Consider the following 266470-nt stretch of genomic DNA (forward strand, 5'->3'; position numbering starts at 1 on the left):
ACGTACAAACATTCACACATACATTCATACATACATTCATACATACAAACATTCACACATACAAACATTCACACGTACAAACATTAACACATACAAGCATTCATACATACAAACATACAATCATTCATACATGCAAACATTCATACATACAAACACTGAGACATACATACAATCATTCATACATACATTCATACATACAAACATTCACACATACAAACATTCACACGTACAAACATTAACACATACAAACATTCATACATACAAACATACAATCATTCATACATGCAAACATTCATACATACATACAATCATTCATGCATACATTCATACATACAAACATTCACACATACAAACATTCACACATACATACATACATTCATACATACATACATACAAACATTCACACATACATTCACACGTACAAACATTGACACAAACATTCATACATACAATCATTCATACATGCAAACGTTCATACTACATGCAAACATTCATACATGCAAACATTCATACATGCAAACATTCATACTACATGCAAACATTCATACTACATGCAAACGTTCATACTACATGCAAACATTCATACATGCAAACATTCATACTACATGCAAACGTTCATACTACATGCAAACGTTCATACTACATGCAAACGTCCGTACATGCAAACATTGATACATACATGCAAACCGTTCATACCGACCGACCTACCTACCTACATATTCATCCACCTCCACTTTGCTGCCCTCAGCAGAAACTTCACTTACCTTAAACATAGTTTAACACAGTTGCCTTTAGAGAACTTTATTTACATCCATTTAGAAGCCAGCTAACACAATAAGTAACCTTGAACATGAAGCAGCAAAAGTTACTCTGGAAAAACCGCTGAGTCATGTTTTCTTAAGAACAAAAAAAAAACCAAAAAAAAAAAAAAAACACACCAAACCAGGACAAACAGCAACTGTTGATGACACAGGTTGTGTCTTTTGGAGATCATACAATCAGGTTTACTGCCCAAGCAAAAAAAAAAAAAAAAGAAGTGCAGCCATAACCGCACCCAAGTGGACCAGGCTGGTCCGAAGCAGGCTGAACTCCAAAGCCCCTTCACATGATGCCTTTTGTCCTGTTTCCCTGTGGTCCACAAGGTTTAAAAAAACAAAGACGCTAAAAAAATATGTTATGTTGCTAATGTCTTGTCCACTACAGAGGTTTGATTTTGTTAAGAAGAAGAAGGACAAAAAAAAAAAAAAACATCTTTGGAAGAATCCCACACGCTCATCTAAAAAACAGTTTGGAGTCTTTACTGGTCCAAAAAAAGTAGTTGAGTGTTTTCCAAAGGCGCAGTGTTGACCTAATTCAGTAGATGACTTCGTACACGGTGGCCTTCTTGTCCCCCGAGCCCGTCACGATGAACTGATCGTCGGGAGAGATGTCACAGCTCAGCACGGACGATGACTCCTTGGACTGAAAACAATCACACAATCACACAAACACACACATACACACACTTGATTGTTTCAAGTCGAGTTTGCCCAAGGATTACCTGGAATATGCTGGACCCGTAAGGTGTCCGCCACGCGTTCAGCAGGTTGTCTTTGCCTGTGCTCACAAACCATTTACCTGCAGAAGATATGCACATTAGGAGCAGGTCCAAACTAACACAACGCTTTGAGATTTTGATCCACCAAAACAGGACTTTTGAGGGCTAACCGCAGTAGGCGAACTTAAGGGAGAGCACGCAGCTCTCGTGAAGGTGCAGCTGGTACTTGTCGGGCTTGGACACGTGCAGGACTTCCACGTTGCTGCTCTCCATCCCCACCGCCAGCCACTCGCCCGTCGGACAGTAACCCAGCGAGAAGATCTGCCAATGGCAACGTGGACATTTTGACACTGTCTAGTCTGCCTAGCGACAAGCGATGTAGTGCTCAGCAACCTGTGAGGTGAAGTCGTGCTGCTGCAGCTGGCGTCCCTCCCTCAGGTCCCAGCAGCGCACCGTGTTGTCCAGTCCTCCCGTCCACAGCTTGGTGCCGTCGTTGGAGATGTCGATGCAGCTCGCTCCGTCTGTGTGGCCCTGGAACTGTCTGTGGCAGCAGACAACTTCATCAGCAAGATATTGAAAAGACATTAAAGATAATATTCTCAAACTATTGTTCACGCTACCTGACGAGCGTCTGGTTGTGCAGGTCCCAAACGACGATGTTCCCGTCACTGCAGCAGGAGAAGCACACCTTGTTGTCGGGCGAGATGGCCAGCGCGTAGCAGGCGGGCGCCGACGACGTCAGCTCGGCTTTGATACGAGGGGTGGGCGTGGCCAAGTCCCAGATGGACAGCGTGCTGGCCTCGCCGCCCACGATCAGCGTGCGCCCGTCCGACAGCAGCTTGCAAGAGCGGATGTAGTTGTCACGGTTCTGATTGGATGAGAGATGGAGAGGTTTTAATTGAAAAATGAAAAACAATTTCAAAAATGGCTGGATGCTAAAGAGACGGAAGAGGACGGACCAGGCAGTCGAGCTGCGCCATGGGACTCTTGCTGCCCGGCTGGCTGATGTCCCAGACCTTGACGCAGCCTTTGCCCCCCGTGTAGACGTGGCGCGTGGAGGTGCTGATGGTGACGGCGCACACCACCTCGCCGTGGCTCAGGCTGTGGATCTGCCGCGCGTGGCGAGGGATGCCCGGGCCCAGCAGCGCGTCGGGAGGAAAGGGCACCGGCTGCATCTGACCGTCTGCGCTCACGTGGAACGAATAAGCCCTGTGCCAAGAGGACAAAAGGGGGGCATAGTGATATTTTTGAATACAAGCAGTGAAGATATGAAACCATGTGCAGTGTGATGAAACTTACGGTTTGCCAGACGCAGCTGACTGCAGGCTGGCGGGCAAGCCGGGCACTCTCATGTGTGGGTGTGGAGACTCATAACCCACCTGGGTAGCAAAACAAGTGACAAAGCTGAAAGATGTGCCAAGAGGACTATTTACATTGATGAGTTGAGGAGCTTCATTTGACAAGAGTGGTGCTTTGCTGCCATCTTTTGGTACCTATGAGCAATCAAACAGTTTTTGAGGAGGCTCACCACTGGGGAGCGCCCGTAGCCCGCCGCCGCCGCTGCAGCAGCTGCCGCCGCGCCGTTCATCTGCGGTGAAACCAGGTGGAGGCCGGCGCCATAGGCCGCCGCCACGGGCAGGTCCCCGTTGACGCCGGGAGGGGGCAGGCCGAAAGCCCCCGGGGGGTACGCTCCCTGCACGACCAAGGGGTTCCTCAGACCCAGAGCTGTTGGGGGGAAAGATCTGAGGTTATCTCACATGCTCCAGCTTTCCACTGAGTGAGACAAGTGCTAGAACACTAGTGCCCCCTGCTGGCCGCTGTGCGGTACCTCCCCTGCAGAGACGGTTGACAGCAGCAGTAAGTGTGCGCACTTGTGTTAAAAAGTGCTGACAGGAGATGACAGGAGCAAAGAGCTCGACGCGCCATCGATGGATGCTCATTATGAAGCAGTCAAGCAAGTCTCCTAATCTCACCATTTACTCAATCTTGGCCCACACTCGCTTATTAAAAGCGTCCAGTTGGCGGTCGGCTTGAGAGGGGTGGGCTGGAGGGGCGGGGTAGAGATGGCCGCCACCCATAATAATGACTGCAGTTGATGCATTTGTAACATCGATGCCAGCAAACAGCCAATTAGACTGGGCGGGCCAAAACCACGTTTCAAATTAACGTGTTTGTCTTTTATAGGGTCCACAAATAAGGGTAAATCATTCATTAATCATCGAGCTAAAGGCAGAATAGTCATTTTAAACAACGGAAGGATGCAAATTAAAACAAAAAAAAGAGGGAAAAAAACTCAACTCACCTAGCGGGTCGACACCAGGCTTACCAGGGATGGGCCTGAATTGTGGCGGTCCACTCGGTCCTGGGGTATTGGACTCTTGCGACATTGGCGTGCCTGGCTTCATACCCGGAGTGCTGGACTTCTCTCGCTAGAGGAAGAAAATCGAGTCAGAGATTTTGGTAGGAGCCGCGTGATTGGCTGGCCCCCTTGCCCTTACCTGCGCAGACTCCTTTCCACGCGACGGTGACGCAGCGCTGCTGGAGGACGCCAGCGAGGTGGGGCTGGCCTGCGGGGGGCCTTCCTTGCGGGAGGGCGCCATCTTGTCCAAGCCGTTCTCCCTGGAGGAGTAGGACTGCACGCTGCGGGGCGACGACGGGTCCTGATGGTTTATCAGAGAAGGTGGACGTTTAGCACACGGGTGGTGTAGACCACATTGTTGACACATTTAGAAGGATGAGAGGAAATACGCAAACCTCGTCAACCACCAAGTTGTCATCGCTTTTATCTGCATCGCTGCCCTGTACAAGGAGAGTAAAAACCAGAAGTCAATAAAACACTTGCAACAAACACCAAAGAGCCGGTTAACATGTGACTCACATAGTCCGTCATGAACTCCTTCTCGTCAGCTTTCCTCTTCTTGCCGTTGCTGAGGTAGTCTGCGGGGCGACCTTTGTCCCCGTTAGATAGAGAGCTCTGCAGATGGACAGAAGCAAAGAATGGACGGTGAAAGAGGAGATGATGTCAAGAGTGAGAGTGACCGCAATCAGTTGTCGAAAAGATTCATTCACTACACGCAGGCAAAATAACCCGAAAAAATATATCACTCGTTTATCTGGCCACAGTTTTGCTATTCCGAGCTGATCAAATAATGTTTGAAAGCCTTATATAACCAGACGTTTCAAAGGGGATAAATTCTTCAAAATGGACTTTTAATGGCTTGCATACAAATAGTCGAGGGTCGGCACATCCATCAAGCGTGAAATTAAACAAGCAAGTTAATCTTTTGTTGCATTTTTTTTTCTCTCTTGCTCTTATATTAGTCAGGCAAAAAAAAAAACAATATAACGAGCTTCATGTTGTGATTCTGAAAATGAAAAAGTCTTGCCGAGATTGTGAAATGCTTTGTACTCACCGGGCCTGCTTCCCGATCTGTTTCCAGGCAGAGGTGGTGATGGGTCAAAAAAAAAAAGTACACAAAAAATAAAGGTTAAAAAAATTGTTTGGACTGAAAATTTTGATATATTATCTGCATTCCTTCACCTCTGTGATGCTCGGCGGCCGCCGCGGCGGCAGCAGCGGCTTCCAGGTGAGCCCTCTCGTCCTTGGCGGCCAGCTGAGCCCCCAGAGCCCCCGACAGGGCCAGCAGCCCGGAGCCCCCGCCCAGCGCCAGGCCCGGATGGGGTAGTCCCGACGGGTGCGGGCCCACCGGGAGACCTTGCGCGTGTTGCGAGAGATGCTGAGCCTGAAGTTGCTGCTGCAAAGGGGGGGGGAGAAAGACACGCTGTGACATTGGCGCTTTGTTTCAACCAGAGCCGGAAAGCAGGAAGTGCAGCGGGAGAAATGCACAAGTCAGGGCAGCGGGCCTAACAGGACTCATACTTGCATGTGTAATGTGAATGGGACAATTTAAAGTCCAATGGCAGCGAGCTAAAAGTGCGCTGGGCCTAAAAGGGTGCCTCATTCCTAATTTTGAAAAAAGTAGAGAAAAAAGGAGGGAAAAAAAAATAAACGGGAGGATAAGGTACACACGCTATGAGGCAGAGGGGGGAGCCCACGTACCCCTATGGAAGCATTTAACTCCCCCATGGTCACCTGTTTGGCGCGCTCCATAGCTTGGACCACCTGTTGCTGGTGCTGCGGGGCGGAGCAACAAAAAAGGCAAAGGTCACTCAGAGGACTCGGAGGCCGTGCTCGCACGCATTAATATTAATTGTGGATTGATTAGCATCAAGTTCTCTGTTCTGTGTGTGTGTCTGCATGTGTGTGTGCATGTGAGGCGTGTGTGTGTCTCACCTCCTGTGACAGGAATGGGATGAGTTGAGCACAGATCACATTTAGCCGTTTGGCAATCTCCGTCTAAAGGTGGGAGGGAGAAAAACGATTTGATGAATAATCACACACAAACACTAAAACACACACACACACATAGACGCTGTGACCTGCTTCTCCCCCAGACCCATGTGGTAAATATTTCAACCGCTTACATCTGGTCCATGCAAATGGAATCTTTGCCAGGGAGTTGGACTAAAATATTCATGGTGAGCATCTGCTGTGGCCGCAGCCAGCCCACACACACACACGCACATGCTCTCCAACACACAATCATGGTGGGGGTGTGTGGCGGTTTGAGGAAAAAGATTCCCAATCTAGTGTGCGTTCCTCAGATGTTTGCATATGCGTTCACATTCTGCGGACGTGCGTGTGTGTGTGCTTCATGCCGCGGGTCAATTGCTCCTACTGAGTGTGTGTGAGTGTGTCTAACAGCTCTACTGCACAGCCAACTCTTCTTCCTCCTCCTCCTCCTCATCCTCCCATCTCTCTCTCCATCTCATTAGGTGTGTTAACGCAATGACAACACGGTAAAAAATACAACATACTAAGATTCAGCAATAATCCAACACAATGTTTCAAATGGTGTTGACAGTGCATGGATGTGCCGGAACAATGTTTTGATATTTGTATTTTTAATTGGGCTAGGACAAAAAGGACTAATTAGGCAAATATCAGTTGACACTGCACCAAAAAACGGTTTGCAATTAATTTTAAAATGCATTAACTAATTTGAGCAATTAACTAATTAGCCAGACTATTATCAGCAATATAAATGGGCATTTATTTCACAAGGCCAATTGCAACCTACTTTCTCAAATAAAAATATGTATTAAAAAAAAAAACATTTGTGCATATTGAATAGTTTGAATCGAACGTGTTTTCCTAATTGAACAAGCGAACTCAATTATGTTTTCCATCATATTCTAATTGAGCCGCACCTGCTTAGCGTAGCACGACTATGAATAATAACGCATTGTGAGGATGACGTGTGTCTTTGCCAACGCTACTTTCTAGCCTTGAAAAACACCGTTGCCGTGGAAACCCACAAACAACATTGCCTTGAATGGGCTTTTAGTTAAAAATAGTCTGGCGAGAAAAAAAACAATCCCGCTGTTTATTCCAACTCGGCCTCCTTCTGTTCCTCCCCTGCCGATATTATTGATTAGCGTAACAGGCTTCGGTGCACACCGGCTCGCGCACGCACACACATTTAGCATCAAGGCCGTTAGGGCCGGTAATGATATGCATGCAGAGATCATGACAACATCATTATGGCTGCAGGCTGTTTGTCTAGATGACAGCCAGCCAGCCTGCGCTGAGGTGTGGGTGCGTGTACACACACTCGCACACATGCAGCCATTTCTACACGTGAACACAACCCCATTCCCTCCTAAGTGATTTATTGACGCCGGACTGAACTTCCACCCCCCTTTCCTTTCTTCTTGCTGCACACTTTCACTCTCACCCACACAGCCAACAATCCTCTCGCTCTTTTTCTCTCTCTCTCTCTCTGCGTGCCCACCTACACCCCACCCGCCCCACCCTCCTCCCAATCCATCAGCCCCAGCATCCCTCGGCCCCGCCTGCCCAGGGGAGACACAATGATTTCTTGTTAGAGAACTCCAACTACTAAATGACATCTTCAGGGGGGGAGGAAAGGAAAGGAGCAACGGTAGAGGATGAAGAAGGAGGAGGTGGGTGGGGTGGGGGGGAGTGTGACAATGAGGGAAGGACGTGGGAGGGCGAGGAGAAATAGAAAGGGAGGGAGGAAGGCGGGGGAGGAAAATCGACATTGCGGTGAAGACTCGGGGGGGGGGAGATTCTGTGACATGTCAAAAGTGAAACGATTGAGATGGTGAAATGAACGAGGGGGGGGCGGGTAGAGAGAGAGAGAGAAGGAGTAGACAGCAGGAAGGCAGTGACCTGATTTAAAGTGAAATCCAGCATGGATTGTATACGTCTGCCAGGAAGGGAAGGGAAGGGAAGATAAAGAGGAAATCAAAAGCGACGCTGGGTGCAGAAGAAATGAAGAATTGGAAGGAAAAAAAAAAACGTTAAGAGACAAAAGAAATGACTGGAGAGAAAATGATGAGGAAATTTCTCGGTGGGTGTACGATTTGAGGAAAGAGAAAACGGGAGCTGTTGCTCACCTGTTTGTGCATTTCGATGTTCAGGCCGTAGGACATCTCGTAATACTGCAACACACGCACATGTGAAGTTCAATCACATTGGGCACTTACAAATGAATCTCCAACGTGAGCACGAGCGAGGAAAGAATATGGTCGGACCGCGGCGACAATCACGTCTAATTTGAGCCATTTGAACTTTTGGACTCCTCCGAGGAGCAAAGGAAAGTGGAGAGCCAGGTGCCTGCTCGCTCGCTCACTCTGCATTTTCCAGTCGATGCCTGGCAAAGTGACAGGCTGACATTTGCTTTTCAGAGAGGAGATTGGCAAGTCGGAGCGCCAGGATGCGAGGAGAGGAGATGGGCAGGGGTTGTCTTCTCTCGGCAGACATCTTTCTTGGCACAGCACGCAGGTGTGTGCGCGCATGTGTTGTTGTTGTTTGTCTGCGGCGCCGTAAAAGATGCCTTTCCTGGCAGCTGGCAGCTCCACTTGACAGTTGGCGTGCCAAGTTTTGCCTGTTGCTTAGCAACACCCAAACTCCCCCCCCAAAATCAGCCGCCAGGAGAGGAGACCTCGCCAACTCCGCCCCCCCCCCCTTTCTTAACGAGAGCCAAACCTTCAACCTCCATCCCGCCGCCTCCACACACATCCATACACAATTCCCAACTCGGTGCCAGGAATGCCACATTTTTTTGGCGGGGCCCGAGTGGGTTCTTGGCAGCCGGAGCGGGTTCAGCTGCGGTGGCGAGATGGCGGGCAGAATTCCCAAATATTCACACAGCGCTACGCTAATGGTAGCGCTGTGGCGTGGCCAAGTGGAGGAGCACGCTCACCTCCATATTGTGCACGTCTCATTTGTTTGAACACCAACATTTTTGAGCAATTGTGGGCGTGGCCTCACTTATTACATTTGTTCGGCTGCACTTGCTTCAAGGCGCCATTCGTCGCTAATCAATTTTGCCCGGCTGAGCAAGTAGCTCAGATTACAATGGGGAAAAAAATATATATATTTTTGTTGTTGTAAGTAAATGACACTTTCCAGCCTAGTTTAGTGACATTAACACATTTCACATCATTTCACAGGCATGAAGTCGCTATTTAACTGATTGGCCGCGCTTCGGCTCACTTTTTATCGCCACTTTAATTGAGAGACAAATTGAGTCTTTTGAAACTATTCAAGCACTCGACTAAAAAAAAAAAATTCAAGGTGAGCAAAAAGGGAGTGTTAATGATGAAACTCGGCAAATTCTCACCGGAAAGAGTCAAAATGTTGGCAGTATAAAGGTGCAGCGTTTGTTTTGCGCAGAATCTCATTTAAGTGTGATAGAGTGTGTGTGTGTGTGTGTGGTCTTGCGTGTGGGTGTTTAGCAGCTGTTAGCAGATGAAAAGGACCCAGACGACTTGGCTCACCATAACGTAGTGTCTCTGGATCTCCGTCTTCTCGGTGGCCAGTTTCTCACATTCCAACTTCAAACTACAATGAAACGACAAGAGGGGGGGGGGCAGATGTTAACATCTTAAATTTGGATTTGACTACAAATAAATAAAAAAATACACAAATCTCAATTGCAACAAGCCCAATTTTTTTTACATAGCTTGCCATCTCTTTTCGAGAATATACAATCTGCATTTCCTCCACCCTCTAAAAAGGTTACCCATATAAAACGCCCATGTCTCTAATTACCACTCTTGTGTACCCATGAATTGCGACTACACACATACACACTCAGCCCAGATGAGGCAGCCAAATAGCTCTCCCACGTGTCCCATATCTTTGTGTCTGTGTCGCCACACAAGCCCAACAGGTCCCTCCTGTCGCCTAAAATTGGAAAATGCTTTCGGCCAAACAGGACACACACACGTAATTTTCTTCTGTCGCATATAACGTGCACACACACACACACGTGCCTTGTTGCTCTTGCAGCCTCCCTCCTCCCCAGGGAGGCAGTATTTGGGCCTTCGTTTACACTGATTTGTTTGCAGGCAGCAAATAGATTGATGTGGGGGGGGGGAGGGGGGCTGCACTCGTGGTGACGATGTGTGTCTTGTGGGCGGGTTGCGTGGCAGAGGAAAATTAGAATATGATTAATACGTTGCCCCCACCCTGGCCGCAACAGGTAATTTATCATGGCCAGCCTGGGGAAGAGAAGTGAAGAGAGGGAGCCAAGCTACAGAAGAAGAAGTGGAGGAGGTGCTGAAAAGGTCTGGGGGGTGGGGGTGGTGGAATAAACCCCTCTAATGCCACCTCCTTCACCTTATAGATATTACAGTGCAATTGCCTCTTGGCTCAAGTGTGCTCTGTGTGTGTGTGTGTGCACGAGCTACCTCACCCTCTTGTGTTGGATAAAAATCGTTAAGGTTCTTGCTTGGCCAGAGAAAAATAAGCCCTGAAAAAACATGCAAACTCCACAAACGTCGGCCAGAGTTGAGATTCGAACCCGTGAGATGCTTGTGTTGTCCACTAGTCCACCTTATCGCCAATCTAATTAAGGAATTCATTTTCCCATCACTCAAGACGTGCAGACACGCTGGATGAAATTGCGCGTATTTGAATAACATCGTGATGTTCAAACTACCACGACATGACGGCCATTTTTCATCCACACGCGTTCGCTCCAAATGATGGCCTTCAAGGTTGAAAATGAGCACGTGCTTATCGTGAAGCGAGCATCGCAGCTGGAGGAAGGATGGAAAGGAGAAAAAAAAAAAGTGGAGGAGAGTGCTGGGCAGGAAGAGGGGAATGATTGCTTGTCATAATTAGGCTTGAGCTGGGCGCCATTTAAGATGATGGGAGGGGCACAAGCATGAAAGGGGGGGGGGGGGGGGGGGCGTGTGTCAACTCTGCCTGTCGGTGACAGAAGATAAGGTGATCGGCTGAATGCGCGACAAATCTGCAGCCCGTCGCTTTTCAGACAGCTCTCGGTGTTGCCTTGCTGATGAACAAACTCGCACGCACACATCAGTCAAAGCGAAGAAGCGCTACATTAGCGAGAACGCTGCATTTAATAGGCAACACACACACACACACACACACAGGGGGTCAAAATGAAGCAACCTGAAGCATCTAATTAAGATGCTGCACTTTAAGAAGTGTCCCAGGTCTCGTTACAATCTCCAGCTTTCATTTTCGCTAGCGTGCAACCATGGCTGGAATAAAGATGCTAACTTTGCAAACAAGCATCATCTCATTTCACTTTCTAATTATGGGAATGATAGCATTCTTAAATAGGTTTCGCTTGACGGATTGCTTTGGCGACGCGGCCACTTAAATGCTACTTAAACGGTTTGGGTTGCACGTTTTTTTTTTTTTTTAAAAAAAAGGCTGTAAAGCGTCTTTGCGGTTAAAAAGATATCAGTCGGCACTAAGTCCTATCGATCGTGACATCGGCGTAATGGCGCACGCACACGATGGAACCGTTTAGGCTGGCGCTCTGCAGCTTTGCGACTGTTCACTTTACATCTCATTAAGTATTGATCAACCGTCCCTTGCGAATCCGCCGGGGGAGGGAAAAAAAAAAATAAAAATCAACAGCTCACACACACTGAGAACAGGAGCCCACCCAACTTGCTTGTGTACACTTTCATCATCGTTCAAGGGTGTGCACAACACACACACACACTAAAGGATAGCTCTTGTCACACAGCAGCAGGCCAAGCGAACTTGTATCTGTCATCACACTCATTGCAAGGCCACACACAATCTCGCTCTCACTCACACAGACACACACAGACACACACACCTCAAACTACAAACCACGAACCATCTCTCTCGCAAATACAATGTCACCACAGAGAGTTGATTAAATCAAATGTTTACACACTTCCTGTGCGTCTGTGTGTGTGTATACAGCACACCTTCGATTTTACATTTCACGTCACATCACTTACCATTGCAAATCAGCGTTTCCGTTTTTCCCCTCACACCGATTGTCAAGGTCACATGACACACTTGGGCAGCACGTGTGTGTGTGTTTTAACCATGTGTGTGCGCAAGTTGAAGAGCTCGAAAGACGAGTGGTCGCATGTTAGCGGTGATTGAAGCGCTTCGATGCAGACCACACACACGCCGACATTCACTTAGCGGCAACCGCCGCCGCCCCCTGTGCATGTGTGTATGCAAATGTGTGTCAAAAGAATTGCAGTAATTAAAGCTCCCTTGCCTCAGTCTGTTGATTACAGGCTGTTTTGTTAACGTACATGAGCTCACACACACACACAGACGCACACAAAATCAGAGCTGCTGACCCACACCGAAGACTTTAATTAGGCGTTGTGTCCTTTGGGTTTCCTACTAATCTTCCTCGTGGCTACATACCTTCCACGCCGCCGTATGCCGGCAAACATTTGGATTTGCGCACGTAGCCCGCCAAAACACACACACGCAGAGCGACCCGCCACACACGCGGTTGTAGCTCATCAGTGCTAATCCCTTCCCCTCCATCTCTATCCTGCCGTCTAATCCAACATCTATCGGAATCCAGCTACCGTCGCCGAGGCCAAAATACACACGTAAGCTCGGCTATTTCCAGCCGGCGTCTATTTGTGTGCGCTGATAATTGGGGAGCCCTGCACGTGTGTGTGTGTGTTTCAAGCACATACATCATCACCAAGTGTGCGGGCAAACACACCAGCAGTGTCTTCGGGTGTGTTTCTTTCTTCTGTCCTGCAAGCGACCGCACGAGGGCATGTGGTCACGATGACATCGGCAAAATATCATCTTTTGCAACCGGGGATGACTCAAGTATCGTTACGGCTTCAAAAAGTAACTTGGGTCTGGGACTTGTCTTGGTAATAAATTAATCTCAATTAATTGCCTTTTAAACGGCCGTGTCAACATGATTACAGTTTACAACAGACGTTCTGAGGAAGTTCTGTTCCGACGGCGCCAACCAAACCCAAAGTTGCGTGGAAAATAGGAAAGTATTAATTAGTGTTTTTTTTTTTTTTTACACAAAATTTCGACGGCTTTTTCACTGCTCTCGTAAAATGAGTGCCATCCTACTTTGCAAAAAAGAATTCACAGGGATGTCAAAATGATGACACGCTGCATTTCACTGTTGGCGAGCCAAAGGAACAGGTTCCGAACCACCTGCCAGATTAAACATCCAAGCCAGCAGTGAAAGGAATTTGCACGGCACAATCCCTTTCCATGTCCATGGCCGCAAGTATGTGCCAAGTCTGACGAGGTTTAGGTTTTTCCATTGCATATTCTTCCTGGAAATCTTCCGATGGAATCTGCAGCAGAACCAATTGGAATCTTTTCACTTGACTTCTTGTGTATTTAGCGAGGCGCGTTTGGCACGGGGGCGCTGAAAGGATGCCAGGAGAGCAATCATCAGCGGGGCCTTGAATGTTTGTCAAGCTCAACGACAAGTGCTTCAAACATTGAACGCAAATATTTTTTTCCTTAACAATATGGCGATAACCTGAGCTTACCCTCTTGTTTCTCCGGGTAAATATTTTTCACCGACCGAGTCTGAGATGAAAAAAAAATGCGACTACGTTCATCCGAGTGACTGATGAGAATTTAAATCAATTCAGTGAAATGGAATTTTTCATCAATTCGCCGACAAGGCCCGTTACGAACACTCTGGCGGCATCTCTGACACAACACATTGCATTGAAGTACCCACAAAGACAGCAGCACAAGAACACACACACACACACACACACACAAAGCTGAAGTAGCCGCGGGGATTCGAAGACTGGAGATAGGGGAGAGTGGACAAAAGAAGTTTGAAGTGGGACAGGAAAAAAAAAAGAGGGCGGGGATGGGATACTGGCCAGCTAAATCAAAGCAGGATGAGAGGAGGATAAGAAAAGGGGGGTAGGGGTGGGCGAGGGGGGCACAGCCAAGCCCAAATGAAGGAACAACACACATTAGCTTGTACGCAATTCAAGGTACCTGTGGTACTGGGTCTGCAGGAACTGGAACTCCTCCTTGATGCGGTCCAGAGTCTCGGGGTACGTCAGCTTGAGCGACTGGGGGGTCCCCGACGCCGCAGCAGCCGCGGCCGCCGCTGCCACCACGGAGGCCGAAGACCCCGGGGGTGGCTGGAGAGGTGCCTGTGGAAAACCGAGACACACAAAAAATTACTGACGTGGGACACGGGTTCATGGCGGTCTGTCCGTCTGTTTAGTGTCACAGCCAACGTTGCCAGATGTGACATGGAGCGCATGAGAGTCTTAGCCAAATGAGCACTCATTGTTTCATTGCTGGTCCAAGATGGGGAGAGGAGGATAAAAAAAAAAAAAAAAAAGCCTAGCGGGTGGGGAGGGGATCCCGGCGTGCTCGGCTCTCTTCTCTGCAGGGTCCGGAGCAATTAGGAGGCTACAAGCAGAAGAGTAATGCTGCAGGACAAGCAGACAAAAGAAGGCTGAGCGTTGGACTGCAAGGGTGGCGGGGAAGGGGGGGGTAAGGAGGGGGGCTTCCCTCGTCTTTCTGTCTATGTGACTCTGCGTCAACAACACAGAGCTAGCTCACTGGCCCACAGGGGATGGAGCGTTCTCAAGATCGGGGGCGGTCAAGTAGTACATTGAAGTTAGCACTTGAGAACTGAACAACAATCTCGTGTCTATAAATAGAAGGCGCCCAAAAAAAGGGGAGCATTCTAATAAACCCACAATGAACAATTATATTAAATACAAATTTATACAATTAAATGACATTTAACAGTTGCTAAAAAAAAAAAAAAGTAAGAAAATATTTTCCATTTTGTTTGAAAGGTGAAATGTTTGAGACTGGACAGAAAATGGCCTTCAAATATTTCTCTTTCTTGACCATTATTTTCCATTTCCAGTGTAAACTAATGGAGGTGAAACTTATTTGGTCGTGCAAATCAATTCGGCTTGCAGTCTTTTAAAGTGGAGCCTTCTGCTTCACATTGCAAAGCGCAAATCAATTCAAAAATCATTTCTGCTCAATGACTACACGGGGAAATATTCAAGCTCATCGCCACTTGTGAATTTCTCAATTCCTACACGATACAGTTTTTGTCCCCAGGTTGATTTTGGAGGTCACTCAAGACATCAGCAGCTTTTCCCGAGTTTGTCTGCGGGTGTTCGTATGCTGCCGTCCACGTGAAACATGAATCATCGAGTAGTCACGTTTGTCCGGTCACATGAAGACATCTCCGTCGGCAGATTTCTCTTCAGATGCGGCCAACAGAAACAGTCAAATCGTATTCCGTCCCATTATAGCATCGGAATATCGACGGTGGGTCGACTCTGATGATGGCGGCGGCGGCGACGTCTTTGAAAATATGTTTCTTTTCACATCTGAGCGTGGCACATCAGCAGCGCATTAGCTTTAATTAACGGCAACATCACTCAACCGGGATGCCAAAAAGCGCGGAGGGGCTTGGCTGGCGAGGGGGGGGGGGGGATGAAAGCTGTAAAAAAAAAATCAAACTTGCATGTTGACATGACAGCCACGTAGCGTACCAATGACAGCGACAGAAGCTATAGAAAGTCTACACACCCCATACAAGATTGGAGTGCTATAAAAACAGTGCTGTTGATCATAACCTGAACAATTTATTTCGAGAGAAGAAAAACAAACAAGTGTTTGCATAAGTGTGCACACCCTAAAAAAAACTGGATTAATTCATCATATTCAAACTCATGTTAAGTGAAGCATCAATGACAAACCCCACATGAAGTTCAGACGTTCTAGGATTTTTTTAAAATCTTTTTATTGGTGCAGTCACATCTTAAGAGCCAAAGCTATGGCCTGCAAAAAGCTTCCATAGCATTAAGCTCTTTGAAAAGGTCACATGGGAGTACAAAATGACGACGGAGAACCCGGTTGCCAGCGTGACCGTGTTGGGGGGGAAAAAAAAGCTGACGCGGCAGCACCAGGAAATAAAATCAGAGACTTTTCCTGCTGATTAAACAAACCACAACCCTCTAAAAGCAATCCGACCAGAGGCCAACAGCGTCGATGGAGCGCACGTGACAATAATTGTCGTCGTCTTCACGCGTCTTTGTGCTAAAACGGAAGCAAGCCTGATCTTACAAAATGGCAACTTAAAATGTCTGAAGGAGGTCAGGAAAAAGACGAAATAAGCGAGAGGAGGGGTGACGACCGGCGACCCGGAAAGTTGGAATGGGAACGTTCTGAAAGGAGAAACAAGCCGCTCTTAATCCGCTGGACTGATTCCTACCTAGATGCATACTGACACAGACACACACAGACACACACAGGCCAATTAACCCAGAGAGGTGAAAAGTCACTTAGGCCTTTTCATGGGAGGATGCATGGATGGTGAAGGTGTAGCGTCTCGTCTTACTCTCATTCTTCCTTCTTTCCTTCCCATATTTGTCTCTAGAGCGAGAGAGTGTCCTTGACACGTTGGAGAGTGTTTTGGGTGAGAACTAAATAAATAAATTGGAATGTCATGGTTTTTTTTAATGATTCATCTTGCACGTTATTTAGAGTCCTCACGCTTTGAAATATGCTTAGCGGTCTTTAGACAGCTCTTTTTTTTTTTCATTTTACCAACTAATCTTTTTTTTTTCTTTCACAGCCTGGAGTAACATCTGCCATCACGTGTTGGGCTCTCTTATCTCACTAATACAAAGCAATTTTGTCCATATCGGCACGATGACAAAATAAGAATGGCAAGTTGATACACAGTCAATATTTAGATATTTTATAATTGCTTTCATGTTTTTGGGGTAACATTGCATTTGACTAGAAGCTTTCCAATCTTAGTAAATGACCCAAAACAAGTAGTGTTATTGTTATTTTATTAAATGGAAAAAATACATCGAATCCAAAACGCATGGCTCCAGAGACAAAAAGAGCAGGCGTTCAAACGAAAAGCACTTGTTGTGGAGTCTGCCAACAGTGTGGTCGTGCCCGCTGTTTTCATTCGAGTTGCCTTCACACCGCAGGCAACAAAACCACAATGACCTCACATCCTCGCCCGCCGAGCAGACAACACGCCCACACGGGCCACCTCAGACAGCGGATGCGTACAAGATGCCGCTTCCCGCAAGTATTTACGAGCACATGTGCGCTTTATTGCCTTCACATGAGCGGCCTTGGCGTGGACCGAATGAAAAATCGCCAATCACGCATCTCGGCCGTCACGTATAAAACGGAGCGGCGGCAGTTATCGCAAGGCCGCCATGGCTGCAATTTGACGTTTGCTGAAAAGATTCCTTTCATGTGTTTTCTTCAAAAGCCTAACGACCAGAAACTTTTTTTGATGAACAGACATCACGTTCTTTTTGCACATGCAAATGGGCTTTGACATGCTTGCGCTGAGAAACAAAACACCCGCAAACCATCAAAGACTGTCCACAACCACAAAACGACTTTGGCGATCAGAGCTGCTCCACAACTTTTGTCTTCTCTGGAGTGTGCTGGGCCAATTTTTACTCCAGGCCTGCGCTGCAGAAAGATTTTAATCTTTGTTGCAAACAGTTTTTCTTGTCGCAAAGACATTTTCGACACGAGAAAGTCAAACCGATTGGAATAGCATCACTCTACTTGGCTCCCATCCGAAGAAACATGCGGCTAATCTCTCAATGGCTTCGTCTCTTGGAGGGGAGGGGCAGGCGGTGAGGCACCTGTTTCATTAGCAACATTTTTTCTCCCCCCCCTTCTTTTCTCCACCGCCCCATTTCTCCCGTAAGCCTCCTTATTCAAATTTCCCCGCTGTCAGCCCAAATTAGCAGATAGCCACGGTTAGCCTGTCAGCCGGCCTTAATTGCTGGAGGTGCCTTCTTTTATTAGGTAACCCCTCGCCCCTCCCCTCGGCTCGTTTGCCAATTCCACCGAGACGCACCTCGGCGTGCGCGTAAAGTAGCAGAGATCCCTTCAGCCTCGTTTCCTTCATTCTCTCCTGCCTGCTCTTTCTTTGCCCTCTAACTACCGGCTGAGCAAAAAAAAAAAAAAAAAAAAAAAACGAGGCGAGCTGCTGATCGATGGTCGCGCTCACGCGTGGGCAGCCGCCATGATAAAGAGCTCGGGTAAATCGGGCCTAAAGGCAGCACGCTAGTGCTGCGGCAACTAACCCACTGACCAGCTCGATATTGGAATGGAAAAAAAGACGAGCTTCTTGCAGTCCTTCCCACCGACTTGGCAAAGATCTTGCACGACTTCAATCTCCAAGCTGACTTACCAAACTGACTCCGAACCCCCGAATCGAAGACGCAGTTTGTGAACAAAGCCTGAGCGACAAAACGAGCTTTTCGACATAACTCGCTGAGACAAAGCAGAAGCCGGTCAAAAGGTCGCCCGCAAATCCATTTCAACTGCATCAATTTCAAAATCGAAGATGGGGGGGGTGGCAAAGACACAAATACTATGGCCTGTGAGAGTCTGTCACAATAAAAAGCAGCAGCAACTGGTATCAATCTGAAAAACACAATAAAACTCCATTTCACAACTCTTCATTGACATTTGAAGCTTGAATTGAATTTATTATTATCATGTGTTTTTTTGGCAACTTTGACTCACCCTGCCGAAGCCAGACCGTGACACAGAAATGTCCGGAGACGGTCTTTATAGATCGGTGTGGCTCCGCAAGTACCAAAATAAGACGCTTTTGGTTGAGAATAGAGGTTAGCCGCACTAGCTTAGGCTATTTTCAGTCGCGGCTAGTCTTAAAAATATTCATAGCAGCAAGACCACGAGACTTCTGGTGAGAACCAGGGCAGCAGCATCAAGTCAAGCGCCGTTTTCATCACCAAAATGTTATGCCCAATACACGAACAAGTGGTGTGTGCTAATTCAACGTAATTCAAATAAATACTGAAAATCAAAAGCTCCAGTACACGGCATTGGACTTTCACAGATCAAGAATTGGACCTACTGACTGACTGGATTGAGAAAAGCATTTATATTTAAAAAAAAAAAAAAAAAAACAGGGTCAACGCTTTCACAACGAGCTCCGCCGCAGACTGCGCCTCTCGCCCTGGGATGCCTGCCCATACATTAAGATGTGGTTTGGAAGCTCTCGCAGGAACACAGCAAGGAGAGGCTGGATGAGAGGGATTGGGTTTGCAGTGTAAACCGCAGAGCCGCAGTCTGCCTCCTGCCCTGCCTTCCTGCAGGCCTTTTCACTACGTGCACAGCTGCCGGCGGTCACAAGATCACGGCAGAGGAAGTGCAGGGGGGGCGTGGGGGGGATACGAGGCCGATAAAGACATACGACGACGCTTCAAATCCGGCCAGCTTTGCGTTTCAACTTGTTTGTTTTTCCACCTGCAAATTCCCATTTGCATGTTTAATCTGCGCAGGACAGGAAAGTCAAAACAGCGTCGGCGGTGGCCCGGGGATGAGGGTTAGGCAAATGAGTGGGTCCTTAATTGATACTTGACGCGGCGAGAGGACCAGTGTTTATGTATTTCAGTCGGCTCAAAAGCCCTCCACCTAACTTGATTGACACAAATTAAAAGGCTGCTACATCTCTCATGGAAAGAAAAAAAAACATTGTCCCTTAAGTGGTAGAATTGCTCGTCATGGGGATGAGCTACTGTCGAAATTACTCTCCTTGACTTACATATCGGCTGTGGGAAAAAAAAAATGTATTTAAGGAGTTTAGTAATTATTCTTACGGGGTAACAATAGTGTGGATCTGATTCACAAACTCCTTACAAAGAAGAATATTTTTCCATCGTGTTGGTTTTCTATAGTGCTTGTCCTCATTGAGGGGTCACGGACGAGTCAGTTGCTAGGCATATACTGTTTATAGACAATCAGACATACTACAGATAATTAAGAAACTTTCAAAAACCTAATGTGAAGGTTTTTCGAATGGGGGGGGGCATGCAAAACCAGAACTTCAAACATGTGGGGTGGACATGCTAACCACTAGCTTAAGCAAACTATAGCAAAGTTATACCGTTGAATTGCCTTTTGTATACAGAAGATTCCGAGAAGTACAACTGTCCAGTATAAAAAGTGATCTTCGAAAGCATCTTCGGCATTAGTGTGACCACACAGAAAAGGCAGACGCAGCTTAACAGTTTGGATATTAATCCCCAAACTTGCCTTCCTGTTGTTGTTACGAAGTTACAATCAATTCTATGCCCATGCTAGCATGCTATGCTAACAGTTGGGTTCCAATATATGGACTACATATGACTTGATTACTCAGTCAAGTATTGGTAACAATAGCATGCTAATATATTTCGGCTTTAAGCACAATACAAATACAAAATATGCATGACCATTATTGGGTCATTACATAAATTATGTTGACCTAATGATGTTTATGTGTCAGCTATAGAGGCGCTGTCCTGTAAGCTAGCTCAGTAAACACAGTGATCTTTATGAAGTGTGAAATGAGCTCAAACTTTAGACATTCTCTTTCTAGTTCATGTAGAAACACAAATTCCGCAATAAAGACAAATCGCCATGATGAAAATAGATGAAAACTTCCGTACAGCAAGGCAGCGAAAACCGAACCGCGATATGACGAGGCATATCTTTACTAACCTTTTAGACACCCTGAAAAGCGGTTGTATCGCTATTTACGGTTTCCGGTCACTCCAAACATGTCCAAACATGACTTTAAAGTGTGTGCGGGAATACTTGCGGATGTGTCAACAAGCAGAGTTGACTCGCGTCTATTGCTCTCAACCATCAGAGCAAAAGGGCAAACACACGCACTCTTCATCCCCATCATCCCTCCACTCCACTACAGCGTGGAATTAACGCTCTAGCGACCCGTGTCTGTGGTCGAGGAAGCCCCCCCCCCCCAAGTCTGCAAAGTTGCCCTCACCGGTCCACCGGTCTGCAGATAACAAACGAGCCTGACCTTTATCGTGCACCTCAACAAAAACGAGTACCCGGAAATGGTGCATCTCTGATAAGCGTTGAATGAACACTTCCTACTCACCGGTGCTCGGTTTTGAGGGAACATTCTGCCCGCCAAACGTGCGTCTCCGTACGGTTATTGTCCTTCTTGTCCCCCCGGCGAGACGGAAAAGCTGCGTCGAGGATTACGAGGAGGGCTTCTTTCTTCTTCTCTTTTTTTTTTTTAGTGGGACATTTGGCACAGAAGCTGTTCTTAGGGCTCTCTCATTCCTCACTTTTCCTTTGTTCTGCCTACCGCGGCTGTCTCGGTGCGCCGCCGCGCCGCTCTCGACGCGTGAGGGCCGGGGCAGGAGGAGCAAGGTCCTGCTTGGAAGCCTTCCACGCGGGGTCCCTCTCCACTCAAGTCTCCGAAAACTTGATGATAGGTCCGGCAGCTTGTGCGATATCGGGTGGCCTCGCTCTCCCTCGCTCGCTCTCTCTCTCTCTCTTTCTCGCTCTTTCTCTTTCTTGGCGAAGAGGAGGAGGAGCGGCTCGCAGACGGACACACAACACAACAGCAGCACATTGAATGCAGCCGCAGCCTCTTTTGTCTCCCTGGTTGGCCTGCACTCCTTTCACACAACACTCCCACTCCCTCACCCTCTCGCTCTCTCTCTCTACCCCCTCTCTCTCTCTCTCGCTCATCCTCAATGGGACACAACATATGAGTTCTTCAAGGGGGGGGGGGATACACCCCCACACACGCTAACACGTTTCCATAGTTTGTTAGAAATATTACGTCGAGGATACGCGTGCTTTTCGTGTCGCTATTTCGCAGCAAAAGGGCGAACTTTTTACTTAATTGGGTTTACATAAATGCGATTCAGATGAGTCTGCGTAATTAAAAAACACGTTTATTTAAACGGGGCGCGGGGGGGGGGGACGAGGCTCCGTGGAATTGTTCTCAGTAGTGATTGAATGAAAATCTCCACGTGGGGCTCGGCCTCGGAGCTCCTAGAACGAGCCAATCGGCGTCGGGCGAGCCCACGTGGGGAACAGGCTGTCCCGTCGCTGATTGGAGCGCCGAGGTTCCGCACGTCAATCAAAGAGGAAAAGAAGGAGGGGGTGCGCTGGAGTTAACCTCCTTGTTGGCGGCGAGGGGGCGGTGCTTGGCGGTGTGGCTGCTTGTATATTGAGATTCGGCGGTTTTCCGCTTTTCTCGCCACAAGCTTGACGCTGCTTTGTTGAACATCTTACAATTTGGTCCATTTTTGGCGTGGAGATAAGACTGAAAGATGTGCATCATCATCAACAACATCACCGCCCCCTTTTCTTGTGTTTTGCTAATCACTACCTCAAGGGAAGGATTGGAAGGGCCCACTGGTGATAATGTAGCAAACACACACACACACACACACACCAATCGTGATGTCTTCATTGTTGCAGACTGGAACACGAGAATTATTTCAGCCAAGAAGGAAATAAATTGTAGAAAATTGGTATTCTGGTGGCAAGACCCCTTTAGCGGGGCTCATAATTAGAGAGAGAGATATTGAAAAAGCAATTTCTGACAGTGGAAATCACAACCTGCCAGAGGTGGAGTTGGAAAATATAGATGTGCGTGCATGTGTTTGTGTGTGTGGCTACAACTATGCGTGTGAGAGTAGGGGGGGGGTGAAGGGGGGAGAGGGAGGAGGAAGAGAATAAAGGATGAAGGACAGCAGGGGGGATGCTGAGAAAGACGAGTCAGTGGGGGGGTTTAGTGCACAGCAGCGATGAAAAAAAAAAAAGTGTGTGTGAGGGAATGGAAGAGGAAGAGAGGCGAGGTGATTGTGGAAGGAAAAAAAATTGGTAAAAAGGACACATTTTATTGCCTTTTTTTACTCCCCTGCTGAATTTTAATGCACAGCATCCCCAATTGCTGCATCACATTTATTAGAATAAAGTCAAAGAGGAGAAATGTGACGCATGGGAAGAGGCTTCGTGTGGTGTGTGAGCAGCGGGGTGCACAGGAAGAATCGCATGGTGGCGGTAGTGGGTGAGAGTTTTGAAAAGGGGGAGGAGGGCAAAAATAATATAGATGATAGCAAAAGATAAGTGAAGGACACACACTGTATATTGCTATTGGCAGGTTGGATGAAGGTGTGTGTGTGTATGTGTTGGCCGGGCTCCAGCGGTTAAATAGGTTCTCTTCTTCAAAGTCGAGCCAACAAAGGCAAAGGACAGTTTTGGTTTTAGCTGTCCCGTGCGAGATCGTAAAAGCACGAGGGTCTTTTGAGGCGCTCGTATGCCGAGTGTGAGTAAACACATGTTCAGCCGCATAGTGGTCAAAACAATGGAAGGGAGGAGGAGGAGGACGAAGAGGAGGAGGAGGAGAGCCCTACATACCTTTATAATCACAACTTGAAGCTGAGGAATGCGGGGCGCACAAGGGGAGGGCTTTGAACGAGGCCAGTTTGATTCCCACCGCCGACCTCCGCAGATGACTTCATCAGTATGATATGAACAATAAACATGGAGGTGTCATGGTGAGACTGACTCAAATGAGTTTCACTAGATAGGTGAGTATATATGAGCTCCATGTTGATTTTTACATTTTAGTGCAGCAAACATGAAGCAAAAAAATTTGTTCAACCCTCATCCATCAAATTACAAGTCACGCCCTCAAAGGAGGTTCCGCTGTATATATGTTTGTACAAGTTCTAAGCAGAAAGAACAGATTCAAACCCAGAACCTCAGAACAGTGAGGCCGACATGCACAAAAAAAATATTGGATTTAATTACTGGTTGGGTGGTTGGGTCTCGTGGTTCACATCGTAGAATCTTCTCAAACGGTCTCTCGAATTCGCTCGAATACTTTACATGCCACATAAAAGCCTGAAAAAGAAGCACAGAGGAAAAAATTAACATTCCGTGACGAGTGGCAACGTAAGATGACCGCCAACAGCGAGTAAGTAGCTAGTACGCCGCTGCTGCCGCATTTCCCCAGTGCCCAAGATAGGGTCAAGAATGGCAGGAAGACAAGGCCAGAGCGCTGTTAGGAGCCCCCTCCCCGCCCCTCCCCCTCACTAATCTACACCTCCCCCCATTCATCCCCACTCCCACCATCGCTGTCCCTCATCAGACAAGCTGGGTGTCAGAGCAGAGACGGCGCAGTGATTTATTGGTCTCAGATCCTCGGGGACACAACCTCAACCCCACCCTTATGTGAGCCGCTACTCACACACACATACACACACGCACGTCATGCAGCATCCACCCCCTCCCCTCTCCCATTGCATGGCCCCTTGGGGAAAAGAAGGGGGTAATGACCCACATCAGCAGCAATGCGTACACACACACATTGACACACACACAGGCAAATACAAATAAATACCCCCAGTGACACACACACATGCATGCCCACATGAAACAGACGCATACACGCCCACGGCCATGTGAATGAGGGTCCTCAGGAATTCCAGTGGAGGCGCCTTAATGTTGTTCTCTTCGCTCCACGTGATAAGACACTTCATTGCAATGACGTTTATTCATAATTTAATTCTTCTTTTTCCTCCGGAACCAGATTCGTCACAAAGGGTGGGATGAACTTTTATTTCCATGAAACATAACAATAGAATGACACGCCTCAGTCTGGCCTTGAGCGTCAAAGCTGTGCCCAAACACAATACAAGGAATCCAGAACAAAGTCACAACTAATTATAAAATATAATTCACTCAAGGTGTGCTTTAGCTTTGTTTGTTTTTTTGTATGGTTGGCACCATTTGCAATATAGTGCCGCCCATTTTGAACACCTGGAAAATATGAACATGAAAACAAGATGGTCGCTTTACACCAAAATGGCAAATTGACACACCAACCAAATTTCATTTTTGCTAAGTGAAAGTGGCTTTGGTTCAAAAAATAAAATAAAAAATAAAAAAAGACTTGCAAATACATCCAACAGCACTCGGCAGGCGCTGTCACTCATCTTATATAGACAAACGGATTCACAGAATTACTAAAAAACTTAAATATACACAGGCCACGACCCAGTTTGGAAATCATAGCAGGCTTTTGAAACATTAATTTGAATTTACGAGATTATATTTAAATGTATTTTGTGACTTAACATTTTCGCCGCGAGCCGTAATTGTTGCTAGTAGCTAGCAAAAAGTAGTATGTAGTTCAGTAACGTACGTTTATGAACGGGAAACGTTTTAAATAACTCCACAAATGTCCAATAACGCGTTTACTGATTTATAATTCATTTACCTGCAAAAAGGGAGGAAAGTTGCTTTTGTTGATACGCGACAAACCACAGTTAGTTGCTAACAAGGTGCTTTTAATTACGCTCGTTGATTTGCGACACTTTACATCCCGAGGAGCCCATTTACGTCAGCAGGTTGTAATTGCACACAAGCGCCACACGACGTCGCTAAAGCACCAGCTAAGCGCCATACAGTTGAATGTGGCGCTGACTTTTTTTCTCGTCTAATAAGGAGCATATTGATGAAACCAAATGTATGTTTGTGTGTTGCTATGAAGATGTGAGCCACATGGACGGACTCTTCCCCCAACACATAGGCACACATGAAGCCTCGAGGGGCCATGTTGACTAAAATAGCTCAGCAGTTATAGTCGTAAAAGCAAATTAAAACTTGGCTCGTACCTTTATTGCAGCCCAGGGAATTTTAATGCTGAACAGAATTCATGCAAACATTTATTTCCATATTTTGGGAGTGTGTATGAAAATTTCCAACAGAGTTGATGCTGCTAATCAAAATATGGAACTATTTGTATCCTCTTATATTACAGTAACCTTAGAATTATGAGTTTATTGTCTATCACAATAAACTTAATGAAGCATTCAATCAACCACATTTTTAATTATGTATTTTGTGTATGATTAGGATAAGTCGACATTGTTCTAAAAGAAAGCACCTCACCAAAAGTAGAAAAGGTAGTTTCCATTTCAAAGCTTATTCTCTTCTCTTGGACTGGTGTGCTTTTGTGGTTCCAGGTTGATTGCTTTTCGTCTTGAAGACTTTCCAGATGCTCAGGCAGCCACATGAAGAAGGTGAAATCCTTTGCCTGGGTTGCAGATCATCTACTGTGTGTGGGAGACGTGTTGACAAAGTACGAGTAAAAGTAGTACACAAGAAGTAGTACCCAAGCATTGCTCATTGAAAATCCATTTGACAGTGCCCTAATTTCAAACAGTCCAGTTATTCACATGAATGATGGTGAGGGCAAAAAGCCCAAAAAGCTGCACAGTGGACACTTTGAAGGGACTCCAACTTCCAATCAGTGTCTGAGGAGCAACTATGGCAGCTTGAAAAATTCATCTAAGGACTTTGGGAACACTCCAGTTGGCTGATGATCATCCACACCCAGTTGTTTGTGTTGTTCAGGGCGTAGTAATGCGCTGCTCAAGCTGAGTCATCGTCCTTTTTGACACGACGGGAAAAATCTGAGTAAGGCTTATGCCAACAAATCGTAGTTGTTATTCACGTTAAGTTTCGTTCCTATAGCTCATACGTTGTTTTCACACATCTCGATGTACATACCAGGAAATAAAAGCTAAACCTTTGTGTCATATTCTTATTTTAGAACCAAAATGTCTTCAAAAACACAACTGAGCCTGCTGTTCCAATACTTTTGGAGATACCTTGATTCCCAAGGGTGACATACTCCAGGGTCGTTTACCTCACCGTTCCTTCCACAAGACGTGTTTTTTCCATCCATCTCATCGGACTCATAACGGCGAGATGGAAAGATGTGAAGCGAGAGAAATGGCGTGCGAGTGTAAATACATAAATCACATCGCGACACGCCAAGCCAAGGGCAAATAAACGTTGGACCGAGGTTTCTCCTTTTGGCCACCTTCTTTGGTTGTGAAGTACTTTTGAGCATTTGTTGCTATTTCTTGTACTTCCAATCACCTCAGAACAGGAAGAACAACTTAAGTGAATGCAGATTATACATTTATTCCAAAAATGTAGACAACACAAAGCTTCTATTTACACGGGGACACATGTGATAGCACCTAGTTGAAGGCACACGCTGATAAAATATCATCAGCTGAGAACATCGGCGACACCCGCACCTGTGCGTTTGTCTACAGCTGCACGTCAAGGTCAGATGGTCGAGGGGGGTCTCTCGCACGACACTTCATCTGGAGCAGCTGTTTGTGCTTGTTTGACAATATTAGTGGCCACTTCTCGGGTCTGCGCCGGACCTGTCGTTGGACGACCATTTTGGAAACTGACATGGCAACGGCAGGGGTGGGCAAAATACGGCTCGGGGGCCACATAAGGCGTTTTGATTAGGAAGGATCCGGTAACATTTCGTACATTATTGTAGCTGTATTTTTCATTTAAAAAGGTGCGTTAAAATGTACTTAAAACATATGGTTGGTTGATTTATTGTAAATAAAAAATAAAATATAAAAATAACACATTTAAGTTATACTATAATACTATATATATACTATAGAGATACTGTATAAATAGATAGATATAAATACTATATAGATAATCCTATTATATAATTATATAATATTATACAGGCTATATAATATAATCCTATCAAATGTGCCCCCTTGAGCACAAATATGCCCACCCCTGCTTAAGACCGACACAATTATACAACGATAAAAATATTTTTCATACACTTACATACAAACACACCTTTATAAAACAGATCCTTCGCAATCTTAAGATAGAGCACGTGCGTCTCAAAGTGGCAAGCAGGGTGATTGCACTAAAAATAGAGAAGGAAAATTTACAATAAATTAACAGTTGTTGTTTTTTTAAATGTCTCATTCTTACATTTGGCTATAAAATATTTTTGTTGGGCAATATGGTAGTGGTATATGCACAAAGCTTTACAAATCCACATTGCAGTCCGTTCTCACTCGCAGCCCGTGAGTAGAAAAAGATGGTCAACTGCACTCACGCAAACATGCACAGACACACACACACACAGACACACAAACCAATCTACCAATAGGGCTGAATGGGCAAGTCTGCCTTCACAAATGTAAGAATGCAGCGCTCCCACGTCATTTGCAAGTCTTTGCCTTCGACGACGCCTCCGGGGGAACGAGGAGGCTTTACGAAGAGGAGGAGACCTCCTGGTTCAGTCTAGTGGTCGTGAGAAGCAGATGGCAGGCGAGTGGTTGACTCGAGAAAATAACTCGCCCGCCCGTTAATGGTGCTGGTGGTGGGGGCGTACCGTGCGGGCGGCTCACACCGGGTGGCAGTTGTAATGGTTGTTGTGCTCCGAATCGACAAACTGCAGGCTGGGCTTCCTTTCCGGCTCCTCGCTTTCGGCGTGGTCGGGCTTGGCACGGCGCGGAGGACGCTTCTTGAAAAAGTCCGACACGAAGCGCACCTGCGACACACAGCCAATCATTTTCTTGTATTATTTCTAGTTTTGTAAAATTAAAACGATACAGTTGTGCGACTCTCCCCCACTCCATTTATTTACTTTTCCCATTTTTTTTTTGGCTAAATGATTTCTTGGTCTTTTTTTCCCTTAACTAATACGAGACAGGTATGAGTGAAGAGGGCAAGCTGGGAAAGTGTGATCAAGTATGTCTGGCGCTCTCACGCACACCTGAGGGGAACACACGCATCGGGAAAGCAGCGGTCGTAAAGCGCGAGGCCCTCGAGAGAATCTAATTGCATGCAGCACCATGAAGGCCAAAGGTGGCCTCTCATTTCCAAAACCTTTACGTATGCGTGCACATGTACATTCCTGCTCAATATCAAACTTTTTTTTTTTTTTTTTGACAACCGAGACACTTTTTAGCACGCTTTTTGTCCTTGCTAAATTATGACCTTCGCCACGAGACACCGACACTGGGTAATTTCCACAAGATGGTGCTAAGCGTCATTCCAAACAATGAAGAGTTCCAGCTGCATAAAGTGAGAAGAATGCTTGGAGCCGAATGTGCTAGTCTCACTTCCCGAAATGTACCAGCGAGCAGAAATGAAGCCAACATATTCCTGCGGTGAGAATTGTACAAAACACCGTCTGATGTGGACGATCCCACCCAGTCTCGCTACCGTCCAAGGTCTTAAAGAAAATAAATATCGACGACGTCATCGGGTTTTGCTTTGTCGGGATTGACGGCGGCTATTTTTTTAGCATCTTTAAATATTGGTTTACTTACGTTGATCACGGCGACCAGCGCCCCCTGCAGGAGCCCCACCAGCACGTCGCTCCAGTGGTGCTTGTAATCGGAGACACGCGTGTAGCCCACGTAGATGGCGAAGGCCACCAGGAAGAACTGCACGGTGGGCCGCAGGAGTCGTGCCCACTTGGCGACCAGCCGGGCTTGCACGTACAGCTGCGGGCCAACGAGGACGGCGAGATGCAGTTAGTCGGCTTGCATTTAAAAAGTCCCTGTCCTGGACTTTCCTTGTCTGCCTCACTCATCAAATCACAACAAATTTGGTCCAAGTAAGAATATTCAGGCATGTCATCAATTTGCTTACCGCGAGGAAGAGCATGCAGTACATGCCGAAAGACGAGTGGCCAGAATAGAAGGACAACCTGGAAACAAAAGAAAGAAAACATTGATCCATTTGGTCTAAAAGGAACATCACGTGGTCATCCTACCTGGACTCGGTGACGTCCTGAGGATGGCCCGTGCAGTTGATGACCTGCATGTAGCCCGTGCACACTTTAGGCGCACACACGGCCATGAAGTTGGGCCTGGGCCGACCGATGGTGTACTTGGCTAGGTCGGTTAGCGACTGGCTAACGGCGGCTCCGAACAGGAAGGTGCCCACCACCTTATAGAGGGCGGCCACGTATTGGTTGAAGTCGGAATTGGAGTAAATCCTTTTGCTGTACACCAGATACGCTTCACCCGATGAGATCTGAGGAAAAATCGGGAAATTATACGGAGTGCGTTTTGAGAAGGGACGGAGAAAAGCGCAGACGTACGATGACGACGGTGCAGGAGATGGTGACGGCAGCCAGCATGCCGTGGCTGATGGTGTCCGTTTTGACCGGGTACTTGATGCTTTCGTCGTCGCAGTACACGCCCCTCTGGTAAGGTGTGTAGATGATGGTCATGACGATGAAGGGCAGTGCCGCTGCAAAAACACAAATTTGAGACTTATGACCATGACCTCAACAGATTAGTGAGGAATCCCATTGGTGCAGATGTTCCTAATAAAGTGGCTAATGGATTCCACACTATCCCGAGGCAAACAGTCACATTCAACGCAAGAAAAACAGCTCAATGTGATTTTCTGAATATAGTGGACCCCTTTCCGTTTTCTTTCAAGTATTTCCTTGCAGCTGGCATGATGAAAGAGGGTCAAAAGCCTGATTAGAACGCCACCGAAAAAAAAATAAACCATCCAGTCCGTGCGGAAGTCCGCCCTCACGCCCTTCATCATAATATTAGTGCAATATAAAAACGCTGACATCAAGTATGCCGATACTGTAAGTGTAGGGGGAAAAAAAAAGCTCCGATACTACTAAATTGATAAAAGTTGACTAGCTTGATATAAATTCCCAGCAGGTGGCACTAAATTAAAAAAAACAATGTGTGTTTTTGTAAAGTTCAGAAGAGTATCAACCCAAATTCTTTCAAAAAAAAAATTCCCAGAGTGGCCCTGAGTATCTTTAGTGTACAAAGGGTTTTGCATCAACAACCCCATGACCTACTATATGAATACCATGCAGTGTCTGCGTGTTGTCTCGTTTCCACAGTGATGACTGCTGACATTTGATTAGGAGCACAGCGGCAACAAGCAGCACAAGTGTCCCTCAGACACTATCAAGACCAAAAGTACAAAACACAAGCTTTGTGTGTGCTAAGGGGAGCAAAACAAAAAGTTCTTTATAGGATCATGTCACTGGGCAACCTTGGAGCCATGCACTTCGGCCCAACGAGGCAGACAACATGCAGTTTTGCCTTGACGCATCACTCTTACTAGGCAACAAGTCAGATGTTAACTCTTGGAGGATAGAAAAGAGTGGCGAAAAATGCTGGAGAAGGGAGCAAGCCATTTATAAAAAAATTAATTTTTTTTTTAAAATATCCATACATGACCAATGGTATACATTCTTTTAAAAAATCCAAATATTACTTAACTGTAATCAAATTGTTTGGCCTAGCACCAGCAAAATGAAAATAGTCTATATATTTTGAATAAATGTTTGGATTTTGCATTCACGACTCCCGCTCGTCGTCTCATTTTCTGTAAATGTTTGCCGTAGCGCCGCCAACTTCCTGTTTGTGTCACAATATACAGCACATGGCTGGAAAGCGACATCCTGTCTGCAGGGACGCCAAGGATTTAGGGCTGTAGCTTTTGGATGGTCCGCCACCTCTGCATTCTCTGTCTCCAGCTGGCGAACCGAGGGAGGCAAAGTTGGGGGGGGGTGGCGCATCATAAAATGATACCAGAGCAGCCTGCTTTTACTTCCAACTATATTTCATGTGCACTGACTTCCAAAAATGACTTCAGAAATTTCCAGAGTGCTGACTCTGGGACTGTCTGTGGCAAAACATGACATCAGCCAACACTAATGCCGAGTGTTTGCCGTGAAACTCGACTGCTTCAGCACATCATTTATTAAAAGGTAGCAACGAGAACGTTGGCCAAAATTGTTCATTTGCTTTTTTTTTTAAAGCATTGTAAATGTCACTTTAATTTTGTGGATGAGTTATGACGACGCCTAAAAATACTTTAATGGGTTTTCTGTTAAATACTTTGGAAAAATGATGACACAGTGAACAGCTATTCAACAGCAACTTTCTTCTATAGACATTTTGTTTGCCATAGAATAAAATGTAATTACACATCCACTACAGTAGGTGGCAGTGGAGCTCTTATTTATTTAGTCTATTATTATTTTTCATTTAATTCAGGCAAATTGATGCACTTCCATTTTTTCTGTAACAGAGTAAAAAAATCAAGATTTTTCTTTTTGTCTTCCTTGATGTTAATCAGATGTGTACAGTACTTTTAAATAAATAAAGTTAATAAATTAAGTACATTTAAAAGATATCTGTCACGACACTGAACAGCTATTCAAGGATTGACAGTAAAGACTCCAACTTCTACGGAATGCTTTTGTTGGCAAATAGTAGAAGATGCCACCCCAAGCAAATTGCTCAAAATCATGAGCAGACACAGAGCGGCGGCAGCGGGTCAAAAATAGACCCATCTGAAGACAAACTGGGCCTGCAAGAGACCACGAGACAAGCCCGCAAGACGGAGAGACACCACTTAAAGAGCGAGGCCTCGGTCTCAGTGGAGCTTAACTCAGACATCTCGCTGACAGCGTGGATTGACTTGATAGAAAAGGCAGAAGCGTCTCTCGGGATGGGAGTGCTGGAATGTGGCCAGGCTAATCTCCTGCAAACGGGGAGGTCTGTTAGAAGGCACAGGATGTTGGGATCAGGCGTTCCTTCCCGCATAAAGGCAGACTCATTTTTGACTTGTGGTTAAAAAAAAAAAAAAAAAAAAGCATGTTATTATGAATAAAGTTAGAATATTTCACAAGAAGTAGGAATGTTAGCTTCTTTAGGAATAAGTCTAAAAATACATAAAGTTTCTTCAAAAAAAAATGCTTCAACAAGAATAACACGGCAAAGAAATTCTTTTTTTCTTTTTGAAAAATGTACTTAAAATTTTTAATTAAATAGAGGTGTAAAATTCAGGGGGTATTTTTGAGGGTGAAAAAAAGAATATCACAGGAATAGTTACAATGTTGCAGGAAAGTCATTAAAAAAAGTCATATGAAAATAATGTTGCAGTTTGGAAATTTGAATACGACTACATTCCAATGACTTTCGAATTAATATTAAAAAAAATTGTAACAACTATTTTCACTACTATAAATACACCTGTATATAAATGTAATGCAATCGTTGGAAGTTGTGACGGTAATGCAGGAAAAAAAAAAGTATCTCGTCCCTCTCATTGACATCCTCCACTCTGTTTTTATCCCATTCATTCTGGCCCGCCTGTTATTGTCTTGAGCGCAGCATCCACCCACACACTTGTCGCTCTCGTGTAAATATAGAGGCAGCTCCATTTAGAAACGCACATGTGCAATTACGCCGGACTTTGGGGACCGCAGTGGCACGTCGCAGCCCGGATGTTTATTCCCCATTTCCATCTGGCGCCCCAACCTGCAGCACCTGCGCAACCGTACCAAGGGCATCCATTAGTTTTCAATTTTCACGCTTATATACTTGGCACTCGGCAGTGAGAAGGTCACAAGTAGTTTCCAAGTGTGGTTTGCCAGACCCATAACAAAATGATTTTTTTTTTTTTTACTAGCTGGTGGTTTGGCAAAGATTTGCTGACATTGTTAAAAACATTCCTGGTTACACAAAAAAAAATGGGCATGTCGCACCAATCACCTTGCAAAATAACACTATGGAGTAAAGTGTGAAATATCCTCCAATGTTTTTTTTTAGCGACTTTGAATGATTTGGATTCAATTAGCCAACACCACACCAGTCTGGACGTGATGATCACACAAGCTCGACTGGAACATCTAACTCTAATCCAATATGTCGGTTAAATGCTTTTTCCAGAGAAGGAATTAACGGAATTAGTAGATGGTTCTGAGAAGAGGCACGTATCTTGAATCATTGGGTGAGGTTGCCTAAGGGTCAGGGGGCGTATTTGCATTTGGGCCTCTTTCATCACTGATTCCAGCATGCGTAAGTAAAGCATGAGCAAACATTTTAAAGGCGACGTGGAGCAACAACCCGACTCCCCCTCTTCCCCGACAGTCTCGGCCCGAGCCGGCCTGACTCAGGCGGAAGGTATGTGCTGAGCCTTCAACTAGTGGCCTCTGGAATTCCAATTCAGTGGAGGAACGCCCAACTTCAACAGTCACAGCAAATCCTGCTGCTGCCCATTCTTTTTTTATTTTTAATCCCCGCTGCTTTCGCCCGGGCCATCATTCTCGTATGCTAAGCTGCGGGAGGAGGCGTCGGGTGGTGGCGAGGTCGTCCCAGGGCTGCCAGTCAATGAATCGTCTGCGTTTGCTCAAAAAAAGCGTCTGAGGTAGAGGGATGGAATGAAAGAAGCGGGCCACACAGGTTTAAAACCAAACCACCAAAGTCCACGATAGGAGTTCAAGTAAGCCAGAATGGATATGACTTCAAAGCTACGTAATATACACACACACTGTGTGGTCTAATGGAACTATGAGCATGTGACAAGCGTGTGTGTGTGTGTGCGTGTCTGAGCTCTCAACACGGGTGATCAAAAGCAAACAAAACTGTCAAGTACTACGCTACGTAACAAAGTCCAAAATGTGCTTACATTTTGCTGCAATTAAAACAACTTTAAAGATTTAACCATTTAAAGGGGAAGTCAATCCCAAACTTTCACAACCAATCACGGCTCTCCATTTTTCTGAAGCTGACCTGTGATTGGCTGTGACTTGAGACCTGGCAAATGTGATGTCATTTTCAGTCGACAGCGAGTGGCAAAATGGCGGACAAAACAGATTAATTTTGCGGCTTACCTCAAATTCCACAAACATAATATTAATCAGAATGCCCTGTTTAGACTCCTAGATGTAATTGTGAAAAAAAAAAATTGGGGGATGATGACCTCTTTAATAATGCGATACTTGTTTACTAAAATAATAATCCTAACACAGCATTTATTTATTTGTCCTCGTGGTGTTGCCATATGACTCACAGTGTCATGCTACGATTAAGGGAGTGCTGTGTTCAAAACACAACAAAAGCACTTAACACCATCCTTCCTCGGCGCTATGGTGTAGTCACGACATCAATTTAATTCCCACACATTGTTCAAATGGATTGAAACGCGCTGATCTCTGTATGCAAGATTATCATGCGCCAATCCCACCCAAAGCCTTCATACAAGAGCGCGCCAATGGAAACATAACAGTGAGGGAAAAAGACTACGTTTGGGCCCTAAAGGAACAAGCGTGTCTTCAGTTTCCATGACGCTGCTGCTCTCCTGAGGAAAAACTCTTCCCACCAAGATGGCTCCCTGAGAATGCTGGAGGAGCTATCTTCTCAACACTCCGGCCTCAGGGAATTAGCTGCAGCACCACCAATTAAAAATGTTTGCATTTTGTTATGAAAGCCCTTTAGAGAGACAAACAGTGAAAAGTATAGTTTGTGGGAGTAATGACTATACCGATAAGATTGTACTTAGGAAATGTGTGACTCCATACATGTAATCATTTGGAATGTGGGTGTGTACATGATGTGTTTCCATTTTGAACACCCAGAGTACAACTGTGCCAAATAAATGACAATAATGCCCTGGGAGAGGTAAACCCCAACGTTGCAGCCAACACCCTACTCACTATCTGTGTACAATTACAATGCAGGCACACTTCACAACAAATATCCACAGGTTAAGTTTCAAACTTATTTTAAAACACACACCCGAAAAATAAACGGCTCAGCGATTTGCGGTGACGACTCGTTTTGCCTCCCCAACACACAAAGCTTGTCTCAGCCGATATGCACCACTTCGTTATATGCTTACTTGGGAAGGGTTACTGTACTATTACGATTTTTGGATTAATGGCAAGAGGAAATGAAACAGATGGCAATGTTGTTTTAAAAAATAAACAAAACGGGATATGGGACTCTGAACACATAGTCATTCAGTGGCGTGGTTGTTTGGCAAGGGTAGGTCCAACTATGATGACACAAAAGAATCACACCCAGAATGGAAGTGCTGCTTTTTCCACTCTATAATTTCCTTCACAAAGCAAAATGCAACAAAACGGAATGTTTTGACTTCTAAAAAATACATTCCATGACTAAAAAAGATAGAATGGAAATATGTTACAGTGAGAGAACACATGCAAACAAAAACTACGGACCAAACCGGAAAAGTATTTTGTGCCCATAAGCGCCGACGGTCAATTTAATTACACACTGTCAAGCCGTTATTGCACGGTCTCGTCAACCTCACTTAGGCTTATGTGTGTGTGTGTTGGCCGGATGCAGCAAGAGAATAACAGAGCACAAGATGCAGGATGTGTATGCATTATTAATATTAAATTTAGATCTTCTCAGTAAGAGCCCAGCAATCAATGGAAATTTTGACTTGATGTATGTGCTTCCAATACTTTGCAGTTTGCGTTGCCTATGGCCTTCAACTGTAATAAGAGTATGAGAGAGCAAGAAATGCAATCACAATCATATTAATTTGCCCGAAGCTAAAGTCAGAAAGAGTACATTAATTGGGTTACTATGTGTTATGCATTTTTTTTTTTTTCATACGATATAACATTTTGGTACAAATTATTTGCAGCTCACACAAGGTACGACTGACAGTTGCCCTGGGATTTGTTAGGAAGCAGAAACATGCAAACTGCATACATACAATACAAAATTTTATATTTCGTGAGAGTCACGCAATGCTGAAGCTGGAAGTGGAACGTCCCTGGTTAGATTCTTGGCAAAAAAAAATGGAATATCACATTTCCATAAACAAACATTCCAGCTTCCTGCTCTGTCCAGTCCACCAAGGAGGAGAATGAAGAATCGTTTGGGGAAAGTGGATCATATACAGAAGAATAGCCGACCAGCATTTTCATTGCAGAGTCAAATCCAGACCATTTGTGTGTGCAAAATAACGACAAACATTCCATAATAACTGTCATTACACACATCTGGCAGTGAAAAGAATTCGAAGCAGACTCACCGACGAGCACGCACAGCACATCCATGAGCACGTAGAGCTTCTTCTTCACACTCTTCATATTGCTTTGCCGTCGTTTCAACTTTGGAATTATAAAAGAATCTCAAACGGTACCTGTAAACGCGTCCATTCTGCTCGGCTTTGCTACATAACAACAAAAACGTAACCTGCACTACGGGTTCTTCCGGGGTAGTCTTGCCTTTACCTGTGCGCGTAAACAAACACTAGTGCTAGTCTGTGTCAAAAAGTGTGGGGAAAGGTCGTAAAAATATGAAGTGGGAATTATTTAAAAAGAGTCCCCTTAGCGTTCTGGAATATTTTAAAAGAGAGTCTACATAGAGCGTCCAAACATGTTTCAAGTCCTCGCAAATGTGGAGAGCAAATCACAGGACTGAAGTACAGCACACGGCGACATTGGGCACCTCCTCCTTTACGTCGCCATTATTACCTTTTCCCTCCCATTTTCCTGTTTTATGCCTTCATTGAAGAGCAAGAGGTGGAAGGAGGAGCCTGAAAATACTAAATTAAAAAATTAATTAAATTACAAATAAAGATTGTCACAAAATAGATGAGCTGAATAATAAAAAAAAAAAATGGGGGGTTATTATTTTATAAATTCGTATCACCCGGGGAGTGGGGGAATATGACGTCATGGCATGTCAGATTACGTCACATCAACAAAACGAGATCGATTCAAGTGAGAAATTTGATTAGAAAAGAAAAACGGGGAAAAATAAAATAACTAATACTCCAATAAGGACAAGATCAAATTAATTACAAAAAACGTGCCAAGTATCACAAAATTTGATAAGTTTCAGATATTTTCGCATTTTGCTGTAAATGTGCACAATGTTGGTCGAGTGAAAAATTAAATTGATAAGTGTCAGATTGTATGGGGTTCTAGTGAAAGAATTCATTTCAAATGTATTTTTTCTGCCCCCTGCTGGAATTTCTTAGTAATAAAGGAATTGGATTACATTTTGACATTACAATGCTGAAACTAATCAGCACATGTTGTGAGCATTTATTTTTTAGCCATCTCCTTCATCACATGCCTGACACGCACACCGAAACGCTCTACTTACAAATTTGATCCGTATAAACCATTTGATTGACATCATCTGCTTAAGCTTAACTGCCTTCTGCAGTTTGCCAAATATTTGGAAATTATAACGCCTGTCAAACCCTTTCCAATTAAATTAGCAGCATAACAACATTGTCTTCTATCATCATGTAATATCATCTCTTTATTTTTTTACAAAATATAATAATTATTAACAAACGCCCGGAGTAGTACAATCCATACATTGCAAAAAACAAAACAAGTGAAAGTATAGAAAAGAAACAGTCCTGCTCACATTAGGCCTTGTCCATCACCTCCTTAGTGTAAACTCAAACGTCCATCTGGCTCGCTTCACTGTTGTCACAGGAAGATCTCAAACATGCACAGACAGCAAAGGAAAAACAAATAAATAGAAGAGATAAAAGATGACAAGAGGTCACGTTAACAACCAACAACGTTCATCAGCTCCTTGAAACGTTTGCTTTGCTTCTTCAGATCCGGAACAGGACGACAATAAAATTTAAGGGTCCAATAAAACAAGAACAATCACAAAAATCAACGTCAGTACTAAATCATCACGAGTTGGGGGTGATCCAAAATGAACGGCCTCAATCAATCATCTATGACGACAGTCAAAACCTTAACGTCACTGTAATGTGTTTTATTCTTATTTAATTGTAGGCATCGACTGAGTATTATTTATGTCCCTCCAGTTTGGACCCGGGGTTATATTCTGAGCTAGTCCACAGTGTACATTCTAAGGTAGCCTGGATTTACCCGCACATTTACCTAACCTTGGGTATAATATCGGCCTGTTGAGTTTACACCTTGGATTATATTCTGACGATAAAACATTGAATTAATGTTGGAAAAAAAAAATCCCACGCACTAACTTTGTGACACTTCATTTGTGACATTTTCAAACACTTCCTCAACATACGCAGTGGGAATGTTGCAAGCAACTGGCCCAACGGTATGAGTCAGTGGCGTGGAACAAAAAAAAAATTTGATGATGATTTCATGACAATCCCAAAATAATCTAGAGCTACATCTGCTGTCTACATAAGGACAGAGGAGGAAAGCACAAGCCAACAGAGAACGGCGCCAAACTGAGTGGATGACAGAGCAAAAAAAAAAAAAAAAAAAAAAAAAGGCCTTTTGTGTTGAAATAAAGTGATCTTTGTGTGAAAGGACTCAGAGCAGCAACAATCAGTGCCGAGCATGCGTCACTCTCACGGCTCCAAAGCCGTGACATTCTGGAAGTTTTTCATTTGTTCTGTTTGCTTCACCAGTCTAAGATCGCTTCTGTATTCAAACAGAATTCTCCCAAGAGCATTCACTGAAGTGAGTCAAAGGGAGACAAATGCAGAGGAGGAGGACAGGAAGTCATGAGATGGGGGAGAGGAGGCACGCAGCAGGTGAGGTCCCACCTGCATGCCACGGGGGTGTCGGTCACATCACCAGCTGCGCCGCAGACCTCGGGGAGAAACGGACTGTCACGCATGTGGAACTGGAAGAAGCCCGGTCGATGGTCTTGAAGCTCCGGACCTGCCCCGACGGCAGAGAAGCGAGCCCCCTGATTGGACGAGGCGGGCAGAGGGAAGGGGCAGTCAACCAGGTTCTGCGGACGGCCAACGTTGCCCATCTGCAGTTGTTCGTCTGGAGGAGCGAGCAAAATGTAAGCCAAGTGGGGAGGGGGCGAGGAAGGAGCGTGACAACCACTGATGGACTTTTAGCCTTATTCATTGAACTGGACAAACAAAAACAAATGCAACATGAAAACACTCACAAGGGAACATGGAGAAGACTTCCTGACATCACTCACGCAACACACAAATATGAGCATGCAAGTGTCGTCGCGACAGGGTTGACAAGCCTCCCCCGTTCGTTACCTGCAGGCTGCAGCCTGCTTTGTGTAGGCCAGACCGCACCGAGGTCACGGCTTTAAGAGAAAGCGGGGGGTCCGTCTGCGCCGAGGGCGGCCCTCCTCTTCTGGAGCGCCGTGTCAAAAAGGGGTGAGGCATGCAAGCGTGCGCGGGCAGAGACACAAAACGAGAATGGGGGGGGGAAGAAATGCAAAAATGATTCAGAAAGGAAGACAGCAAATGCTTGAACATAAAAAAAAAAAAAAAAAACTGCGATGAAAACTGACATGGTATGTAAACAATTTCAATTATGGAAGTCTTAATTGAACCTTTCAAGGTGTTTACCTTGTTTGTCCAGTTCTAGGCTCGACTGCCGAGGTAAAGGAGGCGCCAGTTTTCCGGCGCTACCGCAAGACAGTAAAGCGGCGGAATTATCGCTTCCCTCCATCTCGCCGGCATACCCGCCATCTTGGTCTCCCTCTTCCCTACGGCACATCAAAACACAGGTAAAGCACACGGATGCTTCCATCTCACCCAGAATTGAATTCCAGCGTTCAGATAAGGACGAGAAGTTGTTTGGTCACGACTCACATCTTCCCTAATTGCAAGGTGTACTTCTTGCGAGTGATCCTGCTAGCTTGTTGAGTGAAGTAGTCGTGTCTCTCTGACTTCTTCCACCGGTAGTAGTACTCCACACACTCCCCCACAGAGCGGGTCCTTACCTGTAGATAAATAAAAAGTGTTGCTAAATGAAAAGGAAAAACAAATAAACATTTCTTGTCTCTGAAGCACTTACCTTATTAGCCTGGATGAGATGGAAGTTTTTCCCGTAAACTTTATAGCCGAGCTCAAAATTCCTGCACTCCTCCTCACTCCAGCCACAGAGCTCTTCTAAACAAAAGGGCAAAAAAAGTCAGATTGAGCAAAACATGCCGTGTCATGACATTCTCCAGTATTTCTTCAGGATGTTTCCTTGAAATGAAAACGGCGTTTCCGTTATTGTATTTTACCAGTGAACACTTTCACGTTAAAGTGTAGTCGTCGCAGTGCCTCCTCCGCGTTGAAGTTGCATCTCAGCAGCTCATACAGCGCCTGGTATCATAAAAAAAAAGGCCTGGTCAAGATGTTTGCTGTACTTCACACATCAAACTTTATTTTGAAGAAAGAAAAAAAGTACTATCCAGCACCTGTTCATCATCTTGTACGTCTTGTACGGTGTCGCCACACGTTTGCTTGCATACTGCCCCCTCCTGGCCACGTGGCTTCCGTACATTCATTAAAAAGTGCTCCACTTCCAGCAGCGGCAGAGCACCTGGTCTCCACAACAACTGATCCTCATTGTGGTACGCTAGACACAAGGACGCCAGAGATGTAGAAATAGGAAGTCGCCAGCATGGAAGAAGTCAGAAGTTCCTACCTTGTTCCCGGTACGTATAAGGACTAAGGGGAGGGATGATTGCCTGGTACATGGAACCCACCATGATGTCCTGGTGAAGCAATTCCGTGTGAGATAACTGGAGTGACAGCAAAACGCACCGAACCATCTTCTGGTGACTGACCTTGTGTTCTTCATTGGAGGGGACAGAGATATTGTCGGGTTCTTCGTCAGATGAGCAGACGGATGCGTCATTGTTTCCAGCTGAGATGAAAAAAAAAAATGACTTCCATCCATTTGAATAATTTCCTTTTTAATTTCTAAACCCCTGATGTGTGTGCACCCATGCTTTAAAATCTTGGGCCACAACATGAACTTACGAGGCAGTTGTTGGAGCAGATCAGAGGTGCTGGAGGTGACTGAAGGCGTGAGATCATCAGCTGATGACTCCACTCCCTCCGATGCGGCAAAGATGTCTTCAGGGATCTGATTCTGGAGAAGACAGGAAACCTTGGAGTTGCAATATGTGGCTTTTTCTTCAGTTGTGCTGGCCTGAGGGGGGCTGTCACCTTGGCCACTGTCACGTCTGGCAAAGCTGCGGAGACGTGACAACTCTGCTTGGCGGGATCCGGCACTGCAAAGCCATACAGAGCCAGAAGCTCCTCCAAGGGCAGCTCGCTGGCCTACCAAGTCGGACAATAAATGGGAAGAACGAGGAAAAAAAACAGAATGTGATCCGTTTAGCAGAGGAGGAGCAATGTAACAACTTGAGCATACAGCCTGAGATTGAGCTGCCATCTTTTGGGGAAGAGGAGATTCTCTCCTTCAACTCCGGAAAAGACTTTTTCTCCGGCCCAGTATCTTCATCGCCATACCTCACGAGCTCAAATGGGATGGAACCTGGGCGGCCAGGTCCACAGGCCCTCGGCCCACCTATGGACGGAAACAAGCTGTCACGCACAATACTGTGAAAAGGGAGGCTTATCTTTTCTTTCATTTTGCAGTATCAGACATTCCTAAGTTTCCTTTGGGAGTGGCATGACTTTTAGCGTGTTTTTTTTGTGAGCAAACATCAAAGTTTGAAGGCATAGAGCAACAGGAAAAAGGAAACAAAGTCAACTTCACACAGTAGCACACGAGATGAAGAAGCTCCATTGACTACCTTGTGTTATTTTGTTCAACATGGCTCGTTGTCGTGATAAAGTTGAGCTGCTCGCGTTGCGAGTGTGTGTGACCAGGGGCGCTTTCCTGCCACTTGGTGCTGAACGCCTCTTCCTTCTCGGCGGATCGCGCGAGAAGGAAATAAAAAGTCAAAATGTCCCACTAAAAAAAGGGGACGACAATGACTAACGCGGACAACTTTTTCCGCCAGTTAAAACTTCCCCAAAGCACTCGAGCCGCCGTCGTATTTTTCGCCTTGCTTCTTTTGTTTTCGGTTCGGTTCCTTTCGACGGCTTCAAGGGAGGAGGAGGGGGAGGAATGGCTCTTTAACGCCGAACGAGAAGCTCGAAACGCCGGGGAGCTTCTCCATTCCTCCCCCTCTACTTCCCCGATGTTTAACCCCCGCGTTGCTACGTTTCACCCAGTGCAGCCCTTCCTTCCGCGTTAGTTCGCCGGTCACACCGCCGACACATACACCGAAGCGTCGTACGTGACTAGCGGCCGTAGTTGGCCCCGGTTTCGCCCGTCGTCTGGGCGACTAGAGCCTCGTTTTCGTCCACTTACCTCCGCCGCCATTCCGTTCCTGCGTGAGCCGACTAGCCCGGATGTTGTAGGTCTGTTGTGTAGCACTGTGCAACGCGACGTGTTACTCACTCAGGTAGTTGTGTACTTGTGTCCCCAAACTTCCCTTTTTTTTAAATCATCTATTAAAAAATAATACATACACATTTTACACCCCAGATGAGCCTTAGAGCCTTAGTTATTTTAAAACCAGCGTTTCTTCTTTTTTTGCTAGCTTCCCCCAACTGTATAACCCAGTAGTTAATATTTCCCATTATAAACTATAATAGTGTAGCTTATATTAAAAGATTGCCACAATATTAGCAATATTAGCAGAATGATAAAACCGAGGTCTCATTCTAAATGGCCAAATATTTACACACATACCAGTATAATGAGCTTCTTGAATTGTGTTACTTAATTATCTTTTAAATGTACAAAGTACATGATTTGAACATTCTGACCCACAACACAACGTTTGTGGAAAAAGTACAACTAGCAAAAACACCTAAATTAAGATTTGAATCGTTTTAATGTAGCTAATTTGGCAGGACAAATTTTGCCCATAATTCATTTGCAGTTAAAAAAAAACAAAACAACTAATGTTAATCAGATACTGTTACAACAACTTTCAAGATGGCTTTATGTGTCCCTGAATAAACTTTTTTCGCTGATTTGCAAAAAAAATAATCTGATTTCAAGGTTTGGAAACTATCATGACAGTCTTAGTGGTAAGCGTTTAAATAAATGAATGCTTTTTGGATAAAATGAATAATTTTGATCACAGAGCTCATAACCTATTTTTATAATCATTGAATATGTTCCTGGAAGTGTCTTTATGAATATCTCGTTGCATACATTACAACCAGGATCTTCCCTTTATTCAATGGAGGCTGAAACTGTATGTAACTATAAATGATTTATTCAGCAATACTTTTGAAAATAATCGTTTTTTATGTGTCTGAGTATCTAACAGCGCAGCAATGTATATGTATGACAAAACATTCCATAAACAGTGGACTATAGGACCAATTAAATTATATGATGCTTTATTGCTATTATTAACAGTTTTGCAAAATCTAATTTCAATGACTCATAGACTTGAGATGATAGTGGGTGAACATAATGCATAGGGAGGGGGCAGGCGCAGTAGTATATGGACGAAGCAGATAAAGATAGACGCTGCTCTCTTCACATGTGTATGCTTACCACAAGTGCCAAAAAGTTCTCACACTCTGTACTTGCAGTATAAGTCGCGAGCGGTAGTACAGAAAGGAAAAAGACAAAACAGATACTTGTGATAAAGGAATACTCTGGTAAGAGTAGAACTATGCAAAAGCAAAAACAAATGCACATTTCTTTTTCTATTAAGAGTTTATAGTTGCTAAAAATGTTTTTTTTTTTAAACAGCACTGCTATGTCATGAAAATTCTTTTGGATTCTGCAAATTTCTACCATTCATTTCAAACACTCGTTTTTGTTTTTGAAAAACATCACTACTACATTTATTTTATTTCAAACGGCCGGTAGGTGGAGACTACACAATTTGAAAAAATAAATCAGACAGTTATGCTTGACTTCTCACTTCAAGAAATTTTATCTGAGGTATATAAATAAATAATAATAAAATAATATCTTATAATATATGAGAATGAAGCTTTTTTTTCAAACAACAAAGTCACAGTAAAAGTGAAATTTAACAAGGCAAAAACTTTTTAAAAGTAATTTTCATTCAATAAATTTCTACATCTTTATCACAGTTAGATAATTTTTTCTTAAAAACAGCCTTATTATCTGAAGATTACAATTGTATCCTTGAAGTATAAATGTGTATTTTTTTTTCCTTTTCACTGTGACTCCACTACTCCTCCCCCTCCCACAAGGGGGCGATCCTGCTGCGTTTATAAATTAATACAAGTCAATACAAGACGTTTCTCTGTGGTCTCATCACCAAACATTTTCCTTCAAATCTACTGTAACAGATTCACCAGTTAGTGGCGATGACGTGTTCCAACAAAAACTGCCATGATGGCACATTTTAAATTCTCACAATTTGCATTACTCTGCAATTTGCATGCCTACTAAAGTCACTCATATTCAGATCATGTTAACCTGCAGTATGAGAGTAACTTTTGAAGCCGCTTTGGAGACTTTCACTGACTATTTGGTCAGACATTCCAGCCGCTCTTCCCAGTCTGCTCCATTAAGTGAGCATTTCCACTACTCTCTCTCCGTGTCCCACTCCCTCTGCAAACAGGATGTTTGTGTCTCGACGGGGCAGTGCCCCAATACAAAGCTGATCATCAGATAGCGTGGCTACCGCCTCTGTAGCAGATTATCAGGGATTTAGCGGCTCTTCCACTCGGATCCCGACACTGAATCAACGTAGGTAGTCTGCAAAGTCTATACAGTGTAGAAATCCTGACTCCTATTTGTGATTTAGATTCCCTGTGGAGTCTTATTTTGAGGAATCTTTGGATATTCTGTTTTTTCTGCACTCCCAGATACCACAAGATGGCGCCAAAGCCCTTGACTAATAGGAAAGTAGTACTGCTGTTATGAAAGTATGTTGAGGTGATACATCTTCCCTGAGAAACCATCAAGAATCAGAAAATTAATCTAGCCTTGCACCTCGGGGGGCCAAGCATATTTTAAAGGAGGGGGGTGCCCCTCTCCAGCCCCTCTAGCTACGCCAGTGCATGGAATTATAATTAGATCACTTATGACATGTATTGTGTTAATTTTTACTATCAATGGTTTCAATTGTTGTTATAAATACATTAGCATCTCTCGTGGTAACGGTCACGCTGTAACCACGGTCGTCACGGTAACATAACAGACTCCTCATTGGACCAGCAGTGGATGAAGCAGTATAAGGGCTGGCTCACTTATTTGTAGATTTTTGGGATGTTTTGATTAAAATATTTCATTATTATGACTTCTCGGAACTGTATAAAAACAAAAACATTGTCTCTTACAAGAAAAGTGAGCCATACAAGGTAGTAGTAGACATCCTGACCAACACAGAAACAGGCCTTACCACACTTGAGGTTTTTGCTGCAATCATACATCAACAGCGGGATTCAAAGTCCACATGACAGGACTCAGGAGACTTGGGCTTCCATGTATTGTATTGCATCAAGTGTCTTGAACTCACCACACTTAATATCAGACGCCTGGGCAGTGGTTTGCGGAACACGGGATCGGAATGGTGACAGGAGATTGTTTCACAGCATAACAATGTCGCTCCGGAGTCAGCCAAAGCAAAAACGGCTGCCGTCTACGTGTTGCTCCTCTGTTTGTGTTTCATAATGCCGATGCTATTTGTTAGCCTGTTTATGGCCTTTTGTATTTTTAATTAGCATGAAGCTAAACGAAGTTGACAAGGCAAAGCATTGTGGTTGTTTGTGTAATTCTCTTTGTTGGGGGTGGCAATAAACAACTTGAAGGTGCTTTTTGAAGATTTTTTTTTCTTCTGTTGCTTTGTTGTGAAGTGAGTTAAGCTCAATGCTTCCATGCAGCACTTCTTATAATAGTGGTTTACATATGTGACAAGAAAGAATGGCAAATGACAAAATCTCATGTAGCTTTTCTTCATTCCTGGTGATGTTCTCTTGATTTATTAATAGACATTCTGGCTTTGGCCCTTGAAGAACAAACAGATCTCATGGAAAGAGCAGAAGTGGAAAGTTAAATGTAGCACTGCCCTCTCCACTTTTAGGCGCTCTCCAACCCCTGTATCACCCTCTTCCATGTGGTTCTTCGGTCCAACCGCTTCTTTCCTGGTCTACGTTTGCCAATTTTGGCCTTAAGTCCCTTCAAACGCAGCTGTGTTGGCTTAAACATTTTTTTTTTGGGAAGGAGTTGATTCTGTATAGCAGAATTCTATTTTAGATCAAAGCGAGGCAAAACGTGAACGCCAAAAGCGTTGGTTTCCCATCTCGGCGATACAACCGATTCTCTGTTTGCTCGGATTTCCTGGCGTGTTGTTTTTCAAAAAGGTGCAAGAAACCTGCGCCTGAATCAGGGCCAGTAAGTGGTGTCATTAAGTCGGTCACGCCCCAGACACTCGGGCCTTTCAGGGGCGGCGCGTGCACACATGTGCCATAGATGCTACGCACAAGCCAACGTCTGTTTAAATACGCCGTAACGACCCCCCCCCCCCATCATCCTCGCTATCATATGACCCCCAAGCGGAGGCCGGCTGTGTGACATGACATCATGCAACTTGCAAAACTGTCGTTAATCATTTTATAATTTTAATGCCTAGTGAACATCTTGAGATTTTTTTGGGGGGGTGTTACTAAAATCTATGTGAATTTAAAAGACCACCATGGTATTTATGTACCATGTACTACTAGTATGTGTCAACACTTTAATTAGGTTATCCGAGAGACTGTTTGTGCTGCTGTTTCTCTTAGCAAAGGATTTTTTTGGGGGAAAACATATTTGCTTGCCCACCCACCAACTGCGATATGACTCAATAGTTTATTTTGGTTTTGTGAGCCGCCTACGATGGATATGAAAAGTCCAAACACTTTTTTATATCCACTGTAGGCGGTTCACACCCGCACCCCGAAAACAAAAACAAAGCAAGCATTGTGCAGTACAATTTACAATATAGTTGTGTATTTTTTTGCTCTATTTATTTACTTTTCAAAAATATGTCTACCTGTGTATACACTGTAAACCCTAAATATGGGCAGGTGGTTGGGGGGGTAGTTTATTTTTATATTTGTGTGTGCCTTTTCGCTTCACTGAGTACTTTTGGTGATGCTTGCACCATATTTTTTGGATTAACGGTCCAAAAAGTTCGACCTTGGTTTCATCGGAGGACCACAACGCATTTTCCCACATGTGTTTGGAAGGCTTTGTGGGTTTTTAACAGGGGTGTGAAGATCTTTAATAAACACTGTAATGCCACCCTGACATTGAGTTTCTCCACCCATGGCTAATATCTGGGATTTAATTTTTTTTTTCCCTAAAGCTCCATCGTGTCAAAGCCAAGCTAAGCACAGAACATAAACATACAATGTACCTTTGTGCTTAATGGTCTTCAGTCCACAGAGAGGGCACGTCTTTATCTTTTGGACTTCTTCCATTCCAAACAATTCCATTTGGGCGAGAGCTGCAGAAAAAAAAACATGAAGTCACTCAAGGCCTTTTTGGACATTTCTAATCTATAGCATTTTCATTCCGGCCAACCTGGATGGAATTGTGTCGACTGAAGCCAAAACACACATAAAACCGCACAATGCCCAACTCATTTGCCAGTTCTTGCTTTGGTTATATGGAGGCAGTAACTCGTTTTTAGAACCATGTGTCTCGGCGCTGGCAGAGGTTGTTAAAAATAATGGATTTTAGACATGTGCTCAGTTTCCTGTTAGACGCTTCGGGTTAGACACCGGGGGGAAAAGCGCTCGCGGGCCATGGCGAGGGCAAGCCTTAGTCCCTTTCCCACCTCTGAGTCGGCTTTAAATATTCTTGTCGGAAAATTGCGACATCAGACAATAGCTCGGTGTTTATACCGAAGGCACATAAACCTTAACGAAGCCAGGAATCTGACGCGGTGTTGTTGGCTGCGTTTATTTTCCTGCCACATTTCCCAGCATGCCACCCGACCTCTCCCCTCGCCCTTGTCCACTTCCCTCTCTATAAACACAAGCATCGCAAGCAACGTGCAGCATCCGAGAGGCTGTCGGAGGAGCGGCCGGGCGAGGTGGGAGGCGAAGGAGGGCGGCTGTGATCTTAATAATGGATTGTGGACCGCATCATCATGTGGTGGTCTCATAAACGGCGGTGCGCCACGGCGTAGCGAGGCCACGCACTACTCGTTTACTCCTTTGTGCGAGACGATGTGTGTAGTCCACCGCAGCATATGTCACACACATGGCCCTCAAAAGAAGATTTTGAAACATGCCAGTGACTCTGGATGGACAGTCGAGGCCAGTGGGTCTAAAAATGCGAGTCAGCTTGCAAAAGAATTGACAATAATGACAACAATCTTATTTAAAAAGTGCGCCTAGCATGCTAGTAAAACAAGCACGTACATTTTCAGTTTTCAGGTCATGCTGACAACTAATATTATTAGTGTGTTTCCGTACAGAATATTTCTAAAACCTATTTTTCTTATAAAAATATCTGTTAAAAAGATTTTTTGTTGGAGGGGATGGAACGGATTAAATGTATTTATATTCATTTCAATGGGGAAAGACAACTTGAGATAAACCTCTCGCTGTGTAAAACGTGCTTATTAATCATCTTAGGTAGCCAAATACACGTTAGCGGTTCTACAGGACGGATTTGTGACGGATCACTCTAGTGGAGTGAACGTGTTTTGGGCACGTCAACGTGTCCTCGTCTAATGTGATGTGAAGTGTGTGTTTTTAGCTTTTATTTGGGCCCGCGTGTGCGTGGAGCCGGGCGGCTTTTCGGATAGTCGCCCTGTCTTACTGCTGTGCCTGGTTGAATGCTCACCACAGCGCTGCAGATCTCTATCTAGTCATTTCTTTATGTGCACTGTGGCATCATATGGCAGGGTTAGTTTGACGCCGTTAGCCCGCTAGTGCACATTCAGCAGTCATTTTCATTCATAAGCACACATTACTCTTTACCGCAGGCTCTCTTGCCGGGTTACACGTTGGCCTCGGATCCTGCCGAGGTCAGCACAAGAGCTGTTCAAAAACTTTCAGCGGGTTTAGAGGCAATAGTTGGTGGGAACCAGATACATAGATAAAAAAATAATTCAAAATGCTTTTTATAATGTAAAACGAATGACAAAATAAGCTTGATTATCTAGCAATAAGAATCGGACAAATGCACAGATTTTTTTTTATAGTTTGTGTAATTATTGGGAGTCCTGTGGTTGAGTCCGCAAAACCAAACAGCTACCTAAAAATCTGAATCAACAAAGCACTTGGTTCCTTCCCACGTCCATGTTGGGCATACCATGTTTGCTCTTTTCCTAATGCCACCCGCTGGTTGGCTTAGCTTGGCACAAAGACCGGAATGAAGTGGCGCAGGAAATAGCATTAACTGGCTCGATCTCGGATGGTCAATCGGAACAAAAATACTCTGTGGTTGCGGGCATGGCTGGGCAGAGAAGCTTTTTCTTCTTGTGTGGTCCAAATCTGTCAACTTTTATACTGCAATTGTAAATATATATAAATATATATCCAACTATTTTCTCCCAAGGATATTACATAACAGTGTAAATAAAAATATAAGTATGAAATGAACGGTTCAACTGAACTACATCAAAGTAGAGCAGCTAATGTTTTACGTAAACTGTTTTCACACGAAATTACACAAATGAGGAACATTTCCTTCAAGGGGTTATGTAGGGGCAAAGTCTGCGGTGAGCGGGATATAAACGTTACCATCTGTGTGACGTAACAGCCGTTGACGTGAATGAAGGAATGACGATGTGTCGTATTCCAAGACATGTCTTTCCTCGGTGGTCACGATGATTCTGAAATGAAAAGATCAGACATTTGTAAAAAGCCGGGCTGCATAAAACCGCACTTATTACATTTGGACGTGACTTCCTCATGGACCACATTAATATGTCTTTCCTTATTCAGCGTCATGGCGGGAACTTAATGCCATAACTGTAAATGTCAATGCCAACATCCACCTTTGAAATGAAAGCAAAAGCGCCATTGTGACACTTAAACGAGCCGCACTTTCTAAAACTGTCTTCACTTTTTGATTCAGACTGGTCCTTACAGGGACATAAAAACCAGGCAAGCACATGCACCATATTTTATAAGCGTTCCCAGAGGTCACCAAAGCAGTTGTGAGAAAGCCAGCGATGGTTGTTTACTCATCATCTATTTCCATCATATTCCTCAGGCAGAGTTAACTTTCCTATCATAAAGAAAATAAATGATGCCGTGAGGATGTGGACTTGAGTTCCAGAGTGAGATTACTTGAAGAGTTCAGACATTGTGGCAGGTTTATAAGCACTCTTCCCAAGAACTAAATCACGGCATAGGAAAGTCACCAATGGTGACAATCAGCAATTTTGCATCATGGTAACTTCCCACAGATGTTACCGTTAATCCTCTTTACATTTCATTTGGGACAAAAACCTCTCCACCGCATTCCCACCAGTGCTCGTGAAATTTACATTTATTTTCCATTCAGCCAGGGGGGAGTTCACATATACCGGAAGCTAATGCTAATAGCTAACCCTAAAGTCAGCTTTGCTTAGGAATCCCTGTCAGATCTTCACCCAGGTCTACAAGACATACGTCCTGTCATGCTTTCTTCCTTCCTTCCTTTAGCGCACACTTTGAAGGCATTATTTTGAGTCGGGTGCAGATAAAAAAAAGGGTTATCTGAAAGATGCAGCAAAGCTGTTCTCCAGACAAGCGGTCACCTGGTGCCCTTAAAGACCCCAGGAGCTCTGCTGATAAACCACCAGAAAGCCCCGCCAACATCTGATACATTATCTCGCTCTTTGCTCGACTTGCAGACCCCCCCCGACAGACATCCTTTGTGGAAGATGTAGAATATATACAATGAAGCGAAATATAGCATCCTTTTGTCCATTATATATTTATATACAGATAGTTCCGAAGGTTCAAAGGTGAAGATCCTTCAGGGCCATGCAACTTCTCCATTGTTCCCATCTGCGTTTGACATTCCCAAACGTCCGCCTCGTCAGCGCTGGCTTACGTCACGGCGTCATGACTCAGTGCGTAGCCGCACGTGTGAACTGAACGCAGCCCGGCGCACGCAAATAAACACAGGCTATGTTTTTTTTCCCACAATTTACCAATCATGCAGCTACTTTTGCTTTTTTTCCATCGTCACTGAAGTGGTTAGAGTTTCGAGAGAGGGATTGTTTCAAGTTGTGGTTTGGAGTTAGGGTTAGCTTGAAGCCAGTCATGCGGTGAGTGTGGTTCTGTAACTAATTTTCATGCAAGTCGATTCGCTGGATGAATAGCGTCAGGGTTTGACGTTAAGGTTTTAAATCGGGGTTAGCGTATCGGAGTATGTGCGCATATGTCGATGCCTGCTCAGGGTAAAGTCAACAGCTCTGAGGGTCATTCATGTTGCTCCAACGTCAACCTGACCTCCCACCAAAACAAATTTCATTTGCCTCGACCGTTAACACGCTTTCAACGCAGGAGGAATCTCCACTTTCACTTCAATGCTTCATTTAGTTACCACTTTGCCAGAAAGGCATCACGCGGGACAGTCGGAATGACTCTTCCGATTCACGTCCATTTTAGTCCTGTCCAATGGGAGAGGTCTGACCTATCTCATACACTCCAGTGACAAACGGAGCGGAGTCGTTAGTCACTTTGGAAAGGAAAAAATATGACGCGACAAATAGGGAAAACATTCATGAGGTTAGAACACTGATGGCCTGTGTGATTTCCCCATAAAAGGAAAACAAAGTGAAAAGTTTTCGTTTTGATGTCTAGACTGAGATAAAGTCAAGATTTGACATTGGGCATCAAATGAATTCATTTCCTTGACCACTGAAGGAATTTTGAAGCGGTCACATCTGTAATATTTTTGTAATATTTGATCATAATTAATCAGAAAAACATATTTAATCTACTTTTGAGAAGAAAAAAAATAATAATGATGACTTCTTTAATTTCTACTTTGTTCTTTTTGTTACATTAGTACATACAATACTTTTTTTTTTTTTTAGTAATAAAGGTGCATGATTGCGTTAAAGCATGCACAGTAAGTGACGTCCACGCATGATTCCTGGACGTGAAGAAAGTTAAGGGTAAGGGAGGAGCTGATGGCTGATGGCACAAGAACCGCCCTGCATCAGTCTGAGAGCACTCCTCTGTTTGGGAGAGCAGGATTGAGCACTTCCCAAAAAACTTCACACAACTTTTGCCACCATACTGACTGGACAACCGTTACGCTCCACTCCTTTTTTTTTTTTTTTTAGCATCTAAGAAGCGGCGGGATATGTTTCAATAAGGACAATAAGAGCACTGAGAGCTTTATGGACCAATGATGAATTCAAATGTGGTGAGTACTTTTTTTTTTCTCACAACAACAAAACTGAACCTTATTCAATTTTTGTTTCATTGAAGAGTTGCACATATTTGAAAGTTGATTAAAACAGAACATGCATAATTTGTGTCAGATTGCACAATTTGCATTTTTAGTTCATTTCTAACATTTAATCCGACCATAAAAAGGTAGTCATTAAAAAAAAAATCAATTAAGCTATTTCATTAATAACGGTTATGTTTGAATTACCGTATTTCTGCTCCTCCTATGAACATGTACGTATTTTACAGGAGGCAATGCACATTTATAAACATTGCGGTAAAAGCGCCAGTTAGTCAAAAGGCTATTTTTCCTATCTGTAGTTTCATGACAGATGTTAAAAAGTAATCTTAAAAAATGTGTAAACATACAGTAAAATAATAAAAATAGATTTTTTTAAAAAAAATCCTACCTTTGCATCTGATTGGCAGACCATCCTGAGGCGGCTGTCATAGGATGCCAGTCCCCTGAGTCCAGTGCTGTGGCGCCCTCTGCCGTTTGAGCGAGGGAACTGGGTGGTGGTGGGGGGTGAAGAGGCAGCATGGGTACCCCGCCGGAAGAAGGCATGAACATGGTCATCGTGAACCACTACAACAACTCAGGCAAGTGGGAACGGGCCCGTGGCGGCGGCGCCTGCAAGACGGTGGTGCTGCTGCTCATCTGCGTGCTGATCGTTCTGGAGAACCTGACGGTGCTGCTGGCCCTGTGGAGAAACAAGCGTTTCCACAGCCGCATGTACTTCCTCATCGGCAACCTGGCGCTGTCCGACCTGCTGGCTGGTGTGGCTTACGTGGTCAACATCTTCACCTCGGGGAGCAGGACCTACTTCTTGACGCCGGCCCAGTGGCTGGCCCGGGAGGGGAGCATGTTCGTGGCCCTCAGCGCGTCCACCTTCAGCCTCCTGGCCATCGGGATCGAGCGCCACATGACCATGGTGCGTCTTCGCCCGTGCGAGACGGCCAGCCGCGGTCGTCTCCTGGGCCTCTTGGCGGCCTGCTGGCTGGTGTCGGTGCTGCTCAGCGCCCTGCCCAGCTTGGGCTGGAACTGCTTGGACGACCTGGACTCGTGCTCCACGGTCCTGCCGCTGTACGCCAAGAGCTACGTGGCGTTCTGCATCAGCGTCTTCAGCGCCCTGCTGGTGGCCATCATCATCCTCTACATCCGGATCTATCGCCTGGTGACGTCCAGCGGGCGCAGGGTGAGCAGCCGACCTTCCGAGTGCTCCCTGGCCTTGCTGAGGACCGTGGTGATCGTTCTCGGGGTGTTTGTGGTATGCTGGGCGCCCCTCTTCATGCTGCTGCTCCTGGACGTGGGCTGCAGCCGCAACGGGTGCGCCGTTCTCTACGAGGTGGACTGGTTCATCGCCCTGGCCGTGCTCAACTCGGCCCTCAACCCTCTCATCTACACGTTGTCCAGCAGGGAGATGAGGGCCGCCTTCTTCCGCTTGCTCTGCTGCTGCCAGAGCGGCCCCGAGTCCACCGGGACGCCCGCGGCGGGTAGCCCCAACCTGGGCACGGCGGGGCCCACGGCGGAGAACAGCAAGAGCAGCATGGGGGGAGGAGGAAAGGCCACCTTGAACAAAGGGGTCAACGCCGATGAGAAGCGTGGTGATCCCGCCGCCACCGCGCTGCCTCACCCGGCGGGACCCGCCGAGCTACTGTCCGCCGTGCTGGTGAAGGCCGGGGCCCTCGGAAAGTTCTGACAGAAAGAAAGCCAGAACATTAGGCACACTAATGCAATATTTCCTAACCTTGAGTAAGGCACATATTTTACAGATGCATCAAACAAAAATGGCATAAAAAGAAATATAACTTCTGGATTCAAATTCAACATATTTAAAAAATATATATATTTATGACAACCAAATCTATAATGTGGCGCAGTTCTAGCTATAAAAATGTGTCTTTTATTTTTTAATATTTGATCCAGCTTTTGCATTAGACGCGGTGTTCCTAATATTACGGCTGCTGAGAGGCTCACAATGCACTATGGTCAGTTTTATTTGGATGAGGATAAAATGAATCCAGATTCTGGACTAATGAAAGCCACTATGTACAACAAATGTAAACTTAACGTGTTTGTATTTAAAACGTTTCATGGACTAAAAGAAAAAAAAAAAGAAGCGTTTCCAGCTTATGTTGAGGCTGTTTTTTTTTTTAAATGTAGAATGTAGTTAGGCACTTTTTTGTTTGCTTCTTTTGCATGTGCTATATGCAACCCGGCAGCCCCGCCCACCAACACACACACAACTTGATTAGTATATTTTCTGTGAAAACGATTGTTGCACTCACCCGAGGTGGATTTTGTGCTCTATGTGCATAACAGCCGCCATGGTACTGGGATTGTAAATGGGATGATTCGAGTAAGGACGACTTAAGAAATGTATTTTTATTTTCTAATGAGGGGGATGAGTTCTGCTCTTGGAGCTTGACCACTACTGGTGCAACAACCACATTTGTCCTGATGGTGGCGGTAGAGCGCCACTTTTTTGATGCGCTCTCATTAGACATTTTGTCAATTATCTTGTGACCGAGTTTGTGTTTCTTCATCAGCATATCTAGAAACCACTCGGACATCAACTAACCACTAGTAGTGATTAGCAGTGCTGGATGCAAATGATTTCATGGTGGTAGTCTGGTTCCATGATATAGTCAATAAAATAAAAAGATGTTTGATGTTTGTCAGATTTTAATGTGTCATGTGCGTATGTGAGTGTGATGGTAGAAAAATCGCATATTGACCCTTTGCACAAATCTACATTATTGATACGGTCATGTGTTAGCGTCACTAATTTAGAAAAACATTTAAAAAGATGCCAAGTGCCGTTTAGACAAAAGTAGTGCCACACCAATTGCAAACTTTTCATTAATTAACTCTCAACTGAAGTAAAAAAATATACCACACCTAATTTAGTAAAAACAACCACTTAGCCTGTCGGGTCATTAGCTTAATGCTAACGCTAATGATGGAAAACAAATGGTGCGGCAACAAAATGTAAACCGATAATATAGCAGTGTATTGTGCAACAAAGAACGGTCAGGAACTGACAAGAGTGGCATTTCACGCTCACCTCACAGAGATTCCTCCTGGTTCCGCACTTTGAATTGTGATGTAGAAAGACAGCAGGGATGTGAAAAGCACAACCTTCTCCCAGAAAAAGGTCACAAACGCTTCTATTCGTCTGTTGAGGATGAGCAGAGCCTGTTGCTATTTGAAAAAGAGCAAATGTTAATGTCCATGGAGATTCACTGCACAGTAATCTCAGGTTGGAGTGTGTATAAAAAGTCTACACACCCCACTTTAAATGCCAGGTTTATGTAAAATATTAGACCATGATAAAGTATATTTTTCCCCACCACTAATGTAACCCATTACCTGTAGAATACATCTAAAAAAAGAAATCTTATTAACAACAATGAAGTTGCATATGTATGCACACCCTCTTATGTACAGAAAATTTAGAATGACGGCAATCGAACCCAGAACCACTCAACTGTGAGGCAGATGTGCGGCTCATTAACACTCACAAATGGCCTTTTTTCCGTAAGTGGGTCAATCACCTTATATATCATGTTAACTAAATAACCGTCGCCAGTTTTCTGTGAGGGTTTAGACACGGTGGATTTGTGTGATTCTCAATGCGCAATTTGCATTTGCATATGACTAATGTGAACACGACAGGAGGACAAAAGGATCAGCCCGCCCCCTGTCATCATGATCCCCACTCTGGGGACGATTTGAATGATTTGTGTTTGTGAAACGTGCAGCGACACTGCAAATGTGATGGATTTTATGGTGTGTGTATAAAAAAAATTGCAGATTAAATATTTGATTTTTTGAAGTCAAATATAAATTAGGCATATAAAAAGCAAATTTTGAAAAAAAATCACAATTTTTATTGAGCTTTGTCTTTTCGTGGCAAAACTAGACAACTTTAAGTAAATAATTGTCTTCAAGTATAAATTTAAAATTGAAAAGGTACTTAATCCTGATTATGAGGCGGACATGCTAACCACTAGTTCATCATGCTGCCAATCCGGCTAGCCCAGATATACTTGAACTAGCGAACAAGCAATTTAGCTTTCGCCTTGCATGATTTGCTACTTGGTGGAGGTCATGCTTGACTAGCTCCATTCACAGCGTGGGACCTGCTCAATGTCTTTCAATGGAAAACCCCTGACAAATCCTTCCTTAAAATAACTTGCAAATCCCTCAAAACAGCAGCTGCTTTCTCTGCAAACCATTTCTGATTGCAATCTTCCGGCAAAGCACGCACGCAAGGACACACATACACACACGCCTAATTTGACCTCCACACTTTGTCCTCCAGGCCCCCTGCCACAAGTGCAGGATTTAGCGTGTCTCGGTCGAAGGATAAGTGAAGCACAGCGGGCTGGTCTTAAAGCCGGTCACGCGTGTGCAGTTTCTCACTTGTGGCGCTGAACACGCTCCGAGGGTAGATATAAATACAGTTGCACAGAAACAGAACTATTGTTGCAATGAAAACAAATTGGACACGCCTCAGTTAGCTTTTGCGCTAAACACGCTAAAATCGGCGAATCATTCCCACTGGCAATCTCCAGGTCGATTATTTGCAAGTAGATTTGAATATTTTGGTCTGGGTTTATTCCGCCGGGCCAACTGCGATGGCTGAACAGCTGCCGCCGATGTCTCGTGATTGACACCCACCACCACCACACCTGACATGACACACACACGTGCACACACACACACTCAAAGTCACGACAGCTGCATGCGAACCCAGTCTAGCAGGAAGGCGATACTGGCGCTGGGATTCGTGACAGGACGGAGCTTTTGCTTCAATTAGGACCTGCGAACGAGAGCTGGAAGACGAGAGTCAATTGAAAATCATTTGAAAATGAAAAATCAGAACTACTTAACTCACACCAACATTCCATTTTGAACCATTCTACAGGAATGTTAGGAACGACATGCAGAATTACGACATTGTACTATTCATAAATTAATTATTTGATGCCGCAAATGGAAAGAACGATCGCAATTGAAGTGAGGACGATATTCTTTGATTCCAACATGCTGTGCTGCCACTGTCGTTGCATTTCACATTTTTCCCCAGGGGGTCTTGCTGGAAAAAATGGGACCACGGCAGCACCCCCCTGCCATTCTCAATGTCAATGTCTGTCACACACTCAAGATTTTTTTTTTTTAATAGTATCTCCACCTTGCTCGCCCACCCCCCTCCCCAATGGAGTGATCCAGCACGCCTCGTCTCTCCGTCACGCGGGTAATCAGCCTCCGCTATTTCATTTGGCTCTGTAATGAAAGCAATCCCAGCGCTTTTCACTCTGCAGCGCAGCCCAAATAATGAGAGCTGCCCTCCTACCCTTACCATATCCCCCCCCCCCTTTCCACACCAACCATGCTGTTAATGGATGGAGAGTGTATGTGTGTGTGACTGAAACACACAATCTTGCCAAGCGTCCAGCTTTTTTTTCCCCCTGTCCTGAGGTTTTATCAAAATAAAAAAATTGTACGCAGCGCATCTTTATGCTGTGATTTATTATTCAATTAACACTCCCATACATCGAGTAACTCATTGATTGCGTTTTACTTTCCTGTCATGAAAATAAGCCACTGCTTACCCCGCCCGCTCTTCGGCTACTAGCTAATTCTTATCTGCGCATATTACATTCCACATTTATTATGTTTATAATATGTCAAAAGGTTGTTTTAATAAAGATGGTAGTGCACATATTTTGCGTGAGGTCTTGTCAGTTTGTGCTAGCTGCTTATTAAGGCTAGTATGCTAGCTAGCTAATGTTATTGATGAGTCTCATATGAAGGTGTGTGTTAAATCATTTAACGATGAATACAGTTGTTTATGAAACATAGGTTGACCGCAATCTTTGTATACAAGCAAGTAAAAAAACATAAGTCCCCTGTAAAAGATATTTTTGCTAAGCTATGCTAAGCTATCTTAGCATAAAATGACCAAAATAGTTATGAATGCACATTTTCATTTATCACAATTGGTGTAATGCCATGTGAGCCATTTTTAATCACAGAAAGCATCAACCAAGAATCTTAAATGAGACCCCAAAAAAAAACCCATCCAGATGGCAAGAATTTACTCAATACGACTCGCCAATCAGCTACTAAATCACTTGGCGAGGGGACAAGCGGCAATCAAATGTGTGTGTGTGGGGGGGGGGGGCAGCGTGAAAGGCGCCACGCTTTCAAGTGTTTCCTGATTAGTCTCCAGCCTGCAAACACGGCGTTTAAAGTTAGAGAGAGCCGCTTCGCTCTGAAAAAGCCAAAATTATTGACAACAAAGAACTTGAGTGGGATTTTGCATGAAAGATAAAATTCTCTAATTAGGGAAAATACGAACGTGACTTTTGTGCAGAGTTGAAAAATGATTTCTCAAGCTCAGTCATGAAAAACACATTCATCATCCTCTAGTTGCATTTATTGATTCTAGTAGAAATGTGAAAAATATGACAAGAGGAATATTTAACCAGTGTAAATGAAGTGTTTTTTGAACCAGCAGTAATTGAATCTCGTTGTTCGGCGAACCGTCCTCTGGAAACAGAACCTTGGTGTATCTCCCAAGGTGCTTCCTCGGCTGTGACGGATGAGTGGCCAAGAAAAAAAGAAAAAAATGAAAGGAGAAAGTCCCAAAGTCCGTCAGAGCGAGAGAGCGAGAAGAGTTCAGGTATTGCTTTCTCTCAAACTCAATCTCCTCAGAGGTTAGCGACACTTGGCACAGCAGTGAAAGGTCCAGTCCAAAAAAATAAGCAGGACGAATGAGTTTGAAGTTTCTGAACCAAAAAAAAACTTTTTATAGTCAGAGAGTCTGCACTAAAACGGGGAAGAGCAACGACAGGTGCTCGGCGCCCCGGATGGGGAGCTTGTGCGTGGTGTAGAAATGCACCAGCTCGGGGATGGAGTCGAACGGCGGGCTGTTGTGTCCCAGCACGTACTTGCCGTCTTTGCACTGTGTGAACTTGATGTGCATGAAACCTTGGCAGCTCCTGGGACCAAAACAACAAGCTCAAATTACGACGGGCGAGGGAAGTCACGATGAAAGGAGGACGCTGGGGACTCATGCTGCCTCGGTGGATTTAGGGAAGGGGAGGGGGAGCGGGACATTATGATGGATGAGGATTAGCACATGCAACAAGGAGGAAAGGGGGGGAAATGTGTTGGACTGTGAAGGTGGGTGAGGAATATGCAAGTCCCCGGTGGTCATGGCTGACCTCCACCGACATTGTTCATGTAAGCTGAGACGGACGGCTGGCCCAGCAAGAAACTTCTCGACTCGCAGATAGCAAAAGCCGCTAACAGCCTCAAGGCTGAAACTCGGCGAGCAGTCGCAACAGTCTGATGCAGACTAAACAGTGACGCCAGTTGTTTTCCGTCTATTTATTTGTTGAAATCCTAATCAATGTAAACAAAACATGTTGAGACCGCTTACTAAGCGAACAAAAACTTTGGAGGTTGAATTTAATTAAAATGTTCCGATACTTCATCTCCGCTCATTAGATCTTCTGGACGTCGCGTGAGCAAAATGCAAAACGAGAGTTGCGACCTTGAGCGACAGGAAGTGTGCAGGAATTTGTGAGTCATCTTCAAAGTTGTTTAGACACACACACACGAGCAGTCTCATCTCTCTTGCAAGTCGCCGCCCTTTTTGTGTGGCCCACAGAAGGTGATTCATATTCATTAGTGATTATGGCGAGGATGATGTGTGCACTGAAGTGTGCTCTACCTGCCTGATTACCACTTAGAAGAAGCCCTTTGGGACCGGAGAAGAAGGAGAGGGAGAGGGCGGGGCAGTGTGGTGGGGAGTCAAGGACAGAGGCATGATGGGAGGCCGCGGCGTTGAATCACGCAATTACAAGGGCGAGATTTGAGCAGATAAGCATTATAGCAGCCTGCAAATGACTAGCGGAGGAGGAAGAGATGCGCCGGTGATGCAAAGTTTGAGTGATGGATGAAGAGAGGAGGGAGGAGGTAGAGACAGATGGAGGGGGGGTGTGTGTATACAGTCGACTGCTGTTCAGGTACTTTCACACACACACTTTGCAGCAATGAGAAGCAAGTGATTATGGGCCAGATTTGATTTGCAAAACAGACGGGCAAGAAAAATTGTAGATGAGGTTTAAAAGGTGCAAAAGGGGTCATTTTGTATTAAACACTCATTGATGCTAATTTAGTCTTAATATAAATTAGATTTAATTTATTAAAGGAGATTATAATAAATACAAAAACACTTTTTATTTCACCAAAATTTCTGTATTTTATGAGAAATACCTTTGAGATAAAATGATTAGTTTTTTCACAATTATAATTATTTCATTCTAATGAATAAAAAATAATGTTTTACTTTAATCATATTAATGGGCGTCCCCTGGCTTTAAAAAGTGTCAGAGTGTGTGTTCATGTGTGTGTACCTTAGAGACAGCGAGTAGTCACATCTGTTGGTCTGGCTGTTCCTCACCAGGTAGCTGCACTCTTTACTCAACGTGAGCAGCGACTCCGCTTCGGACCGAGACAGCGAACCGTGGTACCACCTAAGACGCACGGCGAGCGAGAATACTTACAACACAGCCACGCACACCAACTTTATAAAAACAACAATTAAACAACCACAACGGTGAAGTAATTGCTAAAACGTGTCTTCTAGTCTTTGAGTCCATACAATGGATTGAAGAACTCAAGTGTTGGTATCAACAATAATTAACCAGGCAGGCGTTTCCTATTTAATTTTTTAAAGCGGCATAGAAGGCAATAAACCTCATAGCAGCAAACTCAGCTCATGCGGCTAAGTGATGTCGCGCGCTTGGATTCCATTAGTCAAACAAGCCTTTATGTTCCAAGAGGCGGAACATAAATAACAGCAATAATGTCGAAAACTACAACACCAAAGTAAATGTGTGTGTGTTTTTTATGTTCGGACCTAATTAGTTTTTACTCTAATGCTTCACGGCGCCGCTTAGCCGAAACGCATTAACGTGTCATTTTCTGCATTAATGATCAAAAGGAAGGCGAGACAGCTAAACAACACAAATTGTCCTTCAAATGTTAAAAGCTGCTCATCAGCAAGTGGAAAATTGCAGTTTCGATGTTGTCCGAGCATGACAAGTACGACATGTTTAGACGACAGTTCAAGTTAAGCGTAATGGCGGCGCTACTATAAAACATGTCATCTATTAGATTGAGGTAATTAATTAATGGCCACAAGGACGATGAACATGAAATCAAGCAAACCTCTTCGTCTAACGAAACGTCAACAATATAGTCGTCAATGATAGCGAACGAGTTAAAAATATACATTGAAAGTTGGAAAGAGGGACGACATACACTTGCTTCTCCAGAGGTTGTGTGGGGTCCACCCTCTCCCCCACCATGGTGAGACCTTCCTGGGGCATTCGGAACTTCACCCCACTGCCCACCAGAGGGCTGGAACGAGGCCCCGGAGGACGCAAACGCTCGGTAGGCGATGACGAGCGATCCCAGTCGGGCCCGTCAAACTGCACTGTTGGCATGGAGACAGAAAAATATTCTTAATGACTCATATGGGTCGTTTTCATAAAGTTTGATCGATAACAATAAAGATGAACCCCCACAAAATTGTATTTCTTAAAATTATTTTTTCTCCATAAACTTGACTGGTTTGAATTAATGGCAGTTTTCTTTTTTTCTTGTGTGGCGAATACATTGGTGGAAAGCAACAGAACGGCCCGAGTCAAAGAGGTCGTGGTGACTGCAGATGTTTGAGTTTACGTGGGGGAGGGGGAGCAAATGTGGGAAAGATGCTTAGTCGTGTTCAGGGCGAGAGGTCACCTTGCTTTTTAACACATGGCTCCTCCTTCCCACTCTGACCCATCAGGGCAGCTCTGACAAGACTCTCATCTCTAATAGAGGGGGTGGGTGGGGGTGACGGGGGGTATCAGGTGAGAGAAACGAGAGCGACAGAGTGAGAAAAAGCACAGATGGCTTCAACAAAAAGTAGATGTGTGAGAGAGGAGGCAATGACAAAGTGGCAAGACTCAAACGGAGTGCAAGATTTTAATGAGAGGAAATGAATGGAAGTGAAACGTGGCGGCAGGCGGGTTATGTGAGTGCAAAAGGACACAATCAGTGGAAAGAGACAAAATGCCAAAAAAATCTGATTTTGGTTTCTAACTTTTCCTGCTCATTATTAATCTGCAATAGAATATGGGTTGGTTTCGCTCAAAACAGGTTTCTGACTAAAAAGCGGAGAAAAAAAAATTATTTAGTTGAAATGAAAGTAGAACAGTTTTGTTTTTTGTAACACCTCAATCCATAAAACAACAATAACAATACTGAGGGATTTAAATAAAATAAAAATTCCGTTCAAGAGAAATACAACTAAGGGCCACAAAATTTCGTGAGTAGCCAAGAGTCAGCGATTCAAAAAATACAGAAGCTTTCACACAGGCAAAAATAATCATCAGTTTCCGGGTTATGAGCGAGCGAGACATTTTATATGTACCTGTGGATAAACTAAAGACACATTTCAGATCTCACTTTTCAATTGACTGAGGGCTTCTGCTGTGTACACAAACACCAGATCTTCTGAACACAACCATTCATCACCAGAGTGAAAGGAGATCATTTAAGAGATCTTTTGTAAGCGTAGCCTGCATTGTTCACTCTTATCGAATGTTGAGAAATTGTGTGGCAGGACAAAATTGAAGCTTCATCTGTGCCATGTGGCGGAGTAATTGAAGGGTGTGAAAATGCTTCTTTCGCTGTCCTACCTACAGTGGAGGGAGGGGCTGGAGGAGCGAGGGGGGGTATGAACGAGGTGCTGAAAATAGCTCATTATCTACCACGGCAGGCAATAATCTGTCGTCTCTGTAGTCCGACACAAGCTCACATTATGCGATTTGGATTTGCTCGTTCTGCGTGATAGTCGGGCTAAAAAGATTACAAAACAAATACAAGGAAATGAGATGTCTTAATGAGCTGACAAATGCAAAGACCCCCCCACCCCACCACCACCCTAACCCTTTTCCCCGCCGGGCCCGCCGCTTCAAAAGCGATTTGAACGGGCGTTCAGAAAGGGACCTGGCTGTACAAACATGGTTCCCTCCCCTCGCTGGTTAATTATTGAGCAGGCAGACACACTTCGCCACTTTCTTTGGCTCTCTGTGAATTATTGATGCCTGGCGGAGTACAATGGCCCCCATCTGGAGCGGGACACAGCGTCACCCAAGCCAGGACCAAAGTACGGCCTGGCACCCCTCAATGAGACACACCTGACAATGCAAAAATGTCTGTCGGGCTGTCCGCTAGCGCTAACTGACTACAAAATGGCACCATGTGGACATGGGTGGACCAAATTTGGAGTCATTTGGGTCTTCAAAAACTTTGTATAGCATGAGCTACAAACGAGCTACCGTGACTTTTCTAATCCCTCTGTCGAATATTATTTCAAAAAATGATGTGACTTTAAAAAAATAAATAAATAAATAAAAAATACCTGAAATCTAATTTTTGTGTGTGGGCGAAAAAAAGAAATTAAAAGATTTTATCATGCTTTACTTAAATTCATAAATCCCTCCTAAAAAATTGAAATGGCCGATTTAATACTAAATGACAAATTAATTAATTAATTATTAAATAAAATGATTAAACATTCAAATGTTCTTTCTGTCTTTTTGCCGTACGCATCAACAGACCCAACAAAATGAGTTTATGTCTTAAGCATCAGTTTATCTCTTTGCTCTGCCAACACGCTGACAAAGCATCAAGATAAGAAGATGGACGACATGCATCCTGACGGGGGGGTGGGGGGGGACATCTGCCTGCCATCGACAACTAGAACCCGATGATGTACCACGCGGGGGAAAGCTGCGTGTGCTCAGCTTTGTCCTCAAGCGCAGCACAAAGACTTTGAGGAGACAAAGACATCCAGACAAAAGCGCCATGCTCAAACCTCAATTTATCTCGCAATTTAGCTCAATTTACAAACCCAGCGTCATTTGACAGGTAACTTCTTAAACACACCTGCTGTTTTTGCATGCTCTAAAGAAAAGCAAGCCATTGTCACACAAAGACAGCTTCATTTAGTTCTTTAATGAAGACATCTGTTTTTTTTTTTGGAAAGGGCTGGCATGCACACGCTCATAAAGACCTTCTGCTGGGCACACGGAGCCCACCCCCCATAAAGACAAGATAATTAACACCTTATGTCAGATCAGGGAGAAAAGGGACATTCACACAAGTTTATAGCACATTGGTCACAGATAATCAATTTCCGGGCATGTTGTGAAGTGAAATTATTCTCAGAGTGGGATGATTTTTGTCAAAATGTGGACTTTTTCCTGGGGGGCAGTCACAGCAGGGGGGCAATGATATATCTTTTTAAACAAACCCAAATAATTCTTCAAAAAATCCTGATAAAGCTTCATTAAGAAGCAAAAAAAATGTGAGAATTTTTCTTTTTTTTTTAGAGGATCATTGAGGACCGTTTCAAAAGAATAGCTGTGAATAGGAAAGTGAATAGGCAGCAATTCACGATGAGTCACTGAGTTAAAAATGTAATAAAGAGGCTAATAGAAAAGTAGCAATTACTTTTTTTATGGCTTGCAAAGCGGGTGACAGACCCTGGCGTCCTGCTATTGCAGCGCATTTTCTTCTAAATTAAATCCTCTGTCAGCCATTTATTTATTTTATGTTTTAGGATCATAGTTTGGGGTATTTTTATGACCACAGTCAATTTTAAACACAAGAAAGAAAATGGAGGTGTGTGTGTGTATTATTCACAAATGTTTATGCTTGGCGCTTATTAACCCGCTCGAATAGAGACGATTCCGTTTTCGCCCGCTTCTTTTCCTTTTGGTCTTAGTTTACTTCCATCAACTCAGCCGTCCGTCTGACGGGAAAGGAATGTCTTTCCATTAAATGTCTGGCTAAGGTCACGGCCAGGGAGAAGTAAAAGCGGCGAGTGATGGGGGGGGAAAACGAGGAAATGTGACAAAGACAAGTCCTTGCGCGGCGCCACTAAATTGATGAAGAGGCTGCTCTCTGATGATGGCCCGCGGGGGCTTCAGAGAGCAGCGCGCTGCAAATCTCATTTTCTGTTTTTTTTTTTTTCCTTTGTGTGTTTGTTTCCATGCACACGGCCACACAAAACACGGCCAGGCTCCGACTAACACACACACAGAGGAGGAAATCCAACATCCAGACAATGCTTACACACAGAAAAGAGTCACAGACTGACCATCTGTCAAGATACCCTGACAGTTTTTCAAAATATGGGCTATTTCAAGTAAAATTGAGTTACAAGTGCTAATTATGATTTGAGTTTGGCAGATAGTAAACAATTCTTCACAAAAAGAGGCAAAGTGTTTGTGTCTAGCTATCTTAAAGCTAGCTTCATGCTAACATACAATGGAAAACGCCATAGACTGGCTAATTGCGTTCCTCCCTCATTGTGTTCTCACTCTACAGAAACTCACATAGCCATCGAAGCTGTGCTAGCAAATTATAAAACGGAGAAAAAAAAACATTCATCTGTTCATTAGGTGTGGCCATGAAAGGGCTAATGAGATGGCGCCTTTCATTAACTCGCTGATTGGTTCCGAGCAGCTGCGGCGGCCATTTCCTATTGCTGTATGTTGATGTCGGTGAATTAATAAATGCTGTAATTTCAACTGGATGAGGGAGACGAGTGACAGCTTTCAAAGACTGAAGGGAAAAATCCATCATGAGGCCTGTCACGTGGTTTCCCTTCCCCTGACAAAGGTGGCCAGCGTTGACAACCTGAGACGATAATTAAATATAACCTCAGATAAGCTGTAAAAAGCGTCAGCGGAAGCACTCGCCCTCCCACGCTACGGCGGCGTCAACACCGACGCCCTCACAACTTGCACGCCACCTCCAATTAGAAGCCTGGCGCTAATTAGAGAGTACATCTTGTGCCCAGTGCGGAGGCGCTGATGAGGTGAGGGAAGACCACGGTGACCCCCACCTGCAGGTTATCTGAGGGAATGTGTCACATCTGCCAGGAAAGAGGGCAACGACGACAGCCTTGTCAGCGCCGTGCACGAGAAAGCGAGTGCGCTCATGTGTTAAGTTGACTGATGGAGGCAGTCAGTATGGCCTCCTCACATCAACACAGCCTCTGGCTATCCTCCGCCTTTAAGCCCCTCCCTCTTTACCTAACCTTGGATGTCCATATCTCGTTGTCCTTTTCCTTCACACCTCTTGTTCGCTCCCTCCATCCTTTGCTATCCGCCAGTCGTTCCCTGTCCAGGCAGACTAGCTCTGGGGCCGTGGATTAAGGTCAAGAATGGAAAATACGGTTTGTTTGTTTAGACTGGCGTGCTTTGGCGCGGAACAAAAGGCAACATGCCGGCACGAAGGACGCTAAGCGGCAATGACGGGAGGTCAAAGTGGTACGGCAGAGCAAGCTCTTTCCCCACTTGGGGCTGTGGAACTAGAGTGGAATTATCATGAAATAAAACTCCATACATACTTCAATACATGCGGAAAAAAAAATTAACGGTAATGTAATTTTATCGCCGCGCTCTCACTGTGACACTTATTAGCACTGGATCGGTCATGCACATGTAGACATGTAATTAAGTGAGGGGTAGGAGGATCTCACACACACTCGGGGGGTGGGGGGGCTTGGTAGTGAGAACCGAGAGTGCCGACGAGGCACGGTAGATTTATTATCCCATCACCTTGACCTTGCTGACTTGAAAGATGCGGTTCAATTAAGCTGGCTTGGCCTCTCACGGAGAGCACTGATCTACTTAGACGGACTGGATTCCTCTTTTACATTCCAGTCCTCGCACCAACATGGTCATAAATGACAACATTATATATCGCCTGGTATCTTCTAATTAACGTTATGCTAAGAATGTCCACATTTCAAAACCATTTAATACTATCAAAATATTCAGCTGATTTCGGCGGACATGTGGGTTGATGTTTTCTGCAGTCCCCAAATTCCGACTCTTCCCACATTTTCCATGAAAACAAATGTCAAATTGAATAACATTTCATCAACCAAATCTACAATTCACTTTGGGGTACCGCAGGGATCAATCATGGGCCCTTTATTATTTTTAACTTAAGATTCTTGAGTCCCTCATGACACAACATCAACCCAAAGGTTGTTGTGACTTTAAGACAGAAACAAATCAATATTGAGTTGTCTGAAGAGAATAAAGGAAAACAGATGTTCCATTTGAGAGGGCTGAGACTGTGAGGGTCACCATGGTCTCCGTTTTATGCTGCTGTGTGGTAATGGTGGAAAATTAGCTGAAGAAGGCCGGGACAATTAGAAAAGAATTCCACTGTGTGATATAACAAACTGTTCTGAGCCTCCGGGCAGCGTTCGGCCCTTGAAAAGTTCTCATTAAGAGAGTCGGCTTTACCGCTCACCCACTCACATAATACTATCTCTAATTCTATGCCCCATGATGAAAACGATCTGGAGAAGTCTTGCACTTTTATGCTTGAGTAGCTATTGATTTGTTGTTTTGCTACTTCAGTCTGATGGAGGATTCTCTATCGGGACGAACATGCCAACAAATTCCTTTCATTGATTAATCAAGACAATGAAAGCTATCACTAAGTCATTTTTCTGTTTATATAAAAGAATGTCACATTTCAGATGGTCCCTGTTTTGTTTTTTATCATTGGGCTTTAAAATCAACCATACCTGCAAAAGCTTTGGAGATGTTATCTTTCTTCCACTCCCAAGGTTGGTCATACTCGTCAGCGGGTCTTTCATCGTCTTGCGGGAGCCTGCTGCTGCCCTCCTCCTGAGCTTCTCCGAACGTAAACCCCGAACGTTGGCCTCGCCCGTCTTCATAAGGGGTGTCGTAAAGCTGCAGCCCGCCCCTTGAGCGTCCTCCTCCGGGGCCACGTTGCAGCTCTATCAAAGAAGATACAAAAACGAGTCAAGTCGGCGGAGCTGAAAATCACAGCCGGAATAATATTAACACGGGTATTGTTTGGTACCTCCAGCGCCTGTTGAGCGCTGACATGACTAGAATTAAAAGAGCGGGACAAATGATGTTTGCGCAGCTTGCGGCGGGGGCTCACAATCTCATATCGCGGCTTAACAAGGCTTTGGGCTCCAATGCCGAGTAGCATAAAAGCACACGGGCACCCCATCCACTCATCCGCCCGAGCCCCCTGTAGCAATCGAACGGCGCCCTTGTTCCCCCGAGAAAAATTCTCATCGCTTTCTCAGCAGGTCCCGACTGAGAAATAGTTCTTGGAGTCAAATATGGCCTTGGGATAAAAAGGATTATTGACGCAGGCGAGAGAAGTTAATCAGATTCCTGCATCTCATCAACAGGAGCCAGGAAAAGGAAGCACTAATGGCGCTTTTTATCTCGTGACCTCAAAAATGTAGCCTCTTAAGAACAGGTGGCAGGAAAAAAAAATGAAGGTGGAGGTATCTTTTGTGCATAAAAAAAAAAAATCTAAGAGGATGAAAGAGAGCCGTTTAATGGTGATAAGCGGTGGAAAACTTCACACCACACCAAGACGCTACCATAGGGCTGTCTGGTTGTCACCATGGCGACCAAATGGAGGCCCTGGGGAAAGGCCCAGAGGCAGTGAAGAAGAAGGGAAGGAGGGAGAGCAGAGGAGCAAGGCAATAACAGGAGGAGGGTGAGGAGCAATAGAGGTGGGGGAGGGAGGGGGAGCACGCATGTGGGGGGGATCTATCAGCGTTTGATGTTAAGACATGGTGACAAAAACACGGCGCCGAAAGCTGCTCTACCTGCGCCAGGAACCCGAGGTGTCAGCGAGGCCGCCGGGAGATGGCGAAGATGAAGGTGGAGAGATGAAAACGGGATTAGAGGGAGTAAAATGAGAAATTCATTGGAAGCGTGGTGGTGGGAAACATAAGCAGGGGGGGGGGGGGGGGGGGGGGATTGTAATCTGACAGAAAGGTGAGCGAAGCTGAGACAAAGAAGTTGTTATTTGATTACAGTCTTTGATACCACCAGATGGCGCCAAAGCTCTGGCTAAAAGAAAGTTCGTCATTGGCGTCAAGGAAGTATGTCAAAAAGATAGATCATTACAAAGAGACAAACATCTTTGTCTGCCAGGACTTTTTTTTTCCCAACTCTTCAACCACAATGTCATCCATTTGGCAACATTGAAGGAGGAAATGCAAATTTTGGCTTGCGTTGAAGTCCTCAAAACATTATGTGAACACATTCCAAATTAAAGAGTGACTCAGATGCGGTGAATAACTATAAATCCTACTTAATTGAAACCACATTACATCTTTGTGCATATAGTCTAATCTCGTGGGTCTCAGTGACGGTCAGACAAAAAAAAAAAAAAAAGCTGTCAAAAGACAGCAGACAAAAGATCAACACTCAATCACTGTTGTGATTCTTCTCATCTTTGGCCGCTGTCTCTATCCAGCAGCTACAAGAACAGATTACGACCCATTTGCAAAGCAAAGAAGCGTGCATTCATTAAACCCGGGAGATTATCAGCGCAGTCGACCACCAGAGACGCAAGTTGCATCATAGAGAGGGCAAGACAATAATTTGCTAAAAGACAGATTACCGAGCCAGCCAGACTCCCCTCGGGTGCCGAGGAGAGCCCTCAAGATGAAGCCAGATAGACGAAGGAGGAGGAGGAGGAGGGGGCGGGAGCACTTTTACACTAAATGACTGAGACAGGGCAGGGAAGGGATGCTGGGAAGAGGAAAACAGAGATGTTACAGGAGGAGAAACAAATGGAAAATGCTGGATGAGAGTGAGATAATGCAGGAAGAAACCACAGGGGAGGGGGTGGGAGGGAATACTCCAAAGGGACGACGCACGGTGATGCGTAGACAGAAAGGAAATCAAAATGCAAAACAGTTTTCATTGCCTTGAGAAAAAAAAAAAAATTTGAATGGCAACTGGCATTTATTATTTCACGAATGAAAACAGCAGCAAATGAAATAAAGAGTCCCACATCACCACTTACCCGTTATGACTCGTTGGGCCTCATAAGGTTCCATGTAGCCGTTGCTTTCTGAGGGAGCCGGTCTCGGATCTGGTTCTGGTCGATGGTCCGGGCGAACATCGAAGGGGTCCGAATAATCGGTTTCCCCCGCCAACGGAGCAGACGGCATTGCCTAAAAACAATAACAACCCAAAATTAAATTTATATTCTTGTAAAAAAAAAAAAATCTGACTAACTCAACAGCATAATAAAAAGCATCCTTGCTCATGAACGCCGCAATCACATCCCTGCTGAATTGCGTGCAATGCAAAGTAGATGTTGTTTTTATGCTAATATTGTGACACGCATTTGCAACAACATTTAGAGTGTCACCAAGGCTGGCAAATGTTATATTTAGTCACAATACAAAGAAGCTCCTGGTTCAAAACCTTTAACGATATTCTGCGCCGCGGTTGCCTCATGAAAGAGACTGCGGAAGAAAGTCTTGTGTTTGTAATGTTTGGGGGATACAATGCATTCATTGAGCGTCGTATAATCCAGGAAGGGAGCCCAGTGGGCCAACTGGCATATGGTCACAGACACACAAACATGCAATCCCTCAAAATACTTGGCTGTGTCTGTCTGACACTTCCCAGTTTAACGCACACTAAGCCTAAAAATAAAACTCGATTGAAGCGCCCGCATTGATTGCGTCGTCTATCGATGGACGGGAATCCGCTGTGTTCATTAGAGTGCAGATTTTCCCCCCCACGCATCCTGGGAAATTAATGAGGGAGCAAACTATCGAATGGAATTCACACTGTTAATGGACTTTGCAACTTTTGCAGTCAAAACTTTGAAGTATTGTAATTCACTTTTTACACAGTCGAACCTTTCCACAAGATGGCTAGCTAGTAGCATCTAGCTATTGATAATAATAATTATCTAGCTAGCTATCTGTCTTTCCATCTATCTGTCTTTCCATCTATCTGTCTTTCCATCCATCCATCCATCCATCCATCCATCCATCCATCCATCCATCCATCCATCCATCCATCCATCCATCCATCCATTATTTATTTACATAGTGTATAAATAGGTTCAAGCTTAAGCACACTCCACATTTACATATTGTGGCACAGTTAGTTTCCATATGTGACTCATCCCGTGGTCCTCAACATCTCCCAGTCCACATGCGAGTCCCCAGACACGTGCAGGGTTCTCCTTCAGCTTGCAAAACCGACCGCAATTCATTATTCATGTAAGGTTTAAAACTCATGGGAATGGCCAGCACCCCTAATTCAACACACTGCTGGAGTCATCAATTATTATCTCATCTTACTCGTGTGGCTCACGCGGCTAGAATTTATGCAAACATATTTGTGACACACATTTGCTCGGCGAGTGCGATCAATAAAGCTGTCAGAGTGATAATAAATGGGACAAGAGTGAATTGGGAGTGCCTGCACCCCTTTCGCTCCTCCCCGAGCTTCATTTGTCATCACCTCCAGCCCAGGTGACAAATTTGAAAATCCCAAAAGAAATACTCACAGGTTCTTGGGGGTCATCCAACGAGATGGCACTGAGCAGGATCTTGGTCCGCCCCAGGTCCTGAGAGTCCACCTTAATAAGTCTGTGTTTGGGAGATTTCACATCCGTGCTGGAGGACTTCATAGGCGAGCCGTACACGGGGGTGGCCGGCTCCGAAGTCCCAGACTCGGCCCTGGTTCTGTGTTCCGAGTCCTCGTACGGATCTTCAAAGTCCAGTTCCCTCTGGAGGCGGTAGGCCTTTAGGATCTCGCTCTCTGTGTAGTCCGGCGTGGGGGGCTGCGGGGGTACCTTCCTGCTGCCAAAACTCAAGTAGTCTTTGAGCCACTTGGCCATAGCGGCTCAGCTTCCAAACTCTGATGCTAAAGACTGAGCGTGGTAGACAAGAACAACAAGGTTATGGCATTTTATTCCCCATTTTTTATGAGGTTATATTGCATGAAATAGATGTACAGAAGGAAATCTATTTCTGTCCCTCAAGGTAGAAACTACACTATCCAATCCCATACATATATATATATATATATATATCCCATCAGGGAACCACAGATAGTGGCTTTTTAATAGCTTGTGTGTCCCAATTCCGTTCAAATTTGATCTACTTCAAAAAAAGAGTCTCACTTAAACTGACCTTCTTATTTGAGCTTAATGTTTTGCCAAGCAACTTCTATTTTTGGTATGCAAAGAAAGTATCATACAATTTCTGACTACAATTATTAAAAATGAAAATGACTAAGTCAAATTGGCTTTAACGCTCCTGTTGGACAAGATTTGAAAGTTTTAAGTGCTTCCTGTCAAAACATGGATCCAAACCCAAAGAGTCAATTAATCACTGCCACGAACAGCCCAGACTAATCAACTCACTTTAAGCAATAAAACTAAACTAATCGCTCAGCACTACCACTTTGAGTGTTTTTCCTGAACCATTTAGAGAAATCCTGAATTTAGTTCCGTGCTGTCAAAAGAACGCGTCAAATGAGAGCAGCTGGGCAGGGACACTCCTTTTGTTTTAGGCAACATAACATCTGCCAGGTGAACTTTGCCCTCCTGCGATCAGATTTGCAATATTTACATTGCGAAACAGCCTGTTTGCCAAAAACGGGAAAGTTGAGCAAAATCTGTCAAATAAACCGACAGTTTGTAGTCGAGGCAAGCCAAAAAAAAGAATCACTTTCGAGTTTTAACTTCCAACACAAAAAGCAAAGCGCACGCATGGACTCACCAGCAGCGTTGACGTGCGTTCAGCCCCTCAGCCACTTTGCACGCTTCATTCCGTCTTCCCTCGCGTCCGCCCACGAAACAACTTCCACGCGTTTCTTTTCAAAATACAAATCGTCTTTTTCTTCCAAAAACAATCCCGGGATGGAAGTAGATCGGGGTGTAAATCCAGCGGCGATCCTGCGAAGGCAAATGTCCAAATGAGTGGGGAGCGTGGAGTGGAGCTCGCAGATAAAGAGAAAGCGAGAGAAAGTCAAAGCGTTTAAAGGGGAGGTGCTTCACTTGCTCTTATTATCTGCGTCTCCTTCCACGCGCACTGGAGCGTTCATTCATTTAAATATCTGCAAACATGGAGTTTCCTCTAAAAATATCACGCAGATGGGGAAAAAAGAGGGGGGGGGGGGGGGGTAAACAGAGGCAAAATCAGCTCGCACGAACACGCTGCGTGGATGTGCATTATTTATCCCCATGACATCACCGGAGGGCTTTTAATTCTCGAGTCATATAAAATTGACTGCTGATTCAAATTTGAATCATCTTTAATGGCTTAGGCTGCACTGCATTTACTTTGAGTTGACCAACTGCACGAACTAGTATCTTTTTTTTTTTAAAGAATCGGCTAATCGAATAATCGGATCTAATTTTATTTTGCATGTATAGCAGTTTTAGTCAGATTATAAACCATTTAATAACTAAACTAAGCAACATAACATGAGAAGGATTGATGAGGTATTCTCCAAGCTTCTTGGAATGAATTCCAGATGTTTTGAAATGTTCCTTTGTAAAAGAGGTTTCAAAATGCTTTTCAAGGAATCTCAATAATCAGCAACTCAAACATATACAAGATGTGGTAAAAATCGCTGAGGCCTGCACATCCCGATCGGAAATATTGAATCTCCTCCCATAGTTGTGTTCTTCTCCAATGTCCACCAGGGCACATTGGACGTGCTACAGCCATTAAAGGTCTGTAAATGCTGTTTTTTCTTTACGACACTCATGAGCTCGCTTTCTCCTACAGGCGGGAAAGAGGATGAGGTCATTGTACTGGAATCCGAATGCACACACACCCTCCACCGCATAAGATAACCATCAACATCAGACCCCTTACATCTTCCTCCTCTTGCTCAAAGTGTTTAAGGGTTTCCTGGCTCCTGTTATGAGCCAGACCATTTGGAAGAAAATCTGAAGCCGCTGGGGGGAGGTTATGATGGTTAATCCAGTATTCTGCTATTCACTTTAAAACAGTTGTGACTCATGAGATGCAGTCATTGATGTATTGCAAACCAAAAGGAAAACATCTCTCCAGTTTGCTCTCATGAAAATAAGATGACAAATGACTCTTGTAGGGGTCAAGTTATTTGGAATTAATTCAAGTGGGGCCTCCAAGGTGCCATTTGACTTGCATTACGACAAGATTTCCCCAAAATGACAGACCGTCATGTAACGTAATAACACTCCTTGGTTTGTCATTCTCCATTTCACCTGCATCATTATCATCACTGAACACATTATACAACTTGGCCACCTTAGAACTCTCAGGATGGAAAATCCTAATACAAAGGGGAGTATGTGGAGAAAGTGGAGAATTGAAAAAAAAACTGTGATCTCATACAGCGAGATAATTACAGAGAACAGCAGGTATAAAAAGGAATCTTTTCAACAAAAATAAACGGTGCCGCATGGGCACCAGCAATTGCATGGAATCACACTGAGGCAACAAGGCAATGTGGAATATTTCAGGGAAATTAATACAGCTTCCTCATTATAGAGGGATAAATTGGGTTTTGATGTTTCCTCTAAACATCACGTGTTGATTTCCCCTGCAAATAGCAATATTTATCTTTCTAAATAAATGGTGCGTCGTTATGTTGTTTGCACTCTTGGAAATTGGAACAGAAAGCAGATGGCTTTGTTTTGCTTGTCTTTACTGACCCCTTTTGGTGGGCATTGGGTATTGCAGAGGAATAGCACTTGAATACGGTAATTGATCACAAAACACTCTAGTCTACGTTAGAATTAATAAAATTAAATGAAATAAACCTAACATTTGCTTGCAGTTAAAGGTATTTTCTAACAATGTCCGTTTACTTCCGGGTTTGGCTAGATTGGTTGACATAATTGTTTAGCTAAGCTTTCACAACAACAGCAACAAAATGAAAAAATATATATAATTTAAAGCTTGGAGCTTCAACCAACACGATATTTAATTTATTTACTTTTAATTACGACGCTCACGCGAGAGGACGCAAACCTCGTTGCTATTTGCGCTGCGCTGATTGGTTAATTTGTTCAAGTGGGCGGGGCTAGTGAGTGTCCCACTTGGCATCTGTGACTTACCTGATGGTACCTGAGATGGAGAGGGGCCAGTCGTGGTGGGACACTCACCTGTACCTCCTTCACAGGTTTCTTCCTATTTTTTACCCCATAAACAATTTTAGTGGAGTGTTTCTGGAAAGTAGAACAACATGAAGAGTCTTAAGGCAAAGTTTAAAAAGAATGAGGTAAGTGTTTGCTGGTGTGAATTACGTCTATTTAATTCTATTTTTTTTAATATTCAGTTTCTTCTAATTATAAGTGTTTGAATGCGATTCAGTATGAGCACAGCAGTAGGAGTGCTGTTAGAGCAGACGCTCGATGGCCAATAGAGCTCAAGTAGCATTTAATTATTCACACACACAAGCCGTTCCAATTACAAAGAGACTAGCATTCTTAGGAAATACCTTATTGAGTTCTTGGAAAGACCGTAGTCGACGAGTTTACAAGACCTTGCTCGGCCTTCTCGATATTGGGAAATGGGTTGAATGTTGGGGAGGAGTTAAGTTTAGCCTGGGTTGTAAGTGGAAGTAATATTTTTGGTCAAAATTAAATACCCTATATATTTTTTCTTCTATTTTGGGGTGACTCGGATCGCAAAAGAGTCAGGACTGGAGCAAGAGTGATGAGAGGCTCCTCCAGGCTGTGGAGCAAAACGAAGCAGATAAAGTCTCCGCACTCATCCTTAAAAAGGGTCTCTGCCCCACCAAGTTGGATGCTGAGGGCAAATCGGCGTAAGTGGGTCAACTGCACTGTCTGTCACTTTAATGCGGCTGAGCCAAAACACCAAAGAAACAAAAATGAGTCGAGCCTAGAATGTTGTTAGGTCTCATCATATCTTAGAATGTCACATGACCATTGGTTTGTACCGCACTTAATTTGCATATCATCAAAACATAATCTACATACAAATCTAATCCACAATTTGAGAACAAGCCAATGTGTACAAATAACACACTTGTCCTTCTGGCAGCTTCCATCATTGCGTGTCTCGAGGGCACGTCGATTGTCTGGAGGTCATCATCGCTCACGGAGCTGACGTCAATGTCACAGATGGTGCCGGTGTGTTATTTCGCAACTTTTAAAAATAAAAAAATAACTTTGTATCCACATGTTAACTGATTTGAATTACTAGGCTTTGGCGCCCTTCACCTCGCAGCCAAAAACGGACAGACCGAATGTTTAAAGAGACTTTTACAGGTAAATCAAATTAACAACAAACTGAAAATTTCAAATGTAACAACTTTGGTCCTATCTTATTTAAAACAGGAGAAATTGGAAGTAGATTGCACGGACGCCATCGGGAGAACGCCCCTCCACCATGCAGGTATGTAACAGAATAAATATAAATATTGGTGGGGGATAAAACTGATCATAATAATTTTGTTCAAAGCAATCAGCGGCTGTGTATCCTGCTCTGAGATCCTGTGGGACTTTAAAGCTGATCTTGATACGCAAGATGGGGTGAGCTCAAAAGTTATTGGTTGATATAATAATTTGCATTAATGATAATCGATGCATTTGTTCAGGATGGCGCCACCGCCCTCATTCTGGCAGCTCAGATGAGTCGAGCGGAGCTTTGCGTCTTTTTGCTGGGTCGAGGTGCCAACGCAAACATTCAGGACAACCAGGGGAGGTCTGCCTTGATGCTGGCCTGCGAGAGCGACAGCGCAGAAACGGTGGCCGTCCTACTGAGGGGCGGGGCCAACACGCAGCTGGTCGACGGCCTCAGAAACAAGGCGGAAGACTACAGCCCTGATAGCCATCGCATTGTGCACATGTTGCAAAACGGAGCGCCTCCTGGTACGGTACTCGTGCCACTGTGGTTTCATTTTAATCGCACCATGGAAATGCTTTCTCTGGCATAATTGGTAGTTGTGTCTGAGCGACTAAAAGGGAAATGATCTCTCTCTCTTTTTCCATCTCTGCGTACGTACTGTCAGAGGGCGCTGGCCAGGAGGTAATATCACATTACTTCCAGAACTCTCTGTTCCTTCATCACAAAAAGCAGTGCATGTTCTCCAATGTGACCTCATTCATTCCTATTTGTAATAGATTTATCCTAGGCCTTAAAAAAATGTTTCTTGATTCATTTGAATCGGAATGGCTTTCTTTTGACTCCAATGCAGACTCCCCAAAACAACTCCCGGGCCTCAAAGCTGGTGCAAGGGGGGAGTAGCCCTCGCAAAAGGAAAGCCCCGCCCCCACCACGTGCTCCTCTCCAGGTACTGGTCCCAACCTTTTATTGCACTTATTTGACTTTGGAAACATTTTGGGAATCACCGCTCTAGAATAATCATCAGCACGCCATCATGATCACTCAGGGTTTACCACCCACCCCTCACGCACGCAGTCCCGCTCCCCCCGTTGAGTCCCCCGAGCCCCCTGTTCAGTCGCCTTCTCCTCAGCCTCCAGAATTACATCAGGTTAGTGGCCGTTTATTTCCTCAAAGTCCTTTCATATTTTCATATTCAGCATACAGAATTAATTCTTTTAGGTGGAAGATGAGGAAGTGTTTGAGGAGATTCGGCGACTACGTCTTGAACGAGGTCGCCTCCTCCAGAAAATAAAAGCCTTGGAGCAGCAGCAGCAGAGCGCCCTCTCTGCCTTGGAGGAGGTACTGCAACCGTGCTTTTTTTTTTTTTTTAAATACAGCAAACTAGCTCCAGAATATCCTCACACTGAGCACGTTGTTAGCTGTCCCGACTAAAGCAGCGCCTAAAAGAGGCAGAGGCTGAGAGGGACAAATTGATCGAGGAGCTGAAGGGAGTCCAAGGCGTCGGAACGAGTGACTCTGAAGATATGGAGGAAATGTTTGACTTCCAAGGTGTGTCATTTGTATTTTCCTAATTGCACTCTTTTTACATTACTTTTAGATGCCACAAGATGGCGTCAAAGCACTAGTTAATAGGAAAGTAGGAATTTGTGTCATAATCTGCTTTTTTTTTTATTTGAACACGCCCACCAGAGAGGTTGCTCTCCAAGCGTTCCAGAGCCTCACCTGCTCGTGCCGAGACCTCCTTCGAAGCAGAATCGGCCAGCCCGTCTCCTGCCCCCGCTCACCGTGGAACTGCAGAAGAACTACACCAAAAAATAGAAGAGCTTACATCACAGAATGTCGAGCTTGTTCTCAAAGTTCAGGTGCAAAATCAAAACAACTAGTAGACAGGTGACACACACAGATACACAGGAGAGTAGAAGACCATGTCATGTGAAGGTGTCTCTTATGTCATGATGAACTTTATGATGTCATATTTATTCTGAGCAGTTAGAAAATTCAATTTCCATTTTTACATGTGTGCTATGCATTCTTCTTGTAGCGTGAAAAAGTAAATCGGCACATTGCATTTCTAGCAATTGTGTCTTTGCAGATGCTGGAGATGTTTGAGAAGGACGACACCAACATGGAAAGCCCCGGTGCGGACTTTGTCCCCATCGCACAGTATGAAACAATTAGGAAGGAGTTTGAAGCCCTGCAAGAGCGCTTCTCATTGGCTCAAGCGGCCAACGAGGAGTCTGGTGAGGTGGAGGAACGGTAAGATTAGCTAATTGTGGAACTGCAGTAATCCCCCACTTATTGTATGATCTTTGTTTTGGTCCGCAGTGGAGTTGAAACATCTCAGGTTGGATTTTCAGAGAATCCAGAGGCTCTAAAGGAGAAGCTGCAAGGTCTACAGGCCCTGTTGGCTTCATCTCAGTCAGAGCTGGAGCAGCTAAAGGAGCAAATGCGTCTTGGGGTGTTGTCCGTGGAGTGTGCCGAAGGGGACACAGGAGGAGCAGGTGCTAGCTGGGTTCCAGACTCGGAGGCCCAGCAGCTGAGGGTAAGAGTAGGCGAGTTGGAGGAGGAGCTTAGCCAGAGCCGTGCCAAAGCGGTCGCTCGGACCACTGAGGACGCTGACAGAATCAAACAGCTGAAAGAGCAAGTTGAGCAGCTTCAAGTCACTCTGGTCCAGAAAAGGTCTTCGGGCGACAAGGACTGGACAGACTCTGGCGCAGAAGAGCAAAAGCAAAACGTGGCTGAGCTGGAGGCGAGCGTTGTACAGGGAGGGAGGACGTCGGGAGGCCCGGGACTGAATGGAGATCAAGTTCGGCGCCTTCAGGAACGTGTGGGCGAGCTGGAGGATGAGCTGAAGAAGTGTGTGCCACGGTCAGACCTGGAGGAGGTGCAGGTCACCCTAAGCCTCCAGTGTGAACAGCTGGCCAGGGAGAGAGCGGAGGTGGCGAGGAAGCTCAACGATGCCCTCCTGCAGTTGGAGAGACTGAGGCCTCCTATAAATGGTGACGACGAGGATGAAGAAGAAGAGCACTCGGAGAGCTCGGAGCTCTCAGTCACATCAGGTATAACATCAAGTCATCTGAATAAAATTTTTTATATTTGACTTGAGGTTTAATTAGTTTAAATCTGAAGTTGTATTTCCATCAGATCGCTCCAGACGTACGCTGGCCGCCGTTCGCGAAGAGCTGGAGGTGGCCCGACAGGAAGCCGCCCAAGCTCTTGACTGCTTATGTGCCGAGCGAGAGAGCCGTGCCCACGACGCCCTGCACTTGAAGGATGTTGTGCCTTTGTCCAAGCACAAAGAAGCGCTGGCCGCCGTGTCGGAGCAGCTGGCCCAAACCCTACAAGAGCTTCAGCAGGAAAAGGCGCAGCGGGCAGAGACTGAAGAACAGGCGGCCATATTAGAAGCCAAAGTAGAGGCCATGCATGAAGCTGTTCCCAAAGAGGAGCATGACAAAATCAAGGTTTGTGTCTAACTCCTAATGAAGTCAATATAAAAATAGATTGAGTCTCGGCACAGTTGCTCTCACAACCCCAAGCAACAGAAGTCTGTTCTCCCTTGTTAGGCAGAGCTCCAGCGCTCCCTGCAGGCCAGCGAGAGTAGTGCCGCGGCAGCTCAAGAGGCTCTGAGTGACAAAGAAACAGAGCTGAGACAACTCAAGTCAGAAAAAGCCGCCCAGCAGGGTCTTATCTCCAAGGAAGACCACGAGGCCCTGCGGCTGTCCATGCAGGCCGATATAAACGCCATGGCGGCCCGCTTCAACGACCTCACGCGTAAACACGAGAAGACCTGCACTGAGGTATATGCTCCGTTTCACGTAAAGACTCACGAAGCAATCTTAGTCTTCTAATTAGTCTTTATTGTGTCGGCCAGAAAGAGAGTCGTGTTCCACCTTTACCTCTTTCCTGCCTCTGCATTATTCATCCGTCTCTCCGTACGATGTATACTGATGTAGTCAAGGTGGAGTATTAAGTACTGCATGAAACCGATACTGCTGACTTTCACTCCTATGCTTTCACAGTATGATATATTCCAATTTCTAAAGAAATAGTAGATTATCATTATTCCTACCTGTGCAGGTCTTCCAAGTGCAGCGGGAGGCTCTTTTTAACAAGAGCGAGCGACAGGCGGCAGAGACTCAGTTGGTTGCTGTGCAACAGCAGCTTCAAGAACTCCAAGCCAAATCCAGTCATGTCCAGGAACTCCAGAATAACATCCAGGAATCTCAAGGCCTTGTCAAGGAGAAGGACCACAAGGTGAGACATGACATAACATTCAATGGAAAAGAGTTGGAAATAAAACTATTTTTGGTGCAGATAACAGAGCTATCTAAGGAGGTGTTCCGGCTAAGAGAGGCACTTGGCTCTCTGTCGCCCCCTCTTGGCATCATGTCTTCCAGTTCTAACACCCATCAAGCGAACCCGGGACAGCAAATGGCACTACAGAACAAAATCGCCATACTCAACCAACAGCTCCAGGTACGGAAAAAAAGAAATCCCTAAAAATTATGTATATTTGGACTATTAAAATAATTATTGGTTTTAATTTTTCTTCTCCAAGGATTGTGAACGAAAGCACAAACAGGTGGTGGCTGTGTATCGTTCTCATTTACTGGCTGCCGTCCAGGTCAGTCAAATACAAACATTACTCGAAGTACAATAATCTATTTTGTGGATGTTTTGACAAAAATCAAGTCAAATATTTTAGTATTGTTTTTCAGCATGTCATTCGAATCCCCCAAATAAAAAGGCGGGCTCACTCACCTGTGTGAACGAGACCGCTCTCAAAGTTGGACCATACGCGTGACTTCATTCCATTTAAGCCAAAATTGCGTTTAAAACAATATTAAGCGTTGAATACGTCCACGTTTACGGAGGTTACAATTTGATAAAATCATTTTCACGTACTTTTGAGAGGGAACTGGCAGCCGTGACGCACTCTTCTTCAGCTGCGGAGGGAGGGGCTAGTGAGCCATGTCTGCCCTCCTGTGGATAACTTTGGTATTACATCAACAACAACAACAATATATCAATAATTTAAAAAAATACTCTATTGTGTATCCTTTCGTTACGGGAAAACGTTCTACAAGAATATAAAGTACTAATATGATTGTAAAATTGTTATAGAATTAGAAAAATACTTTCATATCAGGAGGAAAAAAATGAAATTTGCCCCAATTAATACAATGTCTCCAACAGGGTCATATGGATGAAGAGGTGCAACGTCTTCTCCTACAAATCCTCAGAATGAGCCAACAGGGTCATTAAGATCCATCATCCATCTTTATAGCTCATTATATCAAACAATCACAAATGTACAACTATGCCTTTCAAGGAACCCATGTCTGGAATTTAACATTAATTCCACCATTAATTCCACTTTGACAATGTAAACAGGTAATGCGGAATTGTCAAAGTTTTTGACTATGACAGGAATTCCCCCAAACTGTCCGAAATTATTTATTTACTACGAATAATGTCTAGTTGTTCATTTATGCCAGCAATATAGTGACATAAGTGTGGTATGCCTTTCATAAAAAGCCAATGTGTTTATTTTTAGAAGATATTGTGAGATTGACCTACTTTTTTTTTTTTTTTACAATATATTTTCCCTGTTTTGATCCAAAATAAATACATAATTCACCGATCTTGCTGTTCACTGTTCATTGCTTTGCGCCACGGTTTTCCAATACTTTTATTGTGAAGCATGTTGTAAATGAAGCATAGACAAGAAATTCCTGAGAAAGAAAGGAAAATGAAAGTTGTGACAAAAACATGTTTTCCTGAACCTGAAACAAAGAAAACAAGTCATATTTGTCTGACTTGACCCTAAAAGGGAGTGAGCAACTGAGGGCACTTAAGATGATTATATATTGACCCCTAAAATGAGCAGCTTTCATTCCCAATTCTAAATACACAAGCATCCTGATGTTTTTATAGTCACTCATTGGCATTGCAGGAGAAAAGTCGGTACAGCCCCACACTGCATAGTTATTAAGGCACTGAAGTTGGACAGGAGTCGAGTTCTTAATACACTCACCTGTCATTTCATTAGGTACACCTACGCAGCGTAAATTCCTATCGACCTGCCTTCACAAGGATTATAATGCTCGGTAAAGACTAAATTCCAATACTGTACAGTCATTTATGGAAGATTGACTACTATACCTAATAAAGTGGCTGATGATTATGCACCATAAATTACAAACAAAGCATGATTCATGGAACTATATTGGATATTGTGAATGTCCATCATTGCAGGTTTGCTTTAGGTTAACAGTTTTTTTTCCTGCCACCAGTTAAGTTTGTGTCCATGTGTGCAACTTAACTAAGTCATTGCAGAGCAGGGCCGGTGTGACTATACAAGAGACATGGAAATCCTGGAGCTCCTTTGTTTAGCTTCATAGCAGCATGCTAGGGGGACCTTTGGGCATGACCAGGTGATGATATGACTATCCCAAAAAAGACAATGATGTCCACTTGTCCACTCAAGTGTCCACTTGGGATAAACAGACCCTTATTTCGTTTATACTGCAACAGAAAAAGAAACAGAAAGAAATGATTAGTTTGATGTACCTAATATTGTGGTCATTCACTGCCCGGTTAAAAATGAAACTTTAACGTGTATAGCCGTCAATGGCAGTGAATGAGTTAAAAAAAGAAATTTCATCTAAATACATTCATGAGCTATTTTCTGACTTGCTCCTTTTGTTCCATGCTTACCATCCCAATGCGGCGAGGTGGGCAGATGGCTCATTGTTTCCTTTTGACCACCTGCTTGAGGTGGAGCTCGCTCTCGGCCGCTACGATAGGCAGCTCGTTCTTCAGGTGGTACGCGATGAGATGGCTGATGCTCTCAAATAACATGTCTTTTGTCCTCACCTTGATGTGACCAACAAGAGATGCATTGTAGCTCACCGCTAATGAGTTAGCATCTTTCCCAGCTCATTTCCACTCACCACTCCCTCGGGGTCCACAAGCAGCAGATGTTTCGGCAGGCCGCAGTGCATGCCCGTTAGAACGTATTGACCCTGGTTGGTGGTGCTTTCCCGCACAAGGAAGTCTCCGTCTCGGACCAGCAGCTTCTCGGCATCCCGTCGGCTCATTCGGCTGTGGTACCAGGTTTCCCGACGAAGCTGCTCCTCATTCGGGGCCACGGGGGCCCTGCGCCGTGGAGGGCTGGGCCACTGGTCCTCCACTAGCTGCACTCCTTCCGCCGCAGCAGCACCGCCGGCCTCGTGGAGTTTTAGGGCGTCCTCAAAAGGTCCTGCAGGGGAGCATGAGAAATAACTTTTCATCCAGTCTGCATCACCCTAATTACGAGTGCTGTCAGAACTCACTCATGTCAAAAAGGTCCTTCTTGGGACTGTCCGGCCCCCTGGCCCCTCTTTGTCCATCGGGGCCCTGATGCAAAGACTCCAAGTTTTCAAAACTCTGCGTGTTCACATACTGGTGCTCCTCGTAGTCTTTATTCCCAGGTGGCTGTCCGTCAGCGCACAGGTAACCATCTAAAATAAAAAAAGTTAATTATTAACTGGATGTTTTTTTTTTATACTAAGGAGAAGTCCAAATTAGGATTTGTGATAAAAATAGCAACGGTCATAAAATGTGCTCTAATAATGGTTTAGGTTAGAATTGACTTTATTGAGTTGTAGTTCCTCATATGACCACTGAGTGTCTCACCTGAGCTACTGCTTGCATCCGCCTCCCACTGAAGTTCATAGCACAGCTGACTTGCATGGTGAGCCACTTGCTCCCTTTTTGCCGGCGAGCCCATCTACACACCAACACACAGTCAAACTTCACACACAAAAAAACAACAACAACAACAACAACTCATCCATCCTTAATAATGCATGACTATCTCCTTCATCCCGCCACCACCTCGCATAATGTAGTTTGGAGGCACTCTATTTGAAACCCAAGCCACAGCACGTTAGCGTGTTTTGCTTCTCACTGCGGGTCAGCCGATCAAGTGAGTCAGATTCGTTTTTTTGGGCAACTAAGGCGCGGCAACATCACAGGCGCCGAGTGAAGGGAGTTTGTTTTTGAAACTGCAGTGGGCCTCAATGGAGGAGAGGTATTTCTTTATCTTGTGTTTTGGTTACTTTAGATCAGTGAATCCCGACCACTGCGCCATGGCACGTTACTATACGAGGTCATCTGTGGGAAATTGTTATTTACTGGACAGTGTGCTATCAGTTACCTGTTGTGCTGCTCTGCTTTGCGGCTGTGCGTGGATGTGAGCTAGCTGAGATTTACTAGGCCTCAGTCGGGAGTCCACCACCCCGCCGACGGGAGGCTCCTTGCCCGGGATGCTGTTGTAATAATCGTGCTCGGAGAAGTCGTCGTCCTCCCCCCACGCCGGCTCCTCCGTCCTGAAGGACCTGAGGAAATAAATGAATTGACATCCACCCGCAGAACAGAACCGATTGGTCTCGCACTATTTTAACACTGATCCAACATGAACTCTCAAATATTTTTCCTCGTTTATTTATGTAACCTAATTTACAAATGATCTGGCCCATCTCTCCAATTTAAAAATCAAATGTGGCCCTTGAGCACTAAAATTGGTCCATCCCCCAGTTTAATAAGCTTGCATGGACAGTGCCAATAACGACGACGATGTAGGCGTTCGATTGGATTAAGCCGATCAGATGTCATCCCCCACATCCGAAGATGATCTATTTAGGTCTGCTGAACATTTATATGGATCACCATGACTGCTGCTGGATGGAAGGACTGCAGACAGAACATGTGTGAGCGTGCTAACACAATGCTAATGAGTCTTCCTCACGTTAGAGTTTCTATTTTGGTGCCCTGTTATTGTTCCTGCTGATCAATAGGGCAGTGCATTAATTTTCCTAAATTAAGGTGTTAAAAATTGTAAGTGTATGTTGTGCTGTGCCTTTCTTTACCTGTCCAAAGATGTCAGAGTCTTTGGTGGACTGTGCAGATACTGTTTGAACTGCAGCTCGAAGGCTTGACCGATGGTACTGATGACACTCTGGGCCAAACCGTCCGAGCACTCCAGAATGTGACACGCTGGCCGACAAGGACGACACCATCCGTGTAAGTTTAAAAGCTACTAACTTGAGATGATTGTGGATTTTCGACTCGGGAACGCTACCTCTTTGATTGACCGGGTCTTTTGCCACGTACGCAACATAATCGGGGGTGTCCTGCGAAATAAATAACGACATTAGTGGAAGATGCTAAAAGATGGTTGGACAACATTGCAAGTGAATATTTGACTCACCGTGTCTCCGCCTGAAGCGAACGAGATGGACTGCATGGGGTGATGTGCTAACATCTGCAAGAATTACCCAAAAATGGCTCATTGATTTTTTTTTAACTGGAATGTTTTGAATTTTTAATTCACCCAACAGATCGATTAAATGAATTTGAGTCATTTCTACCTGTCGCGTGGTGGGAATGAGTAGTCCCAATCCGTCGATGGAAATATTGACAGCGATTCTCATGCCGGCAAAACGCAGGTTGCTCTTTCCCATGATGGACTGAAGAGCTTTGTTTGCAGACTGAAAGAAGGACAAGAAGTTGATGTCATCTGCCACCATCATTAGAGTTGAGGAAGAGGATAAATTCACAACTGACCTTCTTTCTCCATACGCCTTTTCCACCCGGCACGGCGTCACACAGCCTGTTGATGGCCTCCCTAATTAGCGGAATAAAGAAAGGTCAAAGGTCAAGTAATTCATCCGATAAGATCCACAGAGACTGCAAAACGAGCGCATTGGATTTTGCTGGTGTACCTAATAAAGTGGCTAGTGACCCTATAAATTAACAAAGGACGGCTGTGGGATTTTTTTCTTTCCCGCGGCTAATGTGGGCTTGACCCATACATAGTTCAGTTTCTACATAATTTACAAATATATTTAGAACATCAAATAAAATGCCGGAGGGGCTTAACTGCCCCCCAGCCTCGGAATAGTGCTGCCCCTGATATTAACTGTGGCCTCCAATTCCTTTTCATCTCCTATTTTTTATGACTTTGTGAAAAACTGAAATACTATCAACAGTGACTTTATAGTTTTTCCAGAGAAAAGTGTCACAGAGAGCCTCCCAGGAATGACAAGAAAATGGCCGCTTGTGTGCGTGTCAGGCGGAGGGAGAGAAGCAGGCGCTCATTGCCTCGCTGTCATGGGACGCCGGGGACAGCAGTCAAGAACCCAGCGGCCCCTATCGAGTGGCTCGTAAATATTTAAAAAGCAGCAGCAGTCCTAGGCTTTGTCTTGAGTAAAGGTCCCAGGCCTCTCCGTTGCCCCCCCCCCCCCCCCCTCCCTTGCACAAGAACGTTGTTTGGAATGATTCACACCGGCGAGGACAGCCATTGTTGTTGTTTTGTTCCGTGTTGCTATTTAACACCACCGACAACGGCGGCAATGTCCGATGACGACGCTCTGGACAATAAACAACATTCTTGACTATTGACATCGTTTTTTTTTTTCCTCAAAAATCTGCTGCATCAACGATAATCTGCATATTGATTAAAACATTTCATGATGATTGCCCTGCTCAGCTCAGTCATGTGACTTCGGGTTGGTGGTTATGATTGTTAGTGGTCAGGTTTGGTGTGAGAGTCGCTAAGGTGTGTAACTTTTCTATCCTTCTATGTTTTGTTGTTTGCTCCACCCCTCCCACTCCCACCCGCCAACATTATCCGGCGGGTTCAACGGGGGACCGCTGCAGCTTTCCACAGTCATTAGTGAACATCATCAATAATACATCCCACCCCCCCTCTATCACTCCATCACTGCTCCCCCCCCCCTTCCCTTCACTTTAGCCTAGCAGGCTCACATTACTCCCAATCGATTGAGGGGAGAGAGATGAGGGTGGGAGAAAGTGCGGGAGGTGGAAAGGGGGAGCGAGCACGTCTCCCGAGAGACCGAGGCCTGCTGCTGCAATAATAACATCATGTGTGGCGGGCATAAAAACACAATGGCTCCTTGGGCCATTGTGCGTCCTGTCAGGTGCATTCAAAACACTCCCAAAAAGGTCCGAGATTGCTCACTCAAAAATGAAAAACCTAAATCGTTGTACTGTTTTTTGTGGGAATGAGTTTAGGTGGTCAAATTTGGGAGCAACTGGACAAAATGTGGGAAATAAAAATGACCACTTCAAACCAAAATGGCAGATTCTTGTGCCCTTTCAGGCTTGTTTTTTTTTTTTGTGGGTCTACTCATGACGGATAATTCACCATCATGGTTCAAACCTGGACAAAATATCTGTGAGTTTGCTTTTCAAGAATATCTGGAAATGTGCAAAATGATCATAAAATGACAGATTTCCATTTTTAAATTATCTTTGGTGGGTCCACTCATATTAGCCAGCTCTACCAAATATCGTGTTGCTTAGTGAAAATTTTAAAATATATTCCAGGTTTTTCCACATAGGCAATGTAGGGGTTAAAATGTGAAATTCAAATATTCTTACCTGGTCACCTGAGTGCGTGTATTAAAATCCAGGGAGCGCATTGACTTCAGCACTTCAATACAGCCCATGTACTGCACACACAAACAAATCAACAAAAAAAATCATCATGTGTGCCAGTCAAAAACACACTTAGGGAGGGGGAGTCTATTTCCAACCCTACATGAATTTAAATCCACAAATAGAGGTTTCCGAGTGTACTCCGACCAGCTGAGTAGCATCCTAATGGACGGCAAGCGAAGGTGCTAATGGTACCTTGACTGGATTAGAAGCACTAAAAGCTTGCAAGCACGGGCCAAAGCGAAGCATCACACGTCTCTGCTGGGAGTTTCGTTGTATCAGTTCGCGTCAGGATGCTCCTCGGTTAACCTACTAATGTGCATCAAGGCGCTAGAAAGCAGTAATGTCCAACTACTGTATCGAATGTCATTGGGTTGGCCTGAAAATTATTCATTATGTTACTAAATAAATAAATAAATAAATAAATAAATAAATAAATAAATGTGTTAGAATAAAACAAAAAGTTTTAAAGTGTGTCATCAGGAGAAAAAAGGCAAATTTCAATAGCTGATTTATTTTTGTAAATCACTTTTTACATAACCAAAGGGTGAGAAAACTAAATTAAAATCAGATGTTTGTGGGAGAAAAAAACACAAAACCTAATTTAATTTACTTATCGCCAAGGCTTCCCAGGAAATCTGACGTCATTTCATGGTCTTATAACATTTATAATTTAGGAAATTTGAGGAAATTCAATAAAATATAAGATTTAGATATGGCCCGAAGAACTCGAAATGAACAAAAAAAGCATTGTGAAATTATTATATATTTTGTCAGAGGAATTTTGATTCATATTTTTTCCCCAAATTTAGATATTCACATTTCAACAACAATAGTAACATCTCATATGGACGACTGCTCTGTAAAATCTTTCTGATCAACTGCTTAATGAAACTCATAATTAAATTTCAAGATGGGGGAAGTCTTCCATCAAGCAAATGGAACCCCCCCTTTTTTTTTTCACTGAATGCCTCCATTGTTACACACACACGCACAATAGACACACATCTACTGTTCGAGCGCATCACGTTTTCCAGCCGTCCTATCTGGTCGGCTATCTCTTTGACTCCAGGCACTGTGACTTTCCAAGAAATATTTCTCCGAAATTCAATAACTGTCACCCTCTTTCTGCAGTCTTCACCTCATATTAATAAGAAATATAAAAAAAAATTAAAAAAATTACTATCCGAAGGTGGCTACCATATTGTTCTGGAATAAAACACAAAACTTCAACATGCTTTTTAAATAAAAGCTGCTTTGACCACTTTGCACAACAAAGAATGCAGTAGTAGTCACATGAAAGCATCACTTTTAAAAAAAACACTTGCGTATTTACCCCGAAGGGGGGGGGGTAGAAATGTGTAAGGGTGTGTCTGTGTTTGTGCTCTTAATAAACGGCCGAGCACAGCAGAAATCCAAAGTCAACGTATGCAGCATGCATAGATCTACATGTGGTTTGCAACTTAATGTCCATCAAATAGAGGGGGGGGAGGACCACCATACTGATCGTAACCCCGCCCCTCCCCCCCTTGGTGAGCCGACCTCCGTCCTGGACATCTCATGACGCCAGTGACTGTGATTAAATGTAATTGAATATAGGAATGAATGGTGCCTGGGTAATGCCATTAGAGAGCATGCCTGTTCAAGAGCCCCCATCTCCTACCTCCCCCCCCCCAACTGGTCTCACGGGCTCGTCGGGAGTCGTAAAGGGGGGGAGGAGAGTAACAGGGGGAGTGGCGAGAGGTGAGGTTTTACTTTTAATCCTTTCGTTTGAGAACAGATGAGCAAATGAAGCTTCGAAATTGCTTCATGAAGCAGTTGTAAGGGGTGTTGACGATTTTCATGGCAACCATGCTAAATACACGCAGAGGCGCCAAGTCATTAATCTGGATGAAAGATGTGTTTCCCGAGCCCAGCCACATGCTCTGCATTATAAACTGGCAGACACGCTTTGTTTTTGTTTTTTTCTTTCTTATTTCTTGAAGTACGACAATCTCGTTTTCTGATCTTGCTTGTGTAACGATGAGTAATGATGCCACTCTTGTCTTATTTTGATCAGCTAAGGTTTGATTGGTAAATTTGATTTCACACCAGCATTAGTGACTTGTTGCTTTGTTGCCGATATCACCAGTCAGACATTGAAGATTTTTTCTTCTTGACACGTTTTTTTTTTTACCATGTGGACCTACAGCTAATTGAAATTTGTTGGGTCAAATTTTTCTGAATGCCTCATGGCAGGTGACAGCTTCAGCTCACCTGCTCCCCACACAGCAAGAGAAAATGGATGGATGGATGAATTGAGTTTTGGGGAAAGGAATTCAAAGTGACTCTGAACTCACCCTGACAATGTAAGAAGCTCCCGGTCCTGCGATCTTCTTGTCCGGATGCAGCCATCCTTGGGAAGGTTTGTGGATGAAGCTGCCCTTCTGACTGAAATCATCCCCGCTCGGCCACATGCCCTCCACTCTGGTCCTGCGACTCATTCCCGACCTGGGGCCTCCGGCGCCGGACCCTCCGGGGCTCGCCGTGATCTCCCCGAACCCGTGTCCGGACTGTGCCGCTGTTCTCTGCCCGCGAATGGCCTGCAGAGAGCACGGGGTGACACACACCGGGTCACAGGAGTTGAGCACGGCAGCCAAGCTGGCCACGGGACCGCTGGCCGAGGGCGCCCCGCTGTGCCTGTGCGACGACATTGAAGTGGAAGAGGACCCTTGCTGAGCATTTTTGCTCGAGTCCTTGCTGGAGCTGGAACTGGAGCTGGAGTTGGACGGGCTTCGGCTGAGCAAGGAGTTGGAGAACTTCCACTGCGGCATCTTGGGGATGAGCATGCAGAAGGTAGTGGTGCCGTCCTGCTCCCCATCCAGGCAGGGCGAGTCGGCCAGAGCCGCCGCACCGGAGGACCTGGCGGCGGAGTCCAGGGGAGGCAGGGGGAGGCCGGGGGCCGAGGAGGGGACCACCGGGGTGGCCACGACTTTGCCGCTCATGGCTAAGCTCTGCATCAGGTCATCGGAGGAAGAAGTCACAGACTCGTTGCGAAAGCGGTCATACTTTGGCTTAAGGAGCATGCCCGGAGGATCCACCTGAAGAAGCTCAGTGTTGGGGATTGGGGGAGGGAGAGGGGGGAGGGAAAGGGGAGGGAGGGGGGAAAACAGGAGAATCTTCCAGTGGGAGTCTTATATCCAAGCCGGTGGGCGTAATCCCGTCCCGCGCACACGCCGCGCCGTTGTCATGTCGCTCCTTGCTCCTGTATGCGTATGAGCAGCAACCCTCCTCCTGCCTCGGGACGCCTCGCTTGAATCTCATCGGCTGCTCTCCCTCCCTCGCTTGCTTACTGCGGATGATGTCACTGGCTCTTTTCGCCCTGCCCATGCTCTTTGACAGCATTAACTAATCACATCTGTCCCATTGGCGCACACACAGGCTTGCACATTTCCTCGCTCACCACTCACTCGCATGCAAAATAAACCAAATTCAAGCATTCCAGAAGTTTAGCCTTTCAAGTTCATTTGCATGATAATAAACTGAAAAGTCAATGAACATTTTCGAGTCTCACAGAAACATTAGCATCTCAATTGAACAACTACAGAAATAAAATGAAAACTTACCTTTCATGTAAAACTCTGTGAAAAATGAAGGCGGAGAGTCACATCCAAATAACTTTTATCCAAAATCAAATAAGCTAACATTAACGTGCCACATTCGGGAAAAAAAAACCAAGCACATGCAAAAGCAATAAGCATAAAAAAAAGTGCTGCCCCACCTTCTTTAAAACAGCCAATCACAAGTTTGTCTGTTTCAGTGAGGCACAAGTTACTAATAAACCAGACGGAATCAATACATGTTGAGAGCGATGACATTTGTTATATATTTTTTATCAATAAAATCATTAAGAGGTCATATAGGAGCCTAAAATAGCAGGAAAAAAAAATACTGTATTAGGTGTCATAATGCACAGTTGTGGCTCCATTGTGGCTACTGTTCAGAAACACTGACGACCAGCGGGGTGACAAACTCAGAGTGCCTAATCCCCATGGAGAAGGCCGGCGCCCGCGCTTTGTGCACTGTCACTCTTTCTGGATTATAAGATCCAGGACCGGGCAATTTTGTGCCCTCTCGAGCTCCACCGTGTCGCCCCAACATGGAAAAAGCGGGCGGCCTGGGGAGATAAACACTGGGCTGTGTGCAGTTGTATCTGCATGGCCCGGGCGTCTTGGCTAAATCCACGGACGGCCCGCCTTGGTTGAAACAAGCCGACATTGAGAAGCTGGCGCTGGCCGGTTTATTTGGGATGTGAGAGCCCATTAGTGGAGGGAGAGTGTACTTGTTGGGAGCGGGCACGGAGTCCGTGGTGCGGTAGTGCGTGCGGCAGCCCATGGTGTAGGATGGGGGTCGGCGTTGCAGGTTGCAAGGCGGGGCTTTTTCTGGGCTGTAGGTACCTGGTCCAGGAGTCTGGAAGGGTTCCTCTAAAAACACAAAATACATGATCAAGTAGGCCTGGGCAATTATGCAAATACTTTTTTCTATTTAGGCTTCTCTAAATATAAAAAAAAATGTTACAAATAAATTAACTATTCTTAATTTTACTCCGTGTTGGACAGATAATAGTAAAGGCATTGGAATGATGTTGCATGCTTTTAACTGGAAAACAGTGCCCTCTAGCGGACAAATTATAAAACGTAAGTTGTAACATGAACGGTAAACAACATAAAAATTACATTATTAACGTAAAGGATTGCATGATTCTATGTTAAAATAAATGCAGGATCTTAAAGAATTTAAAAAGTTACAATGTAAAAGCTCACATACTTTGTATTTTAGTTCTCCCCAACATGGTGTATGCAGGTGCTCCATCTCTCCCTAAGCGAGTCATCTTCGCATCAATGTGATACTGAGGTCCCGGACTGCAGTCAACACAATACACTGCACAAAAAACAAACATTGAGGTCCCACAAAGTACTCTGTCTCCCTCTAGCGGTTTAATTTATATTGCGCCACCTGATGCAGTTGCCCATACAAACTACATACTATTATCACTCATCTTGCCGTGGAAGGAGTATGCGGGGCTTGTTTGTTTCGTATAGTCATTCCCGATAAAGCCAATCGTCGGCGGTAGTCCGTATCGCCCTGGGCCGGGTCCTTTGGAGCAAATCAAAACATAAATACCAAAATATTATAAAGAGTACTTTTAGCTTCTCTATAACAATTGATAATTGTTGAACTCACCTTTGTCTTTGCCTGCAATAGCTGGGTACTGTTTCTCCATAGCTCACTTTGAAAAGACACCTCTCAGAGATCTGACTCGTCACTGATGAGTTCCAAAAGGTCAGCGCTGAAGAAGCACCCACCTTGCTCATCAGCAGGTGAGTAGCCCTTCCCTCTCTGCCAATGTAATGCTATCTGTCCCCCCCTCGCTTCACCATGCAAAGCTCCTTTCACTTTCCACTCATGTAATTTTGCTCATCAGCCATGCGTGAAGTCGCCACGGAGACCGCCCGAAGCTTATCTCTCAGGCCCTCGCAGGGAATGGATACGGCACATTCCAAAAGGGAAAAGTGACCTTGGGTGGGTGTCAAAGTCAAGTGTGACCCTCCATAATGTTTGCCACAATATTTCCTTGCCTTCCAGGACAAAGTTTACCACTATTCCCTTAACTGTACCCAATGTGTACCCAATTGTGAACTTTGAACCAAGGTCAGGTTTGCATCACGAGTTTTTGGCATGCAGTGATGGCCCTGCCAAGTCCCTGCAACCTTCTAGTATTTCATATTAATGCAACAATGGGCTCATGGAAATTTTCTTCCCCTGTGCTCTCCGTTGACTCGACTCCCGCCATTTTGCAAATTTGATGGCCGCCGTAATTGAGAGGCTTGACAAGTGACATATGAAGAAAACAAGCATTAATCTTTAACAGGCTGCCGGCCACTGCTGCGTGGGTAACCCGAAACATTCATTTGCTCCTTAACGTATGCACACGTATGTACATGTTTAGAAGGAAAGGGATGGAATGTACAGTAGGTTAGGGCAGAGAGGAAATGATCAGCATGCAGACTTCTCAAAGGAAATGGTCATGCACATTGCGGCTTCAAGATAACATAATGAGGACACCATCCAGCTATCTAAGCATTTTCTACGTTTGTCCTCACACTCACTCCGATCGGCAATTTGGATTCATCAGTGAACCTAACATGGAGAGAACATGCAAGCGTTACACAGAAAGGCCGCAGCTGAGATTTGTACCTTGAACCCTCTGAGCTATAGCTGTGAGGCAGATGAGCTGATTTTATAAAAGAAATTCCTCCATGATCGATATGTTCTGCAATTTGATCGAAATACGTTTCCCAGGCCTAGCATTTCATGATTTTAACGAAACGGTAAATCATTTTGGCAACATGAGGTCATTGGTTAGCCTCAAATGTAAATAAAAATGCATTTGAATTCAGTTAAAAACAATTCCCAATGTTCTTTGCTTTAAAATGTATAATGCATTATTTTGTGGGTAAATGCATTTACATATTGTAATTTCAATTATGTGAAGCACATCTAAAGTCACAATTACAGTATTATTTTTTAAAAAAACACTTTTTTGGCCATAAATATAAAACAACCACATGAAAATCAGTACATAAACTGACACAACGTGTCGACTTTTGAACGTTCATAAAAAAACATTTTCTAGTGTTTGCTTTAAAGATCCAATAGGTGGCGGCAACGGCTGCAAACCGATTCAAACCACCACAAAAGAAGAAAGAAAATCGTCACGAATGACGGCGTTTTCGATTGGCTAGCAACTTCTTGCGTCTTCGCGTCAGGACGCCTCGACCAATCGGATGCAGGCGCGGGCGGGTAGTTACTTTTTGAACCTGCTTGCAATATATTAAGCTCGGAAATCAGCCTAGCAGTCAAAACTTGCGATCTACTCGACTTATTTGTTGACAGCCTAAAACATCTCTTTTTTTTATTCCTTCCCATTTCTTCTGCTTTTCATTCCGACTCGCTTATTGAAGAGAAAATGTCGAAGAAGGAAATTTACTACTCTGACAAATACAACGACGACGCCTTCGAGTATAGGTAATCGTGAAGCTAATTTAACCAACTGCTTTAATCGTTTTGTAATGTTTTCTTTTAACTTCTATACGTTGATAGTCAAACAATAACGCTTTGAAATCAACTGACATTGAAATAATTGTATATTTCGTTTTCAGTATTGATATTTTGAATGTGAAATTACTCCCAAACACGACGTGGTCTTATTTACGGATAAAATCAAAATGTGTGTGTTTTTCGTTAGGCATGTGGTTTTACCGAAGCAGCTGTCCAAACTGGTGCCTGCCTCGCACCTTATGACCGAAGAGGAGTGGCGCGGCCTCGGCGTGCAGCAGAGCCAAGGGTGGATCCACTACATGATCCACAAACCAGGCGAGTCTCCAGCAAGCGTCCACGCCCACCATTTTGTCACCTCACGACCCCAACTGACATACTTACAATAAACAATTATGTAACTGACCTGAACTTACATAACACTGACCTGCAGTCTTTTAAGTGATCAGTCATTATATAATATGCTGATAGATCAATGACATAATTGATTGGATCTGCACAATAAGACATTATAGCAAACACTACCTCATTTGCCTAAATATAAATGACATCTTGGTTTGTTGACCCACATTGGCACAATCGCTGATAATGATACCACTGCTATTATGTCATAATTAAACATGAAAGCCAGAACTATTCAAAAACAGCATGCAACTGTGCCATGTACCTCATCTGGAGCAGTTCACAATCAATATTTCTCGAATAATGTCACAAAAATATGGACAACATGCAAGAGATGGTGATTCTTTGAGGCATGCATTTGCTTTGATCATCAATCGGGGTGTGCAGCAATGCTGATGTCTCAAAGGGCAGCACACTGATACCGTGAGGATGAATTTGAAATTGCATTGTTTCAAAAAAAAAAAGCTTATTAGTTAATCTAACAAACATGCGATATTAAAAAGACTCAAACATCTTTGTTGTTTCCTCCACAGAACCTCACATCCTGCTGTTCCGAAGACCTCTCTCCAAGCACTGATGCGCTGCTACATAGCCTAGCTTCCATTTTGTTCCCTCAACACCCGTTAGACCCATGTACACCTTCATTCCATCGTATTTATACAAGGAGAACAAACGCCAGGTTCAATCGTTCACTCTCAAATTCCATCACATTCAAGTAAAATGACCCCGTTAGCCAAATGAAGCTTTACATTGTATATTTTGAGTACTTTTTTTTTAACTGATGGTTGATATCCTTTTTATTTTTATGCTTTATTTGTTAAATATCCTTTTACTGTCTTCCAGATTGTAAATATGTTAACGTTTCTCTCCCCCAAATATGTTTGATAGTTGTTGTTAAACAAATGTAAATGAAAACATGCCTCATCATTTGCGGTGTTTGGTTGATTTTTTTTTTTTTTTTTTTGCTGTTTGGGGTTGAACCAAGGTGACAACAATACAGTTAAAGAAAGCATCACTTCAGGTCCAGATGGAGAGGAGTGTACTTAAAAAGAGTTCCGTTGCTACAGCTGCTCCTGTTCAAAACACATGACTAATAATTGGTTGTCATGGAGGCACCTAAACAAAATGGGAGTTTTTTTTTCTCCTTCCCATCCTCTATAGCAAAACTAAGTTATATAATATATAAGTGACGGACTGAAATTATAATTCATTACTAAACTTTTTTTGTTTTTACACTTTTGTTTGATGGTTTGTCATGAGATTAACTCAAAATGACATACTTTGGTTGCGAAACACTTTCTAGTCTAATGCTCGGCTGCACTTTGGAGTTTTTATTTGTGTGTGACAAGCTTGGACAAATAACGTCCCACCAGAGGTTGCTGCAAAGAGCAGCGTGAGCTCACCCTAACACGTACGTGAGCATGAAAAACAACACACAACTGCAAATGCTACCAGTGACTTCGCTTATGAAAGACATGTTGAACTTTGACCTTAAGCAAGCATAGAAAGAAAAATTAGAAGGTGAGCTACAAAATCTATGAGATCATGTTGATTGTCTTGGATAACCTTACATGTTTTTTTTTTTTAATCTTTTATTTAAAAATCTCAGTATTTGATATGTAATACAGGTTATGATTCATCAAATTTGGAATATTTACAGTAATTGGGAAAAACTTCATTTTTCTTTGATTGCGTCATGAATCAAAATGTCACATAAAATAGCTTATGAACTGTACAATCAAATCTCCAAGCGTATGGAAAGGAAGGAAAGTTATCTCTGAGTATCCTGCTGTGAGAGAAAAATAAAAAGTGTGCATGAGTCCGCCGGGGACTCTTGGTGCCTATAAGTCCACCTTTGTCCTAAAGGATACAAAAATCTCTGCTGGTTCTGAATTTGTATTAATTTTTTTATATTTTAGGCACACAATTTCTCAGTTTAAATTGTAGTAACTGTATTAAAGGACCCATTCTCATTCATGCTCCTGTCAATATACGCCAAGTATATATTTGACAAGAAGGGGCGGAGCTAAGCAATTGCGACGGTATGTGCGGCTAATATTAGCCCAGACTGGAAATTGAAAAATAGTGAGCACCCCCCTAATGATAATTAAAACCTCCAGCTCCAAATAAATACCACAGATAGAAAATATAACAATAGCTTAAAGTCGGTTGTAATTACAAAAAATATATATATAAATACTTGATTATGTTTTTTTTGTCATTCTAGAGATTATAAAGGCAGTACTGTGAATATCAAAGATGCTGTGGTGATATAAGGAGCAGGAGGGTGAACATACACACACACTGTATATACACACACACACAAATACACAAGCTCACGTTTCCTTTGGGGCTTCTCTCTTCACTTGCCATTCGTTCGTATATTCACAAATAATGTACAAAGTGGACGTAGGGGATGGCTTCACCTCAGCATTTCTGTGGAGGACAGAAAGACAAAAATTTGCACGATATGAAATTGATCAAGGTCTCGGAACGATTAATCGATTAGCAAAATATTGGGTAAACTTAGCCTGTGCCGTTTTTTGGAAAAGAATGACGGCGAGTGCTCTGTACCATCGTTCCGGACTGTTCCTTGTGTTGGCTGTGGGGATTTGGACGTCCGCGGGCAGGAGGATCTTCTGCGCCGCATCGGGGTCAGCTCGGGCGATGTGGAAACTGGGGTCCCGCGCCTCGCCGTCGGCCAGGAAAGGCTCGGAGTTGGCGTCGTAATCGTAAGAGTAGTAAGACACGTCGGCCATGGAGCCCTGCTCCTCTTCACCTGGACAGCAATAAGGAAATATCAAATCTCTCTTCTGACATTTGTTGCTGCACTACCCCTTACACACACAAGGGGGCGCCCCCTGCTTAACATAATTTACCCGCACACTAAAAGCCCTACAGCTACCTTGCAAACTGTTTTCAAGTGAGCTGCATAGTTGAGTATGTTTGTTTTATTGGCACACCAATCCCAAAGAGTATGCACTAAAAAAAAAAAAAAAAAAATTGGGAAGTTACAGCTTGAGCTTGTGGACTCCAGTTTGTGAACCACTTTTAATATAAATCATCTATGCACATGTTTATGAGAAATGAGAAAGCATTCCTTTCCATTGTGAAGCTTCTGTGCCATGAAGACCTTTAAGAGCAACGACCCGGAGCAGACAAGTCGCCGCACGTCGCCTCGTATTACGCTCACACACCTGTATAACACAACGCAAATATTCCCCTTATCGTCCCGCCCGCACGCTGTGTCTCACATCCAGTGAAAGGTGTTTTTGGCCTGGTGTGCCAAAAGTAACAACGGTAGCCCGCCAGGAATGTTCTGGAAGCGTCAGAAGACTCCAACCTAATAATCGACTTTGTTGTTGTCTTCATCAGATTGTGGACATGATGCAATTGCAGGGGAATGTATAACATGCAGAAGATTTAATGTGTGTGTGTTTGGTGAGATTACCTGTGTGTATGGGCACTGAGGGTTGTTCAGTTTCCTGGCTCGCTATTGGCTGCTTGTCCTCTGCCTTGGTCTCCACTTGAAACACACACATCACACGCATTTGGCTCAAAACAGATTTCCTCACCGGTCGTGACCAAAACAGAGTTTCATTGTTGCGTCATGTACGGTAAATGTTAACCATAAGAAGGAACACGTTTTTGGCAAAACAATGAGGTCCACTCAGTCCCCAAGGAGGCCTGCGTTCAAATTATTCCAAAAATAGCCAGGCCTAGAGGTGGGCGGCATGATCACAAGTGGATCCGATTGTCGTCAAAATGGACTAATGACCCTCACTGCGCATGAGTGTACACAAACAAACACCCAAACAAAAACAAAAGTTAAATGCTCCATTATTTGTTTCTTCCTCTTCAAAGTCTTGTTTCCCGCACTCGTGAAGGCTCCTTTTGTTGTTGGGCTGTGCGTCGGAAAAGGAATGTGACGAGGATTTCAAAGGCTCGGACAAAAGCGGTCTGTCATTTGCACAGAGCTCTCTAATACAGCATCGGGTCAGAGAGAAAGGGGGGGGTGCGTGTATGTGAGTGTGCAAGTTGAGATCCATAAAAGCGCTCTCTTAAAAAAAAGAAATCCAGTAATCAGCTCAACATCTGAACAGCTGTTTCTTCAACTGAGATCATTGCGCACAGCAATGAGAATTGACACATCAACACACTTTGAGGTCATTACATACTACATAAATAAAAGCAACTAGCCTCGCTAGCTTAACTTAAATCAGTCGTTGAATCCAAACCAGCCCCAGAATGAAGCTGCTCAACTTTTTATTGATGTTAGTGCTAATACGTGAAAAATAAGTGAAAAATCATTTAACCACGGAATGTTTTGCTAGGAAAACACTTAGCGTAGCATGTATGGTTTCTTACTGTCAGGACACTGGGACACGGGGGCTTGCTTGATGCGTGTCCCGTTGCGGCAGGCAAACACCTCCATCTGACACAGGTTCTGGTAAACGTGTCCGTCGGAGCCGCAGACGGGCTCCCCGTCGTAGCCGCAGTCGCGGTAACACGTGCAACGTTCAAACTGTTCCTCCTCCAGGCAACCGAACACGTTGTTGCATTGGTTCGCCTGCACGAAACCTGTCGGAATTTCGTTATAGAAGACCGACGGTGGCAATAGGTGAGCGGTTGGGGTCTCACCTGTCCAGTGGTTGGACGAACTTTCCACCTCGTTGCAAGTGGGGCCGTCGCACAGTTCCCGGGCGAGCGGGCTGCTTTCGCTGACGTTGTAGAAGCGGGTGGCCTCGAAAGCTGTAAATCAAACGGCAGACTGTTTTAATCGCGGGCCACTTCTGAGTTATGGTTGCCCTCAGGCAAAAAATGTTAGCTAGCGGTGAGAAATGGTGTAAAAAAAAAATTGCTCTGGATGTAAAAACTGTAAAAGTGTCAAATGAATTTCATTGCTCTAACAATAGAATTTGAATTGCATTCCATTCATGGTTTTAAGGTCATGGGTTGTTTCACATTAGGAATATTCGATACCAGTCATTCTGATACTGAGTACCGATACCTTGACTCGTTTTGTTATCTAAAATTTTATTGAACACTTTGTGAACTCTTTCTGACACAAATGACAATTTGCCGATGTGTCAGTATAGCGCCAACTACTGCCGAGGAGGACTTGATCGGTCAGATTTTATTTAGTATCGGTACTTGCTCATTCCGAGTTGACATTTAATACAGCAAGGGAACAAAATACTAGAAAAATGCATTTGTGTAAACAGGGAAAGACTGAATGACAAAAAAATCAACAACTGATGCACAACACTAGACTCACTTGGAGAAAAAAAAAAACATCATAAATCAAAGTGACTTGAAATATTCACGAGAGGCACACCTGGTTCATAGTAGTCATAGATTTTGACCGGAACAGGCGCCGTCTTGCCCACAATGTATTCCCTGACAGCCTGGAAGGCCACACACGTCATGCACTGGCTGGGAATCTGCAACACAGGTCAGCAGCAAACACTTCATTTTATTTTATTTTTTTCATTTTGAACAGATTTTTAACTGTTTTTAAAACCCACCTCATCAAAATAGAACAACACTTTCCTGCCGTTGAGCTCGTACCTCTTCAAACCAACACGCTTGTCCATCAGCAGCTGTTGAGGTAAACAAAGAAGCGGACCTCAATGGGGGACACGAGTAGCCAGCACCTCAGTGGACTGGACAGCTCCAGCTCGGTTCTAATTAACACGACATTAAATGATCCAACCTGATTGGAGAAAAATTCTGAAAGCGCTTCGTGTACGCCTTGTAACGATGCATTATGTTGTGCGGTGTACACAATCATCAAGGTCCATATGGTTCTCATTTTAAATCCACTTGGAATGTGAACCATATGCGCTCTGCTGATACTTGAGTTTAAAAGAAAAAAAAAAATCTACTCCCAGAATTACAGATGAGTGTTTACAAATGTACGGAAATAAAAACACTCAAGCAGAGAGAGCCTAAAAATCAACATTAATGCATGACCATAAAGAAAAGTTAACTGAGTTTTATAGCAGTGGTGAAGTTCTCTTGTGATGTCACCAAACTCATGGAATGGAAGAAAGTTGGAGAACCTTTGATGACTTTACGCACCCTCTCAAGACTTTCCACATCTGCTCGGAAACCGGAGATCATGGGGACCTCGATGACGGCCATGTTGGATGAGCCCGAATGAAGCCACCTAGAGAGAGAGACGGGTGAGGTGAGCAAAAGACACGCCCAGGAGTTGCGTTGGGGTCCTCACCTGGCACACACTTCCAAAGAGATATGGAAGTCCATTTTGTCCTGGTGAGCCGCCGGGTCATCGTCGTCGATGGGCGCCCGACGCTTGCGGTTGAGCTCCGAGCGATTATCGGCGCGGCTGCGGGGTCGCGAAGCGGGGTGACGGGACGACGAGGAAGACGGAAGAGGTGGTTGCAAATGGCGGCCTTGGAAAGCCTCCTTGAGGTCGACCTTGAGCTGGAAAGCTGGCTTAGATACCGGGTCGGGTACGTTGTAAGAAACGTCAATCTGGGCAGAATATGGAGATGCGTGGTTAGACACAGTCAAGTGATGAGAGGACTGGAAAGATGAGAAGAAGAAAAACAACAACTACAAGAAGCTTTTTGTTTGTCCCGTGTCAAGGCAGGAAGTAATCAGCATCCTGTCCTGGGGAGTGCAGGACATAAAAAAGAGCAATTTCCTAAACCCTAGCAGATTACTCCAATTGGATGATTCATTTGTGTGTTGAAAAGGAGCAACAACAAGCTGCCGGCTGCCAACAAATTCCTTCCCGCGAGCCGATGAGGTAAGCGTGCGCGAGAAGTGCAACAAGTGTGTGTGTGTGTGTGTGTGTGTTTGTGTGAGAGTCACACTGTGTTACCTGCATGAGACAGCAGCCTTCTCCTTTGGCGCTGACAAAAAGGCCCGTAGGAATGCTGGGAATCTGAGCCACCCCCACAAAAAAAAAAAAAAAAGACTCAAGATTGCGCAACAACATCAACACAACACCAACCTTGTTTATTGGTCCTTGAAACCTGATGAAAACAAAGTCATGCGGTTACCTTGGCGCTTTGCACGACTTTCTTGTTGTCCTTGTTGAGTTCAAAAGTCTCCTGAAAGTCCAAGTTGGTGGAGGCCAATGAGATGGTGAGGTTGACACCCGCAACGTAGGAGAGGATGGCGTACTCGGACAATGCTTGCAGTGCCACGCACGTGTCCTGCCACGCAGGTGAAGAAAGCGAGAAAAGGTCATCAGCTTGCATGCGCGAATTGGCCACCAGGTGGCAGTCTAACAGACATTATTCTTCACAGAAGATAAATATATGCCTGTCATATTGTACATCTACATGTGCTGCTGCACCGTTTGTGTTCAAATATCCTTACACCATTAAACCAGATGTGTTTTTTTCGTCCGTCAATATTGTTAGCATTAAAAGCTAGCAAAAACTTCCAATCTCCCTAGAAGGCAAAGTTAGGTGGTTCTTCCAAGCTTACCTGTGTAGAAGAGAAGCCACCAAGAGCATTTCGCTGCTGGGAGAGCCATTTGACCACAGGCAGGGCTGACGCCACGTCCCCGAGGAGGGTGTAAGTGAGAAGACCGTAGGCCGTCATCTCCACTTCTGCCGACACCACTGGCAACAAACACTCGAGATTTAGTAAGGCCTGTGTGCTGTGGATATGGAATGGACCGATTGGTCAACCTGATTGGGAGAGACCGCCGCTGAAGCCCATGAAGGTGTCCTCGTCCGTCATCGTGGTTCCAGTCAGGCTCCAATGGGTGAGTCCATCTGTGTACAGTGGAATTTTTTGAATTCTCCCTCACATTGGATCAGATTTTTTGTTTCAATGTGATGACAGTACCTTGCATAATGGCCATGTGGTTGAGGCGGCGCAAGGAGAGGGGGGCAAAAGGGCTGCGGAGTAGAGCCAAGGCGTATGCGCACAAGGCTGTGGTGTAAGGGTCGTCCGCCGAGTAGGTGTTGGTCTCAAGGAAGTCCTTGGCTTTAGCCACTGCCACCTTCTCTTCCTGGACCAGCGTCACATGGTGTTACATTTTATTTCAGCGCTGGTGTAAATACGATTGCTACTCGCGATCAGCTATCTGGTAAACATAAATGTCCCACGTGCACACTCGAATCTTCAGTTTGGGTGCGGCTTAAATAAACTTTCCTCCCCTCCAGCAACAAGTTGAAGGCAGGCTTTCATCTTTGGCAGATATGACCTTGCCTCTAATCTAAAGATGACAAGCCCCCGGAGCCGCCCGCTCACTGCAAGTTCGTCTTTTCATAAAGTGAAATTGGAAGGCGATGGATCGTTTGCTTTGATGTGAAGGATTTTATAAATTTGAATTTCTTGCATTTTTCATCGGTTGTAAAAGATCAAGAGGGGAGGTCAGCATGGGTGAATTCAAAGTAAGGCCGATGTGTTCAACTATGTGCAACTGGAGGGGAAAATGTTTTCTTAAGAATTATGATGGAATACATCCCATTTAGCTGTGATTTCTTTTTTTTTTTTTGGCATTCTTTTAGAATTATAGTCAAAAAGTTCAACCTTAGTTTCTATCGTGATAGCAAAACAACACCTAGCGTTTGAACAGGGGTGTGTAGACTTATGAGATTAACTAAATCGCTCGTGATGTCAATGTGCTAGAGAGGACAACTGAAGTCGAAAAGCAGAATTGATTTAGGAGGAATGTAAATTCTCCTTCGCGAGAGCAAAATGTCTACGCGCATTACTTGTAAATGTTTTGACGCGGTGGAAAAACGGTTATCAGATTTGCAGCGCTGTCTTGAGGCAGAACAAATGTGAGCAAGCGGGCGGCCTGCCAGCACATCCTTCCCTCCGGCTATCAGCCGCTCTGCAGTTTGCTCCCACAGCTGGTGGGATGCCACCTTTTGTTGCCCTTGATGACTCCATGAAATGAAATGAAAGCCGTAAAATCAGCACTACATCCGATGTAGCAAACAGGAAAAGTGTTTTTGTTTTTACAGGGCTCGTAAAAGACGTTTAACGGTGTTTCGCACTCAGAACCAACGGAAAGAACACGTCCGAAACGACACTTGGGTGGAGGTGTCATGAAAAGCAGAACGATTGATGAAGTAATTATGATTTCTTTCGATTGTGTGGAATGGATTTTAGGGTTAAAATGCATTACTTAAAAGCCACCACTAGAGGCGCTGTTGGTGCACTGTCAATTATTTTTAGGGGACAAAAGAAAGGTAATCTTTGAGCTACAATTGTATCATGGCATGACAGCAATATTCTGCTCAAAGACACAAAAAATATGAATAAAAAATAAAAAGGAACAAAAAAATAATAAAAAATATACGCCCCCTCCCCTCGTGCTTACGTCAGTCGATATCCCCGTCTCCAAAAGTGCTGCCACCACATAAGCCGTCAGAGAGATCTTCCCGTGAATGCCACCCTGGAAATGGAAGAATCAAAAAGGTCAATGTCAAAAAGACAGGACAGCCAATTAATGAAAAATCAAAAATGACTAAAAGAAATTGCGCCTTTCTTACTAAACGTCCATCTACCTGCAAGTCTTTGTTCAGAATCCGTCCCATGGCCGGGAAGGAACCGTCGTCTCGCTGATGCCTGATGAGCCACGACTTGGCCGCTCGGAGCTCCTCGGGGTCAATGAAGATGAAACCCCGCGACTGGGCGAAGGACTTGAGCACAAACGCAGTCAACCTGATGAAGCCGGAGGTATTATATATATTACTTACATTTCAATGTTGATGTACCAATACCACCTGTTCAATCTTCTGAGGCTTAACAGTCTCAACGCCGTTAGCTTAAATCGAAATACCGTATGTTATTCCGAATCAAGTCAAAGTAGTAGCGGGATAAAGGATAAGCTTTCCCCAGGTCCACATCATAACATTCCTGTCGAGGCTGTGCCAATCTGGACTTTTAACTCAGACAACACCCATGTACGCTCTTCAAAAAGATGTCCCAAGAGGAGATTTGGATGTCAGAGCTACCACGAGAGCTCCTTCATAGCCAAAACACGAGAAAGCGATGCTTCCTATCTTCGCCGACGAGGTCGTATCTACACTGTTTCAAAATCGACCTCAGGGCAAAACAGTAATAAAAAAAAACTGGGACGTGTCTTTGGAAGGAAATAACACCCTGAGAGAATATTTTTGTTGTTTGTTTATGTCTCCAACTCTATCTTGTTATGACCAGCTGTGAGTTTCATCTAGCTAGTCACATGTGGGCACCAAACGCGAATGATTATTTTTATTTTTTTTCACTCAACAGCAAACATGATGAGGAAGGAAGGAGTGATAAATAAAAGAGGGTTGCTATTTGAGACGCTACAGAGACTCTCCACACTTCGCTTTTTTTTTAGCCGTGACTGCTGCTTCCATTGTCAATCTTCCACCAAGTTTTTTTGCCAACCTGGAAAAAGTTAGCGCTAGTAAAATGCCCGACTCTGCTGCTGGATAACAACGAGCCTCACGTTGACGGATTCATAAAGCACGATGACGTGGGCCATCTGCGTGGTGCTCTCAAGCCACGCAGGAGTGGTGGCAGCGCTTGTTACATCCTCACATCCTGTCAGTCACGAGGGGAAGAGGTCAAGCTTTTCCCTGGCGCTGAGCGACTCCATCCCGGCGGTGAGTCATTCAGCCGTGCTCTCCGCCAGGAAAACGGCATCGAGCGAACGTATAAGTCTGTCTCCAAGAGCAACAGGGGTCCGGTGCAGTGTCATGGATCTCGCTGCTGTGCAAATAAATCGCCCTACCTCCAGAAAGCAATTACGCAAGTTTGTTTACGATTCTCCGTTGTTTATGCAAGCCGCTGATTTACAGCGATGGCTTGATTATATATCACGATGCCCACCTTGGTCCGTAAATCAACCCGGAGGTATGCGCCGCGCGAGAGGGCCTCAAACAGTCGGAACCGCAGCCTCCCCCATGGAGAAGAATGATGTCATTCTTATAAATATTATGAGATGGCTCTGTCTGCCTGACCCCAAATGAGCATAAACACCACAATGGGAGAAACAGATCGCCCGTGTTGTGTGTGTGTGTGTGTGCTGAGACGCTGCTGAGTGCTTTGGCCGGTGGCGCGCTAGTCCCAGTTAAAGTTGAAGAATGCGGGGCCTGCCGAAGCACAGATTGAACACTGAGAGATGTGTAAACTTTGCTGACAAGGACTTACCACATACTTCCTGAGGAATCCCTCTCCCCGAAAGCACTGTAGGAGCCGTCCTGACGTTTGTAGGTCAGTTGTCTCTGGTAACCTGGATAAGAATAGGGGGAGGGAGGGGGGAGTGAATTAATTTCACACAAAAAAAACATACTTCTTAAAGGTGGAACCAGAAGTCATAATTTCTTGATTATTTTTGACCTTCCTGCTTTAGAGTGCCTCGTTGTTGGCCCTGAGTGTGTGCACGCCAGAAAGAGTGAGAAAGGAGGGGAAGGGTGGGGGGAGTTAGACTGGACAGCCAGTGAGTAGAAGTTGTCTTCTTCAACAAATCCTTCTCCAAATAAAACTGGCACAATCCACTCAATGGATGTTATGAGTCTACTGAGAGGCCAAAGTGAAAATGAGGTCTTCTACATTGTGAAGACTTGGAGAAAAGAGCCATCACGGGTGAGCTAGTTCCAGGCCATAATCCAGAGGATTCACTGCCAACCGGGTCAAAGTTCGCCTCAGTTCCACGGACAAAATCCATTATCCAAAGTAAACGTCACTCCTGGAGTTTCCACAAAAACGTAACGACGGTTGACCGGTTGCCAGCAATTTCCTTCCACACTTTTTTGCACGGAGGGATTTGAGTTGTTGAGAAGACACACTCCCATTTCCTGAGTTTTAACAGCTGCTGTGCGGAAAGCCGCTCGGGTATGATGAACCCAATCAACTAGCAGGTGGCATCCTTAGTATGAAAGATTTTCAAATTGAAAGAAATAAAGTTGGAAAAAAAAATTGTACCTTGCAAGAGGTAATCAGTGGCTTCATTCTCCACCTGAACGCTGAGCTGCCGAGTCTTCTGCAGGTACTTGAGCACAAAGACATTGGGTGCAAAATGGATCATATTCTGCTCCCCGCATCCGAACGGCAGTCGGAGAAGCTTGTCCAGGTTGTTCAACGTTGGCCCCATCACATCGCCTAAAAAAGGACAGCGATCGTTCACATCGGTATCGAGTGAACCCATATTGTGAAAACGTTACCGATCATAAATGCGGAGGCGCGTTCAGATCCCGGCACCATGTTGTGCGGGACCCCAAGAGTGAAGGCCTCGTTGTGGTTCTCATCAGAGTCTTCCTTCCTCCAGATCTTAAACTCCCCTACCGAGCCCCATCCTGTGGAGAAGCCTATGTGTCGAACCTGAGGGGATATTTATCTCTATTAAAATTGATTTTAACAGTTATTTGAAGATCGATGCTAATTATGTAACATCAATTAAAAAAAAAAAAAAAAAGACTAACCTGTAAAGGGTTGGTTCCGGACCACTCAAGGATAAGTGACGAATTGGATGGATGTAGACCATGGCCCACCTGAGCAAAGTCCAAAAGATCTCAACAAATACTGTACTGATAACTTTGACCACACAGATTATAAATATCATAACTTCAGCACCATCATATTGATACCTACCTGGACCACAGCTCCCTTCCAGACAATCCAGAAGCTGCGGAACTCATCCCAGGAGAGAATATCCGGCGTGGGGACACTGACGAGCGGCTCGCCCATCTTACCCAAGGAGATCCAGGAGCGAGTGTTCTGCCGACCCCCCAGCACGATCTCGATCATCTCGGCGCTGTCGTGCGGGGTGGGCGATAGGGCCAAATGGGCGTCGTTGTGCGTCTTCACCGCCACTTGGAACTGGCTCATCTTGGCCGGCTTTTTCACGTATTGATACTCGTACTTATTGGGGGTCGAAATGTGGATTCTCTCTGGTGATTGGAATAGTATTCTCAACATATCTGCACTTTTTTTTTTGGAAGCCTCAAAGATGAATGAACTTACCGTTGGGACAGAAGAAGACACTATAGGTGTACTCTCTTGGTAAGCCTTCTGGCTAAAAAGGGGGCGGGGCATAAGACCGCAAGTCAAACAACAGATTGAGTGACATCATGATAGATTGCCGCTCACTTACCTCCACAAGGACAGTCCTACGCACAAAGTCCAGGCCAGCGGGTGACCTTCTTTCCTCGACATCATTTCCTGTTTTGCCTGACTGTTGTGAGTCTGAACAGCAGCTGGTTTCACTGTAGGCGATGGCTCGGGCTGTCAAAAGAAAACAGAGGAAATAGAATGTCAAAAGCTTAGATATGCTAGAATGATGGAAGGACTTGAGTAATCTGATTTGCACACTAAAAAGGTCATGTGATTGTTTTGCCGCAGAATAATTTTGAGTAAACAACATGTGACCGTTAGAACCACATGGAGCTTCAATATGAACCTCATAAAAAAATTAATATGCCACATGTAACTTTGATATTTCAGATTGCCTTCACATGCCATCCATCAAAATGGAGATTATTGTCACTTCATTTTGGACGGCGTAAATTATCGCTGTCATTACGAAAGAAATCATAATTATTAAGTGCCTGGTGATAAAAGTCAACATGGCAAATCATCACACGCTAGTCGAAACAATATTTCGTGGACATCATGTTCAACATCCAGCACAAGACAAACATGCCTGTACAAGGACTCGCATTGGAAACGTGGCCCCGTGCCAATGGCGGCTCTTTGTGTGTGTGAAGTGAGAGGGAAACATAAGGGGGCCAGGGGAGTCGGAGCGGGGCTATGGGGGTAGGGGGGGGGGGGCCCTTTGACCGCCGATGACCTGCAAACTCATCAACATGCCACTGAGTGTCACAGCACAGCTGTGGAGGCTCCCCCGCTGCTGGCCTGCTTTGTTCTCACATGTTTGTACCTGGAGGTGGGTGAGCAATCTCCAAAGCGAACGAGATGGGAGCTTCTGCGGATACCTGTGATGTTTGCCGGGCCCAGTTCGCTGAAAGCCAACACGATGGTGGTGGGCGTGGCCTCCCCGGGAGCCACGCACTTTTTCCTGGTAAGATGATGCTTTCCAGGATGACCAATAAACTTGATGCCCTTTGGTACTGACACTTTAATGTGAACCTGCAAAAAAAAAAAAAAAGGATAAAACATTGAGAAATAAACAATCTTTCTCACCGTCCCACCCTCATAAGGCGCATTCCCGCCAAGGGATTTTTTTTTCTCTTTGAATCCAAACTGACTCATGTTTCTCAAGTTCCCCAGAGGATTAAATGCCGCTCATTGTCCAGCTCTGATGGAGGAATGCCCTTTATCCACCCTCCAGAAGTCATAAATAAAAATCAGAAAATATAGGAATCTCATGTTGTCGGGTTGGACATCAAAGGAAGGCGCTACGCCCCGTTCGCATCTTCATCTAACACCAAATCAGGCCCATCTGCAAAGATTATGATGTCATGGCTTCGGAGTGCAGGATGGGTCCCGTTTGAGGCCAACTTCCAGCTTTCGGAAGGGTGTATTCACATGAGGACGTTTCAACCCAGCCAGACGTTAGCATGCTAGCGCACTAGCTGTGCCATCCTTCATCATCATACCTCAGCACACGTCGGCAGATAGTTGTAGACGGTGAGGGGAACTTTGGTTTGCTCCCCTCGGATCAAGCTGTAAGGCAACGTGAAGTCCACGAAGAAAGGCTTGAAGGTACGAAGCTCCGCTCTGGTGGACAAGCCCAGCCCTTTGTCTTTGGACAACCCGATGGCTTCCGTCACCCACGTGGTGATGGAGTCGGGCACGTCCAGTCGCAGCTCCGCCTCGCCCGTTTCGGCGCTGTCAGCCAAGAAAAAAAAAAAATCTCTGTGAAACATCTGTGTCAATATCGGCTTTTTCAATGAAGCTTTTCATGTAGGGGAGGGGGTGAGGCTTCTTAACGCCGATTGTAAACTAACATAGAACCATCTTTGCTTGATCAAAGTCTACTTTAATAGACCTTAAGGGCAAATTAAAGCTTTTTGGGAAAATAATCCGAGCCAAAGGAAATCAGCCACATGGAAATCTACCGGGGCAGTTCATTTATATTGGCGGAAAATGAATAGAAGGAGTTGTTGAGAGTGTGACAGTCGGCTCCAAGATGGGATGCTTTCAAAGAGCCGCATTCACACGCGGCTTCTGGAAGGAGCTTTCCATCATCTCTCGCACTTTCCTCCCTTCGTCTGGCTTATCTCGCATCGGCGTCCAATACTGATGGGATTTGACATACCTGACGTTGAGGCAGTGCCACACCCACGTCTCCGGGAAGAATGTTCGCCTACGCTTCTCGGGTCTGCGAGCCAAACACAAGCCGACATCAGTAAAAAAGGCCTCAGCTGCTCACAATAAAACATCTCCATAAAAGGCCCGATGATTTACTCGGGATTTGCACGCTGACATTCGACTTAAGTCACGTCATGTGTTTAATGTTCATCACCGCAACGAGTAGCATTAAGGAATGTCGGCACGCAATACGGACGAGCAATCACATCTAATTCCTTTGTTTTTCTCCGCTCGTCCGTTTCCGAGCGCTGATTGAAGACCGACATGTGTGTTATTAAAGTCATGAAAGACTTGTTTTGCTTTTCAACTAACGGAGGTTCGGCGTACCGAAAAAGAACTCGACATACGATATTAAAAATGACACTTGCATCTGATTGGATGGATTTTTTTTTTCACACATCATCCTCTTTCATCGTACCTGAAGGGCGGGCGGGAGTGCATGGCGGCAACCATGGTGGCGCTATGCGGCTGAAAAGCGGGGACGGCCTCGTCGGTGTACATCCCGCCGCTTTGCCGGTGGTTCAAACTCACCACGTCCGTCATCACGACGAGCCCCGTTTCCTGTGTTCGACATACGCAAGAGATACAAAGCAATCAAAAATGTATACGCTCCAAGACAGTGAGCAAAAAGGTCTCTCGTGGAATATAAATCGGGGGTCAAGAGGTCGATGTGCACATTCTCACTGTGAAAGCAAAATGGGCGTCCTTGGTGATGTCCCAGTGCCACGGGAAAACCGAGGAACGTCGGCGTCTTTTGGACGAAAGGCCGGGCCACCAAAAGTGCCCGTCGTCTTTCTGAACGCCAAAGGCGTCGGACACGTCAAAGTCGGAAAGCTCCTTGAACACCTGCGGAAGACATTTTTCATATCCAATCATTTTGTATTGGTCTTTTAATTGAACTACTAAAATAAACTTTTCGAACCTCGTCTGGAGTGAGTTGAAAGTCCGGTTTCAACAAGTAAAGACTTTTATCCACAGCGGCCACACAAACACAGGAGCCCCTGTCGGCACGGACGCGCATGCTCACCGGGTCACCCGGCATGGACTGATTGGTGGACAGAGTGACGGACACCTGCAAGACAGACGACAGGGAAAAGTACACTACTGCTATCTGGTGACAGTGCTTGAAACATAGTAAATAGTATTGATAAGAAATGAAGCTTCAAATATGCTTCATGAACCAGTTTTTTTCACTCCTCTAGAGGGCACTCTCTGTTCAACATTGGGTTAAAAGTATACTTTTTTCACACCAACAGTGCCATCTAGAGGCATAAATAAAATACAACTGGTTCATGAAGCAAATTTGAAGCCTCATTTTCCCATCACTAGTATTAAGCCTCAGTCAACGGGTTCCGCCGGCTTCCTTTCGGCCTGCGGCCTCCGTCGTGTCATGCCTCTTCAACATCCACTACCCCCGCTCCTCCTACGGCGAGCGAGCACACAGGCCGAGTGTTGTAATGGCATACCAGGGAGCTGTAAATACTTCGGGGAGTTAACTCCACCTAATGCAGGCAGGAACTCGGCAACTCTCACGGGCCAGCACAGCTGTTTGTTTACCGGCTTTACGAAGTACGCCAAGCTGGTGCACAAGCTCGCTTACCTCTTCATTACCTGTACTTTCTACTTCACCCAAAATTATTTGCGATCCAGGATAAATATCATGGCGTGGAAGCAATGAGTGAATATTTGTGCCGTAGAACGCAAACCTTGTTCTCTAAGGTGGGCTGGACGGAGATTTGAAGACTGTCCGTGACACCCTCGCCATTCTCCCGGACGTAGTAGACGAGCAGACGGCTTAGCGGCGCCATGGTGGGGGTGACGGTGAAGCGCAGATATGACACGCAGTTGTCCATCTCGGTTTCTGCTGAAGAGCCTGCATTTACATCATGTTTTACGGATTTTAGACATATTTTTCTCCGTATATCAATTATGGCGCGGGATTTACCTGAGGCAGATGCAGGCGATTCAGTGGTGTGAATATTTTTATCAAAAGTGACGGTGGCTCGTTTTTCTCGGTGAGAAGCCGTGACATTGGCGAGCTGCTGGCCGGAGAGGATGATGTTCCCTCGAGATGCCACCTCGTAGTGCAAGGTGAAGTTACACGGACATGTGGATTTGAGCGCCACTTCTACCTCTTGGCCGACCTGAGACGTACATGGGAAGGGTTCGAAACTCATCTTCACAGTATATTAATGAAGCAGAACCAACCTTGAGTGGGGTGCCGGGGCTCTGGATTTGGATGTGACACCTGCTGGGTGAGTACCAGCTGCTGATGGACAGGTAGCTGGGCAGGTACTGGTCTCCAACTGCCTTGCCTTCGATGGATGTCACTTTTGTCTACGTAGCAGCAAAATGAAATGTATTTAGACCATCCATCCATCCATCCATCCATCCATCCATCCATCATTTACCTCCAGCCACACATACTGGGCCGCAGTGGGGATGGACGGGATCTCAAACGTGGCCTGACCATCCTTGGAGATTAGTTCACTGGTGTAGACGTTGTCTTTGGGGGACAACTCAGCCTTCACGCGCACCTTCACACCATCAGCAGGGCTCCCGTCGGGGTAAGTCACCTCAATCTAAACAAACAAGGAGATAAAGTAAATGACCAATGGCCACAGTTCTTCATCAAATCTCGTCATTGTGCTTCTTACCTTCCCTTTGTAAGGCAGACCCGGCTTGAACTGTTTACGCGTGTCCTTGGAGTACCGAACGTCAATCAGCTGCTTATGGACGGCTGTGGAATCGTCAAAGGTGGTTTGCCTGCTTCCGTCCGTGCTGGTGAGCGTGGCCCAGATGCTGACGGTGCCCCTGAAGTGGTCGGCCACGTCCGGGGGCATCATGTCTTTGACGCAAACGCTGAAGTTTGCAGAGCCTTTCATCTAGGGAGGGAAAAGCGGAAATCCGATGACGTCGGTGTCCGACATAATCCCGACGCAGGAACTGACCTCCATGTTCATGATGACAGGACGGCCCATCTCGTGGCGATAGTATCCTACTCCATTAACTGTCATGTTAACACTCAACTTCCCCGACACTGCTTTTCCAAACGTGTACCTGCCCATACATGCGAGATGACACTTACAAATTAGATTGTTAACATTTTGCAAATTCTTCCGTGACTCACCTCGCCCGGACAGTGGCCTGCTCACACGTGTTCAGATCTCGGACGTAGCGAGGCGGATCGATCGTCAACTCAAACTTGGGTATAACTGTGAAAGAAGCAGAGCACTATTTAAACTATTTGTTTTTGTAGAGGGATTTTTTCTTTTTAATGGTGCTCACCATATTTCTGCACTTCAAATGATTTGTTGTACGTGTGGCCCTGCACATCCACAAAGATAAACCACTCTCCAAACACGGGTTGGTCAGACAGAGGGAAACTCATGTTGACAATCCCTACGTGAGAGACAATCCTGGCTTAAATCCAAGATAAACGTGTGCAACTGCACTTTTTCCCACCATATTTAACAGACATGACAAATTTGATTGGATTTGGAGGAACACAAAAAAGCCTTGAAAGATGAGATTCATTCGGCCTAACAACATTGACAAATTAGCGATTTCAAGACATGTCTCACCACAGCAGATTGATTTGAGACCTTTCCACTGCACCATCCTGGATCCCCTCGGGTCCTGGAAGAAAAAGAACCCAATTCAAAGATATGCTGCATGAAATTGACATTTCACTCAATGTTGCACGTTGATGTTTGATTTTCGTCCAATCAGATTTGAGCCTCTACTGGAGCTCACTATTCGCAATGGAAACATCTCCGGAAAAAAGAAAGAGCGGCTCGGCTGATACGGTTCATCGATGGGGGAGGTGAAAACCAGGCTTCAATTTCACGCTGTGTTTATCCTCGCGCTCTTCCACACTTATCGAGGTGAGCTTCCCTGTTTTTCTCACCCCTGACCGGATGCGTGACCCCCACCCCCCCACCCTTGCCCCCTCCTTCCTGGGTGGTCCCACCTGACTCCACTCACCAAAATGTATGCCTCAATCTGCAAAAAGAAAACAAAACAAACATGTAAACACCAGTAAAAAAGTGGAAGTAAAGGTTATATGAAAATAAACGTTACCTTGTCATTAACCGGCCTCAGGTCGGGTGTGACCGTGTAGACGTTGATGAGCACTGAAGACGCAGAAACAGCGTTAGTTAGCGACTTAGCATGTATGCTAACATCTCGCGATTTATAGAAGCAATCTGCCATTTTGTTTGTTTTTTTAAACTCACACATGGACCAGGTCATTCATAGAAAAAATATACTCAGTAAAAAATGTAAAAGTTTATTTGAATATCAAAACAATCAGTTTATGTATCAGTACATTCCTGCTCCACAGTATTTAATTAGCTACATTCCCTTCATGCAGGAGCATACAATTACCAAATACCTCCAAGTTTAGTTCAACTTGACTGCATCTTTTTTTAATACACGTGTAGTGATTGATTCCAATTTAAAAGGTCGTTCAAAAGAAAGGAAAAAAACCTGGCATGTGGATTATGTGGCGAACCAACTAGCAAGCGCGCTGTCACCTTTGTGTTTGGGCTTGTAGACGGGCTTGTCGGTCTGGATGAAAACAGCCGTGCCCTTGCTCTCCACCGTGACGGTGGTGTGGTTGTGGAAGATGTAACCCCCCTCTGCGAGGTGACGGTTGCCCCACAGCTTCAGGTGGGCTTGACCTCTCAACCCCGAGGGAACCTGACAGCATACACACAAACACGGGATTACCAAAAGCAAATTAGGTCAAAGCGGGGGGGAAGGACTCAGGTGTTGATTGTGGTGTGAAGTCACCAAAAAAAAAAAATCATTCCATCTTCAAGATTTCGACACACTTTCTACAACAGTAGAAAAGATCTTTCATTATATAATGCACAATGATAACTTGATTGACTCACCTTCAGCTTAATAGTGCCTTTGTCTAAAACACACAAAAAAGGAAAAAAATATCAAATACATATATTGTCCATGGTTAAAGGATGACGATGAAGAGACCACGTTCTCACCCAGCACGGAACCGTGGCTGTGGGCCACCGCCTGTCCCTTCACGGACAGCTGGACCTGCACACGAGTCTCGGCTTTGGCGTTGAAGATGGTCACGCTGATGCTTTCCTCCACGCCCGCTCGGAACACCGAGGGAGCCGCTACCAAGTAGCCCCTTGAAAGAAAGAACGGTGGCCAGTGATTCCATCCTTTTCTGGCTCAGCCGTTATTCTTATGGGTGGTCCGTCAACCCCCCCACCAAACTTTAAAGTCTTGTTTGGAACAAGGTAACCGCTAAGATTCCACACGCTCGTTCTGACGTTTAATTGAAGGAAGGGGGCCCGGCCCGCCACTGGGGTCACAGTGCAAAGGCCAAAGCTTTGATGCTCGAAAACAGGCTAGAACATTAAAAAAAAAAAGACTAATTGAAGCCTTTGGATGAAAGACTGCCATCTGGCATAGTGGGGGGGCTCCAGGGACCATTTTACATTCGAGCTACCACCAGCAGATGACGCTGTGGTTAAAAAAATATTATTTTTCATTACAGAGCTGCTTCATAGGCGACTAGTCCAGCATGTACTCCACCTTTCGCCTTCCAGGAAAATACATTAGGTTCATGAAAGACTCTAAATCCTCCACAGGCATGAATGTGACGGAATGGTTGTTTAATCCCTCAACCCTGGAGCTAAAAAAAAAAAAAAAATCCTGCTCCAAGTAACGTGCAGTTCTTCATATTTCAATTTAGCCCTAAGTCCCTTAAGCCCATTGGCTGACTTTTCCCTCTTCTACTGAAGATCACTGAAATTAGGAGTGAGCACACCCTGTTGCATGCCTGAGAGAAGGATCAGGTGGTTGGCATTACAGCGCCGCGGCATTACAGCCAGCGGCAAGTGCAGTTCCTGAGAGTTTCAGAGAGCGAGTCATGAGAAAATCCTCTAAAGGGGGGAGAAGGGGGACCAGCAAATGGACTCGTTTGATCTACAGTGGGAGGGGGGGCAAGGCTGGATGAGCCCCCCTGGATCAGGTGCTTATATACGGAGTCACATGGCCTTCTCGCTGGATTTCATTTCAGGTTCATTTTGTCCTAAACTTAAGCAAACACAACTTTGATATATTTAAAATGTGTCTTTATACTCAGTGATGGGCAAGTACAAGTTGTCCGATACCAGCAACCGATACTTGAGGCTAAAAAAAGTCCTCCTTGGCATTAGCTGGCGATATAGGATTTTGCTCAAATTTTTTTCTCATTCTATTGAATTAAATTTGATACATTCCGCTGAAAAATGTATTTGAGCTTTTGTGAGAAGTGTGTCTTTACTGTTTCGACAGGGGCGTATAGACCTTTTTTTTTTAATTCACTGGAGATTCAGTTGGGTGCACATGCAATCATAATTATGATTAAGGGGTTTTTTTTTCTGCATTTTAAAATTATGCCGATGCATTCTACTCACCCCATATCCAGTGCAACAATCGTGCTCACTTTGCTCATGAACAAAGTCCACCCAAGAAGACTCAAAGCTGTCAAACGCAACATTTTGGCAGCGAGGGCTTCGGTTGTGGTCTCCCACCTCCTATCCAGATTTAAAAAAAAAAAAAAAACTTCAATAAATATTATCAGCGGTGCTTTCCCCCCTTCTTTTTTAGAAGCGCTTCAGCCTCTTCATTGCTCTCGACGGCAAAGATCATCAGTCGTGTCCTTCTCCCATGTGCCTTCTCCTTGGCTTCTTCAGCCGCCCCGGTTCCCTTCGCTCACACTTCAGCATTACAAAACTAGCGAGCGTTCTCCCACTTGGCCGCACAATTCAAAAGTCAATCAAAACTTGGAAAAGTGGAATTAGCTTGAAGCTCAGCGAGGGGATCCTCTCTGCTTCACTGCCTGGGACTGACTGAGTGACTGAAGCCTGCAGAGCAAGGGATTGCGCACGCACATGCACGAACACACCTCCAAATTGTGTGTTCAACACACTTTTGCTGCCGCACGTGCTTCTAGGAGTGAATTGCGCTGATTTTGTTGAGCAAAGAAGCGAAACGGTCACTTAAGTTGAGAGGGAGGGAGGAGACTAAAATGTTTTATTTTCAAATCAAGAAACGCAGGTAAATGATGAAAAAATGTGGTCAAGGAGTTGTTTCCTTTTTGGTTAGCTGAGATATGTGGTAGTTGTATACTGCCACCTCGCGGACAGAAGGCGAAGGTGCAGATTTTGCAAGAAACATACGCAAAAATATTTTTTAACAGTAAAGTTACAAAATTAGAATCTCAACTCCAGTTTTTCTGTACAGCTTTTATTAAAAGTCAAACCCTAAGAGATGTAGATGTGCAAATAAAAACAAATACCTTTGGCATATATAAAAAAAAGACCCGTGATGCCATAAAAATAAAAATATGTTCAATATTTGAGTGGGTTTGGCAACAAGCATCATGATTATTCATTTTTAATTTGTGTCTTTTGTCAAAGTGCCATGAATGATGCTGCCAATAGTGAGATCTTTTTGCTTCGCTGTCACTATGTTGTGATAAAGAGAGCAGCAGCGTTCCTCTTGCTCTGGCTCAGCAAAGGAGGTCTTGGAGAACACCACCTGCTCATCCGCGTTGACCTCCACGCCACACGCCCGACACAGCGTGCTCGTCGGACTCTTCTCCAAGCCGAGGAGCTTTGACAGCACGCTCAGCGGGAAGCGACAGTTCCGGCTGCTGAAGCCGTGGCTGTAAACCAGCAGCAGGTCCTTGCGGCTTGCCGTCACGTGGCGATGCATAGCGCAGGCCTGCAGAAAACTTAGTCGGTGGGCCAAGCGGAGCAGACGAACCGTGTTCCGCTCCAGGAAGGCCTGGTTGATGGATATGGCGAGCATGATGGCGGGGGCGTGGCGAATTGGTGCTGGAAGCTCCATGATGTGCCGCATGGCAACAGAGGAACCTTGGGATGATCGAAGAGGTGATTAGATGTTGTATTTGCTTAATCTGCTTGTGCCCATTTGGGTCATGGACAAAATTGTTGGAACACCTCGTCACCAAACAGCTGATGTGATTTATTACTTAGCACACATACACGCCAACAGCAAATTTAAACAACCCACCTAAGTTATAAAGCAAGCCGAGAGCCTGGAACTCTTCCTGGTTGGGATGAGGCCCGGTTTCGTGCGTGTAGCAGTCGAGCAACCAGCGCAGGTTCTCTTGGAGGTGAGTGTCATTGATGCGGGGGTCGAAATGTCGGAGGGGCTCGTCGCAGAGCCGGTACGAGGCGTACAGGAGGAAACGCACCATCCGCTCCAAAATGGCCACGCAGTCCGGCCCGTGCGCCCTCTGGATGATCATGTCCTGTTTTACGCTGCGCAGGCGGTCGAAGACAAAGCTATATACCTGAAATATATGCACAGAATTGATGTTTAGTATGTTCAACTTGGGATGGGTGGGATTTTTCAAAAAACACTCACCTCAGTCCAAGGATGCAGATGAGGAGATGCCGCAATCTCATCAATAAGGTAACACACAGTTTTCAGCAACACAGCAGGGGGGCGGAGGTCGGTGGAGTTGGCAGAGTCTTTCCCAGCCGCAGGTCGAGAATACTCCTTGACGGCACGCAAGGGGTCACCTCGGGGTTTGCGCTCTTTCTCCGTGCCCGCCAGGATCTCGAAGCGGTGTAGGCGATTCTGGAACTCTCGCTTGCGCCGCTCCCCCACTGGACACATGGTCTGGCAGACACCCCTGGGAACGGTATCGTCTCCATGCGGCACAGTTTTGTCTTTCACGTGGGCTTTGCAGCGGCCTCGACCACGTCCCTGGTTCCGCCATCCTTCCCCTCGTTGCATTATTCTGCAGGGAGCTGCTTGGAGGATGCATAACACTTAACACAATACAACTACCATTTTCTGTAGAACTTCTAATCAGAGTGGAGGGTGAGCTGGAATTGGACTGGTTGCTAGTCAATCACAGGGCAACTTCTCAAATGTGAGGCAGATGTGCAAAGCATTGTTTTATCTCACATTTTTTCACACAATGTCACTGACGTCATATTCCTTTGAGGACGACATTGCGCGAATATTCATCAGGCAGTTGCGTCATAACTAGCTTCGTGTGAATGACGGGAGTTTTTCTACGGTGAACATTTACACCATATTAAATTATTTATAGCCGTGTATGCTAACCTTCTAGCGAAGATGAAGCTTGTAAGCAACCAAAATGGTTCTACGTCACAGTTCATAGCCGCGCAAAGTCTTCGGTCGGTTACTACACATATAAGACTCAAACTGAATGACATTTTGGTTTAAAAAAAACATTTGAAAGTGACAATATTAGACAAACTCACTTGTTACGACGAGCACCACCACAGTTCATTTTCAAGTAAACACAAATACTTCTTCGACGCGTTCCCGTTAGCGTACAACAGGTACTTAAAACACACTGCTACCTACTGGACAAATCTGTCTCCTCATCATCACGTCCCACCTCATTCAAATTCTTAAGCGCAAATTAATTGTTTTTCTACATGTTGTCTTTATCAATTACAAATTATGTATAATGCTGGACAAAAGGTTTCAACAAGTATCAACAACTCACTGCTTTTCAATTTATTGTCTGACAATCTTTATTTATTAAAAAAGTGTGCATCAAAGTGGCATTGGAAAGTGCATGCACAATACATCGTCCTCCCACGCTGCCAACAAAATTATTGTTTTGGGCAGCACAGCTCCATGAGCTTTTCAGGTCCCAGCTTCTCCTCCTCCTCAGCCTGCTGCACTAAAACGCTGTGACGGGACTGCAGCGATGACAGCTCGGACAGTTCCGAAAGCAATCTAAAATATTTGGAGGCAATACTTTCAGGGCAATTCGTAGCTAATTGAATATATATTATTTTTGAGTACTCACCCAGGCAAGTGCTGACGCATCTCCTTACAGTCCCTCTTGATAGCTTTAAGGCACTCCAGAGCGACTCGGTTCTCCTCGTGATTTCCATCTGTGCATTCTCTCAGAAGCACCTCGCTTTCCCTCAAACAAGCCTCTGCTTTATCTAGAGAAAGCAATCATGTGATTTACTTTCAACCATTTCTCCGGTTGCCAAGTTTTGCATAGAAAATATGAAAATACACAATATACGCCACCAACCCAGAAATTCTCGCGTGTCACCGGCAATGTGGACGTTCTTGACGGGCAGAACGTGTCGGGTGGTATCTACGGCTGAGGCTAAAGTTTTGTAAGACTCTGTGAACGGTTGGATAGTTTCTAATGCTGGAGTCAAAGCGGAAATCTGTCGGGACAACCAGATGGTGCATTGTGGTGATCAAGTCAACACACAATAAAAACAAAGTTCAGTGCTCACACAAGTAATTCCTGACCTGCAGATCTAAAAGCTCATTGGCCTGTCTCTGCTTCTCCTTGAGATGGTACTGGCGTTTCTTGGCTATCACCTTGCTGTGCAGCTCCTCCTCTTCCTCCATCATGTGCAGCAGCCTCGCTTCTGCCTCGGGCTTCAGCTTGGCCATGTTATGCGCCATCTAAAGTCAAGCAAACACTCAATCGTGCCATATTTTTGCCACCCCCTGGAAAAAAATCCCAACCTTGGGCCACAAACTGTCCAGCACTCACCTTTGCAGTGATAAAAGCCAAGGACCACGCTTGCATCTCGATGCAGTTCTTGTCATCTTCGTGGTTCCTCACAGTCTCGTTGGCACTTTGGGGCACTGTTTTATCTTCAAGGTTGACCAGAACACCATAAATAGACAGTCTCATTTAGAAGGAGAACGAGGATAACTCAGTTTACCTCCGATGACAGAAAAATCGAAATCAGGCGGCAAGACCTGTCCGTCAGAGAAGGTGGACTGCAAGACCGTCTTTCGTAAGAGCAAAGACTCATCCTGATGTGGCGCCTTGGCTGAAAGTGGGATTTTAATTAACCATCACAGGCAAGCATCCGCTTTTAATTGACTAACTAAAACTTAATAAACGTGATTTTCAATTCTGGTCTCAGATGAAAAAAAATAGAAAAGGAAATTTCTTTGTACTCATTACATACACGTTCCAAAAGCAAGCGGGCCCATGGAGCTTCGTGGTGGGGTGCTTTTAGCACGGCTGGGTTTAGGCTGCGAGAACTTCGGTTGTAAACTCCCAGAATCATTGTTGTGGGAATTACTCTGTGGAAGAAATTTGAATTAAAATTAGAATGATTAAAAAACTTTTTGCCTGTGTTTTAAATAATCACATCATGTATTTGAGAAAAAAAAAAAACAGAGTCTGTTGTATTACCTTTGAAAGAGACGACCTCTCAACCGCTTGCATGTACCGAGATGGGACAATCTTTGCTAAATAAGGAGATTTTTTTTTTTTAATTAAAAAGTGGAGTCAAGGTGCCACTCAAACGGTATTAAAAAAATGAGGATGGATTGATTACATACACGTTCCAGAAGATGATGGGCCCATGGAGCATCGTGGAGAGGTGCCCATTTTTACCTTAGAAGTGCTGGGTTTAGTTAAGACGTGTCTCTGTGGTGAACTCACACATTCACCGTTCACCGGGTTACTCTGCGTGCAGGGGAGAGGAAATGTCATGATAAAGTCAGAAATGTTTGCTTATTTTTTTTTTATTTGTTTCTATATTTTTCTATGAAAGTTTATACAAGGTAGTACCAAAGGAATTATCTTTATAAGTGAAAAAAGACCATGTGCAAAACTTGTTTTAGATTATGCTAATGTAAAAAAAAAGATTAAAAACAGAAATTGATTTAAATTTAAATTCATTAATAAAACTAACCTACCTTTGAAGTGGAAGTCTTCTCTGCAGCCTGCGTGCATCGAGACTGGACAATTCCATTTGCTAAAAAACAAAACAAAACAAAAACGACAACGTAAACAGACATATACATTTGTAGAAGGCTTGTGGAAACAAATATCCTAATACAGTCTTACTCGAGACGATGTGTGCGCGTTATCAAGACAATTACGTGCAAGTGTAACATGCCATATTACCTAAAATTACACTTGAATTAAAATTACACAGACTTCGATATATTTCAGCTAACACCTACATTCGGAAGCAGGCTGAATGGGCTTCTTTGCAGTTGCATTCTTGTTGATTTTATTAGGGCCGTTTCCACTTCTTAAACTGAAAGAAAGGGGTTACAGAAATTCGTGTAACTTGGAAATCGTTATGCATAATAAATTGATTTTCTATATATATGAGACAAAATAACAACAACCTTTTCGCGTCTACAGCAATAGTTCTTCTTCTGGACGCCATGTTTTTAGATTTTCGGAAGAACCCGCCCTATCCGTTAGATTTATACGTCGACAGGAAACAAGAAGTATGCCTTTAGTTCCGCTACCCTTTGTCGGAACCTTAAGTCTGTGACACGTCGATCGTGTTATCGTTGAACACATAAAATATTATTCACCTATTTATCCATCATTAATAATTATGAGAAATAAAAGGGACACTGAATAATTTGACATGCACCTTGTAAACACACAGAGAGTATTCTGTCTTTAAAATGTTTCCATTTTATTGCACTTATTTATATATACAGTATTTTACATTATGATTCAGCCTCATTATTTCATGCTGACATTTTCATTGTAGACATAAAAAGGTTAGCAATTGCCACTAGATGGGTGTAATGGTCTGTGTTCACAATTCAAGAATACACTTCGGTGACATATATCAGATTGTATACAAGTAGAAATTATTGTTTGGAAATTACTGGTTAACGGTGTTTTTTTTTCCCATGCACTGTTATCAGTGAGCCGGTCATCCGTTTAATTCCCACATGTGTGCATATCAACTTAGCTACTTCTCAGTCCTCATGCACTGTATGCTTTCGTGGAAATGTGTTTGTACATTTCTTAAGGAACAAACCAAATTCTGATCCCTGCCTGTCTGAGCTGTTCTGGGCTAATATGGGAGACAATGGTAAGACAGCGGGTGTGGGACGGGAGGGGTCTCGAGGAAAAGGATCCCGAAAAGCCCTTCTACTGACATGAAAAGTCCATCGGCAAGTATTGCGACAAGTTGCGTTATAGTGGAGAAACTCGGCTCTGTATGACATGAAAATGACGACACGTATGATGACTCACACTTGTTAGCGGAGTCTCTGGAACTGGATTCATCTTGACCTTTTACAACTTAATGAATTTCAATGATAAAGGTTGACCATTTATGTAAAGGCCGAGTTATCTTTCAGCACCAGGCAATGCCCCCGCCGCCGCTCATTGAGGCAAGCAGAGTTGATGAAGGACAATATTCTATATTCGGGATATCTTGTAGATTGAAACTGGGGTCAAAAGCACCCAAATTGACCATCTGACAATCATCTGGTTCCTAATAAAGTGACCTCTGGGTATATTTGATTTAACAATCCACACCCATGGCTGGCCCCTCCTCCTATTGCGGTAAATTACTCATCACTGCCCGGTCTGCTTGTCTGGTCCACATAGCCTTCCAGGAATGCCGGCTTTATGCGGGGAAAAACCAACCGGCGGTCTTTTCGTCGCCAGCTGAACCACATTACACGGACCTCGTCATCTCACAAGAAGCACAACCAATCCATTTCTATCTTTAGTTCTGAACCTAAAAAAAAGCACAGCTTTGGTCAAATGGCTCGCAGCTTTCTTTTCCACCTGAAGCACGTGGCGCTCATTTCCTAATATTGTAATTGGCCAGCTTAGCACGGTTGGATGTCACCTCATTCTGCACGGACGATTCTTGGGGGAGTTCCCCTGGAGGCGTTTGTCCAAGCAGAAACTACAAGTCGACTTCAACTATGTCAGTAGAGGTCAAACTCTGACGCCGCTGCGTGACCAAGGCTGGACCATTTTTCCGATTAGTATAAAAATGTATTGGCAATTATGGTCGAGCCCTATGAAATCTGCCTAGCAACAAGATACCAAGTATCACATAAGCTGGGAAAAGTTATAAAATGTTATGATTTTAGTTTTGAATCAATTAAATTATATTATTTTGGGCGGAAGGTGCTGACATTGCCCAGACTGGTTCTGGATCAGCTGTGTGAAAGTTTGCACATCACAGACGCGCATCATACAAGCAACCATGATTATGTGTGTGTGTATGTGTGAGAACCATGTGCAGTGCTTTAGCAGGGCAGTGTAGCGTGCAGTGCAGAAGCGGTCTAGGCGAGCGCGGCCCCCGCTCGGCTGGTAATCCCCGCGTTTTCAGGAGCCCTGGCCCGTACTTGATGGGCTTGAGCAAGAAAAAGGCCGCGCTCTCTCCTGCGTTTCTCGCCATGTCACTCTCTCACTCTTTTATTCAGCCTCTTTCTCTCATGCCCCCCCCCCCCTCCTGTCCTTGTCCCCTGAAGCCGCTTTTTCGAATGACTGGCTCCCAAGTGTTAACTCAGCAACTTTTATTCAGTCATCTCTTGTCCTCTGGTTCGCATCACATGTCAACAAGTCCTTTTAGGACTCACAGTTAAATTAGTGATTTCTGGGAATTTATATTTTACTGTTTGGACTTCATGGAGACTCTGGGTCAGTCAGATGTGCAGCAATGTCATGACATGGATGGCTGCTAATGGAGGGAGGATTCAAAGAAAAGCAAATTGGCAAATTTTGTGTCTCGATACTACATACAGTATACTCCGATATCATTCAACAATACCATACTGCATGCTCTGTCCGCCAGCTCAAAGTAACATAGAGATGACTGGACCCCCTCCCGACTCGACCGCTGCTCATTCAGACAACACTAAGCCCAGCTAGCTACTCACAGCCAGTGGCTAACAGCTTCAGACAGGCGTGGGAGCAGGACCGTATCCAAGCAGGATCTGCCCCCAGAGCTGCCAGGTCAGCCAGGACAAACAGGGGCTCAGACCAGGAAACGGGCCCTCTGCCTCGGGGCCCGAAGCCTCTTGTTAATCCCCCTCCCATAGCACCCACACTGGAGCCTCCCTATTGCACCTCTGCACTCACTCTTTCAATCCAGTTACTGGCAGTTAGTTCACAAAACCAACTATTTAATTTGACCAAAGTCACGACAAAAGTGCAACAGATTTTTAACTTTATATTTTACTCCAGGTGCTTTTAACATATTTATTTGGCGTCACCAGTAGTGAGATATTGAGCTCAACAGCTAGCTGGCTAGCGATAGCATTCAAATACTGTAATACATAACTGGTGATACAAAACTACTTCATTAGAGTTGCAAAACAATTTTCAAATAATTAAATATTGCTCAGAGAAATTGATCGTCAATTTCTGATTATGGATATCATTTAAATCAGCTATCTGCTTAAGTAATCAATTAATTAGAACCGTTGTGGCCCTGCTGCATTTAAAGGCTGTTGTCTACATATCAGTTGTGTGCGGAACTGTTTTCACTCGAAAGTCCAAAAGACAACATGTCTTGTCCCCGAGCAGAACACTGTTTAACGATCACTTTCGGAAAATGAAAATGAAATGGAGTGATATTGACTTTTCTTCCCCAAAAGCTTTGATAGCTCAATTGCTTGTTTTCAGTGGCTTGTTATTATTTTTCAATTGCCGTATTGTCTGTCATGTTTGCAGTAGCACGGAGCAGCTCTGTTGTTTCTGCTCTGAGTATACAGACGCCATGCTGGGAGAGCAGCACAGCGGGAAGGACCTTGAAGTTAAAATGCTACTTTACTTTATACTTTCATTCCATCCCTTTTATAAAAAACTTACACGGACAAAAAAAAAAAAGCAACAATTGAACAATTTGTGATTTTTATTCAATAAATAACAATAAATGTAAAAATGTCTCTGGCAATTAAAGGGTAAGAACATTTATTTGTCACCAATTCAGTGCAGTAGACCACATGTAAACTGCAATTTTAATTATGAAATTAATATTTCTTTTTTTAATACTCATCTAAAGGCATTTTTATAATAAGCTACAGCATTTGGGTGCCAGAAACGACATCCTCCAAATTAGTTCCATGCAAAGAAACAGGTGAAAAACAAATAAATAATGCATTAAGTATGAAATCAATGTGCAAAAAAAAAAAAAAATTGGTGCAGCTGCAGCTTCGTCATCAGGGAGCTAGTTGCGTCATTGCTCCCCCCACCCTTATAAAACTGTCAGCGCCTCTGCATCTCACCTGGAATGACACCCAGCACCCAGCACAAGAGGACACGACACGGGCTATTTTTCTAAAAACTTTTTTTTTTTAATATACACCGTTTACTCTTTTATTTTCTATGAATCTGGCAAACTACTCGTACTACTCTGGCATGTGCAACATGACCGCGGAGACGCAGCACTCTCCCGCAGAGGTCAGTCCGGTGGTCCTGTCCCCCAACGTCAGTCTGGACTCTCCGCTGCCCCCCTTGATGCTGTCAGGCCGCTCCAAGGACGGCGTCCTGATCAAGTCGGAGCCGCGAGGGAACAGTCCCGACGCCGAGGACGGGGTCGTTTTGGGCCAGACGGATCAGGAGCACATGCCCACCGGTAGCCGCCGCAGGAAGAGGCCGGTGCAGCGGGGCAAGCCCCCCTACAGCTACATCGCTCTCATCGCCATGGCCATCGCCAACTCCCCCGAGAGGAAGCTCACACTAGGCGGCATCTACAAGTTCATCATGGAGCGCTTCCCGTTCTACAGGGAGAACTCCAAGAAGTGGCAGAACTCCATCCGTCACAACTTGACACTCAACGACTGTTTCGTCAAGATCCCGAGGGAGCCCGGCAGACCCGGCAAGGGCAACTACTGGACTCTGGACCCTGCCGCCGAGGACATGTTCGACAACGGGAGCTTCCTGCGGAGGCGCAAGCGGTTCAAACGCACAGATGTGAGCACCTACCCGGGCTACGTCCAGAGCTCCAGCGCCTTCACGCCCACCCCGATGGGAAGGCCTTCATACCCGAACACCTTGTACGCGGGGATCGGGTCCGGGTACGCGGCCTCCTCCCAGCACCCGGCCATGCTGCATCACTACCAGACTTCGGCCGGCGTGTGCCAGGCGCAGCCGCGCATGTTCAGCATCGACAACATCATCAGCCCGCAGGCGGTCGGGGAACTCAACCCACAAGCTCTGCAGGGACTCGGCGGGGGAGACCTGGCCGCTATGACCTCCAGCTGCTCGGTAACCGGGGGAGACCCTTCGGCCTGCTTTCAGACCCAAACCGTCAACCAGTCCGCCAACATGTTGAGCAGAAACAACGGAAACATCTCCTCCAATATCTCCTCCAACCTCACTCCGGCGTACCCTTACTCCTCCCCGGCATCGCCTCCCAACCTGGCCGGTATGACCCAAACCGGGTTCTCCCCCGGGAGTTCTCAGGTGTACTGCCCGGGCAACAGGCTCTCCCTGCCTTCTCTGCGGCCGAGCTCCTGCGCGGAACACACGGAGCAGCTTCTGGGCCTCTCGGGCTCCATGAACACTTACAACAACTCCTACATGAGACAGGCCAACTTTGCATCGGGACTGGAACGATACATGTGACAACCTGGTTGAAGAACATTTTATAAGGGATTCAAAAATTCTCGTTATTTTATCGTGATAGTTTGACAGCAAAGGATCAAGCCGTTTGAGAAAACATTCCACTTTTTTCCAAGCCATTCAATTTTGACACATTCCTTGACGTCTTCTCGGGAAAATTTGTTTTTTTTATTTCGATGTAAATACGTTTCTATTTTTTAAAAAGTGCAGCAGTCTGAAATAAAGCATTTTTAACCTAAATGGCGCTCCACTTTTCACAGTTTCATTACGTAGGTCTACACGAAATTTGTTATTTTATGGAATAGAAAATATTAGATTTGTTTTGTTTAATTTACTATACGGAGTGTATTCAACATTTAAGCCTAGACGTAAAATAATAACACATTAAATCGCATCTCCAATATACAGCGGAGTGTCAATACAATTTCCCTTTGAGAGATCATATTGAGTATAATAAATAGAAGACTAAATTTAGAAAATAATAAAATGTATAATTTTAGTCCCAAATTGCTCTAAAATCTAGAATTACACAATTTGATATGCAGCACTGATTGCATATAGGAGACCCGGATTCAAACCCTCAACCTAAAAAATGTCAGGTGGGTGTCAACAGTCATCAGCCCGTTTGTTATCGTGGTTGTACTTTGCAGGAGTACACAAATGCAAAGAGCGGGTGCTAAAACCCGATTTTAGTTTCCGTGTCAATGCGCAGCGGGCTTTGTTGCTATGTTCCTTTTGAGCAGCAGAGAGCGCCATAACCTCACAAACCTAGGTTGTTGAAAAAATAACGCACAAACGTGACTGGCGTTGAATTTATGTGCATAGGAAAAAATACCAAATTTAAGCAGAACAAACTTTGATCAATAATGACCGCTAGATGGCGTCTGTCACTTAAACTTTGACACAGGACAAGTACTCTTGCCTTGGTATTTCATCCTACATTTATTTGTGTGAATTCATGTGCACAATAAGAAGTCATGAACTGTACCTGTCCACTGGATAAATACATAAACATGTTATCTTAATTCTGTGAAATGCTGAAAGGATAACAAGTCAACAAATGTCGTTAAGTATGGGCCGTATATAGCCCCCTCCACACACACACACACACACACACACACACACACACACACACACACTCACACACTCACACACACACACACGCGTGCAACGAATACTGTAATTTACTTCATAAAATACATAAATAAAATTAAAACAAGGACAAACCATATGTCTATGATTTGGAATTTTCAAGGTAGTGATGAGGCCAGGCATGAATAGCACAAATCAATAAAATAACCTTATAAAGAAAAAAAAACGTAATTAAAACGAACCAAGTATATATAAAATATAAAAAAACAGTTTTCAGTATTAATTCAAGCACTAGAAATTAATAATGATAAATCTGATTTAGTTAGTGACACCAGAGCAATGATAATAATAATAATAATAATAATAATGATAATAATAATAATAATAATAATAATAATAATAATAATAATAATAATAATATAATAATAATAATAAACTTTGAGTATTTTGGTTCACAAAATAATTCACATAAAATCTAAAAGAACTGATATTTTCCAAATGCAACTACATTAAACATTCGTTAAAAATCTAATAATACTAAAGTGAAATAATACAAAATACATTGAACAAATTAAAATGCTTTCGTTGCTAACACGCGTCTTCTCGTTCGGTTTAATTACATTTATCATAGAAAAAGTTACGAGCAAAAATAAATTTCACTGCAATCAATGACACATTTGGACTGGTCAGAAACGAAAAAAACAAATCACTCCGTGTCCGACTCTTCCTTTCTCATCATGCGCGTTCAAATGAACGTCAAAATATCAATGGCAAGTTATGATATGTAAATCTGGCCCAGTTCCTCTATGTGCGTCAGTGATCACGTGACCAGGGTGCTCCTATAAATGCGTAAAGGAAGCGGGGGAAGCTAGTGTGGCTCTTTGGTTGGATCCCTACATATACCTTCCTTAAAATTTCAAAATTTTATATTCCGAAGTAACTTTGAAAAACAACAACAGTGTTAAGGGAGGGCAATCGTGGATCAGCGGAAGATCGATGATCTGTGATTGACTTGTACGCCTGGAAAAAGAGAGAGCGAGAGGGAAGGAGAGAGAGCCGAGCAGAAGTTTCCTGCTGGTTGACACTCGCGTCCCCAGAGCTCCGGGAGACGCCAAAGGCTGCAGGTCCAACTTGTTTTCGTCCTTTCTAGAACCATGCGTGCGTTGGTTGCTGGAGGACACGGGTGCAGCCAAGTTCTGGTGCGGTTCTAAAGTGTCGGTGGGGCTCTCAAGAAGGAGAGAAGGGGTTGGGGGTGCACAAGAAGGATGACTTTAGGGACGGATATGTCCGACAGCTCTGCATTGTCCGATGATGTGGACATTGACGTGGTCGGGGGGGACCTGTCCGTCGGGAAGGACGGCAAGTACCTGCACCACGACTTCAACCTGGACTCCGATGATAATTACTCGCAGAACGCAGAGGAAGGGGCGTCCTCGCCGGGTTTGAGCAGCTCCGATTGCCCGGCCGAGCAGATGGGGCTCGGCGCCGAGTCCGGGTCGGTCCTGGTGGGCGACAAGGCGAGGAAAAGCGCCTTGGTGAAGCCCCCTTACTCCTACATAGCGCTCATCACCATGGCCATCCTGCAGAGCCCCAAGAAACGGCTGACCCTCAGCGAGATCTGCGAGTTCATCAGCAACAGGTTCCCCTACTACCGCGAGAAGTTCCCCGCCTGGCAGAACTCCATCCGGCACAACCTCTCCCTCAACGACTGCTTCGTAAAAATCCCGCGGGAGCCCGGTAACCCCGGTAAGGGTAACTACTGGACGCTGGACCCGGACTCGGCGGACATGTTCGACAACGGGAGCTTCTTGCGCAGGAGGAAGCGCTTCAAGAGGAACCAGGGCAACGAGATTCTGCGGGACGCCGGGGGATTTCTCCCCGGGTTCGGATACAGCCCGTACGGATACAGCTACGGACTTCAGCTACAGAACTTCCACGCCGCGCACAGCCCGTACCACCCGCACCACCACCCGCACGCGGGCGGCTCCTTCCCGTTCCCCAACGCGCCGTGCACCTTGCCCTCGCCCATCTTCCCCGCGGCGCCACCTCCCTTGCCCGACCTGAGGAAGCCCTTCTACCCGTCCCTGGCGCCTGTCAAGACGGACTCGAGCGCGCCGAGTCGACCGTCCTTCTCCATCGACAACATCATCGGTGCGGCCAACTCCGCCGCGTCGTCGTACAGCGCGCAACCGGGCGGGCAGGCGCACATCCTGGCCATGCTCAGCCCGGCTTTGGCCTCCGCTTCTAACCACTTGAGCCTGGCGCAAGACTTGTTACAGCCCGGTCCACACGGGCAGACTTTCCCCAGCAAAAACTTGAACACTTGCCCTTTCTGAAGATAAAAAAAAATGCCCCTGAACTGAACATATTTTTATTAATAAAAAGCCAAAAGTGGTGTGCTCCTATGTGAAGGTAGGCTGAACATTATTGATGGGGGGGAAAAGTAAGTATTGTGCTTTGGCTCCTTAAGAAGGTTTATTTATGCTTTGTAAATAGGTGCATTTGGGAAACAATAATGATCCGTCCAAATAGGCCTTGACACGGCCTCCATTTTGAGTTATAAGCGAATTAACAGTTAAGTTAAACGTGTCCCGGGGGTTAACATTTTTACATATTTTCTGTTTTTAAATAGCGTGGTGACACATGAGACAGACAACTCAGGTTTTAAACAGAAAAGCAAAACAGCATCACCGCTAAATCTCCTGCAAAAGTGATTTTAAAAAAAAGTTGTTGGTTTTAAAAAAAAAAAAAAAGCACATTACCCCCATTCAAACTTGTTCCATGGTTGTATTTCACATACGAGTTTGTCATGTGTTGCCAATAGAAAAAAAGACAAGTGTTCATATAGGTCATTTTTTTGGTTGTAATGACAAAAATAATAAATGTTTGTGGATTTGAAAAGAAGGAAGAATCTACTTTTAATCCTTTCATTGGAAAAACGTTAATGTAATTTTCTGGTGAATTGTGAGGTGGAAGGGGGGGGCGTTCATTCATATACACATTTTATTTAAATATGTCAAAAACATCAATGGGTGTAGGGGCCAGCCTTCATTTGTGTTTCTTGCTTTACAAAAAAAAAAAAAAAAAAAAGACCCTTTTGCTAAAGGGCCTTAAACTCCATACTGAGCAAAACTTGGTGGTTTGTAATTGAAAGTGGACAATATCCCTATAAGCGCTTTAGATTTTGTGGAGCGAATTAAGGGGGCTTTCGTTGCTAATTTGTAGCAGCATTTTCATTCGGGCTCCTAATCCAGCGTTTGTTGACGTTGTCAGCGTGGACCCCCGGCCCGGGGAGACTCAATGCCCGCACAGCGAGGGGTCCCCCTTTGGCAGGCCTGGAGCAGCCACACACGTATATAGGAGCCCTGAAAAGCAATGTTCTTTCATTCTAGCGGCGTTGTCTCGAAACACGGATGAAAAGAAGCAGTGGGGGACCCCCAAAACAGGCGCAGTGGTCTTTTTTGAGCGGAGCATGTTTGTGGACAGAAGGAGCCTGTATGCATGCGAGGAGGCTCTTTGTGCGCAAATGTACGGGCAAATTAGTTTGCGGGTGTTTTGACACGTGATTATTGCGGATGAAAGGCGTAGAAGGGATGATCCGTCTTGTCTGTCCTGTGGCGCAACAGCGGCGCTTTTCAAAAGCTTTGAAACGAAAACCAACACATGCTTCTTTAGTCCAGGAACAATTCTGATGCTTCTGCTGCTGCAGGAGTAAAATGGACCAATGACAAGCGGTTCATTTTGTTTCCTCGTCTACTCCAAACAAAAGTGCCGTCTCGAAGATGACGCACGTTTTTGATATGGTGTATTTTGCTGATCTTGTGTAGATCGTAAAATTAAAAACAACTTAGTGTGATGTATATAAAAAAAGCAAATCTGCTCTTTTATTAAAACAAGGTAAAAAATGAAATGGAATAAAACACTTTTGATCATTATTGCTACATGATAATTTAATTATGAGCATTTGTGGAATTTTTAACAACAGAATCTTTGTTTTATTTCGCTCATGGTCAGCTTAAGCCTCAAAATAGAATGTGTAACTCACTCTTAAAAAAACAACAGCAATAATAATAATAATAATAATAAAGGCCCTACATTGTGCTCAAATGCATTTTTGAGCACTATTTAATAGAACTGCATGATATTGAAAAAATATGCAACTATGGGTGTTCAATATTGATGATATCGCGGTATTTAATATGTAACGTAAGAAATGACATAAAGAACTATAAAATATTATATACATAGTTAATGATGCCCTTAGATACTGTTCACCCATTGAATTGCGATGCACATTAAAGGTTGCAAGTCAGAAACGCATCATTATTATTATCAATTCATTTTGCGATACCGCATATCGTTCAGGCCATTATCGGGATGAGGATATATTTTTTTTATATATATTGTATGCAGCCCTTCTATTTTTAGCACCGTGGTGCTGTATAAAACAACCCATTATCCAATAGCACCAGACATGCAGGAAGCAAATGGTTGGTGGTGTGATATTGAACCTATACTTACGTTCAATAAACTCAATGGTGCTATATAGCTGGTGCAATTTCAAATTACCCCTGATGAACGGCTGTCGGATCCCCTGTCAGGTCTCTGAAGCAGTTCTTTTTTGTTACTTTATGACTTTTTTGGCATATTTTTTAATATAAAATAGCATCTCTGGTGTTTTATTTCCTTCATGGAACATTTTTATTTAGTTATTTTGATTATTTATTTATAACCATACAAGTTATACATTCTGCTGAAAACGCATTTAATGCAAAATGCATACACCTATCAATACAGAAAAGGCGTGTTAATCATTTTTTTAAATTTTATTTACTGTTTACTGTGAATTCATATAGAATTCCAAGAAACGAATCTTTCAACCCCACCGAAAATTACGCGAATCTTAGACCCCCAGCCCAAATTTAGGGACCCCCATGCCTTAAGAATGGCTTGCGCAAAACTCCCCAACAGGCTGCAGCATGACTGTCATGCAGACGCACCATCAGTCCATTAGAATCTCTGCATGAAACAGGGGAGCGAGCACACAATTGAATGGCGTCTCATTTAGATCTACAAGATTACAGGCTACGGCAAGCAAAAAATAGACCCATGTTCTTCTTGCTCACAAAAAAAGAAGACACCACAACAAACAGCTAGCACACCCGGCGAACATCTTCCCTTTAATTTTTATTTTTGATTTTGTCTTGACTTCAACTGCACGCTTGTGTTTGACTACCGGGACCACCCACGCGCACCGGAGAGAGACCGACATTGTCTTGATTTCGTCACCGCCGCGCTCGTCATTTTGCGTGACGTTGTCTCAAAGAATAGCCACGAGTGATGCGTGACGTGACAGCCAAATGACTCCAAGTGCGTTTATACTTTTTTTTCACCCCCCCCGCCCCTTCCTTAGCCTAACCGCTTCCATATGCGCGGTTGGCAAAAATGCATTGTCATGTTTTTGTTATTTAAATATTTATAAAGATTTATCATGAAATGTGTTTATATTTTAGAGCGTGTGACAGGAGGGGTCTTAACTAAAATCATTATGCCCAATTCTTTCACCACCTTGTCAATAGACTCGGACACCTGATCGATACGCATCTTCCTTAGACTTGAAGGACACAAGGGCAACGTGAGTGTGTGTTGACACTACAAAGAATGCGTAATGTCGATAGGATTGCTTCATTTTTTAAACAAATGGAGTATTTTTTCTATCTAAATATGAATATAATATATGAACCACAATGAGATTTAATAATAATGCCTCTAAAATAATTTCAAGCATCGTGAGAGGTATTTTCCTACTCAAACATGTTTCTACTGAAAGCTGTTGCTAATATTTTAGTTCCCCCTAATTGATTACAAAAGGGAGGCAGGGCGTAATCACTATAATAACCACATTATTAAATCGATACCTATATTTTGACGTGTGTCAAGCATCATTATCGCTGCAAAGGGAAAATCAATTTTTAGCGCATTAGAAGGTGCAGCTATACCTATTAATGTGACGAGACCAGTTTTTTTTTTACGTCACCCTGCGTGGGGTGATACACGGAGTGATCTCAATTAGTAAATGGAATTATATAATAAATTACTCCTTTTTAGGTGCATGGCGAACAAAAGTGCGCAGCGGACATTGTTGCATGGAGGAATGTTGGACGGGTCTGAGTGGCTCCTTGGCCGAGGACGAGAAGCGATCGAGCCAAGGCCGGCGTCGATAAATCACTCCCTGCACCCCTGGCCTCTCCTACCATGCACCACCATGCAACGCTCGGCGCGCCCCCTTTGCAGCAGCCTCGCTGTTTTTGCACCACACAAAGGAATCCTGCGCTTAATTAATTTAGATTGTGTAAATAAAGCCTCAGGACAGTCAACTCCCCCGTGTGCCAGAACATAATATGAACTTTGGAAGACTTATCGAGTGAAGAGAACACCTGCAGTTGGAAAAATAAAAGACGAGGAGGACACTATAGGACTTGCTCAATATTAGCAGCGAGGTGATTAATTCTACGAGGCAGACATGTTCTAATACGAAAAAAAAATGTTTTCCCCCTCTTGATTAATATTATGTAATTTTATTGATATGTTTTTGTGTATGCCACAGGTTTTCTTACAGTACAATAAGGAAATTACAAAAGAAAATCGCTATTTATATAAAGGAGACAAATTTGGAAAGCAAAAACAAACATACACAGCACGTGGAATATCGGAATATTCACGTGGGAGTGTAATTATTTTCAATGAACAAAAATAGGATTGGAGGACCTGGTCTATTTTAGGATGCTGAGATCAATTTAATGATTTAACGAAGCGGTTATTGAGAACATATTTAGTCAACATGCGCGTCATTTGTAACGAATTAAATTCGGATCACTGACACGTTTTTGGACTTCTGGTCACTTTTGATTTACAGAGGTGCAGCTGCTACATAGTGTGCGTGCGCGCGTGCGCGTGTGTGACACGGTATACGTGTATTTAACCGCACTTTCGCGTTGACCTTACGCGGACATGAGGCCAACACAAAATGTAAATTTATTTAAATATTAGTATTAAATATGCAATATTAATTAGAAGTCAAAATGAGCACCTCATTGATCAAACATTTACGTAATATTTATTTTTTATGATCAAAATGTCTGTTTATCCAATTACGTCATAATAAATCGCACATCAATTCACGTCAATAAAATATATCAATGTTATTGTTATACTCTTAAACTTTGTTTAAATTGACAACTGATATTTTTCTTTTGTTTTTTTGTGCGCAAAAGTGTTGCGTGTGTGTTTGCAAAAGGAGGCATACCTCGCGATAAAAATGGACTGTATCCAGAGTGAAACGCGATCACGCCGAGGTCGCGGGGCCAAACTTTTTAAGACTAATGTTTATTTAGAGAAGTGAGCGCTGTCTATGGGACTCCCCGTTCTAATGTCTTTGCCAGACGTGACTGCGTGGACCACCAGGCACGCACCAAGTCCCGCTGCAGCTAGTTTGCCTGGCTGCCTCCAAGCATGCGTGCAAATACGGATGGATATTAACAACTGGACAGAACGAAATCCACACTCCAAAAAGCATCTTTCTATGCTGTTCGAGTCGCTTGATTTGCTTTGCACGAACCACCAAGAGTGATTTTTAATTTATTTTTTAATGGCCTTGCGCTTGATCTCTACCTCAACATCAAATATTTTAACTCTCTTGAAGCTGCAAGCAATTGAAGTAAGCAGCTCATCAGCAGCGTTGAGTGCAATTTATGGCAAAAAAGAAAAAAGTGGCTTTCCTGAGAGATGAAAACATCTTTTAGATGGGAAATATACGCACATGTAACTTCAAATAATGGCATGTTTAGGCAACTTTTCTATTGCATTATGATTAACATGAAACTGAATGAGCAGATACATGGAATGCAGTAAGCAAGGGCTTCTGGTAGGGACAACTTGTCTTGGTTTCATCATCAATGGACATAATACTTTACATTGTCAGTGATGTCATCGATTAATGGTAAGGGGACTCGACTATCATCCCGATTACAAAAATGTGAAGTCGTTCACTGCAGCGATTTGGAACCACCATTGCAGAACAAATTAGAAAAAATTCTGTCAATATTTGTATGACATTTGTTTGGAAGTGTGCTGTGCGATTTCATATTCACGTAAATATGAGCCTTGGCTCAATAAACTCTGGGAACCACTTCTGCATTTGAGTAAATAATCTCCCCCGGCCAGTATTTATGGACATACACTTTGTAAAAAGCAGATGGGAAAAGACCGTTTTGAGTCATTGGTGAAAACAGCAAAAGTGTAAAAAATTGAAATATTTGCTTTACTGCTCAGACAGCAGCGTGTTTTCTTACAGTTTGTAAAATCGAATTAGATACGGTGGGGGAATCTGACCTATCGGCAGGCCTCGCATATTTTTCACCCCTCAGGTTTTAGTGTTCCTCGGGTGCTTGTGTTTTTTCAGCTGGAACTGCCATTACACATTGTGTCCACTTGTAGCCCAGCATCTTTCCTCTCTGTCTCCCCCCCACCCCCCCACCCCGCCCCCTTCCACCAGGGTCTCCCAACACCTCTCCTTCGCCACCAACGATGATCTGAGGCCCAGGCCGGAGCACCACAGGCATGCGCAGTACAGTACGCACAACAGCAGCCGAGGAAGAACTCACGCTAGCCTCCTTGACGTGACATGGCTAATCACATAGGACACTTTAATTACCTCCCCGAGGAGATTGTGTTTTTTACTTTGGCTTTGTTTCTTTCTTCGTGCATGCAGCCCAGTTTGATGGCCAAATTATGCTCAAGTTGTTTACCAAGACCTCGCTGGGGGTTAGCGTGCTGAGCCAGGAATACATTTTGGGAGCCATCTATTTAAGCGGCAAACTGAGTTTTGCAACATCGCAGATCAGAGCGGGACCTTTTAAGTTGAATTTCCCAGAGGTGGTGCAAAAAACACAATTCGACAAAATAGAAGTCTCTAAAGTCACATAGTACTTTGTCAAATTTGGGAATCTCTTTGGCTTTCAATGGCGTTTTTGCAACATTTATTTGAAACAAATGTCCAACTTTATTAAGGGGTGTTGAGAAATTGCGTGAGAAGAATATACAAAGCTCGTCAGAAAAGTTCCAGGACTGATGCATTTCAAGGCTGAACTATGATTTTGCACTTGCTCAAAATGCCCTGAGCATTTGACAGTTCCTCGCTGAGAACATTACCCTGCCTGGAGCAGCTGCCCCACTCAACCAACAAAACGCAATATTTTGTTTAATATTATGTATATGAATTAAGACGAAAAATCTACTTATTTTCACCCGTCTTAGCGGCGGCCATTTTGCCACTTGCCGTCGACAGGAAATACTCGGCGCTCACCCTTTTCGATGTCATTTTCAATTGTGCAATTTTACCCAATATTGGCCCATGCGGTTGTTCAGAGGAGCCAAACCATCAGGCCACAATTCACTGGAGAGACAACACACACAAGTAGAGTCACAAGGCCGAGCGGAAAATTTGAGTCAAAACATGCTATATATTTCTTAATAGAGGATTTATTGTTTTCCAGCAGGCGTCTTTCTACTCCACTTCTCCAAGGGAGGTCCCACGCGTGCACATTCATCTTTTTACAACATGAACACACCCTTGCCTCCTTTCTCCTGTAACACAGATGTAGAAAATATGGATGCCATAAGGTTTTAGATTTATAAACCCTCCTCGTGTCATCTTGTGTTTGACCTCATCGTGTTTTTTTTTTTGCAGCAACATATTGACAAAATGTGTCTCTCAGCAAGCACCTATTCATAACCGTGCGTCACTTCAAGACTATTTTCTCACACGGAGTCCGTGTGGTACATGAAGAAGACACAAGTTCAAAGCTGGAGGCAAATAAAAGGCCCAAGATGATAAGACCACTCAAGACGAGAAATGTCACGCGTGAAAAAGGGACAGCGGAGGAGCGAAACAACACTTGGAGAGGCAGATGTAGCGGTGAAGTAGGCCGAGATTGGATTCCGAACAAAGTAAAAGATTTTCTGATCACGAGTGAGTGTGTATGCATTTGGACACGGTGTGGATTAATGTTGTTCATGACTATAGAGTCATTACACAGAGCGCAGCTGGATGATGGATTGAGAGCTAAAGGGGGTGGGGTGGGGGAGCAGATGGGTGAGGAGAGAAAGTGAGGTTAAGTGGTAGTTAGATGTGGGAGATCTAAGTAGATCAAGTGTGTGTGAGCAAAAGAGAGTTAAAAGTGAGCCGACACATGTAAGCACTTGCTCGACTTCTGCGGCTGGATGTATTTGCGGCTCATTTTCATTTTTAAAAATGTGCCATAGTGTAGTTTGACCGTGTTGGTTGGTTCCTTAACCACACTTATGATGGTTAGAAAGCAATATGCATGCAAGAACTCGTCAACCTATTTTGTCTGGATAGACTTTCATATTTTGCAAATGACTGTCTTACCAGTCTCGTTTCTTTTGTAAAATATTAGTTAACTTCGAGCTTAAAAGATCAATATGAAATAGTAAAGTTAACTCACTAGCTAGTTGACTAATTAGTTACAAATTTGTCTATCTACTCTATCCATACAGCAGCAGAAGAGTGTCTCCTCGATGGCTGAATGACGTCATTATACTCGAGGATGGGGCAAAACATTAACATTACATTTTTTCCATCTGAAAGTATTTAAAAAAACGAAATTCAGTGTGGAAAATAGTAAACATCATTTTAACCTAAAAAAAATAAATATTATAATTATTGTTTTTTTCTAACTCTCCCGGAAGTTCTTCGTCCATTTCCTGTGATTAACTGCCGGCGACGCACCTGTTTGATAGTGTTGCGCGGCAAAAGGCGTTATGTCGCAAACTACAGAAATTCTAAATATACAAGCTTCAATTTAAAAGTTCTCAAGTCGGTATCAAACCCAAAACTACGAAACTAAAAGACAATACGTAGAAGGACGTGGACTTCGCCGTTTTTTTTGTCCCCCTCATCCCGCTCATCACTGGTGAGTTAGCTTACTTTCCGTGAGTGCTGCTGCTAATGTCCGTCGTGTTTATGAAAACGCAACATTGAGGCATGAAAAATCATTAAAAACAATAACTCACGACAACCAGTCATAAGTTAATGTTGAATAACAATATTTAATTTGACACTCGTAATTTAATGGATTCAATTTACGGCCAGATAAGTGGCACTGTGTTTAAGGATACGTTTAAAACTAAGTTCAGTCATGAGCATTTTGATTAATACCTTTCAGAATAAGAATGTTTAACAATAATTTACATTAAGTTTAGAATTTGTTGGAACGCAACAGTTGGAGTAAAATCCCTTTATTATATTGTGGTTGGTTTGATCTAAACAGATACTTAAAGTTATTATTGTTATATATTTTTTTGCCGGCATTAAAATACAACAATGTAGATTGTTGACACATTGGAGCAAAGTTATTTTATGTGCTGCATTTGATGTCTTTCTCATAATTACAGTATGTGTGACACATGGAATCATCCAGCACATAACTCCAATCCCTATTGGAATTTCAGTTTTGGAATGCCAATGCTGTGTAATTTGGGGTCCAGATGTGTTTTGTCGGCCCGCTGGTTGAGCCAAGCTACCCTGGGTTGCAGGACATGTGTCAGACCTGTTGGTGAGCCGTCACAGACCATTGTGGCAGTTTGTGATTGATGCGGAACAGCGACAGAACAGGAAGAATGATGGCGACAGGGCAATGGGAAAAGGAAGAGAATCGAAGCTGCACATAGACGTTGAAAGGTAAATATACATTTTTTTGGAGCCTTTCGAGAACCCTAAATGTCACTGATGAAGTGATAAAATAGCTCTGCTCTTGGGCCAAAAATGTCTACCACTAAATGTTCTGCTCAGCAGATTTATGATGAAATGGTGGTTGATAAATGTCATGCTGATGTCAGTAGGTTGTGTACACGGAGGGCTAGTTTGACGCTACAATTAGCCAGCCGCTAACATTCAACATTTTTTTTTAATCAAATCAATAGTTATCTCCAACAATGAGTTTCTAATTTTTTATACTTGTGCCAATATTCTGTCAGAAGCTCTTACTTTCTCGGCCCATGAACAAAAAATGAAACTTTATATTCATCAACATGTTTCAAAGAGGCCCCACCTGCTGCTCCATTTGTCTAAAAGCAATAGTATTTGCAAATATACACTGGCCACGAGTGAAGCTGCTCTCCCATTCACAGTCCTTTCCAATTATCCTAATCCTTCCTCCGACCCTGTGATGTTTCTTCCTATTTTACCCCTCAACAGTCGCCAAGGGATGTAACGGCTAATGTAAGAAAGGTAATGGTCCTCCTCTTTCTCTTTGCACCCCTGCTCCTCTCTACTTGTGCTCGGTTGTGTTCCCTGTACCTTAATTCAATTCTACATGCTTTTCTTGGCTGGACCAGACTCTTTCTAAAGTTTCCCCCTCTTGTTTTCCCCCATTAAATCACTCTTCACGCTTTTTTTTTTTCTTCACCATAGTTTTGCTTCCAAAAAGTTCGATTTCTTTCCGTACTCTCCGTCTCTTTTGTCCCACTTGGTCTGCTTTTACTGCTTTGTCTGATTTGCTACCTCTGGTTCGTTCCGAGACCGTCTCGCTCGTCATCTCGGGCCATCTGCCACCGTCGGAGGGAGCAGTTTACTGGGAATGGGAAGGGTCATGTACAGGTTAGGGATATCACTTCACTCTATCGTCTTCTATTCTGTCCTTAGTTGCCACTCAACTCACAAGTTCGTCTCCGTAGATCCCCCCCCCACCCCGGTCTCCACAGTTGTATTTTCTTGAATGTCATAATTCATACACTACAGCAGAACCTCCAAGGTTGAAAATGCATTTGTTTGCTTTTCGAATCAAAATCAAAAATGGTAAAAAGTGCACAGTCAGTTTTAAATAAGTTAACACAATTAAATTAGAATACATAAGATAAATACGTTAAAATAAATAAATGAAAATAATGTGAATGATATACAACATGACTGTTTTTGCACTAAAATCCAGATTTTATAAGCTCCACTGTAAATGACTCATGCCAGAAAGTGTGTGTATGTTGATGGAGGATGATGTAAATCTGTGATGAGGCTGCTGCCCAAGAGCTTTGTGTACACAGATGCATGATGAGCACGACACACAGAGTGATGGGGAGGAAAGAGACAAAAAAGGGGAAGATTGTCATAGTGTGTGTGTGTGTGTGGGGGGGGGGGGCAGCTGAGAGGATCATCTTCCCTCCTCCTCCCTGGCCCCAGCCAGAAGCCCCCGGGGGTCCCTTGGTTCCCGAGGAAAAACATCTCAGGCCCCCCCATCACCCCTGAACCTAGCGCTGGGCTGTTTACCTTGGCCTGGCTGCCTGACAGCTTTACTGATGTTACATACAGGCACACAGGGACCCTGAGTCAGAGAGGGCGATGGTGGAGACGAGGAGGAGAGATGCCGAGCGGAGGAGTGCGAGTGGGTGGAAAGTGAGCAAGAGTGGCACAAATTGAGGTGAAAAGGATAAAGGGAGGGGGGGGCGTAGAGACGGAGGTGCAAGGAGGGAGCCAGTGTTGCCTTACCGTGATCTTAATCACCTCGATCAGATCCATTTGGCAGATCTCCAGAGGAGGGAGCCGCTCAGAGGCCAGCGGAGTGCAGTCTGAAAGAAATATTGTGGACAAAAACGCCCGCGCTAAAAATACAGGCATTAATTTCCATCGGCCCTCCGAGCGGATCGCTGTGTATATAAAGCAATATTTTGTTTTCGGGATCATTGCTCAGGGAAGTATGTGGGATTCGAAAAGCAAATGTGGACTGGAGACTCACTATTTTGACAGGAGGTCGTGTTACTCATTACGCCGCGCTGAAAAAATGTAGAAGCACTTTTCAAACTGTTAGGGCATTCCTATACAAACATTGGCGAAGCCATTTTGCAAAATAGATGAAGACACAAAACTTTACAATAAGGACAGTCCCATCAATCTAACTGGAATTTTCATTTTTTTCGGATAAATGACCGTTCAGATGTGCTCTACCAAAGCGGCCTTCATGTGTGGCGATATCCCGTCTATACATTTGCGTAGGCGTGAGTTTGTTCATATCTGAGGCGAAAAGTTGGGCCGGGTAGGGCCGTGGGGGCTTCCACAATAGGGTGGGAGGTCTGTTTTGCAGCCCAGAGCACCGAGTCTTGTTTGTCTGTCTTGAGCAGCTGGACAAGCTGTAATAATACAAACAGGCCTTTGAACAGGCTGCTGTGTTGTGCCGCTTCGGCTTGGGTTACATCCCACACACACACGCTTGCTCACAATAGCAACCGCACATAAGAAAAACAAAACGACACTCCAAACTACAAGTGTTCACGCGATGGAGAGATGCATGCAAAGTGGTGACACCAAAGAATTCTTAAAAGCACTCAGACAGTTATTATAGATATATAAACCTCGCAAGGAAATAGCCGCCCCCCCCCGAGCGCTTTCATTTGTCCCGACGCGATTGATCTCCTTAAAGTCTGCGCTCGACGCCTTGTTTGTGTGTCGTCACTTGTTTGTTTGCTTGTTTGTGCAGAGCGACGGGTGGCTTGCTTGCTTGTTTGTTCACCGCTGATCATTTGCACCCATGAATCACTGTGTGTGTGAGTGGGGAGGGGGGGGGGCACCCAACACACACCTCATACCACCTCCTCCAACTGATTTAGCCTTGCACAAACACATCAAGCTCACCTCGGAGAGGGCACGAAAACGTGTCCAATGTCGTTCCGCATGGCAACACAGACTGATGGCTGATGGCATTGACTGATTATAAATTGGAGTTTCCTTTTTTTTTCCCCCTAACAAATACCTGCCATTCAAATATTTGTGTGGAGACTTTTCATATGCCCCCACCGCTCTTACATTTATACTGTTTGATGCTCCAAGAGGAAAAGAGTGTTTCCCTCTTGGGCAGACTAATTACTGGTCCCTTTCAGAGTCTATGCTTGGTGCACACATTATGAGGAAAAACAGATTGCATTCGCTATGACCCCCTTTCACCAATCCTTTCACCGACTCCCATGATGCATCTGCTCAGAAACACTTAAGGCCCATAAAAAGAGCACACGCAAATGTTTGTTTAGTCCCACCAGTGTGGATTTTGGTAAAGAGAGTGATGGTAAGATGGAACTAGTCAAAAATAAATTAGTAGTCACTGTCGCCACTGTAGGCGCAACCCGGCAAGCTGTCAATCAATCATTCCGTCCCATTCACCCGGGCAATGTGTGAAATGGATTCTATTCGTCAAGTTAGTCACACAAAAAGTGAAGTATTTCAAAAGCATGCTAATGTTTTTAATGACACCTCTTTGCTTCGGACGGGATTTGTGCATTTGCCGAAAGAACAGAGGGCAAAGTTGAAACAAATCAGCCGTCACCTGGATGTGGAAATCATGACACGAGGGCCAATTACGTCTGACATTTGCCGTGAACTCTAAATAAAGGCAATTTGCAGCTCATTATTTTTACTCCCACATTCAAATTAGATGCAGGTCTGGCAACGCAGACCCGCCGTCCGTGGGAGCCCGGGGACGGGTGGCCGCTGGGGGGGTTGAGTCGAAGTAAATGAAAACACCTGTTTAGCAAAATAAGCTCTGTTTTGGTCTTTTTTTTTTCTGCTCTGACCTCATGTTTAACATAACTTATTGCAATTACTTATCAATTACAATATTGTTTGTACTATTTTTGCTTTAGCAGCTTCCGTAGGGCAAAGCAGGACTCGCAAACAAAATGGCCGTGTTTACAAATGCACAGTCAGTGGGTATGGGAGGGGAGGGGGGGGGGGTCACGGGCATGAGGATTTTTGAAAGGACGGCACATCTGCCCAATCCATTCGGAAGCGCGCGCGTACGCCGTGCGTGGCGTGTTTTCACTGCCGGCGTTGGCTCGGGTACGCACAGCACAAGTGGGATCGAGTTTCGTCCGTATGCGGTGGGGGGCCGTCTCCAGTTTGACGCGTGATGATTTAGTCAGGTGCGAGTGTGCATTTGGAGGGAAATAAATTAAGTGAATTTATTTTTATTTTTTTTTTATTTTTATGAGGCTTCTGTCTCCCCCCCGGCTGTCTGTAGGTTCAGCCTCCCTCCCGCTGTGCACTGTCAGCCCAATTGATGTGTTTATGAAGAGCGTGGCAGCGGGAGAAAACACATGTGCATCAAGATGTTGTGGAAAAATGACAAAATATGTCTCCTTCACATTCGGGTTGCCAAATTGCCGCCGCACGGCAGGTGTGTGTGGTCGGAGAGCTCGGACGACTGTGTGTATAAAAAGACGATTCGGTTGAGAAGCGGGAAAGCCAAATCTTGCGTGACCTCTGACCTCAGTTTGGTTTCCCTGCTACTGCTCCCACATGTGGCTCCAAATGACTGGTCGGACTCTCTTCGTGTTGATCACTGTCTCTTTGTGTGTGGGTTCATGTGAGTGACCTGACTGTCTGTTTGCCTGCCAGCCTCTGACTGATTATCTCTCTGTTTATTTGCTTTCAATCAACTGCATTATCAGCAATTAGCGACATCCATTGAGCTCAAGTCTAAAGACTAACATGCGCTCTGAAGTACATTTTCACATACTCGTCCCACTGAATACTGAGTACCAAGTCCGTTTAATGCAGGGACTGCTTATAAATAATCTTAGGTAAACTGTTTAAATAATTTTAACTACTGGCGGAGCTAGAGGGGGGCACAGAGGGGCCACTGCCTCCCAGAGTATCAGGCCAGATAATTGACTTTTGGGTATTTTATGAATATTAAAAAAATAGTTTATTTACTGTCAAAAAATAAGTAGTTATATTGTATGAATGTTAAATTTGCATTGCTCTAAGTTTGATATATTTTTTAACAAATTATTATATTTTCAGTGTGGTGCCTCGTGTCCAGTTGGGCACAGGGTGTTGCCAACCTATTTTCATGGTGACTGCAGTTGACGATCTTTTATTGAGCTCCAGATAAAGAGCAATTGCTCATTGTGTGTATCGCATTTAAAGTAGTGACATCATCTGCCAAGTATTTGATACGCTCCCCTAAAGTCTGACATATCTAATCTTCTGATAGCGTGTTGGCATATTAAAATGTACTTGATATTTCACTTATCACCTCATACAACGTCCTTCCAATACAACATCTCGTCTTTTACTTTGCACAGGAAATCATCAGACAAGCCTCGTCTCCCGGAGAGTCGCCGCGAATTTGCCCGGGCCCGCCTCGGCGCAACAGATGATCGAAGTAGATTGGCGACTTTTACTGAGGTGGGTCAAAGTCTGCTTCCTTTATGAGTTGTTACAACATGAATGGGAGCACACAGAGACCCAATGAGAGCGACAGGGGAGGGGAGGGGGGAGAGGGCGTAGGAAGTGAATGGTGTAGTTTTTCTCAGCTCTAGCGCCCCTGAGCAAGGTGAGAGGTGGGGGGCCAGGGGGCACCGGCTGGGTGGTCACCATGATCGGCACTGCGTGTGTGTTTATGTGTGTGTTAATGGCTCTATGTGCTTGAAAGTCAGAAAGAGAAAGGGGTTCTCTATGCTAAGTATCCAGCCATGGGAATAATCAAATGCCTCTCATATTTCCCCTCTCGCCGCTCGTTTGATGCTCCGGCCTCCCTCTTCTCCTCTCTATTCTTGTTTTCCAATCACTTTTCTCACCCTCGGACTGCGGCTTCTATTCTTGTGTCATTGTTATTCCACGCTTCGCTTAGCCACGCACATTTTCTGAGGTTTGGCTCTTTATGGGCTGCAGAATGAGGTGTAGACCAAAATGACTACCCTAATGGAGAACCCGCACGGGTCCTAAAACAACACGCAGCGTTTAGCCAACATAACTCATTCCTTTTGCTCGTAAAATACCCGGGCCTAATAAAAAAGGGCATCAGGCAATGAAAGTTGAAGTGGCTAAATTCTTTCGGGCTCTTTGTAAGAAAAACACATAACACAGAGCTTTTATAGAAGGCCGTTCGAGGATGTCATTTTAGAGGAAAAACAACTTACACTTGGAAGTTGTTATCGTAATTCGGCCGGCTTGGCGAGGGACAACGGAGAATGGGTCAAATTTGAGATTTATTTGCCTGTAATTATGTCCGTTTCATTTTTTGGTTCGTATCAGTAAAATCCAAAGATAACAGATTCTACATTTTCATCACAGTCGACCTTTAATTTCAGGAAGTACAATCAGGGCTGGACTCAAATCGAATTCAAATCAACACCGCAATGCAGTCGAATGCAATTTTCAAATCGCAAAGGATGCAAATTTTAAAAATAAAACGCCTGCTGTACCAAAACTAAAGTGATAAGTTTGCGCCACACTGGTTTGCTGGAATTTTATGAAGTTTTCGTGAGAGCTTTGAGGCAACATTATGACATCGTCACATTGTTTTTCTTGCCCTACTCATCTTCTGGCACAAGTAGTCCCGTCTTTAACGGCCTTGTCTGTTTTGAGTTGAAATCTTCTGAATATGTCATTTGTCCCAGAATTCAAGTCCCGGGCCATCTGATGCTTTGCATGCAACCTTCCCTTTGGCCCGAAGTTGGATCAAAAGTGTGACGGCGGTGCGGGCAACTTAGCAGCCAGTCAAGAACTAACTTCTGTCATCAGGTGCGGCCAAACCTAAACACGAGCAGCCACAAAAGCGTATCCCCCTCTTAGCCTTCCACTACACTCGTATCGACTTCCCAAACCAACGGTAACCACGCGCACATGTTCTTGCTCGTTCGGCGTTAGCTTGTTCGCACCCATCTTTGATCTTTTCTTCTTGCAATGTCAATCTCGGGGGTTTGGGTCGCTGTCAAACGATCATATTGAGCAGGAGGAAAAAAAAATGATAGCATTGTCAACGTAGAAAGTGGGACCCTGACATGAAATACTTTTGTCATTTACCACTTTGGACTTTTTCCCCCTCTTACGCTAGGCATCTGCGGTTCTGTTTCAGAAGTGTTGTTTTTAAATTCAACCTCACACTGCATAAGTTAAGCGCCCGGCTGAAGTGCACTCTACAAACTGTCCGGGGTTGCGCTGTTCCACTTAAATTCTATAGGCGGTGGTAATCCACATATCAACGCACTGGCGGAGATAGAGGGGGGACCACGAGGGCGCTGGCCCACCCTGAAAGATGCTCTGACCCCAACTGCCAGGACAGAATTTTAATTTTAATTTTTTTATTCTTACAGACGCTCAGAAATGTCCTTTTTTGTACTGACCACTACTGCCACCTATAGGACTGGAGGGAAGTCATCTTCATTGAGCCTTTTCCTCAAAGTAAGTGCCATCTTTCTGTCTTCTTCCTTTTTTGGGTGTCTCCCAGCGTCTCTTGTCAGTTTTCGCTCCGACAGCAAACGTTGTGTAACTACTGGGGTGGGGACTATATTTTGTCATCATTTAAACTCTTTGGCAACTCAGTGGAAGTCCTTGGTGTTGATTATGTTGACAGAATTATATTACTGACAGATGAACATTAGATAGTAGTGTTACTGGAAAGGGTAAACTGACGCCGCACACACACACGAGATGCTGTCGGAGCCTGCCCACACATGCTTGTTGTCCCTCTGAGTCAGACTGGTTGACACATGGATGGCTCTGACAGCCACAAGTCTGTGCTTTGAACACACAGTAATGCCAGATAATGTCGGAGTGCCGTTGCCAGATGAAACCCTCGGATTGAATGAATGCACTTTACAGTGCTCGTGACTTACTGCAGTGGGCGCCGTTCTGTCACCGACGCTCCACTTAGCTCACCCACCCCACCTGCACGTTGAGCGAAGGCAAAAATGATCCGGGGTGGCTGATGTGATGGGAATTGGCACTATAAATAGATGATGACGCTTGGCATGGCGTTGTGGGTATCCTGACACCGAATGCCCTCCATTGTGGTCTTTTGTTTCCCGCAATGCTTCTTCTCTATTGTTGCATCGGCATGATGTGATGCTATTTCAACGATCGCCATCCACCCAACGCATTCCGCGTATGGAAACATAAGCCAGACCGGGATTTAAACCGCTCGGCCATGGAAACACAAAGGCAAGACGGGCATAAAATACAAGCACGCCTATCGTTTATCTGTTATCTCATGTCAGACGGCCTGCTTCCGTTTCGGCGTCGTGATGAATCCATTAGGCCTTTCATCCGCCCGCTCGCAACGGCCAAAGCCCATCAACAGCAACTTCTAATGTTTCCTTATGAACATACACGGAATAACTATATTTGAAAGATTAAAGAGATGGAAGGCGGCCATCGGGTCTGGCTCGTACTGCGGATCCGAATGATTTTAATCAGACGTGAAAAGAGGGTGACGTCGAGCCTTTTTTCTTCGCGCATAATTTTGGCTCGATTTGTTTCGAGAAGGGATTCCTGAATGTGTTCGTGAAACCTCGAGCTTCTGTTACACCCAAGTTTTTAAATAAGTGCGCTATCCAAATAGCCGCTTGGACTCGGACACCCGGACCGAGTCCATGGCACAGGTGTTGATTTTACTCCCTTTTATTTCGTCAGGTGGCTATGCTATATTTTATTTCGGGCAACCGCTTGACGAAATAAAATGGACTACATTCAACATAAAAGTTTTTCAGTGTAAAAATAAGTGAATGACATAATAAAATGAAAATAGTAAGAAAAAATGCAAATGTAATTGCAAATTTTAAGACTGGCTTGGAGGAGCAACTTTGACATTTGAAATTGTGGATGATTTTCAGTGCTCCTTTTAAAGTATATTGAATGGCTGTTTAGATTTTCTGATGAGTCAAAGCAGTCTTTTTTTTTTTTTTTCCCCCTTTAGCTAAAATAGTCTTCACCGTAGAGCAAATGAAACAGTTCCTCGGAACAACGGTACTATTTCATTGGCAAGCCGGCAGGAACGGCAGCGCCGGCTGGGGCTAATTACAGTTGAGCCTAAATGTCCCTCAGTTCCAATTTTCGTTCTGGCACATGTAGCACCATCAAAACAGCTCATGACTTTGGCCCTCCACTTACTTGCATTATGAGAGGAAATTGGGCTTAGCGCTGGCAAATTTCCTGCTGCTTCGGCCGGCTGCCGCTGAGGAAATACGCTGGAAATGTTAGGACAGTGACTGCGTTGCGTGTGTGTGTGTGTCCGCGTTGACTGACGGCTCGCCTCCAGGCATTCGGGTTACTTTGGTGAAGGCTTCGTTGGACATCAGAGGAGACTTTAAACACCCGTTTACCTATATTTTGTCATCATTTAAACTCTTTGGCAACTCAGTGGAAGTCCTTGGTGTTGATTATGTTGACAGAATTATATTACTGACAGATGAACATTAGATAGTAGTGTTACTGGAAAGGGTAAACTGACGCCGCACACACACACGAGATGCTGTCGGAGCCTGCCCACACATGCTTGTTGTCCCTCTGAGTCAGACTGGTTGACACATGGATGGCTCTGACAGCCACAAGTCTGTGCTTTGAACACACAGTAATGCCAGATAATGTCGGAGTGCCGTTGCCAGATGAAACCCTCGGATTGAATGAATGCACTTTACAGTGCTCGTGACTTACTGCAGTGGGCGCCGTTCTGTCACCGACGCTCCACTTAGCTCACCCACCCCACCTGCACGTTGAGCGAAGGCAAAAATGATCCGGGGTGGCTGATGTGATGGGAATTGGCACTATAAATAGATGATGACGCTTGGCATGGCGTTGTGCAGTAGCTGCAGATTGTTGTCCTTCACTCTATCTCGCTGATAAGGTGTGAAATATTACGCATCGCGTGTGTGTGTGTGTGTGTGCGCGTGCGCACATGTCGCTGGCCTTTTAAGTTGACGTCGTCGAAAGTGGAAAGAGAACAGGGAAGATAATAAATGTAGAAAAGTGAATGTTGAATGAAAATAAGACCTTTTGAGTCTTTTATATCCTGGAAAATAAAACTACAAGACAGTAAAACCATCTAGCATAATATTTACTTTAGCCATAATGGAAATTACATTGTGTTATGTTTGAAAGCCATTATATTTGTTTTAGATTGTAGAAATGGCCATTCCATCGGCTTGCCGATTAATCGGTCGGGGCCCTAGTCAAAATCTAATAAATGACAAACAGGATAAATATTTTTTCTGTGTTTTGAAACTATTAATGCAATTATGATCATTCAGTGCGTCTCTGCATAATTTGTAAAACAACTTTGACCTTTAGCCACTTCGCGCGCATTTAAAAAATCTGTTTCCCAAGTGTTCGTTAATTTCAAGTTTATGCTGCGGCATGGAGAGAAAGACATAATTCCCAAGATACCTCTCCTCCCCCACTTATCTCCTCGCCTGCTTAATGAATCGTCGCTCCTCGCGTCTGATTCTCTTCTCTGATTAGCTAGCGAGCCGGCGTAGCACCTGCACTTGTGACAAATTAGTCGCTTTGGTACTTAAATACTCCGAGGCCAGCTTGTTAGTCTTTTTTTGCTTTGTGGAATATACTTCTAAGTCTGGGAGATAGATTTTATTCGTGGATGACGACCACACATGTCAATAGGAAAGTAGTACATTGACGCCAAGGAAGCGTGTTCGTGATACATCACCCCTACAAGCATTTTGGTGGAGCATTTCAATAAATGACATGCTCGATAGAAAATATCCTCCCTTAAAATCACACTTGGCTATGACGTCCACGTTGGATTTTTTGGGGGGATTTTTTCCTCCAGCGGTTTGACAGATAAACTACGCCCTCGCAAAGTTTAAGAGAAGAACAACAGCTTACGGTGGACGGAGAACGCACTTTTACTGCCCGGACTCAAATAAAACACGAGGACTTTGCGGTCCACAGTGCAGTCGGAAAGACAAATATTATTTTCTTTACGAGCGGGAGAAGTCCGGAGACAAGCGGCAAAAGAGAAAAAAATAAAAACTTGAATGATTGAATGGCTGAAGTATTAAAGCTCGTAACTCGGACTGTGGGATCTTGGAGGGAGGTGGGAACCACAGGTGAGTGATGTCAGAGACGGAATTCACCGGGCTACGCACACGTGTAAAAAAAAAAAAAAAGTTACACATTAGACACTGTAAACTTCCCATGGCGGAGCAATTGCCTTGGTAAATCTTTACATTGGGACGCAAATTGCAGCTTAATCAGTTGTTTGAAATGAAAACTCTTAAACCTTCAAATGCAGGCAGTGAAATTCAAAAGAAGGGAAGGGGACATTTTATTGGGATGATTTTTATTTTCGGCCGCCTTTCGATTGCTCTGTTGTCTTTGTCTTGTTTTGTGTGTAAAAACAAAAGAATGGTTTGAGTGTCTTTATGATGTTTTATGGTGCGCTGGGAAGGATTTCTTTTTGTATTTCCATTCTATTTCAGCTCTGTTTCCATTGATACTTTCTTGTTAAATCCACATATTGACGGAACCTGTTTTGGATCTAAGGCTCTTTTTTTTTTTTCTTTTCTTTTTTTTTTTTTCTCTATCCCTCTGCTACTTACACTGTCATGAAGCATTTTCAAAACACCTGTGAGAGGAAAAAAAAAAAAAACCAGCCTCTTGAACTTTGTCATATAAATCTAGTTTCAGGTGTTCAGTAAATGTAAACACAGGGTCCGAAATTGGCACTAAATTGGAATTTAACACTTGTAGTCCGAATCCAGCTTCGGTTTCCTTGAAAAAAATGTTTTTTTTGCCCCTTGACACTCGGGCTGTTTGAACTCAGTATGCTAATGTTAACTTGAATCAGCTCGCCATCATCATAAGGCTCATTATCCGTCTCCCACCTTGTCAAATGATCGCAATCATTGCCCGAGCTCACACCGCCGGTCAGCGTTTCAGGAAGGGCTCGGATTCCAGCCGTGATTTTTCTCACGCGTCCCCTTGGAAGTCGAGGGGGGTGGCGGGGGGCAGCGACTACGGAAGGTCGGAGGGATGGGGCGGCAAGCAGATGAGCCCGCAGGCATCCCAGGTATGCCAGCGCTCTGCAAATGCTGGCTCGGGGGGCGTGGCCAGAGCCTTCCAGATGGGGATCTCACGCAAGTCATTACACAAACGCAAAATGTCGCAGTTTGTCCCACCGCGTCCAAATATGAACTCATCACAACAAAGAAGCTAGGCAGATGTTTGTGACATGATTGAAAGACTGAGCACTTTGCTTGCACATGTGCGCTACTCTCACTTTCCAGCTGGAGCTCTCCTGCTGGGGCCTTCTTCTGGTAGCTATTATGGCTGCATGTGGATGTGTGTCTGGGTGGTCCTGCCCCCCCCCCCCCCTAATAGTTTTATACTGTTGTGCCGCGGCGGTGCCCGAGGGTCGGTGGAGGCGGCGGGGGTTTCGCTGCGGCTCGGTCCAGGAAAGCAGACGACAAGACTAATAAAGCTTCACAGGGCCTCGGCCCATCGCTCTCAGCACTTCCTCCCCGCTGCCCTCTTTGCTCTCTGTTGCCCCCTCTGTCCAACAACCCCCCCCTCACATGTGGTCCAGTCCTAATGGGACCCAGCTGGACTCCCACCTTGTGGACCCCGGCTCCGGCGCTCCTCGCTGTGTTCTCCCTTTCAGTCCTCGACCACAGATGGCAGCGTATTCACCACCGGGGGATGTTTAGCATCCTTTTATTTTTGCCTTCCTCTTCCTCTCTGTTTTCTTCTTACTTCCCAAAGGGCGGTTTGTCTGAACTTCAGGAGTGTGACTGCTTGGGAAATATTCTCTTCCCAGTTAGTCCATTGCGACCACAGCGAGTTGTTCACACATCAGCTGCCTGAATGTGTGCCCCCTCTGTGGTGAGGTAGCGTGGGGAAACATTTGCTCCCCAGACCTCCTCGCCTTCATCTCCCCGGAGTCACACAATCGGCATGTAAACAGGGCCGTGCCAACGGGCCGTCCCCAAACTTTTATGGTACACAAGCAAAGCAAACAAACAAACTGGAGAATTTCATGCTCTCTGAAGGTTCTCACAGTGCTAGAAGAAGACGAAAGCCGGCCAAAGTTATCTCCGTTGCCGCCGCATTGGTCACGAAAATTTCTTTTTCTCTGTGTGCGGCACGTCATGCGAGATCATGTCAATGAGCGAAACACCGGCGACCGCCGCGTATGTCTTTGTGTCCCGACACGTAGCCGCAAACAGCGAGGAAAACAATAGGGAACAGAAAAAAAAAAAAAAAACTGCCCTCGTTGCTCTCTCACACATGGCCGTCATGGGATTTTTACTGTAATCACACTGAAGACAGACAGCCGTGTGCCGCAACATCTTATCATTGTCAGACCATAAGTAGATGTTCACGCTGAAGAATGGTTTGGGCTCCTGCGTGTGGTCCTTCTTGTGGCTCTTGCATATGGTGTCATAATGGTTTCCGTCCATGTCTGAGATGAAAGCGAGCTGGGCGCGGCGACGTTGGCTTGCTGCTCTTGAATACATTTCGGCTGACCAGATCCCGTCCCTGTGATCAAAGCGCGCATCGGGTTAGAAAAGTTGCTCTTCCTCTTTCTCTATTAAACATTGAAGAATAGAAGTCTGGTCAGACTGAGACTTTTGGGAGTGGAGTCGGAGGAGTTCAAAATGTGCTACCAAGAGGAGTTTTGGGTGTTTTGTCCGGATTGAAGCCATGACTCTTGCTTATGTCCACATGGAGCCCTGGAGTGTTTATGTGCGGCAGACGCCCAGGCTAAACAGGAAGGGACAAGAGAGCGTCACTGGGGACTCCGAACGGAGACCCACGTCCACCGGACCTCTCAGCATAGATTAAGTTCACCATCGCTCATTTGAAGCAACATCTCAAATGTGTCCGTCACCCCAAAACACCTGGCAATGACCTCATGCGGGTGGTAAATATCTGTCAGTGCCGAGCCGCGAATGAATTTGCGCACACGCTTGGCAGCGTGTTGCGGAAAGGAGACGGACGCTACGCTGTCCATGCGTGCTGGCTTTGAGGCAAGCTTTTCAGACAGAAAAATAAATAGCGCCAGAGGTAAGCGAGTCTGTTTGAAGTCAGAGAGCTGCCGAGTGGACTTTTGGAGACAGAAACCTGAACGCAGCCTTGTTAAGAAACGGTAATATGTGTTTGTGTGTGGCAGCAATAACACAGTTCCAGAACTCGGCTCCGTGTGTACACACGAGCCAGTGTAACCCGACGCACCCGATGATGTCAGATTAGCATTAAAACCTAAGCTAGCAAACGTGATGTCTACTATTGTTTTTTTTTTTTTTTTCGGGGGGGGGCCCAACAGAAATGTAAACAGCGGAAGGTAGCGGCAGAGGAAGAATCAAAGAGCAGAGACGTTCCATGCGCCCGTATGTTTGTGTGGCGAAGGAGATGACGACATCGGCGGCCGAGCGGGCGATGAGCGAACGGGTTCTGCTCAGTGTGAAGTCGAGTCTGTCACACAAACGTCGGCCCACAAACTCACAATAGAGCACTCAGACTCCGCCGCTGGCAGGGGGACTGAGCGCCGGCCGATGGTGGTCTGCCAAGAGCTGTCAGCTCTGTGGCAGCTTAAATGTTTAAGCACGGCAGCCCGGGAGGCGGAAAAGTCACAATCGCACTTGGCGTCGGATTTCACGTTACACTTAAAAAGCTTTTCCGCTCGGCTTTCATAAAAGAAAAAAGAAAATCCTGATCCGGTGTTCTTTATCGAAAAAATAAAAATGGCTCCACGTGTAGAAAAAAAAAAAAACACGTTTGTAGATTGTGGATTACACAGCAAAGCAACAGGTGCCACTATATAAACCGTAACTGGGAGGTAGCAATTTCGGAAAAGGAGGCAATGCAAAAGTAATTCTAGATTTTGGGGCGAATAAAAAATAAACCCACACACCATTATTAGGCTCAAAAGCAGTTTGCATGCTGATTTAAAAAAAACAAAAAAAAAAAACAGATTCCTACATGAAAAAATAAAATCCCAACAATCATTGACGACCGATCACTTTTACATTCATTGCTTTGCTCTGGTTCACTGGTGCGGCCATGATGACATTTCTCTTCCGCCAAGCGAGGCTCATCGCTTCCCCTTTCTCCCTCCATCAGAGGAGGTGGTCCTCGCTTTTTACCGACGGCCGTCTTTGATCCGCCTCTCTCTTCTCCGCTATGATTCATCCTCCCGCCGCGTACAAAAGCCTCCCCCCCACAGCCGCCCTCTCCACACCCAAAAATGCAGCTGCATTTCAGGGCCAAGCGTCAGGCTGTTGAGGAAGGAAGACCACATAAGAGGAGCAGGGAAGCAAAGAGCGGAGAAGAGCACGCCGTTTTCACTCACCTCCGCCATCCCCGGCAAGACCCCGTCTCTCGCCAGCGCACCTCCGGGGAGGGCCTTATTCAGAGACTCACCTAATGAACACTCCTGCCCTCATTCAGCCCCACAATGGAGTCCTCCACTGCCATTGAGCGCGCTCACAATGGGGAACATCGCTCCAATTAAACCCACGAGACAATGAGCCGGGGTAGGTGAAGGGGGTGGAGGTGTGCGGGTAATATCTGTGCGCATGAGGGGTCGAGCTGGGGGGTCAGCAGGGTAATGAACAGGCCCCAACCGCCGGACCTCTTCGGAGGTCCTCTCGAGTGCCGTTGCCTCTGATGTGCTATTTGGATCAGTAAGAAGCAATTAGGTGCCCATTCCCAGCACATCCCTGATCTTTCTCCTCCCCCAGGCACATGCGTTGTTTGGACGGCGGGCGACCTGGTCGTGCATTTCAAACCCGGAGCGGTGTTAAAAAGGCCTTCGTTTATGTTGACAAAGAGTTTAGCCGCGGCTTTTGGTGACAAAACAAAGTGTCAAACAAAGCCTGCGCTTCATTTTAGGTGGCTTTCAAAAAACTAGACAAAAAATTCATGGACTTAAAACACAAATGTAGCATACGGGGATTTTGGTTTGCTCTCGTGTCTTGTTTTAAAATGCCTGCCCTCTGCAGAAAGGTCACACATCTGCAAAAGGTCTAAACACATTTGTCATAACCACCAGTGATGGGCGAAAGAAAAACAAAAACACAGCGGCTGGGAAATTCTACGTATGCCTCGCGCACCGAGACGCAGAGCTTCCATAATTCCGTATGTCTTATTATTGACGCTTTGGCTGAAAATATAAAAGTCCGCCGAGACATGACATTTGACAGATAGCAAAGCCAACAAAGGGCAGGACAAAGGCCGGATCTGTTCCATGATAATGCCGCTCGCTCTCATGAATACGGCAGCGTTGGCGGCGATGACCGAAAAGGCGTTAGTGGGTCGGCATATCTATCCGGCTTTGTTTGTATGTCGCGCCCTCAAGACTTCCATCGGCAATGTATGCGTGTCCTCACGTGTCAGCTTACGCTGTTGAGGCATTTCTGTGTCTCTATCTGCATGCGCTGGCTCCCGCCGGGGCTGAAAAGTCAATCAACAAGTCTGTCAGGGGAGCCCGACACGCTCTATGCGCAGGGATCAATGGCCCTCGCTCCCCCCCCTCCCCTCCCGGGACCCTCGCTTAGCCGGTGGGGGAATCTCGAGCCACGCCAAGCTGGTTAAATCCCTCGTACTGCATTGACAGCTGACTGGAGGGTGCAGCTTTTTGTGTCTTGTGTGTCTTTGAGTGTGGTCTTTATTCATGCTTCGTTGCTGCATTTGCTAGATGGCAGCCATTTTGGCTCTTGTAATTAAACACTGTTTAAATCTTAATTGATCGTGACTCGTAGACCAACTTGATGGTGTAATTTGTATTTTTTTTCAGTTCATTTACAATAAATCAAACATTTCGTGAGATAAATGAATCTAATTTAAAGTGACATTGCAAAGAAAAAATTGGCTAAATTATTGCAACAAATATGACTTCTTTTATTATTTTATTTTAGATTATTTTCGTATTTTTTTTAAAAAACTACAAACAAACTATTTTATTTTGACAAAATATAAAAAAAATCTCAAAATTGTAATGGCTCGTGTTACAACTTTAGCAGCTCCACCTTCATTCTCTTGTGGAATTTTTTTGTAATTTATTTTTTTGAAGGAGCCTCTTGCTTTAAGTGGGAATCCATCTGCCCTGAATTTACTCTCTGAGTGACCTCGCAACCCTGACCTGTCAGTGCGGCGTTCCTTTCTACACTGAAGGCCATATTGTTGTCAACCCAAAAAGGACATAAATACCGGCTAATATTCCAAGTCTCATTGGAGTGGAACCAAGAGTTGCCGTAAATCAAACGGCGAGCATACGAAGAGTCCCACCACTGTGCCGCTGCCGCTGCTGCCTGTGTGAGCTCTCTATTAGTGGAGGCGAGTGTGTTTTTCTTTGACTGACCCAGCGCGGCGCTCTCCACTCACCGTGGGAGGGTGGGCTTTGCTCTCTCTTTCTCACTATCCAATCCACACTGGCCAGTCCTCTTCCTCAGACCTCCATCTCTCTTCCTCTCTGGTTCCTGTGGCCTCCCGGGCCTTCCTTTAGCTGTCAAGACTGCAAAGGGACTGCCATGACGGTGAAGGGTGGGGGGGCTGGTTGTTTGGAGGTGTACGGTGGGTATCGTGTTCGCTCTCTCTTTCCTACTACAGATTTATGGGGGCTCAGGCCTTCTCTAAATATTTGCCTTTCCCCCCGTACTATGGGAGATTGATGGCCTTTGATGTTGAGGGGAGGGGGCACGGTGGAGGTGATTCGGGTTAGAGAATATATGGATAGGTGAAGGCCTAGTGTAGGGCAACTCGGGTGGGGTTTACCGGTGCTGTGTAAAGTTGCAAAAAAACTTTCATGACGATCCCAGCTAAACAATTTCGTGGCTTCTTTTATTTTTTGAATATTTAATGTAATCTATAATATATTTGATTCATTAATCTGTTCACAGGATTTGACAAAAGGGACATTTTTCAAGAGGAAATGCAATCTGTCAAGAAAAATAGTGACCTTTTCGTGTATTATTTATGTTATTTTTTTAATATTATTCTTGCATTTTTATATTTTTCATAATTGATTGTTATTCCAAATGATTAGACAGCATCTAACCACTAAAAATGACTTGCTGGAAATTTTGTTTTTGTTCATGTGAGTTACATTTTCTGAACTGTTCTTGGTCCAACACGGCCAGAACAAACTACATATCCCCTGCCAAGTAAGCTCGCCCAGCTGCGTACGTCGAGCGAAATTCTGGCAGGAGTTTTGCCAAATACCTGTTCTGCAGGGGATTTTGCCGGATAAACCTGAGCTGGGCTGCTAATAATAATTCTGTACCGAGTCAATCAAAAGTTAGAAAAACATCTGTTAGAAAGCTACCTCTTAATCTCTCCCAATCTCCTTTTGTAAATAATGGCTCTTGTATTCCCATATCTATTTCTTCATCCAGCAGAGGTTGCATCATCAAGTCTAGGAGTGTGTCTATACGTGAGTGTTTTGATTGCACTCCTCCCTTTTGAAGTTAATACAACAACAAAAAACAATTTAGCATCAAATTAAATGATGCAACGTGGCACGCATCTTCCAAAAGCAGCTCGTCCACCTTCTCTAGCCTCTTCGTCTCCTTTTCCACTCTTAGCTCAGTGTCAGAGAGTAAGTACTGGGGGCCCAACCTCAGCCACCCTACTGAGCGGAGCACTAAAGTGCCAGCCTGCATTTTGACTCGTGTATTTATATGCATAATAAAATGTGGCAAATGCTTGCATGGAAATGTGCAAGTGCACATGGAAAGTATGGAAGCATTTGTGGGAAGCAAGGAGGTCAATCCTATTTGTATTGTAGGTTTTTCCTTTATCGGTACTTGAGCATTTATTCATCTGATGGTATTTGACTTTTACTTCTATAAAAACTGACATCGGTACTTTCCAGTTCTTCCTTTGTCAAAACAGGCATAATCATGACCCATTGACTTTTATAAAAAAAAAAGTTTTTGGAGGCTAAAATGATTTGTGGCGAGTGTGTTGCGCTAGCCTCAAATCCATGAGAACTTCTGATGTTTATTTAATCTGACAAAACACATAAAGCATTATTATCTAATTTTGCATTGTTTTTGTCAGTCAGTTCATAACACTGGTAAAGGTTTGGGTTCAGGAAGTTTTGATAGCCTAAAAGCTTGAGCCAATGCTAGCTAGCACTTAGCTTGTCAACAGCAGACATGCTACATGTAATGGTAAGTTTCATTGCTTTTGCTACCACCCAATAGCATTTAATTTATGTGAAAAACTAATTTTTACCTTTCCTTTTGTCCTTGAGTACATTTGAGTCTGTACTATTTGATGATATTGTACCATTAGCTAAAAGAGTTGTATCAGTGCTACAATTGCCAAAGTTATTTTTCCATCCAAATATCGGCACTCCTAAATAGAGATTATGATCGCTTTTGCCACCTCTGCCCTTTGCCACGTACCTTACACACACACACACACACACACACAAACACACACAGTCCATCCCTGGTTCCCATTTGCCTGCCTCCTCCCCAGACAGCCATTGCTCCAAAGCAGCACCACTTTAGTGTCACACAAGGCAAAAAGATAGGAGCAAGAAAGGTCACTCGGGTGACAAACGGTCAAATTTGCAGGAAACTCCCAAGAACATTCTTCCTCAAATTATGCTATTAGCTGCTCGCGGTGGGGGGAACAGAGAGTGAGAGCAAGATGGCGGAAGAGGGAAACAAAAACAGGCACGGCATGAATGTGTTGGGGTGGAAGGAGGGGTCTCGTCTTAAAACAACAGAAAAAGAAAGAGAAAGGAACTTTGTAGCCATTTGGCCTCTTGCTCTTGAGCGGAATGCGGTTTGGTGGCATTTACATGTTCATAGTGATTTATTGGAGTTGGCACCCCCCGACTCCCCTTGTGTTCCAGTGCAGTCCTTTCCAAGCCAGAAAAAGGCCCTAAGCCCAAGGAGACAGTAAGCCTGAAGTATTCTCCTTCTCCTCCTGCACCTGTTCCTCATGCTGGGGAAAGGACAGCCGCAAGCCTCGCTGACAGTGTGAGAGTGTCAATCTGATAATGTTTTTTTTTTTTTTGTGCACAGACTACACAAACCAGAAGGATTTTTTTTTTTTTTTCCAGTGTTTACCAAATAAGGAGGTTATTTGACAGTCGTTTTCTGGTAGGCTACATCAGCTATTTGGTAAACTGAATAACAGTATCAAACTTATCACTGTCGTCGGGCAGAATTCTCATACCGCCAAAATCTAACTCCTAAAATGGGGGGTGGAATATAGATATAGATCTCTGTAATTCAATGTGTCGATCTGTCGATCTATTTATATAGGCAAGCGAAGCGATTCCATGTTCCGTTCCTATTGTAACACTTTCCCTCCTTTTGCTTCAAGTATAAACCTCGTCCTCTTAACCCAGCCATTATTCGAGGAACTGCCGTACGTAAAAAAAATGTCAGCTCTAAACGCCGGTTGCCCTCTGCCAGCTTTCCCAGATGGGCTATGACTTTACTCGGAAATGATTGCAGCGGGAATAAGTCCAGTTATTAAATAATAAGCCCTCTACTTGAGCGAAGAGCCTCCGCACTCTGTCATTTGAGGTAGGGCTTTGCTAACTATAGCCGCCGACGGCTGGAAGAAAATCCCGTGACGGCGACACAAGAAAGGACTCGAGCGTACGTAACGGCTGCTGGAAACTTGCTGTTTCTCACTCATCCGTGAGAGGGAGAGACAAAGTTATTTCTGTTGTGCCAGAAAACGTATTGTACCATGAGTGTGTGTGTGTGTGCGCCTCGACAGCGGTTGGTACGTATATACAGGAAACCACAGAAAGCTAACATTTACTCCCATAAAAAGAGAGCAAGTTTCGCTCCACCTGCCTCGAAAATCACAAAGCACGGCGCTCAGAGGAAAATAACCAGTGATTTCTACGTCCACCGCTATCTTTATAAACTGTCTGACCCCTTGTGTGTGTCTGTGTGTGTGTGTGTGTGTGTAAGAGAGAGATTAGACACTGAGTCAGAGTAAGACTGTAGGTGATTGGTCAGGAAGTGGTCACGTTATTATCTTTAATTGAGGCGTAATTGTAGCCCTGAGTGTGCCGTACTGTACCCGCTAGTGTGTGTGTGTGTGTATCTTTCGACGTGTCTGTGTTTTTGTTTAGGTGGGGAGGGGGTCACATTAAGAGTTTGAGCTTGCTTTGATTAAAAACAAAACCGAGACGACGCTCGGTTTTAGTGGGCAGCGGTTTGGATGGCGGGTGTGCGTTATCTTTTGGTGGCTTATTATTATTGGTTGCTAACAAATTTCGGTTGAGACACGACCAGCCTGAATGAGTTACTTTCTTGGCCAAATATAAAAGTTGCCGTGTATTATTGATATATTTTCCCTTTTCGAAATACAATACAACCCTATTTTGGCCAGTTTTTTTTTTCTTTGTTTCCATCCATTTTTAAATTCTCACTGGTACAGTCAGCATTTTTTTTACTTGAAGAAACCCTATTAAACTATAAATCTGAGCTTTATTGTCGGCTCCAAGAATTTTTTTCTGAGCAAGTGAATGTGTAAACATTCCAGAGAGAAAGGATGCACACTCTGCTCAGTGAACCTCAAACAATACGTCAACAACAATTCCAAGTTGAGGGCCTCCAACTGAGACAATGGCTTCCTTCCTCGGGGGTGGTTTTCAAACTTTTTACATCAAACTTTGCTTTGTATACAATAGCGTAGCATGTCAAAATGATCCAAGTCCGAGGTTTATTTTGACTTAAGACATCACACATAGTTTTCTACCAATTTTATACATGAGCTCATTAATAGCATTACCTCTGGAGTGATTTCTCTCCTCTCTCATGCTCCCCCCCCCCTCCCACTCTAAAGTGGCAAGGAGTAGCTCACCTCCCTTATTTCTTTGTGCTTGCTTCGACCCCCGGCCCTCTACTCGCTGTGGATATCTGATGTGTTCTCAACCACTCTGAGCATGGATCTAATTGAGGGCAATCATTCAGGTAAAAAGCCCTCGACAATGATGCTGCCTCCATCATGTGTGTGTGTACGTACATGTTTTCACCTACTTGTGTGTGTGCTACAAGATGTTTGGGGTGCTTTTCTTTCCTCGTTGCTGCCCAACCCCACCACCTCTCCTCCTTTCTAAAATGTTGTACTGACCCCGTCTACCTTAATATTGCCCCAGCAATCCTTTTGTGCCGCAGAGAAGAGGCACTGAGAGAGAGAGAGAGAATGTGACATGGAGAGAACCGGAGAGGCAGGTCTGCTCCTGTTGTTGACTAGCGCCATTGTTTTGGACCTCTGGGGAGCACCTCCTTAACACTAGGAGGCTCCAAGTGCTCCACTTTTCACTCCTTTTAGCCCCACCCAACCCTGGTCTGACCCCCGCACTAGCGAGCCCCATCCCCTTAGAACCTGAAAATGTCGCAGGTTAAAAAATAGGAAATTTTTTTTTATTGATGTTGTGGTGGGCGTCTCACAACCAGCGCTCACCTTGTATATTCATGAATACAATAAGTTTCAGGTTATTATTTTATATGTAGAAAATTTAAACTGTTATTTAAGCTTTTAAGATTTTTTTTTTTAAATAGTACAAATTAAAATAAAGGAAAAGTATGTAGAACATTACAACATTTAAAACTTTATAAAAATAAAAAATATGCCAAAATATTTAATTATGAAATTTGTAAAATCTTATTTTTTACAGTTTTCAGTTTTACAGACCCTAGTGGTCCGTTTTGTGCTGGAGTTAAGTGCGCTCTTAAGTTGACTACTGGTACTGTACATTAAAGAGAGCTGGCTCAAGCTATGGGTCCACACCCTCATCTAATTTGTTTTCTTTTTGTACACATTTACAGGAATCTAAAACCTTCGGGGAATCCCAAATTATGTGTGGAATTGCCAAAGTACGGCAAACTGACCAAAACAAATCAGAAAAATTATTTGCGAGATGGGGAAAAACGTCATCATCTGAAAGGTAAGTGACTTTATGATGTCTTTACACGCCTTCACATGTTGTCGTCTCCCGGATGGGCGTAAGCGTCCTGGGAAAAGCTTCCACATTTCTGCTCATCATCACATTAACACATTTTATTGCTGATCTGGGCCCCGAAGCACAATTCAATTTGGTTGTCCAGACTAGTGTTGAGTGATCCGTTTTGCGCCACTTTGATCCTCACGGCGTCCATGTCCACTTCTTCACTTTAGCCCCTCCCCTTTGACGCTTCCTCCCGATGTTTAGTGTCTCTCTGAGGTATTGCGGCATTCGCCGCAGCGCTCTGCTCACCCACAACTCTTGCTACTTTTGACGTGGCTGGGAGTTCAGAGGTCACCCGCTGACCCTGAGTCCTCTAACTCTGCCTTCCCGTTCGTCGCTCCATCGGCCCGGCTTTTTCAGGGACTGTAAAGTTGCTCCCAGATGACTACTGTTCACTTGATTTTTATGTGTTTGTCCGCAAGGGCAGAAAATGGGAAATGAAAAGGTGGAATGCACAGCGGCTGGAGGAAAAGCACCACTTTGGGACTTTAATATACTATCGGCAAATACAGACTTTTAGAAACTTTTTATAGCTAAAGGCCAACTGATATGGATTTTAAGAGGTCACATTTTTGGCAGAAAATAATTCAATAACAGACGAATAAAAAATTGGCCCCTGAATGCTTGCAACAATAAAGACATGAATGACAGCCGGAATATATAATTTTATATACATTTTAGAATACTTTGTGCTTTTGTACAAGAGAGAGAAAAATCTGACATTTTTCCCAGATTTTTATTTTAGTGGGTGAGTAATGGTAATGTTTAAATGTCATTATCTTACGTTTCAATGTGTTCTATCCATTTAGATATTTCTCAATATATGGCAACGGCAATTATTGCATCGAATCTCACGATCTTATCCCACGCACGAGTGGAGAGTTGTTGTGACGAGTCGGTTTGCATCACTTTTTGTTGTGTTGAGAACACGCCGGGGTCTGTTTTCGCAATCTGACCCCTCTTCACAATCAATTACAGTCACCAGCTCACTCCACTTGCCGCCTGGGCTCTCGGCAGCATCCAGCACACTAGCAGGCCAAACATTAGCATAAGTAAAACCTCTACTGACAGCTCCCTCCCTCTATATTTCTCTCTCTTCTCATAATACCCCTTTCTAGGCCTCCCTCTTTCGCAATCTCTCCCTTGTTCTTTGTCAATATCGGACTCTCCATCATCCCCTTCCCGCTGTCCCTCTGGCAGGGAAAACGTTATTGTCACGGCGAGAGGGATGACAATAATGAAGCGGCCGCAAATCACACTGATTGTCGGTGGCGGGTCCGCCGGACGGCGAGAGGGCTAATGTAATTGTGCGAGCCCTTGTCGCTGTTGATACGGGCTCTTCAAAAGGTGGGGTGATTTAGCTAAAAGCTATCTCCGGGCCAAGTAATTAGCCACGGCATTAGCGCGGGGGCGCCACACGGCGCAAAGGTTTCATCACGCCACTCTGGGTGTTAGTCAAAGCGTTAAAAGGGAACGCGGCGTTCCGGGGGCAATTTGGACGGCTCTTTGGACCGGGCGTCTTTTCTGCGGCGCATCACCGGCCGATTGCTCGTTTCGCCCAACTGACACGGGCCATCCAAGATGGAATTGAGGTAGCGCAACACACTTGACTTTGCCAAAGCATCCAATGTTCCCCCATCTCCCGCTGTGACTCGGTGCTCCCCCATTAAATCAATTAGAGCCATCCGACACTCAGCTGACAACAGACGGGGGCAGACGAGAGGCAGGCACTGTGCCCTCCCTGTACTTCAGTGGCATTCTAACCTAACGCCCATGGGAATTGGGGTTGGAGAGTGCTGGATTGTTGGCCCGTACTCACTTTTGGAAAGATGCCTTTCCCTGAGTGTCGTTTACATTGGAGGATTTAAAATGAATAACAAATTTGTACGCAATAGAAGCATTGGGTAGTTGTATGTCTATGGCAGAGATGGACTGACCATCTGTTGTGAAGGGCAGCTGGTCACACATTATTTATTTATTCCCCCCCTCCATCATTTTACCACATGATATTTATTTCCAAATATCTAGTCAACTTCATCCACTATTGTGGACGATTCTGGCTGCTAAGATATTAATCATTAGAGCGTCCACGTTTGCGGCTACCTCGGTTGTCATCGGCCAGTTAAAAAGTCGATGGCGGCAAATTAAGTCTGACTTAGTGTTTTTGTTGTAGCTTGGAGCGGCGATTGTTTCAAGGACTGTGGAGGTTGAAGTTAAGGCCAAGTAGAAAGCACTAAAAATTCCGCCTGAAAAAGCATCTCTCGTTCCTTCCTCTGCTCTCCAACACCCCCCCCCCCCCGTCCCCTTTCTCACCCTGCTCACCCCTGTCTTTATGGGGACACCAGACTCCCCGGCAGTTTGTTTTAAATTTGACCATGCAGATGTTTCTACGGGTGACTGACTTTTATCGTCTAGAAAAGATTATATCAGCTTTCCTCGAGATTGTGTTACTGTATTCAAAAAATGACTGAAGTGGGGGGGAGGCTGGCGTACATTTCGGAGCTCGCCGTACCAATTAAGGTATCTTAAGGCATCACCATTTTAAAATTTCCACCTTTTGTCTTCATTTCTGAATGAGTCCAAAACATTTAGCCCCATCCAATCCATAAATCTTCTCTGTCGACTTTGTCCGTAAGTAAAAGTTGCCATGGTCAGAAATTTTTTTGGGTATCCTGACACCGAATGCCCTCCATTGTGGTCTTTTGTTTCCCGCAATGCTTCTTCTCTATTGTTGCATCGGCATGATGTGATGCTATTTCAACGATCGCCATCCACCCAACGCATTCCGCGTATGGAAACATAAGCCAGACCGGGATTTAAACCGCTCGGCCATGGAAACACAAAGGCAAGACGGGCATAAAATACAAGCACGCCTATCGTTTATCTGTTATCTCATGTCAGACGGCCTGCTTCCGTTTCGGCGTCGTGATGAATCCATTAGGCCTTTCATCCGCCCGCTCGCAACGGCCAAAGCCCATCAACAGCAACTTCTAATGTTTCCTTATGAACATACACGGAATAACTATATTTGAAAGATTAAAGAGATGGAAGGCGGCCATCGGGTCTGGCTCGTACTGCGGATCCGAATGATTTTAATCAGACGTGAAAAGAGGGTGACGTCGAGCCTTTTTTCTTCCCGCATAATTTTGGCTCGATTTGTTTCGAGAAGGGATTCCTGAATGTGTTCGTGAAACCTCGAGCTTCTGTTACACCCAAGTTTTTAAATAAGTGCGCTATCCAAATAGCCGCTTGGACTCGGACACCCGGACCGAGTCCATGGCACAGGTGTTGATTTTACTCCCTTTTATTTCGTCAGGTGGCTATGCTATATTTTATTTCGGGCAACCGCTTGACGAAATAAAATGGACTACATTCAACATAAAAGTTTTTCAGTGTAAAAATAAGTGAATGACATAATAAAATGAAAATAGTAAGAAAAAATGCAAATGTAATTGCAAATTTTAAGACTGGCTTGGAGGAGCAACTTTGACATTTGAAATTGTGGATGATTTTCAGTGCTCCTTTTAAAGTATATTGAATGGCTGTTTAGATTTTCTGATGAGTCAAAGCAGTCTTTTTTTTTTTTTTTCCCCCTTTAGCTAAAATAGTCTTCACCGTAGAGCAAATGAAACAGTTCCTCGGAACAACGGTACTATTTCATTGGCAAGCCGGCAGGAACGGCAGCGCCGGCTGGGGCTAATTACAGTTGAGCCTAAATGTCCCTCAGTTCCAATTTTCGTTCTGGCACATGTAGCACCATCAAAACAGCTCATGACTTTGGCCCTCCACTTACTTGCATTATGAGAGGAAATTGGGCTTAGCGCTGGCAAATTTCCTGCTGCTTCGGCCGGCTGCCGCTGAGGAAATACGCTGGAAATGTTAGGACAGTGACTGCGTTGCGTGTGTGTGTGTGTCCGCGTTGACTGACGGCTCGCCTCCAGGCATTCGGGTTACTTTGGTGAAGGCTTCGTTGGACATCAGAGGAGACTTTAAACACCCGTTTACCTTTCCTGGAAAAAAAAAAGCTTAAAAGGATATTACAGCATACATCATGAGGTCAGAAAGCCACAAGACTGAATTGGATTTTCATATTTTAATTGGTCAGGTTTACTTGATGTTAAGGGATGAATATTAATAGACACAATTAGTCCAGCCCATGATTAGATTCATTTGTATTGAATTGATTTAAAATTATAATGTACAGATGGAACTAATGAAGTATCTCGGTGATGCAGCAAGACAACATAAGGATGAGAAGGTGGAGGAAAAAAAAAAAGCTTGAAGTCGTCCCTGCTTTTCCGCCATTGTTTGGCAAGTTGAGATCGGTACTTTGTAGTCATGTCACATGCAGAACCCGACGTGATTGTCTCCCGATAGATGAAAGGGGGCATCTCTGCCCTGAACTTTGAGTGGCTCCCATCTTTTTATCGCGTTCTCTCGGCCCCTCCAGGCTACTCAGAGATGAGGAAGATGGCAGGCGGGGGAGACAAAGAGCCTGCACCTCCGCCGCCTCGCCTTCCCTTTGTAGCGCTCTCGCCGTCGCTGTTAGGCGCAAATGATTATGCCCTGCCGACTGGCAACCAAGTGACGCTATTTGTCGGTAATAGCACGGTAATCAGCGTCAATCTGCGCCGGGGTCTAAATATTGTTCACACCGTGTGCCCCTTTGACTGCGTTTTACATACGCTTATCATACAATATGATTCACGTGTTGCTGCCGTCTTCTCTGGTCTGATCTTGTTTATACATTGACTCCCAAGTATGATAGGCTGCTCTGTACATGTATACGTTGGCCCCACATAAACATCCTCTCGATGCTATATTCTCGCTCTCCTCCGAATAAACTGTTGATCGTATAGCACTTGCCGCATTAGTTTGACTGCCGAGCAGTTGCCGAGAGCATCGGAGGAGAGTAGCACGAATTGAATTGAATCTCCAAAGTCATCCATTATTTGTAGCGCTCATTCTTATTAGCGGCACGGGCGCAGGGGGAAGGAGGGTGGAGTGTAAAGACAAAAAAAAAAAACATTAAAGTTCACACTTAAGGACAGTAAAGAAATATGAAGCAGATATGCGAACCTACGCTAAATGTAACTGTTGGGCTAATTATGCTAACTCGGCTAACTAGTCTACTAATGTGATGAATGTTAAGTCAAAGTTGATTAATTGATGACATCGTTGATGTTTATTCGCCGCTGTACAACAGTCCCTGACCTTACCGACATGAAAACAAGTAAAAGCTAACTACTCTTGTAGTTGTTATAAGCTAATAGGCTAGCCTAACAGGCTAAGATAAGATATTCTTTTATTTATTCCATTCGGGAATTCCGGTTGCTTCATTATTTCTTGCGGAAGCGTGGAACTGCAAATGTCGAGTAAACATTTCAACTGGATTGTGTACCGGGGTAAACATCGTGGGGTTATGGGAAAAAAAAATTAGCCTTCGCTTTAGCCTCCGTGTGAACAACTTTACAAAAGACGTTTGAATGACTTTCCCAGAAAAATGAACCAAACTCCCAGGTTTTAAACACATTAAACGCAGTGAGTTTCCCTGAAGTGTTTCAGCCATTTTTTAATGTATGGAAATGTATGACACAGATGAAGTGCAATTGTAAAGAGGGACTTTCACCATTAAAATCTTTCAAGTGTTTGTTGCGGCAGGGGGCAGCTCGAGCAAGGGCCGTAATCACCGCAGGTTCACCTCGCTGATGACGGGGAGGGAATTAATTTAGCGCGGGGAAAAACAAATTACAGCTCCACTCGGCAGCGCGCCCTGTCACACAATAGCATATATAAATATTTGATCACGGGTGATCCAGGTTAGCAGAGGTTTAGTACATCTCCATTTACACAAGGGCCCGCTCTCCACCCCGCGGCCTCCGCGCCCCTCTCGCTCGTCCTCCTGATGAGTGTCCTCTCCTTCACCTCCCCGTCTTCCTCCTCGCATCGTGGATTTCTCCTCCGCGTGAACTCCCACTGTCTCTCTTCAAGCGACTCATTCAGCTGTTAACTACACTGGTGAGAGGAAGAAAAAAAACATTTTCCTCAGTGTCTTAATCCGCCCTGACGCTGACGTATCACTTGTTGAGAGACAGCGTCGAGCACACCGTGAAAAACGGGATTCAGCTGAAAATGTCACGCTGATTTATGAACTGATGTGTAAATCAAGTTTTGGCCGGGGGAGTGGATGTCAGTGCACCCAACCGACTTGGTTTTCCTATCCGTAGTAAAGATCCTGTTGGATATTTTGAATTGCAATAAATTAGCTGAGGAGAAAATAGGGCCTTTGTTATTTTAGCTTCCTCTTTCACTTGCTCCCCAGCTCCACCGTAAAAACAAGCCTGTGTGATACTATATAATAAGGAATAATACTGTTAAAAAAAAGAAAAGGTGCTTGTAAAGAAATACTTTTACGTATAGGTCCCCTGGACATGCCGTGTGTGGCCCGCACGTTGGATAGCTGAAGTATTCACCTGAGCAATGTTGTGTTTATTTTGAATGTCATCTATCTGTGTGTGTGTGTGCGCCACTTGACGGACACATGTGCCTCTCACCTCGTTCTGGCGTTCGCAGGTACAGACTGACAGTGTTTGCACGGGAGGGGAAATTTCAACAGGGTGGCTTATTTCCAACACAGCTTCTCTTTCAAATTGGAAACCTTAGATTCAAAGTGAACTCCAGGAGAACCTTTATACCCCGCCGCATTGTTTCTGTCGAGCCTGTGATGCTTTCGGTTTGCAGCGGAACCCCCAAATTGTTGTGCGGCTGTTGCATGATTTCATCTTTTTAAGCCTGACTTACTTTCAAATCAAGTCAAAAGTGAACTTCCTCTATCGGGCCTGCTCTCTTTTAATCTAAACAGGATACATTTCTTAATATGCAACAGTTTGGCTAGGAACATTCGGCAATTTTTTGATTCCGACGTAAAACAAAATATGTATAAATAAAAATAAAATATAAAATAAATATACATAATATAAAAATATATTAAAAAAAACACTTTTTACCAGATTTTGCTAAATACCTTTCGAATAATAAAAAAGCTTTTTAAAGTTTTTTTTTTAATTAAATCAAACAATCCCTACGAATAGAATGACCGAGAATTGATTCAACGTCTCCCGCTGTAAAGTCAGCTGCAATTGGCGCCATCTTAAGTACGACCCAAATGAGCATAAGCACTATACGGCACGGATGGATAGAAATGAGGATCCAATGACATATTGTTACATATTACTCAGAAGTGATCCTGCAATTGTACAATTAGCAGTTGGCAAAAAAACACGGAGGCAATTAGCTATGCGGCCAAGCGCAGTGATGAGCATAATAGGCATGCGAGGCCCACGCTGACAGCCAACAGCGGCCGCGCGTGCCGCGGCTCGGCTGCGATGAGGCTCGTGCTCTAATGAGAGGGATTTAATAGATTTACAGCGGCGGTGCAGTCCTGAGCACCCGCAGGCTCCTGGCATGCTCGGAACATCTGTAATAACTGCCGAGCTGACTCCATGTTAAGTAGAAAGGTCTGCTCGACGAGAACAGGTCGCAACCTTGACGTCGCGCTCTGTAGAACCCAAATAGAGACGTCTCAAATGAGAATTATCACTCGATTTGTTGTTTTATGAATTTATAATTTGCAGATTGTGTGTCTATATTTTTGTATAACCGATTTGCTGACCTTGTGGAATAGGACTTTGCTTGTCTTTAATTGCTACAATGGAATCCTAATACAAGGGAATATTTTGTTTTTGAGCTCTGAAGGCAAATAAATAAATAAATAAATAAATAAATAAATAAATAAATAAATGGCAATGATTAAATAACAATAAATAAAATTAAATAAAAAATAAAATAAAAAAGCTTTTCAGGCCAGGCTACTTAGTAGCAGCTGTCCCCGGGTCACACGTTGGCCCCAACTGTGCCGATCAATAGGCCAGGTCTGCTAATTTCTTGTTAATATGTTCATTGATCAAGTCTCCTCTGGGAGCATAGTGGCAAATGGCACTAGGCCAACTCAAATCCCCGTGCATCGTCACATCATAAAGTGAAATGACCCCGTCTTCAAGACGTCAATAATTGAGGGAATATATTAAGGCTTTAATACCTTGTCATGGTTAATAGTGAAATAATTATAGACATTTCCCTTTACAAACGGATTTTATTTCATTGGGAAAAACAAGGGTAATGTATTTGACCCAAATAGAAATACTGCTATTGGCTGAAAAATGCAGCCATTCGCAGTGCTCATTCTGAATTATGACACAAAATGCCACCAAGGCGGTGCCTAAATAGGAAAGTAGTACAGAGCTAAGTTTAGCCTGGGTTGTTAGTGAACGTTACCGAGAGCCTTTGTCACGTGTGCTAATGATTTTTCGTACGAGACCATGTTAGCAGTTTCACTCAATGATTTATTAGCCACTAATTTACAAGCATGTACTAGCTGTTCATTTACATTTTAAATTTAGACAATCTATTATTAATGATTCTTGATTAAGAAAAATTTCCATCTGCCCTTTTCCACACCTAATCTCTAATTCGATAAATTGTTAATCGTTTCCCAGTGAATAACAAACCTCCAGTTCTATCCCATCTGTCCCACATATCCGGAACCTCATCTGATTGTGATCAATTACATCCGATAGGAAACTGCGGTTGGCAAAACCGAGAGCGCGTATCAAGTTCACTCGATCCATTTTCCCCTCGCTGGCTGCTTTCCTCGCAGACTCGGCGAGAATTTGAGGACAAAAGCAACATTTAGTGTCCGCTTGTTTATTCCTCTGCTCGCTCTGTATTTATTCACTCCTGTCACTCATCTTAGCCCGCCCCCCCCCACACTCTTTTTCGCCGGCGGCTTCTCCCTCTCGCACGGCCGCTGCCCAACGGCGCTGCAGCACCGAGCTCGAGAAAAGATCTGGGTGACCATCTGCAAGCGATTATGGCGGCGCTGCAGCCACCCAGAAACTCAGTGACGGATGGGGATCTTGTATTTATAGCTGGGGTAATTGGCAACACTCAGACACACATAACACACACTCACAATAAATAGACACTCCAAAGAACACACTGGAGGCACAGTTTGTGTTTGGACGTCACGGAGACGGGCCTCACAGGAAGTAGGAAAAGGTGCACCGGCGAGGCGGCATGCGTGTGAATCAAAGAGGGCTGGCATGGAAAGACAAGCAAAGGTGGAGGCGTCTTTTGCGTCATTTATTTGCACAAACTTGTTACGATACGTGCGTTTTGCATTTTATGACGCGACCTGTCCGCAGTTTTTTAAATACTTTGATTTGCGAGCAAAAATTGTGATGGAAATGCCTTTACTTGTGCTAGCTTAATGCTAATGGCTTCTGAATAGAATTAGCATGTTTTTACCCCTTCTGATACGTCAACATAAACAAAATACACAGCTTACTTGTGCTAGCTTAATGCTAATAGCTACTGAATAGCATTACCCCTTCCAGCACTGATACGTCAACATAAACAAAATACACAGCTAGCTAATAACTTACATATATTCTTTATCCTCTGAGTAGAACGACCATCAGTGCGAGTTACTGAGACATCTTCAATCAAAGTTGATGTTCACAGGCCATACTTGAAGCCATCACCGCGTTGAACATGGCCGCCTGTCTCGGGCCGTCGGCACGTCATCAAACCTACATGCGAAACACATCTGCCTCTTGTTAGGTGCCATAAATGGCTGCCATGTGCCGCGCTGATAAATAGTCCAGTCTATTTATTGGAGCGCAACAAATTGGCTACAAACGCGGCGACAAGGAATCGAAACGCCATAAATACCACCGACGGTGGCGGTGTTGAAATGTTGACATGTGCGACAGGTATTTTACAAGGCGTTTGCTCCTTTCCCCCCTTTTTTTTTATGTGCATTTCTTTTCGGGCGCTTTCTTCTTTGACGCTTGTTAAAAAGACGGCGGTACAATGGCACTCGGGCGCTGAAACGGGGTTCGGGGCCCTGAAGTGGCGAGCCGCCACTTGAGAAGGATAAAGAGACCCGCTCGCAGGCTGGCACTCGTAAGCTGGAATTCCTGAATGGATTGGCAACGGGCGAGTCCTAAACCCCCGTGTAATTACATATTTGGACTTTATCAGGGTTTATACGAAAATGCGCAAGTTTCCCTACCCTGGTGGTCCTTAAACACATCCATATGTCTCGCATGTTTCCATTTCTGCGCCTCCCCTCTCTCCCTCCCTTCCGTCTCTCGCGCTCTCTCTCTCTCCCCTCTCCAGCTTCCTCCTCGTTTTGCTCCGTGACAAATGTTTGCAGAACAATGTGGCCCTTCGCGCCGCCGTTTTCTGCGTTTTTGTTCCGTTATACTCGCCGGCTGTTGGTTTGTGAGCAAACAGAGGAAGTCGAAACCTGTTCGGGTCACACTGACTGCAACACACACGCACACACACAATCTGGGGAGGCCTTCTCGCGTGTGGGCTCTCTCTCTCTCTCTCTCTCTCTCTCTGTCTCTCACTCATTCTCCCCGCTTGAGAAAAATGATCTGTTTTAAAACACGTGCTAAATATTACCATATTTACATTTTCTTGTTTCAAAAAGGCAGCACAGGAGAGGCGTGTGTTGTCGATTTTTCTTAACCGCCCCCCCTCTTCTCGCTAACTTTTTTTTTTTCTTCTTCCCCTAAGTGGGAAGGTCTCTGTCCGAGGTTAGGCCCCGTTTGAAACTTTAAACCTTTTTCATGCTTATTTGTTTTATGATTCTGCAGGACACCGTGTTTACACTGAGAGTGCAACATCTGGATTAGATAATTTGTTGGGAATTAACTGAGCCCCAAATGCTTATCCAGCTCATCTGATTACATCTGTTTGAACTTTACCGCTCTCTTTTTCTTTCCCCCCATCATTCAATTTTTTTTCTCTCCAGCCAACTCACCGCCATTCTCCCGCTGCTACACTTGCAGTTTCCTAAAATGATTGAGACATTTCAAGCCAACTCTCCCGTGTTACTCAAATATTTACAGACACTTTATGGAATCGGTATTTTTTTTACTAACGCCTCGCCATTTTATCTCTCCCGTACTGAGTTGGCTTGCCTGAATCTTTAAGCCCACTGTGAAGGCTAAATGCTTCTGTCCATGCTGTCATTTTCAATTTGGACTCAGAGTTCATTTGAGACCCTTGTAAGAGTCCAAAAATTATTTGAAAAATTATTGAAATTATTTTTTCGACTTGACTTCCCCTTTAATATTTGCATGGAGTTTTTTTCGGACTATCAAACATCCTCTCTCCGTGCCTTTCTCCCCATGCTACGATCCATCACAAAGCTTCTCCGTCCCCTAATCTCTCCATCCTGCTGTGATTCCATCACTTGCAGCGGAGCCACGCAGAAAGATTAGCCGAGGACTCTGCGAACGACAGATGTGTCCAACGCGTGATTTGTGTGTGTTTTATTGACTCTGGCCATCTGTTAATACAGTTGCCGGTTCCTCCTCTTTTTGTTTGTTGATGCGTGCAGACAGCGCCGCTCGGCGCCAGGAGAAACATACGGCCGAGGAGAGGCCGGAGATAAAGAGAGTGGAGCGGGAGCACCCAGGCTAATATTTTATAAAAGAGCTGCTGGTTTAAGTGTTAACCTGCGACCTGCCCAGAGAAGCGAAGCATTTGTTTTAGCTGGCGCCTTTTGTATTCAAGTGCGGCCAGCGCGAGCCGCGTCGGTTGACGAATGAGTCTCAGATGTTTCAGAAAAGGGCTTGAATTCCTCCGCCCGGAGGAAAGTGAGCGATTGCTCGGGAGATGTGGAATTCCTCGTGTGGTAGCGCTTGCTAGGTTCGAGCTGAAGGCATGCGAGTGGCAGTTGGTTGGCGGCATTCCTCGGCGTGTCCGCATGCGTGTGTCAGTGTGCGCTTGTATACGTTGTGAGAAAACGACGATGGCACGCCACAGTTGTTGTCTCGCGTTACTCCTCGTCTTGTTTTTTTTATTAAACGTTAAGGGGCATGACACATCCCCTTTGCGGTTTTCACTTCCATGGAAGCAATAGAGCTTAAAACCGGTCCATTAGGGCTGGGAATTGAATTGTAACGATAATATGAAACTGAAGAGGTAATTCAAAACATTGTGGTCGTTCACCAACGTAGTCAGAACGCAGTTTATTGAAACAAAGACGATCAGCCACTGGCGGAGCTACGATTTTTGGAGATGCCCGCCCCCCCCCTGTCTAACTCTGCCAATGCTAACAGCGAAAACAATGACAATAAAAGTCAGTTAAAAAAAAAAAATGGAAGGAGTGACAAATGTATATCACCATAAATCACATTGTAATTATTTCCGGCTATCCCTGACTCACAAAATAGTCTCCCGGACAAAATTCCTGCGGATATACTCCCTAAACAAAGTCTTTACAGAAGTCGAGAGGAAGTTGTTGTGTATGCAGAACCAAGTCCAACAGCAATTTGCATCCATTTTCACTTCCTCCACATGTAATAGCGGCTCTGCCAAGCCTAAAAGGTGAGAGAATTACATCGTCACGCTAAAGCGCCTCACTCAGCAAGGATTACATCACTTAGTTTGCGCGCTCTGACTCATTTTATCTGCTGCCAACGCACTCCTAGTCCACCGCTCTTCCCGCCAGCCGCTTTGCCATGTCGTGATGATGTGATCTCTTGACGCCGCCGTCACCCAGCCATTTAAAACCCCAGAACTTTACGCGAACCCGCTGAAAAGGGAATCGGCGTCCGGCCCGGGTAAACATACAAGAGAAGGGGGGATGGGGGGGCTGGAACGCGGCTCGGCGGTTCTCCTAAGTGGAGGAAAATCGGCCAATAAGCCTGTTGGGAGCAAGCAGCGCCAAAGCTCACCCTAGACCAAGATGGGAAATTGGATCACAGCTGCTCAGAAAAAGGCGGATAGGTAATAGAAAAGCATTCGGACATGCGTCCAATTGATTTAACCTAGTTGCTTTTTTTGTGTCTTATAAAAAATAGTTGCATTTTTATCATTTTAATTCAAATATAGTCACGCTTTCCTATTTGGCGCCATCTGGTGGCGTCGGCGGGGATTTCAGAAACAGCACAAACACAGCAAATAGATGAGTTTATTAATGAATGAAAACCAAAAAATGGAAACACATGTAGTTGTACTATTTTGGGGTCACATTTTGTCTCAACTCTTAATACAGGCAATCCTAAACCAGTTTGGGAGGTGTCAATTACTCGCGTTTTTTGACTCGTTCCATATTCCCGCAAATAGCGTGTGTTTACTATCTTACCATAAGGAAGCTTTTAGGCTCTTGCACTCTACAGTTTTAAATTACACTTCAATCTAAAAACATTAAATGACCTCATTCCTCAGCTACTGTACACGAACGCATGGTCGCAAATCCACTTGTGGTTTATGCAGCATCCAGCTTAGACGTGTTAAATAGTTACGTCTGCGTGAGGGGGCGACTCGACCCAACTTGGGTTAAATATTTTTGAAGAAGAAAAAAAAAATCAGTGCATGTCTCGGTCATCACTGTGAGCCAGGTGGGTGTAGAGTAACTCTGATCAGAAAGATAAGTTGAGCGTACTCAGAAGCACATATTTTGAGATTTGTTTTACTTTTTAGGACGTGAAAGCGCTGTACTCGTATTTAATAAAAAAAAATATAACATATGATATTTCACGGTAGCAAAGAGTGTTTGGGAGGGGGCTGGATGAAATAATTTTCACTCCGCCCGTTGCTTGAAAATAGCTGTGCTTTTGTAAGTCCAATAAACTTCTTGAATACTGCAGCACTTGTTTGGAGTGGGAAAAAAAAAAGATCCAGTGAGCACTCAAAGCTTTAATTGGCATGTAATGAGTTAATTGATCCCGAGTGTTGTTCAAAAAAGGGGCGCCGGGTTCACATGTAACCGGAGGCTTCGGGGGTGCAGGTGAGGCCCAGAGTGCTTCCTGTGTCACATCACCAGGCGGAGGTGCCCATCCGCCCCCTTTGAAGGGAGACACAAACACTGGAACCGCTTTGATCGGGGCCCATGTGTCATCACGGCCGGGGTCCCATGTATATGCATGGGACCGCCTTCAAATACACAAAGTCCAATTTGCCCGCTACAGGCCAACCTCAGAATAATGAAACGCATGTGATGTGTTTCTGCTTCTCGGGCCTGAGTCATCACCAGATGTTCGTGCAGGATGACTTCCAGTTCTGCACTTTTTTGGACAAGGAGACAAAGAAAGGCAGTCAACAAACATTTGCTGCCGTGATTAGAAGCGCATCAGGGCTTGTAAAACGTTCAATGGCCGCTGTCTCCGGAGGGGAGACCAAAAGTGTTTCTCGGGTCTCTAATTGGGGCGACACAAGCCAAATGAGAGGAGTTGTTTGAGGTCAGCAAGAGAGGAGGAAGTAGCTCAGGCAGCGGGCCTTCGGATAAAAGCTTACAGGTGCGTACGGGCGGGCTCGCTCGTCCATATGCATGCAAGCTGTGGCGAGCCTGTTTGTTCTGCCGCCTGTTTGCATGCGCAGCTCCCAGAGCATCGTGTTTGCTCACTCCGAGCATTTTTTGTGTGCTCTGGACAACGTCGCTCCGTGCCTGTCTTGAAGGAGTGTGCGTGTCCCCGTTAGCGCGCTTAACTATTCGCCGTGTGAGTTAGCGAGACGGTGTTGGTCCATGCATCTCGGTTTCGCCGCGCATCAGAGAGCGACGCCCAGCGTGCGCTGTTGTTGTAGGTGAGGGCGAGGAGCTCCCCTGTTGGGTTGCCGTGGCAGAAAGGCCAGCTTTGATCTGAGGCCCCAAAAGAAGGAGGAGGAGGGGCAAAGGGGGGGCGGGGTCTAACCAGGAGAGCAAAGAGGTGAACCCAAGCTACAAAATGACTCCACCCAACTGTCTTTTTTTTTTTTGTCCTCGCTTAATGCACCCCCGTCTCTGCATTGGATTGATCCCAGCTAATTGAATAATGCATTTATTCAATAGGCTCGGCCAGCGTATCGATCGGCCACACATTGAGCCCGCTCGTTCAATCTGCTGCAAACGTCTCCAAAGACAAACGTGTGCACGAGGAATTCGATGCACGTCGCTCAGGTTGCAATTGCCCGTGGGCGGACGCTTTGAAAAGATGTTTTAGCGTCTAGCTGGTGTTTACACTGCTATGCTAATAATCCGCAGTTTGTTTATTGCACCTTAATGCATTCCTACCAAAGCCGCAGCAGAAAAATACAATTGGAAGACTCTGCATAATCAGCATCAGTCCAAAGGAAAAAAAAAATCATATCATCATTAGGCCTTAATAAAGTGTACTTAAGTCACACTTTGTGTATTTGTGCATTGATTTGCCTTAAAGGGGACGGGGCCTAGTGAGTCATCACAGTTAATTTTTTTTTTTCTTCAAGCCCCTTATAATTGTTTTGTATTTGTTTTTTGGGGAGGTGGGGTGATTTTAATTTGATCAATGAGTCAGTGGAATTAATTGGATAAAAAAAAGCCGGCCTATTTCTTGCCTTTTCAAGCAATCTGACTCAGTCTAATTGCTTCATATATAATAAATTGTTTTCCCACACGAGTGCTGTAATTGCGTAACACATTAACTAAATGTTACTGTTTTTTTAAGTCACATTGAGAACATTACCAAAATCCCCACAAAGCACGCAAGAGATTAGAGGAGTATTTAAGAAAAAAAAAAAAAAGTATTCGCCTGCAAGTGCTGCGTGACTTGTCGCAAAGGTTGTATTTGATGCCGAGAGGGACACCGCATTTCCGTTATAATTATGGCTGCGCTGATGTCTGTCTGAGCAAGGAAGACTCAGCTCCTCTTCCTCGGCATGCGATGGGAAAAAAAGAAAAACAAAACTCGGTCTCGTTTAGTGTGGTTTGGGCCCCGGTTCTCGGTCCCCATATGTGCCGCCTGCGCGCCTTGTGAGGCGGACTGAAAAAGAAAAACAACAATTAGACATGAATGTGTGTGTCCAAACAAACGAGTCAAAGGCCCTGTTGTGTTTGCGGGAAGATGATTGGTGGGCGACGGGGGAGAGAGCGCCGCTCCTCTCTGCGAGCTGACCCCGCGTTTGAGTCCTGCCGAGCGGGCCCGAGACGCGCAGATGGGCCGGGCCGCGCTCCCCCTCCCCTCGCCTCGCCTCGTTTTCATTATCCGTTAGTCCCAGTTCAACTCCCGTCAATCCAGTTCACTTTCATTCAGCTCAATGGCGTTCCACTTCACTGCTCTCCTCTGGTTTTGCACCTCGCTGTGATAGAATGCAAATTATCGCATCGCTAGCAATGTTATACACAATGGTTATAATATTGTGCCAATAGTTAAAAAAAAAAATGTCCTAATTTTTAACAGGCCACCAAACAAACCACTGTCGATGCTTATAGACCTTTAGAGACTATAATGAGTTTTATTGCTTGTAAAAGTACGCCATTCAATTATATATAATTGTTTGTAGTTTTTTTTTTAAATTGTATGGACTTCCCACCCACTGACATGTTGTCTGGTCTGTTGATTTTAGCCACCACAATGTTATTGTTATCACGAACAAAACATCGTGACAATAATATAGCATCGTTTGCCCCAAGAGTAAAATATCCAAAGTCTTTGTGTAAAAAAATGCACCCACCCCCACCCCACTTCCCTTTCCCCCCCCCCCCCCTCCATCCCGCAACAAACAAGCTGCAGATCGGTCAGTCAGTCCACGCCTGTTCTAGACGAGCAAAAAAAAATACAGATTTGGTCTGCAGCAGACACGTGAGGATGTGGTCGCTAGCCATCAAAGGCCCGAGCTGTCACGCTCCGGCCGTGTCGTGCGAAAACAATCGGAAGCGAGCGCAAAGATTTGCTCAACCTGCCACCCGGCATTCTGGCGCAGAAAGAGGAAAGGCCGAGATGAGAAGCGTCTATTTTAAGAAAGCCACGACACGTTTCCCGCCTCCTTTTCACTTGGGTGCGTGTTGAATCGTTTCCAAAAGGCGCGGTGTGGGTTGTGTCGCTAATTTGCAGTTATTCCACCGCAGCAAGTGGGCCCTTTGCGCCTTCCGCAAACGTGCACTTAGAGCCGCGCCGCGTCTCTGTTGCGCAGCTTGTGTGGGCCCGCGGCGTCAAAACCGCATGTCCGCTCGGCTCCGCGTCGAGCTTGTCGGCGGGAGGTGGGTCATTGCCACATCTTTCTTTTCTCTGAAAAATTGCTCCTAAGGAAAGGGGGGTCCTTAAACCTAAACGATGTGTTGACCGTCACAATAAATCTGTTGTGTGTTTCTTGGCATGCTGAGTGGGAGGATTCCAAGTTGTCAAACAAAGGAATGCAAAAAAAAAAAAACTCTCTGAGAGGCCCGCGGCGTAGCCAGCCGCCTCAAGAGTCATTTGTGGCGATCTGTACCTCCTCCTCCCCTATTCTAGGTTTCTCTATTAGTCCTAATAAGCATGAAGGGCCTGAGAGTAGCCACTGTATTCATCTCCAATCAATGGCGTTGCCGCCGTGCACCCTATAGACCTCCGCCAGAGCATTCCATCAAGTGAGATGACCAGCAGGACAATGGGTGAGAAGTTGCTCTTGCATGGGCTGGCTTGGTGGAAATCCTCAATCCTAAATGGACCCAGTTGTTCCCCCACTCAAAAATATTTAATAAGTAATTAAAAAATAGGTACAGAACCACAGATATACTCCATCCATCCATCCACTCTCGATTAAGCCCTCATTCATACCTCCTCCTAGTGCCCGTAGAGGGAACTACAAGGAAACTCACCTCCAAAATTACAGCTGTAGTGTGTCAACTACATCAGCGGCGGCGGGTCACCCCCCCTGTCTGAATGAATAGAAGCGGAATTGTTGGCGTCGGGACCGTCGGCCAACTTTCTGTTCACGCAGCAGCCGCCCCGAGGCCGGGCGGACAAAACCGCAGGACACGGATCAGCGCTGTGATAGCGGAATCATTCCACTCAGCTCTCAGCAGTAGTCGATCTGCCTCAGCGGCACTTGAGCTGAGAGGAAGTGCAAACTGGCTGTGTAAGATCAGGTTGCTGCTGCTGTTGCTGCTGCACTGTGTCAGGCAATCAAACACACCCAAAAAAATTATTTTCAGAGATTAAACCGACACTCGGGGCAAAGCAGGTTCAGGAAGAGGAGAGAGTGGGGCATTCCAAATGGGGAAAATTGACAAATGGGATAAATGCTGGATTCGAGCAGTTTTCAAGCGCTTTTAGATCATTTAAAAAAATCTAAAAATTAATTCAAAATTTGAAATCAAATAAAGAAGCCCCAGTGAGCTGTGAATTCCTTCCTACCGTCAGGTTTGAATCTCGATTCAGAACTGTGATTACAAAGAGTCACTTTGAGTTTATCCACTCAGCCTGTTTTAACTGGCAATCAGTCAGGAAAGAATACACACACGCACACACACACGTGTGAATCTGTGGCGTGGGTTTTTCCAAATGCGCTCACTCACTAGTGCTAATGCCGCCCTTCCAGTTCACGCAGAATTGATTGCATAGACCATACGTCGCCGCCGTCTCTCCTGCTACTTCACACTGCGCACCAGAGATAGTTTAATTAAAGAACAACATTATCTTAGGGCCGCTAGCTGTGAGGAATGTTGCTTGTGTGTGTGTGTGTTTGGTTGGAATCTTTTCTTTATGCCCGTTTGGCTCGTTCTCTCTCAATAGCTTTTTAAGACACCTCGTCCGGGTGTTGTTTTACAGCCCACAGCTTTCAAAGATGAACCATAGCATTGCCCCCTGTAAAATTTAAAGCGACCCCGGTGTGTGCAAAGGGTTGCATCATGCCAAACGCCATTATTTTCAAATGCACACTTTAAGTGCGTGTGTGTGTGTGTTTTGTTGTGGACCGTAAAGTGGGTACTAAAATGCAAGGCCATGGGCACAGATGCACTTTCATGAGCACACTGGGAGCTTATGTGTTGCATTTGGCTAATTCAGGCCATATTTTGGAGCAATTTAAATGTCTAGAGATACACTAGATGGGGTAGATATTTAATTAGAGCAGGAGTCCACAACCACCAGTCTGTGTTTTCCGGAACCGGTCTGCTTGGTACCGGCCCCTTGACCCCCATCAAGGAACATTTGCTGAGCCTATACAGTATGTCTATTATTATGGGTTCAATATTGTGTGAGTGAAGAATCATTTTTTTTAAATTATTTATATATTTATTATTTATATATAAAATATAAAGTATGGTCTTAAACGTTTTAACCACATTAACTTATTGTATAATGTCAGTTGTATTTATTATTATTATTATTATTATTATTATTATTATTATTATTATTAAGCATAGATTGACAAAGTTAATAGGCAGCTAAGTAATAAGGCGATCTATTTTTTAATACACTCCTTTTTTAATACATTCAATTTAGTGTTTTACTGGGGAAAAAATAATCTGTTGTAGCAGCAGAATAATATGAAATAGTATATATATAGTGTATGTGAAAGGTATCTATTTTTTCCTTTTGTAAATTACAAATATATTAATAGGATTTTAAGAAGAAAAGGCTCGTACAAGCACAACCCTTACCCCCATCAAAAGGTTGAAATAGTATATATATAGTGTATGTGAAAGGTATCTACTTTTTCCTTTTGTAAATTACAAATATATTAATAGGATTTTAAGAAGAAAAGGCTCGTACAAGCACAACCCTTACCCCCATCAAAAGGTTAAATATAAGATTTTAATGACAGTTTCCATGGCGCTGTGGTTTTTTTGTTCAGTGTTTCTAATGTGTTTATCCATGTGAGCTCACAAAAAGCCTTTAAACACGGTCAAAAATACAGCAAAGAAAACCAAATCCCATCCACATCAGACAGCCGAGGGGGGAAAAAAAGGAAACAAGGATGCCAAAGTCAAGTTAAAATACAACTCATCATATGAGACAGCACAAAGTTCCAGTTGTTGCTTCCTGTATATTTTCAATCCAGCGTTTATATGTTTGAGCTCCTTCCATTTACATAACATGAAGTTCAGGAATGAGTTTTACCTCACCACGCTGCAAACTAGCGCTTAATTTCCTACTAAATGAGATGATGTGTATTTAGCCTGTGTAATACAACCGCTTGGCCTTTGAGGACGTCCGACTCGGGTAGGGGAGGGGCCGGGGGGCTTTGAAACGCTCCCTTCAAATCAAGACGATTGTAACCCCTGCTCCACAAAAGCATGAATATCAATTTCTAAGGAAAAGGGTGAGTGGCCCCCCCACGCCCACCCACTCCCATGCCCCTCCCCTCGCCCTTCTTGCCCAGCGACGTACTGTACCCGTTACCCTGGTAACCTTAACGGGGGCAGAATGCAGATCAGGGGTTCTGGCCTCTTGTCTCCTTACAATTCATCCCGACGACGAGCACTTTAGCTCGTTTATAGCAAAAAACTGCACCCAAAACTAAAAAGAGGGATCATCATTTTCTTCCTCAGATTTAGCATTGCCTTATTTTTTCGAACCGATATCGAAATTTGCGTCTCTCCCAATCTCGCCCTGCAGACGTGGCGACGTTTTGCGAGAGGTCAGTGTTATCTAAACAGACCCATTGGGCTATTTGCTATAGCACCCTCCATCAGGCGGCGAGCTGCGAGAAATCAGCCCATCACTTCAATCAGCTGCGGCCGCATACGATGAATTCGTAATGGCCATAATCAGGCGGGGTTACGAAGGACAAGCCAGGCGAGAGAGTGTCACCCCGAAATATTGCGTGAGGGTTGAAACCATTTTTAGTTTCTCTATCGCACGTTTTTACCGATTGCCTTTGGAACGTTATGTCCTGCGATAAACAGAAGTTAATCGTTATCTTATCGCCGTTCAGGGGGCGGGGGTGAGTACACGTAACCGTCCACACACACAAACTCTCGATCCGTATCTTGATGGGCTGCCCGATAACGACTCATAAGGCAGATTGCTGCCATACGAGGGTTTTTTGAGGCTGAACGCCGTCCGGCTGAAGCCGCCCGTCGCGCTCTGCCCTTTGACCACATTAACCGCCGCCGTCAGACTCATCCTTCGGCCCGCTCTTATCACCTGAATCAAACATTAAAGGAGGGAGTGAGTCAGAATTTGCTCGTAAAAGTCGGAGAAATATGGACAAGGAAGGGCTGATAAAAGAAGAAAAGTGGCTACCACCCAAAACAACAGATAAATGTTTTAAATAAGCCTGTCGGTGTTGACCTTTAAGTCATCCGAGTCGGCAAAACACCTTCTCAGTTTTCTTAATTTTCTTTCTTACCTGCTTCCAGCCTCGTGAGCTTGCCATCTTATTGGGGGGGGCGGGGCTGAGTCGTAAGCAAACATGCCGTTTTTACGAGGACCATTGCGGCAATTAGCCGTTACCTTGACTGTCGCGGTTTTAAGAGCAGCTTGGCCTTGGAGTTACCTGGCTACACCTGAGGGAGAGCGATAACAGGAACTAGGCGTGTTCAGCGGCACAGGATGGGAACAGGACACGGGGCGTCCGTCTGTCTGCCCGCTGGCGCCCGCACATACACGCCTATGCTGTCTGCGGGTCCGCCTGTGGGCGGGACTCAAAAGCGAGCGGCACACGAGACGACACTGAACTGGACTATTGCAAACAAATTACAGTTGACGACTCAACCTTATCACCTCACTCGGATCACAAAGTTGCTGCACCAAAAATATCTTCCCTTATCATGAAACGTTTTGAAAATATTTTTATTGACCCACGAACAACATGTTTGTTTTTGAAAATATCTTGTGACATCAGTCTTGGAACCTTTATGACTACCTTGTGCACACAAGCAGAGTGAGGCAAAGTCAGTGTTTTTTTTTTTCTTCTGTCCAAATATCAGGGGGGCCAGTGCCACCCCGGCCCCCCTCTAGCTCCGCCCGTGCTTCACCCTTCAAAAGTTGAGATCACTTAAAAATGTCATTGTTGCTTCAAACCAATTTCCGGGTTCTGCTATTTAACCCAGTAACCCAAGCTGCTCAAACGTTACCCAACCTTTTAGCCACGTTGCTAAGCGTGCAACTGGTTCAAGACGCTCACCATCTTTCCCAACCCATGAATCCAATCTTGTTCATCGCACGTCTCCTCCTGCACATCTCAGCCAGGAGGTTTGCTCATAGTGATGGCTAGGAAAATATTTGATGTCCCACCCACACTCCTCCCCAGCTCGGCCATTTAACATTCTCACCCCGTGCTCTGACCTTAAAGGGCGCACACCCATGCATGCATCGTTCATGAGCAGAGTGTGTGTGTGTGTGTGCGAGTGAACCGCATTGTGTGTTTGTTCACACAGCTTTTAGCCTCAGTTAGCTGGACACACACTGTCCTATTAGTAGAACTTATCAGGGCCCATTTGACCTCCACCTTCTCCCTGACCTCCAGCGCCCCATCTCTTGGGAGGACTTGGTCAGCAAGGTGAAAGTGTGCGTGTGGGGGTGTTCTGCCGTCTGGCCGAGTGCAAACACTGATGGTCAAACACGTTGTCTCCCCCACCACACCCCTCCTCCTCCCTCACCTCCCTCTTGACATTAAGTTACTTCAGCTGATTACATTCAGCTCAAGATGCAAGTGCAAATGGGGCAGTTTAATACTTTTTTTTTTTGCACTAATCATTTTTTTTTTAGCAAAACCAGGAATTTATTTTAGGATGACTTTACACAGCTTGGGTGCAACTTTTTTTTTTTACTTGGCCACTTCCCATTCTTTTCCTGCATTTTAGGGAAAGGCACTCCAGTATAATTTCTGCCTCGAATTCCTCATCTTTATAATGCGGAAAGAACACCAAGAGTAGTCTTTTATTTTCTGAACTCTCAAATTGGTGCCAGGGCACATTAATCATCCATTTTCATCTCTTTATAGGTTTCTAAAATAAACTGCAGACTGATAAATGTCATTTGTCACTCGCTTCCTAAAAATGGCTATTTATATCCAAATGCAAGTCAACATTATATGAATCTTTTCAGCCTAAGTTAGCTCAGAGACATCTTGTCTTTTCAATAAAAGGGAACAATGGGGTTCCTCATCAGAGGACCTTTGCCTCCCCCCATGACATATTCCGGGATCAACAAATGCCCCACTGCTTTGTATCAGGTGAACAGCATAAAATGTTTTTTTTTAAGGCGTAATAATCACAGAGGCTAAGTCATATTTGTTTTTTGTTTTTTAATACCTTTTTGTCCAGTTGCGTGCGGGAGGGCTCTCATGTGGCAGTAATTACCATATTTCATTAGCGTGTGGAGTGTCACCGCCGTGGCATCAAAGCGCTCTGTTTGTCGCCGATGCGCTGCCGGGGGGGGGGGGGGGGGGGGGGGTGGAGTACGCAACTATCTGTCCCCCCCCCATCCCCAGAATAAATTCGCCTGTTCCTGTGTTTGAGTGCACTCTCCGCCTCAAGCTGCTGTCGATATCAAAGAGAACCCATTCCGCATGTGAAGTGCCCCCTTGCGCCGAATAATAAAGAAGTATATCACGGGGAAAAAACTGTGAAACACAACACTCGCGGTACCAGCCTTTAATGCACACGCTGGTATTCATGCTACTCTGGTCTCTTTTGTACTTTCTTTTTCGCTTCTTGGTGAAAGCGTCATTACTTTTGTTTACCGTGTGCCGCAACACAAAAGCAATGTGCGTTGTCAACCAGGGCTGAACAATTAAATTCAAATTAACGTAGCGGGCCAAACATTTCATTTGGGTTGGTGGGCTTCTTTTTGTATGCACACAGACACGTCAGTTTAGCTAGCTAGCTAATTACATGAGTGAGCTAGCTCGCTAGCAGACGAGTTCCAGAATGTAGTGCGCTATATAAAACCACACTCCTTTGGGAGAATTTTGTGAAGTTTGCGATCCTTTAAAGAATGTTGTTAAATGTTTCGGCAAGGCAGCTTTATTTATATTGCACATTTCATACACTAGGCAATTTGTTTCAAACAGACAAAACAAGTAGCTTAGCATTAACATTTAGACAGTTAACACCTAATTGAAATACATTTCACAGTTACTTAAAAGCTGATTATTTATTACAACTTCGCCCTCCCAACATGCTGTAAATGATTGTATTGAGCGTACAGCCAAGACACAAATTTCTGACAGATGGCTTTTTCATTCCCGTTTGCTGTAATAAATTGTCTCTTATTTCTGCACTGTATAGTTGATGGTACTTTTTCAATTTAGCCCATCAGCTGAAAAAGTTAAGCCCACTTTGTTCGTCGCCAGTGCATTTCAATGCCTTTTGACACATGCACCTGAACCGCAGTTACGACTCCCCAAGGCCAGCGGGCTCAACACAATTACTCCGAGCCGCATGTCTTCAAGGGAGTCGTGAAAATGGAGTCAACTAATGTTGAGAGAGAGAGAGCACCTCGATCCGCTTCGGCTCCCGACGCGCTTTTGTTGTCCCGAAAAGCTTTTTACAGCTGCCGTCGGCTTGGCTGAAAAAAAGAGAACCAGAAGCTCTTTCGGAGAAGCGAGCAGTAATACTCCGAATGTGGCGCCTTTGCTTAGCTCATAATTACATTACACATTAAAAAAGAAAGCTGTTGACAACAACAACAACAACAAGAGGAGAAGAACATTGCGCGGTTGCAAACGTTGGAGGTCGTTTCTTGTTTGGCTCTTTTGTGTTATTCCTGAGATCAGTGCTGCCGGGGTACGTTTGAAAGGCTCTTAATGGCCTCGTTTGGATCGATGGAGGTTTACCTTGACTTGGATGACTTGTTTTTTGGGGAGGGATCGATCAACATTGTCTATGGACAAAGCGCAGCTATTGTGTTTTGACGGCAAAGAATAGCATTATGGTTAGGCAATTATTTTGTATGCACACTAATCCCCCGCTTATTCACGGCTCACTATTCACTAATCCTATTTTTTTTTTCCCTGTGGTTGTCGTAGTGAAAGTTTAGCAGAAGTATCTTTCGTATTAAGTCATGCTTCAATTTAGTGAACAAATAAATGTATGTATAATATTGTTGATATTATTGCAAATTAATTTATTAATTAATCTTTGTTTAAAAAAAAAAACTTGTGATGATAACTTTGTCGAAAGCCATGAATAATCCTCCAAGATTGAATCAGTTGAGCAAAGTTGCTCGTCCTCTACTCATTGAAATCAATGGCTCAGCAGCTCCTTCCAAATACGGCTTCACCTTGGACCTGCATGCCCCCCTCTTCTCCCCGTCCCAGATGCAACAGAGGAGGGAGGTGTGAAGAAAAAGCCAGGGCCTGCCACATTATATGCTTTAACATGACTGGCAAATCCAGCACGGTTAAACAAACTTAACCTTCATTTGTGAAACGCTGCAAATCAAAGGGCGACAAACGACTTGTGCAAGTAATTACCAGCAGGCAGGGCGGATCAAGAAGACGGGGTGGGAGTGGCATGGGTGGATGGAGGGGGTGGGTGCTGGAACAGGTTGAATGGAAGGAAATGAGAATCATTTAAGGTGAGGGGCATTTTTAATGAGTTTGCCCAGAAATTGATTTTTCCACTGTAATCTTTTATTTATATGCAGCAGGCGGCGCGTCCCCAGCAGAGTGAGGGTCAAAGCTCGAGAGCAGCCTGTCAAGGCCTCCAGCCGCTCAAACAACAGCTCCAAAGCTCAGGGAAAATGGTATTGTAGCAAAGGCAAATATTGTCCTGTCTCGGCTTAAGGGGCGGAAAGGCTGTTTATTCGGGGGAAAAAAATTCAGCCTTCCTCCTGCATCATTCAAGGTGCAGATTAATTCAATTATTTTCCCCTCCCTCTCTGCTTATTAAATCAACATTAAGAAAGGTTATTTCCAGTCCAATGGAAAGTCCTCCATTTGAGGTCAGCCTGTTGAATTCACTATAATCTCGAGATACCGTACAAACTAAACATGATCTCTTTGAGTCTTTTCCACAGTAGGACACAAACTAAACAAACATTTATGTATTTTAACAGCAGGCGAAATTTTATGAGCCCCATCAAATAAAAAGCTGATAATTTGATTAGGGCTGTGAATTGTGGTTACAGTTGCATAGTATCGGGAATTGTTTCTAATATTTTATTGTTTTGTTGTTACACGAGAGGCGCGAAATATGTAACTAAATGCAACCACAATAATAAATATCACTGCTCAATGGCTGTCAAGCCCAAACTAACGCAGTTATAAAGGAAACAAATCCAGGCAGAATTTTAACACAAATAAAACGCTGTTACTGTCTTGACAAATAATTCTTAAACGCCTTTTCTAAGATAATTCCACAGCCTTCAATCGATCGATGTGGTGGCGCCATAAAACGTCAGCATTTTTTCAAATCTGGTCCTTTTTTTAAACCTACGAAAGGAGCTGAAATTATTGTGTGACAATAGCGCCCCTTAGTGTCGAAATTAAAAGGTACAGCCTCATTCCCTCGTCCTTTTTTGTACTCTTTTGACTGTACGTATATCGATTACCGATTCTTTGTTTTCTTTACCATCCAGTAGGACGAAAACTAAGGGACAATGATCAGCTTTCAAAGATACTTTATTTCCTAAGTACATTTTTAAAAAGCAAGAAAATATACTCTTTCTTTCAGCAATAATAAATATACAATATTTATGGACAAAATACACAATTTACACACAAAAGTCTAAGTGCTCCCCACTACAGCACTATTTGACCTTATTATCTCCCAGAGTTATTAGGATCTGTATTTGATATCCATGTTAATCAAAGATGACTATTTAACATTTTTTAATGCACGTGTTCTCAAAGTTTTTGATTTTGAGGATCCTTTATAAGAGAATTTTCCCAAGGAACACCTCCTAATCCTATTAAGGCAATTATACATGTTAGCATCAAGGCACCACTATATTCTTTTGCTTGACTCCTAATGCAGTGGTTTCAAATTCCTTTGATAATATGTCACAGTCATATCAGAACGTTTAATTGACCCACAACTAAAGTAGGGATGAACTTTTTTTTCTTATCGGCGTCAGTCAAGCTCATGGACTCCAGTTTGAGTCCGACTGATGTAATGGTCACAACCTCAACAACTCTTGGTGGTGTGAAGGCCTTTGGATCATTATGGTCCACTTTCTTTGACTGTGTGACCCACATGTGAAGGCCTGGCAGCTTTTTGAAGAGCTTGGCAGCGTCACTCAAAACATTCCTGCCTTTCTGGTGTTCACATTTGTCGTTTTTTCGATTGCAAATTCCAGCCCTCGAACCGATCTCCTCCAAGGTCAGGAGATGAGCAGTGCGTAAAATAGCAGCCAGGCTAAAGCGCACTGTTTGCTGTGGGTCGATAAAGGCGGCTGGGCTGAAGTGAGGCCGGGCGGCGTGGAGAAAGGCTGACTTGTGACGTGCTCGTCCGGAGGGTTCAGGGGGGGCTCCACTGTCACGTAACCGTTGATGATCCTCACGTTTGGGGGTGGTGTGGTGCTGCAGGACAGGAAAGGAAAAGGCTTAGTTGCGTTTACTGTGCAGTGGCTACTTGTGGTTTACAGTTTGCTGTTTTCCTCTGCAGAAAAAAAAAAAATCCTCAGCCATTCTGTAATGCCCACAGATGCCACAAGATGGCGCCAAAACCTTGGTAAATAGGAAATCTTAACCAGATGGTCTGCCTTCTAGTGGAAAATACATCTAATACGCCTTTTAAATACTCTACTGTTTATAAAGGCATGTCTTTACAGCAATTATAGCACTTTTTTGACATTTTTAAAATGACACAAACACATTTAAACAGTATATTGTGAGAGTGACCAAAGAATAATGGATAACAAAAAAATTGAAAAAGAATAAACTAGTCCTACTATTAAACTAATTCACAAACTAAATGTGTGCTGCCATCTAGTGGTCAAAAGGGCAATTACATTCAATATAAACACAAGATAATTACAAAAAAAGGGCAATTATTTTACTTTTTTTTAATTAGGTAAAATAGAAAAAATTCCCTCACCCGTCTCCGAAGCGAACCCAGAGGTCACTGAAGAGGCGGGGCCTCCCGTGGCCGCGATGAGTTTTTCGAGGACGCTTGTGTCGTCCGAACTCCTCCAGCTGGCTCAGGCTGTCCGGCTGCAGCATGTGAGGCAGCCCTTCCTCCCCCTCCTCCTCCTCATCCATGCCAGGCATATTATTGGGCTCCTCCAGCTCCGTCTCGCCCGAACCGGTCGGCCAACTGGTGGGAGGAGCCGCGCTCGTGCCGCCGGTTGGCTCGAAATCTGGTTGACTGTTGAAATAGAGCCGTATCTCATGAGCATGGATTCCTTTAAAAAAAACTGCAGCAGTGTAGAAAAAAAATTAAAACAATCTACCATTTAACGACACTGTGTTTGGAAGTTACTGATTGAAAACAGTCTGCTTTTTGATGTTTATTAAACTTAATTATTTCCATTATTTCCTTTGGGAAAAAGTTGTTAACAATCAACCAGCATCTTGGAAGAGGTTCCGTTCAATTTTTTAAAGGTTCCTCTAAATCGCAGGAAGTTGTAAGTCATTTGGCTCTATTCTCGCTCATCAAAAGTGAATGTCTAAAGTCGGACCACCCACAATTCAATAATCTTCCATTACTCATATTTTCTCCCCGCTTGTTAACATCCGTCGATATAATCTGCACGTGAAGCTTCATTTAATAGCACGCAGGCTAATAATACAAGAACAAGTGCAAAATTATCTGCTGCTCCCGCTGTGTTTCTATTGTCTGAAAAGCCACTGGATCTTACATGATGCTCATATTGGGATTTCCCGCAGCCCTTCTGTCTCATTCATAAAGTTGTAATGTATTCAACAAGCTGTTTTTCTACTTTTACGAGCTCTAAAAAGCCTCCATGCGGCATTTTTGATGGCTCGGTCGGGGTGATGATAGCTCCAGGTTTGTGGTCTGGCTTCCACCCGGCCTGCGAGCCGGCGCGGCTCTGCTCAGCCTGTCAGTCAGAGCATCCCTCACCGTCCATGAGAACGACGCTCGTAAACACCGCCATCGTCTCGTTTCCTCGTCATGCCGGCCCGCATCTCAACGCGGAGTTCTGTTTACGCTCGGAATTTGGTTCCTGGCACAACTCTTCTCTTGCATGTGTGCGCACCCGTTTGTTTAGATCACGGTACCAGTTTGGATCACGGTACCAGCGGCTGCCGAGCACAGACGAGCGAGGCTGGCAGCACGCCACTGAGCTCCAGCGGCTATCGAAAAGACTTTGTTTAGTTTTGAAATCTCACTTTGGACAGTGTTGGTATGTTGAAAGAGACCAGCAGGCGTTTCCACGTTCAGTTACCATCAGAACCTAATTGGGCATTTACTCACAGCGTGACGGGCTGCTGGTCATCAGGGGTCACGTGATCGATCACATAGCCGTCTCGTCGGAGGATGTCCAGCACGCTGTGGTTCCCCAGGAAGTGACCTGGAAATAGTCCGAGTCAGGACGAGACAAAGTTATGAAAGGCATTTGTTGGGTTTTTTTTCCAGTGAAGGTCACACAGAATTGTTTTGGGGCCACACTGGAAAAAAAAACTGTTTTTCTGTGACTATCAAAATTATATTTTTAAAACTATGACTTTTTAGCTTCGTAATTCAAGTGTCAAAAAAAAAAAAAAGCTTCACTCTTGCATTTAGTCTGCTCTTCCTCCCTTGCGCCATATTTATCATGACGCTGTTCCCCACCAAAAAGGCAACGTGTGTTGCTCTTGGCAGAACAAATTTGTAAGTGGATTGCAATTGGCTGCTTGGGGAGGGAGTGGAGGCGAGATCTTGGGATCTTTCTTGCTGGGAGTCTATTTGGAACCCCCAAGGGACATCCACAACAGGCCAGAAAGTTGTTTTAACTTTAAATAGGATCGTATTGAAATTAGACGTGACATTTCATTATCTTTCAATTCATGGTGGACATATGACATCATCTCGTTGCGTTGTCTATTGTGTAAAGGTGAAGTTAAATTCCACTGATGATTTTACTGTTTTCTGCCAGGCAAATATATTGCCTATGTTTATTTGATATATTGTATTGAAAGGAATTTTGAAGGGTTAACGTTCTCCACCGAAAGGCCTCATTTTGAAATACAACTCTTGCTAACGTTGTGGTCAGCGTGCGTATCTCTGTGTGTGTCGACTTCTTTTCCGTAGACTCCCCACAAGGTCCCCACATATCCCTGGAGGCATGTTTTTAATCAGGCAGCAGAACACAATGATCCCAAAAAGCCTCTCAGAATGTTTCAATTCATCCGAAATGCGGGGTGAGTGAAAAAACAGTCGCTGACCTCAAACGCAAGCATCGCTTGCTTCTTCCATATATGAAATGTTCCCCCCTCTCCGTGTCGCCCGCTGATGTAGAGCTCTTTTTCACGTGCGCCTCCATGATTTCAAAGAAACCATCGTCGGCGCACCTTGCTGTGCATCTACGCTTACCCTTTGACCACCTTTATAAATCACTTTTACGTTCATGGAGCGGTGCCAGAGTACCCGGGGCGCGCTGGGTTCAAATGGTAAATTCCACCTTTGGGTCCAGCTAGGAGAGTCTGGATGGCTTCTCTTCAGCCCCCACGCTCATTCCTCATCTCCATAATGACTTCACTTCCTACGAATGCAGCAGCACGTCTGTGTCTGACTGTCTCTGTTGCGCCGATGCTAAGGGACCTTCTGAGCGACGGCCGCTCACATTCGAGTTCTGCTTTATGTTCTGCTCACTCGCAAAGCTCTATAAAGCTTCGATGAATAACTACGTGAGAGGCACGTGGGATTTAAAGAGGACAAATCCTGAAGGAGGACCAAATCACTACTTTTAGGGCAATAAAAATAACGCCAGGAGATATGCCTGTGTGCCTGTTCATGTGTCACATCACCCTATTTTTGAAAATGGGTGTAAACAAGCCATTATATGCACTTTGGTAAAAAGTAATCAAAGCTACAAAGTTAGCACAGATTAGCATGAACAAACAGCATTTTCTTGGCCCACTGACCCCAGCCAAATTTCGCATTTGCCCGAGATCAAACTACGCTTTAATTCCTCGTCCTCTGTGTATTTTCAAATCTTTCATTAAGACACCTGGGAAGCATTTAGATTAGGGGGGAAAAAAAAAAATGTCTCCATTTTGTTGCTGCTGCAGAATGTAATCATCTCCCACTAGAGGAAAGCTGATAACATTTAGCTCCGGGATTGAAGAAAAACAAAACGCGCCCCCGTTGTTTGCTTTTTGTTTGCTTTCTTTTTCAGCCACAATATTTCCCTGCTGGGATGAGAAGTGTATGAGGAGCAGCTGTTTGACTCGCACGCACACACACACATAGGCTACACTCGCTAATTAAAGTTGCAGTTTATTATTCGTGGGATTGCCAAATGATTCTCTTGTTTTCCTTCATTAAAGCCTCGACTGCTTTTTAAACGACAGTTTTGTTTGTTGCTAAGAGGTTGAAGAGTAAAAGCGTGCAGGTATATGTGCACGTGTGCGTACAACTTGGCCATGAACATTGATTTCATGTCTATTTTGTCGTTATTTTCTTCTGTTTGAATTGAGGCCAGCGAAATTAACTGTATGGTTGAAATCCAATTTTTAAATGCAAAAGTTGCGTCATACAATGTTATGAAAACACTCGTTGCTCCTTCCGACCCCCTCATCGTAATAATTGCGAAATCTTTTGAAAATGAGATACTTGACTGCTAATAACCATGAAAGCGATGACAAGATTAAAACCACAAATTCCGCTTGTTGGTTTTGAACGGTGGCCAAAGGGAGGGGAAGCATTTGCTACGAGTGAATTGTCTTCAAATTGTGACACAATTCCTGCTGGAAAACCCAAACCATTATCTTGCCCAGATAGAAGTTACAAGAAGAAGCTCAGAAATAATAACACTCCTTGAGTGAGGCTATTAAAAGGTGTGTCCGGGATTATAGAACGCTTAGTGAAGTACAGACAAGTCGGTGATGTCATCAGTTTTGCAACGGCGACAAAGAGACAAGAAAACATGGTAACGCTGATGTCATGTCAAATTAGGGATGAGTGTTTTTCTTTTGCTAAGATGTTTCAGTTTGCATTAGTCATTTCCAATTGGAATTAATCAAATGTTTTATTTTCAGACTAAATACAAAAAAAATCACCTATTGTTGTATTCAAAAGGTTTAAGGTCAATTTGTATAGCACCACCTGTTACTACAAACTTTTGGCGGCCTGAATATTTATTTGAGTGTTAGCAAATTTTTTTTTTTTAAAATTGATATTGATTTTGGCCCTGGAGTGTAGACTTGTTTTATTTTATTTTATTTCAGCATCTCTTTAGCCACATCAATGTAGACATAGCCTAAGAGCTAAAGCGGCGATGAACTCGCAGTGGAGCAAACAGACGTGGAGAGAGGCTGAGAAAAGCAAACACGCTCGGCTAAAGCTCGACAAAGACCAGACAAGTGACGTGCGTGCCTGCATGGGAGCGTGTTACACTGATGATTTTCTACCACAAGTAAAGAAAAATCGGGGGACATTTTGGCAGGAAGCTTGACGTTTGTTTAAAAACCAATATTTCCCACCCAAAAAAATTAAACTGCCATTAGCTCCGTCACCTAAATTATTTTTTTTATTTGAGGAAGAAAAAAGCCCACCCTTAAAACGAAAAAAAAAAAGTATTTTCAGCATATATATATTGTCTTATAATCGCTACAAGAATTCAAATTATGACCCCCATTAGTTATTTTTTCTTTGTCATAGCACGCTAGACCTCTTTTTGCCCTCACTATAGTCCCTAAAAGCCCGCATGGCAGAGTCTTGGCGCCAGAATCAGCTCTTGGGAAAGGAAATGAAAGTGGCTCAAACAAACAAACCTACATGTGTATTTTGGAGAGCGCCAACTCTTCTTGGCAAAATGCACATGACGAGCCTCGCCGGCTTACGCGCACCAGTGTGTGAAGCGGCGTCTCGGCTGCGGCCGCGTCAGGAAATTCCACGGGATGTTTTCAATAAAGCGGCAGCCCGAGAGCTGGCAAACTTGCTGCACACCACAAAAAGCAAGATGCAACTTTTAAACGCAACTTGTGATCGTGCATACGAAAAGACGAAAGGTTGTTTGTTTTTGTCTCGTTCCGACTGATGCGTTCAATGCCACGCGGTTTTCTCGGTTTCGGCTACGATCCAGGTAACCCGCACCTGTGTAATAGAAAAATGTAAAGTACCAACCATTTTAGTGTTGGTTGACGACACAAAGTGACAAGTCTCTCAATTATTATGGCCTAGTCACTTGCAAAACATAAAAATATATAAAAATTACAGAAACACAAATCATGTCTGAGAGCTTGGCAGGAAACTGAAATTGTTGCCGCCCGAGCTGAGTAACCACCGCCTACACATCTTTTTTTTTTTTTAAATGACAATAAATCAAAGAGGAAAACATTATGTAGTACCAACTGCAGCCTCAAGAGACACAAAGGAATCAAAATGTTTCCATACATACCACCAAGTGCTCATAATAAACAAGGCCGATTTATTAATATCGATGTTTGTGGAATGAGAATTAACCAGAAATGTTTTTCCATTTCAGGAGGCGGCCATTTTGTCCTATGTTGCCACCTGCTGTCCACTGATATTGACATCACAATGCCCACAGTGTCGTTTTACGGACATCGAGTGACCGAACCCAACAAACAGGTGAGGATCCGCTTAAGCTTTCCGTGAAGGATGTAGGCAGATGTGTCCAGGAGAGAAAATGTCCAATTTGCACAGTCAGGAAGGTGTAGGTGTGCAGACTGAAGTAGGTCCAAGTTGGATTTCCAGGCTGAACCACTTTATGCACACGTCGTATAGTTTAATCACTCGGTGCAAAAACTCCTGGACGGGACCACAACAGCTGTAAATTTAGAAGGTTTTGACCCAAGTGCTGCCTGGACTCACTCCAGTCGGCCTGCTCACACTCAGGCAAAAGTATTGGGACACCTGGCCTAGTCAAAGTCCACCAGGCTCACCTTTTTGGATCTTGCCATGTGCACACTAAAATACAAAAAAAAGGCCCTCCCCAAAACTGTTCCCACAATGTTGGAACCGACGAGATTCCCAGGGTGACCATAAAAACGAAATAACCTTAGTCTACCCTGGCTGGTTTATGTTGCTAAGCATGTCTGGTTAAGCCCTCAATTGTTACGACACTTCTTTTAATTCCCCTTCTAAGCCCCAAAGTTGTTGTGGTTCATGCAATAAAGTCACTTAAGTACGAACAGACGGCAGTTGACAACTTCCACTCCGCTCCTCTGGCCAATATGCACCCACATTGTCGTTTGGTACTTTCATGGCATCGAGTGGATGATAAAACTTCATGAGTAGTTACAGACGCAAACGCAGAGGAAGAGCCAACACGAAAAAAAGTAAAAATAAAAGACAGCAAGTGTTATAATTTGTGATAAGACCTATTTATTAGGGCCTAACTAGATCAAGCTGGAATAAGTCTGCTAGCTTAATGCTAACACATCATGGGAAACCCCATAGATGGGCTAATGACTAGCATTTATGTGGTATGCACCCTCTCACCTGCGCCAAAGGCGAAAAAGTAGGTCTGGTTGGGGTTCCTCTGCAGCAGGGCGGACACGCGACGGGCCATGCGCTCGTTACGCTTGTAGATGAGCTCCTGGCGAAAGTAGCTGTCGATCTGCTGCGCCGTGGTGCGTTCGTGAGCCGGCAGGGAGCTGTTGATGAAGTGCGGCAACTGCGTGAGGAGTAAAACGAAAGGCTAATTTATTGCGAAGGTATTCATCAACTGCCACATTCGAGATAATGAGACGCGTCGCGGCGTTAGCGCTAGCAACGATTGCGTTGGACGCAAAGGGTCAGCGAGTTTCGGGTGTTAAACATCGGCGGTCTCGGTCGACACCCGTCCCGACATGACATTTTATGATGTTATTTAAGAGCGGTGAATTACAGTGTGGAGTTCCCACAATGCCTCGGTAAGACAAATGAAACGCTATTGAGTTTCTGGTGGGAGAGCAGATGTGTTTCATGTGTTTGGGTTTGACACTCAAAACGATTTATTGAAGCAAGTAGCGCTCGCTCGCATTTGTCCACTTCACGCTTGCGTTATATCCGAGTGGCTTAAACCTTTGTCGACACAAACGTGCGATATTAAAGATGTTGGAAAGGTGCACTCACTGAGTATCTTTGTTTACAAATCGGTTCATATCACGTGTAGATAAACACACGTTTCGAGCTCCCAGGTGTCTGATCGCTCTAGCATGTGCTGGAAAATTCCAGTACATGTCATTTCATTATGGCCCAATTGCTCTGATTTAAAGGGCAGGAGGCCGCCGGCGGGCTTCTCCAGCGCCGCGACGAGCTCCCCGGGGCTGACTGAGTTAGAAAGACGAATGAATACGGGCCACGAAAATGACATGAGGGGGCCCAGTGAGAATTTTTTTGCTTCAACTTTCACACTTTCTCGGGGGTCTCTGGTGTGAATAACTTGTAAAGGTAAGGTTACACTGTGTATTGGCTTTAATGTGTCTGGGAGTGATTTTTTTTTGTGTGTGTGGCGATTTGTTGACATTTTGTGTTTGAGCTGCATGTTTTAGAAGCTCCAAGTTGCTGTTGTGTCTTGTTAAAATGCTGTAAGCTATTTTGTCGATTGTCATGAAGACATAAATTCACGTCCCTCGAGTTCTTTCTTATTAGTTTTGATGTCAGGCTTACAGCCATACAAGTTTAGAAAGCCCCACGAAAGACCGCAAAATTTACTTTGACATAAAGATGCTTCGCAGATGGCGTGGAATCTCATGACTTTCGCATTTATTTTGAATTTGAGATGCTTATGGGTACACAGGGGGGACAAAACGGCTCATGTTCTTTTTTTGTGCGGTTAGCTTCTGCTTGTGTTTAAAATAAGCAAAAAATGTAATTTCACAATTGGCCATTGCGTTGGAAATAAAATGTCGAGGTCATCGGTGAGAGCAAGAGGACCTGCGAGTTGTCGTGGTTGAAGATGATGGAGCTGAGGTCGCCGCAGTTGTAATGCGTGATGAGATCCTCGGTGGTATAGGCGCCCTGCAGACTGCCCGCTCGGACGCCCTCGTGCTGGAGCAGGGTTTGGTTTAAGGCGAAGAGCACCTGTGGGAAGAAGCACATAAGATGACGACGATTCCTTTTGGTGTTTTAAGTCATCGATGTATTACAAAGTCAAAAACATCACAAAATTGGCGGATCGTGCGCTATTGTTGCAAGGCTAACGTCGTTAGCAATTTGTTAGGTACTTTCTTTCGAGGTCAACTGCAGGTAAAACCCACCGCACATGCACACCAGTGCGTTTCTGGTGCAGGGTGGAGAAAGTTTGGAAAGAGTTCTTTGAAACCTTTCTCTCTGTCACCGGGGCGCCGTAAATCTACAACAGCCATTAATAGCAAAAGTAAACCCTCTTTAAAGAGAATTTACTGCATGCAGCCGGCGTTCAGCCCGCTGACTCTGCTCGATGGGTCAAAACCAAAGACTCCCCCCCTATGCTCCCACCGACCCCTGCAGCGCCATGCCACATGCGATCGATCCGACATGTGGTCCGGGGCGGTTGATGGCCGCCGAGCTCGCTCCTCCAAGACCCGGAGGCCCACGGGAAGCCCTTTCACACACTTCTACATTGCTCCTAAACTGACGTGATTACGCCAAATGACTCATCTCGTCATAACTTCAAATCTCAGTTGGCGAGAGCCGTCCAAGAAAGTCAACGTCGAGAATGTCGATGATTCGCATAGCAGCTACGGTCCGATACAGCTGCTGGACTGATTTAGCCCCGAGCCGTAATTTACACAATTACTTGTTGCTTTCACAACCGTACTGAATACCCACCGGACACGTCATTAGGTACAGCTGCGCGATGGAGTGAGACAAAATTGTGCCCTCACCAAACCGTACAGTCAATTTGGAGTCATCCCGTTTTTTGTTGTATCTCGCTATTCAACAAAACCACAAACTGCAACAAAAGGTTTAATCTCTTTGGCAGAGGTAAGGTCAGTAACAGTATCATACTTCAGGTTACATTTTTATTGCACATAAAACTGCAAGTTGTTTTGAATTGTTCAATGCGAGCCCAGTTTATAGTTAATTTTATAGGTCGGGATGAGCGTCTACTATCCACCCCCCAAAAATAAAACCTCTTGAGTGGAGTCAGGAAGTGTCGGTTACACCTGCTCAATATTTTATGACACTTCTCTGGACAAAGCCGAGTGTGCAGGGAGACGGAAAGCTCGGTGTGTTGGTCGACGCAATTGTCAATATTGTCTTTCTCAGAGGCATAGAACAGAATTGCAGCCTGTAACCATGGCGACGGAGTTTATACAGGAGGAACTTGGTGTTTCTGATGTTGCGAAATAGGTCATGTTGGACTTTTTTTTTTTTCAGCCTGCCTTTTATCAAACCAACTCCTGATTCCCGAAATATTTTTTCTTTATCAAATAAAAAACTACTGCCCCCTGAAGATCTTTTTTTCCCCCCTGTAATATAAAAAGTCCAGAGTGGAGCTCCGGTTAACAAATAGCTAAGAATCATTTGTGTTAAGTAAAAAGTACATGTATTCACAGCGAGTGACCTTGAAGGCATTTAAAATTTGGCGGCGGTCTGCGAATAATGTTAGCAAGCTTGCATGCGGACGTGGCAAACTCGACAGGCGGAAAATGAAGTCAAACGAGAACAAAAAGAAAAAAGCTTGTTACTGCATTTACACGTCTATATTGTCTGCTTTCCTTGAAACCTCAAGAAAGGCCATTCAAAAGAAAGGAGACAGTAAAATGTGGGCTAGATGCTCCGATATGATGAAAGGCTTGTTTTTGAAGAGCGGAGCATGTGCTGAGCAGATGGAAGTGATGATCTCGCCGGATTAGCGAGCGGCGGAGAGTTTGGCTCGGTGGTTTTTGCACGCATGCAGCCGATTAGAAATCAGGTGCAAGAAAACAAACATGCCTTCCACTGAGTTATTCGCTCTGCTTGCTTTTAGATCCCCCAAATCACATCGACGCACTCGGTTATTGTTATCATCATCACGGGATTTATTCTGTGACGCCAATGCGAGACCCGAGTTTTTTTCTTTCCAGTTCTTTATCTCGCCGTCATTTAATCGGGCGCCGATAAAGAAAAACAGGGAGGTGCGTTCCCCTCCGCCGCTCTGGCCTCCCCAGAGAGCCGCTTGTGTTTCACGGCTTGAAAAGGCTTCCCCGGACCCGTGACCCTGAAGACATGCACCGCTGCGTCCCTCTGGGGGCTGAGGCGGGAGAGGGGGGGGGTCGCTTGGGTTTGCAGCACCCTGCAGGGCCAGAGTTTAGGTAAAGGAGTTGAAATAACATCCAGGGAAGTTCTCAGTGCCGGGTTCCCAGCAAAGACAGGTTCTTTGTGAGTTTTATGGAGGAGGATAAAGAACATCCAACTTCTAGTATATTTGAATTGCGAACCTGTTACCATTGTCTTGTTTGTTCATTTATTTATTTAGTTATTTAAAATTTTTAAATCTTGAAATTTTTATTTATTTCTTATTATTATTTTATTATTTTTTTTATTTAAATCTGTTTATTTATTCCCCCGCCAAGTTGACCTGAAAAAGCAGACATCTTTTCTCAATTGAGTCTTTGTTTTTCCATTTCTGGTTCCACGTTAAAGCTAATCAGTTTTATTGAGGGTGTTCATTTAAATGCACAATTAAGAGGCGCATCTAGAAAAAGCTGAGCTGTTGTGTCTTCGTGTCTGTGTGTACAATCTGTAGTGGCAGAGGGGCTTTCAAAGCCCGGTGTTGTCTGATGTTTTGGTCCGAGAAGCACCTTGAATACATTAAGCAAAGGAAAAGATGGTGTCACCCATCAAAGTCATGCGGACAGTCGGGCATGATAGCCCCGCCGTCATCTCCTCCGCTTTTATCCCGTTGTTCTCGGGTTTCTACTCTCGGTGGAGATGCGTGTAAGCTGTCAGGGGCTTTTTGGAGGCACCATTTAAACGACGTCTCCCTTCGTCGGATCCTCGCCAGAGGACTTTTTACAGCCAGCCCCTTGGCGCCTCGTAGCATGTGGACTCGACTCGCGTGTTTGAAGGTGAGCGGCGCTTTCAACTCATCCCATCTGGCGTCGGCCTCGGGTTGAGTCATCGGCCCCTTCCCGTGCCAACGTCGGCGTCAAAGTTCTCCTTTTTTTTTTTCTCCCTCCGTCCTACCGCTGTGCCTACTCGGCCCTCCGTCTTAGAGGAGGAAATCCCGGGATTACCTCGGGGACAATCCCAGTGGCAGAGGCCCGCTGCTGGCAGCTTCCGCAGAAAAGCCTCGTTTTATTCCCCTTCCGTCTCCCGAGGCAGGGGGCAAGCACTTGTGATTTTTTTTGTCACCCCTGTTGGCACTCTTTGGCCTGGCGCTCCTTCTGTTTTCTCCACTTAATAAGAGCACCGAGCGGGGGAGGTGGGGCGGCTCGGCTGTTGCCCCAGCTCTCTGTAAACTTGTCCACAAATAAACCCCGCTGTTTGACTTGGCAGGGCCGCGGCTGCGCCAGTCATCCCGGCTTTCCTGCTCCCTCCCCCCCCCCCCCTCTCAGAAAACGCAGAACAAAATAAAGTATGACTCGAGAAAGGCAGAAACAGCTCACAGCTGCTCCTTCACACGGACGCCCGCCCGTCCATGTCGGAGGAAGACGTGCAAATCACACAGTGAAATCTTGCTAATCTTTGTTTTCCTTTGATAGCGAGTCCGACATCTTACTTGGAACGGATCAATTTAAACAGACGCTTATTAATATGAAGCGATGGAATTTCAAACAGGTTGGGTGGCCCTCGAGAAACAAGATGACCAAGTCCAGCACTGTTCATGAGGCTCTAACGCGTCCTTTCAAAGTTGCCAAAATTTACGCTTTTAAATGACTTTTTGTCAACTCCAGCGCTTTCTCTGTCTCGGGAACACATTTGTTTTTGTTTTACTTTCAAGTTCATTCCAGAACAGTGGAAACCCTCAAATATACTTGGCCCGAAGAAAACCGCCACTTTAATAGAAAATGACACTCCTCTAAAATTACCATTTTTTTTCAATCCTTTAAATATTATTGTGCAGTCTATGGCCTCTTTCTGTTCCATTATTTCTTATGTGATGTTGGATTCAATTTTCTTATTCACTTAAGCGCATCCATTAATGTGACTCAAGCAGACTCAAACCTTCCTAGAACCACGTGAACAAAAAGTAGCAAATCAAACTTTTGATGCCTTAACTGGCCGATGGAGCCTGTGACTGCAGAGCTGCCACACTGATTGACGTTTTTATGATGTGTCAAATGATTTCTGGTAGGCCTCTTCAAAATGGCTGTTGAGGGATTCAAACACATCTTGTGAGTGCTTATGAGGTCTTACAAAAGTTCTCCCCATGTATATAGGCGAAGATTTTACCAAGCAAATTAAGCAACTGGAGATAAAAAAAAAACAAATAGAATGTCCATATCCCAGAAAGCCTATGCTAATGTTAGCATTTGCTTGTTCGTGTTAAGAGAATAACGCAAACGTCACAGATGAAATGCTTAATGGAGCTTAAAAATGTTCTGCCCTCATGGCGGAATTCACGCAGCCTTCCTAGATCAGGTCGCGCTAACCTCATCGCCTTCTTAAAACTTGTAGTCCATCACGAACATCGTGGCCTCCGCTAATCCCAACGCATTTCACACACTGCCCCCCCAGTTTAAAAAAAAAAAAAAAAAAAGATCGCAATGAATCCAACAATGTGTGCGATACGATCCAAACCAGATGAGAAACGTCGGCACATGTTTAAGACATTCCGACGTCGCCCTCTCTTATCTCCCTCAGCTTTTCCTGAGCTTACAGATTTGGACGCAATCATCCCCAAAGAATGATTTGTCCTTCTAAAAAGTCCACATCAGAGGTGCGGCTGAAATATGAGCTTGCCACATAATCACCTGCAAAAAGGGCCAGGTGACTCAAGTCACGCCGTCCCTGCTACTCTCGGACGTCATTCTAGCGTTATGCAGTCAAACGGATTCCAGTCAAATCTCTTTTTTGGCCGAAAAAAACGTTTGACACGGTTAGAACGTTCTCTGCCAGGTACGACTGCCGCCTTGGAAAGAGATGAAACGGATTTGGGCAGACGGCGAGCAATAAGTTTTAACTTCTACCTTGTTCCAGCTCTTTGGTACATTCCTCCTCCTCACAAAAAACACACCACCCAGAGATGGCAGCCCTGCAGCCTTCCAGGAAACGAACGCATGATCGCACCCGAGCTCTCTTCTTAGGCAAACACTGGGCCTGAACCACAACGGCTTCTGAAAAAGGCGAGTCGGCCAGAGAACGTGTTGAATGCGTGTGTGTGTGTGACATCTGTTGGTGTGTGTGTGTGTGCCAGCGCATGCAGCCCACAGGGGCTCAAAGGGCAGACTTGGGCAGCCACGCTCGGCGTTTTGCGGTCCCTCCGTCAGCACATCACAGCTTCGCGGCCTTTAAACAGGCCACAAATCATCAGAGGGACCACACCGACGCGATGGAAACCCTCCGACCCTGACAAGTTATGTGCGAATCGGGAAATACGAACAAACTGTTAAATTTGGGATCGACGGCGACGTCGCTACATAAACAAGCTTCTGTACACTTTTAACCGGATTACAAAAACTGGGTTTGAGGAAGGAAAAAAAAAATGAAAATTAGCTATGTATTTCGTAATCCAAGCAAAATTATCGGTGAGCCGAAACGGAGCCACATCACAGAAGCACCGCAGTGGGAGCGTTGACGTGATCTCGGATGGGTTCCGGGTGAGCGGCCGTGGTTTCACGGGCGCTGCGTGCATGTGAATACACACTGACAGATGTCTCGCACACTTTGGGATTATTGCAAAAGAATGTAAAAAGGGGATGACTGCGGCTGTGACTGTGACTCACACGCTCCAGATTACAAAGGAGCCAACACGCATGCAAACACATGCTGGACCAAAGGTTGAATAAGTTTGCACCGCTTTAAATCGCGGACGTGCCCATTGAGAATGTCGACTGCAGCAAAACAAAACACTCCTCTGTTTCTTCCGATCATGTCTTTCCTTTCACCCCGATTTGTCTTTATTCTCCATGTCAACACCCCCCACCTGGTTCATGGCATCCAAGTGGCCATGGCAACACTCCAAAACGGTGGATGAGTCAACAATGAGCTGTTTGCTTTCCACCCTCTCTGTCAAGGTGGACTGAGAATGAATGAACGAGCATGTTAATGTTCAACATTGAAAATGAATTCTAAATGCCCATCTACCGTTTTAAAACAAATGCAGATATGTGACAAAAAAAATCTATTAGGCTAACTGAATTTGGCGTTCAGCATAGGTATAACATTTAGCGATAACAATTTAGCACAGATATGACGTTTAGCTATAACAATTTAGCATATATCAAAGCTATACATAAGTCGTGAGGTAAGGTCATTCACCCCACAAGGAAAATCACAACTAAAAAAATTTGCATGAAAAGACAGCTAGCTTAATGCTACCATATCACATAAATCATCATGTCCAGGCTAATAGAAATGGCGTATGTAACTGAAGTCTATTTAAGGACATTATCTGCCTCTTCTTGGTCTTATTCAGACTTGCTTATACTGTATAGGACTGTAAAACCTATAATTTTAAAATTGCTTAAAAATCTGTGACGCTAGTGACGAGCTAATGTAGTGGGGGAACTCTGACCGTCTAAAGCGCCAGGACAATTGTTAGCTGCCGAGCGGCGAGCGTGTAACGCAACATTGTTGGCATCCGTGTTGACCTTGGGATGCTTTATACCAGCAACCACTCACGGTTCTCGTTTTACCCTTTTGCTGTTTCCAAAACATCCATCGGGATGTCAGCGTGCATCATCCCATGCATGTCCGTGTGCAGCGGACGGACGCTCATAAATTGCCACGCTCGTTTCACAGCAGCTGCACGTTCGCTTCCATTCTGACCGACCCCCCCCCCCCCCGGCTTTGCCTTTATCTCCTCACCCCTTTGACTTATGTCCGTTTTATTCCTCTTCCTGTCCCCCGTTTGTTTCTGACTTTCACCGGCCTGCCACCCATCTGTTTCTCATCACACAGCCGAGGTTGTGGCCATGAGGGAGCTGGATGAGATAGAAGAGGAGGGGAGTCACTTATCCCTTCCTATCAAATTCAGACTGCACGAACAACTGTAAGACTGTTGTTTTGTTTTTATTTTGTAAGTGTGGAAGCATTCCTGCATGCGCGTGTGTGGAAAACCAGCAAATAAACCGCCCCCCCCAAAAAGGAGAAGTGAGTTAATGAGCTCCTCCAGGGATGTTTACTTTTTTCATAACCAACGCAAACAGAAATTTGGCTGACTGCGGCGGCCCTTAAAGACGCACATAAGCGCCTCTCAGTGCGATGAGCTGTCAGACCCTGTTAGACTTGGCGTTCCTGTTCCTGCGGTTTGGATCTCCTTTCTGAGGAGGACCTTTTCCCCGCATCAGGAACTTCCAGGGAGCAGCGGGAGCCAACGCGGGGAGGAAAGAGGACAGACAGGAAGGGAGCGCCGAGGGCCTCTCGTTATTGTAGTCATTTGCTGAAATAACTCGCATGATTTGTGAAGCACATTAAGGAGTTCGTGCGTGCCGCTCGGAACAACCACGCCGTCATCGGAGCCACTCCATCGCCCTCGGGCGTATCAATGTTGCGGAGAACGCATTTGCGTATGAATAATATTAGGATACCTTCAGTTTCAATTACATTCCTTCCAGATGAGCCCCCGAAGAGCTCATGGCTGATTAAAACGAATTTATTTGTGTTTCTCATCCACGACGGGGGAAAAAAAAAAGTGGACTCGATTTTATTTTTAAGGACAAGAGCCACATTGGCGGCTTGTCCTCTTGGGTGGGCAGAGGAGGCGAACCAGAACAGACATCCATCAAAATGATTTCAGCCACAGTCATTGATGCCTTCGCAATAGACAAACGGTCATTTGAGACCAACGTCGCTTTTTGGGTTGTTTTTATCCCACTAAGAAAACGTTGGTTTCTGACTTTGGCGTCTGCGTTTTAAAAACAAACTCAATATTTCTTCCAAATCAAAATCTCATCCCATTTTCCTTTACCATTCTTTTATTATATTACTGTTGGCTTTCACGGATAGCTAGCTTGCTAGCTAGCAATGGCCGTACCCTTAGATAGATATGATTGAGGCTTTATTCATATTCCACAAACGTAATATTAATCGGAATACTTTGTTTGGACCAGTGAGGCAGCGTAGAACATATTATTCTAAAACACATTTTTGATTTGACTTCCCCTTTAAGCTAATTACTGAGACAATATCTTGCTGGCTAGCGCTGGTGTCCCTAAATTTGATTATTATTGAAGCCCCAATTTCCGTACATTTGTGCTTTAATTTTCCACCCCAGGTTCTGCTAATATGAGAACATGACAGCTAATTAGCATTAGATTCGGAAAGTACGATAGCGGCTTTCTAGCCCATATGTCGAGCTGTCCTCCGTCCCTCCACTGAGTTAAGTTCAAATCGCGCTGATGTCACTGAAGTCATAAATGTCTTGGCTGTGTTTTTTTTTTCCTCCCTTTTTTCACTCGCCAATTCTTCCATCTTCTCCCCTCTCATTCTTTCCCCTCCTAATCATCATTTTTTTTGTCTCTTGTCTCGGTTTCCAGGGGCAACGCTTCAAATTTGTTATGGTCATTTGGAAGCAAACAGCAGCCAGGTTGAGGGGTAAGATTATTTTTTTCTCTAATGCATTTTGTCTGTCTTCATGGCTCAACTGATTTTTGCTCAGGGAAAATACTCCCAACGCTTTAGATTTTTTTTTTTTCCCCCAGAAGTTATTGCAAGGAATCTGACACAACTTGCTGCCTTGGCAACAGAGCTCAAATATAATCAACGACGTGCAGCGCGGGTGTCGGAACACTCCCAAATACTCGCACACACAAACACAGCATGCGGCGAAAACTATTCTTAGGCTGTGTATAGTCGCTTGTGTAAAAACAGCATCATTTACAGTTGCCCGTCATTTGCCAAGTGCGAGGACACGGCCTGAACCGTAAAAAAAAAGGAAGCCATGTGACGTATGGATGGCCAGATGTAGGAAAATGGAAATCATCTCACTGTGGGGACCAGCAAACTTTTGAAGCGTCAGTCCAACACTAGCAATAACAAACCGAAAGTGCAAATGTGTCAGATTTTTGTCATTGATCTTAAAGTTAACTTCAAACTTTGGTCGGACCTCACTTCTCAACAGCCTATAAATCTCCACTCGTATGCGTGTTGAGAGAGCAATGAAGGCAATTACCGCTGCGATTTCCACATAAGTGAGTCGTCCGATTTGTCAGCTCGGTTTGGAGAAGGCATCGAGAAAAATGGCTCAAAGAAAATGTTGTTACGCAAAGGTACATTGAGCGAAACCCGACGCCTAAATTCGCATATACTGAAGGGGGGAGGAGTCAGAAGATAAAATACGGCTTCATAATGTGACGCTGGCTGGACCGTAGCGCGGGTGGTCTGGCACAGTGACTTGACATATGCATCAAGAAGCAAGACATGTTCACGTAGCCAAGTTCAACTCGGTTCTGCTGCTCTCTGTCTACTCAGCTGTGCACCAGGAATCCTTGAATCTTGCCCGCATTCCGCAAAACTGGCAAGTCAGACAATTATCTGTCTGCCATTTAGCACAGTTGGTCCTTTTGAACTCTTTTGTAACCTCCGTCAAATGATCTGTTGGCGAATCGGGCAGCCATTTTGTTTTCCGACGTCGGAACTTCCCAGCCGTCTTTAACGCGGCATCTGTCTTGGCCAACCGCACCAAGAAACCTTTTTTGAGACTTGATTAGTCTCCACAATTTCATATTTTTATAGTGGCAGTATAATCTAGCGTGACCTGAGCGGGGCTTCTATTTTTCTTAGGGGAGGTTGGCAGCCGACTTGAAACGCCTCCCCATAAAATTCCACTCCATGTGGACGACAGACCGACGGCCAGCCACCCACCCGGCTCTCGCTAATGAACATCAAGTCGAATTCAACAAAAGACGCTTCATAAAAAAAGAGGAATTCGGGGGCCCCGGCGCTGGCGATCCGCAGGTGTAGCTAACAAAATGGCCGCTGAGTGTCATTTCTACTCGCACAAAAACGCTTTTGAACATGCTTTCTTGCACATAACTCGCACTCTGTGATTTCGTACCTGTCCGAAGGCCACAAACCGCAAAGACGCCGCGGGATATGAGCGCCCACGCCATTTAGTCGCTATTAAAATCCGTGTATTAATAGACACGTCCTTATTCAAAGACGGCGCACCTTCTCGACCCCTCCCTCCTCCACCTGCTCGTCATTCATATGCCTTCCGCCCCATCGCAAGCGCACAATCCCACGTGTGTGCGCGGCACAGCGCGCGTATTCATCTGGCGGGGCCTCGGCACGTTGACATGTTTCCCCGCTAATCTGTTTGCACAACGTTGCCGCCGACCGCGGACCAATCAGGTACTGCGGGGGGTTTTGAAAAAATTTAAACGGGTCTCGTGTACGAAAAAAGTTGGGGGCCTTAGAACGATTTTCTAAATGAAGAAAGATGAGCCACCCACTGAGAATCTCATTGTCTCCTCTTTCTCATGGTCTTCCTCTCGCCCGCCCTTCCCGGAAGAGCAGAGACGACTCGCCGAGTGCATTTGATTCCTCGTCTCATTTGCGCTGCGTAAACTCTGCCATGTGTGCGATATTACGTCTAAATTGTTCCAGAGTTGGAAAAGCCGCCCAGCGCCAACTGACAGGTGTAATTGAGCGTGATATAAGCCGCGCCGGAAAGGAGAAGACGGATTTAAGTAAAACGCAATGAGGCCAAGCCGTGATAGCTCTTTGCTCGTGTTAACGGTACATGAGGTCCTTTTTTGTGGCGCTAGCAACAAACTGTGCTTTGACGCTTGGGAATTGTGCCCTCACATTTACCTTGGTCAAATGTTCTCCCAGCCGCTTATCCTATTAAACATCATCCGCACAGACTAATTGGCTCAGGTCGGTGTCGTTGCACGTTGAGCCGCTTGGGGAGGGTGAGTTAAGGGGGCTCCCGCGCGTTTAGCCAAAGGGAGACGAGGTCATCGGGAGGCCGATGACAAAGGCGACCGCCCCCTTCGGTCAATCGGGTTCACGGAAAATCTTTGAAAGGTTGAAGCGGCGTTCTGAACGTTCTCACCCGGCTTCTCCTGCAGCGTCGTAAAACACGATGGTTAACCGGCGGGGCCAGACGGATTTTTTACGTCGATGTAACGTGAGGCCGCGCAGACGGCCGGCTTCTGCTTCGGATCATTTTTTTCCCCCATGAATCAATAATAGCTAAAAATAAGACATGTGATGCAAGAGGGTTGCAGCGTACGTGATTTGGAGAGGCGAGCAACGCTCAGTGGCTGGAGTAGAAATGGGGCACAAGGCGAAAGGGGCGCAGGACTTGCACAGGTCACATTAGAAGTGGGTTCAGTGAGAGGGCTTCGCTAATTCCACTTAATCCTCGACAAGCCTCCCTCACATGCACGCACACACACACTTGCTCTCTGCTGACATCTATTTATGACCACTAGTCAATGTGTGTGTGCGTGTGAGGAACGGGCGTGTTAATATGCGCACAACAGGACGCTGAGTTCAGGTCCAACCAACAAGTGTCCGACATGGAAAGTTACATGCCTAGGCACACTGGGATTTATTTATTTTTTTGCTTCAACCTTGTCGACACACCCACACACGTTTCACACCTAAAAGAAATATTAAATCAAATTTTGTATTTTACTTTATTTGCCTTAAACAAATCAATTTGTTTTTAATTGTCGTTTTATCATAGCTTATTGTCATACAAGTTGATAGTAATGCAATAAATAAATAAATAAATAAATGCACGAGTGAGTGAATAAACAAATGTCTTAATTATTAGATAAATTAATGAATTAATTAATAAATAAATAGATAAATTCCTGCAGCTGTTCATTGCATACACACACACAAACATCAAAGGTACGGCCCTGCTTAAACTAAACACGGACTACCAAAGTTATAAAACAGTGACGTCCCAGAAGACAACAACATTCCGGAGGGGCCGAGCGAGTGAGTCTCGGAGGAAATCAGTCAGTCACATTCCAGTCTGCGATCAATCAGCCCAGACAACCCGAGATTAACCTCATTCAGCCCTTCTGGAAAACTACCTGGCCTCGCATCCCAAAACAACCAAACTCTCACCGCTGCTGTGTCACCCTGATGGGAAAAGCAGGAAGAAATGATGGATAGCTGGCTTATTAATCCTGAGGGAAATTAAAAAAAAAGACGGCTGTCATTCGAATCCACCTGATTGGTCCAAAAAATGTTTCTTAGGGCATATAGATGATGAAAAAATCGCAATTAACCGCCAGTATCAATCACATCCTCAAATCACGCAATAGAATAATAGCCTTGTGTTGACACTTAGAAAAATTAGAACAGCAACCTCCGGAGAAATATTCACATCTGGACTTGAGACTTATTTCTTCATGCTCGCATTTGATGAAAGCACTTCTCGTCTACGCCGCCTGACATCAGGAATGTTTTACTTCCGCTCCCCTCGGATTTCAGATAGTTATGGAAGAACAAACATCATTTCTCTCGTGATTTTTGTCATAATTGGTCACTTTCAGCCTTTGATGAATGACTTGTTTTCTGAGCACTAAAAACTGTAAATGGGCTAATTCTTGAAGCCTCGCCGATTTTTCTTTTTTTGCCGGCTCTCACTGTGTTTTCTTCTTTAATCTCATGTTTTCCTCCAATTCATGTAAAAACACCATTTTCTCTGCATCTCCATCTCACAGCCAGCCGGCCGGCCGGCTCCTGTAATTGTCAAAGTGCTTCTGGATGGCAGCGGGCTATTTGGTCATTAAAGGCAGGCCGATTAAGTCATTAGCGCAACGGCGGGACCGCCGTCTGCCTGCTGCTGCCGACGTCGAGATGATCGGGGTTGATACGCGCTGCCTTGCAGTTTTTCCACATATTTGCTCAGGTAATTACAGCCTGGATGTGAAACGCACCCTCCGATGTCCCGCTTAAAGAGAGGATGCACGGAAGCTTGCACACTTTAAATCTAATCTTCTCCTCTGTCATCCCTCATTTTCGTGTGTGTGTGTGCGCGTGGGTGAACAGCAGGACAACGGCAGCCTCGGGACATGTCCGACAGAATGATGGAGCAAGGAGAAGAAGCAGAAGTTCAGGTATGGAATCCTTTTTTTCCTCTGTGGGGCCTGATTCATCGGACACTTCATTAGGTACACCTAAATGATGTAATAATCCGGCTGCTCGTCCGTCCAGTAAAAACAATGAGCCCGAATCTTTCAAGTCCCAACTGGTGTAAAACTCGCTCGGCTCGCCGGACTGACCCCGGCAGACCGCCAGTCTCCTTAGCGCTCTGCTGCCCCTCTGCTGCCACCTCCCACGTGACCCCTGAACCCCTACACGGGAGTCAGGCGCCACGGATATGATGCAATTTTTTTTTTCTCTCCGACACGGGCCAGTGGGCTCAGCTTGGAACGTGACCCGGGGAGAATAATAAATAAGGGTGTTTATTTGCTAGGAGGCCCACAGGCTGGAGCCACCCTGGAGATACCTTCTCCTTATGTAGACCTTTATTTTTGCGAGTGTTAAGCATCAGGCTTCACAGCTGAGCGCAGGACCCGACCGTCGGGCTAAATCAGCGTCAACGCGACTAGACGAGAAGCATGCGCCGTGACCTGCCATTGTTTCCGCATTCTACAAAGTCGCTCCTGCGTGATGAGACAGCCACACCTCGCTGTGATCTCCAGGTCCCATGCAGCTGTCATTAGAGCACAATGAGCGCTTTGACGCTCCGACAACTCGTCGCTATTATCGCCGCTACAAACAAAGCTGGCGAGGAGAAACGACTTCCTGTGAGCTCACCGATGCCTCGGCGTTCGGTCTTGCCGGTGTCAGAACGCAGACCCGGGTGCTTACGGATGATGAATGACCACGACTCTTGTTTCTAAAGAGCCTCTCGCAAAAGTCAGCTACAGGATATTGTAAGCTTGCCTTTATTGGGAACAAATAGCATGTTGGCCGGCAGGCTTTGGAAGCGTTCCCAACGCGGATTTCCCTTTTTAACGTGGCTCATGTTTCAGATTAACTCAAGCGGTGACCACACAGGCCCGGTCGCTCTCCATCTCACTTGACTTCCCACCCAGCGCCTTCACATCTATCGTCTACGTACGCATTTCGACTTTGCCGCTCCTACAGCCAAGCGGACGGGGAGCCGATCAATCATAGCGTTCAGATTAAATCGCAAATTGTTATAATTGACAATAATAGTTTCCATATCGAGTGGGCTCGCTCAAACATATCTGGAAACGTGATTGAATGCGAAGGGAACTTCAAGAAAATCTTCCATGGCACTGAAACATTTGAAATGTCATTCAAGTCATGTTGTTTTGGGAATTCTAATTGCCAAAACCTGTCAACTTATGACATCTAACAAAAGTACCGAGATGTGCCTCTTAATCATTGATTTAAACAATCAGGGTTTGGCTCCATGCACGACTTCTAAATCTTCCAGACGGGTTTGGTCATTTGCCCTGAACCTCGGAACAGTGTGGACACCCCGCCTCCCCAACTCAGCATTTTTGTTTTTCTTCTTCCCTCCATTTTTTTTCCCTGTAGGTGTGATGGCCAGTGTTGCAATATTTTTATCCACGCAGTGTAAAGATTAAACGGGCCGGGGTGGGCTAAAACATGGGTCAACATGTCGGCCATGTTGGCAGGGGCGACTTTCCCATCAAAAGCAGCCATGTTTGCGGCGATGCTAGCAGAACGGCTAGTATGGACGTTACCTTAGCATCACCGAGGACTCACAGCTCGTCATATAGCTATAGTTTTATCTTTTTTTCTTTAACTGGAGCCAGTTATTTTATTTGTAAAGCCAAAGCCTTCTAGCATCTCATTCTAACGCAGGTGAAAAAGGAAATGCTAACATCGATGACTGCTCAGTTTATTTAGGGAGCCACAAAGCTCCCTGGCACGCAAGGGGCACCCATACACTGTGACGGCGTCGTTAGGACGTTCGTATGAAAGCGAAGATGCTAGCTGTGCATTTGTTCCTAAAAGTAGCCCCCGGGCCCCCTTTGACCTATCACGTAGCGACGAAGGCCCCTAGTTGCCTACGAAATGGAGATTTGCATGTGTGGGGACATAGCATGGACGCAAAGCACATGTCGAGTCTCGCATGACGGAGCTCTTTCTCCTCCTCCGTGGAGATCAAAGAGCAAAGGAGAGCATAAATTTAGAGTGGCAGCGTCTTCCTCATTCTGTCAAGGCTCATTGCTGATTTTTATGGGACCTCCCACGAGAAGAGTATTTTCAGATTAGCGTCGCTCATTATTTAATTTCATGCACCCGCCTCTTAATTTGTTCATCCCAAAACGATTAATTAAAGATTGATGTGATTCTCATGGCCATGTGGGTTTGTTCCAGTCATCTTGTGGTTGTTCACCGCATAGCAAAACAGAACGTGTCTGCCTCGATGGAAGCGAGAGCATTGTGCTCTTCTCACCTTGTTCAATCTGGGAGCAGCTCATGCCCGAGCGGGTCATTGCAAAATCCTTGAAGAAGGTACAAAAAAGTGAAATCTTTTCTTACCTGAGAAAAGTTGAGGCCATTGAGCGGGTGACACTGCTCCTCCACCCGCTCCACCGCCCCTGTGGTTTTTCCCATCCTCTCTGCCTCCTGCGCCAAATACAAGTCCAGCACCGGCGTGCCCCTGGACCTCACGTCCCACTCGGTCAGCGAGTTGACCATCAGCATCACCCACACGGGCCTCTTCCTCTCCCAGTTCCCAGCGATGGCGTTGAAGAGGTAGTCGGCGTAGAGGCCGCGGCCGCGCTGGTCCGCCGTCATCCAGTACGGCATCATGTGCTTGACGTAGTCCAGGTGGCGTTTGAGGCGGCGGTACAAGTCTCGAGGTAGCAGCGTTTGAAGATTCTCCCCGTGGGGGAGCAGCTGGCAGCTGGTCAGTTTGGAGACGGTGAGCGGGTCGGTCAGATCCAGCTCAAAGAAAACGTTGCGGCTAGTGCGGAAGGCCCGCTTAGAGACGTCCGGGATGAAGTCCCACACTCGGGTGTAAGGCACGTGGATGGTGCCGTACAAGTAGGAAGGCGGCTGCGGCGGGGCACGCTTCACTTTCCACAGGAAAGAGTTCATGTCGCTTTGCTGTGGAACAAGCAGAATGACGTAAATGGAAAAATTGCCCCATACGCCACCTTTTGGTGTGGATGTGCAATTACACTTTAGTATTGTACCCAGAAAAATGTCATGGGTAGGTAGCTCATATATTTTACCAACCTTGCCACACACACCACCTACTGGTGTGGATGTGCAATTACACTTAAGTATTGTATGGGAATTTTTTTTTTTTTTGCCATGGTCACACGCCCTACTAGCTCCGCCCCCTGCAGATATTCAAAAGCCACCTCGACGAAGGCGCCGCCTGCTCATCCTGGTCATCAACCTACATAAAATTGAGATATCGTTTAGGGGGATGCAAATTAGATATGACGTCCCATCAGCCCGCGTTTAGAGAGGCCCACTTGGTTGTAAACAGAGCTCCGTTTATTGTCCAGCTCACTTGCCAAAGCCTCTTTTCGAAGCTTTCCGAGCGGAGCTCATAAAGTCCAAAATGCTGAAAAGAGGCTGTTCCTTAGCGGGAACCCGCTGCGAGACTTTGCTTTGTGACATTTCTGACACCACGGGGGGAGGGGGGGGCTCAATGTCGACAAGACGGCATTGTTTGGGACTCGCAGCGCTTATGTTACAGCAAATGAAATCAGCGTAATGCCATTTTGCTTTTTGAATATGGTTCTTGTTAAGTGCTACGCACAAGTGCATGTGCTGCAACTTTGCTTTTGACATCATCGTCGCTTTGGGCCTTCGTCTGTCTGGCTTTGGCGGCGCGATGTCATCGGGCATTCGAGAGATCCAGCCCACTGCCGGGATTTTACGTTATTCTTTGAAATTTGTTGACTTGAAAAATCTGACCAAGGTTTCCGTCAGTTCCAATCATAGCACGCCGCCAACGCCGAGTTTGTTATCGGAGGGGAGGCAGTCAAGTCAAATCGTCTTGCGGAATTTGCTTTTTATCGTCAAAATTAAGTGACATGAACATATTGAAATATCTGGCAAAGTTTCCGTCCAGACAAAATAAATCCACGGCGCTTTTATTTAATCCAGAGCGCCGTCGTGCCTCGTGGCGCATATGCAGAAATAGAACTTTAATTGAATTTTCATTTTCAGACAAAGTGGAAGGCTTTTTATTTTTTTGGTTCGTGCCATTAGTCATCATGTCATGCAGTGAAAAGAGCGTGCACACTCAAGCGAAGACTTTAAGACATGGAAAAGTGGTGAGCTTATGCGCTGGACCTCTCGGCAGAGCCTTGACGCGCTGGGCTCCCTTTTTTTTTTTTTATGGCGGTAATTACTCTTAACACAAACCAGAGTGCGGCGTGCTGCGTTAGAAGTCATGTAAAGTTATGGAGCAGCATCTCGTCAAGCTCATAATCGTGGATGAATTGTGCCCATTTGTAGAAACTTGTCGTCTTTTTATCACGGCTGCACTGGAATGACTAATGGGACATTTTTTATTATATGGAGCATGCAGAAATTGCTCTAAATCTCCTAAATATTGTTTTTCTTTTGAAGAAGCCATTCATAGCTGGAATGTGATGCACACATTGCTGGAAGATCAGCAAACGTGTTCCAAATGAAGTCAAGCCCCGCCTCCCCCTCCCCACTTGCACTTGTCACATAAACAGCTTTTAAAACTGGCAAGCACTCCTGCATGGGCAACAACTTTCACCTGGTTACATGTTCTTATTGTGAAATGCTTATTTCACAGACACACAGAAAATAAATATGCAGGTTTTATTATTATTAATTAACATGACTCGCTGTTCAGAAGGAGTAGCACTTGTGGTTGCTGTTTTTGGGAGGGTTACTTTGATATAGAAATTTTTATGTCATATTAAAAATTGGTTTAAAAAAACTCAAAACAAATTCAGATAATTGTGATGTAGGAATAGTCCAACGTCAATATTTGCGGCCCTACATACAATTTCATGACTTCATTATTGTAATATGAAACTAAAAAAGGAAAACAAATGTCAAAATAGTAAAATTCGACTTGATACGCTGTGATTTTCAAATGGAGATTTTTATTCCGCATATAATCAAACACTTTCTATTTTTGATTACAGTACTCAAATTGTATTCTCGTAATATGAACTTTAAAATAGTAAATAGCTATGTCATAATTAACCCAATTTTGGTCCAAAAATGAACCGATCCCCTACTTTTAGATCGATCAATTTTTTTTTTTTAGCAACATTGAGTTATTTTTGACATAGCTATTTACTATGACTTTAATTTGTTAATATCTACTTTTCTCACATTTTTTAAATTGCATCTTACTTGCAACTTCTTCCTGGCAGTTTGATTAACTCATAATATGACGTCAGTAATTATCACCATTGATGTAATAAAGTCACTCACCGACTCGGGCGGGTCGCACTGCCTCGGTCTGCCGGCCGGCCGCGCACCCCAGGGCGCCGCAGGGTGCAAGAGCGCGCCCAGGAGCACCCAGCCCAGCCCCGTTACACACACCATGCTGTCCAGGTGACAACACGACACGCAGCTTGTGGTGTAATCCCGCTTTCCTCTCCTTTCCCTGCGCTGTCAGCGTCGCCTTAAAAAGTTTTTATTTCACGTCCTCACCGTGCGGCGGGGGAAGCATCGCGCCTCCTCGCCATCCCCACCACTTTGCGGCGCCCCCAAAGCGCGTCTCGTCCTCTCTCTTCCTCCTCTCGGTGCAGAGCAAGTCACTGTTGAGAGTCTTTGGAAAGTTTCCGCCGTGCGCTCCACAAGTTTGGAGCGTCTCTCGCGCTGGGAGAGTGGGAGGTGGCGTGCACCCCTCCTCCTCTTTGGAAAGGAGGGAGGGAGGGGAGGGGGGGGCACAGGTTAAGAGAGGGATGACAGGCTTGCTGTAAACTCTCAATGTGGTACTTTGAGGTTTACACAAAGCTTTCTGCAAACATAAATGCAACTTGGACAAGTTTATATTCATTAAGGGGGGATTTGTGAACACATACAAGTACTGTAATTAATCATTAAATGATTATTTTTGGAACTAATTAATCAATTTAAATTTTTCACAGTACTTTATATCCATATTATATGAAGTTGCTGGGATATTTTGCTTCCATTTGATTGCAAGGCAAGTTGTTTTTCCTTTGCATGCCCCCCCAATGTAAATGAACCATACATCATACGCTGTCGTGTGCTTCCTCCTCGGCAGCCTTGCATTCATCTCCGTCCGTTTGTGTTTGACTGGCCGGCGGCACGAGAGCGCGACCGCTGGGGCCTTTACGCCGATGATGAATGGTCACAAATAAGCAAGCTGGAGTAAGGACAACAGCGAGAAGCGTTTCGTTTACTTTCCAGTCGGGCAAGTCCTGATGGGGAGCAGACCCGTTTGAAATAAACAGGGAGAGGGAAAGTGGCCCCTTCGCTCCGCTTTGACCCTCGCTATTGTCCCAACCGATGGCCCGGTGACAGAGTCAAGTAGCAGGGACATTTATCACAGAGAGGCCTCACACCGGCGGCCCCCAGGACCCCCCCTCCTCCTCCCCCCAGTGGACTGAAAGCTGACGGACACGGTACAAGCACTTCTTTGTCCCGGGCCGTGTTCTCCTCGCGTCTTCATCGAGCGGCCCGTTGACCGACTTGTCTTTTAACACAGTCGCACGCTGGAAAAAAGAAACGCTGACACTTTGACCCTTGAGTCTTTTTCTACATAGGCACCATTCATCAGGACATTTCTGAAAGTCGAGCGCATTCTTCTGCGGCTTTGGTTCTCATCTTTTCTGGTCATCCTTTGTCCCGTTGCTCAGGTGTGAGATTTCAGTTAGCATTTTGCGGCGGCTCTAATGTGGGCACCTGCGGAATCGGGTATACCTTCTTCATCCGCACTTTGCTCCTTTGAAGGAGCTCGCTCGCATTCTTGGCCCGTTAGAAAGTGAGCTTCTCAGCTGCTGGCTGCGGGAGATTCCTGGACCAGCTCCAGGACCTTACGGCATGCTGCACAATAACAGCCCAGCCACTAAAGTTCGCTATTAACTTCAAACGTGGACACTTATTCTCCCGTGTGCTGTAGTCGAAATTCAAAGTTTGAGACAATCCCAGGTGTTCAGGACATTTAAGGAGCATAAAAAAAAAACGCTGCTCCACTTTGTTTGCTTCTGGTTCTGGAAACATTTAATAAGCCAACACCGGATAACCCGAGGGATCTGGAAATATCACAAAGATCTTACAATATATTTATGTTTCAAATGTATTTTTTTGACTCACAGGAAACCAGTGTGGAGATTTCAGGTTGTTTCCTGCTACAAGTAAGAAGTCCAACAGCTGCAGCTTTCAGATTGGCTTTTTGTTCTGTTACAAAAATCCAAGCCTCCTGAAAACGATCAGCTATCTTTTTTTTTTTTGTGACAGCAGAATCCTGCTCTTTTATGTCAACGAACAGAGCGGATGCAAAGTGGCCCCATCCGTGAAGATCCAGTGTCTGTTTGTCCTTGCGGCTGTCTGTCTGATAGCTAGCAGGAATCCCGCCTCAAAAATGCGGCAGTAACTCACCGCCTCTTCTCTATGAGCGTGTAATGAAAGAGGTGCTTCTTGCGTTCCCCTTAAAACCGCATCACACCGTTTAAGACACGGGGCCCCCTAGTGGACATCAGAGGATCGCATAGATGGCGCGGGATATGTGGTTGACCCCAGGGGTGCTAAGATATAGCTTCAAAGAACCGCTGGAGATGACGGATACCAAGGAGGGGCTCATAGCTTCAGGCAGCCATACTTGAGAGGGGGAAAGTAAGACGGACCGGGACGGCCAAACTGAACAGCCGCTCTGTCTTCTTTCACTCGCAAAACACACATGCACACCCACTCCCCCCTCTCTATCTCCACCCGTCTCCAGCTTTGGGCTCCAATATCCTCTGTCCCGCTTTGAAGATGTCAAAGAATAATATTGACGGAGTCTCCGGTGAAATGTTATTGTGGTTTTCTTTTTCAGATAGCTTGGGAAAAGAAGATGTGGCGGATGAGGAGGAGGACAGTGTCGGGATGGGAGTGAATGTGTCCACCAGCTGCCGACAGGTACCAACAATGGGACCAAATTTGAGGAATTTCCCTCCATAACAAATCGAGCTTGTCCCAGACATAAGCATTGACTCAATTACTACTTTCCTGTATCGACTCAATTAGATTTGGATTTGGTTCTCACCACTGATCCCTGCATAGGATTGCCCCTCAGGGCATGTCAACATGCGCACAGGATGCCTGTCTCTCTATCTTCATCACTCTGAGGTCAACTTGACAAAAGGCAGGACAGGGAAGAGATAAAGTGACAAGGGTCACATGGGGGGGGGTCCTTGAAAGCAAGGTCTCGTGATTCTTTTTCTTCTCATGGTTTGGAATCACTAAAATCACATGACATGTTTTCAATTGTGAGTATGTATGACCTAATTAAAGGGGCTGCATTATAGAGTAGTGACTTTTAATTCGCTTATATAAACAAATTTGAGTCTCCGGCTAGCATGCTAAGCTACAATGTTGTTGGATGCACAGATTAGTTTGCTGTTATCCGTTTTGGCTTCTAGCTTGGTTGCATAGCCATCACAGTCAGCAAAATGTCAAGACGTCACACACCACAGTTGAGTAAATTGGCTGTGTTCACTCTCACATCGGCGCCAACATCCCTTTTACCCTTCTGCCATGTTAGACTGCGCTTGACTTGCACCTCCTGACTGGTTGTTTTTCTTCAGATTTGGTGGTTTCCATGATGTCACTAGAGATTTTTTCACGCAGAAAATAATTGATGGCCTTTAATTAGTATTTTTTGTGCATGAGATTTCCTTATGTTGTGTCTGGGGCACTTCACCATTTAGAGAAAGGGAGAGCAAGGATTTATTATTTTTATGTGGGACATAAACATACTATTACAAGCACTATGCCAGCAGCCCGAGCAGCTCTCGGTCATCAGCTATTGTGATTATCGTGTTTTTTTTCCCCGCTTTTTCCCCTCATCACTCACTTACAGCCTCTCTTCACGCAGGAGTGCATCACATCAAAGCTGTCCGGCGAGGGCGCCCCGTGATGCATCCTCTCTCCTACTGATCACGGGCCATTGTGAGTAATTGTATTATGCCATAACCATAGAGGCTCTCGCCTCTCTCGGCCTCATTGAAGAGAAGCAAAGTGGATGGATGAAGGCGAGGCTCATCCCGCTGTTAAGCAAATCTACCTTTTGCCTCGTTGAGAATAAGACCAGGCGGAATCATCATGTTCTCGACAAGACATGGCGGCAGACAATAGAGGGCTTCCATTTTATGATAATATGGAAATGGGAAACGTATATACAGTGAAAAGATCATTTCGGTCACAAATTAAGATTTTCTTTTCTGAGGTTGAGGTGGGCGAGGCAATAGAAGAACAGCATGTGTTGCTTGAATCACACATATGTGACTCGGACCGTAAGATGCAAAAGTCGGGACTTCTTTTGAAGATGGGCTTTATGCTTCCTTGGAAGATTATCTGATTGAAAAGAGCTTTTATAGCACATCTATGCTGACTGCGAGGCATCAAAGCTCACACACGTATGACGATAGCCGCCGTCGGGTAATATTGAGAGCCGACGGGAAAATGTAAAATGCACTGTAAAATGTAAATACACTCGTCTGGAGTGACTTTATATGTTTAAAAAATGGTTATTGAACATTATCAAAGAGTTTACATGAGTAAGTGCTAAATCGTGATTTAAAAGAATAACTAAAATAATCAGTGTATTACCCTCACGCTCTAAAAATTTGATCGATGGACATTTTTAATCACAATCTCATTGCGCAGGTGTCCCTAAAATTGTGACCAGTTTTGAATCTCTATTTCCCTGGAATATGAGCATAATGCATTGATTCAAATGCTGCTTTCAAATGACTGTAATGGATGCTCTATAAGAAGTGGGCAGAGAAGCTTTTGAAGCCGCCGCTTCTAATAATAACCTGGCTGTGGACTCGGATAAACACACACACACACACACGCACACACAAAACACTCTCTCCAATATGAGCATCCCTCTTATATCTACTCTTCACCAACACATAGAGCTGTTCTGGTGCTTGACAGGAAGCAGAAGGGCTGTCAACAGGCCCGCAGCCTGTTAGGAAACAGTCTGGCTCAATCGTGCTACACACACACACATACACACACACGCAGGGACATGAACATAGATCCACAGATGAAACACGTCAACAGTCAGCAGCATGGCTTCTATGGCACCGTAAAAACAAACGTAGGTCCAGAGAGGGAAAAAAAAATGAAACAGCACGCCTTGTATGACTGGAGGGCTCTCCAATAAAGAACACACACACACACACGTACAGAGCGCTTGTAGGAAAGATCTAAGTGAGGTAATTTTCTGCTTCTTCAGCTGATCCGGAACATGTGTTGGGCTGTGATGTGTACTCCAGGACACAGACAAAAGAAAATAGAAGGACTTTATGTACATTTATATATGCTTTAGCCTCGAGGCGTTGTGCTGTGTGATTCAATTTTGTGCGTGGCGCTGATGTCACCGTCCACTTGACACTTTACGGTTTGGCCTATTCTTAAATTCATCTAAATAGAAAAACTGAGATTTCATATCTTTTTGGAAATGCAAAAAAAACCCCACCAATTTTAAATATTTGTTGTCTTTGTATTTAAGCGCCGAAAAAATGCTACGGACATTCTCCGGTCTCCACAAGGGCCTCGTAGAATTATTACGTGGTTCAGATGGCGTGCCCATGCTCGGGCCTCGGCGGAGAACCACCAAGCTGCTTTTATTCGCCACCGGGGAAGTCATTAATACACTGGGAGCCGCTCAGGCACATACGCAAACTTCATCGGCGCACACATACTTGACTGTACGCTGGATGCACAAGCAAGCTACTGTGCATTTGCATGACATTTCAAAAATATGCTTCATGTGTTTACATTTGATTGGATTACGTTCTTTTAATGAGCATTAAATCTGTGAATGTGTCACACACCAATTGCTTTTTAAGAGCATGTGGATTGGATTATATTTATGGAACTTTTACAGACTGCACAAGATAGTGATAGCCTTCAACTTTGTTGCCGTCATAAACAACTTTTCAACATGAATTACTGCCATCCACATCATCTTATACGTACATCGATGTATTTTTTATTTATAAAGCGCTGTCATGAAATGAACACATCACATAACTAGTATCCCGATTGACCCCTTGTTTTTTTGTAATTAAGTATTTGTACTGAGAGGGTGGCGCTATGTATTAGACTCTTGGGAGCTCCGAATTCTTCAGCCGGTACAGCGAGACAGCGGGCTGATTTATGAGAGTCCGTTTGACTGGATTTGGCGCACCGCTGTGATTGTGAGTCGGTTTCAGAGCGAGCCCTCCGGAGCCCTCACTCATCACGCGGCACACACCCGCAAATGACTGGATTCTGTTTTGAGGTCGCATGCTCTCCAGCAAAGTTGACAGAGTAACATTTACTAAGTAATCTGAGCGTACGTGATACAGACTTCACTGTTCGGTTGTTTGGTTTTGTCGCACTTAAGTCTCTCGAAAGCTCGGAAACCGCATTTTTCCACAAATTCAAGCGGCTGCCGGATGTATTCAGCATGCGAAAGTCAAAATAGCCCAAAGGTCATGAATTGCAGTGGTGCCTTGAGATATGACTTTCATTTTTCCCGTGACTGTGCCCGTAACTCAAAACCCAAGTTTCTCAAAGATCTCAAATTATTTTGACAGCGTTACAAGACAGTGGCACCGATTTGTGTTTTGTTAGCATGAAGCTAGCAGGCTATTGTGCGCTAAACTTTGGTGGTTTGGTTGATTACACAACATGTAATTGTCATTGTTCTCCACTGCGAATTGTTGTCAAGTGAGTTCAATTGATCTCAATGCCACCATACAGGACTCGGAGGCCAACATTTTGCTTCTCAACCACAGCGCGAGTTCATACTGAGATATTACGTTTCGACATTTTTTTAATACCGTAAACACCACCGTATCAATGGCAGCCGTTCTCACGCTCGGTTTGATCACTCGGGAAAATTTACATCTCCATTTTCTCCTCCTCTGTTGTCCTTCACATTTTTGATGTGTTAAAATATCAAACATCATCAAAAATAAAAACCTCAGTCCATCAATGCTGGGAAGAATTTCTTATTTTGAAATGTGTTTCGCATTTTATGTTATTATCGTATCACCGGATACATCAACGAGTAACTTGGATCGGGAGCATAAATGAGCCACAGAGGCGGTAATTTGAGCTTTAATCCCTTAATGGAGACTTGACTGTGTAATATTTCCACAGAAGGCGATAAAAATGAATGAATAATGCCAACCTTGCTGTTTGTTTAGCTTGATTTGCTACCGTACAGATACAGAAACTTACAGTTAAGCCCAAAATGATTTATAACCTGGCCAAATTTACTCTAAGTGATTTTTTTTTTTTTAATCTGTCGACTTTGCATCTTCTGAAAATGATACACCAATGTAGCAAACGACTTGATGAACCTCTGCCTCTTAGTTTTATGAGAGCACAGTATTTGTGACTCCTTCTGGGGCAACTCTAATCCATCAAATGCTTAGCAGTGCCCTTCTCCTCGCCTTGCGGGCTTTCCTCTTCCCAGCCTTGAGCAAACCACAAGACGGCTGAAACCTCAAGAGGCCGATCAGTTCTGTTGGGCGTTATTACAAGGAACCATTACTGTTTCAAGAAAATCCCATAATGATGGCGGCCACACAGGCAGTGGATTTGGTTAAGCCTCGTATCTGTAACTGGCCTTGTCCCAGTCTCAAAACTGTCTTTCTATGACCCCCACGTAACACCTGATCCGGTTCAGATGCTTCTGTCTTAACCCCGGGTTTACTTTTGAAATTCATATTTGTTTATGTTATGGTTTACAGAATGACACAAGGAAGAGAAGATGCACCTTGAAAGCACTTGCTGTCTACCTCAATGAAGATCCAAACAGATTGATAAAAGATTTTACGGTAAGTGTTGAAAGAGAAATTATGTATAGAAACTACCAACTCATCCTTTTTATCTTAAGTGGTTAACTGCTTCATATAACTTGGTTTATTTACATCTATGCTGTTCAGTCAATACTAAGAAACTAACAGTTACTCAAAGTAGTTTTGTGGGACCATTTGAAGAAAGCTTTTTAAGTAAATCTGAGGTTTTATTTTTTGGAGTGTGGCTCGAAAGAAGAAGAAAAAAACACGGCTCACTGTTTCTTCCTTTCCCATGAAACCCAAACCAGTTTGCTTTGTGGGCAACATGATGTTCCAACATGTCCGAGCCAATACCAGATGGGTGAACCGCGGTGGAAATTTGAGGATACACGGCTACAAATGACACCGATTAAAATGTTAGCTTGTTAGTCACACTCATCTGTCAACATTAGCTGTCAACATAAACTGATCAATGCTCCCATAGAAATTGCCACTAATTTAATCAGTGCTCATTTCTTTGGTGACATCTTTCCATTCTTTTCCTCTAGTGCTCTAGCTTTCCTCCTGAAGGTCCAACAAGGAACATTGGCAGGACCTGTTTTGGCCCTCCCATCGTGTTGGTCCTCGAGAGACGACTCCATGTAACTCATGAAGAAAAAAAAAACGTCTTCAAAGATCAGTGGGCGCACAGAGGCGATAAAATGTGAGTACCTGCGTGCATGCGATGGCTAAGACTCGCTTAGTGTAAGGCCAAGAGGAGCGTGATGTTTCTCTTGGACAGAGGAAGCAGTCATGGTATCAGGTGTGATACCTGCGTCGGCACCAGAGAAAACACGGCTGAAGTGGACCAGCACGCCCTGGCTGGATTTGTATTTCCAAGGTACTTTTTTTCCCATTTGTGGTTAAACACATTTGAACTCGCACAGAAACATTTATGATTCGCTGAAGGTTTAACCATGTTTAACACCCGAAAACCTAACCATTGACCCTAAACCCTGACCGTAACCCTAACCACCAGTTGGGTGGCTGGACTTGACTTAAGGACACATTGACACTTCTTCCATGATGCAAAGGCTCATGTGACGTAAACAGACTATAAGAGGCGAGCGATGACAGCATGATTAATGGCCGCCACCCCAGCAAGCGCTCACCAAACGACGATTCTGTGCGAGCGGTCCAGAGAAAAGTCAAAGGAAAGCGTCTCATTGCGCCAACACAAACCAAGCACCACGCAGCTAACCAAACGTGGCTGCACAGGGTCAACTGCAGTCTAGCGGTTAAGCAAAACAATCAGCTAGTCAACTTAAAGGCGCAGTTGATAAGAAAGTTGGTTCAAAATGACCTGAGGCTAATAAAAGTGCAGTTTGCTGGTTTTATGCAAGCATGTTACTTAGCACTTCCCGAGTTTAACAATCTCGTTTTATTTCCTTCTTTCTGTATAAATATTTTGGGCTAAGTGTGAAGAGAACCGGACAGGTATTAAACTTGCTTTGACCAATGTCCTAAATGGTGTGTTTGAGGACATTGGGAAATTTCAAGACTGTATCATTTATCAATAATAATAACGCAATACAGTATGAACAAATGTGTTAATCAGTACCAGAGAAGTCAGTCAGTTTCTTAAAAAAAAAAAAAAAAAAAATGGTGACAGACTATAATAACATGGCTCTTTTTATATTCTTACACATCACACAAGGAGTTTGTTAAAGCACGTCGAGCAGTATGGTTTGCCTTTGTGCTCCTGGAAGATTCCTTGGCTGAGCTGCCTTAGACAAAAAGCACACACAAAGTGCTCCGGGTGAAACTTGCTGTCCAGAGCTGAGATGCAGCGGCCCACAATGGGCTGACGGCAGCTGCCGCACAAAGTGCCTTGACGCAAGTGGAAGTCCGTCTGGCACAGCGGGCGGCCGTCCAGCTCCATGAAGCGGCCGCCGGAGAAGGGCCTCCGACAGTCCTGGAAGGACACAAAAGGACTCACGCTCTGTGTTTAAGTTGCAATTTTTTTTTTTAGGTGCGAGGATGAGGAGCTCACCGCACAGACGAAGCATTCCGGATGCCACGTGTCGTTGGCTGCGCTCAGGTAGTTTTTCGTCACCGACCCCCCGCAGCCTGCGCACTTGGGGGCGAAGAGGCGGTAGAAGTCGGCGGAACAATAAGGCTTCCCATCCTTCTCCAGGAAACCTTTGAACACACCTTGCTAATGAGCTCACTGCACTTATTTCTTTAAAGGCCCCTTGCAAAGCTTTTTTTTATGTTACCGTCATCGCCAAAAAAATCTCCACAGTGTGCGCAGAAAAAGTGATCCGGATGCCAGGTCTGGTCCAGAGCTGTCAGGATGTTCTGTAACGTCAAATATCAACAAATTACTTTTTAGGTTGCGATTATACGGTTGGAATGATTAACTTTGCTATGCAGTATGTCTACAGTAGGGAGCTGAGACGTACCCTAGTGAGGATAAGCCGTTGAAAAAAATAGATGGGATGAATGGAAAATATTAGGTACTGTTTACTTAACATTTAAGATTGATGATGTAGTGTTAGCCATTGTAGTCCTGGGATAAAAAAAAGTCTTATCTTATAATCTTGCCTATAGCCTGTTATTGGTTTAGTTTAGCTTTGTTTATCTTAGCTTGGGTTGGCTTGATTTAGCTTATCTTAGTCTGGGCTAGCTTTTTTATGAAGATTTTTGAAAGCAATAAGTTGGTAGATTTGCACATGCTAATTGACTTGTCTCCTAATAAGACCTAATGGATGGATGGATGAATTCCTGCCGATGGTTGCTGTAATATATTTGACTGCTAACAAATGGGAGGCCTCCTACCTGCACAATGGGCCCCTTGCAGTAGGCGCAGCACGGCGCAAAGAGCTTCTCGTAGTCTTCCCGGCAGTACGGGCGTCCGTCCCTCTCAAAGTAGCCTGTGGTACTCAGCTCCGTCTGACACGCCACACACACAAAGTGCTGCGGGTGCCACATTTTACCTAAAGCCGCCAGCATCTGAGCAAGACAGGAAGAAGTCCGTATGTGAGGGAGAAACATTTTATTAGTAAAAATCAAGAGTACCTTTCCCACAATCACTTTGTTGCAGGCGGCACAGCGGCCCTTGGCTGCAGTGTTGACTCCAATCTTTTTAAAGTCAGTGCTCAGTCCTCCGAGAAGATCATCAATGCTGTCTGAGTCTTTGCTCCCGACTGAAGCCTTGGAGTCAAAATCCCCTTGACCATCTTTTGTTTTCTTCTCATCAGACTGCTCCTGTAGAAGCGGCGAAGGTGCTGTGTCCTAAATGGAGATAGGACGGCGGACATTGGGTTGCTTGCTCAAAGGTCAGATGATGAAGTGGGGTTGGCCTCAGTGTCCAAATTGGAACAATGCTGCCCCCTCTTGGTGAGTGTGGTTAAGTTCACAGGTTCAGCATGCAAGGGCCACGTAAAAGGTGAGGCAACACTCACCCCTGATGCCAGGCTCAACAGATCTTGCAAAATGGAGTCCAGTTCGACGGTGGGTGAGTCCTGGGAAGCTGCCTCGGGAAGATCTGGCTCACTAAAAACCCCACGAGAAGATTGGTTGTTCAAAGTCTTAATAAGTCAATGTGCTTTTTTTCTTTCTTTCTTTTTACATGTGTTTTGGATGCCACCACTGGAGGGGACCATTTTTGGCAAATCAGGAAAATTACTATGGAGGTTTCAGTTGTGCAATATTTAGTGAGTTGAACCTGTGCAGTTTTAGGTTAGATCCCTTATTAGGTCCGGTGCTGACGGCAGCCGACTCCTTCAAGGTTGCACGGCTGTCTTCTGAAGCAGTCGGATTAAGGGCGAGCTCTTCCAACAGCAAATCTAAAACATAAATTGAAGGTTTAGCCGGTAAGTGGTGTGTTTGTGTTTCCTGTCAAACTCTCAGATGGCAGAGGTGTCTGTTTTTTCTGTTTGAGATTGTGTGCAAACGGGTTTCCTCAGGAAGTGATGTTAGAACTTTTACAGAAGTAAAATTTGCTGAAATAGTCCCTTTGAAAATATTCAAGTCAATCTCAGTGCAGTCACGCACATATTAATGATGGTAATACCCTAACGATAGGTGCGGCTGTAGTTGTTTTTCAAGTGTAAATAACTTTAAAATAAATGAACTGTTAGGAATATTTTGCCCTTCTCCATGTTGCTCAATATTATACGGGAAAGAACCACAAAAAAAGAATGCCTCTCTGACCATTTTAACCAAAAGCGAGCATATCTACTTTATGAAACTAGGTTTTGACACATTTGGGGGATTTAATCAGATTAGATCACAAATGCGCACCATTAAATTTATCCTGAGACAACTGACTACATAAGATCACTTTGCCTCAGAATCAAATTCAACTGATTTATCTGAGAATCACTGAAAAGAGGTTGCAAAAAGTTGCCTTACCAAGTTCATCCATGTTTCTCTCAGAATGAATTTGTCTGACTGTTGTTGTTTTCTCTCTCCCTCCCTGCAGCTGCTGTTACTCAAGTTACCACAAGTCATATCTTCACTTCCTCTGTTGATATTTCTGACATATTGCTGAATATAGACTTTTTTTTTGTATTTAAACTCAGCCATATGATCTTTTGGGTTTTGTGTGTGTAATTTTACAATGTGTGCCATTTTTTGTTAACTTTTAGCGTCACCTTATTAATAGCATCTGGATAGCAGCGCCATTTTGCTGAAATGGAGAAAACTTACATAAAATCACATTTAAGTGTATTATAAGCTTTTATTATATATATTTCACTAACAGAGATGTAACGAGTTTTCTCTCCCTAGTAAGCAGAACTTAGAACGCTGATAGATCATGTAGTGATCTAGCGCCCCATTCCAACCCCTTACACTGAGTGCCAAGCAGGGAAGAAATGGGTACCATTTTTATAGTCTCTGGTATGACCCGGCCGGGGTTTGAACCCACGACCTTCCGGTCTCAGGGCGGACACTCTCCTCTTAGGCCACTGAGTTGGTAAAGTGCTGGATGCTGTGTAGCTAGTGATGCATAATGCACTTCGAACGTGGTAAAAAGAAGAGGAAAGGCGGTACGGAAAGGGACAAAAAAAAAAAGAAAGGCGCTGGAGGAGAACGCGGCCAAATGCAGAAAAGTTACGGGTTTATTCAAAACCCTTCAAAGTAGGGTTTAAAGCTAGGGTTACGGTTTCCAAGTAGAGTTTCATACGAGGGTTAGGGTTTCAAAGTAGGCTTTAAAGCTAGGGTTATGGTTTCAAAGTTGGGTTTAAAGCTAGGGTTACAGTTTCAAAGTAGATTGTGTGCATGCGTTTTGCTTGTGCCCATGCATTTAAGTGTGAATGTGAACATGTACGTGTGGGCAAGGCCAGGGTGGCCTGGCGACACAACTGACGCCTGGCCTGAAAAAATCTCCCAGGCTGGGCCCGTCCAGGACGCCCGTCGTCCGCTTCCCCCAGCTGAGCCGCAACTGTAGCAGCGCCACCGGCACCACCACGAGGCGCTGAGAACTGTTGGTGTGACATGGCTTGGAGAGCAAATCTGCAGGTCGAACCGAACCACATTGGATCTGACTCCGCCCGCCACATTAAAGCCATCCACTTGTTTCGATGCCAAAAAGAGAAACCAAGCAAAGGTGATTAAAACGCAAAATATGCATGCTTGCATTGCAACTGTTCAACGACAATTAAAAGAAGTCCAAAAATTGAAACAGACTTAAGACTTATTTAACTTCATTATTGTAGTTTATTTTTATTAACAGAAAGTGACAACAATTAGATTGAACTTGTGCAACTCTGCAAGGAAGAATGGGCAACCATGACCCAAACGAGGTGTGCAAGGTGAAGTTAAAAAAAAAAAGTAAAAGAGCGGTTTAATTTTTTTGTTTTTATCTAAAACAAAAATAGAATACATTGCGAGAAACAAAAAGACAACGACGCGTTTTTGATTGCCGGAATTTGACAATAAGCTAGAGAAAGTGTACCGTGTCGCCCTCTGCTGGCAAGTATGAGAACTCCTCCCGTTGATAAATTCCGAGAATCCAAAACATAACTGCTGTATCATTTAAGCTTCAGAGACAGTCTTGCCTTTAGTTCAGGAGACCCGGGTACGAATTCACGTATGGCACTTGACTACACTTTCTTATTTTATTTTTTTTTACCTCGTGTAGTATACCTAATAACAGGCATTAGGGAACAAACATGGTCAAAGCTTAACTGAAAGTGAAAAGTGTAGTCAAGTGTCATATGTGGCTCTTGACTACACTTATATGTTGGCTCGTGATATATACCACATCACGGGCCATTCCACATCTTTTGAGTGAACTGAATCTTTAAATCAGTTCATTCAGAAGATTCGTTCAAAAGAATCCTTCAACGAACCTGAAAATGGCGGTGTACCTAATAGAGTGTCCGAGTGATGTCCGAGTGACATCACAGATCAAACAGCCAATCAGAAAGTGGGGGTGAGGGCGGGTGTGGCACTTTTCACTTTCAGTTAAGCTTTGACCATGATTTTTCCCTAATGAAGTGGCCTGTGATTAGTTACAATTCATGGACACTTCAATAGGTACACCACACGAGGTTTAAAAAAAAAAAAAAAGAAAGGATGAATGAATAAGAAAGTGTAGCAAACGATTCGGTGAACGTTTCTTTTGAACAAATCTTTTGAGTGAACCGACTCTAAAGATTCAGTTCACTTTAGAGAACTGGAATGCACATAACTAGTACAAAAGAGTCCAGACGGCCAGGGGCTGCCAGGTCGAAATAGCCGACTGGTTAGTGACAAGGGCTCTTGCACGTTAAGACCCTGGTTCGATCCCAGGTGGGAGCGTAAACCTAAATGTGCTTTTAAAATTGGAACCTCGCTTTGTATGTGTACGCATATGCAAACAAATAAAAGTATTTATGTGCATATACATAAGGTGGCCCCACCCCAAGTTGGCGGAGCAAACTAATGGAACACGCCCACTACCTAGGGGGCGTGGCGAAAAGAGGAAGGCTTTCAAAGCAGGGTGTAAAGATAGGGTTAGGATTAGGGTTTCAAAGTAGGTTTAGGGTTAGGGTTACGGTTTCAAAGTAGGTTTAGAGTTGCGGTTTCAAAGTAGGGTTAGAGTTACGGTTTCAAAGTAGGGTTGGGTTAGGTTTAGGGTTTCAAAGTAGGGTTAAGGTTACGGTTAGGGTTTCAAAGTAGGGTTAGAGTCACGGTTTCAAAATAGGGTTAGGGTTGGGGTTAGGTTTAGGGTTTCAAAGCAGGGTTAAGGTTACGGTTTGGGGTTAGAGTTTCAAAGTAGGCTTGAGGTTGGGGTTAGGGTTAGGGTTTCAAAGTAGGGTTAGGTTAGGATTGAGGTTAGGGGTTAGGGTTGAGGTTTCCAAGCAGGGTGTAAAGCTAGGGTTAGGGCTAGGGTTTCAAAGTAGGGTTAGAGTTACGGTTTCAAAGTAGGGTTAGGGTTAGGTTTAGGGTTTCAAAGTAGGGTTAAGGTTACGGTTTGGGGTTAGAGTTTCAAAGTAGGCTTGAGGTTGGGGTTAGGGTTGAGGTTTCAAAGCAGGGTGTAAAGCTAGGGTTAGGTTTAGGGTTAGGGTTTCAAAGTAGGGTTAGAGTTACGGTTTTAAAGTAGGGTTGGGGTTAGGTTTAGGGTTTCAAAGTAGGGTTAAGGTTAGGGTTTGGGGTTAGAGTTTCAAAGTAGGCTTGAGGTTGGGGTTAGGGTTGAGGTTTGGGTTTAGGGTTGAGTTAGGATTAGAGTTGAGGTTAGGGGTTAGGGGTTAGGGTTGAGGTTTCAAAGCAGGGTGTAAAGCTAGGGTTAGGTTTAGGGTTAGGTTTAGGGTTTCAAAGTAGGGTTAAGGTTACGGTTTGGGGTTAGAGTTTCAAAGTAGGCTTGAGGTTAGGGTTGGGGTTGAGGTTTGGGTTTAGGGTTGAGTTAGGATTAGAGTTGAGGTTAGGGGTTAGGGGTTAGGGTTGAGGTTTCAAAGCAGGGTGTAAAGCTAAGGTTAGGTTTAGGGTTAGGGTTTCAAAGTAGGGTTAGAGTTACGGTTTCAAAGTAGGGTTAGAGTTACGGTTTCAAAGTAGGGTTAGGGTTAGGTTTAGGGTTTCAAAGTAGGGTTAAGGTTACGGTTTGGGGTTAGAGTTTCAAAGTAGGCTTGAGGTTAGGGTTAGGGTTGAGGTTTGGGTTTAGGGTTGAGTTAGGATTAGAGTTGAGGTTAGGGGTTAGGGTTGAGGTTTCAAAGCAGGGTGTAAAGCTAAGGTTAGGTTTAGGGTTAGGGTTTCAAAGTAGGGTTAGAGTTACGGTTTCAAAGTAGGGTTAGAGTTACGGTTTCAAAGTAGGGTTAGGGTTAGGTTTAGGGTTTCAAAGTAGGGTTAAGGTTACGGTTTGGGGTTAGAGTTTCAAAGTAGGCTTGAGGTTGGGGTTAGGGTTGAGGTTTGGGTTTAGGGTTGAGTTAGGATTAGAGTTGAGGTTAGGGGTTAGGGGTTGGGGTTGAGGTTTCAAAGCAGGGTGTAAAGCTAGGGTTAGGGTTAGGGTTTTAAAGTAGGGTTAGAGTGATGGTTTCAAAATAGGGTTAGAGTTACGGTTTCAAAGTAGGGTTAGGGTTGGGGTTAGGTTTAGGGTTTCAAAGCAGGGTTAAGGTTACGGTTTGGGGTTAGAGTTTCAAAGTAGGCTTGAGGTTGGGGTTAGGGTTGAGGTTTGGGTTTAGGGTTAGGGTTTGGGTTTAGGGTTGAGTTAGGATTAGAGTTGAGGTTAGGGGTTAGGGTTGAGGTTTCAAAGCAGGGTGTAAAGCTAGGGTTAGGTTTAGGGTTAGGGTTAGGGTTTCAAAGTAGGGTTAGAGTTACGGTTTGGGGTTAGAGTTTCAAAGTAGGCTTGAGGTTGGGGTTAGGGTTGAGGTTTGGGTTTAGGGTTAGGGTTTCAAAGTAGGGTTAGGGTTAGGGTTAGGGTTTCAAAGTAGGGTTAAGGTTACGGTTTGGGGTTAGAGTTTCAAAGTAGGCTTGAGGTTGGGGTTAGGGTTGAGGTTTGGGTTTAGGGTTAGGGTTAGGGTTTCAAAGTAGGGTTAGGGTTAGGGTTTCAAAGCAGGGTTAAGGTTACGGTTTGGGGTTAGAGTTTCAAAGTAGGCTTGAGGTTGGGGTTAGGGTTGAGGTTTGGGTTTAGGGTTAGGGTTTGGGTTTAGGGTTGAGTTAGGATTAGAGTTGCGGTTAGGGGTTAGGGGTTAGGGTTGAGGTTTCAAAGCAGGGTGTAAAGCTAGGGTTAGGTTTAGGGTTAGGGTTTCAAAGTAGGGTTAGAGTTACGGTTTGGGGTTAGAGTTTCAAAGTAGGCTTGAGGTTGGGGTTAGGGTTGAGGTTTGGGTTTAGGGTTAGGGTTAGGGTTTCAAAGTAGGGTTAGGGTTAGGGTTAGGGTTTCAAAGTAGGGTTAAGGTTACGGTTTGGGGTTAGAGTTTCAAAGTAGGCTTGAGGTTGGGGTTAGGGTTGAGGTTGGGTTTAGGGTTAGGGTTTGGGTTTAGGGTTGAGTTAGGATTAGAGTTGCGGTTAGGGGTTAGAGTTGAGGTTTCAAAGCAGGGTGTAAAGCTAGGGTTAGGTTTAGGGTTAGGGTTAGGGTTTCAAAGTAGGGTTAGAGTTACGGTTTGGGGTTAGAGTTTCAAAGTAGGCTTGAGGTTGGGGTTAGGGTTGAGGTTTAGGGTTAGGGTTAGGGTTTCAAAGTAGGGTTAGGGTTAGGGTTTCAAAGTAGGGTTAAGGTTACGGTTTGGGGTTAGAGTTTCAAAGTAGGCTTGAGGTTGGGGTTAGGGTTGAGGTTGGATTTAGGGTTAGGGTTTGGGTTTAGGGTTGAGTTAGGATTAGAGTTGCGGTTAGGGGTTAGGGTTGAGGTTTCAAAGCAGGGTGTAAAGCTAGGGTTAGATTTAGGGTTAGGGTTTCAAAGTAGGGTTAGAGTTACGGTTTGGGGTTAGAGTTTCAAAGTAGGCTTGAGGTTGGGGTTAGGGTTGAGGTTTGGGTTTAGGGTTAGGGTTAGGGTTTCAAAGTAGGGTTAGGGTTAGGGTTTCAAAGTAGGGTTAAGGTTACGGTTTGGGGTTAGAGTTTCAAAGTAGGCTTGAGGTTGGGGTTAGGGTTGAGGTTGGGTTTAGGGTTAGGGTTAGGGTTTGGGTTTAGGGTTGAGTTAGGATTAGAGTTGCGGTTAGGGGTTAGGGTTGAGGTTTCAAAGCAGGGTGTAAAGCTAGGGTTAGGTTTAGGGTTAGGGTTAAGGTTTCAAAGTAGGGTTAGAGTTACGGTTTGGGGTTAGAGTTTCAAAGTAGGCTTGAGGTTGGGGTTAGGGTTGAGGTTTGGGTTTAGGGTTAGGGTTTCAAAGTAGGGTTAGGGTTAGGGTTTCAAAGTAGGGTTAAGGTTACGGTTTGGGGTTAGAGTTTCAAAGTAGGCTTGAGGTTGGGGTTAGGGTTGAGGTTGGGTTTAGGGTTAGGGTTAGGGTTTGGGTTTAGGGTTGAGTTAGGATTAGAGTTGCGGTTAGGGGTTAGGGTTGAGGTTTCAAAGCAGGGTGTAAAGCTAGGGTTAGGTTTAGGGTTAGGGTTAGGGTTTCAAAGTAGGGTTAGAGTTACGGTTTGGGGTTAGAGTTTCAAAGTAGGCTTGAGGTTGGGGTTAGGGTTGAGGTTTGGGTTTAGGGTTAGGGTTAGGGTTTCAAAGTAGGGTCAGGGTTAGGGTTAGGGTTTCAAAGTAGGGTTAAGGTTACGGTTTGGGGTTAGAGTTTCAAAGTAGGCTTGAGGTTGGGGTTAGGGTTGAGGTTGGGTTTAGGGTTTTAAAGTAGGGTTAGAGTGATGGTTTCAAAATAGGGTTAGAGTTACGGTTTCAAAGTAGGGTTAGGGTTGGGGTTAGGTTTAGGGTTTCAAAGCAGGGTTAAGGTTACGGTTTGGGGTTAGAGTTTCAAAGTAGGCTTGAGGTTGGGGTTAGGGTTGAGGTTTGGGTTTAGGGTTAGGGTTTGGGTTTAGGGTTGAGTTAGGATTAGAGTTGAGGTTAGGGGTTAGGGTTGAGGTTTCAAAGCAGGGTGTAAAGCTAGGGTTAGGTTTAGGGTTAGGGTTAGGGTTTCAAAGTAGGGTTAGAGTTACGGTTTGGGGTTAGAGTTTCAAAGTAGGCTTGAGGTTGGGGTTAGGGTTGAGGTTTGGGTTTAGGGTTAGGGTTAGGGTTTCAAAGTAGGGTTAGGGTTAGGGTTAGGGTTTCAAAGTAGGGTTAAGGTTACGGTTTGGGGTTAGAGTTTCAAAGTAGGCTTGAGGTTGGGGTTAGGGTTGAGGTTGGGTTTAGGGTTAGGGTTTGGGTTTAGGGTTGAGTTAGGATTAGAGTTGCGGTTAGGGGTTAGAGTTGAGGTTTCAAAGCAGGGTGTAAAGCTAGGGTTAGGTTTAGGGTTAGGGTTAGGGTTTCAAAGTAGGGTTAGAGTTACGGTTTGGGGTTAGAGTTTCAAAGTAGGCTTGAGGTTGGGGTTAGGGTTGAGGTTTGGGTTTAGGGTTAGGGTTAGGGTTTCAAAGTAGGGTTAGGGTTAGGGTTAGGGTTTCAAAGTAGGGTTAAGGTTACGGTTTGGGGTTAGAGTTTCAAAGTAGGCTTGAGGTTGGGGTTAGGGTTGAGGTTGGGTTTAGGGTTAGGGTTAGGGTTTGGGTTTAGGGTTGAGTTAGGATTAGAGTTGCGGTTAGGGGTTAGGGTTGAGGTTTAAAAGCAGGGTGTAAAGCTAGGGTTAGATTTAGGGTTAGGGTTTCAAAGTAGGGTTAGAGTTACGGTTTGGGGTTAGAGTTTCAAAGTAGGCTTGAGGTTGGGGTTAGGGTTGAGGTTTGGGTTTAGGGTTAGGGTTTCAAAGTAGGGTTAGGGTTAGGGTTAGGGTTTCAAAGTAGGGTTAAGGTTACGGTTTGGGGTTAGAGTTTCAAAGTAGGCTTGAGGTTGGGGTTAGTGTTGAGGTTGGGTTTAGGGTTAGGGTTAGGGTTTGGGTTTAGGGTTGAGTTAGGATTAGAGTTGCGGTTAGGGGTTAGGGTTGAGGTTTCAAAGCAGGGTGTAAAGCTAGGGTTAGGTTTAGGGTTAGGGTTAGGGTTTCAAAGTAGGGTTAGAGTTACGGTTTGGGGTTAGAGTTTCAAAGTAGGCTTGAGGTTGGGGTTAGGGTTGAGGTTTGGGTTTAGGGTTAGGGTTTCAAAGTAGGGTTAGGGTTAGGGTTAGGGTTTCAAAGTAGGGTTAAGGTTACGGTTTGGGGTTAGAGTTTCAAAGTAGGCTTGAGGTTGGGGTTAGGGTTGAGGTTGGGTTTAGGGTTAGGGTTTGGGTTTAGGGTTGAGTTAGGATTAGAGTTGCGGTTAGGGGTTAGGGTTGAGGTTTCAAAGCAGGGTGTAAAGCTAGGGTTAGGTTTAGGGTTAGGGTTAGGGTTTCAAAGTAGGGTTAGAGTTACGGTTTGGGGTTAGAGTTTCAAAGTAGGCTTGAGGTTGGGGTTAGGGTTGAGGTTTGGGTTTAGGGTTAGGGTTTCAAAGTAGGGTTAGGGTTAGGGTTAGGGTTTCAAAGTAGGGTTAAGGTTACGGTTTGGGGTTAGAGTTTCAAAGTAGGCTTGAGGTTGGGGTTAGGGTTGAGGTTGGGTTTAGGGTTAGGGTTTGGGTTTAGGGTTGAGTTAGGATTAGAGTTGCGGTTAGGGGTTAGGGTTGAGGTTTCAAAGCAGGGTGTAAAGCTAGGGTTAGGTTTAGGGTTAGGGTTAGGGTTTCAAAGTAGGGTTAGAGTTACGGTTTGGGGTTAGAGTTTCAAAGTAGGCTTGAGGTTGGGGTTAGGGTTGAGGTTTGGGTTTAGGGTTAGGGTTAGGGTTTCAAAGTAGGGTTAGGGTTAGGGTTAGGGTTTCAAAGTAGGGTTAAGGTTACGGTTTGGGGTTAGAGTTTCAAAGTAGGCTTGAGGTTGGGGTTAGGGTTGAGGTTGGGTTTAGGGTTAGGGTTAGGGTTTGGGTTTAGGGTTGAGTTAGGATTAGAGTTGAGGTTAGGGGTTAGGGTTGAGGTTTCAAAGCAGGGTGTAAAGCTAGGGTTAGGTTTAGGGTTAGGGTTTCAAAGTAGGGTTAGAGTTACGGTTTGGGGTTAGAGTGTAAAGCTAGGGTTAGGGTTAGGGTTTCAAAGTAGGGTTAAGGTTACGGTTTGGGGTTAGAGGGTTAGGGTTGGGGTTAGGGTTGAGGTTTGGGTTTAGGGTTGAGTTAGGATTCGAGTTGAGGTTAGGGGTTACCTAACCTCAAGCCTACTTTGAAACTCTAACCCCAAACCGTAACCTCAAGCCTACTTTGAAACTCTAAACCCAAACCGTAACTCTAACCCTACTTTGAAACCCTAACCCTAAACCTAACCCTAGCTTTACACCCTGCTTTGAAACCTCAACCCTAACCCCTAACCCCTAACCTCAACTCTAATCCTAACTCAACCCTAAACCCAAACCCTAACCCTAACCCTAAACCCAAACCTCAACCCTAACCCCAACCTCAAGCCTACTTTGAAACTCTAACCCCAAGCCGTAACCTTAACCCTACTTTGAAACCCCTACCGTAACCCTAACCCTAACCCTACTTTGAAACCCTAACCCTAAACCCAAACCTCAACCCTAACCCCAACCTCAAGCCTACTTTGAAACTCTAACCCCAAACCGTAACCTTAACCCTACTTTGAAACCCTAACCCCAACCCTAACCCTAACCCTACTTTGAAACCGTAACTCTAACCCTACTTTGAAACCCTAACCCTAAACCTAACCCTAGCTTTACACCCTGCTTTGAAACCTCAACCCTAACCCCTAACCCCTAACCTCAACTCTAATCCTAACTCAACCCTAAACCCAAACCTCAACCCCAACCCAAACCTCAAGCCTACTTTGAAACTCTAACCCCAAACCGTAACTCTAACCCTACTTTGAAACCCTAACCCTAAACCTAACCCTAGCTTTACACCCTGCTTTGAAACCTCAACCCTAACCCCTAACCTCAACTCTAATCCTAACTCAACCCTAAACCCAAACCCTAACCCTAACCCTAAACCCAACCTCAACCCTAACCCCAACCTCAAGCCTACTTTGAAACTCTAACCCCAAACCGTAACCTTAACCCTACTTTGAAACCCTAACCCTAACCCTAACCCTACTTTGAAACCCTAACCCTAACCCTAAACCCAAACCTCAACCCTAACCCCAACCTCAAGCCTACTTTGAAACTCTAACCCCAAACCGTAACTCTAACCCTACTTTGAAACCCTAACCCTAAACCTAACCCTAGCTTTACACCCTGCTTTGAAACCTCAACCCTAACCCCTAACCGCAACTCTAATCCTAACTCAACCCTAAACCCAAACCCTAACCCTAACCCTAAACCCAACCTCAACCCTAACCCCAACCTCAAGCCTACTTTGAAACTCTAACCCCAAACCGTAACCTTAACCCTACTTTGAAACCCTAACCCTAACCCTACTTTGAAACCCTAACCCTAAACCCAAACCTCAACCCTAACCCCAACCTCAAGCCTACTTTGAAACTCTAACCCCAAACCGTAACTCTAACCCTACTTTGAAACCCTAACCCTAACCCTAAACCTAACCCTAGCTTTACACCCTGCTTTGAAACCTCAACCCTAACCCCTAACCGCAACTCTAATCCTAACTCAACCCTAAACCCAAACCCTAACCCTAAACCCAAACCTCAACCCTAACCCCAACCTCAAGCCTACTTTGAAACTCTAACCCCAAACCGTAACCTTAACCTTACTTTGAAACCCTAAACCCAACCCCAACCCTAACCCTACTTTGAAACCGTAACTCTAACCCTACTTTGAAACCCTAACCCTAAACCCAAACCTCAACCCTAACCCCAACCTCAAGCCTACTTTGAAACTCTAACCCCAAACCGTAACCTTAACCTTACTTTGAAACCCTAAACCCAACCCCAACCCTAACCCTACTTTGAAACCGTAACTCTAACCCTACTTTGAAACCCTAACCCTAAACCTAACCCTAGCTTTACACCCTGCTTTGAAACCTCAACCCTAACCCCTAACCCCTAACCTCAACTCTAATCCTAACTCAACCCTAAACCCAAACCTCAACCCTAACCCCAACCCTAACCCTAACCCTCTAACCCCAAACCGTAACCTTAACCCTACTTTGAAACCCTAAACCTAACCCTAACCCAACCCTAACCCTACTTTGAAACCGTAACTCTAACCCTACTTTGAAACCATAACTCTAACCCTACTTTGAAACCCTAACCCTAACCCTAGCTTTACACCCTGCTTTGAAACCTCAAGCCTAACCCCTAACCTCAACTCTAATCCTAACTCAACCCTAAACCCAAACCTCAACCCTAACCCCAACCTCAAGCCTACTTTGAAACTCTAACCCCAAACCGTAACTCTAACCCTACTTTGAAACCCTAACCCTAAACCTAACCCTAGCTTTACACCCTGCTTTGAAACCTCAACCCTAACCCCTAACCCCTAACCTCAACTCTAATCCTAACTCAACCCTAAACCCAAACCTCAACCCTAACCCCAACCTCAAGCCTACTTTGAAACTCTAACCCCAAACCGTAACCTTAACCCTACTTTGAAACCCTAAACCTAACCCCAACCCTAACCCTACTTTGAAACCGTAACTGTAACCCTACTTTGAAACCCTAACCCTAAACCTAACCCTAGCTTTACACCCTGCATTGAAACCTCAACCCTAACCCCTAACCCCTAACCTCAACTCAATCCTAACTCAACCCTAAACCGAAACCTCAACCCTAACCCTAATCCTCTAACCCCAAACCGTAACCTTAACCCTACTTTGAAACCCTAACCCTAACCCTAAACCTAACCCTAGCTTTACACCCTGCTTTGAAACCTCAACCCTAACCCCTAACCCCTAACCTCAACTCTAATCCTAACTCAACCCTAAACCCAAACCTCAACCCTAACCCCAACCTCAAGCCTACTTTGAAACTCTAACCCCAAACCGTAACCTTAACCCTACTTTGAAACCCTAAACCTAACCCTAACCCTACTTTGAAACCGTAACTCTAACCCTACTTTGAAACCGTAACTCTAACCCTACTTTGAAACCCTAACCCTAAACCTAACCTTAGCTTTACACCCTGCTTTGAAACCTCAACCCTAACCCCTAACCTCAACTCTAATCCTAACTCAACCCTAAACCCAAACCTCAACCCTAACCCTAACCTCAAGCCTACTTTGAAACTCTAACCCCAAACCGTAACCTTAACCCTACTTTGAAACCCTAAACCTAACCCTAACCCTACTTTGAAACCGTAACTCTAACCCTACTTTGAAACCGTAACTCTAACCCTACTTTGAAACCCTAACCCTAAACCTAACCTTAGCTTTACACCCTGCTTTGAAACCTCAACCCTAACCCCTAACCTCAACTCTAATCCTAACTCAACCCTAAACCCAAACCTCAACCCCAACCCTAACCTCAAGCCTACTTTGAAACTCTAACCCCAAACCGTAACCTTAACCCTACTTTGAAACCCTAAACCTAACCCTAGCTTTACACCCTGCTTTGAAACCTCAACCCTAACCCCTAACCCCTAACCTCAACTCTAATCCTAACTCAACCCTAAACCCAAACCTCAACCCTAACCCCAACCTCAAGCCTACTTTGAAACTCTAACCCCAAACCGTAACCTTAACCCTACTTTGAAACCCTAAACCTAACCCCAACCCTACTTTAAAACCGTAACTCTAACCCTACTTTGAAACCCTAACCCTAAACCTAACCCTAGCTTTACACCCTGCTTTGAAACCTCAACCCTAACCCCAACCTCAAGCCTACTTTGAAACTCTAACCCCAAACCGTAACCTTAACCCTACTTTGAAACCCTAAACCTAACCCTAACCCTACTTTGAAACCGTAACTCTAACCCTACTTTGAAACCCTAGCCCTAACCCTAACCCTAGCTTTACACCCTGCTTGGAAACCTCAACCCTAACCCCTAACCCCTAACCTCAATCCTAACCTAACCCTACTTTGAAACCCTAACCCTAACCCCAACCTCAAGCCTACTTTGAAACTCTAACCCCAAACCGTAACCTTAACCCTGCTTTGAAACCCTAAACCTAACCCCAACCCTAACCCTATTTTGAAACCGTGACTCTAACCCTACTTTGAAACCCTAACCCTAACCCTAGCTTTACACCCTGCTTTGAAACCTCAACCCCAACCCCTAACCTCAACATTAATCCTAACTCAACCCTAAACCCAAACCTCAACCCTAACCCTAACCTCAAGCCTACTTTGAAACTCTAACCCCAAACCGTAACCTTAACCCTACTTTGAAACCCTAAACCTAACCCCAACCCTACTTTAAAACCGTAACTCTAACCCTACTTTGAAACCCTAACCCTAAACCTAACCCTAGCTTTACACCCTGCTTTGAAACCTCAACCCTAACCCCTAACCTCAACTCTAATCCTAACTCAACCCTAAACCCAACCTCAAGCCTACTTTGAAACTCTAACCCCAAACCGTAACCTTAACCCTACTTTGAAACCCTAAACCTAACCCAACCCTACTTTGAAACCGTAACTCTAACCCTACTTTGAAACCGTAACTCTAAACCTACTTTGAAACCGTAACCCTAACCCTAAACCTACTTTGAAACCCTAATCCTAACCCTAGCTTTACACCCTGCTTTGAAAGCCTTACTCTGTTCGCCACGCCCCCTAGGTAGTGGGCGTGTTCCATTAGTTTGCTCCGCCAACTTGGGGTGGGGCCACCTTATGTTCTCTAAAGTGAACTGAATCTTTAGAGTCGGTTCACTCAAAAGATTTGTTCAAAAGAATCGTTCACCGAATCGTTTGCTACACTTTCTTATTTATTCATTCTTTTTCTTTTTTTTAAACCTCGTGTGGTGTACCTATTGAAGTGTCCATGAGGTGTACCTAATCACAGGCCACTTCATTAGGGAAAAATCATGGTCAAAGCTTAACTGAAAGTGAAAAGTGCCACACCCGCCCTCACCCCCACTTTCTGATTGGCTGTTTGATCTGTGACGTCACTCGGACACTCTGTTAGGTACACCGCCATTTTCAGGTTCGTTGAATGATTCTTTTGAACGAATCTTTTGAGTGAACTGATTCTAAAGATTCAATTCACTTAAAAGATCTGGAATGCACATCACTAGTTGGCTCGTGATGTGGTACATATCACAAGCCGACATGCATTTGGCCGCGTTCTCCTCCACCGCCTTTCTTTTTTTTGGGCCCTTAACATACCACGTTCGAAGTGCATTATGCTCACTTGCACCGCATTATGCATCACTAGCTACACAGCATCCAGCACTTTACCAACTCAGTGGCCTAAGAGGAGAGTGTCCGCCCTGAGACTGGAAGGTCGTGGGTTCAAACCCCGGCCGGGTCATACCAGAGACTATAAAAATGGTACCCATTTCTTCCCTGCTTGGCACTCAGTGTAAGGGGTTGAAATGGGGCCTCACATCCCCAACTGATTTTGTTTTACGGTGAGGTGGGACCAGCTTCAATGCGCATTACCGACACCTACTGGTTGAGGTCATATGAACTGAAAAAAGAACGAATCACTTTAGGAAGTAATTCGTTCACTGAAGAGATTCGTTCTTTTGAACGAATCGTTCACTCACGAGCCAACACTAGAGCCGACACTAACTTCCGCTTTAAACTTCTTGAAGCACAAAAAAAAACGAACAATGTGCAGTATAATAAAATAAATTCATTTTTAAAATGAATAAGTTAAATATAAATTGAACTAAAAAGAAGGGGGAAAAAATCCCAATGCTGTGAATGCCTCCCCCTTGTGTTTCGTGGTTTTATCGATACCGGAAATGTCTGTGTTTACAGCGCGTTAGCATAGTCAGAAGCCATTCGGAGTCCTTTCGTTTTTGTAAACAACAACCTGACCATTTAAATTACTCGCGTGAATTATTAAGTTTCATAACGCCCCGTATGGTGGTTTGGAAGCTGTCCGGGCTACGGCGAGTCGTAGCAATGGCCAGCTGACGAGGCAACTAGCGAGGCTGGCTAACATCTTCCTCGCCGCCAGTGGAGTCAAACAGGTAAATGACGCGTAGAATTGAAAATGTTTCATGTATTTGTCTGACATTAGTGACAACTGTAATGGTGGATCGATAGGTTCTTTGCGCCTAATCTCCCGCGATGTCGTTATTCTGCACGATTATTTTCCTCGTTTGAAATAAACTGGTTGTTTTGCACGCCGTGTTTACAAGACTTGCAAAAACTAACCCAACATGCATGAAGTCAGTATTCATCTGACCGCATAGGTTATTAATGATATTATAATCAATCGCGGTAGAATATGCACGTAAACCAGAACTTCTAAAATTGTGTTTGATGTAACTATTTGCCATTAAGATAGTAAACTACTGTGTATGGTTCGCTACGGTCATGACGCTAATTGTAAAGCCCCATTTCGCCCACCGGTGAGTAACTTTGCACTCTCCCCCCCTCAGGTGTAGTGCGGTGGATGGTGAGCAGCAATGGGCGCCGAGAGCAGCGCCGTGCGGAGTTGCACACCGGAGGAACCGCTCCTGAGCCTACCCTTTGGTCTCACCATGTTCGCTGCAGTGCTCCAGGATGGAAGGGCCGCTTCCGTGTTTGTTCACAAGCGCGGCAATGAAGACAAGGTCAATAAAGCAGCTAAGGTGTGTTGGCTTAGAAAAGAAAAAAATGAAAGCTGTTAGTTGCCTGTTATTAATGCTGTGAAATGACTCCGCCGCTACAGCACCTGAAGACCCTGAGGCACCCTTGCCTGCTGCGCTTCCTGTCCTGCTCGGTGCAGGACGGCAGCATCCACCTGGTGACGGAGCGCGTCAAGCCTCTGGAGCTGCTCCTGGACGGGCTCTCGCCAGAAGAGATCTGCGCCGGAATCTATGACCTCCTGCAGGCAATTGTCTTTCTGCACGAGAGGGTGAGCCAGCTGCAAATGAAGGAGCCTTCTTCCAAAAAATGGAATGTTTGCTTACCTGCCGTCCTGAACCGCCAGGGGAAGTCAAGCCACAACAACGTGTGCATCTCGTCTGTGTTTGTCAGTGAAGATGGACATTGGAAACTTGGAGGGATGGAGACAGTCTGCAAGTTCTCGGAAGCAACTCCAGAGGTACGATGACGCACCTGAAAGGGTGGTTTGTAACTGAGAATTCATTTTTGTGGAAAAAACACGTTGGCCTAAAATGTACATCATAATTGACACATGATGTTCTCTTCCTCAGTTTCTTGTTAGTATTCAGAGCGTGAGAGACGCCAGCTGTGTTCCACCAGAGGAGCAGGTCAGCATATCAAACATACCCACCCCTCCATCACAGTGACTTTTTTTGTAGTGTCTCTAAAGAAAGGTGTTGTTTTTAGGTGGAGGGCTTTAAAATGCTTCCAGATAAAAACGCTCACGCTCGGGACTGTTACGCGTTTGGCTCCATGCTCGAAGCCCTCCTCCCTCTCTTGAATGATTACGGTGAGTAAATTGACCTCAGATGTTTTTCATAAACGTAACTTATGTCTCTTTTTCCATTCAGTGTCACAGGAGCTTTCCGATAGCCTGAAAAAGACCCTGCGGGCAGGCCCGCTGAACTCTGACCCCTCATATCGGCCTCCCCTCAGTTCCCTGCTGACTCACGATTTTTTCAGGTGTGCTCGCGGTTGCGCTGCCGTCACCTGCTTGTTTGCTCAAACTCCCTTACGCTTGCTCTTGTGCGTAGGAACGACTTTCTGGAGGTGATGAACTTTCTGACCAGCCTCACACTGAAGACGGAGGAAGAAAAGAACGAGTTCTTCAAGTAAGGCGCACAATTTGAAAGATTAAATTCAATCTTGTGCTTAGCTCGTTCGGGATCTAAATCTCAGCTCCACTCTTTCTGCGTAGCCCACTCCATATTTTAAGCGAACCCACATGATCAAGGGTCCTGCACCAAATATTCATTTGCATTACGTTTGCGCAGGTTTCTTCTTGACAGAGTCCAGGGCCTCCCAGAAGAGCTGACGGCCGTACGTCTGGTCCCCAAACTCCTCAACTCCCTGGTGTTTGCCGAGCCGATGGCGGTCAAAAGCTTTCTGCCGCATCTCCTAAAGCCAAAGAAGGGTAGGACAAAAGACAAAGCGGGCGTGACACTCTGAGGAATTCAGTCACTAAAGGTTTCTCTTGTCGTGTGCCGGGCGGGACAGATTGCGGTAGCGGTGAAGAATGCCTGCTGTCTGTGTCGCTTTACCGCAAGCACGTCATCCCACAGCTCCTCAAGCTCTTCAGAGTCAACGAGGAGCACGTGCGGATGGTGTTGTTGGCGCACATCCACATCTACGCTCAGTTCTTCTCCCACGAGGAACTGAAGGTTCAGATCCTACCTCAGGTATGATAGGGGAGGACACAATTTCACAGTGACTGCAACCACACACAAACAAAACAGATACATGTTTTTTACCTCCCCGTGTAGGTTTTGCTCGGGATGAGAGACACCAATGACGCTCTGGTCGCCATGACGCTGCAGAGTCTGGCCGTGTTGGTGCCTTTGCTTGGTGCTCAGGTGGTGGTGGGAGGAGAGAGAACTAAGGTCTTTAAACGCTCCACTCCCAAGTTCAGCAGGTCAGCAGAGGCCACGCCGGAAAGTAAGTCAACACGACCAAAGATCACGCAGTTTAAGATGCCGAAGCTGAAAGTTTCTTTTGATTTTGTAGCATCACCCGTCCACATCATCGGAGGCTCCTTCCCTCAGATGGAGCAGCCTTCCAAGGTTTTGAATTTGTTCCCCAGACCGCCTGAAGACCTTAAGGGCAACACGGAGCAATTAATGGGGAGAAGGGAGATTTCAAGAAACACACTGGAAGCGACAACAGGTATAATAACTTAGCTGTCGGTGCACTTATCAAGAATTAAACTGGTTTTATAAAGTATAACAAGCTGGTGTCTTTGTTTTACAGGTATCAGTAAACCTACGTTTCTCTCCTTAAATGGCTTCCGCCAGCACGTTGACGCCGACTCCTCCAGCCCAGAGGAGGCGGCGCACTCACCGAAAGGCCGCAGGGAGGACTGGCCTGACTGGAGCGATCCAGATGAGGGTGAGGATGGAAAGAGCCAGCCGGTCCAGATCCTCATCGAGTCCTCGGATACGGCCAGACTGCACCAGACGGTAGAAGCTGAAGAGCCTTGGGATGATTTTGAGGACAATGACGCCACCTCCGAGGCTTCTCCCGCAACACCGGTTGTATTTACTTCACCCCCTGAAAAACAAACCACTGAGCCACTAAGACTGGGAGCTTCCAAACCCCTCAAACTGGGCACAGCGGCACAACCTGCTAATCAAGCCTCAGTGGACCCCAAGACTGGGGTGCCGCAGAACATGAAGGCCTCGGGAGGTCTCGGCGAGGAGTTCACTATCAAAGTGAAGAAGAAGCAGCAAGAAGCAGACCCAGAGCTGGATTTGTTTGCGGACATGGTGCCGGACATTAAGCTATCCTCTTCGGCTCTGCTCATACTGAGCGCGAGCGGCGACGCCACGTCGACGTTGCGCAATGCTGCTATCGACACATCGACAACAACGCTGTCTGCCAAGTTTGCTGCTACAAGTGAGACTGAGGTGAGTGGTCAAAAACGTGCATTTTAGGCTCTCTGAAGATTCAAAGTCAAAAACAGTGGCCAATGAAAATGTGTCTTTCTGTGTCACAGGCTGAAGCAGAAGGTTGGGGCGATGGGGATGACCTCAACTGGGAGGATGAAAATGGTTGGGGATGACATTAACCAGGAACCCACTCTGGAACTCTCCCCCCCCCCTAAAAGTAATAAACCCTTAAAATATACCAATTCAGATTTTTTGACGCAAGAAGAATGGACCTACCTTTGTTAATTCAACTGGAAGGAATCAATGCTGATCAGATGGGTGGGGGATATAAATGAAGCCATTTTGAATTGCTTGCCAACTGACATGGATGATGCTGACAGAACATGGTGGGGGGAAAAAAGTGCCAACTTTGCTAAGGGCACGTGAAGATCTGGATTTCTCCAACCTGAGTCAGGTTTGATGCCCAGAAGACTTGTTGCACTTTGAATGAATGTGGAGTATGCATCAGATTAATTTATTAGTGGCTTTTTGGGGAAGTTGCTGGTGAAATCAAAGCGTTTACTGTACAGAAGCCTGATTTTGTCTTTTTGGGCCTATTAAAATGTTTACCGTGTTGTAAAACTATAACAGTTTCAGTTTTTCCGTTGACCTACTAAAGTAGGAGTTCCTAATATTATAAATCTATGGAGATGTATAAAACAGTACCATATCCCAGTTTTCATTCATAAGTATTACCTCAGATTTAAACTCGATACTTTCTATACAAAAAGTTTTCATTCATAAGTATTACCTCAGATTTAAACTCGAAACTTTCTATACAAAAATTTAATAATTTGATACGTAAAAAAACAGATAAGCAGCCTTAAAACAGATGAAATGACTTTTCCTATATACAAATAACAGGTCATGAGGGCTGCTTTGCAGATGTGACTGAACGAATGTCGTTTAGAAGCACCTGCAACTCTTGAAGTCTGGATGCCAGCCACGAAGGAGGAGGAGGAGGAGACTCCTGTGTGCCTGTTTTACCTGTAGCAAGCGCATGCAGGGCTCTCAGTGCAGTTTCAGCTGTCTGCATGTTGCGGCTGAACTCCTCATCCCCAACGTTCTCCTGCCGAGCCCGTTTGGCTTGCGGCTGTGCAATAAATGGGAACAACATTTTAACGATAAAGTTTGGCAAAAAGAAATCTAAAGAAAATGATCATTATCGTTGACATTCTAAAATAAAATTCTAAAATAAAACCAAGTAAAATTGATTTAATAACAGCAGGTTACATTACTAACCTCCAAATGAGTCACAGATGGAGCAGAAAGCTCGGTGGAAACCTGTTTTGGGCTGTCCAGCGTCTGGTTGTGTTGCTCTAAAATAGTTTTCTCTGCTTCGATTCTTCCTAGCCGTGCTTCCTTTGCTTCTTCCACTGTGTTAACGGTCTACAACAGAACACATCCACATTCAAATCCAGCCTTTTTGCAGACAATCGCTGACAAACATACTTTTCTTACCTTACGAAGAAAATCCACCACCTTGCTTCTGGTTTCTTCCACACCTAAACTGCAGGAAATGATCTCTTCGTGGTTTGTGACCTTCAAACATCAGCAGGTATGATGGTGGGTAAATACACAAATTTGTAGTATTATCGGCGCTGTTGCTTTACCTCCGCAAAATGAGCAAAAGCCTCCAAAGCGTGCTGATGCAGCAACCAGGGGGAACTTTGTGCTAAGAGCACTCCAAACAAGCTGCTCAACTTGGGAACAATTTCACTCTGGAGATGAGATGGAAAAGTACAAGTCAATTGCAGTATCAATTTAATCCCGTATTCTGATTGGTTGGAGTCTGTACCTGGTTGTCAGGAGGAATAAAGATATTCCCCAGTGATGAAAGGAACTCTAGAGTGGCCAGGAGCAACTCATCTGCACACTTTTGAGATACTACAGCGTCTACACACAACAGGACCTAAAACACACACATACATAAACTACATAACAGTCTCCACTATGTGCTCAAAGTGAATCTAGAATCTACACACCTGAATGATCACAGGCGGGTCTATGTTTTTCACTAAAGGTGCCGTGATTGACAAAAGGAGGCGTAGAGTGACGTGCAACACAGGATGGCTCTGCACCTGTACATTAGAGAGGTACAAACACAATTTAGAGCTTGCAGGTTGAAGTTCAGGATGAACCTAAAAGTGATAAAAACTATTTGTTAGTAGCTTTCACCTGATGTGGTGTCATTCGCTGCCACAGTTGTGTGACTATCCTCAAAGATGATATCGTGCACCGTTCCTCAAGAGGTGACTTTCCTTGAACCACCACTAGGAGGCATTGTAGCACCGCATTCTGGAAACAACAACACAGTCACACATTGCCTGAGGTGACTGTTACTCATAATATTGTGCTCACCAGTTTCCCCACTTGGCCCAGTTTGTGGCCTCCACTTTGCCAGTCACTCAAAGCTTTTTGCGTTAAAGCGATTATGTCTGCCTCCACGCGTTGACGGGCATCATTTGAAAGAGCTCTGAGGAGGACGTGACGCCACACTGGGAGATTTTCAGCCTCGGATGGAGGGAAATGTGTCAAGAATTCCATCTATGTTAAAAAATATATATATATCAAATATACAGATATGCTCCTCACTCCCAAAAAGTGGGACTACTGTATGCGGATCCTGCTAACCTGATGGCTGGGCGTCATGAGGAAAAGCATGCGTCTGAGCAGCAAGCCCAAGTGAGACTTCTGGTAGCACTCAGCCGAGCTAGATTTGACCTGAGGAGGTCGAAGCAAAGAGAAGCGGTGCTCGTTGGCAGTGTGAAAATCAAAGGGGGTTCTGAGATTGGTTGCAAATGTGTGAGATGAGCTTGAATTTGAGGGATTAAGGCAAAGGTGTTCCGGAGACATCAATCGTCACCTCAGTCGGGGTGCCGCTGGGGACCCCGCGGAGAGATTATGGGATTTTGAATTATTTTAGCATCCAAACAGCACTACACCACACTCGGAAGAGAACTTTTAAAACCTTCTTCTCTTGGATCAGATGTCAAAGTTTTAATCAACAGTGTGATGCTACTTTTTGATTCATTGAGTGGTCCTTGAGCAACCCACAAATTTCAGAGATTGGGGCAGGGGTGGTCTTGCAGAATACCCACCAGATGAGCAACAAGGAGGACATGATGAAGACATAGTTCAGCTGTTCCGTACCTACAACAAAACAGACAAATATACATTAAAGTATAAATGATAAATACAAATGAATATTTGATGATTTTGATAAGGTCACATGATTGACGGCATGTAAATAAATGTTTTTCAGACAAAAAAAATCATTGTTAGCGAGCACATTGGCATTTTGAGGGTAAGTAATATAGATCTAAAAGAAAAAGATTAATGCCACAAAGTCATCCTCACCGCGCGGTGAAGCACCACACATCTGTGGCCAACAGAGCAGTCTGAGTGTCAGCCTGCAGCGTGGCCTCCAACAAGCAACGCTCCTAAAATGGAGAAAAAAAATATATAAAAGTGGGTGTATTGAAAACAGAGGGATAAAATGCTATCTCAAATTAAAACCAGTAAAAAAAACAAAGTTTACACTGAATGAGAGGAAATCCCTCCAGCAGGAGCCAAAAGGAGATTAGAGTCAGGAAAAAAAAATAGACGGCAGATTTCACAGCAAATTCGGAAAGTGAAACTGAGGGCCTATTCATTTGAAATGTGCTATTGCGAGAATGCTCTTAAAGTCATTTCATATTTTTTTTTCCTGAGTCCTGATGCAGTTTACAATATAAGCTTCGTAGAACTCACCAGAACAGAGAAGTGTAATGGCGAAAGAACAGCGACGCTGGCGCAAAGGTGCACGCACAGGTGACTGTGCAGAGACACCCAAACTTGGGCCTGCCCTTTCGTCATCACCCCCGGTAACAGCGCCGGCAGCTTCCGCTCGGTGTAGCAATTTCGGAAACTACGGAAAACTGCCCGGTAGAGAGGAAGCCTGGAAACACATGCTCAACATCAATCTACAAAGGTCATATTGAAACTAACCAATCTGGCCCATTTAAAAAGGACAAATGCAGCGTGATGGCAACGTTACCGTGGCGTTTCCTCGGAATGCTGACTGCCGGAGTGCCAAAGCTGCAGCACCTCCTCAGGCTGGGAGGCCAACTGATCCAACACGTTAGCTAGCAAAAGACACTGAGGAAGCTCATGTTGCTGACTCAACCCTGCGTAAAAAAAAAAAAAGTAGAAGTGGTTGTATAATAATAATCATATTTCTTTTATTTAATATTTTTTACTTTTAAAATGGCCATTATTTAAAATGTAAGTTATATTTAAAAAAAGATATATATTTAAATTTGTATTAGAAAACATCATTTTGCATTCTACATTTGAATTTATAATTATACTAACATATCTATTTTCTTTGGCTATGTAATATATTTAAGAAAAAAAGAGAATATTAATAACGCACAGCTTGAATTGGTGAATTTAGACAAACTCACGCAGGTCTTCTTGCAAGACAACTTCGGCAAAAGGCCTGAGAGGTAAGAGTTGAGAAAGAAAGGCCTCCATGGGAACGAGGGCCGCCGCGTTCAGCTCCTCAGAAAGAGGCAGAGGCAATGTAGGAGCACACAAGCTGGGGGGGAATTTACTGAAAGATAGTGGTGACACATTTCCACATTACTCCAAGGTTCCATGACAAATATTCCAATCTGTGACTGTAAATCAGATTGCATGTACCTGATAATCTGGAGATAAAGTTTATGAAAGTTTCCACAAGACCTTGTTAAGAAAGATTTGAATTCCTGTGAAAAGAGCAAAGAATTTGTATTTCAAACTAAGCTGGAGATGATTATGCAACAAGATTTTGTTTTTCCTGACCTTTACATAAAGAACCAAAGTGTTGGCAAATAATCTGCACATCTTTGCAGTTCTCTGGAACAGTTTGTGTTCTGCGCTTTGCGTTGCCTCCTAGCAAAACGCACAAAAGTGCACAAAAGCAAAACATCTTTGACCTTTGACTTGAAAATACCTTCTGTGATAGAAAATACTTTAAGCGAGGGGGGTTACCACAGGAAGTGGCAAGTCATTATTCTATAAATGGGATACAGTTGTGCTGATTGCCAAGCACGCAGTCGCATACCTGCAGACGGGCAAGCGTTATCTGCTCGGCCAGATCGACGGAGTTGTGGAAGGAGGCCAGCAGGTTGTCGCACAGGCTGGAGCTGATGTCGCCGTGGTGCAGATGCTCCTCCACCAGCGAATGGTGCTTCACGCTCTGTCTGAGCAGGGGAAGGACAGTTTCGAATGAGGAGCTGGATGATTTTGTCAATATTGCAATTTTGATTTAATATGCATTTTTTAAGGTCCTCTTTCATTGATAAAGCAAGGGTACAGTAATTTATAGTTATTTGAAGTTCTAAAAACGATATTTTCCTATATATATAGTTCTGGCACTGACTTGATGAGGAACTTCCACGTGTTTGCATGCAGCGCCATGTCCAGGTTGGAGATGACTGAGCAGATGTCCAGGAGGCTGTGTAGTACTGAGGAACATAATGAAAACAAAAGGTTACATTAATTGACAAGGCAAATGAGCTCCATCATGGAAAGAGCGCAAAAGAAACGTGAGGAGGGCATCTCCTCAACTGGTACAACCGATGACGACGTCAGACACTTCCTCTTCAGAGGCATTGTTATCAAGGGATAACCGGTCCAGGAGCTCCAGCAGGGCCTTGTGGAGAGCGTAGGCCTCCTTGAAGAGGCTTTGCAGAAGGTCAGCCACCAGGGAGAAACGGCCGCAGTAGACCACCTCGCTCTCCTGTCGACAATACGCAAATGTCTTTGCAGTTGCTCACACAATAATACATCACAAGAGGGCTCCGATTTTCAAAATTGTTCAGCTCTACGAGACTCACCTTACAGTGCTGAAAAGTGTCTCGCAGAACTTTTAGGATGCATGATGGTAAGGTGCGGATAGACATAAGGTCCAGGACCTCGTCATATGTGCCGACGTGACGCACACATGCCGACATTGCATCGATGATCTGCATCAGTGACTGAAAATAAAGTCAAATCAATATAGAGTGCCAAAACAGATTTTGAAAAATAAAAGTGAGGTAATCTACCTTCAGAATGTTCCTCAGTAATGAACACAGTTCTGGGTTTTGACTGGACAAGCCTCCAACTTGGATTGAAAGCTCTTTCATCATACTTTCAAACATGGTAACCGCCTGCAGATATGGTCAAGAATAACTAACCAGAATTAATCAGTGCAAGTGTATGACATTTACCTTTGGTAAAATTTTGGAGAAGCATTCATTTTCTAGGTCTGTCAGAGCAATGTGAGGAAGGAACATGTCTGTTATTATCTTCAGTACACCTGAAAGGAAGTTGGAGGGGAATCCAAAGATTAAAATTGGTCAAACTGAACTATTGCAAAAAGTAAACATAACTTACGTATATGATCATCCCAGCCCTCAGACTTGTGTTGTAAAGCGTGTACGCAGTTAAAGAAAATCACAGCAAAGAAAGACCATGACGTCAACAGTGAATGAATATTAGCCATTTTTAATTCACATTACAAATGTTGATTTTAATTACAGCACTGGAGTGAAAAATACTGACGTCATCAGCAAGTGGAAGTAAAGGGCAACCTGTCTGGCTGTATTTTAATCTCAATTTTATGGACAGTTACATGACAAGAATGTACCGAGAAGGATATGGTAAGTTTGGGCAGGACAACCTTGAGCTCCTGGCGGCAGGTTTCCTGGCTCCATTGCGCCACCTCGTCCAGGAGTGAGGTGTTAGTCTGGGACATGATGTCACCAGTCTACCGGAGGAGATCGGACATGTTGTCCGAACGATACAAAGGGGTCAATAAAAACAAGTGAGTCACTTGAAAAGTGAGTCAACTTGTAAAGTTCGCCCAACACTTTCGTTCACTCAGTGGGCAATTACGTGGCTAAGCTAATTTGAGCGTTTCATGTAGCACTTTAGCATAGCATTGTCATTAATATCGTACTTACAGACTTAATGGCGAACTTCTGTCGTCTTCTTCATGAGTCACTTCACTGTTGTAGTTCAGTTTGTTTCAACTCAAGTTGAAAACTACATTTTTATTCCTTTGGATTCGCATAAGTTGTTAAGAGTAGCGTTTCATGTTTCGCGCGTGAGTTCTCAAACCGGATGTGATGTCACATCCAGTTTGTCATGGTTTTTCTTGTTTTCTCAATTTTCTTCAATGTCTACGCATATTCGACGCTGATTTCTAAATTGATATTTTTTTTATTCTAGCACGTCAGGTTTTTGAGACAGTTTTGTTATTTATTTGTAAATTAAAAAAAAATAACGGCAGTTTCAGATTCAGTGCAAAAACTGAATCTAAAAAAGGATATTTGTGTTTCTGGTTTAAGATAAATTTCTAAATATGTACAAATATTTACAAACTTTGCATCTGTTTTTTAATACCGTTTTAGTATTGCACCGTCAACACACACACACACAAATGAAACTTGAGTTGATTGTATTTTTTATTCAAAAAAAAATATTGACTGATACACAAACAAGAACACAACAGCAAAACATTGGAATTAAGGAAACAACTTGTGTAAAAAAGGCATGTATTGCACAAATTTAAAAACATAACTTAATGAAACCTTATTTCAATCATTTGCCCTTTGTTGGGCAGGATGCTGAAAAGCAAAAAAAATAATAATAATAAGCAAAAAAATAAAATAAGCATCACTTAGCCATTAAGCAGGGCTTCATCTGGAGATGGCTGAGTAAGAGCTGATGAGCTCAGTGTGTGGGAAAGCTATTGTTTCTTCAATGACAAATACAAATGTGGAGTCAACGCTCACACCTTCACTGCTCTGAGTTTCCCGGCAGCGTACCGGAGGCGTCTGAAGTCGTCGGGCCAGGAAGGAATTAATTTGGAGAAAGTTAAATTTAGCCCAATTTGTCATCTAAATGATGAAATCCACAAGTGCCTTTTAATTTTATCTATGACATCTATTGCTTGTTTTGTCACGATTTCAAAGCGAATTTTATACACTTGAAGGAAGATGATACCTGGCTAATATTGATTACCCGTCATGGACTTGCCCTTATGAAAACACTTCCCCACCTCAGAAACTAAAATGGAGCAGATAACTTTTCCGAGAAAGAGGCTGGGTCTCCGACTCTCCCTCGCTGCCTGTTAGGAGAGTAACGGAGTTTACCGGTTCACAGGAAACTGGCCCCGGTTTGAGGATGCAACCTGGAAGGAAGATAGCCTTTTGTTTTTCTCCATTCAAGGCCACAGGGTAATTGGCTGGGTTGCCAAAATACATGTCGCCTTCGCCGTTCAAGGTGAGGAGGCCTCTGAATCCTCTTCGAGGTTGATTCATGGCAAAACAATGAAGGTGATGATAAAAATGGCTCTAGTCCTTAAGCGCCGACTTGCACCTTTGGGAACTTAAGTCAACTCAATGTACAAAAACACCAGGAAGAGGATATAGTGGTGATTATCTCATCCAAAAAAATCTTAGTGAATTACACTCACCGGCTGCTATATTTAATCCCAGGGAAGAAATTATTTAAATGCTCAAAAGGATACAATATAAAAAATAAAGGCAATGAATGTACAATTTGTTTGTATGCATGATTAAATGCACTATTTCCTAACATTCTGCAAAAACTGCTGAAATAAATGAAAAACAAACACAATGGAGTAGCTGGGATCATTTCAACGCCCCGAGAAAGAAATGAAACTGGATGAAAGAAATTATCCACAAGTACAGATAAAACAAAGAGTCAGTTTTGTTTTCCACCCAAAGTTTCATTTTCCCGACTTCAATTTATTTTGGCAGTCAAGCAAGAGTGTTAACAACAACGGCCATGAACTCAGCTCACAAAATAAACGTTTGATCGTGATACGAAGCCAAAGTTTCTCTTTGCCTTCTGGGTTTTGATAAAAAAAAAAGGATGTGTCTGTGATTCCGAAAGTCTCACTCCTTCCTGTATGGACTTTACGCTTGGCACTCAGCCACCGATTGTGAGTGATTACAGTCGATTAAAAAGTAAAATTATGAGCGAGTCATTCTATTTCTGAGTAACGCTTGCTCATCTCTCCATTCCATAACAACATAAATAATTCCTGCACTAACATAATTGTGCTTGGGTGTATTTATGACAAAAAAAACACAAATACATAGTTTGACTCTTGGCTTTTTAAATAGTGCAAATGTAAAGAAATTAACTTATTTTTTGTCGTCACTCCAGGTGATCTCGTAGTCGCTGAAGAAGCTCTTCAACTTCTCCACTGAAATTGAGTGGTCTGCTTTACCAAAACCCTGAAAACAAAAAAGAACAAGACTGTCTGCATATAAATAGGTCATAGTATTAAGTTTAGCTATGGAGGGACAGCTAATGTGATCTGGCACAACTGTACATAGTTTAATTTGTATTAAAAAATATCTTACAGTGGACTCTCCGAACACCCTTATTCTTTTCTCTTGACTCTTGTGTTCGATCTTCCCTCCACCGAGGCAGTGACACTCCAAGCCCAAGGCCTCCACAGCTGGCTTGACCTTCTCAAAAATATGATCTGCAAATAATTCATTGCACAACATGAGTGGGTCCGAAAAAAAATATCGTCTCAAAATAGCCCACTCTACAATTTCATTAGTAATTTATTTTCTAGCATAAACTACTCAAACTGTTGTCTTTCCTGAAAAGAAGACAAGCTTTTGATGATTAAACGTGTGATTGTTTACCACTAGTTTGACACCTCTGCAAAGCTGCGACATTTCCTTTAACTTACTGTGATACTCGGCACTTTTTGTACCACGAACAATGTTTTTGCAGACATCGCCGTTTTTCACTTTCACTTGAACTAAAATATACTTGAAGGTACCATCTGGATCAATCTCCACATCGGGGATTGCGGCCAGGGACTCCGACATGCTTACTTTCGGTTGGAACCTCAGACGAGTGTCCCGGAAACGCCTAATAAGGACTTTAACTCCAACTTCCGGTCTTAAAGAGACAGCCGCTTTTTTTTCACTTCTAAACAGTTTGATCCTCGCATTTGCGCCCTCACCTGGCCAAAAGTGGAACTGAAATAAAGTGATTGCTATCTCAAGGCATCACTGCAAAGACAAGAAAACAAAGCTAAAAATGATCTGTTGTAGAAGTTCCAACAAAGCCCCCCAACAAAAAAGAAGTGAAATCCTCCCTGGGGCCCATAAAACGCTGTTGTATTCTTTTTCAAAGGAAAGGGTGGAGGTGAAGAGGTGTCAACAACATGCAAACTTTGGGGTCAGCCAGGAAGGAAATGCACTGTCACTTCTGGAAAGACAGGCGGCCAGCCAGCCAGCAGGCAGGCGCCTTGGCTCCCGGGCTTCGAATTCCCCAATCCCAGGACCCTTGTTAAAATACCCGGAAATTCTTTGTAGTGGCCGACATTGCATTGCATTGTGTTGCATTTCCTTTCTTGTCACGTTTTACATGTCACTCTTGATTTTTAAAGAGGGAAATGCTTGTCTGTGCATTTCCCCTGACAATCCTTCCGTGCATCTTCCAGGAATAAATCAGCAAGAAGACTTTCATATATATATATATATATATATATATATATATATATATATATATATATATATATATATATATATATATATATATATATATATATATATATATATAAACATGTTTGCGTGAACAGTTTAAAATATGCCATTTTCAAAAATGTTGTAAAAACCACTATAAATAAAAACTGTAAATAAATAAAACAATCAAATAGTTCTGGTAATCATTAGGCAAATAAAGATAATCCAATCAACAGGTGCTTCCGCCAGACACAATGAGAGCCCCCCCCCCTCCCCCCCCCCCCCCCCCACACACACACACACACACAACCAGCTTTAGGAATTTTTGAAGGAGTCGGTGTAGATTGGGCATAAGTGGCTGGAAGGGGGTGGGAATTTCCACCAAAAGGCTGACGACAGCTTCCCGGAAAGCTGGACCACGCGGGCGAGGGGCTTTAAAAGCATGCAGTGCAGCATGTTTCAGACACAATCATCTCACTCACTGAAACTTAACACGAAAAGCAGATAGACTCGAGCTATACATCACTTAAAATGGTAAGTGTGAATTTCTTCATGCATGAGAAAGCAGCAGAATGCTGGAATTTGACTCACTTTATCCTTGCTTTTTTATTTTAGGAATTTTTCTATGGATTATTTCAGAAGCGTGCATCCAACATGTCCAGCTCGTGGATCAGCTTGGCTTTTATTTTCTCAAGTAGGTGCAAACCCCAATAGAGCTAGATCACCATTTTGCTTTTGCTTTTTAAGTTGTTCTAATATCTGGTTGCGTCCCTCCATTCTCAGTGCTTTGCATGCAAGTCGATTCCTGGTCCTACTTCTTCTCTAACAACATGATGGACTGGGAGCAAGCCCGAGCGTGGTGCCAGGAGCACTACACCGACATGGTGGCCATCCAAAACCAGGATGAGATTGCCCATCTCAACAGCTGGTTGCCCAGAAAGCCCACCTACTACTGGATCGGCATCCGGAAGATCAACGGCACCTGGACCTGGGTGGGCACCAACAAGACCCTCACGGCCGAGGCCACCAACTGGGCGCAGGGTGAGCCCAACAACGGCATAGGCGGCAAGATCCTCGGCGAGAGCGAGGATTGCGTGGAGATGTACATCAAGAGGGATTCACAGCCCGGGAAGTGGAACGACGAAAGGTGCAGGAAGAAGAAAACGGCTCTGTGCTACACCGGTAAGCAGAGGGAACTGCGTTTAAAAAAAAAAAAAAAGAACATTCAAGCATGTAAATATTTTTCTTCTCATCATAGCTGCTTGCCAAAAAGATTCCTGCATCCACGGAGAATGTGTGGAAACCATAAACAGCCACCGATGCCAGTGCTTCGAAGGTTTCTATGGAGATAGATGCGAGCATGGTAAGGATTTATTTTGACAGAAATGATTTTGTAAATTGGGAAGCGCCAATATAAAAAAATATATCTATAAATTGTGTTTTTGTTTCAGTGGTTCAGTGCAACAAAAGCGAGCTGACCCTCCCTCCCAAAGCCAGCATGGTCTGCACTGACAAGTATGGCAACTACACTTTTGACTCGCTGTGTCGCTACTCCTGCGAGGAAGGTTACAAACTCAGCAGCCTGGAACCCTTAAGGTGCACCGCCACCAAAAACTGGTCACATCCTCCTCCAACATGTGAAGGTGAGCGGAAAATCCACAAACAAGCAAATTTTACTTCCCGTATTCCAGAGTGCTGATTTCCTGTTCTTTTTTTTGTTGCTCTGCAGCCGTCCAATGTCCGGCTCTTCTCCACTTGGATAATGGCACAGTCAGCTGTGGAGATGATCCAGATACAAGGTTCAGTTACGGGAAGAGCTGCACCTTCAGCTGCAACCTCGGTTATCAAATGGAAGGGCCGAGAAGTCTGACATGCACGTCGGCTGCAAGGTGGAGCGACATGATGCCACGCTGTGAAAGTAAGAGAATACATGGTGCTTAAACTGCAGCTGGCAATTATTTAAATTATATGTTAATTTAAATGATGTATTTAAACAAAAAATATTTTAATTTAAATTATATATGTATCTAAATGAATAATTATCAAAAATCATAATCATAGTAGATTTTTTGGGTTGGTTCATCATTAATCATTGCACCTCTATTTACTTTGACAGAAATGATTTAGTGAATTGTAAAACACCAATATAAAAAAATAAATAATAATTTGTGTTGGTTTTTGTTTCAGTGGTTCAGTGCAACAAAAGCGAGCTGACCCTCTCTCCCAAAGCCAGCATGGTCTGCACTGACAAGTATGGCAACTACACTTTTGACTCGCTGTGTCACTACTCCTGCGAGGAAGGTTACAAACTCAGCAGGCCGGAACCCTTAAGGTGCACCGCCACCAAAAGCTGGTCACATCCTCCTCCAACATGTGAAGGTGAGCGGAAAATCCACAAACAAGCAAATTTTACTTCCCGTATTCCAGAGTGCTGATTTCCTGTTGTTCTTTTTTTTTGTTGCTCTGCAGCCGTCCAATGTCCGGCTCTTCTCCACTTGGATAACGGCACAGTCAACTGTGGAGATGATCCAGATACAAAGTTCAGTTACGGAAAGAGCTGCACCTTCAGCTGCAACCTCGGTTATCAAATGGAAGGGCCGAGAAGTCTGACGTGCACGTCGGCTGCAAGGTGGAGCGACATGATGCCGCGCTGTGAAGGTAAAAGAATATATGGTGCTTAAACTGCAGCTAGCAATTATTTAAATTATACGTTAATTAATCTAAATGATGTATTTAAACAAAAAATATTTTAATTTAAATTATATATGTATCTAAATGAATAATTATCAAAAATCATAATCATAGTAGATTTTTTGGGTTGGTTCATCATTAATCATTGCACCTCTATTTACTTTGACAGAAATTATTGTGTGAATTGTAAAACATCAATATAAAAATAAAAGCTATAATTTGTGTTGGTTTTTGTTTCAGTGGTTCAGTGCAACAAAAGCGAGCTGACCCTCTCTCCCAAAGCCAGCATAGTCTGCACTGACAAGTATGGCAACTACACTTTTGACTCGCTGTGTCACTACTCCTGCGAGGAAGGTTACAAACTCAGCAGGCCGGAACCCTTAAGGTGCACTGCCACCAAAAGCTGGTCACATCCTCCTCCAACATGTGAAGGTGAGTGGAAAATCCACAAACAACCAAACTTAACTTCCCAGATTCCAGAGTTCTGATTTCCTGTTATTCTTTTTTTTTTGTTGCTCTGCAGCTGTCCAATGTCCGGCTCTTCTCCACTTGGATAACGGCACAGTAAGCTGTGGAGATGATCCAGATACAAGGTTCAGTTACGGGAAAAGCTGCACCTTCAGCTGCAACCTCGGCTATCGAATGGAAGGGCCGGCAAGTCTGACGTGCACGTCGGCTGCAAGGTGGAGCGACATGATGCCGCGCTGTGAAGCAATCACATGCCCCGCCCCCGAAGTTCCCAAAAGCGGCCATATGAACTGCAGCCCATCCCTCTCACCATCCTGGACCCCCTACCCTTACAACACAGTCTGCACGTTCAGCTGCCATGAAGGCCACGAGCTCCAAGGTGCAGTCAGCATGGCGTGCACCCACTTGGGCGAGTGGAACGACCAACCTCCAACATGCACAGGTATCAAAGTGGACCAGGCTGCATGAAAATATTCAAATTGTTTCAATTGGTTGTCAGTGGTTAACGAATATTCAAACCGTTTCTGCAGAGGTCACGTCTGAGTTGGGGGCCATCACGGCTGGTGCAGCGATAGGTGGCGCCGTGTGCTTGTCTACTCTATCTCTGGTCATGTGGCTCCTCAGACGGATGAGGAGGAAGGCAACTAAGTTTGAGCTGAACAGGTAAGAAATTCGACTCTATAGTGTCGAAGCAATCAATGGAGTCTAAATGACGTGATTTTGAACTCATGTCTCATCTTTTGTCTTACAGCAACTCCGATATTGAAGACCCTCCTCAGGTGTACAAAAACAGCATTGACAGCCTCATATAGGGCCGTGACATCACCGCCATGAGATCATTTTGAAAAAAAAAAAAAAATTATTGTGCTTCTTGCCATGTCGCTGACATGTATTTCCTCCCAAAGGGAGTTTTGTATTGAGCACATTGTTCGACACCTTTAGGAACACGCCGGAAGTGTGATGTCATGTAAAATAGTATGCTGCCATGTTCTTAAAAAGCTGTGAGTAATTTAGTATATTTATGTAATATGTGATATTATTTATTGTCACATTTGGAATGTTCTTTCATTGTCAAAATGTCTCTTATTGTACTTTAATTATTTTTTTTATATCATGACATGTATGTAATCTATTTTGTAAATGCACTAATAAAATAAAAATGTGAACAAAACAAAATGTTGTCACTCTATTTTATTTGTTGAGAGTCAATAAAATTATTAGTTATCACCAATTGAGGAAAAGTAGTAATTATAGCAAAGTCTTATATTGTACCTAACATTTTTAGACATAATTTATTTAATCTTTTCATGCAACAAGACAACATGACTTTGGACATTTTCGCTTTTGTTCCATTCAACGGCTGAGTTCAAGGGGACATTCCCGCTCGTGTTTTTCTGCCAAAGGGGCAGCAGCAGAGGAAGTAATTTTCAGATAAGATAACCCATTTTTATTATTATTAGTCTTTGAGTGGAGCGTTATTTCTGCATAATATTTCCATTATTGTTTGTCATCCATTTCCATTTTAGAGGAAAAATAGATGTGAGGGCACTCTTAGGGTGATACTGTCATTAATCAGCGGACTTATGTAACCACAAACTATCGTTGAACTTTTACGGTATTTGCCACATAGACACAACAACACAATGACATGACATTATATCCCAAAAGTTTTTTTGTTAAGCTTTTGAAAGGCAAGCACAATTCAGAGTTGACTGTGATTTTGTGGCCGTCAATCATCACTTGGATTCACTCTGTGTGGAAACATCCAGGGATTGTCTTGAGTTCCTATAAGAGCTCGACATGGAACTCCCCTCAAATGACCACCACTCTCTTTTTGCAGGTGAATGAACCATCTCTCCGTAAGCAGGGATTAATTTTGATTGATTTTGTTCTGCTTTTCAGGTTGCTGAATATGAAGTGGACACTGGTGCTGCTTCTTGGTGGGTACTCGAACAGTTGTGGTGTGTTGACCTCATCGAAATAACCTTAGCACAACATTAGCATGGATTAGCATAACTTTTTTTGATGTTACGTTCCTATCAGGTGGATCCCTAGCAGGGGTCAGCTCGGGCTGGACGTATCACTACTCCAACATCACCATGACGTGGACCCAGGCCCGAGAGTGGTGCCAGACGTACTACACAGACATGGTGGTGGTCCAGAACCAGGACGAGAACGCCGCCCTGGTCTCCTTTTTGCCGAACAAGAACCACAGCCCGTATTATTGGCTAGGGATCACCAGACTGCAGAAGAACGGGAATTGGATCTGGATTGGTAATAACAGCACGTGGGTCGGCGAGGAGTCGTGGGCGGAGAACGAGCCTAACAACAACCGAAGCTGGCCCGTTTGCGTGGAGCTCTACGTCAACGCCCGAGCCAATCGAGGGAAATGGAACGATGAGAAGTGCAAACAAAGGAAATATGCGGTGTGCTATCAAGGTCATTTGAGTTACTGAATCTCAGTCAGAGGGGAGCAGAGTACCCCATAATTAATCATGATTGTTTTTATCACGACGTATTTTATTATGTTCCATGACAGCTCAATGTAATGCGACTATATGTGGAAGAGGAAGATGCCAGGAGGCCATCAATAACGTCACCTGCCTGCATGAGCAGGAAGAAGAAGATGCCTGCCAAACAGGTAAGCCACTTTTTTAGCTTTCAAGGTCATCTGAAGTTTTCTACTTAATTCGCTGTTTAGTTTCTGCGCCCCCAGCCGTGGAATGCCCGCTTCCGTTTCACCCCAACGGATACCTCCGCTGTGGAGAAGGAAACCAAACAGTCAACTCCTCGTGTCAGGTCACATGTCACCCTGGCTTCCTGAAGATTGGATCGGGGGAAGTCACCTGCGGGTCGTCACCCCGTTGGAGAGGCCCGAGGCCCATCTGTGCGGGTGAGCCGATCATTGTTATAATATATTTTAAATATTATTGTTGGCGTAACGATTACTATCATTACTTCCTCAGGCTATAAATTTGTGTTGGTTGCCGTGACCTGCGGAGTCATCACATTTTGTTGCTGCTGCTGCATGTGTCTTAGTTGGATGAAAAGCAGGAAAGGTAAATTGCCATGCAACTTCAATACAACACTTTGAATACACATTGTAATCATCATTTCAGGTCGACAAGAAGAAACGGCAAGACTGTCCAGTGAATTAGAAGAATGAAGAATAACTTGTCGTATAATTACTTCAATTCGTGCTGAATTAGTTATAGTGCTTACTTGCTGTTTAATCCTGCACAGACAGAAATTTGTAATCCCTTTAGGACTAGTAAAGACATTTTTTGTTTTAGAGGATCTTGTCAACCACTGCAATCCTGCTTTTTACACCTACAGAAAGCTATTTGTTCATTTTACGTCTAGTATACATTTGTCTGTTTGCATTTTATGTTAGCATTTGGTAGCTTTACTGCTAATTGCTTGTTTTCCAATGCACATAAAAAAATACTCATAATCCGAGATATGCAATGCAATCGTCACTCAATATTCAGACTGTTTTGCTCAAGGGTGTGACACCAAGTGAGAAGAATTTGATCTGATTGGCACAAATGTACTAAATTGTTCTGTTGGAGTGGTGCGCTTCCTGTCTGCCAGGAAATGCACATTAAAGAGTGTTGAAGAGGACTGAAAGTTCACCGACGACTCGTGACTAACACAGTTTCAGGTCAAAGAAGAAATGATGTGTATCACCATAAGTGACAATGTGAGAGGAAGCATGATTATAATTCACTGGGGATAGGAACTAGGTAAAAAAAAGTTATTGATACCCCCCTTAAAAATGTTCAACAAATTCAGGAGCCATATTGAAGGGTGTAACTGCCATAAATTAGCAACTAGAAGCAGCAGGGCAGATTTAAAGCACACTGCCGCCCTCTAGTGGCAAACATTGGGACATGTATATAACAATAATCCAATTCAAGAAACCTCCATTTACTACTTTTCTATTAGTCCTGTCTTTAACGACATCTAGTGGCATTTTAGAGCGTTACAGTAAAAGTACAAAAAGCATAAATAGGTAAGCTTTTCATCCAGCAGCTTATAGACTTAAAAAATAATGG

The 266470-nt window shown here is 44.6% G+C and overlaps 22 protein-coding genes across 57 annotated transcripts; 9 read left to right on the forward strand and 13 right to left on the reverse strand.

Moving 5' to 3' along the window:
* Nucleotides 1-785: 785 nt before the first annotated feature.
* On the reverse strand, nucleotides 786-25143 carry tle2a (TLE family member 2, transcriptional corepressor a). Of its 4 annotated transcripts, none has more exons than XM_088394352.1 (21): nucleotides 25006-25143; nucleotides 23535-23627; nucleotides 13902-14062; nucleotides 9407-9470; nucleotides 8021-8065; nucleotides 5832-5894; nucleotides 5631-5672; nucleotides 5079-5292; nucleotides 4951-4967; nucleotides 4416-4511; nucleotides 4292-4336; nucleotides 4036-4197; nucleotides 3840-3966; nucleotides 3066-3262; nucleotides 2837-2916; nucleotides 2497-2746; nucleotides 2158-2405; nucleotides 1931-2078; nucleotides 1708-1858; nucleotides 1541-1617; nucleotides 786-1461 (listed from the first exon to the last, which is right to left on the reverse strand). In XM_088394352.1, exons 2-21 carry the CDS (start codon nucleotides 23619-23621, stop codon nucleotides 1354-1356), a joined length of 2382 nt encoding a protein of 793 aa, XP_088250478.1. In that variant the 5' UTR covers nucleotides 23622-23627; nucleotides 25006-25143; the 3' UTR covers nucleotides 786-1353. The 4 variants fall into 4 exon arrangements, with proteins under 4 accessions (XP_088250478.1, XP_088250476.1, XP_088250475.1 ...); XM_088394350.1 differs by having other exon boundaries at nucleotides 5598-5672; XM_088394349.1 differs by having other exon boundaries at nucleotides 5568-5672.
* A 1552-nt stretch (nucleotides 25144-26695) lies between these two features.
* On the reverse strand, nucleotides 26696-36885 carry plpp2b (phospholipid phosphatase 2b). Of its 3 annotated transcripts, none has more exons than XM_088394710.1 (7): nucleotides 36435-36885; nucleotides 29692-29843; nucleotides 29362-29624; nucleotides 29238-29295; nucleotides 28913-29089; nucleotides 27970-28128; nucleotides 26696-27495 (listed from the first exon to the last, which is right to left on the reverse strand). In XM_088394710.1, exons 1-6 carry the CDS (start codon nucleotides 36490-36492, stop codon nucleotides 27982-27984), a joined length of 855 nt encoding a protein of 284 aa, XP_088250836.1. In that variant the 5' UTR covers nucleotides 36493-36885; the 3' UTR covers nucleotides 26696-27495; nucleotides 27970-27981. The 3 variants fall into 3 exon arrangements, with proteins under 3 accessions (XP_088250836.1, XP_088250835.1, XP_088250833.1); XM_088394709.1 differs by having other exon boundaries at nucleotides 26696-27878; XM_088394707.1 differs by having other exon boundaries at nucleotides 26696-28128; nucleotides 36435-36884.
* A 775-nt stretch (nucleotides 36886-37660) lies between these two features.
* On the reverse strand, nucleotides 37661-54194 carry mier2 (mesoderm induction early response 1, family member 2). Its single transcript, XM_088394714.1, has 14 exons — nucleotides 52901-54194; nucleotides 49836-49927; nucleotides 47495-47584; nucleotides 41512-41667; nucleotides 41304-41417; nucleotides 41115-41226; nucleotides 40919-40998; nucleotides 40777-40846; nucleotides 40547-40707; nucleotides 40370-40451; nucleotides 40156-40250; nucleotides 39951-40081; nucleotides 39705-39844; nucleotides 37661-39153 (listed from the first exon to the last, which is right to left on the reverse strand). The coding sequence occupies exons 4-14, from the start codon at nucleotides 41530-41532 to the stop codon at nucleotides 38831-38833; spliced, it is 1329 nt and encodes a 442-aa protein (XP_088250840.1). The 5' UTR covers nucleotides 41533-41667; nucleotides 47495-47584; nucleotides 49836-49927; nucleotides 52901-54194; the 3' UTR covers nucleotides 37661-38830.
* s1pr3a (sphingosine-1-phosphate receptor 3a) lies at nucleotides 52253-55160 on the forward strand. The gene is made up of 2 exons (XM_088394704.1): nucleotides 52253-52464; nucleotides 52920-55160. The coding sequence occupies exon 2, from the start codon at nucleotides 53030-53032 to the stop codon at nucleotides 54188-54190; it is 1161 nt and encodes a 386-aa protein (XP_088250830.1). The 5' UTR covers nucleotides 52253-52464; nucleotides 52920-53029; the 3' UTR covers nucleotides 54191-55160.
* Nucleotides 55161-58926: 3766 nt separating this feature from the next.
* Nucleotides 58927-81676, reverse strand: shdb (Src homology 2 domain containing transforming protein D, b). Of its 4 annotated transcripts, XM_088394701.1 has the most exons (12): nucleotides 81545-81676; nucleotides 80853-81013; nucleotides 78506-78585; nucleotides 75529-75639; nucleotides 73478-73552; nucleotides 73196-73371; nucleotides 71977-72342; nucleotides 70468-70618; nucleotides 68183-68398; nucleotides 61837-62011; nucleotides 60927-61046; nucleotides 58927-59504 (listed from the first exon to the last, which is right to left on the reverse strand). In XM_088394701.1, exons 7-12 carry the CDS (start codon nucleotides 72307-72309, stop codon nucleotides 59318-59320), a joined length of 1182 nt encoding a protein of 393 aa, XP_088250827.1. In that variant the 5' UTR covers nucleotides 72310-72342; nucleotides 73196-73371; nucleotides 73478-73552; nucleotides 75529-75639; nucleotides 78506-78585; nucleotides 80853-81013; nucleotides 81545-81676; the 3' UTR covers nucleotides 58927-59317. The 4 variants fall into 4 exon arrangements, with proteins under 4 accessions (XP_088250827.1, XP_088250826.1, XP_088250828.1 ...); XM_088394700.1 differs by lacking the exon at nucleotides 73478-73552; XM_088394702.1 differs by lacking the exons at nucleotides 73196-73371; nucleotides 73478-73552; nucleotides 75529-75639; ... (1 more) ...; nucleotides 80853-81013; nucleotides 81545-81676 and adding an exon at nucleotides 72838-72957.
* ankrd24 (ankyrin repeat domain 24) lies at nucleotides 75657-82426 on the forward strand. Its single transcript, XM_088394853.1, has 21 exons — nucleotides 75657-75692; nucleotides 76108-76238; nucleotides 76478-76566; nucleotides 76640-76704; nucleotides 76774-76831; nucleotides 76898-76968; nucleotides 77034-77307; nucleotides 77442-77464; nucleotides 77634-77729; nucleotides 77829-77930; nucleotides 78002-78121; nucleotides 78202-78331; nucleotides 78473-78645; nucleotides 78876-79039; nucleotides 79109-79842; nucleotides 79928-80244; nucleotides 80347-80580; nucleotides 80861-81037; nucleotides 81098-81259; nucleotides 81342-81407; nucleotides 81980-82426. The coding sequence occupies exons 1-21, from the start codon at nucleotides 75657-75659 to the stop codon at nucleotides 82046-82048; spliced, it is 3291 nt and encodes a 1096-aa protein (XP_088250979.1). The 3' UTR covers nucleotides 82049-82426.
* Nucleotides 82427-82440: 14 nt separating this feature from the next.
* Nucleotides 82441-92047, reverse strand: shc2 (SHC (Src homology 2 domain containing) transforming protein 2). Of its 3 annotated transcripts, none has more exons than XM_088394698.1 (14): nucleotides 91897-92047; nucleotides 90631-90873; nucleotides 88235-88305; nucleotides 86396-86456; nucleotides 86200-86319; nucleotides 86040-86093; nucleotides 85911-85962; nucleotides 85699-85825; nucleotides 84987-85167; nucleotides 84464-84557; nucleotides 84121-84288; nucleotides 83740-84047; nucleotides 83504-83662; nucleotides 82441-83311 (listed from the first exon to the last, which is right to left on the reverse strand). In XM_088394698.1, exons 2-13 carry the CDS (start codon nucleotides 90772-90774, stop codon nucleotides 83534-83536), a joined length of 1509 nt encoding a protein of 502 aa, XP_088250824.1. In that variant the 5' UTR covers nucleotides 90775-90873; nucleotides 91897-92047; the 3' UTR covers nucleotides 82441-83311; nucleotides 83504-83533. The 3 variants fall into 3 exon arrangements, with proteins under 3 accessions (XP_088250824.1, XP_088250823.1, XP_088250822.1); XM_088394697.1 differs by having other exon boundaries at nucleotides 90631-91380; nucleotides 91897-92004; XM_088394696.1 differs by having other exon boundaries at nucleotides 90631-91371; nucleotides 91897-92002.
* Nucleotides 92048-92132: 85 nt separating this feature from the next.
* Nucleotides 92133-96414, reverse strand: cimap1d (CIMAP1 family member D). 2 transcript variants are annotated; one of them, XM_088394711.1, is made up of 5 exons: nucleotides 95594-96414; nucleotides 93515-93585; nucleotides 93317-93427; nucleotides 93098-93211; nucleotides 92133-92754 (listed from the first exon to the last, which is right to left on the reverse strand). In XM_088394711.1, exons 2-5 carry the CDS (start codon nucleotides 93552-93554, stop codon nucleotides 92264-92266), a joined length of 756 nt encoding a protein of 251 aa, XP_088250837.1. In that variant the 5' UTR covers nucleotides 93555-93585; nucleotides 95594-96414; the 3' UTR covers nucleotides 92133-92263. The 2 variants fall into 2 exon arrangements, with proteins under 2 accessions (XP_088250837.1, XP_088250838.1); XM_088394712.1 differs by having other exon boundaries at nucleotides 93515-93620.
* On the forward strand, nucleotides 95116-96718 carry cks2 (CDC28 protein kinase regulatory subunit 2). Its single transcript, XM_088394713.1, has 3 exons — nucleotides 95116-95359; nucleotides 95580-95707; nucleotides 96325-96718. The coding sequence occupies exons 1-3, from the start codon at nucleotides 95301-95303 to the stop codon at nucleotides 96366-96368; spliced, it is 231 nt and encodes a 76-aa protein (XP_088250839.1). The 5' UTR covers nucleotides 95116-95300; the 3' UTR covers nucleotides 96369-96718.
* cpamd8 (C3 and PZP like alpha-2-macroglobulin domain containing 8) lies at nucleotides 96559-117993 on the reverse strand. Of its 2 annotated transcripts, none has more exons than XM_088394695.1 (44): nucleotides 117496-117993; nucleotides 116068-116219; nucleotides 115960-115982; nucleotides 115597-115762; nucleotides 115142-115194; nucleotides 115046-115063; nucleotides 114643-114697; nucleotides 114347-114460; nucleotides 114189-114273; nucleotides 114010-114118; nucleotides 113716-113943; nucleotides 113470-113640; nucleotides 113267-113395; nucleotides 113004-113202; nucleotides 112765-112919; nucleotides 111981-112130; nucleotides 111743-111904; nucleotides 111477-111619; nucleotides 111006-111068; nucleotides 110344-110575; nucleotides 109720-109873; nucleotides 108879-109009; nucleotides 108749-108800; nucleotides 108377-108675; nucleotides 108208-108276; nucleotides 107950-108106; nucleotides 107711-107887; nucleotides 106937-107018; nucleotides 105301-105457; nucleotides 105114-105188; nucleotides 103625-103790; nucleotides 103465-103551; nucleotides 103259-103395; nucleotides 102826-102981; nucleotides 102645-102707; nucleotides 102027-102292; nucleotides 101876-101963; nucleotides 101320-101394; nucleotides 101130-101235; nucleotides 100433-100543; nucleotides 100160-100372; nucleotides 99243-99317; nucleotides 98366-98570; nucleotides 96559-98227 (listed from the first exon to the last, which is right to left on the reverse strand). In XM_088394695.1, coding segments are annotated over exons 1-44 (5592 nt in total). In that variant the 5' UTR covers nucleotides 117579-117993; the 3' UTR covers nucleotides 96559-98226. The 2 variants fall into 2 exon arrangements, with proteins under 2 accessions (XP_088250821.1, XP_088250820.1); XM_088394694.1 differs by having other exon boundaries at nucleotides 112765-112931; nucleotides 117496-117992.
* A 318-nt stretch (nucleotides 117994-118311) lies between these two features.
* On the reverse strand, nucleotides 118312-120447 carry sac3d1 (SAC3 domain containing 1). 2 transcript variants are annotated; one of them, XM_088394705.1, is made up of 4 exons: nucleotides 120349-120447; nucleotides 119477-119865; nucleotides 119120-119402; nucleotides 118312-118959 (listed from the first exon to the last, which is right to left on the reverse strand). In XM_088394705.1, the coding sequence occupies exons 2-4, from the start codon at nucleotides 119849-119851 to the stop codon at nucleotides 118478-118480; spliced, it is 1140 nt and encodes a 379-aa protein (XP_088250831.1). In that variant the 5' UTR covers nucleotides 119852-119865; nucleotides 120349-120447; the 3' UTR covers nucleotides 118312-118477. The 2 variants fall into 2 exon arrangements, with proteins under 2 accessions (XP_088250831.1, XP_088250832.1); XM_088394706.1 differs by lacking the exon at nucleotides 120349-120447 and having other exon boundaries at nucleotides 119477-120342.
* A 155-nt stretch (nucleotides 120448-120602) lies between these two features.
* Nucleotides 120603-123354, reverse strand: haus8 (HAUS augmin like complex subunit 8). Its single transcript, XM_088394253.1, has 12 exons — nucleotides 123233-123354; nucleotides 123062-123138; nucleotides 122792-122850; nucleotides 122432-122558; nucleotides 122283-122338; nucleotides 122053-122170; nucleotides 121801-121911; nucleotides 121626-121729; nucleotides 121376-121534; nucleotides 121146-121287; nucleotides 120909-121050; nucleotides 120603-120835 (listed from the first exon to the last, which is right to left on the reverse strand). Exons 1-12 carry the CDS (start codon nucleotides 123271-123273, stop codon nucleotides 120709-120711), a joined length of 1263 nt encoding a protein of 420 aa, XP_088250379.1. The 5' UTR covers nucleotides 123274-123354; the 3' UTR covers nucleotides 120603-120708.
* Nucleotides 123355-127193: 3839 nt separating this feature from the next.
* foxe3 (forkhead box E3) lies at nucleotides 127194-128583 on the forward strand. Its single transcript, XM_088394246.1, has one exon. The coding sequence runs from the start codon at nucleotides 127206-127208 to the stop codon at nucleotides 128445-128447; it is 1242 nt and encodes a 413-aa protein (XP_088250372.1). The 5' UTR covers nucleotides 127194-127205; the 3' UTR covers nucleotides 128448-128583.
* Nucleotides 128584-130400: 1817 nt separating this feature from the next.
* foxd2 (forkhead box D2) lies at nucleotides 130401-132440 on the forward strand. Its single transcript, XM_088394034.1, has one exon. The coding sequence runs from the start codon at nucleotides 130802-130804 to the stop codon at nucleotides 131870-131872; it is 1071 nt and encodes a 356-aa protein (XP_088250160.1). The 5' UTR covers nucleotides 130401-130801; the 3' UTR covers nucleotides 131873-132440.
* A 7892-nt stretch (nucleotides 132441-140332) lies between these two features.
* On the forward strand, nucleotides 140333-231857 carry LOC148388653 (uncharacterized). 18 transcript variants are annotated; one of them, XM_088393464.1, is made up of 20 exons: nucleotides 140333-140530; nucleotides 141153-141297; nucleotides 146685-146787; nucleotides 148698-148784; nucleotides 164157-164275; nucleotides 197680-197786; nucleotides 199418-199592; nucleotides 205254-205399; nucleotides 208754-208811; nucleotides 212909-213096; nucleotides 213237-213304; nucleotides 221215-221297; nucleotides 222256-222329; nucleotides 226139-226225; nucleotides 226735-226889; nucleotides 226968-227066; nucleotides 228198-228266; nucleotides 229429-229884; nucleotides 229959-230043; nucleotides 230655-231857. In XM_088393464.1, exons 3-7 carry the CDS (start codon nucleotides 146756-146758, stop codon nucleotides 199577-199579), a joined length of 507 nt encoding a protein of 168 aa, XP_088249590.1. In that variant the 5' UTR covers nucleotides 140333-140530; nucleotides 141153-141297; nucleotides 146685-146755; the 3' UTR covers nucleotides 199580-199592; nucleotides 205254-205399; nucleotides 208754-208811; nucleotides 212909-213096; nucleotides 213237-213304; nucleotides 221215-221297; nucleotides 222256-222329; nucleotides 226139-226225; nucleotides 226735-226889; nucleotides 226968-227066; nucleotides 228198-228266; nucleotides 229429-229884; nucleotides 229959-230043; nucleotides 230655-231857. The 18 variants fall into 18 exon arrangements, 15 of the variants coding, with proteins under 15 accessions (XP_088249590.1, XP_088249585.1, XP_088249589.1 ...); XM_088393459.1 differs by having other exon boundaries at nucleotides 229429-230043; XM_088393463.1 differs by having other exon boundaries at nucleotides 229959-231857.
* On the reverse strand, nucleotides 190732-219017 carry trabd2b (TraB domain containing 2B). The gene is made up of 7 exons (XM_088393452.1): nucleotides 218640-219017; nucleotides 215736-216305; nucleotides 200079-200225; nucleotides 198660-198834; nucleotides 193467-193563; nucleotides 192126-192395; nucleotides 190732-191608 (listed from the first exon to the last, which is right to left on the reverse strand). The coding sequence occupies exons 1-7, from the start codon at nucleotides 218751-218753 to the stop codon at nucleotides 191410-191412; spliced, it is 1572 nt and encodes a 523-aa protein (XP_088249578.1). The 5' UTR covers nucleotides 218754-219017; the 3' UTR covers nucleotides 190732-191409.
* lpxn (leupaxin) lies at nucleotides 227584-230694 on the reverse strand. Of its 4 annotated transcripts, none has more exons than XM_088393456.1 (8): nucleotides 230585-230622; nucleotides 229896-230016; nucleotides 229588-229723; nucleotides 229247-229429; nucleotides 229007-229180; nucleotides 228445-228526; nucleotides 228219-228367; nucleotides 227584-228140 (listed from the first exon to the last, which is right to left on the reverse strand). In XM_088393456.1, exons 1-8 carry the CDS (start codon nucleotides 230595-230597, stop codon nucleotides 227874-227876), a joined length of 1125 nt encoding a protein of 374 aa, XP_088249582.1. In that variant the 5' UTR covers nucleotides 230598-230622; the 3' UTR covers nucleotides 227584-227873. The 4 variants fall into 4 exon arrangements, with proteins under 4 accessions (XP_088249582.1, XP_088249579.1, XP_088249581.1 ...); XM_088393453.1 differs by having other exon boundaries at nucleotides 229247-229462; nucleotides 229633-229723; nucleotides 230585-230621; XM_088393455.1 differs by having other exon boundaries at nucleotides 229247-229462; nucleotides 229633-229758; nucleotides 229940-230016; nucleotides 230585-230612.
* A 12887-nt stretch (nucleotides 231858-244744) lies between the features above and the next one.
* On the forward strand, nucleotides 244745-249306 carry scyl3 (SCY1-like, kinase-like 3). Its single transcript, XM_088393449.1, has 14 exons — nucleotides 244745-245172; nucleotides 245587-245778; nucleotides 245859-246044; nucleotides 246120-246233; nucleotides 246346-246402; nucleotides 246482-246584; nucleotides 246646-246757; nucleotides 246829-246906; nucleotides 247069-247208; nucleotides 247292-247473; nucleotides 247558-247729; nucleotides 247799-247957; nucleotides 248042-248697; nucleotides 248787-249306. The coding sequence occupies exons 2-14, from the start codon at nucleotides 245614-245616 to the stop codon at nucleotides 248850-248852; spliced, it is 2190 nt and encodes a 729-aa protein (XP_088249575.1). The 5' UTR covers nucleotides 244745-245172; nucleotides 245587-245613; the 3' UTR covers nucleotides 248853-249306.
* Nucleotides 249307-249489: 183 nt separating this feature from the next.
* Nucleotides 249490-255864, reverse strand: firrm (fignl1 interacting regulator of recombination and mitosis). Of its 2 annotated transcripts, none has more exons than XM_088393447.1 (25): nucleotides 255693-255864; nucleotides 255389-255496; nucleotides 255124-255163; nucleotides 254958-255046; nucleotides 254793-254897; nucleotides 254583-254723; nucleotides 254323-254485; nucleotides 254126-254210; nucleotides 253808-253946; nucleotides 253546-253635; nucleotides 253405-253469; nucleotides 253167-253315; nucleotides 252758-252887; nucleotides 252472-252658; nucleotides 252079-252161; nucleotides 251820-251871; nucleotides 251353-251442; nucleotides 251080-251265; nucleotides 250897-251016; nucleotides 250704-250799; nucleotides 250517-250630; nucleotides 250332-250439; nucleotides 250180-250260; nucleotides 249961-250107; nucleotides 249490-249811 (listed from the first exon to the last, which is right to left on the reverse strand). In XM_088393447.1, exons 2-25 carry the CDS (start codon nucleotides 255482-255484, stop codon nucleotides 249584-249586), a joined length of 2784 nt encoding a protein of 927 aa, XP_088249573.1. In that variant the 5' UTR covers nucleotides 255485-255496; nucleotides 255693-255864; the 3' UTR covers nucleotides 249490-249583. The 2 variants fall into 2 exon arrangements, with proteins under 2 accessions (XP_088249573.1, XP_088249574.1); XM_088393448.1 differs by having other exon boundaries at nucleotides 255389-255522.
* Nucleotides 255865-257464: 1600 nt separating this feature from the next.
* On the reverse strand, nucleotides 257465-258660 carry LOC148388658 (14 kDa phosphohistidine phosphatase). The gene is made up of 3 exons (XM_088393474.1): nucleotides 258470-258660; nucleotides 258129-258253; nucleotides 257465-257999 (listed from the first exon to the last, which is right to left on the reverse strand). Exons 1-3 carry the CDS (start codon nucleotides 258609-258611, stop codon nucleotides 257907-257909), a joined length of 360 nt encoding a protein of 119 aa, XP_088249600.1. The 5' UTR covers nucleotides 258612-258660; the 3' UTR covers nucleotides 257465-257906.
* Nucleotides 258661-259656: 996 nt separating this feature from the next.
* sele (selectin E) lies at nucleotides 259657-263588 on the forward strand. Its single transcript, XM_088393450.1, has 12 exons — nucleotides 259657-259787; nucleotides 259869-259947; nucleotides 260037-260435; nucleotides 260512-260616; nucleotides 260705-260896; nucleotides 260983-261171; nucleotides 261441-261632; nucleotides 261723-261911; nucleotides 262185-262376; nucleotides 262468-262854; nucleotides 262943-263075; nucleotides 263164-263588. Exons 1-12 carry the CDS (start codon nucleotides 259785-259787, stop codon nucleotides 263222-263224), a joined length of 2121 nt encoding a protein of 706 aa, XP_088249576.1. The 5' UTR covers nucleotides 259657-259784; the 3' UTR covers nucleotides 263225-263588.
* Nucleotides 263589-264257: 669 nt separating this feature from the next.
* sell (selectin L) lies at nucleotides 264258-266177 on the forward strand. 2 transcript variants are annotated; one of them, XM_088394036.1, is made up of 6 exons: nucleotides 264258-264352; nucleotides 264456-264851; nucleotides 264952-265053; nucleotides 265114-265305; nucleotides 265379-265471; nucleotides 265532-266177. In XM_088394036.1, the coding sequence occupies exons 1-6, from the start codon at nucleotides 264325-264327 to the stop codon at nucleotides 265576-265578; spliced, it is 858 nt and encodes a 285-aa protein (XP_088250162.1). In that variant the 5' UTR covers nucleotides 264258-264324; the 3' UTR covers nucleotides 265579-266177. The 2 variants fall into 2 exon arrangements, with proteins under 2 accessions (XP_088250162.1, XP_088250163.1); XM_088394037.1 differs by having other exon boundaries at nucleotides 265129-265305.
* Nucleotides 266178-266470: the final 293 nt, after the last annotated feature.

This window comes from Syngnathus floridae, chromosome 13 (assembly GCF_059516105.1).
Source record: "Syngnathus floridae isolate MCC-2025c chromosome 13, RoL_Sflo_1.0, whole genome shotgun sequence".
Taxonomy (NCBI): Eukaryota; Metazoa; Chordata; class Actinopteri; order Syngnathiformes; family Syngnathidae; genus Syngnathus; species Syngnathus floridae.

Excerpts from the sequence above, each read along its gene's own strand:
- mier2 (XM_088394714.1), bottom strand. The coding sequence starts at position 41,532 with ATGGCAGCTCAATCTCAGGCT. Across the intron at positions 41,418-41,511 it reads TGGCAGCTCAATCTCAGGCT|GCCAGCGAGCTGCCCTTGGA; the intron begins GTATGCTCAAGT and ends CCGACTTGGTAG. Across the intron at positions 39,154-39,704 it reads CCTAGAACTGGACAAACAAG|ACGAACAACTGCAGATGGGC; the intron begins GTAAACACCTTG and ends TCGCTCCTCCAG.
- plpp2b (XM_088394710.1), bottom strand. The coding sequence starts at position 36,492 with ATGAAGAGTGTGAAGAAGAAGCTCTACGTGCTCATGGATGTGCTGTGC. Across the intron at positions 29,844-36,434 it reads TGTGCTGTGCGTGCTCGTCG|CGGCACTGCCCTTCATCGTC; the intron begins GTGAGTCTGCTT and ends GTGTTTTTGCAG. Across the intron at positions 29,296-29,361 it reads CAGGACGTCACCGAGTCCAG|GTTGTCCTTCTATTCTGGCC; the intron begins GTAGGATGACCA and ends TTTTGTTTCCAG.
- sell (XM_088394036.1), top strand. The coding sequence starts at position 264,325 with ATGAAGTGGACACTGGTGCTGCTTCTTG. Across the intron at positions 264,353-264,455 it reads GACACTGGTGCTGCTTCTTG|GTGGATCCCTAGCAGGGGTC; the intron begins GTGGGTACTCGA and ends CGTTCCTATCAG. Across the intron at positions 265,306-265,378 it reads CCCGAGGCCCATCTGTGCGG|GCTATAAATTTGTGTTGGTT; the intron begins GTGAGCCGATCA and ends TTACTTCCTCAG.
- shc2 (XM_088394697.1), bottom strand. The coding sequence starts at position 91,356 with ATGCTCCTTAAGCCAAAGTATGACCGCTTTCGCAACGAGTCTGTGACT. Across the intron at positions 88,306-90,630 it reads GAGCTTCTTACATTGTCAGG|TACATGGGCTGTATTGAAGT; the intron begins GTGAGTTCAGAG and ends TTGTGTGTGCAG. Across the intron at positions 86,094-86,199 it reads TCATTCCCACCACGCGACAG|ATGTTAGCACATCACCCCAT; the intron begins GTAGAAATGACT and ends TAATTCTTGCAG.
- foxd2 (XM_088394034.1), top strand. The coding sequence starts at position 130,802 with ATGACTTTAGGGACGGATATGTCCGACAGCTCTGCATTGTCCGATGAT.
- sele (XM_088393450.1), top strand. Across the intron at positions 261,912-262,184 it reads CATGATGCCGCGCTGTGAAG|TGGTTCAGTGCAACAAAAGC; the intron begins GTAAAAGAATAT and ends TTTTTGTTTCAG. Across the intron at positions 262,855-262,942 it reads CCAACCTCCAACATGCACAG|AGGTCACGTCTGAGTTGGGG; the intron begins GTATCAAAGTGG and ends CCGTTTCTGCAG.
- cks2 (XM_088394713.1), top strand. The coding sequence starts at position 95,301 with ATGTCGAAGAAGGAAATTTACTACTCTGACAAATACAACGACGACGCC. Across the intron at positions 95,360-95,579 it reads GACGACGCCTTCGAGTATAG|GCATGTGGTTTTACCGAAGC; the intron begins GTAATCGTGAAG and ends GTTTTTCGTTAG. Across the intron at positions 95,708-96,324 it reads CTACATGATCCACAAACCAG|AACCTCACATCCTGCTGTTC; the intron begins GCGAGTCTCCAG and ends TTTCCTCCACAG.
- LOC148388658 (XM_088393474.1), bottom strand. The coding sequence starts at position 258,611 with ATGTCGGAGTCCCTGGCCGCAATCCCCGATGTGGAGATTGATCCAGAT. Across the intron at positions 258,254-258,469 it reads AAAAAGTGCCGAGTATCACA|ATCATATTTTTGAGAAGGTC; the intron begins GTAAGTTAAAGG and ends AATTATTTGCAG. Across the intron at positions 258,000-258,128 it reads GGGTGTTCGGAGAGTCCACT|GGTTTTGGTAAAGCAGACCA; the intron begins GTAAGATATTTT and ends TTTTGTTTTCAG.
- lpxn (XM_088393454.1), bottom strand. Across the intron at positions 228,527-229,006 it reads GCAAGGGGCCCATTGTGCAG|AACATCCTGACAGCTCTGGA; the intron begins GTAGGAGGCCTC and ends TTGACGTTACAG. Across the intron at positions 228,368-228,444 it reads AGATTTTTTTGGCGATGACG|GTTTCCTGGAGAAGGATGGG; the intron begins GTAACATAAAAA and ends GTGTGTTCAAAG.
- cpamd8 (XM_088394694.1), bottom strand. The coding sequence starts at position 117,578 with ATGTTGCGTTTGACAGCTTTGAGTCTTCTTGGGTGGACTTTGTTCATG. Across the intron at positions 103,396-103,464 it reads CGGCGGTCTCTCCCAATCAG|TGGTGTCGGCAGAAGTGGAG; the intron begins GTTGACCAATCG and ends GTTTGTTGCCAG. Across the intron at positions 99,318-100,159 it reads CGTGTCCCAGTGTCCTGACA|TGGAGACCAAGGCAGAGGAC; the intron begins GTAAGAAACCAT and ends GTGTGTTTCAAG.
- foxe3 (XM_088394246.1), top strand. The coding sequence starts at position 127,206 with ATGAATCTGGCAAACTACTCGTACTACTCTGGCATGTGCAACATGACC.
- ankrd24 (XM_088394853.1), top strand. The coding sequence starts at position 75,657 with ATGAAGAGTCTTAAGGCAAAGTTTAAAAAGAATGAG. Across the intron at positions 76,969-77,033 it reads ATCTTGATACGCAAGATGGG|GATGGCGCCACCGCCCTCAT; the intron begins GTGAGCTCAAAA and ends GCATTTGTTCAG. Across the intron at positions 77,308-77,441 it reads GCAAAACGGAGCGCCTCCTG|TGTCAGAGGGCGCTGGCCAG; the intron begins GTACGGTACTCG and ends CTGCGTACGTAC.
- LOC148388653 (XM_088393460.1), top strand. The coding sequence starts at position 146,756 with ATGATCGAAGTAGATTGGCGACTTTTACTGAG. Across the intron at positions 148,785-164,156 it reads TCATTGAGCCTTTTCCTCAA|GAATCTAAAACCTTCGGGGA; the intron begins AGTAAGTGCCAT and ends ACACATTTACAG. Across the intron at positions 197,787-199,417 it reads TGACCGAACCCAACAAACAG|GGCAGGAGGCCGCCGGCGGG; the intron begins GTGAGGATCCGC and ends TCTGATTTAAAG.
- haus8 (XM_088394253.1), bottom strand. The coding sequence starts at position 123,273 with ATGGCGTCCAGAAGAAGAACTATTGCTGTAGACGCGAAAAG. Across the intron at positions 121,912-122,052 it reads CCCGCTTGCTTTTGGAACGT|CCAAGGCGCCACATCAGGAT; the intron begins GTATGTAATGAG and ends TCCCACTTTCAG. Across the intron at positions 121,051-121,145 it reads TGACACGCGAGAATTTCTGG|ATAAAGCAGAGGCTTGTTTG; the intron begins GTTGGTGGCGTA and ends TGCTTTCTCTAG.
- shdb (XM_088394700.1), bottom strand. The coding sequence starts at position 72,309 with ATGGCCAAGTGGCTCAAAGACTACTTGAGTTTTGGCAGCAGGAAGGTA. Across the intron at positions 70,619-71,976 it reads TGGATGACCCCCAAGAACCT|GCAATGCCGTCTGCTCCGTT; the intron begins GTGAGTATTTCT and ends TATTGTTTTTAG. Across the intron at positions 59,505-60,926 it reads GACTACTCGCTGTCTCTAAG|GAGCTGCCAAGGTTTCATGC; the intron begins GTACACACACAT and ends TTTTGGTCCCAG.
- s1pr3a (XM_088394704.1), top strand. The coding sequence starts at position 53,030 with ATGGGTACCCCGCCGGAAGAAGGCATGAACATGGTCATCGTGAACCAC.
- scyl3 (XM_088393449.1), top strand. The coding sequence starts at position 245,614 with ATGGGCGCCGAGAGCAGCGCCGTGCGGAGTTGCACACCGGAGGAACCG. Across the intron at positions 246,045-246,119 it reads TTGTCTTTCTGCACGAGAGG|GGGAAGTCAAGCCACAACAA; the intron begins GTGAGCCAGCTG and ends CTGAACCGCCAG. Across the intron at positions 248,698-248,786 it reads CTGCTACAAGTGAGACTGAG|GCTGAAGCAGAAGGTTGGGG; the intron begins GTGAGTGGTCAA and ends TCTGTGTCACAG.
- firrm (XM_088393447.1), bottom strand. The coding sequence starts at position 255,484 with ATGTCCCAGACTAACACCTCACTCCTGGACGAGGTGGCGCAATGGAGC. Across the intron at positions 251,017-251,079 it reads TGGGCCAAGTGGGGAAACTG|AATGCGGTGCTACAATGCCT; the intron begins GTGAGCACAATA and ends TGTTGTTTCCAG. Across the intron at positions 250,800-250,896 it reads AGCGAATGACACCACATCAG|GTGCAGAGCCATCCTGTGTT; the intron begins GTGAAAGCTACT and ends TCTAATGTACAG.
- tle2a (XM_088394349.1), bottom strand. The coding sequence starts at position 23,621 with ATGTGGCATGTAAAGTATTCGAGCGAATTCGAGAGACCGTTTGAGAAG. Across the intron at positions 8,066-9,406 it reads TCCAGAGACACTACGTTATG|TATTACGAGATGTCCTACGG; the intron begins GTGAGCCAAGTC and ends CGTGTGTTGCAG. Across the intron at positions 2,917-3,065 it reads GCTACGGGCGCTCCCCAGTG|GTGGGTTATGAGTCTCCACA; the intron begins GTGAGCCTCCTC and ends TTTGCTACCCAG.
- trabd2b (XM_088393452.1), bottom strand. The coding sequence starts at position 218,753 with ATGGTGTGTGTAACGGGGCTGGGCTGGGTGCTCCTGGGCGCGCTCTTG. Across the intron at positions 216,306-218,639 it reads AGTGCGACCCGCCCGAGTCG|CAAAGCGACATGAACTCTTT; the intron begins GTGAGTGACTTT and ends CTTGTTCCACAG. Across the intron at positions 193,564-198,659 it reads CTTTTTCGCCTTTGGCGCAG|GTCACTTCCTGGGGAACCAC; the intron begins GTGAGAGGGTGC and ends GACTATTTCCAG.
- sac3d1 (XM_088394705.1), bottom strand. The coding sequence starts at position 119,851 with ATGCAACGAGGGGAAGGATGGCGGAACCAGGGACGTGGTCGAGGCCGC. Across the intron at positions 119,403-119,476 it reads ATCTGCATCCTTGGACTGAG|GTATATAGCTTTGTCTTCGA; the intron begins GTGAGTGTTTTT and ends CATATATTTCAG. Across the intron at positions 118,960-119,119 it reads CGGCTTGCTTTATAACTTAG|GTTCCTCTGTTGCCATGCGG; the intron begins GTGGGTTGTTTA and ends GATCATCCCAAG.
- cimap1d (XM_088394711.1), bottom strand. The coding sequence starts at position 93,554 with ATGGAGAAACAGTACCCAGCTATTGCAGGCAAAGACAAAG. Across the intron at positions 93,428-93,514 it reads TATTGCAGGCAAAGACAAAG|GACCCGGCCCAGGGCGATAC; the intron begins GTGAGTTCAACA and ends TTTGCTCCAAAG. Across the intron at positions 92,755-93,097 it reads GGGGAGAACTAAAATACAAA|AGGAACCCTTCCAGACTCCT; the intron begins GTATGTGAGCTT and ends TTGTGTTTTTAG.